This window comes from Oryx dammah, unplaced genomic scaffold, assembly GCF_014754425.2.
Source record: "Oryx dammah isolate SB20612 unplaced genomic scaffold, SCBI_Odam_1.1 HiC_scaffold_29, whole genome shotgun sequence".
In the NCBI taxonomy this organism is placed as follows: Eukaryota; Metazoa; Chordata; class Mammalia; order Artiodactyla; family Bovidae; genus Oryx; species Oryx dammah.
Window position 1 is genome coordinate 12,119,578 of NW_024070213.1, and position 285,847 is coordinate 12,405,424.

At 42.1% G+C, this 285,847-nt stretch overlaps 3 protein-coding genes, 1 long non-coding RNA gene and 1 other non-coding gene across 33 annotated transcripts in view; 3 read left to right on the forward strand and 2 right to left on the reverse strand.

The window, feature by feature from the left end:
• Positions 1–44,866, reverse strand: part of ERC1 (ELKS/RAB6-interacting/CAST family member 1) — a 273,734-nt gene extending 228,868 nt beyond the window's left edge. For 3 of the 4 annotated variants that reach the window (XR_005719752.1, XR_005719751.1, XM_040233666.1), the window contains exons 1-2: positions 44,764–44,866; positions 21,363–22,186 (exon numbers count right to left, since the gene is read on the reverse strand). Coding sequence is in view for 1 of the 4 variants with exons in the window: in XM_040233666.1 (XP_040089600.1) it covers positions 21,363–22,031 (669 nt within the window). In the remaining 3 variants the exon portion in view is untranslated. The remainder of the gene's footprint in view (positions 1–21,362; positions 22,187–44,763) is intronic. The other variant, XR_005719753.1, reaches the window with a different exon arrangement.
• A 91-nt stretch (positions 44,867–44,957) lies between these two features.
• LOC120857847 lies at positions 44,958–45,927 on the forward strand. The gene is made up of 2 exons (XR_005719754.1): positions 44,958–45,184; positions 45,699–45,927. It is a non-coding gene; the product is annotated as an uncharacterized LOC120857847 (long non-coding RNA).
• A 47,687-nt stretch (positions 45,928–93,614) lies between these two features.
• RAD52 (RAD52 homolog, DNA repair protein) lies at positions 93,615–115,932 on the forward strand. 2 transcript variants are annotated; one of them, XM_040233695.1, is made up of 12 exons: positions 93,628–93,790; positions 105,139–105,236; positions 106,204–106,305; positions 106,405–106,498; positions 106,618–106,685; positions 108,768–108,886; positions 109,555–109,630; positions 113,091–113,287; positions 113,432–113,577; positions 114,324–114,413; positions 114,745–114,960; positions 115,393–115,932. In XM_040233695.1, exons 2-12 carry the CDS (start codon positions 105,156–105,158, stop codon positions 115,452–115,454), a joined length of 1,251 nt encoding a protein of 416 aa, XP_040089629.1. In that variant the 5' UTR covers positions 93,628–93,790; positions 105,139–105,155; the 3' UTR covers positions 115,455–115,932. The 2 variants fall into 2 exon arrangements, with proteins under 2 accessions (XP_040089630.1, XP_040089629.1); XM_040233696.1 differs by lacking the exon at positions 105,139–105,236 and having other exon boundaries at positions 93,615–93,790; positions 115,393–115,896.
• Positions 115,933–116,497: 565 nt separating this feature from the next.
• WNK1 (WNK lysine deficient protein kinase 1) lies at positions 116,498–243,283 on the reverse strand. Of its 25 annotated transcripts, XM_040233667.1 has the most exons (32): positions 242,378–243,142; positions 190,375–190,547; positions 182,759–182,979; positions 180,697–180,854; positions 162,218–162,306; positions 160,203–160,422; positions 158,542–158,875; positions 157,589–157,776; positions 149,628–149,711; positions 143,211–143,360; positions 141,584–142,042; positions 140,558–140,836; positions 140,364–140,417; positions 139,789–139,886; positions 139,535–139,697; positions 138,902–139,018; positions 138,427–138,600; positions 138,139–138,196; positions 137,875–137,997; positions 135,986–137,388; positions 134,807–134,890; positions 133,223–133,306; positions 132,541–132,601; positions 130,127–130,209; positions 128,263–128,912; positions 127,048–127,247; positions 125,503–125,697; positions 124,581–124,652; positions 122,070–122,111; positions 120,586–120,612; positions 119,585–119,772; positions 116,570–119,162 (listed from the first exon to the last, which is right to left on the reverse strand). In XM_040233667.1, the coding sequence occupies exons 1-32, from the start codon at positions 243,140–243,142 to the stop codon at positions 118,845–118,847; spliced, it is 7,314 nt and encodes a 2,437-aa protein (XP_040089601.1). In that variant the 3' UTR covers positions 116,570–118,844. The 25 variants fall into 25 exon arrangements, with proteins under 25 accessions (XP_040089623.1, XP_040089601.1, XP_040089606.1 ...); XM_040233672.1 differs by lacking the exon at positions 140,364–140,417 and having other exon boundaries at positions 124,560–124,652; positions 143,211–143,357; XM_040233670.1 differs by lacking the exon at positions 140,364–140,417 and having other exon boundaries at positions 124,560–124,652; positions 137,875–137,994.
• Positions 243,284–278,141: 34,858 nt separating this feature from the next.
• Positions 278,142–278,248, forward strand: LOC120859010. The gene has a single exon (XR_005720025.1). It is a non-coding gene; the product is annotated as a U6 spliceosomal RNA (small nuclear RNA).
• Positions 278,249–285,847: the final 7,599 nt, after the last annotated feature.

Genomic DNA, 285,847 nt, shown 5'->3' on the forward strand with positions numbered 1-285,847 from the left:
AGGGAAGTCGCTCAGTCGTGTCCGACTCCACGGACTGCAGCCCACCAGGCTCCTCCGCCCATGGGATTTTCCAGGCAAGAGTACTGGAGTGGGGGGCCATTGCCTTCTCTGGACAATGACTCTACACTGCCTCAAAAAAGCTGACCATAGTGTACGTATATACCATTTGTATTCCCTAATATATTATGAATAGTTTTCCATTCCAATAACAGTTTTAAATCCTGAAATTGTGAACATACACTACATATTTTGACATGCTAATTTTTTAAACTCTTCAGTTCAGTTGCTCAGTCGTGTCTGACTCTTTGCGACCCCGTGAATCGCAGCACGCCAGGCCTCCCTGTCCATCACAAACTCCCGGAGTTCACTCAGACTCACGTCCATCGAGTCCGTGATGCCATCCAGCCGTCTCATCCTCGGTCATCCCCTTCTCCTCCTGCCCCCAATCCCTCCCAGCATCAGAGTCTTTTCCAATCAGTCAACTCTTTGCATGAGGTGGCCAAAGTACTGGAGTTTCAGCTTTAGCATCAGTCCTTCCAAAGAAATCCCAGGGCTGATCTCCTTTAGAATGGACTGGTTGGATCTCCTTGCAGTCCAAGGGACTCTCAAGGGTCTTCTCCAACACCACAGTTCAAAAGCATCAATTCTTCGGCGCTCAGCTTTCTTCACAGTTGTATATAGATAATAATTTTAAGAAACCTTTGACATTAAATAATACTCATCCTTATGAATAATTCTTAAAAATAGTCTAGACCAAAATACACTAGAATTCTGGACCCTCCAAAACATCATCTTTATGAAACCCCAGAGCACATCTATTTTATAACATGCTTTTAAAAGTCCTCAAATGCTGTCACTGTTTCTCCTTCTCCTCCCTCCTCTTTCTTAAGAAAACTCTCAAAGCATGAGCCTACACTGGGCATTCATGGTAGGCACTCAATAAACACTTACTGATGGACTGGCTGGACAATGCTATGCTGGACAGAGAACACGGAGAAACAAAGGCCATCTTGTGAGAGTGGAGGCAGCTGGACCTCCTTTCTCTCATCAGGAAACCACATGGACACCCATGGACAAAAGAGTCCAACCCAGCTAACGCACAATGACACACCATGAAAAAACCGCTAACACTGCCCCTCACTTTGAGTAAATGCTGAACTTTGACCACACAATCTAAGGTCAGTAAATACTCAAACAGGCAAGGTACAGAGTAGAAGAATTTTTTTTCAAAAGTGGGTGGTGGAGGTAGGGTGGAGTGGTGGTGTGAGGTGAGAGTCCTAGTCACACACAAATGATGGGCAAAGGCTTGCATATGCAGTCCTCGCCAATCCAGGCACTCCATGATGTCTGTCACACCGCAGGGCGTGGCGGGGTCCTGGAGAACCACAGGGCCTGGAAGCAGCCCCCTGCAACGAGGGAAGGCAAGTTCCTGATAGTTCAAAGTCTGGCTAATCCTCTGGAACTGAGAAGTAGCACAGTTCAAACTCTGAATACGGAATTTTTATAGCATGTAACATTTAAATAATTTTCTCTCTGTGAATTTTTAGATCCTATCCATGAACACAGAGAATTCTCTTTTTAAGAAAAATAACTTTTCTCCTGAATGTAGAAAGAAGGCCAGGGCACTAGAGAAAACACAGCAAATTGCTGGAAACACAATGAGAGCAAATACTGACTAGAAAGGCAGGGTAGCTTAAAGACCACACTCATTTGCAAGGGGAAAAAAAAAGCGGTTTCTAGAGAGAAAAGACCAATCCCCCAGACTATGTAATAAGTGGAGCAAACACCTCTGTAACTTGCAAGGACTCTCTTTTTGTCTCTACCTACGAATACTCAGAATGGGAGCTGCAAATACGAGCTTGCCTCCTTGTTAAAGGAAAATATAAAGGGTTATTTTCCTAAGGTCTACTCTATGAAGGAAGATACAGACTTTCAGCAAGAGGGAACAAATATTCTAAGAAGAAGAACAAACACAAAGAGTGTGGAAAGTAGAAAGAAACAAGCGTGTTCACAGGATAATTACAGGAAATATGTGATATTCAGAAAGAATCAACAGAAAAGTGGGTGGATGGGAAGGAAGAAGAGGAACTGAAGCTATTACAAAGTTTTTCCTCAAGGTAGTAATCCCATATTTTCCAAAGCCACATGCAAATCCTCACTTCAAAGAATGGTGAGGAAAACTGGTAGAACCTAGCAAGTTCAGGGAATCCTGTTACTAGCTCCAAGATGAAAAAAAGAAAACAGACACACACACAGAGGTGGTCAATAATGCTTCTTCGGATCAAGAAGAACAGCATTATTTCAATCTAGCATAACTAACTTGGCTGGGAAGGTCTCTACCAAAATGAGCCATCTATTTAAAGCAGGACAAAAAAAGGTAGGTTAGACTAACCAAAACCATTCTAATTATTCCAGAATCAAGTTGACAGCACTGATTATGAATTCAGAGATTTTTTTCCTCTTGTTTTTTTTCCCCTTATTTGGCACAGAAGGCCAGTTATATTTAAGGAAGAACAAATAGTTTCAGAACTGAACAAATGGTACATCCCAGAACCCAGGGTTCCGGGTTCCTATGTTTTCACAACTGTCACATTTTTATACCACCATACATAGCAGGTTACTCTTTCTGCTCCCGGGTTTCTAGGCATACAAATAAATTTGGCTTATTCATTCTGTGAACCATTCAAATAAACAAATTATGTAAGTGTAAAATAGGATAAAATGATTGCAGATGACAATTTCACTTTTAAATATATAATACTTTTTCATGTTTTTCTCAGATTGAGCATAATAATTACGATTGCACTTTTCCCGTCCTTATCTCACTCTGTTGCCTACAAGACCGATCGAACAAATTAACAGAGCACAGTTACCTCTTCCTGATTATGAGAGTTTAACCTAAGGAACACTAACCTCAAGCCTAGGGAACCTGCCATAGTTAACTCCTTGGAAAAGTTGTGAAATAAGGTGAAATTGTGAAATAAACTAGAAAAGTGTGAAATAAGATACAGCAGCCTATTAAGAACCAAAAAGAGAATGCTAATTCATAAGGAATATATCGCCACACACCACTGCTGCTGCTGCTGCTAGGTCACTTCAGTCGTGTCCGACTGTGCGACCCCATAGACGGCAGCCCACCCGGCTCCCCCGTCCCTGGGATTCTCCAGGCAAGAACACTGGAGTGGGTTGCCATTTCCTTCTCCACACACCATTAACATCTGCTAATTCTAGATAATGTATACATGGGTTTGTGCCGGTTTTTTTATTTTTCAAGTTTTCTGGACACACACAGAGAAAACAAACATTAAGTTTAATGTTCTCAGTTTCCGGCTCAGTTGACTAGTTCACAGTTTCTTCAAGTGTGACGCCTGGTCCAGCACCGTCTGCTCCAGGTTCATTCAATCAGAAACCCAGAGGGTAGGGCCCAGCAATTTGTGTTTTAAAAACCTCTCACCCAGTCAATGCTAAAGGAAATCAACCCTGAATATTAATTGGAAGGACTGATGCTGAAGCTGAAGCTCCAATCCTTTGGCCACCTGATAAGAAGTGCCAAATCACTGGAAAAGACCCTGATGCTGGGAAAGACTGAAGGTGGGAGGAGAGAGGGGCAACAGAGGATGAGATGGTTGGATGGCACCACTGACTCAAAAGACAAGAGTTTGAGCAAACTCTGGGAGATGGTGAAGGACAGGGAAGCCTGGAGTGCTGCAGTCCATGGGGTCACAGAGAGTCGGACACAACTTAGCAATTGAACAACTGTGTAGTTCTGATGCACACTTAAGTCTGAGCACCATCTGATTAGATAAAACATCTTAACATTCACCGAGAACAGAGAACAAGGGAAGCAGGCTGGGACAGAGGATATATTGAGGATAAATACAGATAAATACTGTGTGCCTTACCAACTTACCTTCTTTCCCTCCTTCCTGCCACACCCCCAGGTGGCCAGCGTCTTCCTTCTAACTCTACCAGACAAATTTATTTAGGGCTCATAAATTTATGCTTAAGCCTATTTACATTCTACTTCTGTTTTAATCTCTAAATTCTCAGCACAAAATCTATATTACAATGACCTAGGAGAGTGTTTCAAAGATACTGATGCCCACTGCTTATACCACATGAGGACAAGCGAAGAGAGTCCTTGCCAGAACCGACCCTGCCATGCAGCATCCTGACCTCCAACTTTCAACCTCCAGAACTGTGAAAAGTAGAGTGTCTGCTGTTTATTTAAAAAACAAACAACAAAGCTGATGCCCAGGTCCTAGCCCATGCCAATTAAGTCAGATCTTCTGGGGCTGGGACCTGGCCAAAAGTATTTAAAAGCTCCCCAGGCAATTCTAGTGTACAGTCAGCAGAAAAACCACTCAGTCTAAATAAACGTTTTTTTGTCTCTATTTGATGTATTTCCAAATATGATGAGGAAAGTACTTGTATCAGAATCACCAGGGGCACATTTCTCAAAGTAATAGTTAAGATGGTCTTCAACGATATATACGTTTGGCTTTTTTTTTTTTAACAAATAGCTATGCATTTACTTTTATAGGGTTTGGGTTTTTTTTTTTTTTTTTTGCAAGTGATATGATTTCCACATATAGCAGTGAGAATTTCATTTTAAAATAAGATTCCACTTTATAAAGTGTGCCAACTTAAAAAAAAAAAAAACTAAAAGAATAACACAAGGGATAGGGCAAACATGGTGAAGATGTTAAGGAAACAAAAAAAAAGTTTATTAACCTTAACCAAGGTGCTTGTTAAAGATGGATTCCTAAGTCATACCCCAGCAGTCCTCCTAACCAGAAACTTGGGACTTTGGTCCAAAATTTACATTTTTATCAAGTGCTCCCCGGTGATCCTTATTCACTAAAGCTTAGCAATGCTCTAGTAAGAGGTATTTGAGCCTTGTGTCACCAGGCAGAAAACAACTTCGGATGTAAAAAGGGCCCTCTCACTCCATTCATTTCACTACCACCCCTTCCTGGTCTCAGAAGGGTGAGCCCCAGATACACCTGCTGGGTGAGGAAGAAGCAGTGTCTACTTGAAGACCCATCCTGACTTCCCACTTCATCCCTTTATCACGAAGCCTCACAGAAGCCAGAGCTCATTCTAACTTTGCTCTCTTCTTTTCACCCCCTCATCCTCCTTAACAACAGCCCTATGCATTGAGCAGCTCCACTCCAATCAGACCTCTTGTCTCCTCCTGCTCACCCACATCTCCCAGCTACCCTGTGAAGCTAATGCTTTTAAAATGTCGAAAAATACTAACATCATCTGATCACCCCCAGGTTATATCTGTGTCTCAAATTCCAGTGATAAACAGTCTCTATCCATTCAAACTGAAATTGTTTTTGACTGTCTGTGTACTGCAGCTTGGTAACAAGTTCCCCCACTAGACAGAGGACAGAGGTTTCAGATCACCCACCAGCTCTTATCCATTAGAAGTAGCCAGTGGTTCTAGCCTTGGCAGCACATTAGAACTACCTGGGGAGCTCCCTACATGGAGGCCCCAGCCCCAATTAAACCAGAATCTCCAGAGATGAGGGTGAGACCAGGCATCTCTTCCCCCGCCCCCTACTTAAAGTTTCTCAGGTGATGCAGACATGCAGCCAAGGTTGAGAGTCACTGAGCTCGGTTCATCTAGCAAGATTAGAAGACAGACTTAGAGGCTGCCCATGGCGGGGGCAACAGTTTCGACATTACTGCATGAGGTTCTTTGTTGCTTAGCCACCCAGTTTGTGTCTGAATCTCTGCGACTCCATGGACTGTAGCCCGCCAGGCTCCTCTGTCCATGGGATTTCCCAGGAAAGAATACTGGAGTGGGTTGCCACTTCCTCCTCCAGGAGATCTTCCTGACCCAGGGACTGATTCTGAGTCTCCTACGTTGCAGGTGGATCCTTTACCACTGAGCCACCAGGGAGACCCACAAGGAGATTCACTCAGCCAAATACGGGAGACTGACAGAACAGGGACTTCTGAGGACAAGAATTCCAAATTCCAACACTACTGAGGGTAATATGCACAAATCTGTTTTACATTTATCTAACCTTCTTTTGGTCAGGAAGGCCCTCCATTGTTTACTCTGACCTGGCAGGTGTTTTTCTAGAGTCAAACACCAAACCTCCAAATACAAACAGAATTTTTACAGAATTAAACTAGCTCAGATTTAGGCTTAGAATTCTCTCCAGTGCCTAAGACAATTTCATTCACACCCACCAATGGACAATAGAGACTGAGCAGGAAGGTTAAAACAACCAGACAAGACTGTCCACATGGACCACAAAGTGTATTTAAATAGAAGTTCAAAGTTCAATACTATACTCACAAACAATTTCCACTGTTTTTGGAGTCTCTGTGATACAAATCCATTTCATGTTTGTACTCCTTATACTCAGTAAAACTAGATCTAGTCATTCAATATCCTGGACAAACAGACTGCAATCTCATATAATCATATAAATCTTTTGAGTATGTGAAATTTAGATTTTAAAATCTGTTTTGTAATAAATTGGCCACAAAAAAATATTTACTATACAACATCAAGTGAAAAGCATATTCTTAAAAAAAAAGTAATAAAACTCATTTTACTCTTGGTAGGACAAAGAAATGATGTTTAATTTTAGGAAGCGACAATGCTTCTAATAAATGAACACTTGGCAACGAGAGTCACAGTTGAATCTACTTCCTGCCATAAATGCCAACAGCAAGTACATCCAATCTCAAGTTCCTCTGAAACCAAGGAGTGGGCAGGAAAAAAAATCACAGCCAACATGGGGAACACATGGCATTCATTCTTTGAAAAAAAAGTCAGCAGTGGATTACAACCAGGAGGGGAAGCCATCTGTCACAAGAAAAAGAGGCGGTGGCAGCTCTCAAGGACTCAAACATGCCAGCTCAACCTAGGCAGGGTTGGGGTTTAGATTCTAATTCCAGCTAACGCATGTAATAAGCAATAGTTTTCAAAATGATTAGGGTCAAATTATGGATGGAATAATAAGGGCTTCCCCTCTTGGCTCAGTGGGTAAAGAATCCACCTGCAATGCAGGAGACCCGGTTTGATTCCTGGGTTGGGAAGATCTGCTGGAGAAGGGATAGGCTACCCATTCCTGTATTTTGGGGCTTTCCTGGTGGCTCAGCCGGAAACAATCTGCCTGCAATGCGGGAGACCTGGGTTCTATCCCTGGGTTGGGAAGATCCCCTGGAGAAGGGAAAGGCTACCTCTCAAGTATTCTGGCCTGGAGAATGTCATGGACTGTATAGTCCCTGTGGTTGCAAACAGTCAGAAACGACTGAGAAAGAAAGAAAGACTGAGCGACTTTCACTTTCACTTCATGTATGGAATGGCTAAAGAGGAAGAAAACCCACCAACACTGGAACTCTTGCCTTGCTATGAGGAAGAGCAACAACACAGTAGAGAGAAACCACCCACACCCAAACATCAGAACAGTCAGCACTTGAACAAATTCAATGTCCCCCAGTATAAAAGTGACTGGCAGTTTTATCTGCATTATAGTTCTAGCCAATAAACATTGGCCTAAAATGAAAAAAGAAAGCAACTTTCCAAATATGAGAGTAAAAGTCAACCCCAAGTCAAAGATCAGCCTTCACGACTGCCCCACCCACCACCTAACCCCCTCCAAAGACCCCAGTCACACCCCAAGCCCTGCAGAGCACCAGGATCCCTACTTGGGGACACCAGCTATAAAAAGGTGTATCACTGGGCAATTTAAAAGATTTGAAAAAATGACCTTATTGAAGCGTCAGGCCCACCTTCTTTATGGACTGAAAGCCCACTAAAATTGACCTCGGACACAGGAGGTCTAGGCTGCAGGAGATCACAACACTTGAGTGTTCAGTTCAGTTGCTCAGTCATGTCTGGCTCTTTGCGACCCCATGAATTGCAGCACGCCAGGCCTCCCTGTCCATCACCAACTCCCAGAGTTCACTCAAACTCATGTGCATCGAGTCAGTGATGCCACCCAGCCATCTCATCCTCTGTCGTCCCCTTCTCCTCCTGCCCCCAATCCCTCCCAGCATCAGAGTCTTTTCCAATGAGTCAACTCTTCGCATGAGGTGGCCAAAGTATTGCAGTTTCAGCTTCACCATTAGTCCCTCCAATGAACACCCAGGACTGATCTCCTTTAGGATGGACTGGTTGGGCCTCCTTGCAGTCCCAGGGACTCTGAAGAGTCTTCTCCAACACCACATTTCAAAAGCATCAATTCTTCGGCGCTCAGCTTTCTTCACAGTCCAACTCTCACATCCATACATGACCAATGGAGAAACCACAGCCTCGACTAGACGGGCCTTTGTTGGCAAAGTAATGTCTGCTTTTGAATATGCTATCTAGGTTGGTCATGACTTTCCTTCCAAGGAGTGTCTTTTAATTTCATGTCTGCAATCACCATCTGCAGTGATTTTGGAGCCCCCAAAAATAAAGTCTGACACTGTTTCCACTGTTTCCTCATCTATTTCCCATGAAGTCATGGGACCAGATGCCATACCAGACCACCTGACCTGCCTTTTGAGAAATCTGTATGCAGGTCAGGAAGCAACAGTTAGAACTGGACATGGAACAACAGACTGGTTCCAAATAGGAAAAGGAGTACATCAAGGCTGTATATTGTCACCCTGCTTATTTAACTTATATAAAGAGTACATCATGAGAAACACTGGCCTGGAGTAAGCACAAGCTGGAATCAAGATTGCTGGGAGAAATATCAATAACCTCAGATATGCAGATGACACCACCCATATGGCAGAAAGTTAAGAGGAACAAAAAGCCTCTTGATGAAAGTGAAAGGAGTGAAAAAGTTGGCTTATAGCTCAACATTCGGAAAACACTGAGTGTTAGTTACCATCATTTTAAACATTTCGAAATACAGGTGATGTTTAACTTAAGTGTAGCCACTGCTGCTGCTGCTAAGTCGCTTCAGTCGTGTCCAACTCTGTGCAACCCCAGAGACGGCAGCCCACCAGGCTCCCCTGTCCCTGGGATTCTCCAGGCAAGAACACGGGAGTGGGTTGCCATTTCCTTCTCCAATGCGTGAAAGTGAAGTCGCTCAGTCGTGTCCGACTCCTAGCGACCCCATGGACTGCAGCCCACCAGGCTCCTCCATCCATGGGATTTTCCAGGCAAGAGTACTGGAATGGGGTGCTCTTCTCTGAGTACCCTTCTCCGAGTGTGGCCACTAGATCTCTGTTTACTTAAAGAATCTGCCTGCAACGCAGGAGACACAGGAGACTCAGGTTCAATCCGTGGATCAGGAAGATCCCCTGGAGGAGGAAATGGCAACCTACTCCAATATTCTTGCTTGGAGAATCCCATGGACAGAGGAGCCTGGCGGGCTCCACAGGGTCATAGAAGAGTCAGACACGACCAAGCTTGATGAACGATAGAATGTATAAAAGCTGCTTTTGAATATAATACAGTTATTTGTGAAGTTACAACTGGTCACACTAATTTCAGTCTAGTCCCTTACTTGTTAATATTCCTTTCCTCATTCAAGTGGCTTTTCAAAATTCACTTCCTCCCTTCAGAGCCTTCTTCCCTAAAAGGAAAACAGTGATTTCCTCTAGAATAGATTCACCTAAATATCCACCTGCTGGTAACTCAATTTTTTTTTCCAGACTTTGGCTTACAAAGCCATATTTATTCTATTTTTAAAAAGCTATTACACAACTAAGAGTTCTCATATCACAACTAAGGTCCAGGGCAGCCAAATAAATAAAATAATTCAAAAATACCACTACAGTTTTTAATTAAAATATATCTGCATATGTCAACAAAAGTTTATCTTTTAATATAATAAATGGCTTGGGAGGTTTCCCTTGTGGCTCCGCTGGTAAAGAATCCACATGCGATGTGGGAGACCTGGGTTCGATCCCTGGACTGGGAAGATCCCCTGAAGAAGGGAAAGGCTATCCACTCCAGTACTCTGGCCTGGAGAATTCTATGGACTGTATAGTCCATGGGGTCGCAAAGAGTTGGACATGACTGAGCAACTTTCACTGGGAGGTATCAGTTCAGTTCAGTTGCTCAGTCATGTCCGACTCTTTGAGACCCCATGAATCGCAGCACGCCAGGCCTCCCTGTCCATCACCAACTCCCAGAGTTCACTCAGACTCACGTCCATCAAGTCCGTGATGCCACCCAGCCATCTCTTCCTTTGTCGTCCCCTTCTCCTGCTCCCAATCCCTCCCAGCATCAGAGTCTTTTCCAATGAGTCAACTCTTCGTATGAGGTGGCCAGAGTACTGGAGTTTCAGCTTCAGCATCAGTCCTTCCAAAGAAATCCCAGGGTTGATCTCCTTCAGAATGGACTGGTTGGATCTCCTTGCAGTCCAAGGGACTCTCAAGAGCCTTCTCCAACACCACAGTTCAAAAGCATCAATTCTTCGGCGCTCAGCCTTCTTCACAGTCCAACTCTCACATCCATACATGGCCACAGGAAAAACCATAGCCTTGACTAGACGGACCTTAGTCGGCAAAGTAATGTCTCTGCTTTTGAATATGCTATCTAGGTTGGTTATTTATGGTTACTTTTCTTCCAAGGAATAAGCATCTTTTAATTTCATGGGTGCAGTCACCACCTGCAGTGATTTTGGAGCCCAAAAAAATAAAGTCTGACATTGTTATACCTTCTCTCAGAAACAAAATAATAAATATTTATGACAGTGAAGAACACAGTTACTCTCCAAGTTAATAGTTATTCTAATTATACCAAAAATTAGACAATATGGTCCTGAAATGACCTTCACTTGCTCAAAAGTTCAGTAAGTAGGATGTCAATTAAGTAGACCATTTCAATCAACAAACCTCTGGGAAAAATCTACTGAGTCAAACCAAAAAGTTCATGAATAATGAAGCCATCACTGTTGACTTCATTCTGCTCCTCACTGATAATGTTGGATCAGCTACAGCACAAGGTTACTTCCCTCTGTTGCTGAAAGAATTAAAGTAAATGTGAAGCATGCGTGCAGTGTTATGAAGTGCCATTTGTTTCTTTTTCGTGACCACCGAGTTTAGCAGGAAGGAGCATAGACGTGGAGCACACGGGGACTTGAATCCTGCCTTTGACACTCTATGGCTGTGTGACCTTGGGCAAGTTCTGTGTTCCCTCTAAGCCTCAGTTTCCACATCAGTAAAATAAAGATAACAGGACCAGGGACTTCTCTGGTAGTCCAGTGGCTAAGACTCCGAGCTCCCAGTGCAGGGTGCTGGGGTTCAACCTCTGGTCAGGCGCGGCAACTAAGAACCGGCACAGACAGACAGACAGATAACAGTAACTACCTCCAAAAGATTGTTACGACGATAACGCAGGCAGAGCACATAAACAGGGCCTGCTTCTTAGCAAACACCACACAACTATTACTACTTTGAGTGGCAGTGGCTGCGAGTTATCACTACTTATCCTGCTATGTAGACCAGATGTTGGCAAACGTTCCCTGTGCGTGGCGAGATGAAATACCTCAGGTTTACCGGAGCACATGGGCTCTGTTTAAGACTACTCAACTACACCAGGAAAGGAGCGGTAGACAACAGGCAAATAATAAGCACGGCTGTGCGCCAATCAATCTTGTTTATGAACACTGAGATTTAGATTTCATGTAATTTTTCACATTCATAAAACATCACTCTACTTTTGATTTTTTTTTTCAATCACTTAAAAATGTAAAAACCATTCTTGGCTTGCAGGGGATGTAAGAATCCTGTGGGCAGGATTTGGCCCACAGGCTGTGACACAAAACTCCTAATGTAAATCAGTGCATTTTAAATGCACATCAATGACCAGGTTTCCACCAATCCTTAATAAAGTCATCACGGTAAACTTAAAAGCTGTACTTTCCTGGGGAGGACTGTCCTCTACTCTGTGCTGATGCAATTTCAACTCCTTTGGTGTCACAGTGTTTTTCATCTTATAAAACAATGCTAAGAGTGTGGGGCCATTCAAGTTTAACTGTCTTTATTTGACAATCCCATGCCAAGTCTGCCCCCCCGCTTTTTTGCAGGGAGGGTAGCTGTTGTTCATTTCTTATTTTACTGGTGTGTGAGACCCAAGTCTAGGAACTGTTAACCTAAAGCTTTCTGCCTAGTTGAAACAAGAGTACGGATCAGTATCACCGGCACCTGCTGATATGTAAGCTAATCAAGTCAATCTTCAGCATCTGCTAAGCTGGCCACCTGTGTCTCTCTCCTCGGTCCCTTCTCTTAACTTAATGTTAACTCCTTCCCAGAAGCCTTCAGATCATCTGCTAACATCCATTCTTGTATTTCCTCCTCCAACTAAAACAGACAGGAATTTTAATGTAGTTTTTCACATTTAATGGGCTTCCCTGGTAGGCTCAAACAGAAAAGAGTCTGCCTGCAGTGTGGGAGACCCAGATTCGATCCCTTGGTCAGGAAAATCCCCTGGAGTAGGAAATGGCAACTCACTCCAGTATCCTTGCCTGGAGAATTCTAGGGACAGAGGGGCCTGGTGGGCTACAGTCTACGCAGTCTCAAAGAGTCGGATATGACAAAGCAACTAACACTTTCACTTTCACACTTAATAAATGACGGCACACGTTATTTTTTCAATAAATATTTTAAATGAGTATTTGCATTTCACTCAGCTGTTCTTAGCTGAAAATGCCACCATGGCATTCTACTGGGCTTTGTAACCAGAGAGATGAAGCTGTGTCACTTCCCAGATGTGAGATGTGAAGAGTACTCTCCTGATTTTTAGTTTCCTCACCTATCAGTGAGGACAGTATCACTTCCCTACAGGAGGGCTGTTAGAATTAGAAATAACATACAAAAGAAGCTAGTATGGTCTTTGTACATGCTCTGTTTGTTTAGTTGCTAAGTCATCTCCAGCTCTTTTGCCGAGCCGTGAACTATACAGCCCGCCAGGCTCCTCTGTCCACGGGATCTCCCTGGCAACAATAGCGGAGTGGGTTGCCATTTCCTCCTCCAGAGGATCTTTCCATCCCAGGGACTGAACCCTCATCTCCTGCATTGGGAAGCGGATTCTTTACAGCTGAGCCACGAGGGAAGCCCAAATGCTCCATGAAAGCAGTTATTATTAACATGTTCACCAGGTTTCTAGAAGTACTCAGAGACGTGTTTGACAGCAGTGTCACTGTAAGGCTTCGCTTTCCTGACAGAACTACTACACTACTTTTAAAGGTACAACAGACGACACACAGAAACCAAAGAGAACATCAGACACAAGGTGACATTTTTTATGTCAGTGAAGTAACAACAGAGATAATGTAAGCAAAGAGCACTTTTTTGCGACATAGTTATATAAAAATTTCAGCTGGAGAAAACTGCGACAGCACAGAAATAGTTTTAAATAAACACGATGAGTAAATGTAAACATTCTATGTGGCCCATTCTCAAGAATTCTCCATCGTTTCGTAAAGGTTAAGTCTTCTTCATACAAAGGCACATAGTTTAAATTATTTACAGAGGGTTTTAGGTCCAACTAACCAGCCAGAAACTCCTTACCACAGAGAGAAAATAGAGTGGTAAAAAAAATTATTTCCAGCAATTACATTCCTTTTGGGAAAGCACTCTATAATTCACGGATGAGTCACTGCAGAAATAAAAATCTTAAATAATGGATAAGACTGTAACTGAAAATCCTGAGAGCTAATTACCCTATTCAGCGTTCCTGGTAACTCCTTCAGGAATATTAAGGTTATACTGGTAGTGATTAGTTATCCAAAGGAGACTTCTTATCTATTGTGACCCACTTTCTAGCAACACTGTTCAGGTCCCAGGCTACTGCCTCCCTTTTTGCAGCAGACTGTAAGATACATGCCATATTTCAAAAAATGTTCTACAGTAGTCTCTGAAGTTAAGAAATATTTGACTTGATTCTAAGTAACATTTATTGCTCTGTATACCTATTACGGGGTTTCCCAGGTGGCTCAGTGGTAAAGAATCTGCCTGCCAAGGAAGAGATGCGGGTTTGACCCCTGGGTTGGGAAGATCCCCTGGAGGAGGAAATGGCAACTCACTCCAGTTATCTTACCTGGAGAATCCCATAGACAGAGGAGCCTGGCAGGCTACAGTCCATGGGATCACAGAGTCAGACACAACTTAGCAAGTCAACAACAAATACCTACTGTGCCATTTAGCCTTATCCATGATTTTATACAGAGTATCTCCTTTAATCTCATTTTATTATCACAACAATCATAAAAGCATTTTCTCCCTATGACAACTCATTAAACTCCATGAAAGCTCTTTGCACTTTATATGCAAGCACTGGTTTCAAGCTGCCTACCTTGAAAAGGAGATCGATTGTCAAGCACTTCTCATTCCCAGAAAAGCCTAACTCAGTTATGTGAGTCAATCTCGAACTAGGGCATTAAAATCAAAATGAAGAGAATCTTCAAGAGAATTCCATTAGGAAAATTGGTCAAAACAAGTCAGATAACTGTACAAGAAAGAAAGAATCCCTAGAGACCACCTTGTCCAACCCTCCGGGGATTACAGATGAGAAAACAGGCCCCCCCAAATTACACAATGTACCCACGGTCGCACAGCTAGTTTACTGACTGGCAGAGCCAGGACAGAAATGAGAAGGCAGAAGTCTCCTTTTCTAGAACAGGTGTCCTATCCACTATACCAGTGAGTCTCAAGCTCATCAGACCCAATGCCACCCATCCCCCTTCTTCTAGCAAACATTTTGTAATGTGTCCTTTATTATCTCAAAGTAAAATTCATAGATAATAAGCCTACTCTCACAGGCAATCCAAAAAATTAATATAATGCTCTGTGAAAGAGAAAAGAAAAGTTTTATAAGAAACAAACGTACGTTAACAGGTGAAACGCTGAGACATGGCCACACCAAAAGACAAGGGCACATATACAGAGAGACTGTCTGGTGGACATCCTGGTCAACAGTGCAATGCTGAAGTCATTTTCTAAAATGATAAAAATTCTATGTCAAGTTCCAAACAAAACAAAGTACAGTAAAAATATATTTTTTTAAATTAACAGCAAACATCACATTTACTGTACAAGAAAAAAAAAAAGTACTATCTGCCATCAACTTACACAGTAGTTCCAATGCTGGAAAGTTCAGTGTATACTGAAGTTATTCCAAAAATGCTAATGCATTTACGCACACTTATGTAGTTAGAAATGGGTTCAGGTCATTAAAAACAGATTTCTCACCTACACACATTTCTGGGTGAGATGTTTGAAAACCACCTGGAACGAGGGAGGATTTTTCAGAGCAGGACTGCCCTAGGCATCGCAGGGTACCTAGCAATCCTGGGCCCTCTCTACCCTAAATCTAAAAACTCCTTCTGCCTCGAAACCATGCTGGCAGCCAGTGTGCCCGTGACTTTCGAACAACTGAGAACCAACGTGCTACTCTTGAAAACAAGCACCTATCACCAAAAACGCCCAAAGAAATTCAGGAATTCATCCGATACAACTTGACTATCTTCTGCCTGCCTCATTTCTTGAAAATGCTCTGTACCATGGGCAGCATGTTTTCACAGAAAAGTAAGAAATACACTTTATGAAATTACAAGACAGGAAAGATTAGAGCTTGTTAAAGTATGCTCTGTCCTAGGAGTTTGGCACCTATTCTAAGCTCCTGTGCCCATGATGAGCCGTGTGGCAAGAATACATTACTAATTACTCAGATTATCAAATCTACAAAAGAGAATCGGAACTGGGAACATTTTCTGAACATGTTCTTCTACTTTCTCAGTAGATTTTAAATCTTACACCAGTTTTCACATAGCTCCCAAAGAACGCTGTCCTTTGAAATAGAGTGACTACTACAGGATATTGATAATGTAAACAGTGCAACTGTGTAATTAAAAATTTTAAATACTATGCTTAAACAAAGATTTATCTGTGAACAGCTAATCAAAGCAATTTTGGTTTCATTTTATTACCACTATCTCAGATCAACAACAGGAATGATACTGGTGTACAGACAATAACACATATATAAATAACTGTCGAAAACTCTTTGCCTCAAACAGAGCAACTACAACGTACCATAATTGATATTTTTTAACAATGAGTATACCTAACTTACAGACACATATCTCTTCCTGGATTTTATAAAATATGGAAGAACTCAACATAAATAACGAAGAACCTTAACCTGAAAAACTGTTTCCTTCAGTTATGCTTTCAAGATGCTATGAAACAAAAGTTAAGTTCTTGATCACAAAACTTTACAGCATGGAGGAAAACTTAAGAGGTTAACCTTATGCGAAGTGTGTGTGATAAACTGGTGGGCAACAACCTCTTGTCGTATCTTATGCTGGCAGTATCAGAAAATAAAAGTATGTATTTTCTCTTTTTTACCATTCAGAGAATTTAGAAACCAAGTCAAGATGAAACATACAAAACAACAGGTCTACAGATACACCATGGAACTTCAGCAGAGAAAGTACATATCCTGGGCTCTGTACTCAACAGCAGTTCCTCATCTTAAGCTTAATGGGTATGCCTCAAATACAAAGTACGTTAACAAAAAGTTACACAACTGTCTCCATGAGAATGGCTTCATATGCATTGCCTGGCAATATTCTTAGCCTTTAAACTTGAGCTCTGTCTCTTCCGGAATTTTACAATGCCTTCTAATAGTTAAGCAATAGGAATATAGATTCCCACTGTCAAGGAATTCTTGATGATCTGCTCTCTTTTTCTGAGCAACAAATTATAACGTGCAAGCACCACTCACAAGACCGTTTTTAAAGTATGCAGTGATTCTTAAAGACGTTAAGTCCTTCTTTATTTAGGGTTATGGATATTAAAAAGCTCCCACTGAGTGAACAAATTTAAAAATCACAGTTTCAATCAAAAGTCATCACCACTGTTGTTGTTCGGTTGCTAAGTTGTGTCTGACTTTGTGACTCCGTGGACTGAACGCGGCACGTCAGGTTTCCCTGTCCCCTTCACCATCTCCTGGAGCTTGCTCAAACTCATATCCACTGAGTCAGTGATGCCACCCAACCATCTCATCCTCTGTTGCCTCCATCTCCTCTTGCCCTCAATCTTTCCCAGCATCAGGGTTTTTTCCAAGGAGTTGGCTCGTTGCATTAAGTGGCCAAAGGATTGGAGCTTCAGCATCAGTTCTTTCAATGAATGTTCAGGGTTGATTTCCTTTAGGATTGACTGGTTTGATCTCCTGGCAGTCCAAGGGACTCTCAAAAGAGTCCTCTCTTGCCTCATCATCTATATTCAAAGATTTCTTTGAAAACATCTCATGGATGTGCACCTTCTTCTCCAGTCCTATAACCCAAATAGTTCTGCCGCAAACTCACTTGGTCTCCCTTCCTGCATGCCTGCCTGCCTGCAGCCCTCTCTGCTGATCAGCAATAAATAATTTTTTGGTTATGTTCTAGGGCAACTTTCCTCCCTCTCTCCCTAGGGCAACTTTCCTCAAATTCTTCTCTAAATAAGTCATATTAAGAAAGAAGTTATACACTTTTAAAGGATCAATTAAATTTTACCTCAATAAAGTTGTCACAAAGGGAGAGAGGGAGGGAGCGATGGAGGGAGCAGCAACAGAGGAGGGCAGGAGGAGGGGGGCTCTCTGTCTCACTCCCGGTGAAGTCTCTGCAGTCATCCTGCGGAGCTCAAAGACCCAGGGCACCCACACCACTGTCAGCAGCAATCTGGCCTCCCAGGAACCAGGTCCAGTGGTGGTCAAGCACCGTTCTGTGAAGCTGACTCGTCCATCAGATGGATACAGCTCTGTGAGAAAATACATTCCTCCATGCAGCCAGAACCTAAAACCTTCATATTTGCACTCATTTTTCCAGTACTGGCCTTCCAAAAAAAATTTCCCAAAAAAAAAGAAAGAGTGGGGAAAAAAACTTCCTTCCTCACAGCTGCCTGTTGAAAACACAGAGCATAAATAAAATGTCACAAGTCTCTTATTTAGAGTCCCCCAACCCACTCACTTGTTAGAAAGCAGGGTCTCTGGGCCCCTCCAAGACTCTTACAGAGCACCCGTGACATGATATCAAAGGAAAATGGAACTATGACCTCCCTTGATCAACAGCAGTGTAACTAAAACAACTCGGTGCACCAAGTGCATTTTCTGGTTTCTTTGGCACAAAAGAATAATAAACGGGTTTCCCAACTCATATTGAAGCTGCCACCTGCAAAGACTGTGTAAATAAGCAGACACATAAAACCAATTCCATCACTGAGACCACATCCCACATGGCACTACACTGTGAACTGTAAGGGAGAAGGGAAAAGAGAGACTGCAGTCCTCCAGCAAATTCTACTTCCTCACAGATAAGCCTTATCGGGCACTTGTACATACCTTTTTTTTTTTTTTAATTAGATTCACTGGATCGTTTTTCATAACACTCCACTACATCCCAGGTAAGCAAATTTACCAGCTCTACAAGAAACCAATTTGCCATCTTATTCATGTACCTCTGCACAAGACAAAGTCCAGTGGACGGGTAGCTTCTATTTCTATAAGCTGGACAAATTCTGCTTCTCAAAAGGATTGTTAATTTCCCAAAAGGAGCACATCTATCTTACATTTAATTTTCTCAGGGCATCTCACACAGTGCCTCTAATACATCTCATTTCTGCAACACCAGAAAAGATCAAATCTATCTGAAAAAACAGACTGTAATACAGATTTATCCACAGTACTCTGAAAAATCATTCATAATTCATCTCTATGTTACAACGGGATGAGCAGAAAGAAAAGTTAAACAAACAGTCCAAGACAGAGATCCCATATTTTCAAATCAGACTTTAAATGATAGGGAAACAATTAGCAACCTTATGGAAATACTGATTTAAATTCAAATAATGGCTTTTCCCATGTGACAAATCAAGGCAGAACCTAAAATTACTAAAATGCTAATAGTCACCAGGGTCCAAAGAGTGAGAACAAATGACAAAGCAAAGATTTACAGATAGTAAGTCTCTCTTGCTGTCTACACAAATAAAATCAAACTCCAAAAGCAAAAAAAAAAAAAAACACAGAAAAAAACAAACTCACCTGCTACACTGTAATTTTTAAAAAATTACTCTGATCACACAAAATGCCAATGAAAGTGATTTAAAACAATTATTTTGAAAACAAGCTTCCAATTCAACTCAACATGTAGGAATATTACAAGAAGGCATTATAAGCAAAAAAGGAGTATAACAATATCTTATTAGATACTGATTAGAACAAAATTAAAAAATATAAATCATCCAAAGCCTTAGTTTTGTAGTTCAACCAAGCTCACAGCTGGATTTTTATTTTATTCTCCATCAAATAAATACACCAAAACCCTTCCTCACTCCCAATTTAAGAAAAAGAAAAGACCTTTCCTGTGAAAACATATATTGTTCCATTTCTCCAACCACCAGTACTTGACAGTTGAGTAACAAGAGTATGAAACATAAAAACAACTGGATATTCATTTTTGAAACAATCTTCTAAAAGGACTTCATAATAATGAACTGTACACATCAGGCTATTTTTTTCATTTGACAGGATTCTAGACCAAGATCTCCGTGGTTCAATCAGATCAAACATCGAGAATGTATCTAAATCCCCAATCTCAAACTGAAATGGGGAAATTTGTTTAATTACTGTAAATCCTATTAAACCAATCTTCTTTGTAAAGTGGGAATCTCCAGCCTCTGAGGGCTGCAGAGGGTGTGATGAATGCAGAGTTTAATTAGGGCCCAGACTGGCTCACTGTAATCTATTCATTAGCATTCTCAATTCTCTATATCTCACTGCTGTGTTTCACTTTACTTTAAAATTGCACCCTTCGTTTTTTGGAGCAAAGTTATACAATTTTAGGATTGTGTGGTAATTACAGTGGGTGCAGGAAGACTCTGTTCCTGCCAACACGGGTGTTTAATTAGGGCAAGGGGCGGAATCCAGATAAGGCAGTGTTCACCCTCCTTCAGCGCATATGGTATTTTTGGCACCAGAGCCCTGTGGACTGGTTCACGTCCACTGGACTCAAGTGCCAAGTTCCCACCATAGTCATTTCGAAAGATTCGAATATTTTGCCTTTGAATGTAGCTTGATAATTAGAAAGGTTACTGTCATTTGCTTTTTATCCACACAGCTTTTAAATACAGGCATAATTAGCTGCCTGAATTATGTGAAAATAAAGAAGTAAGCCGATAATTTTTTTCCTTGTAAATATGGACTTTTTCAGGTTGGTTGATGATAAAAACCATCTTGGTGATGGGCATATTTTCAGCACCAACAGAAAGGTATATTGATGGCTAATTAACTCAAGGATAAATTCAAGAACATCAATTTAATATTCAACTTCTACCAAAGTCTAATTTATATCTCATACATCAATCATACCAAGCTGCCTTTCTTCCACCTAAAATCCTCAAATTTGACCAATTAAAGAATTTTTCTTTAAAAAAGACTCAGTAGTTAAACTTTCTTATAAATGTCAACAGAAAGAACTGCTACTCCTTGTTGGTACTTAACAAATATTTACATCATCAACTTTTTAAATTAATTTCCGTCCTCCGGTACTGTCAACACAGATTTGCCTTGTGGTGGTTTTATTGACTTTTTGTGGCTCAGCTGGTAAAGAATCCACCTGCAATGTGGGAGACCTGGGTTGGAAAGATCCCCTGGAGAAGAACACAGCTATTCTGGCCTGGAGAATTCCAAGGACTATATAGTCCATGGGGTCACAGTCGGACACACTGAGCGACTTTCACTTAAAAAAAAAAAGAAATTTTGCTATGATAAATCTTAGCCTTTCCTGGTAGCTCAACTGGTAAAAGAATCCACCTGCAATGCAGGAGACCCCAGTTTGATTCTTGGGTCAGGATATCCCCTGCAGAAGGGATAGGCTACCCACTCCAGTATTCTTGGGCTACCCTGGTGGCTCAGACGGTAAAGAATCCACCTGCCATATGGAGACCTGGGTTTGATCCCTGGGTAGGGAAGATACCCTGGAAGAGGGCATGGCAACCCACTCCAGTATTCTGGCCTAGAGAAGCTCCATGCACAGAGGAGCCTGGCAGACTCAGGGGGTCACAAAGAGTCAGACACGACTGAGTGATAAGCACGCACACACATGGTAAGTGTTACAGCATGTGGCAAAAGTACATTCTCACAAGAACAGAAAAGAGAAAACATGTGCTGAAAGGAAAGACAGGAAGAGAAAGAGAAGCAAAATGGGAAAGAACGATGAGCAAGCAGACACGGTGACCAGAAAAAATTAAGGCACAGAACCAGACTGGAAAAGGCCAAGAAATGGGGGCGCAAAATATAGTACTAAGAAAAACAGGGAAAATGGAAAAAAACGAACCCAGAAGAGAAAAATCGTCTCATCTGCATTAACTCTGATTCATTTAGACCAGAACACACGTGAACTAACCTGGTTCTCCTCCTGCACTACTCTGTACTGCTCCTTCCAGACGGTGATTTTGGAAGCTTCATCCTTCCTCAGGGCTCGCTCCTTCTTCAGCTCCGGGCTCCAGAAGGTCTTGATGCTGTTCATCGAGGAACTTAACTTGCTCTCCTTGACCTCCACGTCCTTCCGTAAGAGGTCGTTTTCCCTCAGCACCTCCTTGAGCTGCGTCTGCAGATCCATGATGGTGTTATCTCTGGCCTGACGGAGGGAGTGAGGAACGGTGGAGGCCATGCTCACCGGAGGCAGGTGGTGCTCCCCAAACGCTATGGTGTCGCTGGCGACCCCGCTGCTCGCTATGTTGGGGCTACTGCCCATAGCAGTCATCCGCACGCCGTAAGGCAGACGGCCGCTGGATCGGCCGAGGGTCATGGTGCTCTTGGGTGTCTCTGAACCCACGTTCTCATGGTCACTTAGGTACATGGGGCCGGAAGTGGCATAGGCAGCATTGAGGGACTGGATGTTCTCCATGGAGAGGGTCTTCCCACCACCACCTCCAACGCTGCTTCCAGAACTCCCTCCGGTGCTGTTGGTTCGCCGATGACCCAGGCGAGGGGAACGTGGAAGTCGAGGGGACCGCCCCGGGCTCTGGGCGCTCGGTTCCACCTTCCCCACTGAGCGGGCACTTCCATACATGGCTGCAAGATGGGTTCAGGAGCCGGGAAAGGTAGCAGCAGAAAGCAAAACACGGAACTCTGGGAGGCTGTGCTATGGCTCTAAGTCGGCTTAAGGCTCATCAGAAGTATCAGGCCCTCGCTGTCCATCCCAGAAGAAACAGCTCATGCCATTATCTGTAATGGAAAGTACTGCACGTTAGCTCTTGCAGGAGGAAACATCGCCCCTCGCACTGGCCCTACTTGAGGATTTCCCCTTTCATCATCTGCTGACTGGTACATTTGTTCACAGCACAACTTACTTCTCAGTAAGCATCATTCCTAAAACATCCAACATGTCTCAGAATGGAACAATGAAACCACACCAAGCAAATGGAAAAAAGAAATAAGGGGCATAAAGACGGGCAAGAAGAAGATAAAACTCAATGTTTCAACATCTCATTTTCTAACTGGAAAATCCAAGGTCATCAACTGACAAAGACAGGACTCAACAAACTACTTACGCACAGATCAATATATAAATATGGACACTTTACAGTCCATTAGCAATAAAAGTTAGAAAATACAATTTTTCAATTCCATTCACAATAGCAGCAAAACTATAATAATGCTCTGACATAAATCTAACAAAAATGTGCAGGAAAAACTCTAAAACTTTCCTGAACAAAAGGAAAGTTATCCATGTTCACAGATGAGAAGACAAACACTGTTGAGGTGTCATTTCTTCTCCAGCTCCTCCACGTGTCAATGAAAATCCCTACAAGACTCCTCAAATAACCTGACAAACTAATTCTATAATTCAAATGGGAGAATAAGGCACAACAACCACCAAAATAATCTGAAACAGAAAAACAAAGGAAGATGTCCCCTAAATAGCAAGATATTGATACACTATAGGTCCATGATCCTTTATTTACAATGCAACAATTTTTTAAACTCTGAAAATAAGTCTTTTCCCCTCTTTAACTCATTTAGCAGAAATATCTGGCACGATCTTATATGAGGTCACTTATCACTGATAAGTACCTCACCTAAAATTATTCATACACTTCACTGAGAAAACGACATGCATGATTACAGGACACTGCGTAACGCCCACTGGACATTGTGGAGAAAAAACCTGGACTCCAAAACCACATCTGAACCCTGGGAGTTCTCATAAGGACTCAAAGCCTTTTAAAGCTATAGTGATTAAAACTGTACAGAACTGGCCCAAGAATAGAATCTAAATTATACATGAGAGTATAGCACATGCTAAAAGTAACATTTCAAAACAGTAAGGAAAGGATAAATCATTCAATAAATGGAGTTTGAACAACTGGCGCCTGAGAAAAAAATAAGTTACATCTTTACTTCACATAGTACAGAGAAATAAATTCTATGTACATTAAATATATAAAATTTTAAACTATTAAAAGTACTAGAAGAAAACTTATTGTGTAAGAAAACTTACACAAGGAATATCCCTGTGAATTTGAGTAAAGGTAGGGCTTCTTAATTTAAAAACAAAAGGCAAAATTACATAAAGAAAAACAACTAATACACTCAATTATGTCAAAATGACAAAGTATACCAAAAATGAAAAGAAAACCCAAACACTTAGTGAAAAAATATCTAACATGTGTATAAAGATTTGTATACAAAATATATAAAGAATTCCTACATGTGAAATGCCAAATCTGAACATCAGTGGTTAGAAGCAAGGGGAAATTCTGAGGTTGGGGGAAATGTCTGTGGAGGCTCTTAGCTTCACTTATAAAGCTTTATCCCCACAATGCACAAATACTTGAATTTTTTAACAGGAAAATTGTTCATATTCTAAAGTATAGTAACTAAGACAAAATTTAAACACACATAGCATAGCCATTTATTGTACACTTCACTCAAACATAAAACAATACAGATCTAAACTAGATCTCCATAATTTCCTAATAGCATTCTACCAAAGAACTGGCTTAAGTCAAGTAACAGACTTCAACATATTAAATAATATTCTAATAAGCAACTGAAAATACAATCCAAGTAAATCACATGGTCAAAAATAAGATTTTAAAGTATCTATATAGTCCAGCCAAACTCAAACGAGTTAAAGAGCTTCAGAAATGCGAATATACTGGCAATCCCATCTCCACTTTGGTGATCCAATAAAGACAGCCCTGAGGTAACAATAAGCAGGACAGGAAACACACAGTCTTGTCTCAGAAATAGCAACAGGACACCAAGTTCAGACACTGCAATACTCTGCTAGTAACGTTAGGAAATTCCTTCCCAGGAGGAACCTAGCTCAGGAAGCAAAAGTCTGGACTGTAGCGTAGGTGACAAGCAGTAATCGACATACTACTGCTCAAGTGAATTCATCTTCAAGATCAAAGAGGTTTGCAAAGTTTTTTCTATTTAAAGTAATCTGAATATTGCTTAAAACAAGAGAGCTACTCATTACCCAAAGCCCCTTAAATGATAACAAAAGCTAGTGAATGTTTGCCATATGTCAGGCACTGTGCTAAGAATTTTATAAGATTTAATTTAATATTTATAAGGCCCCTTGCTGTTGTTGATTAGTCACTGAGTCGTGTCTGACTCTTTGCGTCCCCATGGACTGCAGCATGCCAGGCTCCTTTGTCCACGGGATTTCCCAGGCAAGAATACTGGAGTGGGTTGCCATTTCCTTCTCCAGATCTTCCCGACACAGGGACTGAACCCACGTCTCCTGCATTTGCAGGTGCATTCTTTATCACTGAGCCACCGGGGAAGCCTCCTATGACACAGGGGCTACCATTATCTCCATTTTACAGGTGAAGAAAGTGAGGCCTATGGGTGTTGAGTGACTCATCTAAAGTTACACAGCTTTTAAGAGGTAGGGCCAAGATCTGAATTTCAGGCATCTAATTCTAGAGCTCTGGGTGCTCCCAACTATTACACTGTGCTTATCTGCCGTCATCTGCTCATCTCAACTGTCCAGTTTCAAGGCAGTGTGTCCTGCTAATCTAGGACTCTAAACCTAAACTTTAAGGCATACCTTAGGTATTCTAGGGTGTAATGCTTAAATAATCATATTTATCCCTCTATTAAGGAGAAAGTCGTCTTTAAAAGATGCTGGGAGAGGAACAGAATCAGGAAAACTAACAAAGAGCAGTAATTCAGTCTCAGGAATCGTGCCACCAGAACTTTGAAGTTGTCACGCTCAAAAAAAAAAAAAAAAAAAAAAATCCCAGCTGTGCTTTGGTGCAAAACCCTATTGTCCTGTAGTTGAGTAACTAAATCACACTAAAGAGGCTGAGATCCAGGAGCACAAATCCACGTCGAGTGTTCAACGTGAGCAGGCGCACTCCAGAGTTTCAAGCCACTTTCAGACCCAAAACGGCATTTGCACGTGGAGTCTTTGTTAACTATTAGAATTGTATTCATTTCTAGTAACACCACAAAAGAAGAAAACCCACTAGCTCTGTCTAAAGGCCTCATCCTGGCTTTCTAATATGAGCTTCAGGGAAGACAGTGTTTAAAAAATTCAAATTTCTTTTAAAAATATGCCAGATCCACAACCACAAGATAATAATCCTTGTACTTTATAACAAACAGCTGACACACACATAAAAAAAAAATGTGACCAAGAAAAAAAAATTAAGCCATATGATCCCATTTATATAAAATTCCAGAAGGAATCTATTAGGACAGAAAGCGAATCAGTATGTGCCTGGGGCTGGGGGTTGAGCGATGGATTATGAAGACAGATCAGGGATCATGGAGGGATAGAGGAAATTTCCGTGGTGACAAAATGTTCACTATCTTGACTGGGGTGAGGCTTCCAGGGGTACACAGGTCAAAATTCAAACTGCACATTTTAAATATGCTCAGGGTGTTGCACATAAATTATACCACAAAAGCTTGAAAAAAATACTTTCACGTTCCAAACTCCCCTGCCCTGAATTAATCCAAAGAAACACCTTCTCTGATTACCTACCTGGCTTCCTGACTGCTGCTGGGAAAACAACAACAACAACAACAACACAAGTGCAGCTGTTCAGTTTGAGCCCATGATAAACTGGCCCCAGAGTTCTCCGAGCCCCTTAGCTTGCTTCCTATCCAGTATTTTGTTAGCTCCCCATCCTGTATCTGCTGTGGTTACTTCGTACCTCTTCACTCTACTCATCAGACAGCACACACGAGGCTCCTGGGTCAGAAACGAAGAATTTTGCTACTCACAGCACAGTCAGCACTATGAGCATCTTACCCACCCACTGGAAGTCCCACAAGGTGGCACCGTGGGGCCCGGGCAGACACGACACATGCAGCAGGTCCACAGAGGAACACGGAGTTCAGGGAGCCCGCCACCTGACAGTAAGCAAGCCTGATCTCTCCCCGCAGGAGGCACTGCCTCACCCCTCAAGGTGGCTTTCTGCAAACACGATGCTGAGACATGCTTTTTCTGGATCCAGTAAGTTTTCAGATAACTTTTTATATAGGAGATAACACAGTATTGTTTCCTGAAACTTCTGTTTCATGTGTGCGCATGCACACACTGGATCACAATGTAAAGTTCTTGTGAACCACTGCCAGAGTGCTCCTCTAACAATGGCCCAGATGAAGAGCATCCAGGACCTTGCACTCAGGGCGTGCAGGAAAGAAGAGACACATGGGGGACACACCCTCCTGACAAGTACCCTATGGTATTTTAAGGTGCCCGCCTAAATCATCTGCTACTCCTTCCTTCAAGAGGGGAGGCAAAACTCCTCTGTGTGCCACCAGTCTTAAAGGATTTGCTTCTGACAATGTATCACTTCCAAAATGCACTCATAAAAGACACAGAGGCTTCTGTCTTGGTCACTCTCTTGGATCTCTGGCTCTGGGGGGAGTGAGCCACCATGCTGTAAGGGTATTCCAGTTACCCTACAGAGAGCACCAACAGCCATGTGAGCAGGCCTGGAAAGGGACCCTCCAACTCCAGTCAAGCCTTCAGACGACTGCAACCTCACGAAACACCCTAAGCCAGATCCACCCAGCTGTGCGCCTCATAAAAACATCATTTAGTTGCTAAGTTGTGGCCTACTCTTTTGTGACCCTATGGGTCGTAGCCACCAGGCTCCTCTGTCCATAGGATTTCCCAGGAAAAATACTGGAGTGGGGTGCCATTTCCTTCTCCAAAAACTGTGAGATGACGTGTTTCTTCTCTTAATCCAGTTAAGTTTTTAGACAACTTTTTATGTAAGAGATAACTAACACAGACAGTATTGTTTCCTGAAACTTGTTTGGGGTGTGTGTGAACACACATGTGCACACTGGATCACAATTTAAAGTGCTTGTTGTACACCACTGCCAGAATGGTCCTCTAACACAATGATTTCCCAAGTGAGTCAGACTCCCTGCTCCCCTCAAGCCCACAAGGTGACACAGGGGGGCCTAAACAGGAGATGCGTACTATTTTCATGCCACATTACTTGCTTTTTCATTGTGCATTCTCACAAAGGTATAGTAGTGTTTTCCAGAGGCTACATGATGGCTAATGGAATGTGTAGTCCTATGTTTTTAAATTTTCTCAGTTTTACTGTCTAATATGGTAAACAGTAATGGATACAGCCCACATAAAAAAAGCTATTTAGAGTCTGCATAATTTATAAGAGTGCAAACAGATGCTGGAACAAAAAAAAACAACTAGGAACCACTGCTCTAAAATTTAAATATGACATAATCACACACACCTACATACTTCCTGTGATGACATCCCAAAATAAGAATCTAAACTCCTTGGCACCGCAGACAAAACATTTCAGGATCTGGGCCCTGCCTGCCTCTCTTAAGATGGGTCACTTCTTAACCACTCACCGTTACCGTGTGACAACCATTCTCAAATACCTGCGATTTCCTGAAATACCATCCTCTCTTTTGTTTCCATGAGCTGGTTCTTCCCCATCAACTACCTTCTTACAACTCATTCTTCCAAACTAAGCTTAATAATCACAATCCTATACAAACCCTTAAACCCCTGTTTAATTTAGGTGCCCCTCTTAAAGTACCAAAGGTTTTTAAAATAATACATTTACTATGTTTTTTTTTTTTATTTTTTTTTTTTTATTTACTATGTTTTAGTTAATTAACTACTTTCCTTATAGGCAAAGGAGTGTCTTATCTCCAAAACCCACTGCCGTGCCTAAAACAAGTAAGCAAAAGTGTCTGCTAACTCCACAGGTTAACCTAAATTCTAGTAAAATTCATTAACATGGTTCTTATACATTCAAGAGGTAGTGGTAATCTTGAAATGAGTTTATGCAAACGGCAAGTAAAAGCAATTAAGACAACTGTAAAGAAAACTTATCATTTCCTTCATATTAACAAATTTCATTTTTAATTTTAACCAAATTCCATAAACTGACAACCTTCTCTATGTGCACTGTGATGTATTTTTGTCCTCTCATATTATGCCCTGAAAATCACAAACATCAAGCTCTGAAAGAATGAACTGAATTTTTAAAACAATGAAGTCACTTTTTATTTATTTATTTGGGGGCTATGCTGGGTCTTCGTATCTTATGAGATCTCTCAATCAAGCAAACGGCAACTAAAGCTTAAATCAGAATAAAAAATGTGGTATCCTGCTTCTGTAATTATAAAACTTTTACAAATTTTATTGCTTTTAACAATTCATTTCTATTCTAAAAACCCTTCTACACATGGGGGGCAGGATTTGAGTTTTTCTCCCTTAGCTCTTTCGTACAGTTCCTTCTAAAAAACATCCATCTTAACTGCTAAGAAGAAAAGTGCTTTTTCTCTCCCTTAACCAGAATATATAGATGGCCATAAAGAAGCAGTGATAGTGAGAATAATCCACTCTGATACCCCAAAAGGATTAAGGGGAATAAATGCTGCTGAGACAAAGCAAAACATGGAAGGTAGAAGAGGCCGATTCTCTGTCATCTAAGGTTTTTCTTAACACTTTAAATCCTATTTCTCATAGTCACTACTATATTTCTGTGAGTTCTTAAAACAGCAGCAACAAAACGGAGTTCAGACGTGGCTACTACTATATATTCATACCATGAAGCTTGTCATCTAGGTCAGGAAAACCATAAAGAGAAGAATACTGGAAAATTTCAGGATCGCTGCTCCCTACAAGAAAAGCATTGGTTCAAAAATCTATATACATGCTGAGAAAGAACACCCAACCCCCAAGCCCAGCTTCAGCCCACATACAAATACATACCCACTGAGAATCCTGGAGTCCAACCAGGGGCCTAAGAGTAAAACACACACACGACGGTTGTGTGCTAGCCTTCCATGCTCACTCTTCCTGCAAACAGTGCGGGCATCACAGCCGCCCTCACCCTCTCCTTGCAGATTAAAGGATGGTAACAGAGCTCCACATTCTGAGTCCCCAGAGGAGCACCAAGTACTCATAAATCAAAGGAGGGCAGAAAACCCTCTAACACAACACAGTAACCTACTTCCAGTTAATGACAGCTGGAGAGGCTGACACACATGTGCTAGCAGGCATTTATAAGGGGAACTAGAAAACACCCGGCCGTTGGCTAAAGCTTTACGTATGGAATCTGACCGACATCTCAAAATTACTAGTCCAGCCTGCTGTGATGAGTTACACTATTACTAAGTAGCATCAACTATCAGAAAATGAGTAGAGTATTTTAAAAGGCTGTATTTCAACATTTTTTAAAATGATGTATAGTTGATTAACAGTATTGTTAGTTTCACATGTACAGCACAGTGATTCAGTTACACACACACACACACACACACACTGTTTTTCAGATTCTTTTCCCTTCCAGGTTATTACAAAATATTGAGTTCCTGGGCTATACAGTTGGTCCTTGTTGATTATCTCTTTTATATATAGTAGTGTGTATGTTAATCCCAAACTAATTTATTCCTCCTCCACAACTTTTAAGATTCTGTTCATTTTGTTCAAGGGTTAAAAATGTCACTAGGGACAAGAAATGTGCTGCTATATTAAGCCCTCTATTAAAAGACTAACAATAGGCCAAAGTTTTAAAATCCAATTCAAGTACAATTTGGTGGAATCTATTGAATTTTAAATGTGCATACTCTCTGACCTAGAAGTCTTGCTTTTAAAGTTATTCTCTGCAAAACATATTTCACAAGTTTAAGGATATAAGTGCAATGATGTTCAATTACTGTATTATTTTGTACCAGCAAAAAGAGAGAACTTAAATTTCCACCACCAGGAGACTAGTTAGATAAATTATCCTATCGCCACACTATAAAATACTGCTGTTGGGAAAAAAAAATATATATATATATATATATAATATATAAGTAAATCTCTATATTTGACAATTTCTATAAAGACATCTATGATGTACTGTGAAGTGGGGGGGAGGGAGCATGTTACAGAAGAATTGTACAATACGATCCCAACAGCAGACAAAAGGAGACATGTATGTTCGCACATACACAGCAATGATTTGGATGGCAAGGAGCTATTTCTCAAAGGTCAAATAGAGCCACTCTTTCCCTGTACACATGCCTCTTTTTCTTTTTCAATTGTTTTAACAGAGAGCATGTATTACTTTTACTCACAGTCTCACCACAACTAAGGGCTTCAATAAGGCCCTCAATCATTCAACACTATAATATGGTAATTAATGGGCTGGGCCCTAAGCTGACAAGGTCTCTGTGATGAGTAAGAGGTTAAAGACAGCCCCACAAGTTAAAGAAGCACAGATGTCTCAGCTTCCACCCCCGGCATGGGGCCTAACAGTTCTGCTAACACCAGACATCAGGCTGTATGATCTTGATCTGATCCTCCTGGAGACCAAAAATTACAGATCTGCGAGGCTGGGGCATGCTGCGATGACACGCCGACAGGAAGACAGGACCTTTGCTAACAGCGCCATCACCACACCCGTCACAGGTGTCACTTCGCTCTTTTTTATGGAACGGTGAGAAGGTTGAGTGACTCAGTTACGATCAACTTAATGGTAGCTTTTAAAAATTCTTATCAATCAGTTAAGCTAATTGTAATGTCTATCAAAGCTCTCACCATGACAAGTATCTTATCAAGCAGATACTTGGAGTAAACACAATGTTATTAATCATGGTTGTTCTCTACTTAAGTGAGCGACCTGAGCTACTCACTTAGTTCAAAAGAGCCAAATTCTAGGTTGTGTAGCCTTCCCCAGTGACTCCAGTCCTCAATGCTGTTTGATAACTACAAATCCTAAAATAGTTACCTTCCATTTCCGTTCAACAAATGCTACCAGACCGATCACACTGAACAAGCATACTGGAGAGACACACATGTTCACGACCATGCCTCTCAATTCCGAAAACCATCAAGTTCCGTAAATAATTTCATGACAAAAATCATACCTGAACTGATATCAAAATACTACTGTGTTTGATGAAGGAACTGGAGGGTGCCCCCAGACCTTGCTTGGAAAGTTAGATAATACATAGTAGACGAAGCCGATCACCTTTCTGAAACCTAAGAAATTCTGAATTCTGGCCCAAAAGGTCTTGGATATAGACCTGTGTTATGGGATAACGTTAAACAGTCACATCCTTGTTGGTAAAAACACATTTATAGCCAGGGAGAACTAAGCACAAAGTTTTTAACTATATAATTATATATTAAACTAGGTGGTGAGCACACAGGTATTTATTAGACAACTCAATTTTTTTTGCATGTCTGAAAAGAAACATTTCATAAATTTAAAAGTTTAGGTGAAAAACTGTAAGAACCCAATGTTTTATTTTCTTCTTTAAAATAATAAAAAGTATTTGTATTCTAAGTGTTTGCTTTCATCCTCAAAAAAATAAGAGCATTTGGGAAGCAGTAAGTTTGAAAATGGTTAACCGTCTTAAAAACATTCATCTTTTGATCCAGTAATTTCAAAACCAGGAAACCCTATCTACTTAAATGATCCAAAATGTAGAAAAAACCACTACATTATGATATACCAGCTTTATTAGTACTTGTTCAATTGGGAAATGTTTAAGTGAAATCTTTATGATTACATTCCATCTACAAAACACATTCATAATCAATGTCTGATATGAAAAATGTTTATATTACAGTAAATGAAAGTGGACCTACATTTTCACATATACTCTCCATTTTGCAAATACAGTTTATCCATGAACTCAACAGGTTTGAACCTCATACGTCAAATTATACGTGGATGTTTTTTCCAACAGTAAATCCTACAGTATTACACAATACACAGGTGGCTGAATCTGTGGACTCAGAGCAACCTCTGTTACAGAGGACCAGCTCTAAGTTATACACAGATTTTCGACTGTAGGGAGGGTCAGATCCCCTCATATCCACCCCTGTTGGTTCAAGGGTCAACTGTATACAGATAAGCTCATCACAAAGAATGGGAGGACATCTGTTAGCTTTCTTCCTAACAGTTGTCAAATTTTTCCAAATGGGCATATAGGGCTTTTTTAAAAGGAAAAAATGTTCAAAATATTTAAACAGAAACAAAAGGGAAAGGCCACTGTCATTTAGGGTGAGCATTTCTTCCTTTGGGACCTGGGCTCAAAAACCCATCCCGTACAGCACTTCCAGCTGCCACCACAAAATGCGGTTGGCATGTATCAGCAAACCTATCTGCTGGTCCGAAATGCATCATTAAAATTTTTCATTATTTACAACACAGACACAAGATGCCTAACATCAGATGTAAGGGAATACACAGCACATGATATGAAAAAGACAGCTAGATTGTCCAGCACACACTAGGTCTGCAGCACACAGGGGTATTGTAAAAATGTTTGTCATTTTATCCAACACACTTGAGAAGCAGTGCAGTGCCAGATATAATGGGCAAGCTGGGAGCTGAGAGACAGACCTGGAGAAATAATCTGCAGAGCCACTAAAAAAAATCACTGTTCCTTCCTATTTGACCTAGTAGAGTCCATTTTTCTCCTCTTGGTTACCATGCTTCTCTGAATACCATGAATTACATGGGGATTTTTTCATCATAATTTTTTACATGTTTATACCCAAATGTTGAATTAAAGACTCTATAGATTTAGCCCAGAATACAATGAAATCATAATTTTTAAAATATCCAAAGAGATTCAAGCAGAATACAGTGGCTCCTGGAATACCTAAGAAAAAGAATGAGACCATGATTCATTTCAAAGTTCCAGAATTAAAATAGATTTTCTATTACAAACTCTACTTAGGTGAAACTTTACAAAAGAAATATCATGTTATATCGCACATTAGGGAAAAAAAAAAACCTTTCACAGCATCATACAAAGCGTTTAACATAGAGTGTAGACCATAATAAGCATTCAACCATGTGAATAATATTTCCTTTAGTTTAAGATATACTTTTCTTCACAATTTAAAGCTTCAGAAATTGGGATTCAGCTCATAACAATGTGCATAATTAAAATACATTGTTTTCCCTAAAAAAAGGATAAAGTTTCAAACTGATAAAGAATAAAGTATTAAACAGAGCAGCCTAACGGGCTACAGTCCATGGGGGTCGCAGAGTCAGACACGACTGAGCACATGGTCACACTCCACAAGAAACGTCGACTAAGAAGTGAGGAGACGCAGCACTATACATGGTTAACACCTGCCATGAAGACTCCCTTAACACTCCCAGGAAACCTTGTAGGCAGAGACTGTATCATCCCATTTCTAGACGAGGACTAAGGCTCAGAAAAGCTTAGTGAGTTGCCCAAGATGACACACCAGACTCAACCACTGCAATATGCTGCACACTCATCGACTGCCTAACTCTCACACACAGACTCACAGATTTTTTTTTTTTTTAAGGGAGCACCACTGGACTGGAAGAAACACAAGCTGGAATCAAGATTGCCGGGAGAAATATCAATAACCTCAGATATGCAGATGACACCACCCTTATGGCAGAAAGGGAAGAGGAACTAAAAAGCCTCTTGATGAAAGTGAAAGAGGAGAGAGAAAAGGTTGGCTTAAAGCTCAACATTCAGAAAATGAAGATCATGGCATCTGGTCCCATCACTTCATGGCAAATAGATGGGGAAACAGTGGAAACAGTGTCAGACTTTATTTTGGGGGGCTCCAAAATCACTGCAGATGTGACTGCAGCCATGAAATTAAAAGACGCTTACTCACTGGAAGAAAAGCTATGACAAACCTAGACAGCATATTCAAAAGCAGAGACATTACTTTGCCAACTAAGGTCCGTCTAGTCAAGGCTATGGTTTTTCCTGTGGTCACGTATGGATGTGAGAGTTGGACTGTGAAGAAGGCTGAGCGCCGAAGAATTGATGCTTTTGAACTGTGGTGTTGGAGAAGACTCTTGAGAGTCCCTTGGACTGCAAGGAGATCCAACCAGTCCAATCTGAAGGAGATCAGCCCTGGGATTTCTTTGGAAGGACTGATGCTAAAGCTGAAACTCCAGTACTTTGGCCACCTTATGCAAAGAGTTGACTCATTGGAAAAGACTCTGATGCTGGGAGGGATTGGGGGCAGGAGGAGAAGGGGACGACAGAGGATGAGATGGCTGGATGGCATCACGGACTCAATGGACGTGAGTCTGAGTGAACTCCGGGAGATGGTGATGGACAGGGAGGCCTGGCGTGCTGCGATTCATGGGGTCGCAAAAAGTCAGACACGACTGAGTGACTGAACTGAACTGAACCAAGAACTAGGGCTTCCCTGGCAGCTCAGATGGTAAAGAGTCTGCCTGCAACGCAGGAGCCCTGGGTTCGATCCCTGGGTCGGGAAGATCCCCTAGAGAAGGAAATGGCAACCCACTCTAGGATTCTTACCTGCAAAATCCCATGGATGGAGAAGCCTGGCAGGCTACAGTCCATGCAGTTGCAGAGTTGGACACGTCTGAGCAACTAACACAGAGAACTTAATATTGGTTTGTCCAGAATCAAGCTTGTTTTTTTCATTTCCACATTCCTCACAGTCCCTACCATCCACCTGTCTGCCCCTGCACCTCTCTTCTGAGCTACAGACCTGAATTTCCAACTGTCAAGTGAATGCCACTGGTTGTTCCAGAGTTGCACTGTCCAATATAGCGGCCACTAGCCACTCATGGCTGTTTACTTGAAAAGAGCTAGTGAGACTGAGGAACTGCACTGTTATTTCATTGTTAATTAAAAGTTAAATTTAAAAAGCTGATAATTACTGGAAAACTTTTAAGCATGTTTGGAATGAGCTGGGCATGTGAATCTACTTTTCCAACTGTAGATGTTATGAACTTTAAGTAAGTACAGATCAAGTATTTCTGATAAATCACAGCATCTGAATTAATTTATGCTGTAAAAGTATGCAATTGATTTTAAATACTCAGTATGAAGAAATAATGTGATGTTGCCCATTTTAAATGTGACATGTTTCATATTTCAACATGTTGAAAATGGCATTTTGGATGTACTAGGTTAAATAAAATACATTATAAGATTATGAACTCTAACCATTATTTTTTAACTCTGTAATGTGACTACTCAAATTTTAATCACATAAGTGGCTCACACAATAGTCTACTGGTCAGCAGTCTTCCCAGAGGTTCCTGCTGCGCCACTGCAGTCGTCAACCGCCCACCGAATGGCATCACCATCCCTCTGGCTCAGCGCTGTCCAACAGTACCTTATCTGATCATGAAAGTGTTGTGTATCTGGCAATGACTGGATGGTGGTGGTGGTGGTAATTGTGTCTGACTCACAGAATCCCTTAGGTTACTCTGGAGCCAGAGCTCTTCGGAGACTGGAGAACACCACCTATTATTTTGACTTTCCTCTGGGGGAAGAGCTAGTTGCTAACAAAAATTGCCGACCAGAATTATGCAGCAGACCTTTCTGTGACAAGGAGAATATTCTCTATCTGTACTGTCTGATACAGATATCATGACTCCCGTTTAGCTACTGGCCACATGAGATATAGCTAGTGTGACTGAAGAACTAAACTTCAAATCTTAATTCTTTTAAATCAGTTTAAATGTAAATACCCATATATACTGACTACTGTGTTAAGACAGCACTGCTGCTAACCTATCTGCTCCATCCAAAAGTCTGGGCGTCACCTGTTTCCTCCCTCCCCACCAACTGCCCTTTCTCCCACAAAAGTACATGTACGTACACGTACATACACACACACTCAGCTGGTCCTGTGTTCTTTAAAGCTTTCAATTCCAGATGCTTCTCTATCCTCACTGTCACTACTTTCTGTTTCAGACTTTAACAAGATTAAGGCCCAGCCCCTCTTAATCGGCCTCTTCACTTAGCTTCCTCCCACCCACTCTTTGTAAAATGTAAATAAAGTTTGTTATTTCCTTTATTCAAAAGTCCCCAAAGTCCTGCCATTGCCCCAAGGTCAAACTCTAGACTAACATGACTGACAAAGCCCATCGTAGATGTGACTCACTTGGCTGAACAGCGGAAAACACCACAACTATACTCCAATGTTTAAAAAAAAATAGATAACAACAACAACAAAAAAAAGACTATCCTTTCCTCCACCGAATTACCCGCCCATCTTTGGTGAAAATTAATTAACTACAAATAGGTGTCTATACTTGGACTCTCTACTCATTTCCACTGATGCCTACATCTGTCCCTATGTTGATACCATTCCTGATCACTGACCATGATAGTCACTGACAATGACTGTCAAGACATGCTTGGGAAAAAACAAGGTGGGAACACTTTAACAGGCATGAAGACTTACTATAAAACTACAGTAACCAAGTCTGGCACTGGACCAAGACAGAGAAACGAGAGGAACGGAACAGAGCCTCGAATTATTACAATGCAGTTGAAAAAGGAAGGAACTGTCAATAGATGATGCTGAGAATATCAGGAACCATATTGGAAAAACAAAATAAACCTTGAAGCATATGCAAAAATCAAAGGTATAACACTTCCAAGACAATAACAAAAGAGTAACTTCAGGACCATGCGGTAGGGAAAGATTTCTTACACAGGAAAAGCACTAACCAGGAGTTTCCCTGGCGGTCCAGTGGTTAAGACTTTGCTTCCAGTGCAGAGGGTGCAGGTTCAATCTCTGGTTGGGGAGCTACGATCCCACATGCCTTGTGGCCAGAAAACCAAAACATAAAATAGAAATGACATTGTAACAAATTCAATAAAGAATTTAAAAATGATCCACATCAAAAAAGAATTTTTTTTTTTTTTAAAAAAAAGCACTAACCACATAAACACTAACTGGATTACACTAAAATTAAGAATCTTGTTCCTCAAAAGACACTGTTAGGGGCTTCCCTGGCAATCCAGTAGAGGCTTCCCTGGTAGCTCAGACAGTAAACAATCTGCCTGCAATGCAGGAGATGTTGGTTTGATCCCCAGGTCAGGAATATCCCCTGGAGGAGGGCATGGCAACCCACTCCAGTATTCTTGCCTGGAGAATTCCATGGAACGGAGGAGCCTGACGGGCTACAATCCACGTGGTCGTGAAGATTCAGACACGACTGAGTGACTAACACTTACTTACACTTACTGGCGGTCCAGTGGTTAAGAATCCACCTTCTGATGCAGGGGATGTGGGTTCAATCCCTGGTTGGGGAACTAAGATCCCACATGCCACAAGGTAACTAACACTACACATATTTCTGGTAGTGTCATTTAACAAATGAAGGAATCCCAGAGAAGAGCAGGAATCACACATGTTTAGTTTTGGATCTGCTGAGTATAAGGGCCATTCGAGTGGAAACACTGGACAACAGCAGCTCTTTGACACAAGAGAGAGGTAAAGCTGAAGAGAGCAACGAATACTCAGCACAGCGATGAGAAACGAATAGGTGATGAGATCACCCAGAGAAATTCATTTAATGACTGTGAGAAAAGGTTCAACAAAGATGACTGGACAGAGAGCCCAGAGAACCAGAAAGGAAAACAGAAGTGTGATCTAAAGACCCTGAGAAAAGTGAGCGTTCTACCAGAGAACGACTACACAGAAGAAGACTACACAGAAGTCGACTGTGTCAAAGACGGATGTAGTAGGTAATCCTGAAAATGGCTCTGAATGACATCTACCTTTGTTTCTTGCTATTGTGTAATGGTTGCTTGCCTGTGCTGGACCTAGGACTCCCTTCCAGTGAACAGGATACTGAAGAAGTGATACAATGTCACTTCCCAGGTTAGGTTACAAAAAGAAGGACTAGTACCTCCCTCTTCCTCCACAGACCCCTCAATCAAGGAGAGACTGGTACCATGTTGCTAGAGTGACATTACACAGAGACTCCATCAAACAGCCAGCAAGGACCTCAGGCCAGCCAACAGTGACGCAACTGAGGTGGAAGCAGACCCTCCCCCAAGTGGAGCGCTGAGATAACCAGTCCTAGTCAACATCTGATTGCAGCCTCCTGAGTGACCCTGAATCAGACACACGAAACCCAGATGCCTGACCCAAAGAAAGTATGAAACAGCAAACGTTTGTTGTTTTAAGTTAAGTTTGGGCGTAATTTATTGCATACCAAAGGACTGTTAACATGGCTGCTAAGAGATTAAATAAATGGATAGGAAAACAGCCAGGGCATTTAAAGAAAGACATTGGTAATCCAAGCAACACAGTTTCAGTGAAACTGTGGAGACAGAAGCCAGACAGAAATAGAGAAGAAAAACTGCAGGTGAAGAAATGGAAACATAAAGCAAATGCAGACAACTCTCTCAACAAAGTCTGGCTGTAAAGTAAAGAGCAAAAGTCAGCTTAAAGCAAGAGACAGAGAAAGTATGAGCTGAAGAGTCTGTTAAGATGAGAGAGGCTTCTTTTAAAGTTTACGTGATGATTGAAAAAAAAAAAAAAAAGAAGCCACTCGGGTGGGGAAATATACTCGCAAGGAACTTCAGTCTATTACCAAAGAACTTTAAAGTTGCTCAGTACCTCTGCCTTCACGGAGAACTGGCTCTTCCAGGATGCTCTTCCCACGCAGTCCCCTCAAGTGGAGGCTGTGAAGACGCTCACATGCCATGCCCGCTACTGGGAAACGAGGCTGGTACCCTCTTTTCTCCCACGACCACCTCCAGACCACTATTTCTGAACCCTCGTATAAAAATCCTGTGAGTGTGACGTCCATGCTACTCAGCAACACAGTCTCTTCCACCCCCGCCTCTTCACCAGCAGCGAGTGATGACCTGGACATGCTCCACGCTCAGTGAGGGCAGGCGGGCCACTGGTTCTCATGGGCACTACCTCCTGTGCCACTGCTCCTGGGTCATTCCAACGCTACACACACGGATGAGGTGTCCATCTAACACCAGCTCCCCTAATCCATTATCTTCAGTGAGCAACTCTCTATTCTCTGGGGAGGGCCATTTGTGACCAGTTGTGACTTCACTTAATTGTACCATTATCCATTCAGTCATCAAATATTTAGTAAGCATCTATTATTTGCTCAGAAGAGAACATGTGACAGATAGTCCCTATTCCCATGAAATCTACAACATAATTTTTCATATTTCCCACAAAGACAACACGAAAAGATCTAGCTGAAATCTAGACACGTTACAACTACTACATTTCCTTCATCTGTCTAGGAGCCATGTCAATTCTAGGGAACTACAACGTTATTTTCTGATGTGACCTAGTAAACCCATGCTGTAATCCACCCCCTGGTGAGGCTTCTAAAACTACTTTTTAACTTTTAAAAATTATCGGCTCTATAATACTGCCACAATTCAATACGAGAGTCCGCAGCCTTTAAGTGTATATCTGAGTTGACCAGTATAGTGGCCAATAGTCACAGTAGCTATTTAAATTAATTGCAATATAATTAACAATACAGCCTGTCAGTCACACTAGCCACACTTCAAGTGTTCAAAAGGCCCATGAGGGGACTTTCCTGGTGGTTCGGTGGTTAAGACTTCGCCCTCCAATACAGAGGATACAGGTTCTATTCCTGTTGGGGAAACTAAGATCCCAGGTGCCTCAGGGCCAAAAAACCAAAACATAAAAAACAGAAGCAACGTTGTAACAAATTCAATGAAGACTTTAAAAATGGTCCACATCAAATAATCTTTAAAAAAGAAAGGCACGGTGTGACTAGTGGCTACTGTATTTGATGGTGAATCAGGGAACATTCCTATTATCACACAAAGTTCCGCTGAACAGTGCTGGACTCAAGTTTTGGGTAGTCACTTCCTTCTTCCCAGAAGAAAAAAAAAAAATTAAATGACAGGTCATTTTCCAGTCTCCCGAGCACTCTTTGAGGCTCCAGAATATCATAACGAATTCCATTTTTCAGGATCATTGTCACAATATCAAAACCACCACCCCAATGTCATGATCAGGGCAGCTGGATTGAGAGTACTCACTATATTCCACGCTTTATGAGCACTATCTCATTTATTCTTCACAATAATCACATCGGATAGGACTCCTATGCTCATCCTACAGATAGAAGATTAACTGAGTTTTAGACAATAAAGTAACTCACCCAAAGTTCTATAGCTAAGAAGTGACAGCAATCCACAGTTTTTAAGCAAATTAATACTGTAATTATTTTGCTTTTTTAAGACAGCACACCTTTTCACAGAAAGGAGAAGTGACACCCACACCACTCAACATTCCAGCCAGGTCAAACCATCTTCATATCACTCACCTGCCTTATCGCATTCTTGCCTTTGGGTCCTGCACACGTGGTTTCCTCATCGTGCATCCTTTTCATCTAGCCAAATCGTGCTTGTCCTTAAGAGATCTCATCTTAGATCTTCCTACAGTCCTATTAGGGATCCATCCTATAAGCTGATGTACAACCCTGTCTGCCATCTACCCAAACACTTAACATAGCAGACCACAAGAGCCTGTTAACTTGTCCTCTTTTCCCAACTACAACGGAACTCCTTGCTGAGGTTCCATCCCTGTTCAGGGAACCAGATCCCATCTGCCACAACTAAAAGACTCACAACCAAGTAAACAGTAAAAAATTGCTTTTAAAAAAGAGAATATTAACAGTAAACACTAAATGGCTTCACTGCCATTTAACTGGAAATAAAGTAATTCACAAACATTTTTCCCACGTACTGTGCAAAACAATACTTAAAAACCAAATGTCAGGGAATGACCGCTGATGGGTTTGGGACTTCTTTTGGAGAGGATGAAAATGTTCTAAAACTGATCGTGGTGATGAATGTACCCCCCCCCCAAAAAAACTTAAACTGTACACTTTAATGGGTGAATTGTATGGTATGTGGATTATCCCTCAATAAAGCCATTATTAAAAAAAAAAAAAAGTCTGTGGGTAGTTAAGACTGCAATTATAAAAACAAATATTAAGTCTGTGAAAAAAATATCTAGAGAATAAAATACTTGTTATTTTTATGCAATTTTAAAATAGTTTAATGCCATACTAATGCACAAAATTTCACTGGTTAGGAAAAACAAGAAACTGAAAACAGTGTCTGCCTTCAGTAACAACTGAATGGAGAAGAGACTTATTTTTTTCCCTGTGTATTTTTATAACTTCTGATTTGATACATGTGTTTAAAAAAATAAGTGTATAAATGATCAATAACAATAACGTCATACCTCTCCTCGAAGTGAAGGTTGCTCAGTCGTGTCCGACTCTCTGTGACCCCATGAACTATACAGTCCATGAAACTCTCCAGGCCAGAATACTGGAGTGGGTAGCCTTGCCCTTCTCCAGGGGATCTTCCCAACCCAGGGATAGAACTCAGGTCTCCCACATTGCAGGCAGGTTCTTTACCAGCTGAGCCACAAGGGAAGCCCTCGCCTTAGTACAAGTATAAACTCCCAGGCTGCATATTTTGTTCTGAAAAGAATAAAGTATGAAATATATATTTTTAAAATATATATATATGATTTTATTTTAAATATAAAACATATTTATATATGATTTACCACATATAAATCATAAAACGATATATAATTTAAATATATAGATTTATACATTTATTTATTTTAAATCAATCCAAGGAAGTAAAAAACTGATTCTTCCATTTGCCTCCATCTCACACTAAAAAGCATTTAGTCATCTCTCTGATATTAGACATCAGGCAGAATTCTTTCCTGCCCAACAGTCTGACACATCTTTAAACAATGACATAGTTGATCATTCCCTCCTCCTTGAAAACTTCCTTTCCTTCATTTCCAGTACATCACACTCTCCTGGTTTTCCTTCTACCTCAATGGCCTCTTATTAATCTCCTTTGCTGAGTTCCTCTTCATTTCCCCAGAAGGTATCCAGAAGGTAAGTTCTATGAAGGTGAGAATGTTAGTCAGTGTTGTTCACTACTATATTCTCAATGGCTAAAAAATGTACCCAGACCATACTCAAAAAATAACTGTTGAATGAATAAATGAATGAGCCAGCACCCCAAAGGCTCACATTTTGAAAAAGCAAGTCATAGAAATAAACTGTATTACACATAACCTTTACGCTTAATTTACTTTATTACATTTTATGTCTGAAACTCCATAATCAATACACTGTTTGTTATTTGATTAGCCAAAATACTTCACTCCCTCATCTTTCTCCATCAACATTTTTGTCATAGTATGTGCAAAACACATTTAATAGTTCTTATACTGTCTCTAAAAGCATAAATGTAGCATAGAAAAAGAACAGTTGTTGCTTTAAGAATCTTCACTTTTCGTTTCAGTATTAAAGTTGACCTAATAGACTGACATATTTATCTGACCTTAGTAATTTAAAAAAAGGGCGGGGGAATACCCCAGTAGACTCAACAAAGATATCACGGTAATGACTAGTAAATGACACTTCTTAAAAATAAAACATACCGGTTTTCTCAGGCATAAGAAATCCTAAAGAGAAATAGATCACCCTATACTTTTCCCAAATTATATGACTGCATTGCAATAAGGAGAACCACATCCCACTGTCAGCCATGGAAATATCATTTTAGCAAAATACACAGTTTCACCTGGTATCTCAGTTCACATCTGTCCTCATATATACTCAATTAAGTCAAAGTATAATATGAAAGCCAAAACCAGATATGTGAATTTTAATCTTTCCAAGTGACTAATCCAGTATCAAAACCATTATTATATCAACTTACAGTCTGACTTGTCTGAATAGTTAATTAAATCTTTTGTTTATAACTACAAATTGGACCACACCTATTTTCACTTAATAGCTATTATATCATCTGTTTCCTATAAGTTTCTTCAAGCAGAAGTATTTGCTGGAGGATAATAGTCTGCTCATTAAGTAGACATGTTAAAAAAGGCAACCACTGACACTCACCCTGTATATTTCTCTCTTGGGTTACAGGAAAGCACTTCTCTGGCTATGTTCCCAAATAAATTGAATAAGCCTTGGGAAAGTCACTGCTTAAATTCCATTTCATGACTGTTTCTCTTCCTCCATAAATGAATTATTGAGAGTCATGCCTACTTCCATCTATTACATAATACATGTCCATCTCAGGGCCTGTTTTCCGAGCAAGAAATAGCTTAAATGATATTAACTGACAGGTAAGGCCAGGGAGTTCTGTAATCTGATGGGGAGCAGGAATCCAGAAAAGGAGATTTTGATTTAATGTGCTAAGTTGTGAAACACTCCTGTGAAGAACCTTTACTCTTAGAACATCTCCCTATGCAGTTACAGACACATGCTCCCAAAAACATTTCAAGAGCACCTGACTTTAAGAATGTTTCTCTAAAATGTAGGGACCTACCAAAAAATTATATTCCACTTTAAGTGTCTTAATAAAGACATGCAACTGAGAAACTTCAGAAATCTCCAATAATTATCAAACACAAAACAGCTAACTGTCAAGATCTATTAAAAACTGAGTTGCAAAAGACAGTCATGCTTTAAAACATTTAAGTATGTTTCATTTAATTAGAGCCAATAGGAATGTGCAAATTGTTCATTTCATCCATCCAAAGCAGTCAACCACAACCACCTGCAACTACTCCTCAGAAACGTGACTTCCAAAGGAACCACCTGATCCTCGGGCCTTCTCTTAAGGGGCCAGGATAAAACTTGAAGATGAGGTATACAGATCGTATAGGCACCAAAATAAATAAATAAAAGACTGGAAGATAACGCCTTTTAGAAATTAAGTGTAAGGGGACCTATTACCTAATGTTGCTGCCAGAATGAAGTTGTCTAACCCAAGATCTCGGCTCCCCTTCAAGGGTGTAAAACTCCAAACCCGTCCACGCTCCACAATTTCCCCACCCTGAGCCAAAAGCTGAGGGAGTCGCTTCCCTCCTCGACCCCCACCCCGCCAAAAGGGGGGAAAAAAAAAAAAACAAGCCCTAAGTAGAAACGTGAGACCTAGTGCAATAGCTTCTCCAACTGCCTCAAAGGCAACATCCACAGCTCATCTCCTTTCTGGAAGCCAACCCTCCATCTCCCATCTTACTACTTCACAGGAGAGTCCAGAATCCTTGTCTCTTTCAACGCTGCATATCGGTACCCAAACCCCAGACCGACCCGACCGCACCCCAGCCTCCCGGGGCTCCCCGAGGCGTGCACGTCCCCACCTCGCCCGCAACATCACGCCTCTGAAGCCGGCCTCCCGCAGCCCCCACTGGTCCCCGCCGTCGCCGCCCCCCAAGCCGCTCCAGGGACACCCGCCGGTGGGCTGGGTGGGGCCGCCCTCCCGGACGTCCCATCCCCCCGGCAGGGCGCGGAGGGGGAGGGGTCCCCGCGCCTCACCTACGGCTCCGCCCTCCCCGGGGGCGCGCTGCCCGGACCCAGCCAGGGCCGTGGGGAGGAGCGGGAGCAGGAGAGCCGAGGGCCCTGGCGCCAGCGACAGGCGGGAAGCTCCAGGCGCCGCCCGATCCCGAGCTGCCGCCACCGCGGCCGTCTCACCCTCCTCTGGGCTGCCGATGCCGCTGCCAGCCCGGGCGCCGCCGCCGCCACTACCGCCGCCGCCACAGCTCGGCCCGGGCGCCCGACGTCACCGCGCCCCGCCCCCTGCGCGAGTCCTCAGCCCCGCCCCGGGCCGACGTCAGCGCGAGCCCCGCCCCTGCCCGGCCGCGCCCGCTCGCCGTCCCGCAGCCTCCTGGGAGGGCGACTCGGCCGCGCGCGGACCTCGGGCGGCCTTCCAAGGGGCCGGTGGGCTGGGGGATGGCGGGCGCGGGTGCACACGCGCACACACTCCCCGCGCGGCGCGCTCGGCGTCTGTCTCCTTCCGCTTGCCGTAGGAGGCGGTGCGGCGCTGACAGTGGGCAACCACTACCGCCTCGGTGGACTGGTGCCGCGCCGCCGGTGCCCAGGTCTCCGGAGGCAGGTGAGTTTCCCGCCCCGAGGCCCTCGGACTACCCGCACCGCCCGGAGACCCCGCCGGCGGCCTGTCCGCGGTTCACCTCGGCGGCCTCCCCTGTCCTCGCGGGTGGCAGGCGGCCCCGCGTCGGGCGCCCCAGTTTGTGGTGCCGAAGCGCTGGCAGGTTTCCTAGTCTGAGGCGCGCACCGTTACTGTGAGGCTGTAGGTAAGCTGTCGCGGCCCGAAGAGTGATGATGTGGGTTGTTTGCAGCCCCTGCCAGCGAGTGTTTTATCAGTAAACACCCTGAGAGCAATTGAGTCACAGCAGCGTGAGTTCCCTCGTGGTCCCACCGCCACCTTCGCGCCCCTCCTCAGGGTCCTCGCTCGTCACCGCGTCCCCCTCCGCCCAGCGTCGCCGCCCTCGGGTTCCCCCGGTCTCGGTCCTGCTACACCGTCGCCCCCTTCTGTACGATCAGGACTGCTGCCAGGGGACGGCGCGGTCCTGCCGAACGAAGCGTCCTAGAGTATTTGATTTTCTCAGACTCTTCACTCAGGAAAAGCTTACCCTCTGTGGCTCATGGTCCTCCTCACCTGACTGCCGATCCGCTCGTCCTGTAAGCTCCCCAGCGATGTGAGGAGGTAGAAGGAAAGCAAAGTGGACTTCGTGCTGTCTACCTGGTTTCCCCTCGCCCATCCTCTACTTGTGTGACCTTGGGAAGATCCCAGTACTTCTGGGTTCTGCTTTTCTTAACTGTAAAGTGGGGTGTGGACGAGATGTCTCAGGTTTATCGTCAAACCCTGAAATGTGTGGGTTTGAAGAGTGGAAGATGCCAAGTTAAGCATTGTTCTGCCTACACAGGAATACTGTCCACATCACAGGCTTAGAAAATTTTTTGGTTTCTCTTTTTTGTCATTCCACTGTTCTTGTTTCTTATTCCCTACACTGCCCTACATATGTTTTTTTTTTTCTTTAATCTACTTTTTTTTTGTTTGTTTGTTTTGGCCAACTCACACAGCATTCGGAATCTTAGTTCCCTGACCAAGGATGGAACCCATTCCCCCTGCACTGGAAACATGGAGTCTTAACCACCGGACCACCAGGAAAGTCCCAGGGTTTTTTTGTTGTTTTTTTTTAATTAAAGCTGGCTGAGTACATTCTTTAATTGCCTCCTCTTCCTAAAACCCTGTTAAAATGCTCATAAAGAAATGAAAAGTGATACAAACCAGTACAGAACAGAAAATGGGAAGGGAGCCACCAAATTGTTGTTGTTGTTGTTAATTTTACACCAAGAAAGTGAGTGTGGTCTGATTAAACAAAATGGAAGAAACCATAGTTTGGAATAGGTGTAGGGAATGAGTACTGCAGTTGAGGAAGGAGGCCTAGCAGCCAGAAGTGATTTAAAGAAACTGAAATTTGGAGTCATCAGCACAACAGGCCAAGAGTGAGAAGCAGGGATGAAAACAAGGAAGCTAAATAAAGGTTTCTATGTAGAACAGCAGTACCCAGCCCTCCCCACCCCATACCTCAGATACAATAGCTAGGCATTTATCCCAGGCTAAAAGTCAAGTTCTTATAATCTCTGGGGAGCATTTAATGACTAAGAGTAAAGCATTCTTTATTCTGGCACAATAGCCAGCTTCCTACCCACTCACCCTAGAGTGAAGTTGGCAAGACCCTCCCAAGTTATAAAGATTCGTCATCAGCGTCCAACTATTTCATTTTAGATATGAACAAATAACCAAGGGCTGTTAGGTATTTAAGGGAAGTCTCCAACTTGGGGCTGACAGAGGAGAAAATATGACCATAGAGGAAAAAGACACTTCAGAGAACTTAAAAAAATATAGTATGCTCCCAACTTATTAGAGCTATGAAACAAGGATAATATACTCATATAAGTTAACACTCCAGGAACAAAAAGTAAATCTTAAATTAGAAATAAGAAATTGCCAAAATTGTAAATTCAAAGTTATGACCAACCTAGATAGCATATTCAAAAGCAGAGACATTATGCCAACTAAGGTCCATCTAGTCAAGGCTATGGTTTTTCCTGTGGTCACGTATGGATGTGAGAATTGGACTGTGAAGAAGGCTGAGCGCCGAAGAATTGATGCTTTTGAACTGTGGTGTTGGAGAAGACCCTTGAGAGTCCCTTGGACTGCAAGGAGATCCAACCAGTCCAATCTGAAGGAGATCAGCCCTGGGATTTCTTTGGAAGGAATGATGCTAAAGCTGAAACTCCAGTCCTTTGGCCACCTCATGCAAAGAGTTGACTCATTGGAAAAGACTGTGATGCTGGGAGGGATTGGGGGCAGGAGGAGAAGGGGACGACAGAGGATGAGATGGCTGGATGGCATCACTGACTCGATGGACATGAGTTTGAGTGAACTCCGGGAGTTGGTGATGGACAGGGAGGCCTGGCGTGCTGCGATTCATGGGGTCGCAAAGAGTCAGACACGACTGAGCGACTGAACTGAACTGAAAGTCCATGAAGTTTTAAGGAAAATAGAAATATGCAAAGAGATGGAAATTGCAAGAGAAAATATAAGAAAAAGTCAATCCAACAGGACTAATATTATAAGAGAAAGAGAAAACAGTAAATAAAAGATGGAAAATTATCCCAGAAATAATGGAAGAAACTTTCCCAGAGCTAAAAACTGTCCACTGGTGGAGAGCAAAAACAGAAAACAACCTTGTGAAATGTTAAAACGCTGAAGATACAAATAGGTCCTGAATTTCCCAGGAAAAAAGTGACCCATAAAAGAGACTGTGATTAGAATTCTTACCAGCAATAGTAGATATGAGAAGATAACAAAGACCTTCAAGTTTCTGAGGGAAATATTTCTTGAGCTTGAAATTCTAGGAATTTTTTTTAAAAAACAACAACAGCTATTCCTAGCTGAACTATCATTAAAAGATCAGAATGAGAACATTTTCAGTTATGCAGAGATTGAAAACATCAAGCACCCACATAGGCTTTTTTTCAAAGTTACTTAACCATGAGGTAGAAATGAGATATCTGACACTACTGACCAGGAATCAGTGGATCTAATTCAGAAGTAAAGGGATGTCCCAAGAGCTAGGCTAGGGCTTCCCTGGTGGTCCAGTGGTTGAGAATCTGCCTTCCAACACAGGGGACATGAGTTTGATATCTAGTCAGGAGAACTATGATCCAGCAAGCCACAGGGCAGCTGAGCCCTTGTGCCATAACTACTGAGCCTGTGCCTTCTAGAGCTGGTGCTCTGCAACAAGGGAAGCCCCCTTGTGCTCCAATGAAGACTCAGCACAGCCAAAAATTAATAAATAGCTAGGCTAGATTGGGATGGAAGGATAGGCATTCTGGGAGAGAAATCTGAAAAATAATTGAACTGTAATTACTCGATAGAAAGCTTAGTGCTGGTGTCTAATCTTGCTGTAATTAAAGCATAGTTTATAAATTATACTGATGTTGACAATGTAAAGGTAAAAATATGACTGGCAGTTGAAGATGTGAAACATAGAGAGGAAAGGTAGAGGTAAAGCACTCCAGAAATGATGTCTGTAGTTGGCAGAATCAGAAACAGTTGCTAAAATGTACTGTAACAAGTAGGAAAAGTCGCCAGTGGAGGAGCGAGGAGTTATTAGGCTTATTGAGAGGATGGGAAGACACAAAGTGTAGGGTTTATAATTAAGCTAAATTGTGATCAAGAAATAGAAGACTTAATATTGTTACAATAAGCAATACTCCTTTATTTGCTCTACAGAGTCTATGCAATCCTATCAAAAATTCCAATTGCCTTTTCCCCCCCAGAAATTGACAAGCAGATCCTAAAATTCACATGGCAGTGCAAGGGACTCAGAATAGCCAAAAGAATCATGAAGAAAAAAGTTGAAACATTCATTCTTCCTGATTTCAAAGCTGACTACAGAGCTATAATAATCAAGGTAATATGTAGTACTGGAATAATAATAGAAGTATATATTGTGGAAAAGAATTGAGAGTTCAAAAATAACCCACACGTTTGTGGGCATTTGATTCACTGGGGAACTAATAGTCTTCTCAACAAAGTGTGCTGGGACAATTGTATAACCACATGCAAAAAAAATGAAATCGGACCTCTACCTCACATATACAAAAACATTCACAATGGATCACAGCCCTAAATATAAATGCTGAAACTACAGTAATTTTAGATAAAAGCAGGTGTAAATCTTGACGACCTTGGATTAGGTAATAGTTTCTTAGCTATGAAACTAAAACTGTGACAAAATTTTTAAACTGGATTCCATCAAAATGGAATATACAAAACTTTTGTATGTTCAGCTTTAAAAAGGAAGGGTATTCTGACACATGCTACAATGTGGTGAACTTTGGAGACATTATGCCAAATGAAATAACCCAATCACAAAAGGACTGTACATGGTACAGTTTGACTTATCTGAGGTATCGGGAATAGTAAAAGTCACAGAGACAGAAAGCATCAGTGGTTGCCATAGATTGGGGAAAGGCAGATGGCCATTTGCAAACCAGCCAAACCTGCCAATGTCTTGATCTTGGATATCCAGCCTCCAGAAATGTGTAAAGTACATTACTGTTATTTAAGCTGCCCAGTCTGTGATGTTACGTGAGCCGTACCAGGCTAATAACATATTTTGGTACTGATAAGTGGGGTGCCACTGTAACAAATACCTTAAAAATGTGGAAGGGGCTTTGCTAGTGGGTAATGAATAGAGGCTTCCCAGGTGGCACTAGTGATAACCCTCCTGCCATCACAGGAGACTCAGAAGACTCAGGCTTGATCCCTGGGTAGGAAAGATCCCCTGGAGGAGGCCATGGCAACCCACTCCGGTATTCTTGCCTTGAGAATCCCAAAGAGTTGGACATGACTGAAGCAACTTAGCACAACACAGCACACAGTGAGTAGAAGCCGAAAGGTTTTTGAGGTGCGTTTTGGGAAAAGCCTAGATTACCTTGAAGAGACACTCTTGGTAGAATTAATGCAAGTTAAAAGGTGACTGTGATGAGATCTCAGGAATGAGGAGCGTGCTATTGGAAACCGGAGGAAAGGTGACCCTATTTATAAAGTGGCAGAGAAAGTCAAACTGTTTCCTAGTGTTCTGTGGAAGGTAGAAATTAAAAGTAATAAACTTTGATATTTAGCTGCAGAGATTTCTGAGCAGTGTTTGTGGTGCAGCCAAATTTCTTCTTACTCCTTAGAGTATACAGGAGGTGAGAGAGAAAGGAGTTGTTAAGCAAAAATGAACCAGAAGTTGAAGATTTGGAAAATTCTTAGCTTAGCTGCAATATAGTAACTTGCAAGAAAAATGTATTGGTGATCATTTTGTAATATGTTTAAATGTCAAATCACTATGTTGTACACCGGAAACTAACATGATAATGTACATCAACTATACTTCAGTTTTAAAAAAAGAAATACACATTTGGTCATTCAGACAACTAAAATATACCTCTCATATATATTTGGTCTTTATCCAAGGTTCTTGACACAGCTCCCAAAACCCTTGGAATTTCCTGAGGAACAAGAGCAACAGGAACTTCTGTTGTAGTGTTCAGTCCTTGTTCCTCAGTTCCTGAAATCACTTTCAGAGCCATAAAGGTGAAATAGGTATCCTGTTATTTAAGTGTTTATGTTAATGAGGTGACTTTTGGAAAGCCCTAAGGATGGAGGTCGTTAGCAAAGGACTCAACCAGGGAATACAGGGTTGGAACTTCAGCCCCACCCCCTTACCTCCATGGAGGGGAGAGAAACTAGAGGCTGAATCAGTTGCCAATGACCAATGATTTGATCAATCATATCTAAGTAATGAAGCCTCCACAACACTCCACAAGGACAGGGTTCAGAGAGCTGCCTGTTGGTGACTTCCTGGAGAAATGGGAGAGTGGCAAGCAGGAGGGGGCTTGTTATCTCTGCGCCGTCTCCCCATGCCTTGCCCTGTGCGTCTCTTCCATCTGGCTGTTCTTTTTATAATAAATCAGTCATCCAGTGTGTAAAAATTTTTCTCTGAGTTCTGTGAGCCACTCTGGCAAATTAATCAAACCCAAGAAGGCAGTTGTGAGAATCTCTGATTAATAACCCAGTCAGTCAGAAGTACAGGTCACAGCCTGAACTTGCAGTTAGCATCCTGAGTTGGGAGAGATTGTTGGAACCGGTAGTTTGTGGCCAGTGGGTCAGAAGCACAGGTAACAACCTGGCTTGCACCTGGCATCCTGAGATGGGGGTGAGGGGTGTACAGCAGTCTGTGAGCTGCACAGCCTGATGCTGTCTCTGTGTAGATAATGTCAAAATTGAGTCGAGGTGTAGGACACCCAGCTGGTACCCAGAGACTTGCTCCTTGTTGGTGTGGAGAACCACCCGACTCCTCACATGTAGGAATTACATGCACAACCCATTTACTATCCATATTACACAAAAAGAAGATGTCCTGGGAAACATGTCAAGGGTGTAGCTAGACAAACGTTTGATAAAGAGATCATGGGTCCAATTCATGGATTTCATCAGTCATCTCATAAGTAGCCAGGAATAGAACTAAGATTATACCGGCAGAAACACTGCCAATTTGGACTAAGGGCATAGAGACAAGAAAATGGAGGAATGCTGTCAGACTTCTGAGATTCTTAGGATAGGACACTAGAGCTATCTGGCTGCCAGTTACATTACCCATCAAGAAAATGGAAAAATGACAACAAACGGGATTCAGAGATCAGCACAGCTGCTACTTCAGCCACCAGCCCACAGAATACAAGTCTAGGGGGCAAGGCTGTCTCCTTGGTTTCAGTGGAGCCTGCTACCAACCAATGCCTCAGGAATAAACCTGCTGCCCAGGGCTGAGGGGGTGGAGTCACCACTCAGGACCAAAAGGATAAGGTTGCCACCCCAGTGGGCCCAGAGGGCAGAGCATTGAGCCCAAAGAGTTCTTCTTGAGCCTTAAAAAAAGGCTCAGTTCAAGGCATGCTTTGGACCCATTCCCTTTTCTGATTTCTCTCTTTTAGAATGGAATATCTCTGTATGCCTGTCTCAGCATTGTATTCTGGAAGCACATAACTTGTATCACAGGCTCACAGCTAGGGAGGAATTTTGTCTTAGAATGAATCATATCTCAAGTCTCAACCATACCCAAGGATCAGATGAGACTTTGTGCTTAGAGTCGATGCTGGAATGGGTTAAGACTTGGGATTGGGGTGAATGTGTTTTACATGTGAAAAGGGCAAGAATTTGGGGTATCCAGAGGACAGAGTGTTTTAGACTGAACTGTATTCTCCCAAAATTTATGTGTGGAAGCCCTAACCCACATGTGTCTGTATTTGGCGACAGGGTTGTTAAAGAGCCAACTGAGGTTAAATGAGGTCATATGCAGTCTATGGTATTTTGTTATGTCAGCCCTAGTGGACTGATTCAGACAGCACCAGGAAAAAAACAGACAACTCACAGAGTGAGAAAAAAATTTTGCAAACCATATACCTAATATTTTATCTAGAACATTTAAATAATTCTTAAAACTCAACAATAAAAATACAACTCATTAAAAATAGGTACAGGATTTGAGTAGATATTTCTCTAAAGAAGTTGTATAAATAGCCAATAAGTATGTATGAAAATGCTGAACATCGTCAGTTATTAGGGAAATGCAGTGGAATCCACTTCCCACCCATTAGGATGGCCATAATCAAAAAGGTGTGTAACTGTCAGTGAGAAATCAGAACCGTTATAGACACCTGGTGGAAATATAAAATGGTACAGTCACTTTGTGCAACAATCTCACCCTTACCTTCTAGGGACTTCCCAGACAGTCCAGTGGTTAAGACTGCCCTTCTACTGCAGGGAGCATGGGTTTGATCCCTGCTCCAGGAACTAAGATCTCACATGCCACATGGTGTGGCAAAAAAAACAAAAAACAGCAATTCTACACCTAGCTGTATATGTAAGAGAATTTAAAATATCCACACAAAATCACAATAATTTGTATATGAATTCACAATCACTGAGCAGTGGAAACTAAATCATGAATAAATTACCAAAAACCATAATTTTTAATTTCTGGCCTGCAAGAAAGTAAAGGAATTGTTCTCAAAGACTCAGTAGCTTATAAGAAAGCAAATATTTATTTCTAACAGCTGGAGTTTGACAGCCGGAGGAGGGGCAGTCAGCTGCTGTGCTGAATCAGATTCACCTGTCACCTGCGTTTTGTTTTTCTCATGATGAAAAACAAGCGCACAGGAGGTAAGCTGAGGAAATTCATTGCAGCCTCTGCTCAGGTATGTCATATGTCATTAACCAAAGTAAGTCACACAGCAAGGTCCAACATAATGGTGTGGGAAAGTACATGCCTTTCCCCTTAAGAAAACTTCCTAAAAAATTGTGCACACCACTTGTTTATATCCCATGGTATGGTAAGAGCTTAGCTCACGGTCATTCCTTGCTGAAGGGCTAGTTGGGAAATACAGATTTTATTGTGGATGGGCATGCATCCAGTTAAAATTAAGAAGTTATATTACTGAAATAATACAGAGACTACTCTCTAACAACAATAATATAGATTGAGAGACAACTATCAATCTGCCAGAAATTTCTAAAACAATTGTTTAGTTGCTCACTCATGTCCAACTCTTTGTGACCTCATGGACTATAGTTCACCAGGCTCTTCATGGGATTTTCCCAGCAAGAATACTGGAGTGGGTTGCCATTTCTTTCTCCAGGGGATCTTCCTGCCCCAGGGATCAAACCCATGTTTCCTGCACTGGCAGGCAGATTCTTTACCAAAGAGCCACAAGGAACGCCTCTAAAACAATGATATTTTAAAATTTTAAATAGACATTAGATGCATCTGAAGAACAAAATGAGGTAGAAGATGCAGTGGAAGAATTAAACTGCCTAATTAAACTGCTTAATAAACTCTCAAACTGCTTGGAATGCAGCACAGAGAGACAGGGAGATGAAAATATGATGAGTTTAAAGACGTGGTAGAAAAGGCAGTCTCCTACTTTAAGAGTACTTTAAGGAGATTATAATGGAAGGAGGTGACTGTTCATATAATGGGTGAGGACTTTCCAAACTAATAAGCAAAATAAATCTACAGATCAGGAGTTGCTAAGAACAGAATCAGTCAAAAGAAATGCAGCCTAGATACAATGGAGTGGAACTGAGAACCTAAAGAACAACACGTCTTAAATTCACTTGTGTTGGTTTCCCAGGACTACTGGAACAGAATGCCACAGCTGAGTGGCTTAACATCATAGGAGTTTAGAGTCACAGTTCCAGAGGCTCAGTTCAGTTCAGTTCAGTTCCTCACTCATGTCCAACTCTTTGTGGCCCCATTGACTGCAGTACTCCAGGCTTCCTGTCCATCACCAACTCCAGGAGCTTGCTCAAACTCCTATCCATCGAATCGGTGACGCCACCCAACCATCTCATCCTCTGTCATACCCTTCTCCTTCCTCCAGTCTTTCCCAGCATCAGGGTCTTTTCCAATGAGTCAGTTCTTCACTTCAGGTGGCCAGAGTATTGGATCTTCAATATAGTCCTTCCAATGAACACCCAGGACTGATCTCCTTTAGGATGGACTGGTTGGATCTCCTTGCACTCCAAGGGACTCTCAAGTCTTCTCCAACACCACGGTTCAAAAGCATCAATTCTTTGGCGCTCAGCTTTCTTTATGGTCCAACTCTCACATCCATACATGACTGCTGGAAAAACCACAGCTTTGACTTTTCAGACCTTTGTTGGTAAAATAATGTCTCTGCTTTTTAATATGCTATCTAGGTTTGTCATACTTTTCTTCCAAGGAGCAAGCATCTTTTAATTTCATGGCTGCAGTCACCATCTGCAGTGATTTTGGAGCCCAGGAAAATAAAGTCTGACACTGTTTCCATTTTTTACCCATCTGTTTGCCATGAAGTGATGGAATTGGATGCCATCATCTTTGTTTTTTGAATGTTGAATTTTAAGCCAGCTTTTTCACTCTCCTTTTTAATGTTCATCAAGACACTCTTTAGTTCTTCACTTTCTGCCATAAGGGTGCTGTCATCTGCATATCTGAGGTTATTGTTATTTCTCCTGGCAATCTTGATTCCAGCTTGTGCTTTATCCAGCCCACCATTTCACATGATGTACTCTGCATAGAAGTTAAAAAAGCAGAGTGACAGTATACAGCCTTGACGAATTCCTTTCCCAATTTGGAACCAATCCATTCTTCCATGTCCAGTTCTAACTGTTGGTTCTTGACCTGCATACAGGTATTTTAGGAGTCAGGTGAGGTACTCTGGTATTCCCATCTCTATCAGAATTTTCCACAGTTTGTTGTGATCCACACAGTAGAAGGCTTTAGCATAGTCAGTGAAGCAGATGTTTTTCTGGAATTTTCTTGCTTTTTCTATGGTCCAGCAGATGTTGGCAATTTGATCTCTGGTTCCTCTGCCTTAGAGGCGTGCGGTCTAAAATCAAGGTGACAGCAGGGCCTTGTTCCTTCTAAACAGGAGAGGGCATCCTTTCTGCCCCTCCCTTGTTTCTGGTAATCTGCCGGCAGTCCTTGGCATTCCATGGCTTGCATCTGCGGCACTGCACTGTCTGCCTTCCATCTGTGTATCTGTCTTTTTTCCTCTGCTGATAAGGAACTCAGTTATATTGGATTAAGGGCCCACCCTCCTCCAGTACAACCTTCAGCTCAGTTCAGTTCAGTTCAGTCCCTCAGTTGTGTCCGACTCTTTGCGACCCCATGAATTGCAGCACGCCAGGCCTCCCTGTCCATCACCAATTCCCGGAGTTCACTCAGACTCACGTTCATCGAGTCAGTGATGCCATCCAGCCATCTCATCCTCTGTCGTCCCCTTCTCCTCCTGACCCCAAACCCTCCAGCATCAGAGTCTTTTCCAATGAGTCAACTCTTCGCATGAGGTGGCCAAAGTATTGGAGTTTCAGCTTTAGCATCATTCCTTCCAAAGAAATCCCAGGGCTGATCTCCTTCAGATTGGACTGGTTGGATCTCCTTGCAGTCCAAGGGACTCTCAAGAGTCTTCTCCAACACCACAGTTCAAGAGCATCAATTCTTCAGCACTCAGCCTTCTTCACAGTCCAACTCTCACATCCATACATGACCACTGGAAAAACCATAGCCTTGACTAGACGGACCTTAGTCAGCAAAGTAATGTCTCTGCTTTTGAATATGCTATCTAGGTTGGTCATAACTTTTCTTCCAAGGAGTAAGCGTCTTTTAATTTCATGGCTGCAGTCACCATCTGCTGTAATTTTGGAGCCCAAAAAAATAAATTCTGACACTGTTTCCACTGTTTCCCCATCTATTTCCCATGAAGTGATGGGACCAGATGCCATGATCTTTGTTTTCTGAATGTTGAGCTTTAAGCCAACTTTTTCACTCTCCTCTTTCACTTTCATCAAGAGGTTTTTTAGTTCCTCTTCACTTTCTGCCATAAGAGTGGTGTCATCTGCATATCTGAGGTTATTGATATTTCTCCCACAAATCTTGATTCCAGCTTGTGTTTCTTCCAGTCCAGCGTTTCTCATGATGTACTCTGCATATAAGTTAAATAAGCAGAGTGACAATATACAGCCTTGACGTACTCCTTTTCCTATTTGTAACCAGTCTGTTGTTCCATGTCCAGTTCTAACTGTTGCTTCCTGACCTGCATATAGATTTCTCAAGAGGCAGGTCAGGTGGTCTGGTATTCCCATCTCTCTCAGAATTTTCTACAGTTTCTTGTGATCCACACAGTCAAAGGCTTTGGCATAGTCAATAAAGCAGAAATAGATGTTTTTCTGGAACTCTCTTGCTTTTTTGATGATCCAGCGGATGTTGGCGATTTGATCTCTGGTTCCTCTGCCTTTTCTAAAACCAGCTTGAACATCTGGAAGTTCACGGTTCACGTATTGCTGAAGCCTGGCTTGGAGAATTTTGAGCATTACTTTACTAGCATGTGAGATGAGTGCAACTGTGCGGTAGTTTGAGCATTCTTTGGCATTGCCTTTCTTTGGGATTGGTATGAAAACGGACCTTTTCCAGTCCTGTGGCCACTGCTGAGTTTTCCAAATTTGCTGGCATATTGAGTGCAGCACTTTCACAGCATCAGAACCTTACCTTAATTAATTGTGTCCAAATAAGGTCCCATTCTTAAACACTGGAGGTTAGGACTTTAACCTGTCTTGTTGAGGAATACAGTTCAACCTATAACAGGAGATCAAATAAAAGATCAACTCACTTACAAAGGAATAGTAATTAGACTGATGGCAGACTTCTGAACACACGAGAGGAACCAGAAGATAGTAGAATAATGCCTCCAAGTGCTGACAGGAAATAAACTGTCGTCAGAATTGGGTCTCCAGTAACACTACTGCACAAGATCAAGGACAGAATAATGACAGTTTCAAATAAACAAAAGCACATGGTTTATTACCAACTAGGACAGAATAATGACAGTTTCAAATAAAAGCACGTGGTTTATTACCAACTAATCTTCATTAAAGGAAAATTTAAATGATACTTCAGAGAAAAATAATCCTAGAAAAGGGTTTGAAAGACAGCAAGATGATGATCAGAAAAATCCGTGAACATGTATGCATCTAACCAGACACTATTTGTCTGTAACTTCCCAAAACTGACTGAGGAAGTAGTAGAAGTCTGAATGTCCCTTTAGAAAAGAGGTTTGGTTGGTAGTAAATCAGTCAAAAATCTTCCACTTAAAAAAATGTCCCGAATGGTTTACAGATCTGTTTCTTGGAAATATTCAAGGAAAAGTTCATTGTAAACTTATTCCAAGTCTTCTAGAAAATTTACACCCCCCCCCCAAAAAAATAGAGTGAGAGAAAACTCTCCACTCCAACTCATTTAGTGAAGTTATCAAATATTGATACAAAAGCCAGACAGGGATAGTATAAGAACATTAAATTACAAAGCAATCATACGAAGAAAGGTGCAAAGATGTTAGTAGCAAGCTGATAAAATGTATTTAAAAAATAGTATAACTAAGTTGATTTTACCCAAGTGTACAAACGTTGAATTAATATTAGAAAATCAATGCAATTTACCATAATATATTGAAGAAATATCAATAGATGCAGAAGAAATATTTTTATGACAAAACTTAGCAAAATGATTATGAAGGAAAGCTATAATAAAAAGCTACAAATGTGTATAGCAAACTATGTTTTTTGATGGAAAAACACAAAATCATCTCTTTAAATTTAGGGATAAAACAAAGCCACTGTTGACACTTCTATCAGTGTTCTATCCTCATCCTGACTAGCATACTAACACAGGAAAGGAAATTTATAAGGATAGCAAAGGAAGAGATGTAACTATTATTATTCACAGATGATATGATTGTCATCTTAGGGTTTTCCGCATTAAAAAATTGACAGACTAGGAACTTCCCTGTCAGTCCAGTGATTAAGACTTCATGCTTGCACTACAGGTTCAATCCCTGGTTGGGGATCTAAGATTGCATACACTGTGTGCTATGGCCGAAAAACACACAAAATTGACAGACTGAAATCAGACTTACTAAAGTAAATTAGTACTGTATCTAGATAAAAGGAATATACAGAATCAAGCATATTCTACACCCTAATTAGAAAATCTAGTTTTAAAAAATGATGACCTGAGAAAAATAACATATGCATGACCCATAAACATATTACTGCAGATGGTGACTGCAGCCATGAGATTAAAAGACACTTTCTCCTTGGAGGAAAAGCTGTGACAAACCTAGGCAATACATTAAAAAGCAGAAATAGCACTTTGTCAACAAAGGTCCATATAGTCAAAGCTATGGTTTTTCCAGTAGTCATGTGTCAATGTGAGAAATGGACCATTAAGAAGTCTCAGTGATGAAAAATTGATGCTTTCAAACTGGCATTGGAGAAGACTCTTGAGAATCCGTTGGACAGGAGGAGGATCAAACCAGCCAATCCTAAAGGAAATCAACTCTTAATATTCATTGGAAAGACTGATGCTGAAGCTGAAGCTCCAGTACTTTGGCCACCTGATTCATTGGGTCTATTCATTGGGAAAAAAAAACCCTGATACTGGGAAAGATTGAGGGCGGGAGGAGAATGGGACAACAGAGGACGAGATGTTTGGATGGCATCACCAACACAATGGACATGAGTTTGAGCCAATTCTGGGAGTTAGTGAAGGACAGGGAAGCCTGGCATGCTGCAGTCCATGGGATTGCAAAAAGTAGGACATGACTGAGAACTGAACAACACAAAGATGTGACAAGCTGCAACTTATGATAAAAGAAATGTAAATTAGAAGCACAGTGAAGTATCTCTCATTAATAGATTGGGAAAAATTCAAAAGCTTGACAACACTCTGGTTGTGGCAGTGAGGAAAAAAAAGAGACCCTCATACACAGCTGGTAAGGATATAGAATGGTGCAGCCCCTCAAAGGGGTTGTTAAGAATTATCAAACAAAACTACTTGTGTGTACCTTTTAACTCAGCTATCCATTTTCTAGGGATTTACGCTGAATAGGCACCTCCACAGACATTACACAACATACACATAAGGTTACCCACTCAGGCTTTATTTGTAGTAGTAAAACATTGGAAACAGTATAAACTATGATAAATATATACAATAAAGAAATGCAAATATAACCTATAATGGAAAAGGATCTGGAAAAATATACATACACGTGTATAAATATATTATTAACTTTTACTGTATATCAAACATTGTAAATCAACTGTACTTCAATTTATAAAAATACAAGGGTAAAAACAAATGAGAGATTTCTGTAGACTGATAAAAAGAGTGCTGTATAGGATACATTGTTAAGTGCAAAAGAGCATATAGTATGTTATCTTTTGTGTAAAAAAAAAAAAAAGGAAGTGTTTGCTTATTTTCCTGAAAAGAAACACAGGAGGGATAAACCATATATTAATTGTAAGTTATTTAGTATGATAAACCGTATATAAATCATCTCCTGTATAAGCCTGCTAGGGCTGCCATAACATACCACAGCCTGAGTGGCTTAAACAACAGAAACTTTCTCAAAGTTCTGAGGTTGGAAGCCCAGGACAAAAGGTGCCAGAAAAATTTGGTTTCTGGTCAGGCGTCCTTTCCTGGCTTGCAAAATGGCCTCCTTGCTGTGTCCTCACTTGGCCCTTTCCCCGTGCAAGTGCACAAGGAGGGAGAGAGTGAGTGTCTCTTTTCTTAAGGACACCAGTCTTCTCTGATCACAGACTCACCCATATGATCTCATTTAACCTTAGTTTCCTCTGTAAAAGCCCAGTTTCCAAATATAGTCATATTAGGGATTCCTGCTTCACCATACACATTTTGGTGGTGGTTTAGTCGCTAAGTTGTGTCAGACTCTTCCCGTGGACAGTAGCCTGCCAGGTTCCTCTGTCCGTGGGATTCTCTAGGCAAGAATACTGGAGTGGGTTGCCATTTCCTTCTCCAGGGGATCTTCCCCACCCAGGGATTGAATCTGGGTCTCCTGCATTGCAGGCAGATTCTTTACCAACTGAGCTATGAGGGAAGCCCAACTCATTTTGGAAGCCCAATACACATTTTGGAGGAACACAAATCCATAAGTTATCTCTGGGATTTGAGTGGAATGGATGGATATAGTAATGAAATTTCTGGGAGCATATCATTATTTATAAAGTTTTACATTTTTAGTCACATAAATGGTTTACATATTTTAAATATGAGTTCAAAAACAATGAAGCAAATGATCCTAATTTTATCAAATTTATATGTAACCACATTGACAAAAGTTTCATTGAGGTCACTTTTGAACATTGTGTTCTTATATACACCCTGATAGATAGTCTAACAGCTACAAAGAAATTTTGAAAGTTACTTCAGTTTGTTATTGGTAGCATCAGTGGAATAGCAGTTCTGGAACTAGTTTATCTTTTGTAGAACAGAGACTATACTGATGTCATTATGTGAGGTAGGAAGTTCACCTGTGGAATGGGGGAAGGAGGAGGAACCCTGCAGTGGGATTGGGATTGAAGGTGTCCATGTGAACTGATCTTCCCCCAGACCTGTCAGCTCAAAGGGTGTGCAAGCAAAGAAGTTCCAGTTGCTGGGACAACACAGCAAGAGCCAGGTGATACCTGCACACACTGTGGGACGGGTTACAAGAGAGGAAGCCCAAGTTAGGGAGCTCCAGGTTTTTATAACAGGCTGCATGCAGACCTGCCTGAATTTTGCCTTATGCCTTATAGATATTACCTTATTGTACTGGATAATAATAATCTTGTTCTGGTGGGATACATTACCTCTAGCCTCCAAGGCTACTCACTGTCAACTTTAAAAATAAGATAGATCATTATGTCACCAGCAAAATGAGTTTATTTGGGAATAGCTAGAGGAGTTGCATGGAGAAGGCAATGGCACCCCACTCCAGTACTCTTGCCTGGAAAATCCCATGGACAGAGGAGCCTGGTAGGCTGCAGTCCATGGGGTCGCAAAGAGTCGGACACAACTGAACGACTTCACTTTCACTTTTCACTTTCATGCATTGGAGAAGGAAATGGCAACCCACTCCAGTGTTCTTGCCTGGAAAATCGCAGGGATGGTGGAGCCTGGTGGGCTGCTGTTTGTGGGGTCGCACAGAGTCGGACACTACTGAAGTGACTTAGAAGCAGCAGTAGCAGCAGAGGAGTTGCAATTCAGGAATGCAAGCTCTGGCAGACCATGGGCATCAGAAAACAAAGGAGGGGAACCTGCTTTTATAGAGAAATTGGGGCTTAGGAGGGGCTGTTTAAATGAAAGTTCACTGGAGGAAAGCAAGAGTTCAGGGTGGCGCTAATTCTTCATTGACTGAGCTGCAGAGCTTTCCATTGGATGGGCTTGCTGGGTGAGAAGAAAATTTTCTTTCCTCCTAGGCTGTAGAGGGACCTTCTTGCTGGAGATGCAAATAGGTCTGTCCTATTTGGGGTACTTGACAAGGAGTGTTAGGGCATGAGAGTTCCCTCTAAAGAACTTCCTGACTTTAATTGTAGTTGAGGTTTCCTATGTTAATTTTCACATAGTTATTCAAATACTTTGAAAAGATAATTCAAAACAAAAGGACAGTTTGTGGCTCTCCGCTCACAAGTCATGAACAAACATGAAATCATAGAGAACTATCTCCCAGTAGCCAGTTTGTGGGTCATTCTACAAAGCAACCGGTTGTAGTTCATTAAAAATATTGATGTCTGGACTTCTCTGGTGGTCCAGTGGATAAGAATCCACCTGCCAAAGCCGGAGACACGGGTTCAATCCCTGGTCTGGGAAGATCCCACGTGCTGCAGAGCAACTACGGCCATGCGCCACAACCAGAGAAAGCCCACACAGCAACAAAGACCCACTGCAGTCAATAATAAAGAAATAAAAGCATTTTAAAATATTAATGTCCAAGCAAACCTTGTTAGTGTCCTGCCCACATTCCCTCAACGTTCTACCTCAGTGTGCTGTCCTGGTGTCTCTCTTCCAGATTTTGCATTTCTTTGCCTGAGTGTTTTTTGCCTGAGCTTCTGCCTAAGGCTGGTGGGGAGTCAGCTCCTTTAGGAGCAGCTTGTGACCAATGACTGATGAAAGTTAAAACACAGATTACCCCAGGTCCCTTGCCTTCTGTGTCGGTGACTCTGAGGCACAGGTTGTAACTAACTCCCTGAGTTCCCCAACAGTAGAAAGCAGCTTCCTTCCATCATAACTGGCTTGATGACACACCCTATTGTTTGGTCTCTTTCCCTGTCTCGCTTCCCTGTGACATTACTGGTGTTTTTGAGTTTACCTCTCAAATAAGCTACTTCCAGTTGAATCCTTGTCTCAGGTCCATTCTGGTAGAACTCAAAATAAGACATGTCCCTGTGGAAATGTCAAACATGCAGTCAGATATGAATCTGGAATTCAGAGGAGAGATTCACACAATTTGTGGGTCGTTAGCAGAAAGATGGTATTTGTTCCAGTTATCTGTTGCAGCAAGAGAGATTACCCTAAAATTTCGTGGCTGAAAACAGCCACTTTTTTTTTGTAACTCACAATTTTGTGGATCAGAAATTCAAGCCTGTCAGCCAGGCAATTCTTCTGTTCCACATGACGTCACCTGAGGTTAGTCATTCCATGGTATTCAGCTGCCTCTGCAGGTAAAACTGTGAGCAGAGATAGGAAATCAAAGGTGTGAACGGGGATGAAGTCCAGGCTCTGAAAACTTCCAATAATAAGAGGCCAGCGAGCTGAGGAAGAGCCAGCAGCAGAGAGTGGGCACTGCCTGCATTGTATGCTGCTGATAAATCAACACACATTAAAAACTGATATTGTGAACATCTGTTGGGACCCAGAGATATTGAATAATGTCCTCCAAACTGAGAAGGAACTTTGAGACCAAAACACAAAGGAGGCAGCCCCATAAAGTGCAGTCGGGAAGTTTATGTTGGCAACTTACAGGCATGGTCCTGTGGACCAGCATCCAGGGGCATTCACAGTTTCAGTCTATGTCACCAGAAGGAGTACCAGGGACTGGAAGGGGCCAGGCTAAAAATAGAACCTGCTACCAAGTGGGAAGCACGTCCACAGTGATGGGAACCCAGGGTTTTTCTTCCCCCAGGGGTATCTCGTGATCATTAACCACCTGCATCAGGACAAGGCATTCTTCCAGGTTCCATATCAGATAGAAGGCAAGGGTAAATGTTGATAGGAAACTTAGAGGACTCGGATGCATTCCTGTGAGTGAACTGCAGCTCAGTCACGTGGAACGGGGGGTGGGGGTAGGACTGGGGGCCCAAGATGGGGCTGACAAAATGGAGTCAGTATGGTCCAGCCACATGATATCACATGGACCATGGCAAGAGCAGGTATTCAGGTGAGTCACTCGAAAGTTTGATTAATTGTTTCAAGGGAGAATGGGATGGGTGGAAATAAAATTGTGAGTATTAGCGGTTCTTCAGAGAATTTCTGTTATAAACAGGAATGGGGAGATGGGAGGTCAGCATTGTGTTCCCACATCCCTTTCTCCTCTTCCAAGATTCCTCCTGACGTCATCCACTTCTGCACCTCTGGTTTGGGACTTGTACATGGAGGCGTACTGGCTGGTATGATAGCTTGGGATCCCCCTTTATTACCCCTTTATTATTTGCATAATGAGAAGATAACTAAACTTTAGTCATAAGTATCTCCTATAGCACTTTTTAACTCCCAAAGTTGCAGGGAGGAGGAGTATGAGTATGGTTTTTTTACATCATTATTTCACCATGCACAGTATTACCTAACTTTACTCATTATATTTGAAGTTTTTATACTTGATAAATGTCCGTATTTATGTGTAGGTGATTAAGGATTTTCCATAGTGAGGTTTATAGTTACAGTTTTATGTCAGATTAAGCAGGCATGAATAGTAGAAGGCATTAATAGCAGATGCAACACTGGTGCAACACAGTTCAGTTCAGTTCAGACACTCAGTTCTGTCCAACTCTTTGCAACCCCACGGACTGTAGTACACCAGGCCTCCCTGTCCATCAGCAACTCCCGGAGCCTGCTCAAACTCATGTCCATCAAGTCAGTGATGCCATCCAACCATCTCATCCTCTTTCGTCCCCTTCTCCTGTCTTCAATCTTTCCCAGCATCAGGGGCTTTTCCAGTGAGTTAGTTCTTCTCATCAGGTGGCCAAAGTATTAGAGCTTCATCTTCAGCATCAACTCCTTCCAATTAATATTCAGGACTGATTTCCTTTAGGATTGACTGGTTGGATCTCCTTGCAGTCCAAAAGTATTCTCGAATGCCACAGTTCAAAAGCATCAATTCTTTGGCGGTCAACTTTCTTAATGGTCCAACTCTCACATCCATACACGACTATTGGAAAAACCATAGCTTTGACTAGACAGCCCTTTATCAGCAAAGTAATGTCTCTGCTTTTTTAATATGCTGTCTAGATTTGTCATAGCTTTTCTTCCAAGGAGCAAGCATCTTTTAATTTCATGGCTGCAGTCACAATCTGCAGTGACTTTGGAGCCCAAGAAAATAAAGTCTGTCACTGTTTCCATTGTTTACCCATCTATTTGTCATGAAGTGACCAGATGCCATTATCTTAGTTATTTGAATGTTGAGTTTTAAGCTAGCTTTATCACTCTCCTCTTTCACCTTTATCAAGAGACTCTTTAGTTCCTCTTCACTTTCTACCATAAGTGTGGTGTCATCTGCATATCTGAGGTTATTGATATTTCTCCCAGCAATTGATTCCAGCTTGTGCTTCACCCAGTCCAGGATTTTGCATGACATACTCTGCATAGAAGTTAAATAAGCAGGGTGACAATATACAGCTTTTATGTACTCCTTTCCCAATTTGGAACCAGTCCATTGTTCCATGTCCAGTTCTAACTGTTGCTTCTTAACCTACATACAGGTTTCTCAGGAGGCAGGTAAGGTGGTCTGACATTCCCATCTCTGTCAGAATTTTCCAGTTTGTTGTGATCCACACAAAGGCTTTAGCTTAGTCAATGAAGCAGAAGTAGATGTTTTTCTGGAATTCTCTTGTTTTATCTGTGATCCAACAGATGTTGGCGATTTGATCTCTGTGGTTTGTCTGTGTTTTCTAAATCCAGCTTGAACATCTGGAAGTTCTCAGTTCACATTCTATTGAACCCAGCTTGGAGAATTTTGAGCATTACTTTGCTAGTGTGTAAGATGAGTGCTGGGGTCCATATTGTGTCTTAATCTATCCTTCCCCAGTTTCCTTATCAAAACTGGAGACAATAATAGTAAAGGTGTTATAAAAATTAGATAGGAAAAGATCAATGCATGTAAAGTGCTCAGACTAGTGCATGTGACTCTCTGTGACTCTATGGACTAGTAAACTCTTCCTAACTACATAATGGGCTTCCCTGGTGGCTTAGAGGGTAAAGCATCTGCTTGCAATGCAGGAGACCTGGGTTCGATCCCTGGGTTGGGAAGATCCCCTGGAGAAGGAAATGGCACCCCACTCCAGTACTCTTGCCTGGAAAATCCCATGGATGGAGGAGCCTGGTAGGCTACAGTCCATGGGGTCACAAAGAGTCGGACACAACTGAGTGACGACACCACCTTATCAAGTACATAGTGGAGCTTCCCGGGTGGTGCTCAGGGTAAAGAATCCTCCTGCCAATGCCGGAGATGAGGCTTCAATCCCTGGGTCAGGAAGATCCTCTGGAGAAGGACATGGCAACCCACTGCAGTATTCTTTCTGGGGAAATCCCACAGACAAAGGAGCCTAGTGGGCTACAGTACATGGGGCTGCAAAGAGTCAGACACAACTGAGCAACTGAGCACACACATACACAAGTATATAGTAAGTCCTTGATGAAGTTAGCAAGTGTGTTATTACTGAGCAGTGAATCACTTGTCAGTAGGAGAAGACACGACTTACAGTGGCTTAAATAAGAAGAGATTGTTCTGATGACCCAGCAGGCACCCTGGAGCTAGGTGGTTCTAAAACCAGCTGACCTCTACAATGCCAGGGCTTTGCCCCACGTCAGTTCCCTTAAACTTTCCCTTGTGACTACACTCCCACCAGTCACCGCAGTCTCAAACAAAGGCATTCAAAGACAGAAAGGAGGAGGCAAGGAAACAACTTCTGCCCCAGTGCCTTTCTCTTACTAGGGAGGAAACCACCTCTCAGTGAGTTGCATTGTGTTTTTCAAGATTGCCTTAGATTGAGAAAGCCCTCTGACTAAGAAATGGAAGTGCTGGCTGTTGATGGTCCTAAGTGCACTGATAGGGTCCATGCAAGGGGCAAGATGCACGAGGCACCCACTTGCCGCTGAAAGGGCATCTGACGTTGGGCGTGTACACACTGGAATACTGCTCAGCCACAAACAGAGAAATGATGCCGTTTGCAGCAACATGGATAGACCTAGAGATTATCATACTACATGAAATAAATCAAGACAAAGACAAACACCATGTGATATAACTCACATGTGAAATCTACACTATAACAGAAATGAACGTATCTTCGAAACAGAAACAGTCTCACAGACAGAGAACAGACCTGTGGTTTCCAAACGGGAAAGGGAGTGGGAAAGGATAAATTAAGAGCTTCAGATGAGCAATACACACTGCTATATATAAAACAGATAAACGACAAGGTCCAACTGTATAGTGCAGAGAACTATATTCAGTATCCTATAATGAACTATAATGTGGAAACATGTTTTAAATAAAGGGCATCTGAAATCTTACAGATTGAAGAACAAACTTCTAATTTCTACCACCAGATCCGCTCTTCCCCATCTCAATAGCTGGCACTCCATCCTTCCAGTTACTCAGACCAAATGCTGGAGTCCTCCTTAACTCCTCTCTTACACATCACATTCAACTAGTTAATTAATGCTGTCAGATCTGCCTTCAGATTCTATCCAGTCGCTCCCATCATTACCTGTCATTACCGTGCTGGCCCAACACACCATCATTCCTCACCTCCATTATTTTAGTCCTTTTCTGACCGCTCTCTGCTTTCTCCCTATCCCCATTATCCTTTTAAAAGCTAGATCATAATTATGTCATCTTCTGGTTCAAAACTCTCCAATCTCACTCAAAGTAAAACCTGGTTTCTTCTCATGACCTACAATTCCTCTAAGAGAGTCAGTCCTCCTGACTCTGACCTCACCTGCTCCTCACCTTTTAGCTCATTCTGCCCAGCTGCACTGACTTCCTTGCTATTCTTCAGTCTTGCTGAGCATTGTCCCACCTCAAGACCTGCTCCTCCCAACAAGCACACAAAGCTTGACCCTTTACCCCGCTTCCTTCAGGCCCCCTTGTCTCCACTATTGCCACCTTCCCTGACCTTCTCCTGTCTCCCTGCCTCCCCACTGTTTTATTTTTCTCCATCTGACTTGCTATGTATGTGTGTTTATATACAAGGACTTACTGTGCTTCCTCGGAGAAGGCAGTAGCAACCCACTCCAGTACTCTTGCCTGGAAAATCCCATGGGCAGAGGAGCCTGGTAGGCTGCAGTCCATGGGGTCACTAAGAGTCAGACATGACTGAGCGACTTCACTCTCACTTTTCACTTTCATGCATTGAAGAAGGAAATGGCAACCCACTCCAGTGTTCTTGCCTGGAGAATCCCAGGGACGGGGGAGCCTGGTGGGTTGCTGTCTATGGGGTCACACAGAGTCGGACACCGTTGAAGTGACTTAGCAGCAGCAGCAGCAGTGTGCTTCCTTACTTTTTTCCTATCTCTCCCACAGAACTGTAAGTTCTGTGAGGGAAGGAACTTTCTTTTATTACCTATTTTAACCCTAGTGCTTGAAACCTGGTAGGCAGTTGGGGGAAAAAAATGCTAAATGAATAAGCAAATAATGCTGAGCATTTGGGTTATTTAAGCTTTGTACAAAGGTTTATGCATATTCTTTCCGTATTTTATGGTTGATACCTTTTGTGAATAATTCTCAAAATGAGAAAGTAAAGACATTTTTTGGCTTCTAGTAAAAGTTATCAAACTGCTTTTCAAAATATTTAAGCCCCTTAAGTAGAAGATGGGGGCTTCCCAGGTGTTGCAGTGGTAAATAACCCGCCTGTCAATGCAAGAGATATGGATTCGATCCCTGGGTCAGGGAGATCCCCTGGATTAGGAAATGGCAACGCACTCCAGTATTCTTGCCTGGGAAATTCCATGGACAGAGGAGCCTGGCGGGCTGCAGTCCATGGAATCACAGAGTTGGACTCGACTGAGCCCAAGCAGAAGGAACCAGTTATGTGATGCCCCTGCTAGACATTCTTGGTTGAAACTTTTCCATGTGTTTTGTAGGAAAGACTAGCAAAATTGATTATTTTTCCATATTTATCTGTAACCATCAACAGGGCTGTTGTTTTTTCCCTTCAGTTTTATTGAGATGTAGTTGACATACAGCACTATGTACGTTCAGCCTAATGATTTGACTTACATACATCATGAAATGATGATCACAGTAAGTCTAGTGAACACCCATCACCATAAGCAGATACAAAAATTAAAGACAAAATTGTTTGCTTTTGATGAGAGCATCAATAAGCAAGTAAGTAAGTAAGTAAAGTCACTCAGTCGTGTCCAACTCTTTGTGACCCCGTGGACTGCAGCCCACCAGGCTCCTCAGTCCATGGGATTCTCCAGGCAAGAATACTGGAGTGGGTTGCCATTTCCTTCTCCAGGGGATCTTCCCAACCCAGGGATCGAACCCGGGTCTCCCGCATTGGAGGTAGACGCTTTAACCTCTGAGCCACCAGGGAGAGCATCAATAGTATATTTAAATGAATTTATATAATATTACTTTAAAAAATTAAAATCTCACCCACAGGCTTTCTCATATTCATTCACCTTTTTGGTTCTGATCTATCCTTGTTGTTGTTCAGTTGCTCAGTCATGTCCAACTCTTTGCGACCCCATGGGCTGCAGCACGCCAGGTTTCCCTGTCCTTCACCATCTCCCGGAGCTTGCTCAGACTCATGTCCATTGAGTCAGTGGTGCCATCCAACCATCTCGTCCTCTGTTGCCCCTCTCCTCCTATCCTTAGTGATTTTAATTAAAGGTCAACTCATCAACCTACTTTAAACACTCCTTCCTGTTTTCCTGCACTAAGGGTCATATTGGCCTCACAAGTTCTGGATTCTAAGTCCTGTTTATTAGCATTTATCTTACTTACAGAATTCTCACACTGGAGGGAAAGGCAGTTTTTTCTGCCTCCATGATTCTGCCCTTTTAAAAAATACCAGGCCCCCTCCCCACAATATTTTCTTTATCATGTTAATATGAACATATGTATAGCTTATATATAATCTCTTGAGTATAGTTTATACACTGTATTTTTTCTGTTTTTGGCTGTGCTGGGTCTTTAGCTGTGGCATGTAAACTCTTAGTTGCTGCACATGGGATCTAGTTCCCTGACCAGGGATGGAACCCAGGGATCCTGCATTGGGAGCGTGAAGTCTTATCCACTGGACCACCACGGAAGTCCCACAGCCCTGGGTTTCTTGGCCACACCGTGAGAAAAATGTATGAATACATATTGGTCTCTGTCCCTGCCTCCTTGCATCTTGTTCAGTGGTAAAAGTGTCAGAGCATCTTTTGTTCTATTTGATCTTTGACCTTGGTTCCTGACACAGATTTAGGAATCCCTTGGCATTTCTTGTGTGATGGGAGTGTCTTTTGTTCTAGTGAGCTGATTGTGGTGGGCTTCTCAGTAACTTCAGGATGGGGGCGACGGCGGTGCTGGGCACCAGAAAGACCAAACCCTGGTTAGAAGTTCACGCCTCACCCCCTCTGAGAAGGGGAGAGGGGCAGAGGACAGAGCTAATGATTGATCATGCCTCTATGATGAAGCCTCCACAAAAACCCCAAAACTGGGGTGTAGAGAGCTTCTGGTTGGTGAACACGTCCACATATTGGGAGGGAGGCATGCCCCAACTCCTCAGGGACAGAGGCTCTCATGCTTGGGGCCCTCCCAAATCTGGGCCCTGTGTATCTTCTTATCCGGCTGTTCATCTGTGTCCTTTGTTACAAAATACACGGGTAAACGCAGGTAACTGTCTCCTTGCATTCTGTGACCCATTCTAGCAAATAATCAAGGAGGTGGGCAATAGGAACCTCTGGTTTTTAGCCAACTCAGACAGCTTTTGTGGGTAACCTGGGGACCTATTATTTGCGAATGACATTTGAAGTGAGGGGCAGTCTTGTGGGACTGAACCCTTAACCCATAGAGTCTACCTAACTCCAGTTAGTGTCAGGATTGAATGGGACTGTAGTGTCACCTGGCGGTGTAGAGAACTGCATAGTCTGTGGGAAACCCGCACACTTGATGCTGGAAGAGTGAGTGTGTCAGTATTATGAGAGTAAAGGAGAAATACGCAGGAGAAGGGTAGGTTATCCCATGTACCTTCTCACTCATTTCATCTTCTTGTTTGCAAAGCCACTTTTTCAGAGATGCCTTCCCCGCATCATCCCTCGATCTAAACAGCACCACCGTTCCCATTACTCTGGCTTCTTCCTCAGTCTTGCTCATGGCACCTCCTTCTACCAGCCAGACTTTATAACTGTGTGCTTGCTCATCTTTTCTCTGCCTTCTAGGATGCAAGTTCCAGGGGAGCCCAGACTTTGTTCTTTGCTCCATCCTCAGCTCCTGGATTAGTGCCTCACACATAGGAATGGTTTAATAAATATTTATTTGATGAAAGATGAATAAATGAATGAATAATAAGTACTACCCATTTACTATACTGTGGGAGCCCTTGACTGGTAAAATATTTGGAAGTGACATGTTACACAGCACTCTACACAAAACAGAAGAAACCCACACATCTCATGTCTGTGTGCATGCTGTCACTTCAGTCATGTCTGACTCTGTGAGACTATGGACTGTAGTCCTCCAGGCTCCTCTATCTGTGGGATTCTTCAGGCAAGAATACTCGAATGGGTTGCCATGCCCTCCTTCAGGGGATCTTCCTGATCCAGAGACTGAACCTGAGTCTCCTGTGTCTCCTGCTCTAGCAGGCAGGTTCTTTACCACTGTGCCACCTGGGAAGCCCCACACATCTCACATGGAAGCTTAAGACCATTTAAACTACATAAATGAGCACTTTTCTTTTAAAACCTTTTTCTTCTATGGACAGCAAAGGAAACCATCAAGAAAATGAAAAGACAACCTGTGGAATGGGAGAAAGTATTGTAAGTGATGCAACTGACAAGGGGTTAATATCCAAAATATGCAAAGAGTTCATGTAATTCAACATCAAAAAACAAATGAGCCAATCAAAAATAGGCAGAAGACCTAAACAGACACTTTTCCAAAGAAGACATACAGGTGGCTAACAGGCGCACGAAAGGGTACTCATCATTGCTCATTATTAGAGAAATGCCAACTCAAAATCCACAGTGAGGACAAAATGACCGTCTCAAAAAGTAACGCTGGAGAGGGTGTGGAGGAAAGGTGTTGGTGGGAGTGTAAATTGGCGCAGCCAGTATGAAGAACAGGATGGAGGTTCCTTATAAAACTAAACACAGAGCTACCATATGATCCAGCAGTCCCACTCCTGGGGATATCTGGAAAAAATGCAAACTCTACTTCAAGAAGATACATTCACCACATTCATGGCAGCACTGTTTACAGTAGCCAAGAAACGAGATCAGCCGGAGTGTCCATCAACAGATAAATGGATAAAGAAGATGAAGTATATATATATGTACACAATTGAATATTACTCTGCCATAAAATGGAGAAGGCAGTGGCACCCCACTCCAGCACTCTTGCCTGGAAAATCCCATGGACGGAGGAGCCTGGTGGGCTGCAGTCCATGGGGTCGCACAGAGTCGGACACGACTGAGCGACTTCACTTTCACTTCACTTTCATGCATTGAAGAAGGAAATGGCAACCCACTCTGGTGTTCTTGCCTGGAGAATCCCAGGGACGGGGGAGCCTGGTGGGCTGCCGTCTATGGGGTTGCACAGAGTCAGACACAACTGAAGTGGCTTAGCTGCCATAAAAAGAATGAAATAATGCCATTTGCAGCAATGCAGATAGACCTCAAGAATATTATGCTTTGTGAGATAAATCAGAAAGACAAGTACTGTATGAAGGAGATCAACCCTGGGATTTCTTTGGAAGGAATGATGCTAAAGCTGAAACTCCAGTACTTTGGCCACCTCATGTGAAGAGTTGACTCATTGGAAAAGACTTTGATGCTGGGAGGGATTGGGGGCAGGAGAAGAAGGGGACGACAGAGGATGAGATGGCTGGATGGCATCACTGACTCGATGGACACGAGTCTGAGTGAACTCCGGGAGTTGGTGATGGACAGGGAGGCCTGGCGTGCTGCGATTCATGGGGTCGCAAAGAGTCGGACACGACTGAGCGACTGAACTGAACTGAACTTACTTATATGTGGAATCCAAAAAGTAATACCAGTTAATGTATATGCAAAAAAACAGACTCACAGATGCAGAAAACAAGCTAGTGGTTACCAGAGGTGGGTGGGAGGAAGAGACAAATTAGGAGTATGGGATTAGTGATACAAACTACCACACATAAAATAGATAAGCAACAAAAAATTTATAGTACCAGGAATTATTTGTCTTGCTTCCCTGGTGGCTCAATGGTAAAGAATCTCCATGCCAAGCAGGAGTTTGATCCATGGATCAGGAAGATCCTCTAGAATAGGAAATGGCACCCCACTCTGGTATTCTTGCTTTGGAAATCCCATGGAGAGAGGAGCCTGGCATCCATGGAGGAGTTACATCCATGAGGTCACAGAGAGTCAGATACAACTTAGCAACTAAACAACAACCGAGAAAGGTATAATGGAATACAATCTGCAAAAAAAAAAAGGCAAATCATGCTGTACACCTGAACCTAATCCAGCATTGTAAATCAGTTATACTTCAGTGAAAATTAAAGTTGTTCGGTTTTTGTTCCAGTCTCTCATCCATGCTCCTTACATCTAGTCTGGCTTCTGACAGCTCTTCCCTCTTCCCTCAGCTTCCAGGTGGCCACCTCCTCTCTATGTCGTCACGTGGTCTCTGTGCTCCTGTATCCCACCTCTATTTCCTCCTCTTACAAGGACACCAGACAGATTGAATCAAGACCCACCCTAAGAGGGCCTCATTGTGCCCTCTTAGCGCATTAGGCAGCACGTCAGTCTCATAATCTGAAGGTCCTGAGTTCGTGCCTCAGAGAGGGCAGGTCATACCTTTGGACTTCCCCTGGTGGCTCAGACGGTAAAGCGTCTGCCTACAATGCGGAAACCCAGGTTCAGTTCCTGGGTTGGGAGGATCCCCTGGAGAAAGAAATGGCAACCCATTCCAGTACTCTTGCCTGAAAAATCCCATGGACGGAGGATCCTGGTAGGCTACAGTCCATGGGGTCGCAAAGAGTCGGACAGGACTGAGCAACTTCACTTTCAACTTTCACCTCTTTACAGGCCTCATCTCTAGTTACAGTCACAATCTGAGGTACTGGGGCACAGGCATCAATGTGAATTTTGCCACAACACAAATCAGTTCACAAGTAGCTTCCAGGCTTCCCTTCTTACCTCCCTGGCCATTCTCTTTGAGCTTTCTTTGTTCCTTCTCTTTTGTCTTGCCTCTAATGTTGCAGTGCGCAGGACTCAGTCTTTGGGGTCCCTTCTCCGTGTTATCTACACTTTATTCTTACGTTATCTCATCTACTCCCATTGCTCTAAATGTTATTGTGCTGGCCAGAATGCTCGTTTCCCTTTATCTGTAAGATGGCTCTAGTAGCCCTTAGGTGTCTCTAACTTGATTTAAAACAATTTTGTTAGATTGTATTGTGACGGCTATCAGATCAGCATGCATTTTTTTAAAAAAAATCAAAATGGACAAATCTTTGTGTAGCTATTTTAATATTGAAAATGGAAGAGAAAAAGCAACATTTTTGACATATTATGCTTTATTGTTTCAAGAAAGGCAAAAACACAATTGAAATGCAAAAAAAGATTTGTGTAATGTTTAAAGATTGAACCTGTCAAACCTGATTTGTGAAGTTTCATGCTTGAGCTTTCTCACCGGATGGTGCTCCATGGTGAGATAGACCAGCTGAAGTTTATAATGTCAAACTGAAAAACTACTTGAGAAAGTCAACGTTATATCACGCAGGAGATAGCTGACATACTCTAAATATCCAAATCAAGCACTGAAAATCATTTGCACCAGCTTGGTTATGTTCATCATTTTCATGTTTGGGTTCAACGTAAGTTAAGTGAGAAAAATCTTTTTGACTGTAATTCCACATATGATTCTCTACTTAAACTAATGAAAATGTTTCATTTTAAAAACAAATTTTGATGAACAATGAAAAGTGGATACTGTGCAGTAATGTGGAATGGAGGAGATCATAAGGCAAGCGAAATGAACCACCAGCAACCACATCAAGGGCTAGTCTTCATCTTAAAAAAGTGATGTTGCATATATGGTGGGATCGGAAGGGAGTCCTTTGTTATGAGCTCCTTCTGGAAAACCAAACTCTTAATTCCAACAAGTACGGCTCCCTGTTAGACCAACTGAAAGCAGCGCTTGATGAAAAGCATGAAGAATTAGTCAACAGAAAACTCATAGTCTTCCATCAGGATAAGGCAAGGCTGCATATTTCTTTGATGACCAGGCAAAACTATTACAGCTCGGCTAGGAAGTTCTGACTGATCCACCGTTTTCACCAGACATTGCACCCTTGGATTTCCATTTGCTCTTGTCTTTACAAAATTCTTTTAATGGAAAAGAATTCAATCCCCTGAAAGACTGTAAAAGTCACCTGTAACAATTCTTTGCTCAAAAAGATAAAAAGTTTTGGGAAGATGGAATTATGAAGTTGCCTGAAAAATGGCAGAAAGTAGTGGAACAAAATGGTGAATATGTTGTTAAATAAAGTTCTTGGTGAGAGTGAAAATGTGTTTTTTTAACCTAAAAACTGAAAGAACTTTTTGGCCAGCCCGAAGCCTGCATACCAGTGACACCTGTGTGTACATTTCTAGCTCTGACCTCTGCCCTGACTTCTACTCGGATGCTCTCTAGCCTTGCCAGTTACCTCACCTCTCTGAAATGCACTCTTCTTAACTATGAATAGCAGTAACAGTGCTTAGTTCTTAGAGTATTTTGAAAATTTAGCACAACAATGCATATTAAACACAGCATACTGTTAACAATTACGTCAGCTTTATTTTATGTGTTTGGAATTTCTCCGTGAAGGTGTTAAACCATATGCCTAAATGCTGCTTTCTCCAGTGAATAGAGTGGCAGTGCCTTGGTAAGCAGTGGAGCTGCCTTCATACAATAGACAAGGACAGGAAATGAAAGAACTCCCTATCCCCGGGGATCATGGCCGCATTCAGAAGGGCAGAATGTTATTGCTGGATTGGGCACCTGGCTGAGTCACACACACTAATACAGTGATGCTCGAGAAAGCCGCCTCCCAGCCTCCAGCAGCCAGACTCCACCCGGTCACTGAAGCACTGCCCTCTCCATTTCATGTAAAACAGAAGGAACTGTGAGTCACCTTGTCAGCTCCACACCACCCAGATGCTTCCAGCTGCAGCCTGCATTAAATGTAAAGTCCATAATAGGCCAGCCACCGGCCAACCACGTCGTGTCCTGACCCCAGTCTGCTATGGCAGATGTTACCAAAAAAAAAAAAAAAATTCAAGAGGTGGAACACTTCCCAGCTAATGTTATGAGACAAACTTTAACCTGATGTCAAAACTAGACAAATAGAAGAAAACTTTGGACCAGTACTACAGAGGTCTTTAGAAAATTGTAGCAAAACAAGTCTAGCAAAATAAAAACCTTTATGACCAAGTGAGTTTTTTCCCCAGGGATGCAAAATTGATATAACATTGGATTAGAATAGGACAGAAAACCCAGAAAGAAACCCACAAACCTGTGGTCAGTCAGTCTGTGACAAAAGGAGGCAAGACAAGACTGTCTTTCCACAACTGTGGAAAGTCTCTTCAACAAATGGTGCTGGGAAAACTGGACAGCTACAAGTGAAAAAATGAAATTAGATGATTCTTTAACACCATACACAAAAGTAAGCTCAAAATGGTTTAAACGCCTAAAGGTGGACCTGGACACTGTGAAACACCCAGAGGAAAACATAGGCAGATCACTCTTTGACATGAATTGCAGCAATATCTTTTTCAGTCCATCTCCCAGAATAATGGAAATAAAAACAAAAACAAATGGGATGTACTTGAACTCAAAAGCTTTTGCACAGCAAAGGAAAGAATCAGTTCAGTCACTCAGTCATCTCTGACTCTTTGTGACCCTATGGACTGCAGCACACCAGACTTCCCTGTCCATCACCAACTCCTGGGGCCTACTCAAACTCATGTCCATCGCGTTGGTGATGCCATCCAACCATCTCATCCTCTGTTGTCCCCTTTCTCCTGCCTTCAATCTTTTTGAGCATCAGGGTCTTTTCAAATGAATCGGTTCTTCACATCAGGTGGCCAAAGTACTGGAACTTCAGCTTCGGCGTCAGTCCTTCCGAATGAATATTCAGGACTGACTTCCTTCAAGATGGACTGGTTGGATCTCCTTGCAGTCCAAGGGACTCTCAAGAGTCTTCTCCAACACCACAGTTCAAAAGCATCAATTCTTCAGCGCTCGGCTTTCTGTAATAGTCCGACTGTTAGTCCAACTCTCACATCCATACATGACTACTAGAAAGACCATAGCTTTGACTAGATGGACCTTTGTTGGTAAAGTAATGTCTCTGCTTTTTAATATGCTGTCTAGGTTAGTCATAGCTTTTCTTCCAAGCATCTTTTAATTTCATGGCTGCAATCACCATCTGCAGTGATTTGGGAGCCTCCCAAAATAAAGTCTGTCACTGTTTCCATTGTTTCCCCATCTTTTTGCCATGAAGTGATGGGACCAGATGCCATGATCTTTGTTTTCTGAATGTTGAGTTTTAAGCCAACTTTTCCACTCTCCTCTTTCACTTTCATCAAGAGACTCTTTAGTTCTTCTTCACTTTCTGCCGTAAGGGTGGTGTCATCTGCATATCTGAGGTTATTGATATTTCTCCTGGCAATCTTGATTCCAACTTGTGCTTCATCCAGCCTGGCATTTCACATGATGTACTCTGCATGTAAGTTAAATAAGCAGGGTGACAATATGCAGCCTGATGTACTCCTTTCCCAATTTGGAACCAGTCTGTTGTTCCATGTCCAGTTCTAACTGTTGCTTCTTGACCTGCATACAGATTTCTCAGGAGGCAGGTCAGGTGGTCCAGTATTCCATCTCTTTGAGAATTTTCCACAGTTTGTTGTGATCCACACAGTCAAAGGCTTTGGCATAGTCAATAAAGTAGAAGTAGGTGTTTTTCTGGGACTCTCTTGCTTTTTCGATGATCCAGCGGATGTTAGCAATTTGATCTCTGGTTCCTCTGCCTTTTCTAAATCCAGCTTGCCCATCTGGAAGTTCACGGTCCACGTACTGTTGAAGCCTGGCTTGGAGATTTTTGAACATTACTTTGCTAGCGTGTGAGATGGGTGCAATTTTGCGGTAGTGTGAACATTCTTTGGGATTGGAATGAAAACTGACCTTTTCCAGTCCTGTGGCCATTGCTGAGTTTTCCAGATTTGCTGGCATATTGAGTGCAGCACTTTCTCAGCATCATCTTTTAGGATTTGAAATAGCTCAACTGGAATTCCATCACCTCCACTAGCTTTGTTCCTGGTGATGCTTCCTAAGGCCCACTTGACTTTGCATTCCAGGATGTCTAGCCCTAGGTGAGTGATCACACCATCATGGTTATCTGGGTCATGAAGATCTTTCTTGTATAGTACTAATGTATATTCTTGCCACCTCTTCTTAATATTTTCTGCTTCTGTTAGGTCCATACCATTTCTGTCCTTTATTGTGCTCATTTTTGCATGAAATGTTCCCTTGGTATCTCTAATTTTCTTGAAGAGATCTCTAGTCTTTCTCACTCTATTGTTTTCCTTTGTTTCTTTGCATTGATCACTGAGGAATGCTTTCTTATCTCTCCTCGCTATTCTTTGGAACTCTTCATTCAAATGGGTATATCTTTCCTTTTCTCCTTTGCCTTTGGCTTCTCTTCTTTTCTCAGATATTTGTAAGGCCTCCTCAGTCAACCATTTTGCCTTTTTACATTTCTTTTTCTTGGGGATGGTCTTGATCACTGCCTCCTGTACAATGTCACAAACCTCCATCCATAGTTCTTCAGGCACTCTATCAGATCTAATCCCTTGCATCTATTTGTCACTTCCACTGTATAATCATAAGGGATTTTATTTAGGTCATACCAGAATGGTCTAGTGGTTTTCCCCACTTTCTTCAACTTAAATCTGAATTTGGCAATAGGGACCTCATGATCTGAGCCACAGTCAGCTCCCAGTCTTGTTTTTGTTGACTGTATAGAGCTTCTCCATCTTTGGCTGCAAAGAATATAATCAATCTGATTTTAGTATTGACCATCTGGTGATGCTGCAAAGAGCAATATTGCATAGGAACCTGGAATGTTAGGTCCATGAATCAAGGCAAATTGGAAGCAGTCAAACAGGAGACGGCAAGAGTGACCATCAACACTTTAGGAATCAGTAAACTAAAATGGACTGGAATGGGTGAATTTAACTCAGATGACCATTATAGCTACTACTGTTGCCAAGAATCCCTTACAAGAAATGGAGTAGCCATCATAGTCAACAGAAGAGTCCAAAATGCAGTACTTGGATACAGTCTCAAAAATGACAGAATGATCTCTGTTCGTTTCCAAGGCAAACCATTCAGTATCACAGTAATTCAAGTCTATGCCCTGAACAGTAATGCTGAAGAAGCTGAAATTGAACGGTTCTATGAAGAACTACAAGACCTTCTAGAAATAACATCCAAAAAAGATGTTCTCTTCATTATAGGGGACTAGAATGCAAAATTAGGAAGTTAAGAGCTACCTGGAGTAACAGGCAAATTTGGCCTTGAAGTACAAAATGAATCAGGTCAAAGGCTAACAGAGTTTGTGAAGAGAACACACTGGTCATAGCAAACACCCTCTTCCAACAAAGGAAAGAATAAACAAAATGAAAAGACAACCCACATTCAGCAGAAAATACTTGCAAATGCTATGACCAACAAGGATGTCTCCAAAATTTACAAACAGTTCATGAGGCTTAATATCATCAAAACAAACAACCTAATTAAAAATGGCCAGAAAATCTAAATAGGTATTTCTCCAAAGAAGACATACAGATGGTCAAGAGGCACATGAAAAGATGTTCAGCATCTCTAGTTATTAGAGAATTGCAAATCAAAACTACAGTGAGGTATCACCTCACACCAGTCAAAATGTCCATCATCAAGAAATCCATAAACAATAGGGATGGTCCAGTGGCTAAAACCCAGAGCTCCCAGTGTAGGGCATCTGGGTTGAATCCCTGGTCAGGTAACTAGATCCCACATGCCACAAAGAAGGTCCGAGATTATGAGAGCTTCTACTAAGACCCAGTGCAGCCAAATAAATAGTTTTTAAAAAAAAGAAATTCATAAAAAATAAATCCTGGAGAAGAGAGCAGGGAACTCTCCTATACTATTGGTGGGAATGTAAAATGGTACAGCCACTGTGGAGAACAGTGTGGAACTGTTCTCCTTAAAAAACTAAAAATAGAACTACCATATGACCCTGCAACCCTACTCTTGGACATAAATCCAGAGAAAAATGGTTCAAAAGGATACATGCACCCCAGTGTTCATCAGCACTGTTTACAATAGCCAAGACATGGAAGCAACCTAAAGTCCATCTTAAGAAAATGATATTGTATATAATATGGTTGGATTGGACAGAGGAGTGGGTAAAGATGTGGTGCATATATACAATGGATTATTACTCAGGTATTAGAAAGAACAAAGTAATGCCATTTGCAGCAACACGGGTGGATCTAGAGATTGTCATACTGAGTGAAGTAAGACAGAGAAAGAGATATATTGTATGATATCCATTACATGTGGAATCTAAAAAGAAATAATACAAATGAACTTATTTACAAAACAGAAACAGACTCACAGAGAACAAACTTAGTTTCCGGCAAGAAGGATGGGAGAAAGGATAGTTATGGAGTTTGGGATCAACTTGTACACACTGCTATATTTAAATTGGATAAACAACAAGAACCTACTGTAGAGCACAGGGAACTCAGGTCAATGCTGTTGGCAGCCTAGATGGGAGGGGGGTCTGGGGGAGAATCAGTTCAGTTCAGTCGTGTCCAACTCTTTGTAACCCCATGGACTGCAGCATGCCAGGCCTCCTTGTCCATCACCAACTCCCGGAGTTTACTCAAACGCATGTCCATTGGGTCAGTGATGCCATTCAACCATCTCATCCTCTGTCCTCCCCTTCTCCTTGCACCTTCAATCTTTCCCAGCATCAGGGTCTTTTCAAATGAGTCAGTTCTTCACATCAGGTGGCCAAAGTATTGGAGTTTCAGCTTCAGCATCAGTCCTTCCAATGAATATTCAGGACTGATTTCCTTTAGGATGGACTGGTTGGATCTTGCAGTCCAAAGGACTCTCAAGAGTCTTCTCCAACATCACAGTTCAAATGCATCAATTCTTTGGCACTCAGCTTTCTTTATAGTCCAACTCTCACATCCATACATGACCACTGGAAAAACCATAGCTTTGACTAGACGGACCTTTGTTAGTAAAGTAATGTCTCTGCTTTTTAATATGCTGTCTAGGTTGGACATTGCTTTTCTTCCAAGCGTCTTTTAATTTCATGGCTGCAGTCACCATCTGCAGTGATTTGGGAGCCCCCCAAAATAAAGTCTGTCACTGTTTCCATTGTTTCCCCATCTATTTGCCATGAAGTGATGGGACCAGATGCCATGATCTTCGTTTTCTGAATGTTGAGTTTTAAGCCATCTTTTTCACTCTCCTCTTTCACTTTCATCAAGAGACTCTTTAGTTCTTCTTCACTTTCTGCCATAAGGGTGGTGTCATCTGCATATCTGAGGTTATTGATATTTCTCCCAGTAATCTTGATTCCAGCTTGTGCTTCATGCAGCCCAGCATTTCTCATGATGTACTCTGCATGGTGGAGAGTTCTGACAAAATGTGGTCCACTGGAGAAGGGAATGGCGAGCCAGTTCAGTATTCTTGCCTTGAGAACCCAATGCGGGAGAATGGATACATGTATATTTATGTCTGAGTCCCTTTGATGTTCACCTGAAACTTTCTCAACATTGTTGATCGACTATGCCACAATATAGAATTTAAAATTTTTTTAAAAACACACACCAAAAATAAAAGTACTTTGTTGTTAAAAAATGCTAATAACCATCATCTGAGCCTTCAGCAGATTGTAAACTTTTTGCTGGTGGAATGTGTTGCCTCTATGTCGGTGGCTACTAACTGATTAAGATAGTGGTTGCTGAAGGCTGGGTGGCTGTGGCAAGTTCTTAAAATAAGACAAAAGTGATGTCTGCCACATTGATTGACTCTTCCATCAATTTCTATGTACCAGCAATGCTGTTGGTTTGCATTTTACCTACAGTAAGATTTCTTTCAAAATTGGAGCCAGTTCCTTCAAATCCTGCTGCTGCTTTGTCAACCAAGTTTATGTAATTTTCTAAATCCTTTGTTATCGTTTCAACAAACTTCACAGCCTCTTTACCAGGAGTAGATTCCATCTCAGTAAATTACTGTTTTTGTTCATCCACAAGAACCAACTCCTCATTCCTTAAAGTTTAATTGTGAGACTGCGACAATTCAGTCCTATCTTCAGGTTCCACTTCTAATTCTGGTTCTCCTGCTATTGCCACCAGGTCTGCAGTGACTTCCTCCGCTAGTCTTGAACCCCTCAAAGTCATCCATGAGGGCTGGAATCAGCTCTTCCAAATTCTTGTTCATGTTGATATTTTGACCTTTTCCCATGAATCACAAATGTTCTTGATGGCATCTAGAATGGTGAACCCTCTCCAGAAGGTTTTCAGTTTATTTTGCCCACATCCATCAGAGGAATAACTATTGGGTCTTAGCCACCAGCTGGTCCATGCTCCCAAGATGGGGGGCCTGGGGTTCAATCCCTGGTCGGGGAACTAGATCCCACATGCCACAACAGAGATCAAAGATCCTGAGTACCGCAACTGAGACCTATACAGCCAAATAAATAAATAAATTTTTAAAATAAGAATCACTGTCTATGGCAGCTATAGCTTTACAAAATACATTTCTTAAATAATAAGACTTGAAAGTTTAAATTACCCCTTGACCCATGGGCTGCAGAATGGATGTGGTACCAGCAGGCATGTAAACACCATTAATCTCATTGCCCATCTTCCATCAGAGCTCTTGGGTGACCAGGTACATTGTCAATGAGCAGTAATATTTTAAAAGGAATCTTTTTCTCATTTCCTGAGTAAACAGTGGATTAAAATATTCAATAAACCATATTGTCAAAAGATGTGCTGGTTGCTTTTATCCGGACCCCTCAGACTTTCTCCATATCAACAATAAGGTGGTTTTACTTTCTTATCATTCTTGTGTTCACTGGAGTAGCACTTTTAATTTCCTTCAAGAACTTTCCCTTTGCACTCAAAACCTGGCTATCTCTTTGGTGGAAGAAGTCTAGCTTTTCTATCTCGGCTTTCAACATGCCTTCCTCACTAAGCTTAGTTCATTTCTAGCTTTTGATTTAAAAAAGAGTGTGACTCTTCCTCTCACTTGAACAGTTAGAGGCCATTATAGGGTTCTTAATTGTGTCTCAGGGGATCCCTAGGGAGGCTCAGGGAGAGGGAGTGAGATGTGGAAGGGTGGGTCAGTGGAGCAGTTGGAACACGTTTAACGTTTATGCGTTCAGTCTTACACAGGTGCAGTCCATGCTGTCCCGAAACAACTACAACAGTAACACCACAGACCCCTGCTCACAGATCACCGTCACAGATACACTGACAGTGAACATTTTTGAAGTATTGTGAGAGTTACCAAAGTGACACAGAGACACAAAATGTAACAGCAAATGCTGTTGGACAAATAGTATTAATAGACTTGCTCAATGCAAGGTTGCCACAGTTCTTCAATTTATAAAAACAAAACTGCACTATCTGCAAACTGCAGATAAGTGAAGAGCAATAAAACGAGTAGTTCCCTGCACAGTATTTTGTACCTACTAAGTGAGCAATAAATATTTGCTGAATGAATGCAGTACAATCGGCTCACTTTTTATTTGGGAAAATGAAACCACTATCGTGTGAAAGAGACATTCAGCTTGTTCTGTGTGGTCCCAAAGGACGGATCAGGAAGTGCAGAACTCTGATAGAGAAGCTCTGTTTTCCAGTTCCAGTTGCCCAAGGATAGATTTACTGACCTGTGAAGTGAGGTCTCCACCAGCAGAAATGGGGAGATCACTGAAGATGCAGAGAGTTGAATGTTTCTCAGCTCTGAGGCTGGACCACCCCAGTTCAAAGTCTGGCTAAGCCACTTACTATATGGGAGGTTTTGGGGCAAATCACTAAATCTGGCTGTGCCAGTCTGTGTCTACAAAGTGGAAATGCTTTCTTTGATGCTAAGATGCAGTTATTTCAACATTTCTAAATCAGGATGCTTATCACAGTCATTGTCAGCCAGATGGCAGCGGTGGCCTAGTTGTCTGCCCATTTTGGGCATACTTGGAATGAGCTGTGTGCAGTTGTAGGACTCCATGTGTACTGAGCTTGACTGTCTTTTTAAAAATGTCTTTGAAAAGACTGTGGCATAGATCAGTATTGAAAATTAACATTTTTTGTGTATGCAGAAAGATAAGGGAACAGCAGTGGGGTGTAAATTTCAGATTAGTGAATGCTGTTTACTGTTGATTAGATTGTTTCTTTTCTTCAGGGTTAATAACCTTATGATGAGTCTTGAACTCGACAGCATCTGAGATTCAGTGAATGTGGCATCTCACTAGTTACCTCGTGAGGTTATTATAAAGGTTGTAAATTTGTGAGGATTAGCACCTATCTGTAAATGGCCTAGAACGGGGCCTGGTGCAAAGTCAGCACCATGAAAGTACTGTTGTTGTTTTATTTTTAAATACTTAGTCATCATTGATTTCAACAGTTGCTGCCTCTCGTCTAGCTTCTGAGGGTGTGCCATAAGCATTTAGGTCATGGAGATTGTGAAAGGACAGTCAGGGTTTCTCTAAAATAGTCTCAGAAATTCAGAGTTGATGCCACTGAAGTTGAGGAAAGCCTCTGACAATACAGGAAGTTCTTATAGGACCAGACATTTTAAACTCAACAAGACTGATTGAAAAAGAAGACTCTGGAAATAAAAAATCGAGATTGGGGCTTCCCCAGTGGCTCAGTGGTTAAGAATCCACCTGCCAATGCTGGGGGACACAGGTTCCATCCCTGATCTGGGAAGATCCCACATGCTGCTGAGCAACTAAGCCTGAACACCATAACTGCTGAAGCTCATGTGCCCTAGAGCCCATGCTCCACAACAAGAGATGCCACCGCAACAAGAAGCCCGGGCAGCACAACTAGAGAGTGGCCCCTACTCTATAACTAGAGAAAGCCCGGGCGCAGCAACAAAGACCAGCACAACCAAAAATAAATTTTAAAAATCAGGGTTATGGCAGCACCGGCCTTCTCTCTCTCATTCTCAGCAGCGTGTGTGCTGACCCACGTTTCCCTCCACCACGTCACAGCCTGGCAAGGATTCCACCATTCCGAAGATTTGCCACTTATAAAAGACTCAATTTCCCTCTGAACACCGACTGACCCTGCAGCCACAGGAGAAAGCCAGTGCTTCTCCACACTTCCTTGCCTGCCCCTGCCTCAGACCCAGCAAAGCTACCTGTTCCCAGCAAGTAGCTTAGTTGGGAAAAGATGTTTTGCATTGAAACGGTGGTTCTGATACCAGCCGGCTCCATCTCAGAACACCTGTTTGGGTGTGAAATGATAATTATTGAAAGAACACAATATGGAGATTTCCCCTTGACAGCTGCTCTTGTGTTCTCAAAGCCTCTTACTTCCTTGTTAAGAAATAGGCAGTAGAATGCCTAGGAAACCAGGGCTTATTATGTGTACCGCCTGGGCTGAGACTCACACCTGTATATTGTATCTTCTAGTGTGTCAGCCTCTGCTGTGCAGCACACAGCAGTTAGCCAGTCATTGGTTAAAATGTCCCTTGTCTTATTCCAAGCACTAAGTTCACTTCTGCCAGAGCTTCATGAGGGTCAAGCAATGGGGGAAGGCTCCAGGGTTTGGGGAAGGAGTCGAGGGTCTCGGGAGACCTGCCAGCTCTCTCACCCCAGCATACCAATGGAGTAAAGACATGAAGGACCAGCAAGCTCTGAAAGTATTTTAGATTGCTACCCACCCTCCTCCAGCTCCCTCCTCTCTAGCTCGAAAAGTGTGAAGATTCCATCATTTGCACCAGATTGACAACCCAAGTAAGGAAAATCAGTTTTCATTATGGCTGGTTTAAATGTGTGCTTGCAGGCAGGTTCACAAAAACCATCAGCAGTACTGGGAAGCAGAGAATTTGCACAACTTGCCAGAGTATGCTCCAAGCTGATAGAATAATCCTCTTGTTTTGAGGTATGATTCGACATGGACTGTCTCTACCATGAAGAATCGGGCTCAGGATAAAGTGTAATTATAAAATCCTGGAGCATCTTAGAAGGAAGTTGCTCGGTAAACATCAGGTGCTTTAATAGTGCTGACTCAGTCATTGTGAGAAGACTTGCAGAAGCGTCAGGCTCCAGGTGTGGAGGTGACACTGAAAGCGTGAATGCCTCCACTGCCATAAAACTATATTTTTTATTATTATAAAAATACCCACTTATTATGGGAGGATACAAAAAATGTGTAAATTTAAAGAAAAATAATGTCACCTATATAGTCCCATGAAATTAAAAGACGCTTGCTCCTTGGAAGAAAAGCTATAACCAACCTAGACAGCATATTAAAAGCAGAGACATTACCAACAAAGGTATGTCTAGTCAAAGCTGTGGTTTTTCCAGTAGTCATGTATGGATGTGAGTTGGACCATAAAGAAAACCAAGTGCCAAAGAATTGATGCTTTTGAATTATGATGTTGGAGAAGACTCTTGAGAGTCCCTTGGACTGCAAGGAGATCAAACCAGTCCGTCCTAAAGGAAATCAGTCCTGAATATTCATTGGAAGGACTGATGTTGAAGGTGAAACTCCAATACTTTGGCCACCTGATGTGAAGAACCGACTCATTGGAAAAGACCCCGATGCTGGGAAAGATTGAGGGCAGGAGGAGAAGGGGACGACAGAGGATGAGATGGTTGCATGGCATCACCGACTCGAAGGATATGAGTTTAGGCGAGCTCCGCGAGTTGGTGATGGACAGGGAGGCCTGGCGTGCTGCAGTCCATGGGGTCACAAAGAGTAGGACATGACTGAGTGAACTGAACTGAACTGATATAGTCCCATCCCCCAGAAAAGTTTGATGTTTCCTTCTCATCTTAAAAAGATAAGTAATACATAATACATATAATACAAAACTCGAATCATATTGTATTTACAATATTTTTTGAAATAGTTTCAAACAACACAAAGTTGCAAAAATAAAACAGCACAAGGAATACCTGTGTACCCTCACCTCATCTGCATTATCTGTGTTCTCTCCAGCTAGCCTTCCATCATCTATTCATCTATCTGTAATTAAAGGATGGGTTTCCTCTATCAAGGCTCTCTTACCCCTCAACACTTCAGTGTGTATTTCCTAAGGAAAAGGATTTTTCTCCTTTAACATGACCACAGTTGTCAGCCTAACAGATTCATAAGCTTATGCTGATTTAAGAATTTAATCTATCATCCATATCCCAATGTAATCAATTAAGTGAAAAATGTTCCTTATGGCAGTTTTCCCTCCAGCACAGGACCCAGTCACGGGGCAGGCACTGCATTTCACTGTCAGACCTCTTTAGCCTTCCTGATCCTGGGGCATTTTTATGTTGTCGTTAGTCCCTCAGTCCTGTCCGACTCTGCGACCCTGTGGACCGTAGCCCGTCAGGCTCCTCCGTCCATGGGATTTCCCAGGCAGGAATACTGGAGTGGGTTGCCATTTCCTCCTCCAGAGGATCTTCCCAATCCGGGGATCGAACCTGCATCTCCTGCATCGGCAGGAGGATTCTTTCCTGCTGTGCCAGCAGGAAAGCCAGGAGATTTACATATTTATCTTTTCTGACCCTGACGTTTGAAGAAAGCAGCGTCTCCACCCCGCCCCCTAACACCCAGCTTTCCCCCTGTAACTGAATGTTCCTTCTTCTGCATTTGTCCCGGCTTTCTTTGTGGTCTGACTGAGGCTAGCATTCTCCACTGGATGCCGAGTAGGTGAGGCTGTGTCCTCCTTGGGGTGTCACACCCGGAGACAGTGCCCTGATCTCCTCACTGATGACGCTAATCTGATCACCTAGTCAGGGCCTGTGTTTGCCCAGTTTCTCCACTGTGCCATTACTGTTTGTTTGTTTTTGCTTGTTTTCCAGTCCTCCTTTGCAGTTTATGTCTGTGGGGAGACAGTTTAGGATCATGCAAATACTCTGCTCCTCCTCAAAATCTCCCCTGAGATTTAGCACCCACTGATGGTGCTTGCCTGCTTCAACCTTGGCCACGACAGCCGCCATACCCACTCTAGTGCCGCCTCAACATTTGCCAGTTGGCCCTTATCACTCTGTTTTTTTTAATTGGTAAGGACTCATTAATTCTTCTCAGTACAATTTCTCACACATCCAAAACAGTCAGATAATCTCTCAGCACCACTTCCCCCTGTGGACCCTTCACCTGGAGCTCTTCCCCTCTTCTCCACTTCAGACCCGTGGTCTGCTGGCTGCCGCAAAGCTGCCTCCCTGAGATTCTCACTTCTTACCATCTAAGGAAGTTCATGCCTCTTTTTTTTTTTTCCTGTGTTGGATCATGTTTCCTGAAACCTGCACCTTCCTCTTTCGTAGTTTCTTTCTATGTTTTGAAGAGAAGACATTCTTCTCTAAACTTCTGAGAAAAGGCAGGCAACTTTTTTTTTTTTCTTTTGGAGCATATGTGTGTCTAAAAATGTCTTTGCTTTTTCTCTCTTTATTGATAATTTGGGTATTGAATTCTGGGCTTGAAGTCATTTTTGCCAAGACTCCTGAGGACATTGCTTCAGTGTCTTTTAGCTTCTACTATTTGCTGCACAAATACTATTTGAAGCCCAAAGCCAGTCTGATTCCTGATTCTTTTGATGTAACCCGAGACTTTGTATATCAAGTTTTTGGCTTTCATTCTGCATATTTTCATTTAAGATTCTTGTTTCCTCTACCTCTTATGATCTAAAATTTCTCAGTGTAGCTCCTTGTTAATTCATCCCACTGAACTCTGGGGTGGGAACTTTCAGTTTGAAGACCTATGTCTTTCAGGTCGTAAGAAGTTTTTTGTTTTCTTTGTTCATTTCTTCCAGGTGTTTTCTTACTCTCTTTCTGAAACACATATTCAGATGTTGGACTTCCTTGATTAATGCTTTAATTTTCATATTGTTTCTCTTTTATTATCCATCTCAACCAACTTTCTGGGAGTTGTTTTTTTTTAACTTTATCTTCCAAACTTACTAGTGACATTTTTATGTTGGGTGTTACATTTTTAAGTTTCTAAATGCCTTCTTTATCTAATATATTTTTTATTTTCTTTATTTAGAGCATACTGTCTTGTGAACAGAATACATTTATCTTCTTATCCTATAATGTTATTTTTGTTTTTTTTTTTAATATTTTTGTTTTCCTTCTCTCTTGTTCTTTTTTCATTTAATAGCTTTTATCTCAAAGATATTCCTTGTGATCCTCTACTGTCTTCATAGTTAAGAACAAGGTATTAAATCAGCTCATATGGAAGCTCTCTGATTTGCCTCACTGTAAGCAAGCTTTTTAAAAAACATTTTAATTCAAAAATTTGAAACTGCAATAAGATACACATAATATTTACCATCATAATATTTTCAAATGTACATCTCAGAAGTGTTAAGGACACTCATATGGTTGTACAGTCAAACTCCAGCTCTTCTCCTCTTGCAAAATTGAAATTCAGGATTCATTTAACAGCAACTGTCCATCTCCCCCTCCCTCCAGACCCTGGCAACCACTCTTCCACTTTGTCTTTATGAATCTGACTACTTCCGGTCCTATAAGTGCAATCGTACTGTGTCTCTCTCTTTTGATGGGCTTCGTAATGATCTCAAGGTTCATCCACATTGTCCAACGTGTCAGAATTTACTTCCTTTTTAAGGCTGTGAAACAGAGTCCATTGTGTATACACATCACATTTTGTCTCTCCATCATCTGTCAATGACAAGACACTGGGGCTGCTTCCGTCTTTTGACTGCTGTGAATAATGCTGCTGTGGACATGGATGTGCAAATACCTCTTGAAGACTCCGCTTTCGGTTCTTCTAGGTATATAACTAGAAGTGGAATTGTCAAGTCATATAGTAATTCTGTATAACTTTCGGAAGGCCTACCACTGTATTTGCACCATTTTATATTCCTATCAGTAGTGCACAGTATTCCAGTCCTTGTCAACATTTGGTGTTTTTTTTTTTTTTTTTTACGTAGTAGCCATCCTAATGAGTGTGGGCAAGCAGTTATGTGTGTATAGTTTTAGGCCCTGCTTTTTCCACAGAAAATGATCTTGAACTTTTTTTCCCATGTCAATAGGTATTTTTTAAAACCTGATTTTTAATGGCTGTCCTAACAGATTTCATGTTAACATTTTGTGTCCAGCAATTTTTCAGGTATAAATAATGTTATATAAAATATTCTTATAAAGAAATCTTTGTGTACATCCCTGATATTTTCTTTAGTGGCTAATGTCCTAGAGGCTGAATTCCTAGATAAGAGGGTATGTTTTTGATATGTATTGCAAGATTGCTTTTCTGAAAACCTGCATCAGTTTATATTCTTACTAGCAGTATGAAAGTATCATCTGTACTGCATATTATCAGACAAAATTATTTCAATGTATGATCATAAATACAAGGTCAGAAAAACTATATATATCAATAGATAACAGTGGTCAACTCTGAGAATAGTTCTGGTTTTTCATACAAGTGGTTATGTAAAATGCTAGATGAGTTTTTATCTTTTGTGTTTTTCAGTAAGAGTGTATTAAAGTAAATTTATATAAAACATTTTAATTTCCTAATTTAAAAAAGAAATGGTTGAAATTATATACTTATTTCAATATGTATGCTTTTTGGTTTTATTAAACATTTTTTCCTATTTATTATCTTTCTCCTTTTGTGAAATAGCCACTCAACTTCATCTGTCTAATTTCTTGAGTTGTTAGTACTTTTTATATATGAATACACTTCATCATACATGTCAATAATATTTCCTCCTTTTTCTTGTTTATTCTTCAGAAGCTAAAGTTAAATATGAACATGAAGTTGCTCAGTCATGTCCAACTCGTTGCGACCCCCATGGACTGTAGCCTACCAGGCTCCTCTGTCCATGGGATTTTCCAGGCAATAGTACTGGAGTGGATTGCCATTTCCTTCTCCAGGGGATCTTCCCAACCCAGGGATCAAACCCAGGTCTCCCACATCATAGACAGATACTTTACCGTCTGAGCCATCAGGGAAGTCCAAAAAGTTAAATAGGTAGCTACATTTATTCATCTTTTACTTTATGATTAATTTATCAGCTTTTACAGTTAGAAAGCTTTTCTTCATTCTGAGGTCAGATATTAATCTGCCTATTTTTTGTTTTATTGTTGTTGTTATTGTATGTGTTTTGTGTTATTGAGGTCGTGTCCAGCTCTTTGTGACTCCATGGACTGCAGCATGCCAGGCTCCCCTGTCCTTCCTATCTCCTGGAGTTTATTCAGACTTATGTCTATTGAGTCAGTGATGCTATCTAACCATCTCATCTTCTGCCCTCTCCTTCTCTTTTTGCCTTCAACCTTTCCCAGCATCAGGGTTTTTTCCAATTTGTAGACTCTTCACCACATCAGGTGGCCAAAGTATTGGAGCTTCAGCATCAGTCCTTCCAGTAAATATTCAGGACTGATTTCCTTTAGGATTGACTGGATTGATCTCCTTTCAGTCTAAGGGACTCTCAAGAGAGTCTTCTCCAACACCACAGTTTGAAAGCATTAATTCCAGAAAAGATCCCAGAATCAGGATCTTTTCTAAAGGGTCAGTTCTTCACATCAGGTGGCCAAAGTATTGGAGCTTCAGCTTCAGCATCATTCCTTCCAAAGAGTATTCAGGACTGATTTCCTTTAGGATAGACTGGTTTGATCTCCTTGCTGTCCAAGGGACTCTCAAGAGTCTTCTCCAACACCACAGTTCAAAAGCATCAATTCTTCGGCGCTCAGCCTTCTTTATGGTTCAACTCTCACATCCATACATGACTACTGGAAAAACCATAGCTTTGACTAGATGGACCTTTGTCTGCAAAGTAATGTCTCTGCTTTTTAATATGCTGTCAAGGTTGGTCGTAGCTTCCAAGGAGCAAGCGTCTTTAATTGCATGCATGCAGTCACCATCTGCAGTGACTTTTGGAGCCCAAGAAAATAAAATCTGTTTCCATTGTTTGCCCATCTATTTGCCATGAAGTGATGGGATGGGATGCCATTATCTTCATTTTCTGGATGTTGAGTTTTAAGCCAGCTTTTTCACTCTCCTCTTTCACGTCACGAAGAGGCCCTTCAGCTCCTCTTTGCTTTCTGCCATAAGGAAGGAAGAAGTGAAGTCGCTCAGTCGTGTCTGACTCTTTGTGACCCCATGGATAGCAGCCTACGAGGCTTCTCCGTCCATGGGATTTTCCAGGCACGAGTACTGGAGTGGGTTGCCATTTCCTTCTCCAGAGGATCTTCCCGACTCAGGGATCGAACCCAGGTCTCTGCATTGTAGGCAGACGCTTTTACCGTCTGAGCCATCAAGGAAGTCATTCTGCCATAAGGATGATGTCACCTGCATATCTGAGGTTGTTGATGTTTCTCCGGGAAGTCGTTTTTTTTTTTTCCTCTCCGGGAAATCTTGATTCCAGCTTGTGATTCATCCAGCCTGGCGTTTCACATGATGTACTCTGCATATAAGTTAAATAAGCAGGGTGATAGTATACAGCCTTGAAATACTCCTTTCCCAATTTGATGGAGAAGGAAACGGCAACCCACTCCAGTATTCATGCCTGGAAAATCCCATGGACCGAGGAGCCTGGTAGGCTACAATGCATGGGGTCGCAAAGAGTCGGACACGACTGAGCGACTTCTGTGTGTGTGTGTGTTTTCCCAATTTGAAACCAGTCCATTGGCCTGGGGACCCAGCGGCAGGGGGCGTGTTTCGGAGGGTCAGTCCCCCTGCAGTCCCTGCCGGGCTCTGACGACCACAGCAGCCTGGATGCACCGGGGGCGCCAAGCAACCGCGCAGTCCTTGCTGGGCTTGGGGCGCAGAGGGCGGTGCCGCGAGCTCGCAGGGCGCCAGGGGGCAGCAGAGGATACGGCGGCGCAGGGCATGCGGGAGCCGAGCGGCCGGCACGGAGGTCCGGGTCGCACTGCCACCTTGCTTGTCGGCTCTCAACAGATGGCTCTGCTCCCATCTGCTGACTTGACTTGCGGCTCCTCTTCCTATGCCCCACAGTGGTCCGGCGCGAGTTCAGCTGGACCTACTCCATTCCCACAGTCCTCTGCTCAGCCATCCTAAGCAGGATCGGGTTCGGGCCGCCCCGCCTCGGGGCGTTGTCGCCCAGACCTTCTCCCCATGGTCCTCTGCGTGCCCTTCAGGCCTCCTCCTCCGTTGCGGTGTCTCCGAAACCTTCTTCCCAGAGTCCTCTGCGCGGCCGTTCAAGCGCCCTTCTGCGTGTTGCAGCCGCCCCCGCTGTGGCTGTTTCTGCCCAGGATCCTCTGCGCGGCAGTGCCTATCGCCTTTCGGCGCGTTCAGGCCCCCTCCGCCCGCGTGGTCTCGCCTTGACTTCCTCAGGGTCCTCTGCGGATCGTGCCTCGTGCCCTTCCGTACGGTCAGACCGCCTCCGCTCGTGTGGTCTCGCCCGGACCTTCTTCCCAGAGTCCTCTGCGCTGCCGTGCTAGTGCCCTTCCGCACGTTCAGGCCCCCTCCGTCCGCGCGGTCTCGCCCAGACCTTCTTCCTAGGGTTTTCCAGGCGGCCGTGCCCCTGCGAGTTTCTGCGCGTTCAGTCTGGACAGAGCCCTGTCCGCTCTGCGCGGCTGAGGCGCGTAAGTGGAGTTGCCGCCGGGTGGGAGCTCGCCTCGCGGGTCCCGGATTAGCGGTCCCGCGCCCAGCGGTGTGTGATAGGGCGCCGGGCCGGGCGAGCGGGTGGGCGGCCAGGGCCGGGGCCGCGGGGTCAGTGATGCCCGGGGCGGGGACCGAGGGCGGATCCTCCGACGGGCCCCAGGCGGCGGCGGCTGCGGCCCGGAAGGCGTTGGCGTTTCGGCGTAGTTTGACAGGTCAGCGCGTAGTCAGCCCTTGTGGCGCTTTCAAACGACCGAGCCAGAATCCAAACACGGTGGAATCCCTCGGTCTGAAGAGACCCGCTGCGTGCCTTCGGCGCGTTCGCCGGGCCGGGCCGCAGTCGCCGCTGGTGCGGAGCGTGTGGGTCGCTCAGAGCCCCGCCAGCTCGTTGGCGGACGCGGCTCACCTGGTCCGGCCCGGGTCGGCGCTCCTCGGTCCTCGGCCGCTGGGCGGCGTTTCGTCGATGGGGAACCTTGCTTTCTTTCTCCGTTAACTGATGGGCGTTTGGGCTTTTGCGCTTTCTGGTCTCCGAGCCCATTTAAGGTCTGTTCCTGCCGGGGACTCACAGAGGCACAAACTTCTGAAATCTAAATTCTCCCCCATCCTGAAGCTCCGGGCCCGGGTCAGGCGTTTCGGCGGCCTCGGGTCTGGTTGTTTCGGGAAGGTTTGCACAGTTTTCTGTTCTCAGTACGGCACTCCTGGATCTTTGGCGGTCACGGGCAGAGCAGCCTTCGTGTGCGGGGCTCGCTGGAGACGCCGCCAGGCCGGCCGTCCAGTGATGGGCAGCGGGTGGGCTGGACACGAGCGGACGGATGATGTAGCAGAGCCGGGGGACGGGGGAGCTCATCTCCGAGCAGACCTAGCGCGTCTTCGGTGTTTTGTGTTCACGGACCGGTCCCCGAACAGAACCAGTACTCAGGGCGCCTGGCCGGTGTGCTGGGTGACCCTCGCGCTGTCCCTGCCGAAGTCCGGCAGGCCTCACCTCTGCCTGCCTGTTTGAGACTGTACACCAGTGGCCTCTTTGCCCTTCAGTGCCAGTTTAAGCTTTTTATTCGTGATTCCACTGTTTCTTTAGCACATTAAAAAAAATGATTGAAAGATTCTTGAATTCTGTAATTCTTTACAATTTTCTAGTTTCGCTCATAAGAGATCGTGCGCATAAGGTTGTGTAACAACCCTCGTTTTCCCACTGCCCCTGCCTTGCCCCTTCCTCCTTCCCTCCCCCACTCGTGCCACCACTGAGCTCACTAGTGAGTCTGCTTCCCTTTTGTTGACTAGTTTGTTGTGTTGTTTCAGTTCCACCTGTGAGTGACATCACACGGTGTTGATCGTTCTCTCTCTGACTTACGTAGTATAACGCCCTTCCAAGTCCATCCCTGTCTAGAAGGTCCTCCAAACTTGTGATGCAGAAAGGCAGGCGTCTTTCTGATGAGCTTTGTTCAGGTGTGAGTTAGGTGCTGTCCCCTGTGAGTTCAGTGTTAAGGAATCAGCACTGTGTCTTACTTACATAGGGTGCCTTTAATTGAAACATGCAGAGCAAGCCTTTGTACTGACTGGTTGATGGAAATGAAGCAACTGGAGGCTCGCACTGGCAGGGACCTAGCCGTGTTTCTGCAGGAGCAGTGGCTGGGTCTTGGGTCAGTCCGTGGTCAGAGTACCTGTAGAACAGATCCTCGCCAACAGTGAGAGTGGACTCTGTGACCAATTTAATTACTCAGAAGCTTTGTGGGGATATTCATTCCATTTCTGTGACTTTTATCCACGCATGGTATTCATTTTTAATAAAGCCCTGGCAGTTTTGAAGTGGAGAAGAGCTAAAATAAAGCTACCATTTTCGTTATTCTACAAGTTGGGTAGGGACTATGCTAAGTCCTACAAATCCAGTCAGTAGTTAGTATACTGCCCCTGTGTTCTCAGCAGTAGAATGGATTATAGTGTTGTCTGGGCTGTGTGTTCAGTCGTGTCTGACTCTGTGGCCCGCCAGGCCTTCTGTCCATGGGATTCTCCAGGCAAGGATACTGGAGTGGGGTGCTATTTCCTCCTCCAGGGGATCTTGCTGACCCAGGGATGGAACCCATGTGTCTTGCGTCTCCTGCATTGGCAGGCCAGTTTTTATCGCTGAGCTACCTGGGAAACCTGTGTGCTGTGATGTCTGTCTAAATGCTGTGGGAATTTAAGATTAATTCTGTTTAGAGTGTAGTGAGGTGTGTCAGGTTTCAAGGAAGAGAGGACATTTTGCTATCTTTTTTCTTCTTACTTAAATAATGCTTTTTCTATTCTTGCTAAATTTAAGAAAAGTTTTACAAGCGAGCAGCATGGACATAACTGAAAATAAAAAATTTTGATATCTAGTCTTGCTGGTCTTTATCCTCATAGTCAGCACTTCACTGATCACTGAGCGTGGTCTGCTCTGCCTCAGTGACGCACGTAGAGAGTCCATCGTGCCTGTCATCTGTGGCTATCACTTCGGTCGAGCCTCTGTCCTTTCCTCTGCTGACTGTTGTAATGTAGACTCCAACTGTGCTCTCCTGCAGTTATTCACTGATGACAAGGACCATTTCCGGGCGAAAATATCGTATAATTCTCAACTTAGAATTTCCACTGCTCCCCTATGTTTACAAACTAAAGTTTTAAGCTTTGAAAGGTGGCTCATTCATGATAACACTACCGGAAGGGTGTGTGTGATGAGAGGTCCATCTGCTCACCACTCAAAAGCCAATAGACAGGCCAGGTTGCTGGAAAGGAAAGTTTGCTTTGATTCAGATGCCAGCAACTGAGGGGGAGTGTGGTGGATATCTGTCCAAAGACTGACTCTGCACCCCCTCCCCCCTCAAGCAAGGGATGAGAGCTTTTATAGCTAGGGCTAGAGGGGGTGTGGTGCGGGCTACATGCAGAAACAGCACAGTCATCTTAGTCATCTTCAAATTGGTCATCACTGGTGTTCCTAGCATCATCTTGGTTGTTTTAGGCACAATTAATCCAGTTCTGGGGTGCACTTGTTCCCACTTCTTTGCAGTTAGTTCTCAGAATTGTGGCAGCTTAAGTCCTGGGTTCAGGCTGGCCATCAAGTAGTTAACTGCTCCACTTGGTGTTTTAGTAGCTGTAAGACAGCTCATAGGATATGGTTCTAAGCATTATCTATAGTCCTCGAGAAAGAACTAAAGGTCCTTGACTACGCTTCATGACTACATTATTATTTAGTCTCCTTCAGCTGTTTTCCTTTGTTTCTACATTTTTCACTTTTCTGATTAAACTTATTCTTTGAAATTTTCCACAGACAAAAAGCAAGCAGAGGACATGCTAAGTCACTTCAGTCGTGTCCGACTCTGTGTGACCCCATGGACTGCAGCCACCCAGGTTCCTCCGTCCATGGGATTTTCCAGGCAAGAGTACTGGAGTGGGTTGCCATTGGCTCTCCTGTAACCGAGTCATGATGCCCACCCGTTCTCCCTCCCGCGCCGGGTGGTGCCGCCTCCTTCTGGGCTTGGGCAGGAGCTGGCACGCCAGGAGGCGGGATGCAGGTTGAGGGAGCTCACTGATTTAAGACAACGGAGGCTGCCTAAGCTCCCCCGTTCTCCCTGCTCTCAGTCTCATTGGCCCGCTGCTCCGTGTTCTCCTCTTCTTCCATCAACCAGATCTCTTTGTTGATGGCGTCCAGCTGCTCTTGCAGCATCACAATCAGAGTCTTGGCATCGCCCTGCCCGCGGGCGACAGCTGATTGGCCGAGCTGAAGAGGGTGACCCTGTCGCCCTCTCCGTCAGACACGCCCTCATCACTCTCGACCGCTTGGGCCACGTTGGCCAGCGCGCTGGCTTGCTGCGCACGCTCCCAGTCCTGCTCCTTCAGGGTCTGCACCCTGGTGGTGTTTCTTTCTGCCTTCAGCATTGATATTTCTTCTTCTCTTCTACGAAGTTGCTCCCTACATATTCGTAGTTCTTGTGAAGGACTTGGAAACTCCTCAGGCCACTCTCCTTCCAGGACTTGGGTGGGGGCCAATCCCCCCCTGCCCTTTAAGCATTAAACTTAAAGCCAGCAGTCCTACACATCATGAGTAGTTAAACCCTGTGACAACATTCAGTTCAGTCACTCAGTCGTGTCCGACTCTTTGTGACCCCATGGACTGCAGCACGCCAGGCTTTCCTGTCCATTACCAACTCCCAGAGTTTACTCAAACTCATATCCATTGAGTCTGTGATGCCATCCAACCATCTCATCCTCTGTCATCCCCCTTCTCCTCCTGCCTTCAGTCTTGCCCAGCATCAAGGTCTTTTCAAATGGTTCAGTTCTTTGCATCAGGTGGACAAAGTATTGGAGTTTCAGCTTCAGCATCAATCCTTCCAGTGAATATTCAGGATTGATTTCCTTTAGGATGGACTGGTTGGATCTCCTTGCAGTCCAGGGTACTCTCAAGAGTCTTCTCCAACACCACAGCTCAAAAGCATCAATTCTTCGGTGCTCAGCTTTCTTTATAGTCCATCTCTCACATCCATACGTGACCACTGGAAAAACCATACCTTTGACTAGACGGACCTTTGTTGGCAAAGTAATGTCTCTCCTTTTTAATAAGCTGTCTAGGTTGGTTGTAACTTTTCTTCCAAGGAGCAAGCATCTTTTAATTTCATGGCTGCAGTCACATCTGCAGGGATTTTGTGACAACATTACTAGACAGTTTTTCCATCCTGAACCTTAGTGTCAAAAGTGTCATTAGAAACAAAGCAATTACTTTCTATTGAGTGTCTGTTACCAAAATCAGATCAATATTCCAGGAGAACTTTGCTTTTTTAACAGAGAGGAAGAAAAGGAAAGTTAGTTTTTTATCAGTTTACTGTTAATAGCAAAATTTATATACCTAATTAAATTTAGTCTAATCTTAATCTTACAACATAAATTTTCTTCAAAAAAATTTTTAATAAACCTTTTATCATTTTTTGGATTTGAATACATTAGTCCTGTATTTTCCCCATCCAGAAACAGCTGTAGGACAAAATTATTACCATCATTTTTTTCAATAAAAATATTTTTATTTTTGTTTACCTTTTTTTGCCAGCAACATGTTGTCTTACTTGTTTTTACATACCAAAATGCTTTCCTTATTATTTTTACGCATCACAGTTTTTAACACTTGAAACCATAACAAAACCAAGAAACAGGTAATTGAAATGTTATACCAGCATTTTCTGATTGGCAAACTTAAGAACATACTCCATAACCTCAAAAAACATACACTTTTAATAGCATAATTTTTTTAATAGTACATCTATGTTTAATAAACCCAAACATCTTTAGTTTTCCTCTTGGTTTTATAAGAAGACAAAAGTAGGTAAATTTAGATTTGTTTGATCTGTAAGCACTTATATTTTTTTAAGCCAATTAAGTAGAGCTTCTTTACAAGTTAACCTCAGCAATATCATCCAAAGACAAAAACACATACTGAGACATGCAAACATCCAAACAGAGATCTCGTTGTCTCATCTTTTTACATTTCATGAATTAGGCATTGCGATTAATCTTACCAGTTTATGGATAACAGAATAGCCAAATTTACATAACTCAATTTTAAAAGGATTTTTTCCTTTTTTTTTTTTTTTCCTTAGCTTGAAGTTTCACAATTAATCCAAGGCTGGAGTTCCAAGCAATATGGACTATGTTTGTATTTCAGGGACATGATAAGTGTTAACCTGAAATTTGCCCCAAGCTTATTTTTGTTTCCTCAGGGTCTGAAAAAAGCATTTTATCAAGCTAGCTTTTCCTAACTGTATATGTAAAGAGAACTGGCTTTTTTTGAATTTTAAGAGTTCCATTTTAACCTGTCTTCTCTGGAGTCTAAAGAATACTTTTGCCATACATGATCCACTCCCCCAAAAAAATCATCTTTCTTTAGTCATAATTTTTCCAGGTAAAATTTTTCTTAATGAATTGAACCTGAATTTCCATTTTACATAAGGCAACAAGAATACCAGTCACACAGATGGAATACACACTCACACACCAATTGACAGATCTGTCGTAAACCTTCTTCGAGGGTGACCGGTATGGAGTCACAAACAAACACTTCCCCAGAACAAACGGTCCTCATAGTTGGACATCAGAACCAGTTGTCAAGAACACCCACATAGCACTGTGTGTGTGAGTCGCTCAGTCGTGTCCAACTCTGCAACCCCATGAACTGTAGTCCACCAGACTCCTCTGTCCATGAGATTCTCCAGGCAAGAAATACTGGGGTGGGTTGCAGTTTTCTTCTCCAGAGGATCTTCCCGACCCAGGGATCAAACCCGGGTCTCCTGCATTGCAGGCAGATGCTTTTCCGTCTGAGTTACTAGCACTCACAAATGGGAAGGTTGCCCATGTGCACACCGGTGGTCTTCCCTCGTCTTAGAGCTCATCAGCTTGTCACAAATGTTAAGTTTTATTCCACCAAGGAAAAGTGTACATTGGCAGCCAGTGCTGAGCAGAGGGAGGATCCTCAGAGCAAAAGGTTTTGGCAGCTGCTGAACATCCCCCAAATGCCCTACTCGGGCTCGCTCGCCACAAGCAGGTGGATACACTGTTAGGGCCACAGCTCTCCTCTGGAAGACCCAGGAGAGCCTGGTGCCATGAAAGCACAGCAGCCAGCCGGAGCCAGCCCCAAGTTGTGTGCCAAAATCTGTTACTGAAAGGACGTGGAAGGTGGAGTTTGGCTGCTCACCGCTGAAAAGGTCAATAAACAGGCCAGGTTTGGTGGAAAGCTTGCTTTATTTCAGATGCCCGCAACTGTGGCGGGCAGTGGAGGACATCTGTCTGAAGGCCATCCCCCCTGCCCTCTGGGGTGCTTGGCTTCATGTTCAAGCCATTCTTTTTCCGTGAAGAGTACCCTATGTTTACAGGCATCAGCGGCACATGAGCATTCTGGCTGCTTCACATCCTTGCCAACTTTTGGTGGTGTCAGCCTTTATTTTTAGCCATTCTGGTGGGTGAAAAGTGGTGTGTCATGGTTGGTTTTAATTTTAGTCCTTGATTACTAACAAGGCTGAGCACTTTCTTCTGTGTTTATTGACATTTTATATCTTTCTTTGAGAAGTGCCTGCGCAAATCTTTTGCCCATTTAAAATTGGGTTAATTGTCTTTTTACTTTTGAGTTGTAGGAGTTCTTTATGTGTCCTTTTTATATCCTGGATATCAGTCTTTGCGGTTGCCCATTCATTTTTTTAGAGTTTTACATTTTGATGTAGTCATATTTGTCTCTTTTTTTTTTTCCCTCTAATAATTATTGGTTTCTAGGTCATAAGTAAGAAATCTTAGCTACCTCCAGGTTGTGAAGATATACTTCTGTATTTTCTTGTAGAAGTTTTAGTTTTAGCTTTTATGTCTAGGCTAAAATCCATCTCCAGTTTTTGTGAATGGTGTAAGAATTATTTTGTGAAAAATATTAAGTGTTCTTCCTATACAGATCTCCAGTTGTTCCAGCATCGCTTGTTGAAAATGCCATTGGACTGCACTGGCGCCTTGGTTGGAGTTCAGATGGCGGTTGCCTTCTGGACCCTCCTCTGCTCCAGTGTGTCCGTCCCCACCACTGGTTTGTGGTGTTCTTTACATTGCTGGCTGGTTTTGGCTGTGCTGGTCCTCGCTGCTGCCGAGCCTTTGTCCAGCTGTGAGCGGGCGCTCTGTTTCAGTGCACAGGCTGCTCACCGTCGGGGAGCACAGGCCTCGCGCCTGTGAGCTTCGGCAGCTGCGGCTCCCGGGCTCTGCAGCACAGGCTCGATAGCTGTGGGCCACAGGCTTAGTCACTCCATGGCATGTGGGGTCTTCCCAGATCAGGGGTCGAACCCGTATCTCCTGTACTGGCAGGCAGATTCTTTACCACTGAGCTAATAGGGAAGCTCCCCACCACCCTCACAGTGTTTTAATTATAGTAAGTCTTGAAGTCATGCAGTGTGGGTCAGCAACTTCTTTGGTTTTCAGATTGGTGTTAGGTAAAAGACGACCAGGTACACCAAAAAATCTCTGACAGGCTTTAATGGCAAAGCGCTCCCGGGCGGGGTTCCTGGACCCGAACGGGGCAGGTTGAGGAAATCCGCGCGCCCGGACCGCGTTGGAAATTTGTTTATATATGCACGTTGCCAGGGACGGCTGGGCTAGCGATGGGGGTTTGGATAGGCTGCTGGTTCGCGGCGTAGCGAGCTGATAGGTTTCTTTATGCGGCTGGGGCAGGGCGGCTTATGCAGCTGGGGCGGGGCAGCTTTAGCTGGCAGAGTGTGCTGTCATTGGTCCCCGGGATCCGGGAGGCTCCCCCGTTAGGGACTTCCTCGCCTTTGGGAGGGAGAGGAGGGGCGGCCCATCATGGCCCCCAGGGTCCGACCTTACAATTGGATTTCGTTAGTTTAGATCCTTTGCATTTTGTTTGAACCGTCATCCTAGCAGTTTCCGCAAAAAAGTCTGGTAGGATTATGATTATGCTGTTATTGTCACATCATTTAATAGGGTACATTTTTGAGGGTGGTCTTATTAATATTCCCTTTTGCAGATGAGAAAATTGGGGCCCAGAGAGGTTAAGGAAGTGTCCTGTTCAAGTCCTTGGAGCTCAGTCCTGGACCACATTGGCCTGTGGCCCTCATAGCTTGCTTTGCCACTGGGGATGCCACACTGACCTGCAGGCCACAGCTGCCACCTCTTTTGTGGTTAAGTTTTTATTTCTTTCTTTTTGGTTTTCATTGTTTTTAAAAATTTTTATTTTATATTGGATCATAGTTGATTTACAATATTGTGTTTTAGGTGGACAGCAAAGAGATTCAGTTATACATATACATGTATTTGTTCTTTTTCAAATTCTTTTACCATTTAGGTTATTACAGAATATTGAGCAACATTCCCTGTGCTGTACAGTAACTGGTCCTTGTTGGTTTTCTTGGATTACTGTGAGGTTGAGTCATTTTGCCTTGGAAACAAACCAAAATCATTCTGTTGTTTTTGAGATTGCACCCAAGTACTGCATTTCGGACTTTGGTTGACATTGAGGGCTACTCCATTTCTTCTAAGGGATTCTTGCCAATAGTCATCTGAATTAAATTCTCCCATTCTCGTCCATTTTAGTTCACTAATTCCTAAAATGTCGATGTTCACTCTTGCCACCTCATTTGACCACGTCCAGTTTACCTTGATTTAAGGACCTAACATTCCAGGTTCCCATGCAATCTTGTTCTTTACAGCATCAGACTTTACTTTCATCACCAGACACATCCACAATTGGGTGTCCTTTCCATTTTGGCTCAACGTCTTCATTCTTTCTGGAGCTTTGTCTTCGCTCTTCCCCAGGAGCATATTGGACACTACTGACTTGGGAACCTCATCTTTCAGTTCCATATCTTTTTTCCATTTCGTAGCATTCATGGGGTTCTCCAGGCAAGAATACTGGAGTGGGTTGCCATTCCCTTCTCCTGCGGACCATGTTTTGTCAGAACTCTCCACCGTGACCCGACGAGGGCTACTCTGATGCGACAGTGTCCAAATGAAGTAGTGACAGACTGTGTAACCTGTCGAACCTAACCCATTTGCTCCGACCCATTATGCAAGAAGTTTGCTGACCCCTGCTTTTTAAATTTTTAAGTAACACATGTATGTATTTGAAAAGGAAACAGCACTAAAATTTTCATCTTTAAAAAGACGAGCCTTGCTGCACTGTTGCTAACACGGGCACCATTCCTCAGGGGTGTTTCATCGTTTCAGCTGTCTTCTCTGGCATTTACAGTCATGTTCTAATAATATTCTCACTGCACTCTTTTTTGATTTAACAATTTTAGACACTAATTATTGACTAGGCCACTCTTTTTAGTACAAGATTATAGATAAATGTATCATTTTTTAGCTGAAAGGTAACATTTTATGATCATTTAAACAGTTTTCTGCATTTTCATAATGTACAGAAAGAAATTAACAAGCACTCAGCAATAGTGAACGTTTATTTAATACCTCATATGTGCCAGGCACTCTTCTAAGGCAGGTTTTAAAAACTGAAGTGCAGTGGATTTAGTGTTGTGTCAATTACTGCTATACAGCAAAGTGATTCACTGATACATATATATACATTTTTAAAATATTATTTTCCGTTATGGTTTATCATAGAATACTGAACATAGTTTTCTGGGCTGTACAGTAGGACCTTGTTGTTATCCAGTCTGTGTGGAAAAGTCTTACATCTGCTAACCCCAGCCTCCCACTCTCCACCCCCCCCCCCACCTTGGCAACTACCTGTCAGTTCTCTCTGTTCCTGATTCTGTTACATAGATAGGGTCATTTGTGTCTTACTTTAAGTTCCACATATGAGTGATATCATATGGTGTTTATCTTGCTCTTTCTGACTTCAGTTAAGTGTGATCATCTCTAGTTGCATTGCTGCAGTTTTATGCAGTTTCACACTTAATCTTTACAGAATGCCTAGGAAGTGTAGGTACTATTGTCTCCATCTTCCAGATGATGAAATGTCATTGGAGAGCTTATGTGATACTTCTCTTGGTCAAGACCTCATGGGTGATGGAGCCAGAAGTCAGCATTAGGAATGTGAGCTCTTAAACACTGTGGTGTGATGCCATGTGTGGAATCATATACTGGTTGGCGGTCACAGATTTGTGGCTCTATAGTAATCCGAGGATTTATGTGCAGGTCCGCTGAGGCCCCACTTGGAATCTGCTGGGTGTGTGGCAGGGGCGGGGCCTCCCGAGGTAAGGCTGTGCACTGCCAGCCTGCACATAGCGTGGGCTCAGTCTGACACATTGGCCTTCAGCCTGGAGCTGTCAGAATCGCTGGGTGGGCTGATTTCTGAGTCAGTCGGCCTGGGGTGGGGCCTGAACAAGGTCCCAGGAGGTAACGGAGCCGCGGGGACCATGGGTGGCTCAGTGCTGTGTCCTCTCTGGCCACGGGGTCTTCCGTGCCACGCGACTCTTCCACGGCGTCATGGTCCGTGACAGTTCAGCTGCTGCGGCTTATGTTTCCTCTTTGACCCTACAGAGGTCAAGGTCACGATGCTCATATAGTTGGTGATCGTAAGCTGGTTATTGGCTTTTTCCTAGCATGCTTTTGTAGTTTTGACTTTTTCTATTGCAAGCATTGTAATTATAACACATTCTTACTGCAAAAATCACCTTTAGTAGCAGCGCCATGCTGGCAGAACTCGGCAGAAAGGTAGAAGCAGGCCCTGAGGGGTTCAGAGGCCTATTCAGCGACAGCCAGGCATTGAGAAACTGTGCCCCTGGCCTGTGTTTAAGGTGCGTGGAGAAAGTGACTTCATCTGATTGTAGCAGAGACTTGCTTTTCACCATTAGCGTTTTTTTCAGATCTCTGTTTTGCTCTCCTGTTTATGTAGAGTCGGCCTGAACCAGCATGTCCGGGACTGAGGAAGCAGTCCTTGGAGGCCGTGGCAGCCAGCCTGCTGGGGGCAGCCCTGTGCTATGCTTTGGTCAGGTGAGTGCGTCCTCCTCCCTGGAAGGGATGAGGTTAAGTGAAAACCAAGACGGTCTGGGGAAGCAGTGTGTGCGGCGCCATCAGATACATGGAAGCTGTTATTTTCATCTAGAGACGTTATTTGGGCATCTCTGTTGAGCTCTGAGGGTGTACTGGAGCTTCAGCAGTGCTGGGGGCTACATTTAGATGTAAATTGGTTTTGCTGTAACATTCCAAGTGGAGCCGACTCTGTAAAAAGTCCCAGTGTTTTCTATCACTCCTGTCCCCATGACACTTGGATCTCTCTTTGCGGAGGCATCCAAAGTTTCTGGGGTTTATGGAGATACTCTGTGCATATAACGGAGATTCTTGCTATGTCCACCCACATTCTATCTGTCTTACCAGAGATCTGTGTGTATCGTTCCACTTTAATGGGGCCAGGGGAAAACTACTAAGGCGTCAAAAATCTAATCAAAGAATGGTGCAGTTCTCCATGTGCAGGATGGGAAATGGTTGAATTGGAGGACACATGGAAGCAAGGCTTCCTATCCTGTTTTTTCCTCTTTCACATCTACATAAACGTCATGAGAGGTTCTGAGACAGGAAGTCTTAGTTCCCTAGTTTTGGCTGGAGAGAGGTGTGGTAACATGGTAGTCGCATCGAAGGCAGTGGTTCTCAGTGTGGTCCAGTGACGCCTGGGGTCCACAGGACCTTCCAGAGCCCGTGAAATCAAAGTTATCTTCAGAGCGCTACTAAAGCACTCTGCCTTCTTCACTCTCGTTCTCGCGTGAGGGAGGCTGGAGTTTCCAGAGGCCGCGTAGCGTGTGCCGGTGTCGCTGCTCCGGGGGCCACTGGAGTGCGCGCCTGTGGAGTCTTAGTTCCTTGTATTGATAGGCAGCCCACACGAACAACAGCTCGTAGGACCCTCAGTATATCTGAGTGCAGGGATGGCAGAAAGGTCGGTTCAGTTTCCCCTTTCTGGTTCCAGTACCAGTACACAGTGGAAGAACACCAGGCCATCCAGAACGCCCTGAGGCAGAGGCTGGGCCCAGAGTACATCAGTAGCCGCATGGCTGGAGGAGGCCAGAAGGTAGGCGAGTTCACTACCTGAAAAGTGGGGGCCTGTGATGCTGACTGTTGGACGGTGAGGAATTTTAACGAGGTGTTTTTTCGTCTTTATTTTTTCCAGGTGTGTTACATCGAGGGTCACAGGGTCGTTAATCTGGCCAATGAGATGTTTGGCTACAATGGCTGGGCGCACTCCATCACTCAGCAGAATGTGGGTGAGTGCCGCCCTCCTGGCATTGCCGGCTGCCGCCGGACACGCCGCGGCTGAGGGCCGGGTGGGTGTGTCCCGTCCCTGGCAGGAGGAGCCCTCACCTGGCTGTCTTTCCCACCCTAGATTTTGTTGACCTTAACAATGGCAAGTTCTACGTGGGCGTCTGTGCGTTTGTGCGAGTCCAGCTGAAGGTGAGGGTGATGGGGGAGACGTGCGGCGGGAGAGAGAGCGGGTGCGGAGGCTCTGGGCCAGAGTGGGCTGTGCGTTCACTCGGCCTTACTCAGGCGCCGGAGAGAATTTTGAGGAGCTTGTTCTCCTGCACATTTTTAAGTGACTAAGAATTTTCACCATATACAAACAGTTGCAAGGGTGCATTTTTTGGCATATTGTAAAATTCTATGTCCTAAAATAACTCTGCTACATCTTTTTAAAATGTACCAATGGATTCTAAATATTAATACCATAGAAGATGACATGCTGTCATCTATTTTTTTAAATGTGTATACAAGCTACTTTTTTTTGAGCAAGTTCCTCTTTAGTCATCAGAAATTTTACATTGTCTCCTCTTAAATACGTATTTCCATCCCATTTCTCCACCGGCTTTTTTTTTTAAATAATGCAAAGTGATGCTTTGTTTATTTTTGGCTGCATTGGGTCTTCATTGCTTTGCAAGGGCTTTTCTCTGGTTGCGGGGAGCAGGGGCTACTCTCGGTTAGAGGGCTTGGGCTCCTCACTGCAGCGGCTTCACTCGTTGTGGAGCGCAGGCTCAGCAGTAGGGGCTGTGGGCTCTGGGGCTCGGGCTCGGGCGAGCGGGTTAGTTGCTCCATGGCACATGGGATCTTCCTGGACCAGGGATCAAACCCGTGTCCCCTGCATTGGCAGGCAGATTCTTATCCACCACACCACCAGGGAAGTCCCCTACTGGCTTATATGATATGATTGAAAATCTTTTATTAATAACTATTATACTTCTCTGCCTGTGTATGTTTGTGTATGTGTAAAAATTTGTAGGGGGGAGTAAATTTCCAGTGATCTTAAGGCTCTCTATTAAAACATTTCTTCTGGATTGAGTTACTGTTAATATTATAGGTGTTATTAACACACAATAGAGTCATCTGTGTTCATTATGAAGAGACAGCAAAACTACATCAAAATATAAAATTTTATGGAAAACGCATTTCTTGATAAAGATGGATGAAGCGTTTTTTCTATTGTTAATATATCTATAGTTAATATTACGTATTCCTAAACATCTAGCATTAATTCTGTTCTGACTTATTTTTGTAAATAGTACTGGAAACCTTGGGCTTCCTGGGTGGCGCAGTGGTAAAGAAACCCGCCCGCCAATGCAGGAGACGCAAGAGACACAGGTTCGATCCCTGGGTCGGGAGGATCCCGTGGAGAAGGAAATGGCAACCCACTCCAGTATCCCTGCCTGGGAAGTCCCACGGACAGAGGAGCCTGGTGGGCTGTGGTCTGTGGGGTCGCAAAGAGTTGCATGACTGAGTGCACAAACAGAGATTGAAATCCTTATTCACATACACAGGACTGGAAAGAGCTTCATTATAGTGTTATTCATTTCTTTGACTGCTTCTGAGTTATATTTCAGAATCATAGTGTTATCATCCGAAGTTATATTCAGCTGTCAGCTGACAGCTTGATCAGGCCTACCTTTGCTTTTGGTGGAAGCTGAGAAGCATATTCCACCTGACTTGTGAGAGGATTTGCTGTCCAGTCATTAGAATCAGTTAAATATAATATTTCAAATTTTCCCTTTTCTAGGTATCCCAAAGGTTTTTTCTTTTTTTTAACTTTTTCATATTGAAGTGTAGCTGACCAGTAATGTCAATTTCAGGTGTACAGCAGAGGGGATGCCGTTATACACAGACACCCGCTCTTTTTCCAGCAGTCTCCCACTTAGGTTATCACGGAAGGTTGCGCTGAGTTCCCTGTGCTGCACAGTGTGGCCTTGCTGGTTATTTTAAATACAGCAGTGTGTACATGTCCATCCCAAACTCTGTCTGTCCCCCACAAGGCTTTTCTACTGTGCGGTAGACTTGGGCTGGGTTAGACATGTGCCTTTTTATGTAAAGAGGGAGAGAGAGAACTGTCTCGACACTGAGCCCCGGCACATGTGGGCACAGATCCAGTCCAGGAGGCGGCCTGGTAGGACTGACGCCCAGTCTGAGCAAGGCTGCTTGATGACGAAGAGAGTGGTGAGGGATGGGCTCTAACCCCTCACGGTGGGGCCTGAATGCCTTTTCTGCCCCCAGGATGGCTCATATCATGAAGACGTGGGCTACGGTGTCAGCGAGGGCCTCAAGTCAAAAGCCTTGTCCTTGGAAAAGGCCAGGAAGGAGGCAGTAACAGATGGGCTGAAGCGGGCGCTGAGGTAGGTGGGCACCAAGGTGGGTGGGCACCAAGGTGGGCGGGCACCAAGGTGGGCCGGCGCCGCTGGTTTCAGGGCTGCTTCCAGAGCTGTCCCCGGACCCCCCACCCTCAGCCCCAGGCGGCTGTCTCCTGCTGCCTTTCCCCGCTTCTCTTTACTCCAAGGCCCTCTTGGGGAACACGAGGTAGGATCCTGTTCTGTGCTGGACTTGGCCTTCCCCACTCCTGCCCTCCACACGAGCCCACGGGTTGCTTCCTCATTGGATGTAACGCACCTGCACTGTTCTTTGTTATGTGCATGTAACGTAATTAACTTAGTTACACAGAGCAGGATTTTGATCTTGTTGGGGCTTCAAAATGCCTTTGAGAATTGAATTACCAGAAAAAAATACAGGTAAAACTTGCTTTAAAAATTTGCCTGTAGGGGATCTGAGCTTCTCGGTACAGAAGTCTAGTCGTGAAGGTTGTGCCCCTGAGTGCATGTGCTCACGCACTGGGGGTCGCAGCAGTCGCTGGGAAGGGAACTTAGCCCTGGAGCTTGTGTTCCGCAGCAGGAAGGGCCAGCGGGCTTTGTGAAAGACTGACTCACGCCCTGTGCTCTGGGGCAGGGACGTCCGACTCTCCTGCTCACTGCTGTGTTCTCAACCGGCTTCCACTCTGTTTTACCCTTAGAAGTTTTGGGAACGCACTCGGAAACTGTATTCTGGACAAAGACTATCTGAGGTCACTGAACAAGCTTCCACACCAGGTATGTTGTAAGTGGGGATGGTGACTGATCCCCTTGTATCTGAGTATGTGGTGATGGAAAGGGACGTGAAGACTTGGCTGGCTCTGTAGAGGGTCGGGAACGTGCACTTCCGCCGTCTTTGAACATAAGAGCTAGCAGGGGCCAGTGGGCTCACTTACCACCGAGGATGATGAAGCAGAGAGTCCACGGTGGAGAGGATGTGCTCGGCAGAGGTCTGAGAGATGGGAGCACAGGGCCCTCTCAGCCCGCTGCCATTTCTCACAGACACTCAGAGCCTCACCGGCCCAGACTTCCGCTCTTCTGCAGCTCTGCGTCTGGAAGGGCTGGATTCCCGTTTGTGTGGGTGCGTGTCATGTGACCTGCACACCTGCCTTTGGAGAGTGGGGTTTGGAGTCCAACGTGACCTGGACTGGTCGGGCACGGGAATGCCCGTTGCCTGCTGAGTGTGGCTGTGGTTCTTCAGGCCCCTGAAGAGCCGCCACCCGCCTGGCCACCTCCCTCTGCTGTACTTCAGGGGTCTTTTTCTGGTGCTGCCCCTCATAGAGGTGTGTGTCAATTGGCAGAACTTCGTTTCTTTCTTTCCTTTTTTAAAATCTTTTTAATCTATTATTGGACTCAGTTTGCTATTAATATTGTTTAGGATTTCTGTGTCTGTATTCATGAGGGATATTGTAGTTTTGTTTTGTAGTCGTAATGAGAAATAAATAAGAGCTCCCCCGGTGGTGCGGTGGTAAAGAATCTGCCTGCCAGTGCAGGAGGGCAGGAAGGGCCCTGGAGAAGCAAGCGGCAGCCCCCTCCACTGCTGCCCTGTGCCAGGCCGCTGCCCCGTGCCAGGCCGCTGCCCCGTGCCAGGCCACGAGCAGCCCACCTCCTCTGCTGTGACTTTGTTCCAGCGTCACGGCGGCCTGGTGCTGGCTCCTCTTGGCTGGTCCCTGGAGCTCTTACAGGGGTATCCGTCTGTTTACTGTTACCTTGGTGTTGGTGTGAGGGAGGGCCTGGAGCTCCCTAGTCAGCCATTTTGTTGACATGACTGTATTTTTTCACTTTTTTTAAAATGAAGTACACGGGCTTCCCTGGTGGCTCAGAGGTTAAAGCGTCTGCCTCCAACGCAGGAGACCTGGGTCTGATCCCTGGGTTGGGAAGATCCCCTGGAGAAGGAAATGGCAACCCACTCCAGTGTTCTTGGCTGGAGAATCCCAGGGATGGGGGAGCCTGGTGGGCTGCCGTCTCTGGGGTCGCACAGAGTCGGACACGACTTAGCAGTATACATACATGCTTCCTTGGTGGCTCATAGAGGTTAGAGTGTCCGCCTGCAATGTGGGAGACCTGGGTTTGATCCCTGGGTTGGAAAGATCCCCGGAGAAGGAAATGGCAACCCACTCCAGTATTCTTGCCTGGAGAATCCCATGGACAGAGGAGCCTCGTAGGCTACAGTCCATGGGGTCACAAAGAGTCGGACACGACTTTACTTAAAACATATACACAGAAAGCTGCGAAAGTAATACTGGCACAGCCTGGTGAATTTTTGGAAGTGAACACAGCTGTCTACACCTCAGATTAGGGAAACAGGACATAACCAGCTCTCTAGAACTTTTCTGCTCCCCCCACTCCATTCACTGTTTGTTTGTTGTTTTTTAAACTTTCGGCCGTGCTGTAGCTTCATTGCTGTGCTCAGTATTTCTCTGGTTGCGGTGAACGGGAGACCCGTGCTTTTTTTGCACAGGCTTCTCACTGCGGTAGCTTCTCTTGTGGGGCACAGGCTCAGCAAGTGGGGTCTTCCCGGACCAGGGATTGAACCCGGGTCCCCTGCATTGCAAGAGTTGATAGTTTAACTGCTGAACCACCAGGGAAGGCTGACTTTTTCTTTTTAAAGTAACTTTTTTTAGTCTTTTAGTCAGGTTTATTCCTGCTTTTAAACTTTATATAAATGGAATTGTATGGTTTGTGCTTTATAAAAAGTGTTGTGTTAAAAAGTACAACATAGCTATGTAGACAGTGGACACATGATAAATGCTCAGCTGGATGAATTTTAAGGCAGACACACCCACGTAGGCAGCACCTGAGTCAGGTCGAGCATCACCGCTCCCGGAGTCTCCGGGTGTGCCACCCCGCCCCGTCACTGCTGAGGAAAGTTCTGATTGTTCTTTGCTTTTGGGACTGACATTATGAACTGTTCTTTGTTGGGCTTTCCTTCCACGCGTGTGATTCATTTCTGCTGAGTGTAGTGGCATCTTCTGTGACACGAGTCTAGTCGGTTTTCCCATTCTACTTAATAGACGCTGGAGATTTTCATACCTTTTGGTTGAATAGGGCTGCTGTTAGCGTTCTTGAGCATGCCTCGGTGCACACACATGCATTTACTGTGGAAATTATTAGTGAAGCTCAGAGGGTTGGGCGTATGCTTGGTTTTAGTAGGTTCTGTTACAGTTGTCCAGTATGGCACGTAGCAGTATGTGAGCTCCAATTAGCATTTAGCTTTGTCTTAAAATTTTTTTCAGTGTTCATTTTCAATTTTTTTTGTGGTGGTAAAATATACATAAAATTTACCTTCTCAGACATTTCAAGGGTGCAGTTCAGTTGTACAAAATACATTGCTACCATGGGGCGCTCGCCACTACCATCTATGTCTGGAGCTCTTTGCAAAGCAGATCCTACCCACTGCACAGTGAGCCCTACCCACTGCACAGTGAGCCTGCTTCGTCTCCATGCAGCCCCAGCACCGCCATCTGCCTTGTCTCTGCTTCTCGCTACCCTCGGTGCCTCTTGTCAGTGGAGTCATCTCTTTGTTCCTGGCCTGTTTCACTGAGCATACCATCCTCAAGTTTCCTAGCATAAGCTCATTTCCCCTAAAGTTTCTTTTTTTTTGCCAGCAGCGTGTGGGGACTCAGTTCCCTGACCAGGGATTGAACCTGGGCCTTTGGCGTGAAAGCCTGGAACCAGGAAACTCCCTGCAGAAGCTCACTTCTTTTTGACTGACTTACTTCCCAATGTAGATAAGAAATTTCACAGTGTAATTTTCATTTTCAGGTTATCTTTACCCAAATGTAGTCGTCTCAACCTGATCCTCCGTTATTCTGTGAGCCTCACATTACTGAGTGAGGCTTTGCCTGTGGAGCACAGGCTCTGGGTTTCTGTAGTGTGACTGATGATATATGATCATTTCCGTAGTAAAGTGTGTCAGGCCCAGTAGCCAAGGAAATACTGAAGTTAGATTTTACAAAGCTTTTTGCCCTAAATGAAAACTGAATTGTGATTCCTTTGTATGAAAACTGTATTAACACAGAATGGCCCAGGAGGAAAATGGAGCTGTTTTACTCCACGTAGAGTTGAAGTTACTTGCACTTGTGGATCCTTTGTCTCAGCTTCTCAGGACCTCGAAGGAATGAGGGCAGAGAATTGTGGAATGCGTTCAAGGAAGGGGCAAGAGCAACTGAAGGAAATTATTCTCTCTCCTCATTAGCCGCCTCTTGAAGTGGATTTAACTAATGCAAAGAGACAAGATTTTGAACCATCTGTTGAACAAGCCAGATACAGCAGCTGCCAGCAGAATGTGACCCTGGAGCCCCCTAAAGCCCGGGAGGCGACCTCTCCATGCAGATGGAGCCACTTGGCTGGACCCCACGCCGTGACGCAGGGGGCCACGGAGAGCAGCTCCCGGTACGGCCGCCTGCCCCCTCCGCTCCTCCCTCCACTTGCACCTTCTCAGCAGCACACGGGGCCGTGAGCCCCCTTGGCAACTGTGTGCTGCTGACCAGGTAACTCGGAAACCCCCCCCAATGCCTCACTGGTCTCCTGCTGCAGGAGCCTGGCCCCCGGCACCGCGGAGAGCGAAGCCACATTCCAGCGGAAGCTCCGGCAGCAGCAGCTGCAGCAGCAGTTCCGGAAACAGATGGAGAGACAGCAGCAGGCCGCCACCTCTGCTCTGTCCACTGGAAGAAAGGACCAGGGTAAGAGGCTGGGGGCACCTCTGCCTGGAGCGGCAGGTTCGGTCCAGACCAGGGCTCAGCACGCACGGGCCCAGGGCTTCCGAGCGCCGGGTCCTGCCCCGCATTTCCCCTTGGGTGAAGAACAGACAGCCCCTGACGTCACCAGAGCTGGACTTCCCCGGTGCCAGAGCTTCCTCAGGCCTCAGTTACCCTGGCCACACGGACATGAGCTCTTTGTAAGGCAGAAAGCTGGGTGTGCAGGTGAAGGGGCTTCTGGCAGTTCTTTCTCCATGAACTCGCGTTTTTTTCAGAGTTCAGATTCACTGGGAGTAGTAGAGACAGATTGTTTTGAAGTCTTCCAGAGACTAGAAACAAAGACAAAACGGATTTTTCCCAGCTTCTCCTTAAAAATTACTAAGATTCTGAGGACTTGGTTCCTGTTTAGTTCTTTAAAACTCCCCTCAGCACTGGCCAGCTGAGATTAATGAAAGGAAGAGCCCACAGTGGATTGTGCTGGGGCTGTTCTTAGTAAGAATTATTATTCTGGGTCTTTAGCTTCCAGCCTAGACTTTTCAGTTTTTTCTGTAGTTTGATAAGAATATGGTGTTTTCAGCCCTAGTTTATATAGGGGAGTAGGTGGGACTGGGACGCAGGGCCCTGAGCTTGGTGCTGGGTCTGCAAGGTGTAACCGGGCAGCTCTACACGCACCCGAGGCTGCCCAGCCCCCCAGTGACGACGGGAGCTCAGGCTGCCCCCTCTCTCTGCAGCGCAGCCGCCACCGGTGCCTCCTGCCAAGCCCAGCCTCCCCAGCACCCGCTCACCTTCAGAGCCACTCACCCAGAGAGACCTGCTCCCAGGTAAGCGGAGCAAGAGGCGTGACCTCAGGCCCAGTCAGTAAACACGCCAGGTACCTGTGAGTCACTGGTCGCCACACACTCACCTCAGGAGGCACAGGGATCTTCACTCCTGTCAGTTCTGCACCAGGGGGATGCGGGTGGCCCGACGCTGCGTTGACTGCTCGCGCATGTTCAGCTCCTGTGTTGCACCTTGGAGAGGCCTGGTGTCCTTCCACAGGACCGGGGGAGAGAAACTCAAGATGCCGTCACGGGGCCCTCACCATACAGAACCTTCTCGTGACCTGCTCTTTTCTCTTGTGTTAACGTTTTCCCGTGACTGCTGTCCTTGCAGACAGTCTTGAAATGTGGGACATGGCTATGGATGCAGAGAACAGCGTGCTCAAGCCCTTTTCGAAACCAGAACCACCGGAGACCCCTGCCATCTCGGTCCTGAAGAACCACATGGAGACCCAGAACAGGATCCCACCAAGCCTTTGCCACCAGAATCCACAGGCACAATCTGGACCCTGGCACCTCCAAACTTCCAGCCTTAACCAAGACGCCACAGGTAGCCGAGTGTTCTAGGAGCAAACACGAAAGGGAACCTGGGTGTGTGTGATTCACTGAGTCTTAAAAGCAGAATGACATTCCATTTTAAGAAGTCTGGTGGACTCCTGTCAGAGGGGCAGCAGTGTAAGAACATGGAGGACAACTAGTTTAAAAGCCAGAGGTTCCCTTGGGGTCCTGACCTGAGGGCTAACTCTTCAGCTAAATTTAACAGCTGCGGTTAAACGCAGACCCATCAGGATTTCTCCTGCAGCTTGCTCTCATGTTAATGGAGGATCTGTCCTCATGTAATAGTTTTCATTCTTGGGCTTTTGTAGTTTAAAGTAGGTCGAGCAGGACTGTTAGCTGATGGCTTCTGGATTGTATCAGTTGTTAGTTTACTCCTGATTTTAAAGTCACCACAGCCACATCTGAACAGTTTCCTCCTCCACAGGGAACTGTGACTCCTCTAGGAAGAATCAGGACATGAAGAAAAGGAAACTGGACCCACCTTAACCACAGCTCAGGGCACTTCCTGAACTCTGTCCTGATGGGACTTCATTTTGGTCATGAAATGACTGGTCCTGCCTGAGGGGTGCGCTCTGCCTCAGGGCTCTACCTGCTTCATCCTGAACTCTGCTGGAGGACTCAGCACCTGCTCACATCAAGTTGGGCATTTGGGAAGCTCTGTAGAGACTCGGTGCCTTTTCTTGGGCTCCTCAGTCTTTATTCCTAAGCTATTGTGTTAATGAAGACAGAAATCACCTCGGCCTGTGGTGCATCCCTGAGTGACCGCTGACCTCTTGCTGTGGGGCCCCCTGTTTTCTAACGCTGCCACGCAAGACTGCAGTCTTCATCACTATTGTTCATCGGCTCATGAAACTACTTCCCGTTTCTCCTAAGACCAAAGAAAACGCATTTTTAAGAAAGCAAAATTAAATCCTACCCTGTAACAATATAACAGGCATGCCTCTTCTTATTGCACTTCACTTTTTTTAAAAAAAACAAACGGCAGGGTTTTGGCCACCCCGTGTCGAGCATTTTAAAGATTTATTTTTTAAGATACAATGCTAGTGCACACTTCAACTAGTGTCCTGTGGACAGTGTTCATATGTATCCGAAAACCAACAATCTGATGTAAGCAGCCGTTTACAGTTACAGTCCAGAGGCAGCTGGAGCCCAGGCCTGTCTGTGATGTGGTGCCCGGGACAAGGAGCCCCATGGCAGGAGGCCTTGGCCACCCCAGCACCCCTGACCCCTCACCTGAGCTGCAGAAATTTTTTTTCTGGTTTTGGTTATTGTTACCACTATCTTCCTTGTCTGCAGCATCTTAGTTAAGGTCAGAATCACTGAAAAAGTTTCTGGAGATAGGAACCCAGTTATACATTGCACACAGGTCATATCAGAGCTAATGCGATCACGAAAAGACACCTGCTGGAAATGAATCCCCACAGCTCAACAAAACCAAGTTTGGTTTATCTGAGTGGCTTCATCACATGTCCACAAGCAGGAAGTGCAACCCACAGTGCCAAACATAGGAGTGACGGCTGCCAAGAATCCCCAAGGTTTGAATTCAGTTTATTTTTTTTTTAAACAGTGTACATTGTTAAATAATGTAAGGAAAACATTTATAATTCAGAAAGATTTTTTTTAATGTGGAAAAAGATACTCAAAGTGTACTATTAACACGAAAATAATTTAAACAGTTCAGTAGCACTGGTTCATTCCTCTAGGCTTCAGTTATTTCATCCACAGGAGGGGAAAAAAATCAACAGTAAATAAAACCAGTTCTTACTTCCATGTGAGTGAAGAGACCTCAAAGTCATTAAACCAAAGTGACAAGACGGTCGTGCCGCACTTGGCTCCCTCCTTTGGTGCAAAGTCCTGTCTCCTCTGTCCACGTGTCCGTTCCCATTTCCTCGGCACGACTTGTTCTGTCCTTACTCTTACCATTTCTCGAGGATTACAGGCAGAGAAGAAGTAAAGTTTCAAAGCAAAGCTTGGAGCACCTGCCCTTCTCATCTCTTATCTTCCTAAAAAACTCAGCTTTTATTTGCATCTTTGGGGCCTTGGCTAACTTAATAAAGAAAACGGCCAATGAAGGACAGGAGAGCCAAGCCCTTCCCGTCGTGGGAGATTCCTGGGATGAGCCACTGACGTGGCTGAGTCAAGAGAAGCAGCACCCCAAGATTAAGAGTCCTAGCTTGCCCCATCTTCTAGGAGAACAGAGATCCCCAAAATAGGCAATGGGAGAGTGAAGTTTCTGAAAATAAGAGAACTGCCCATCACAACTAGGCGTAGCACTAAATAATACTGGCTGGTTGCAGTTATTACTTGAGGGGAGTCTCTCTTTATATGAGAATATCCATTGTCATTCTAGAAACAAGGGTAGCCAGGGGATTACGACCCTGCAACCCTCTGGACATTATATAGAAGTGAGGAGGGACAAGCAGCCGTTCCTACAGTGCTTATTTCAGATGTGGGGCCACTTGCCACAAACTGCAGGACCCCACGTTGAGAAATACACGGTACATTTGCACCAAGAGGAAAGCAAGGCAAACAGTTTTTCTTAGAGCAACTTTCTCCATCTGAGACATTTCACTATCACATTTCCCAACTTAAAAACTAGCCCCCACCCCCTTCCTTTCTCTTCAGCCATTTCTTCTCAATCTTCTGTGTTCAAGCCCAGCGCAGGTAAGTAAGGCTTAGGGCAGCCGCTGGCCAAGCACCGCGTCTTCACGCACGTCTGTTCTGCAGCCTCTCGTCTCAGCACCGGTCGCGCGCCACGCTCAGTCTGGCAACTGCCCGATCTGGAGACAGCCTCCCTCCTCACTTGTCCTGAAACAGTTTTCTGCTTTAACCACTGATGTCAACTTAACATCTCACCCTGCTCATCTTACAAAACTGTTAAATGACTTGAAAAAAATACCCTTCCAGTTTCCTTACAACATAGTCCACTGCTGGGTCACACGGACCCACGCTCTCCTTCCACACACCCTCGCTGACCAGGGTCTGACGAGAAGTTGATGCAACGGCAGAAGCGATAGAAGTCCAAGGCACTAAGCATCCAGCAAGCGGTACTGGGAGGACGGAAGTATTCAAGTAGAGTGATTTATACAATTTTACATTCACATTTATTTGTCTAATACAATGGAAATACAAAGGAGAAAAGTGAAATCTCAGTAAGTAAAGGACAGAGCTAGCCTTTTAAGCCTTTCATATTTTACTCTTAAACTACTGTTGTCCAACAACATTTATACATCACAGTGTTTCCACATCAAAACTGATGGCAAAGTTACATGTCCGCAGGGAACTTAATTTTTTTCCTAATTGCTAATGCTGCAGTCAAAGCTGCGAGTATCATTTGCTTAAAGCACTAATGACCTATTGTAAGAAAGGGCTGGCTGAAACCTCCATCCCTCCCCTGGTGTCTTCACTGGGTTCTAAAGATTGCTTGGATAGGGGTCGGGGGTAGGGGTCGACAGGGTAGGAGAGAGCCCAATAGTTTAAATTTTTTGTCTTGTGGTTTACATTGAGGGAGTAAGTAAGGGGTTGGGGCGGCTACCAAAATGAAGAGCCTCACCACCTGAAAATACAGACGGCTCTGCTTTTCCAGAGCTCTCTAGGAGCCTTTTGACCAACCCGACTTCCCAAGAGCTCACTGCTGGGTCTGGGCGACGACAAAGCACACACAAGACAGCGGCCCTCTCTCTTCCTCCCACTCCAGGCGACGGTGAGGGCAGGGGAGAGGACCCACTCCAAGGGCTCTAAGTGGGATTAAAACATTCCTTTCTGGCAAGAAATGACCAGTTAAATGCAGCACTAGTAGTTGGCATACAGGCTACGCCCCCCGACCCCCCACATTCCATCTCCTGCCCCCAAACCTGCCCCAGGATCGCCTCGGGTCTACGTGGTCCGCAGGTTGGAACCTGGGGGGTTGCTGATGGATTTCTGCAAGTTGCTGATGTTGAAATTCTGTAAGGAGGCTGTTCCCACAGACTGGAACTGGCTAAGTGGCTGGGGTGCCGGGCCACCCGTCCCGCTCCACTGCGTGCCAAACGGGGGGGCAGGGAAACCGTACTGCTGAGGGGGGCACATGGCCTTGGGGAAGTGCCCTAGAGAGGTAGCTGACACTGCAGAGCCAGGGGCAGAGCCGCCCAGGTTTGAGGTCATGGAGACGCAGAGCTGACCGGGCGCGGAGAACTTCCTTGCCATGCCAGGGCCCTGGGGAGAGAACAGGCGGTGAAGCCGTGCAGGTGGGATGGGCACAGGGTGGGGCAGAGTTCTAGGACTGGGCTGCTCTGACCTTACAGGGTCGGGGGAACAACTCCCAGACAGCCTTTGTCACCATCACTGGCTCCTGACACTCACCACATACCTGTTCTGACTGGAAGGGGGTGCCATTGCATGCCTTGTGTGAGTGGCTCGAACACACGCCATTCAGAGTGTTAAGGAAAAGGGGAGGAAAAACTGGGCTGACTTAGTTCAGAGCAAGGAATCCAGGGAAAGAAACTAAGAAGGGACCTGGCTGACTTCTTTTTTCCCGGAAGTGCTAGAACTCAGGAGCCCCTGGAGGCGGTCACGGCAGGGTCCCCATGCCCAGCAACACTCGGACAGGCAGGAGAAAACACGAGGGTTGCGCTGACCTCATAGCTCACGTGTCCTTTGCTTCCCCGTCTGCCTGAGAAACTCATGGCGTCTCGGGCCCAGTTGTCCACCAGCTTGTGCAGGTCATCTGTGAATGTGCCCTTCCTGCTGGACGTCACGGCAGGAGGCGGAGCTGGGGCGGCCTGGCTGCTCACAGCTCCCCCGACGGCGTTGGTGCTGCTGGTCCCTGAGGTCAGAAGAAGCAACAAGGCACGCCCGTTAGAAGGGACTTGGGTGGTGACTTCAGGGAGAGGAGAGACCTCCCACGATGATCAACCGCAAGCCCAGGATGGGGGGATGAGCCAGGGAGCCATGCAGAAGGGAGGTTTCAGGGTCTCAGGAGCCAAACGTGGCGCGTAGCAGGGCCGGGGAGGGATGAGGGCCTGGGCCTCGCTTCACCCGTCCCCACGGTGTCGGGAGCGTGGACACTTGCTGCTGGGCCTCTGTCCAGCGCCCGCTGAGGGGAGCTGTGTGCTGAAGCCACCAAGCCTGGCTGCTCTGAACGCTGCAAGACAGGGCAAGAGATGAGGGCCCCCCAAGCACGGGCAGGGTCCAAAGCAGTGCGAGCACAGGCCTGAAGAGAGCTGGGCTCCCAAGCCGCGGGGGGACAGGGTCTGGGACGTGCTCAGCCGCTCTTCCAGAGGGAGACGAGAGAACGCGTGCTCTGTTCAGAAAGCTGCTTCACCTGGGCCCACAAACATGAACACAAACATCAACTTGGGAGAGTGAAGGCTCAACCTCTCCCAACTCCCTGTAAGGGAAGCACGAGGACGCGAAGGTTCTCTGTGCTGCGCCCGAGCCTCTCGGCTCCAGGAAGACGCGGCTTCCCCGAGGGGTCACCCCGGCTGCACTGCGCTGGCTTCTCCCCGCCCTGCCCCTCCCCGAAGAGCAGGCACTCTCTGTGCACCCATGGAGGTAGGGGTGCGGGGGAGCAGAGGCTCTGGGGCTGTGATGTGGGGTCTCTATGGTTTGATGAGGAAGAAAGGAGTCTGTGTCCTGCCTGATTTCGGCTCTGCTGGAGGGCACACTGGCGATTATTCGAGAGGCAGGTTTGAGGGAAGAGGGAAAGAAGAGTCAGGGTCTTGTGTATTCCCCACACCCCCATTTTCTTACCAGATCTCACATGTGCTGCAGAATAACTGTAAGCGGCCATTGTAAGGCATGAGCCAAGAGGACTTCAGACCCCCAGTCAAGGCCAGGGCTGAATGTCTAAACGCGGACACTGCCCGCTGTCACGGTCCAGCAGTGCCAGAAGCGACTCGCCTCCCACCCCCCAGGCCCCACGACGGGGGTGGCTCACCCGCCTGGGCTGGGCACCCAAGCCCGAGTGCGTGAGGTAAGGCTGCCCAGCGCAGAGGTCCCGTGCTTCTCAGCACCCAGGCAACACGGGGGCGGGGGCCGAGTTCCCTACAGAGCAGAACCCAGGAGGAAAAGTGGGACGCACAGGACACAGGCTTCCAGGACGGCAGCAGGGAGTCAGCGCAGGCGGGGCCGGGGTGCGGCTGGTGTCGCAGCGCATGCACGAGGACCATCTCGCCCCCCTCGCCCCCGCCCCCTGCGTGCGTGACCATGGCGGAGTGAGCTTGGTGGCGAGCGAGACGATGAGGACGACACAAAGGGTCACAAGTGAGCAGAGCTGTCAGCAGCCCACAGAGGGGAGCGCTGCTGCCACAGGCCGGGCTCAGCTGGGTGCGGAGGCCCCATGACACAGCGCGGGGTGGATACTGGGGGGGCACTAGCCACACAGGCGACCTTCTCATCCTGGCTGCTGAAAACCGCCTTCCCACAGGAGGATGACACACACACACCCCCCCAACCCCGCCCTTTGCAAGCAGAAACTAACTCTAGGAAAGGCTGGCTTGGCTACTAAACCCAGGAGAATGGGGGTGCACGTGGTCCGTGGCAGCAGGAAAGCAGTGACGAAACTGGCAGAGCAGGCGTTTCTGAGACACGGCCAGCCTTCAGAGGACACTCACTGTCCTTTAAACCCTTCTCAATTCTGCTCAAAAATGCTAAAAGCAGTGCATGCTTTCCCACCAAAAATGTTCTCCTGCCCTAGTCTGCCCCCTACCCCCTGCCCCCTTCCAGTAACAAGAGCCCACAATGAGCCATGCTTACTGCCCGCCTCCCAAGCACTGTTTTCTGGAAGAGCCCCTTGGCGGTGGCTGCTATCGTCTGCACTGTCTACACAGCTGGCTGACTCCTCGGGGCGCGAGGCAGCCCAACTCGCCCTACACACAGCCGCGGGCGCCCCCGGCCCACAGCGGCCACAGAGCCAGGTGCGGGCTGTCACCGAGAGCATGGACTGAGGGGACTTGGAATCTGGAAGGAGAGCCAGTGGCAACCACTGAGTGTGTTGAAGACGACACCAGAAAAGGGTGCAGGGCTGGGGTCCGGGAGTCGAGAGGCTGCGGGGCGCAAAGAGCTCAGGGCGACAGGCTTCACAGTCAGGGACCAGAAGTAACAGAAAGAAAGGATAATTACTACAGAGCTGGTTGCAAGGGCAGACTTTTTTCACCATCTTCCCTGAAGCACAAAGAGAGAGCAGTGTGTTAAAGATAAAGAAACAGAAGTATAAAATAATTAGACTCCCCAAACAGCACACCAGGGCCCAGCAGGAGAGAGGGAGGGGAGGGGACAGGGCCTGGGCTGTGCGGGGCCCCCTCCCGGCCCACGGCCCCACCCCACGCTGTCTGGAGGAGTGAGCCCCGCACCAGGCTTCTGGGGCTCTGGCCTCGCTGCTGGAACCTTGAGTACCCAGGCAGTCTTTCCACGCCCTGGCCCCTTCCTGCTTCTCCTGCTGGGCTGTTAAGACGCACTGCATTAAATGCATTCGCAATTCTACCACAGGAGGCTGACATGGTACCACTGTTACAGTTCTCATTTAAACTGGCTAACACACTGTTTCCAAACCCTAGACATACATACTAACCCCATGCCCCCTAGAAAAATCTTTTAAAAGTATGTGGAAAACGAGCAACTTTTGAACAAAAATAAAGCATGAAGCCAAGCCGTGCTTCCAAACCATTATCTATTTTGAGCACAGAGTGAAGCACCCCAAACTAGTTAAGGCCCCAACACCCAAGAGCCCGATATCTCTGTCCATATTTGCTCTTTCCCTTTTTTCTTTTTGGCCACACCACACTGCTTGTGGGCCTTTAGTTCCCTGACACAGACTGAACCAGGGCTCGGCAGTCCTAAACCACTGGGTTTATTTGCTTTAAATCTGCATCTTGAGGTCTGCTCACAAAAGCTTCCATAATGGACACTCACGTGCCTTCAACGGAGGCAGGGCCTCTCATTCATCTGAACAACACTGTAACATCACCTACCTTTCAGAGTGCGATGGGAATGTTCTGAGCTAACAGAAGAGGTGCCTGTCACATGGTACCTCCCTCACAAAAATGCCCTGGTCTTCCTCCTTCCCTCTGAGACACTACAGGCCACGTAACACGGACTGACACCTCCCAACACTTGTCCCCTGCTGTTACTGTCTCCTCAGTCATCTAACTGGACACAGGACTTACAGTGCTGACTTAAGTGCCGAGGAGCTAACACTGTTGGTCCAGCCTAGCCTTGCCAGGCCCTGCCAGCTCAGTTGGTAAAGAATCTGCCTGCAATGCAGGAGACCCCAGTTTGATTCCTGGGTCCAGAAGATCCCCTGGAGAAGGGATAGGCTACCCATTCCAAGATTCTTGGGCTTCCCTTGTGGCTCAGCTGGTAAAGAATCCGTCTGCAATGCTGGAGACTTGGGTTCCATCCCTGGGTTGGGAAGATCCCCTGGAGAAGGGAAAAGCTACCCACTCCAGTATTCTGGCTGGAGAATTCCATGGGCTGTGTATAGTCCATGGGGTCACAAACAGTCAGACACGACTGAGTGACTTTCCCTCACCCACTCAGCCTTGCCAGGAAAGCCATTGCCCTACCAAACAGGGCAGGCCTTCCACCTCCCTCTGGGCTACACAGCCCTGGACTAGTGCTGCATGAGGCCCAAGGACCTCTGAACCACACTCGAGAGACAACAACAGTCTGAGCACATGCACTTAAAAAGTATGTCAACAGCCACATCAGAAGTTTGAGGCCTTAACAGAGAAGATCTTTTAAGCTCTAACAAAGGTTTTCTACTTAAACCTCAGTTTTGTTTTTAAAATTCTCATTTCAACATACATTTATCAACTACTGGAACGTGCCAGGCTAATCAGACAGGAATGATGTGTGCCTCCCTGGGCTCCTGTCTTGCGCCCGGATCTCACCGGGTCTGTGCAGGACCACCCACACTCCACACGCAGGGAGGTGGGCTGGAGAGGCAGCTGCCTTGTTTTGAGGAAGAAAGCTGAGAAGTCCCAGCGATTTTGTTAAAAAGCCCATCTTGGCCTGCAGGTGCTGGCCCTTGGTCTTAATAAGCACAATAAGACGAACTACACTGAAACCCTCTTTGAAATCAGAGGGCAGTGGTGGTGAAAACATCCAGTGAAGAGATTCTACCATCTTTACAACTGACAGATGGTTACACTTAACTGAGGTTACAAAAAAAAAAAAAAAAACACCTTTCAATTCAATTTGCTCTGAAAAATAATACAAAAACAGGGTTTCCATTTTCCCTGCACCGGTGGTCAGGAAGCTTGCTGTGACTCCTGATGCCAGAGCAAGGGGGAGCACTATGCGTGGCTGGGCATGCGGACATCACTATGCTGAGTGACCCAGCAGGCCCTCGCCCTGGACACCATGCTGCCCTCTGGCACAGGCTGAGGAGGAGGCAGTTCTACTAGAAAACTCATTTTGAAGTTTACAGAAACCTATCATCAGATCTCCATCTTTTATCGTAATTAACAGAGGCCCAAACTTCTGAGGGCGATACTAGTTCAGCCAAGCCACTGCGGAGATGAGGCACAGACACAAATGAAGATGGACTGCGTGAAACAACAGATCCAGCGGCAGACACAAGGACAAGGAAGGAGTAAAGGTGTTACACACAAAGAGCCAAGCAGGGCGTACTCAGAAATCGCGTCCTCCTGCCGCCAGCTTTGAACGTCACCTGCTCGGACGCACAGTTAAACTTGGCACAGCCTGTGAGAGGGGAAGAATGGGGAGAACAGGGAGAGAAGAGACAGAACACGGCTACGAGACGTTAGAACCCGAGCTGAGAGCCGGATGTGCTAGGACGGCACACAGAGGGACGAGCTCACAGGACAGGCCTGCACGCCAGAGGCGGGGTCAGGTCTGTCCTCCACCAGCCCAGACTGCGCCACCCACCAGCATGCTCAGAGACAGGCTGATCTCTAACCTTCGCAAAGCTGGGCAAAGGCGCCTCCGTTTGCCGTCTAGATCCCCTTCATTCTTTTCCACCCAGATGCCCAACAGCTTTTAAGTTTTGTCTAATGTTACTAAAAGGTCTTTCCTCTACAGGAATGTTCTGAGTGATCATTTTATTAAAACTCTGTTTATTAAACAACCTATACTTGGGAAGTAGATTAAAGGTAGCAACTTGAATTTTAGGGCTATTCACTTTAGTATGTCTCTTTCACACTTAGAAATTATTAAAGTCTACACTGGCTGAACAAATGCATTAACTTTCAGAAAGGGCTAAAACACCTAAGAATCTGGTTTCAGGAAACCCCAGTCCAGTATTAAATCATAAGTTCCAAATCCGAAAGGAGTCCTGCACTGCACTGAGGCGTCACAGGGCCACTTTCTGCTGTAATCCCTTGAAGAAAACCTACTTCCACCAGAACGGAGCAGTGATCCCACCCAAGCAAGTTGCCACCCATCCCCTTGACAGCCCAAAGAACCGTGTGGGCAGCAGGTTCCAGGTCAGCTGCTCCCCCAAGCCACCTGCCTGCCCCAGGCTTCTGTCCTGCCTGTGGCTGTGTCTCCATTTCAAGGCTCTCAGAGGATGGTGGCTGCTCGTGGCTCTCACCTTGACCTGGAGCAGAAAGGCTTGGTACTGAGATGGCACCATCACTGGTAAAGGCCGAGTATACGTTGTCACTGGAAGGAGATGGTTTCACGGGCTGTAACAGCTGGTTGGGCCCTGTATCCGGGACGCTGCCAGGAGCAGGGAGGGTCTGCTGAGGGTGCAAGACTGAAGCTGCACTCTGACCAGACAGGGTACCTGTTAGAAGATACACTGGGCTTAGGGAGGTACACAGCTTTCCCCCTGCATTGGATAAGTACTGTCTACTTATCACTCCCACTGAGGGAGTGATAATGAGTCAAAAGCTACAGACCAAAGGGCAAAGGCCTCTGGAAGGGATGGGGAGTAAGAGATGAAGGAGAGGCAACAGGGCTGCAGGGCCCCATCCCTGAAGCTGCTGAGCTGCAGATAACCTGGGGGACTCAGGAGTCCCAGCTGGGTAAGATGACAGTGCGTGCAGGAGACGCAGGAACTCCACTGTGCAACTTCAGCCCTGCCTCTTACCCTCTTAAGCGGAGACTGGTCCAGAGACAGTCTCTCCTTAGTCCTTCTGGTACATGTGTCAAATAAAGTACAAAGAGGTGTCAAAAAATGATACAGGGATTATACAGTAATGCATATTTAGAGTTATTTTTGATAGATGGTTTTCACTCATTAGCCAGGTGTCCTGAAGTAGACACCTGGCTATTCCTTAGTATAACTAATGGAACAGAAGTGCACTCCAAAAGAAGGCTGAAATTGGGATCAGAATCTACATTAGCTGCTGTGACTTATGATCTCACATCTCATAATGAATTGGCTCTAACATCCCAGAGAAAAGATGTGGGCCCCTGAAAACTTGCAGAGAATGGGAAGCTGTTAAGCCTGCAAGTGCTGTCCGATACAGTTAACATGAGAACTGAGAAGCAAGTGCCAAGTGTACTGGAGTGTAAGTATGTAAGTGTGTTCCAGCTGCTTTTACTTACAACTAGTTACCTAACACTACCATAACTTCACCAAAGGGTAAAAACTACATAATAAAGAAAAAATAGGCAAACCACAAAAATAAAGAGATTATGATTTAACTATTTTTTGACTATAAATACTAGCACGTTCTTTATTCCCACACAGCTAAATAAAACTTTAATCAAGGACATTATCACGTGACATACCCAAACACCTATATGGAATTTACATACATGCCAATTGTGATTATGACCACTCCACTCATTAAAGAGAGAGAACTGACCTGGGCTTTACTAAACAGAGAACAGTGTGTTTTCTTCCAGCTGCCTAGGAGTTTGGTGACATGAGTTCCATGAGTCAAGAACAACTACACATGAAAGAAACCACCAGACAGCAATATGGGCAACACAGGAAAAGGGCACAGTGCCACCCTGTCTTCCAGGCTCAGAAAGAGGCTCCATAAACATGGAGAGTAGAAGGAAGGAAGTGAGACTGTGGGAAAGTCAAACTCCTTCGCAATTAATTCAACGGAAGTAGCCAGTGTTCAACAGATTCTAGACACAGACGGAGACAGAAACACAAGGCAGGATGGCCACGGCTGACCTGGTCCAGGGCTTTTATTCCCCAAAGAGCTGCTGCGACTGGACTTGCTCCCTTTGCTTTTGGTGGGTCGCCTCCTTCTCCCCGCAAGGGGGGCTGCTGGGGGAATGATGACAGCAGGAGGAACCTTGCCCAGTTTGGTGTATAAAGACTCAATTTCGTGCTTCTGGCGACTCTGCAGGTCCTGAATCTCTTTAAGATGTCTACAAAAGATAACCAAACAGTTAAAAAATATAATAACTACCTCTGTTCCAACCAAAATTAACATGATATCACCTTCACGCACAGGTTTACCTGCTAATGACTCTGTCCAACAAATGCACTTAATCTAGTTTCTACTAGCTTGAGAATCTAGTTTGTCAGCTCTTCTTGCTGGCCTCTACACCCAAGCCAATTCCAAAAAGCTCCTAAGTGAAGTGAAGTCGCTCAGTTGTGTCCGACTCTTTGTGACCCCATGGACTGTAGCCCACCAGGCTCCTCCATCCATGGAATTTTCTAGGCAGGAATACTGAAGTGGGTTGCCATTTTCTTCTCCAGAAAAAGCTCCTCCTGCTGCTGCTAAGTTGCTTCAGTCGTGTCCGACTCTGTGCAACCCCATAGACGGAAGCCCACCAGATTCCCCCATCCCTGGGATTCTGCAGGCAAGAACAGCGGAGTGGGTTGCCATTTCCTTCTACAATGCATGAAAGTGAAAAGTGAAAGTGAAGTTGCTCAGTCATGTCCGACTCTTCGAGACCCCCATGGACTGCAGCCTACCAGGCTCCTCTGTCCATGGAATTTTCCAGGCAAGAGTACTGGAGTGGGGTGCCATTGCCTTCTCCAGAAAAAGCTCCTAGCCAACCACAAATGACTGATGATTTTCCAGAAGGATTTCCTGACTTTGAGGCTCTATACAGGATACTGAACTGGCAACTCAAATCCAGTTTGTCAACTGTGACCAAGAAAACCTGCTGAAGTATTCTATACCCCAGTGCCATCAGCAGATTCATTCAGTAGGCTAAGAAATGGTTAAGATTAGGTTAATAACGCTCAAGTGCTAGGGTTAAAAACCACATGTAGCAGCTATGCACAGGTGCTGAGGCAGTTCTGTAACTAGGGATGCCCTGAGTCCTTCCGAGAACTACATCCAGAGGCCCCGCTCCTGCATCACCTCTCCAGCACCGGGAACGGGGTCCTCACACAGCTCTGCCGCCACCCTCATGGGAGAAACACACTCACTTTTCCCGTAGTCGGCGAAGCTCTAACTTTAAGTCCTCATCTTCAATGTCTGACTCATTGTCGCTGCTCATGTAGGAGGAGTTGAAGGAATTGCTGAGGCTCTGACTGAGGCTCTGGGCAGGAAGGCTCTTGGAGCTCAGCTGCGGAGGGGAGTGTGGACTCCCTGAGCCAGCATCCGCGTCCCGGCTGAGGAAGGCAGCCTCCAGGTCGGAAGACGGCCCGTTCAGATGCGAAGGCTCAGACAGTTCGGGTTTCTCTTTCTTTGGCGTCACGGTGGGAGGAACGTCGTGTTCTGAGTCCATGAAAGGAGGAGAGACCACTGGCTCCTCTCCCTTCACCTCAGCCATCTTGTCTTCGGTTCTGGACACAGAGAAGCGACCCACTCTGCTCGCTGTGGTGGTCACCTGAAAACGGCCGACCTTGCTAGGCTGCCCAGCTTCTGAGGCAGACGGCTGGCGGGCGCTGTCCGGCATATCTGCAGAGGTGCCCCGGACGGCCAGCCCGTTGGGCTCTGCCTTCACCACAGTGCTCTCGGGGCTACTGCTTGACAGCACTGAGGACTCTGACGTGCTGGATTCAAAGTGGACAGACTTGGCATCCTCCGATTTACTTTTACCCTCCTTCTGGGGATCATCCATTGCAACTGAAACCTGACATAAACAGACCAAAGTGAGACTAAAAAACTCCTGAACACTCCATTTTCACAATGGATGATAAAAAAAAGTGAATCACTTTATGTCCCAGTCTGAGTAGGCTGATTATTTGTTTATACAGGCCCTCTACCTTGGACCGTGAAAACAGAAGGAACCGTACCGCAGAGCATGACATGTCTGCACTGAGATATGCAATCAGATGAGATTCTGAGCGGCTGGCTAAGCCAAGCAAATTCGCTACTTCCATTATCTCCTGTTGGGCACAGGACTCAGATCACATCTTGTTAAAATATAAATAACAACAGGTCACAGAATATTGACGATTGCTTGTAAACAAGAGAAACTACAAAGATTAAATCCAATAAATGTTAAATGACAGCTAAGCTTCAAGAAATAGGACAACCAGCTAGTGCTAAAGGAAGGATCCAGACTTCTGTGCTAGTTCAACAATGTATTAGAAATAAAGTCAGGGAAGCCACAAACCCGGAGAACTTTACAAATGAGAAGAACATGACCCAATACCCCCCAGCTTCAAGTGCTATCCTGAGAATAATTAGAAAGTAGCTGAGAAAACAGAAAAAGATTTTTAAAGCCTGCACTATTCCCTATCACTAACCCAGAAAATATTCACTTGTTTCCCAACTGGGAAAATATAATTACATGGTGTCATTTGATGCTGACTCAGTATTTTCACTATGGAAATCAAACTTAAGAAAGTTATCCTAAACATGAAAACTGTTTTTATACAAAGATGTTTACTGTTACTTATTAAACAATTAGAAACTGCCTAATGACTGACAATAGGAGAATGGCTAGACAACCCCACCCCTGGATGGGAAAAGCTGCAGCGGGCCATCAGGAAAGCAGCAGGTCAGCACCAGGCCCACACACGCACAGGCCAAGGGGAAGAGGAGGGTGGGCAGGCAGTGCCACCGCCTACCATTCCTCTACCACTCTGAGCACTCTTCATTTTCCTTAACGAGCATGTATTATTTTAAGAGAAGAAAATGATAAACAGCTCTAAAGTGCTCCTAAAAAAGACATATCATTGATGGCAATTAGGTCCCCAAAGACAGATGTAAGTTTCTTATATACACACTCCCACTCCGGAATCAGAAATCCCTTTTTTATCATACATACACCACCACTGCCCGTATTGGGGATCCTTTCTTCGTCACACACACCCTACCCCTTAAAAGTGAGAGTCTTACCTGAAATCGCCCCATCTTCAGAACACCAGCTGTGGAAGTGGGTGCAAGGACAGGAGCTTCTGTGACTTGAGAGACTGAAACAGCTACACAGAGGAGGAAGAGAAGGAATGTCAGCATCTTTTTAGCAGCTTCCTTTCCCTGGCCAGAAGCAAAGTAAACAGAAACTGCGCCCTCCAAGAAGAAACTCCTTAGAGGAGAGGAACACTTCCTTATGTCTGTCTCCCCTCGATGCGCCCAACAAGGGGAAACGGTTACTGCTCGCCTTCCTCCCGGACACCTTCTGTGTAAAGACTACATTGCTGTGAAATCCTCTGATCCTCTGTCTCCCCTGAACACCAGACACAGGACAGCACACCACGTGGAGGAATAAAAGCCGGGAGTAGCTACGCGGCTTCCCGGCTCAGCTCACACGGGAAGAGATACTGAGGCTGATGGGCAGGGACACTATAGCTCTGTCCTATAACTCAAAGATGTAAATAAATGAAGCAAACCATGAGATTCTGCTGAGGACACTAAAGACCCATTTTAAATGGGAACTAGCTATAGCAGACTTTTATAGCAGCAACCGCTCTAATATGTATATTCTTATATTAAAAATCTGTGCAGTACATTAAGAATGGGAGTACTGAGTCACTGCCATTTAAAACTCTGACAGACATAAACTGATCTCCAAAAGGCTATACATATACACCAAGTCACCAGTGAATTTACCAAGGAGAGGGGAAAAATATGATGACTTGTAGTTTTATTCTACTGTTCTGTTTCATGAAGGAAGTTAAATATTTTCACGTCTATGTTTGTTTTTTTCCTCCTGTTATCTTTTTTTAAATTTTGGTCTATGCCAAATTTGCAGAAATTCTTTATACTGGCAAAACAAAGTCCTTTTTGTGACAGGCATATACAACACACACATTTCCCAGGTTTTCATTTATCTTTATCTTTGGACGTAACAGTACTTTTCCCCCATGCAGAAACTGAAAATCTATTAATGCTTCTGGGTTGGGTATTAAACGTAATAATAACATCTTTCTCTGTATCAGGGAGTAACAAACTATGATCTGTGAACCAAATCTAGACCACAGATTGTTTTTATAAATAAATTTTATTGGAACATAGCTCATTCATTTTATTATCTATTACTTCTTTGGAGCTACAATAGGTTAGATATTTGAGTAGTTGTGACAGACTGTATGGCCAGCAACACCTGAAGTATCTCCTCTCTGGCCTCTTACAGAACAAGTTTGTCAACTCTGCTCTAAATAGTTGGGGAAAAAAAAAAAAAAAAGATCCCTTTTGTTTTCTTACAGTCCTGCTTTATGGCAGCATTTTCCATCTCTGTTCCACTTTGAATTTATTTTGGCCTAGACTAGTGATACATCTTTACTTTTTTCCAGATGGCTGTCTAGTTGTCCAAACCACTTACTGAACTACCCCATCTATTTCATTGATTTGAAAGGCCACCTTTTTCATATTCTACATTCTATTTTAGTTTGTCCATTTCTAGACTTTCTAATCTATTCCACTGATTTTCAAGTCACTTCTTTTAAAATAAGAGTCAATTCATAGTGTGACTGTCTTGCAAATAATTTAATTTAGAAAGGTTTTAAGTGCAACTTAGCACTTTTAAGGAAGACAGGAAGTAGTAAGAGCATTCAGGCAATCTTACTAATAGTTATACAGGGAATTACACTTATGGCAGGTGATGTTGAGGAGGATGCTTATCTGGGAAAAGGCAACAACAAAAAAAGTGTTAAATTTCCCATGTTTGGTGGGACTGATGGTGAAGAGAGATTTACAACAAAACTTTACAACAACAATAGCTGATATGAACTTTCAACTAACATCATGATAAAAGTTCTAATAAAACATTTAAGCTGTTGGTATGGATAATTTTTACAGAATTAAATTTTTTTGGAAATATTCCTTTTAAAAACAGATTATTTTATGGACATGCCAATTCTAAACAATTCAGAAATAGACAAAAATAATGTTTAAAACTGAGAATCTGAACTCTTACATGTGCATTTTCACCATCCATGCTGTTCAAGCTTCTATATTTCTATACATCTCAAAAGCCAAGAGGCTGTGAATAAATCAACTTTTATAAATATGCTTGCATTTCCTTGTTATGTTTTAGCAAGGATCTGGCCTAGCTAAAAAGAAAGAAAGAGTCTTATGCTAAGAAACTATCATTATCCCCTAGGAAGCCACCACTCAAAAAGAAGTAAAAACCTCACAACCCTCCTGACACTACTGCTCTAGATATTAGTATCAGTTCTTGCCAAGCAAGAAATACATAAGAATGCCCTCTGACAGTCTCAAGTACACCTGCAAATTCTCAAGAACGTGTACCTCCCACCATCAATTACAGGAAGACCGGGCGCGGGAACAGAGAGGAAGAAGGGTGCCCTCACCGTCCTTCGGAAGTTGGGCTCCTGTCTCCACAGCCGCTGTTGGAGCCACCACAGACACGGGCTGCAAGACACACACAGACACCACCATGGCTTTAGCGTCAGAGGCTCAGTAAGAGGGTCTTTTCCCTGCTACCTTTCCACTGGCCAGAAAGACAGGATGTGTGAAGAAACGCTTTTGTCTAAGGCAATTTTTCTTTAATAACCTAAAAACTAGTCTGATATAAAGAAAGACGGATGTTTTAGAGATTTTTAAAAGAAATTTTGAGTCTTAACCTTTCCAAATCGCTTTCTTAATTTTTCTCATGGAATGCTTAACCGTGGATATTCACAGAAAGGTAATCTAAATTAGAACATTATTTTGTCACAAGCCTAAAAGACTTAAGGCTTCAAACTTAAAAGTGTGGCCTCCTCCCAGGCATAAACACAGAATCCACAGGGCTGGTCTGTGGGAGAGCTCTAACTATAGGGAAGATAAGAAAATCAAAACCAATGTCTTGCTTGGTTACACTGCTAGGTCAGTGTTACTCCTTCATTAACCATCTCATTTCTGTTGACTGAAACTAAAGCAAAGACTCTGCTTCAGTGCTAAAGGTATTCAAAGTGGTCAAGGTCATAGCTTACATCCCAGGAACATAACACATGAGGGTTATGGGAAGATTTTATCAAGGTCGTCAGAACTCACACCAACGGCAGACGTCAGCACACCAGTCTCAGGACTGAGGGTTCTTCTCAGCTGAGCGTCCAGGTCTCCCAGGGGCTGCGGGGGCTGAAGGACACAGCATGGTGAGCACAGCCTCAGGCATGGCCAGAGCCAACGCACACGGGACACACTGCTTCCTGCTCAGACCACATGGCATGACCTTCTCTGCTCACTCAGTACTAAACCCAATAATCTACACTCACCTTAGCTTTCCTGCTTGAATGACTCACCAAGCTCTCAAAATAGTATCATCAAGTTCTTAAGCCAAACAAAAACCCAGTTACATTTATGTTTTTACAGTTTTGAGGTCTTCTCTCTTATATCTGTCCTCTCCAAAAAAATATACTCTAAAACATGTACAAGGCTGACTGGCAGATTAGCCGTATCGTTCCCTATTTTCTCTTTCAGTTTGGTGCATCTTCCTGAGGACCTGTGCTTTGAGTAACAGCAGGTATTAGCACGCTGTCACTGCCTTGGCTTCTATCAACCGTGCGCCTCTCTATTCTTCATCCGCTTAGCCTCACTCCCATAGGTCTAATTTGAAGTTTCTCATTTCACATTTTGGGCCTTTGAGGAATTGGAATACATGTTTTTAATGAGAAAATAGGTTCAAGACTTTCACAATCTTTTTCAAAGTTTAGCAGCTGATGGAGTGAGTTCTCTATTGGAGTTATTACTTTATTTAGCAAGTTGCTTAAATTATGTTTTACTGTGTATCTGGGATTAAAGAAGTAAGGATAAACTCAGACTTCAAGTTAGCAATTTCCCATATTTTTTTCTTACATCTTATTCTAAAGTAAGTCCCTAATTTAGTTTCACTGTTTACTTGCTTGTCCCATGTCACAAGCTCTTACATAGTTACAATGGGATCATGCCAAGTACTTTACAGGAATTTGACTCTTGTATGGGGTTGAGGGTAGACTGGGAAAGGCCATATTAATTCACAGACTGCAGGCGATTCTGACCCCAAGTGAGCAGAACGGGTGTGAGATGGGATCTCATTGTTATGTCACTGGTCTCATTTGTCTCTGAGCAATCTCATGTTAGCTGAGCTCTGTTGGGTTTTGGATTTTAAGATTAATATCTGTTTTTCATAACCATGACCCTCTCATACCCAATTACTTCATTAGGAGGTCACTGAGAGAAATGTCAAACATTCAAGAAAAAACAGGCCATTATCAGTTATCAGGGTGGCATCCTTTTCTTAGGAACTTTCACCATTAATTTTGATTACATTAAAAATTTTCCACTTGCACAATGGTGTCATCTTCAGTATTCTACAAAAGTATGAATGACAAAGCCATTATATCTTTTTGGGCAAAATGTCATATTTGCTATTTTTTTCCCATTAAGATATGAAAAAATATTAACAGCAAATGATTTCTAGATGATTTGCTTCTGACTTTAAGTAGGGCCTATATCATCAGCTACGGGGTTTTAAAAGCAAGTTGTTACTAAGTCAAAACCAAACAGGAGCCAGAGGCAAGATCACGCAGTGGAGAACTGCAATAAGCTTTGAGAAAGAAAGGAAAGGCACAAACAGAAATTTGCCAAGTTGCAGGGCACCTGAGTTAGTGAAGGTCCCGGAAAAGGTGGCAGCTGCTCGCTGGGCGGAGTACCAGCTGGAAGTTCAGTGCCCACGGGCAGCACCTACAGACAATGAAGGGAAATTCAAGTCCGTGAGACAGCTGAGCAGAGACAGCATACAGAGAGCAAACCGACTAATTCAAATGCAGAAGCGTAGGAACAGGATGCATCTGGTTAAGGGAACTTTGTTGCCTGGGTTACACTCTGGTATCTACCGTAAATAAAGGACATTATAACCGTGGCGCTCTTAGAGGGGTTACCATGATATACCAATACTATGAACCAAACTTAGTAAAAGGCTGTTCCCAAGAGAAAGCAGAGCAAATGAAGGCTGTTGGACACGAGGCACAGGCCAGGCCCTCGCAAGCCTGTCCGGCACAGTGTCATCAGGCCGTCTGAGGGCACAGCACAGTTCAGAAATAACCATGGGGCAGGTCTGATAGCAAAAGGCATCAGAAATCTAATGCTATCACGGTATCTGTATGCTGTCTGAGTGAAGCCGCTGTACTACCCCATTGTACAAAGGATCTCACGCAGAAGGCCAGGCAGAAAGAGGGGGAAGCACACAACAGGAGAGACACAGCCCTGCTATCTGGAGAAGAGCAGAGACTGAAGCAGAATGAGAGGAAGGCACCACAGGAGAACCAGCAGGCACATCCTAGTAATCGTATCCTTAACATTGGATTCACCTCTCCTTCCGTCAAACTTACCACCCACTTCCAACTTTTTATAAAAACTCCAAATTGTGTGCCTATGGAACCTAAGCAAAGCAGAAAGCCTCCCGCATTCTCACGGAAACAAAGACTGGACTGCTGTCCCCAGGCACAGCGCCAGCAGGAGCACCCCACACCCTGTGGGATGGGGGTTTCTTCAGCCTCAGTCTGCACCAATTCAGAAACTACGCCCGCATTTTACCTACTATCATTCTTAGAATATCTTACAGTTAACCCCAAATCCTGCCACATTTAAGAAGAGAAAAATCTCAGGTTCAATGAACGTATATTCTAAAATCATCTTCAACTAATTTAATAATATCTACTATAAGGAAGCCAAGCATCACTATAACTATACTGCAAGGCTGAACTGAAAAAGTTTACTTCGGGGTGGGGGGTAGGGAAGAACAATATTTTCCCAACAATTTCAAAATAAGAATCTTACTGGAGGCTTAGTTAAAGGTGGCTTTGCTGGAGCAGTTTCAAGTTTCACTCCTGGCGCAGAGCTGACTGGGGTGGAAACTTGCCCAGGAGTGACCGTTGGTATAACTGACAAGCCAGCTGCTCCTAAGGGCAGACTGGTTGGTGGCAAGCAAGTACTGGCAGTGGAAGTCAGAGGCTTGCTTGGTGCAACAGCAGTGGTTGGGAGGCCTGCTGTGACAGCTGTCTCCACAGTGAGCGAGCTCTCCAGCGAGATGGGGGCATGTTGGGCTCCAGAAGAGCTGTGCTCACTGAAGAGAGATCGCAGCTTTTCCTCCAAAGTCTTGATGTCATCAATCCCAGGAGCTTTGGGTTGAGTGTCAGCATCTATCTCGGGACAGTGAGTGTGGGGCTGGTTGGGGAGCAGAGCGGGCTGAGGCTGACTATGAACCAGGGTCTGTTGCACAGCAGGCACGCTGACAACAGGCTGTACCAGGGGTGGAATACCGGGTACCTGGGGCAGTAGAGGTGTTGACATGGGTCCTGCCTGGGAGAGTACGGGAGTAGAGGTTACAACTGATGGGAGAACCAAAGGGTGAGCCGCAGCAGCAGGCTGAGAAACAGCACTGGACACTCCTGTTCCAGGGGCGGGAGAGGACAAGGTGGCAGGAAGGGACAGAGCCAGGCCAGTAGTGCTGCTATGGGCCGTCTTATCCAGTGCGTGGGCACTGACCAGCACTGTCTCCGCCAGAGCCGGGACAGAGGTACTGCTGCTGAGAGTGAGGGACGGCGGTGCCGTGAGGCTGGGGCCCAGAGCAGCAGCGGGCACAGCTGTCAGCGTGGCCACCCCGGTCGAGCTGCCTACTGTGGGCTGAGACGGCACAGGCGGAAGCTGAGCAGCAGAGGCAACAGTGCTGCCCACAGCAGAGGCTGGTGTCAGGGATGCGGGTGCAGAGGGGAAAGTGCCTGCACTGGAGGCCCCGCTGCCGGGGGTGGGAGCCTGCGCCGCCTGGGGCGCTGGTAGTGCCGAGAGAACTGCAGGGATGGTGACGCTGGGGGCCACGCTGGAAGGTGCCGGGGACTCAGACACAGGGGGTACAGGGAGACCACTGGGAGGTATGACACCTGTTCCAGGGGCCACTGTCACCTCAGTCTGAATGACCGATGTGGCCACGTCACTAAGAGGGTGGCTTGGGGCAGGGGCTGACACTGAGGCTGCGGCTGCTGCAGCCGGGGCTCCAGGGGCGCTGCTCAGGGTGGGAGGCACTGCTGGAAACACGGGGCCTGTGTGACCAAAGTGGGGAGGGGCCGTACTCGGCCCTTCTGCCATCCGAGCGTGTCTAAGCTCAGAAAAGGCCTGCTGCAGACTAAGGGATGAGGCAGAGTGAGACAAGTTCATTCCAGGCCCAGCAGATGTGGAAGCAGCAACTGCAAAGGAAAAGGAAAACTCAGACTCAGTCCGTTGTAAAAAGCTGGTTCAGAAGGGTGCCCTCACCTATTCTTGGGATTCTTAACGGTGCCACACACCCACGAGGTACACGAGCTCTCCTGAGCAGGTGTCAGCACGTGACAGGGGCGCTCAAGCAAAGTAGGCCATCTTGTATGAATATGTACTTCTGAAAGGGCATGGAGGGACCGCAAGCCATCCATGGTAGTGCTAAGTGGAGACACGCATGGTGCTGAACCCACGCAGCTTCGGTCATACAGGCTATGTCTAGTGTGGCCATCCTTCTGTGCCCATTTGCTTAAATCCACTCTATTCATCATCTATTTCCCTTCTCCATATGTTTATCTGTTGGTTAGTCTCAATTTTCTACTCTTCTCTACTGTCTATGTCATCATTTGACCAAGCTTCCAATCTAGGAGGGAGAGACATGGGATTTATACATGTATGTGGGAGAAACAATTTCTTACCCGTATCTGAAATTTCAGTGAAAAGTTTTGATTCTCGTAATCGACTTTCTGGCACAGGACTTACTATAAACCGTCTTCCAGCAGAATGAACAACTTGAGTTAAAGAACTGGCAGGAACGCCTGCTTAAAAAGAAACAAACCACTTAACTGTGCTATTATTACATACACACACAGTCACCAACACAAAGCTTCAAAATTTCATCATTAGCACACAACTTCTTAGGTAAAAGGTAAGAACAAACAATAAAAAGAAAAGAAATTCACCTATCTGTTGTGGCATGGAAGATGCAGGAATTGGTTGTTTGAACTCTCCTTCCAATTTCTACGACAAACAAAAGGGATTAAATGTGTTCTCTAACTCAATCTTAATAATCAAGCAAATCAAATGGCCACATGCAAAGAGAATATAAATGCTGATCATCTCAGTTACAGGTGTGATGTAGTATCACTGGACACTTGCAAAGTGTCAGACTAGACAGCTCAGACTCCGCAAGGCAAATACAGCATACTTTTACCGTAAACAGAGTTTCACCATGGGAATGATGAACCTACTTGGGCGCCTGAGAAGCCGTAGTCATCCTTGCCATGGAGACTCTCCAAGCTCTGGTCACCCTCTGGCTCCACACTGACATCCTCACTGAGCATCTCGTCAGCTTTCTCAATGATCTCCCGCACTTGCTCCACAAACGCATCTCTCTCCAGTGCCAGAATAAAGTCATTGTTCACCTGTAAGAGGAATGCGACGTCCACCTTTCATACAGTGCTGGAGCTTTAGTCATCCCAGCACCACTTCTGCCCATCTGTTTAACACCCATACTGGATCTGATTACCACATAAGTTGGTTCTTCAATACCTAGTTACACATGACCTAGAAAAAAACACCTGTAAATCACAGATTTGGTATGCTAGTTAAATTCACACTGAAATAAATGTTACTGTCAAAATAGTTCACAGAATACTGCACATGCGCCTACAGCAGTAAGATCAAGGACACAGGAAAAGTCTGGAACTCCAGACAGAGACGTACCATAATTGTGGCTATCTCCTCAGGGTTGTCACCATCTAAATCAAATTTGAATGTAACCATCTTCCGATTGTGAGTCTCTAACTGACATTCTACCACCCGATCTCCCTTATTTGAAACCTGAAAAGAAAAAAGAAAGGTACTTCGTATCTCAGAACACCACACTCAGCTCTGGGACTGAATGTGACAGGTAACACAGGCCAAGGACTGCCTCTTATACTACTAGCAAGGAATCCTGAAGAAAATATCAGCCTTTCAGCTACTTACGTACTTATGGATAAGTAAATGGCACCCCACTCCAGTATTCTTGCCTGGAGAATCCCATGGACAGAGGAGCCTACTGGGCCATATAGGGACGCAAAGAGTCGGATACAACTGTAGCAACTTAGCATGCACTTGTATACATCCTTCACTAAAGCGTCTGGAAGAAATGTAAGGTCTTTGTGCTATAAATAAAACCCTATTTTTTTTCCTAAAAGGTAAGATAGTGCCTTCTCATAGAAATATCGAATGTAACAATATCATCTGGGTGATTAAAAAAAAAAAGATCCTAAACTTTCATCAATATTCCCAAGCTTTATAAATATTTAAATGTTATTAATCAACTACATGAAGCCAGAAGTCAGTAACACTTACATTGAGAATTCTCAGTTTTGGGCGGGAAGGCTTCTCATGACGAGAGCGGCTCCTTATAGACTTTCGATGCAGCCGCTTCGTCGTCCTGCCCTCGTGCCTCCCGCTGGATGAGGGGACGTTCTCGTTGCCATCACTCATGCCTGAAGCCACATCTGAATGTGCACTGCAAAAACAATGCGCAGTTGTCGGTGAGATTTCAACCTTCCTTCTATTCCATCCTCCCATCAAGAACGGAGAACTGCCCTGTCACATACCTGTCTATAGAAGAGACCGCCATGGCTGGCTGGGCAGGCTGTGGCTGAGCCCCGGGAGCTGGCTCTGGAGGAGCCACCTGAGAGACGACCTGAGTGCTCTGTGAACAGAAAGGGAAATTCACACCTCGGCCATAAAGCAGTTTATTACTGACCATCCCCAACTAACTAGTCTTTTTTTTCCTTACCCCTCCCCTAAATCCTAAAAGCACTATAACTCTCAATTTCAGCATCTACAGACAGTCGTCTTAAAATTGCAAAGGAAATTTCTAAAGCTAGTCTCTGGTACAGACTGCATGGTGTGTCATCAGCCAGAGGAGCGGCTAGGTAGTGAGAAACTACAACCTGCCATGCAGCCAGCATCTCACCACAATGTGCAACAGGGCAGGCAGAGCAAAGTGCAGATGGCTCAGAGCTCTCTCGGAGTGGGGCAGAAACAATCACTGGGAGCATAGCGGGGGAAGCTATTCTGGTGACTGCTCATGGCAGGAACTTGTGAAAGAAAGGGTTAAGAACGCTAGAGGGCCAGCTAGAGAAGTGAAGTGCTAACGAGGTTATTCTTCTCAAGGTACACTCACTTCCCAACAGAACAGCCAGTGGCAACAAGGGCCCCACACTGGCATTTCATTCTGCTGTAAGAAAAAGTCATTCACAAGTTAGTTTGAAATAGTTTCCAAATGAATCCTAAGCCAGGGAACCTATGTTTCTCCTTTGTCATTTCTATCCCATTGTGTGTATGCTTCAGATATAAACATGCAGGAACTCCATTTACCTCCAGAACTGCTTGCTGGGAGGATGTGGTGGGGGCTTGTGCTAAGCTCACTGCCGGCTGGGACACCTGGACCTGTCCTCCTACACTGCCCACAGGAACCAAGAGACTGGATTCCACATAGGGCTGCACCATTGCAGGAAAGTAACCCGGGGCAGCCAGCGCCTCTGTCGGCATGGGAGGGGACAGGACTGCAGAAGGCAGGCACACAGAAGCTGCGCTGGAGGAGGGAGCAATGTTTGAGTCTCCTGGGTACTGTGATGGCAGTCGAGGTGGGAAGCCCTGTGACAGAAACGAGGAAGGGAAATTAGTGCAGGTTGGGTCATCAAATGAGCAAAACAGCAAGACATGCAAGGGAAAAAGAAAAAGAAAGGAAAGCACACAGCAAAGAAAAGTAGCCCAATCTCTAATAATTTAAAGAAGATTTTCAAATGAAATGATTGATTTTGATTTAGAGGACAGGACAGTACATAACTGAACTTTTAAACTGCGACTTAAAAAAAATAATAAACTGCTACTTTTTTCCCCTTCTGGAGATCATTTTAAATGGGAAGAATAAATATAATTCCTCCAAAAAAAAACACCTACTTTCCAGGCAGTCCAACATGAAAATGCAAAAACTCTTGAAGGTATCAGTCATGGCAGTCACATAACGACTTGCTAGTGTTCTAAATCTAAACCCTGAAGGTTTCCATTGACACCATGTTGGCTACCCACCATTACTCCTCCCATAAAAAAACGCAGCCTGATACAATCTACTGTTGAGTCATACCGAGCTCTCAGCTCACAGTGAATGTGGAGAGAGCCATTTTTCTCTCAAGGAGGGGTCTTGGAAAAGATGCAAATGAGTCAGACATCTCTACTGGGTCCTTGCTTAGATGTGGACTATTTTGGCATGTCTGGTTGAGAACAGCAACCTGTGTTATTGCTGGTTATTATGATATTCAGTTACTCGGTTTTTAAGTTCCCGATGTTCTGTCATTATGACCAAACCCTCTGGGGCCCTTCATCTACCAGCCAGCACAATACCTGGTAGAGAATATCTCCAGGGGGAAGTGGCACCTCGGCAGTCTGTCCAAGGCTGGCGGGGATCCCCATGGACTGAACTGCTGGCTGCAGGAGCTGTGGGTGAGCCTGACTCGGCAGCTGGGTCACAGGCTGCAGGAGGGCAGGAAGCTGACTAGGGACCACAGCAGGTGCCCCTGGGACAGCCGCTGCCGCAGCAGATGAAGCCAAGGTGAGCAGAGGCTGACTAACACCAGCTGCCATCGTGACGGGCAGGGGTGGGAAGCCTGGCTGAGCCACAGACACGTGAGGAGGAGCAGAGGGGAGCTGAGAGACGGGGTACGGGGGCAGTAAAGAGGGCGGGAGTGGCTGTCCCACAGGAAGGAAGTGAGCACCAGCATGGACGGGAACGACTGAGGGCTGTGTTGCAACTGGGATCTGAGGTTCGCCTTGGAGAGTTGGTACTGGCTGGGAAACTGGAAGCTGGGAAAGTAAAGAAAAACAAAACAGACAGACTTAAAAAAAAAAAAAAAAAGGCAAGGCTGCCAAAAGCAAGACTTGTTTATTAGCCAAAAAGAAAGAAAATTAAAACAAATACCAATCCCTGCATATATTAGTGTAAGTTAACGTGCCAACAGGATCAGGGAGAGGCAGCTGCAGATGGACGGCTGATGGAGTGCTGTGCTGCTGTTCTAAATCTGTGCTAGAAAATCCCACTCACACTTCACCATCAACAACAGAGAGCTCTTGCATAGGAAATATCTTCATATCCTGACTGAGGCATGTTTCTCAAGCCATAATCCACTGGCACGTTTGCTGTCACTAATCTTACAACTGCTATTATAGTAATGGCTGAAATTCAAAGGGCTTTCTCCCCAGGGAACTTATAGCTCATCCATGTTGCTTCCACAGTTCTCATGTCCCAGCCAGGCCTGTAAGAGGTCTATGACCATATTCCACTAATTGCAGGATGTAATCATGCCTTTCCACATGGTCATTTTAACATTTATGAAATTAAGATATACCTTACAATTAATGGTGCGTCAGTTTTCAGTGTTACCTAAAATAATGGTGCATTTTACAACTGACAGTCTCAGATGTGACAAAATATGACAGAAACAATACACTGTATCAAAATACAAGCACAAGCCCCAACCTTTAAGTTGAAAAAATGTCATTCAGAAAGGTGTATCCTCAACAAGGCTACTTTTCAAGTGACTAGAAGGATTATTTAGGGGGAAAAAAAAAAAACACTCCATGTAAGGTTTTTTTATGACTGTCAGAAGACAATGAGGGCAGGGAACAACACATAAGTCTACGTGAAAACACGGCATAATTGCAAACCTAGAACAGATACAACTGACAATTCTAGAAAATGTCATCACTGCAGCACCTTTATCAGTTCTACAACTTCTATTAGGCTGATAAACCTAAAAATTGAACACTTTTGGATTACCACTGCTTTATAAACCCATTTATATTAATCAATTCGTATGTACAAAAGACACACCATGGACAGAGGAGCTGGCGGGCTGCAGTCTGAGCGACTGAATGGGAACAATGCACGGAAGTCATGTTCATTCCATTTAGCAGTTTTACCACCAGGGAAGCAGGAGTCACGCGGTGCTCCTTCCAGAAGCATGGCACTCACCTGTTTTCCCGCGGACACGTGTGGCAAGGCCTGCGGAGGTGGAGGCTGACTCACGGGCTGTGCAATCGCGGCCTCGCCGGGGGCCGATGTCGGAGGGAGCGGATACTGCGCCACCTGCTGAGAGGGGGCTGTTGGCTGCACTCCTTGCTGCTGAGAAGAAAACCATCACTCAGTTTTGTTTCAAGTGGTTAACAGCATGTTTCTAAGGCAGGACATCTGCTTATCAGTGTCTGTAAGAGATGGCAATTTTAGTAATCAAGACATGCACTAAGTCAAACTCACCAATTCCCCTTTACACATCTTCATTTTTCCTCTGCTGCTCTGTGTGATGGGTCAACCAAGAACTAACCCATGTTTCCGAGTCTGAGTCACCACTGGTTCTTCACCTGACATGCTCCTTGCCCCAGGAGCAGCTCAGATATTTACAGACACCTTCAGATCCAGGTTCAAACAGATGTTCTCGCCTCCAAATGCCCTCCCCTCTTTGCTCCCATTCTTGACAGCAGCTCTCAATGTGGTTCATATTATCTCTTAGTCTAGTTTCTCAACTGTATAATTAATTTGCTTAAAGAACAGCTCTGACAATAGCTACAAAATAGAAGAAAAGCACTAAATTTTGAACTCTACCACAGACTAGCTCTGATACCTTTGTGATTGCTCATTTTACTGCTAAAATGAGGTTTCTTTGTTTGAAAACAAGGGCACAATCACTCAATTCGAAGTGCAGCAAAGTGAACAACATCTACATCTACACTCAATGCTGACATGTAACTGTACCCAAATATTAAATTTTGCAGTAAAATTAATGGTCCCCTCTAGCTGAAACTCTGAACTTCACAGCTGACTTTCAAGATTCTCTAATACCTATCAGTAATTTAAAAATTCATTTTAAAATACAAAACAAACACCTGTTTGTAATAAAAATTTTAACCATTATATTACATTAATAGAGTTAAATGAAAACACCCAACCCATTTCTCCACAGATATAACCACAATTAGTGGTCCAGTGCACTTGCCTTATGGATTTTCTGCTATGCATAAGTGGTCACTTACATACACTGATTAAAAAAAAAAAAAAGCCCATTTTTATAAATACTATTCTCTGACCTACCATTTTCATTTATCTATGGTACCAATATCTAAATGATGAACGTTTGCTTGACTCAATACTTTGTTACTTAAAATAATGCTACAAACAATAACAGATGTCCTGGTCCATACAACTAACTGGTTATTGCTGGTATAAAGATAAGCTATCTGTGTGTATGTGTTTGTATATATGCACCTAATTGAGATACAACTAACAGTAACAAAGATTTGATAAATGTACATACTGCACAATACTCACCACAGTAAGTCTAGTTAACATTCATCACCACATATAATTCATATTTTCTTGTGATGAGAAGTTTTACAATCTTCTCTTAGTGGCCTTCAAACATGTAATACAGTATTATCAATTTTAGTCATGATACTATACACTGCATTCCCAAGATTTTTGTTTTTATATTTATTATGCATCTGGACACCTCAATAAGCATCCTAGATTTTGTTAGGTAATATTTGTAAATAATATTTCTGTTCTCCATGATATTTCTTATTTCTTACTACACCAATTAAAACCTTCAGAAGAATTCTGAAATGTAATAGTGACAGTAATCATGTTTTATTATTTAATTATTTCTGATAATGTATCCCTATTAACTTAAAAAAAACTAGGAACTAATGGCTGTTGAATTATAAAAAATTTATTTTCAACAACTAAGATATATCATAAATACCCAACTATAAGGCAACTCTGAATATAAGACAATTATGCCCATTTTCCCACTAAAAATTAAAAAAGTAGAAAATGCTTTTGGTTAACTTGAATATATTGAAACTTAAAGGAATTCACATGGAAATATCTAAGTTACCTAAGCCATTAATTTACACAGCTAAGTAAGACTGTGCATTATATAAAGAGACTAATTCAGAAACACTGCTTCCCTTGCCTCTTGCCAGTTCTTCACATGCGATACATCAGCATCTTTATCTTCAGGAGATCTGCACTAGGAATGGTCTCACTTTTCTGGCACACAACACAGTACCTTTCCTTTAAGCTGTATCTTGAGGTGAAATTTGCAGTGACAGCAGATTTGTCTGACATCTGTTTGGTTAATATTAGGATAGCTGTAGTGTTCTGCAATTGCTTCACCGGAGTATATTCATGTAACCTTTAAGTGATCTTTAAGTTATTTACAGTGAACCTGGAATAGTGAGGTTGTTCCCCTAAGGATAAGATGTATGATGTCTCGGCTTATATAAAACCAACTCTGTTAGACATTGCCTACAAACATTCCCAACCATACACATACCATTTAAGGTCCTTACAGGCACATCTGTTCTCAACAGTTTTACTTTAGTCCATTCCTATTTTTTATGTTATTGTTCAAAACAAAGAGCAATGAGAGCCCTCTGATATGAACACTGGATCAAGGTCTGATTATCTGGTGGTCCCCTTTGTTACAAGGGGTAAATCTGAGGAAAACCTCCACCTTATAGTTGTACATATGATTTACCTCTCCCCTGACTTCCATCAGTGTGAAACCTTGCTTATATCAAGGTTTGGACTTAACTAGCTCTTTTCAAAACTTTTACCTGCTATGTTTTAGGCCATATGTGGGATCTTAGTTCCCTGACCAGGGATTGAACCCCTGTCCTGGTCTGCGTTGGGAGTGCTGAATCCTCATCACTGGACTGCCAGGGAAGTCCCAACTTATCTGTATTCTGGTTACACTGAAGCCAAGGTTTATTTGTCTCACAGCTGTCTACCTTTCTGTCTTCTACCTTACTTATACTGCCCCCTAGCCCGCTCTTTTCTTTGGGCCTAGACTCCTTATCCTTCATCTGAAATCTAACTCATAATCACAGTCCAGTTCAAAGGCTTTCATAAACCTACTGATATCCCCCCTCTCTGCTCAGAAGAGATATAATTTCCTCCTTTCATGGAATCAGACTGCTTGGGTTTAAATATCCTGAGAAGCTGTGTACATCTGGGTAAAGCACTCAGCCTCTCCAGCTCTCATCTCAGCTTTCCCATCTGTACAATGGAAATGATGGTACTTGGAGGGTTCATATAAGGACCAAATAAAAACCCAGGTAGAGTGATCTGCACATTGTATATAATGTTACTATTATCCTCACTCCTTTTGTAGCAGCTGACATACATGTTTACCAGATGACTCAGGCTCCCTGAAACTAGCCTTCCACAGGCCATCTTGCTGTCCATCACTGCCCACTCAGCACATGGTTCTTCAGAGCATGAACTCAGTTTGGGGAAAAACTATTTAATTAGTTGCTGTGTGTGTGTGGACTGTCAAAAATAAGCAGTTTTATAGACATACTCTCACTCCTTGCTTAAAGTAATAGAGAGGCATGTATGCCACTTAGCCCTTAAAGCATTTACAGAAAATTGGCACCTCTGAATAAGCCAGGAGTATATGGTGTGGTTTTTTTGCACAATCACCCTGGCTAATAATCAACACTTTAGCCAAACAAATATTGTTTTAGCATAACAAGCTTGATATCATGCTTTGCATAAAACTGCCTCATAAAACCAGTTCACATAACCTATACAGACTGTGTACTATCTGTCGGACAAGGGTGATTGAAAAAAAAAAAAATACTCCTAAGCCTGAGTTGAACAGAAAGTAAGAAATACCTAAGACTCTACATGTGTTCTGCTGGATGAAATTATTAAGTCAGTAGGGGAGCTCATGACCTTTCTTGGCAGTAAAATACTGTTTTCCAGGAGAAAGCTATTTTTGGTACCACATCAGGACACAACATACCATTAGAAGAGATTCCTGAGGAAAACCTGAAAAGAAGCAATGCCTTATTCATTTTATTTCAGAAACACAGAAATAAAGAAAATTTCAGCTAAAGTTCATCTCTCTCCTTACACTAATAAAATTAGAGATACGCTTTCCTAAGGAGGCAGTGGGCCCTGACAGTATGTAAAACATAAATCACATCTAAAAAGAGATTCTAATTGAATAGTACAGAAGATTTACCATCTTTCTTTTCTATATATGGAATCCCAGAAGATAAAACTAACTAAATGCAACTTCTTGGCACTTCTGCATAATCCTGAGTCCCTGTAGAACTTTATTTAGGGAGGGAAAAAACTACTGGAAGAAATCTTAGGTTCTGGTTTGTAACATTTCATTCTCTCTACCTATTGGCTCTGCAACCCTGGAAGAAAGTTAGTCCATACTGCACACATTCATGCAGACTGTGATTCTACTTAATTCATCCTATATTTAAAATAAAAGTGTCTAAAGAAAGGATCACTGAAACAGGCACTTTCGTCTGTACTGCAGAGATAGCTATTTAGTCACACCTTTTCCCAGAGTCAACCACCTAATTCCTTTCAACTGACAGGGTTTGCAGAACTGCCCGCCTGACTGTGCACAGTCTTATCACTGCTACACTCAAGGGCTTCCTGCACTATCTGCTTCATTACATGCCTGAATATAAGACATCTAACAAATTCCTTTGAAAAGGAAAAAGAGCATACACTGAAACCTGTACATTTTACTGGTATTGGTTGGAACTTGGTACCAATGGCAGTGTCCGTTCTCACCCAGCTTTATGGAACTTTAAATCTGTGTTCTTATCAGAGGTTGTTAATATAATTAAACCTGTTAAGGGTGGCAAAAATGTGACTACTTGAATTTAACTAAAATTACATACAGATTAAGATACTTGTCTGGAAGAAAGGGCAGGAGCAAGACAAAACAAGTTATTTCCAGCCCTTCCATTCTATAGGACAGAGATGTTGGTCACAGAGAAAATGGATTATGTAGGTACCTCAGAGATAATACAGATCACTGGTTCCAGATCACTGCAATATAATGAATATTACAATCAAGTGAGTCACATGAATTCTTTGGACTGAATTCCCCATGCACATGTAAGTTATGCTTATACCTTATTGTAGTCTATTAAGTGTGAAATAGCAGTATGGCTAAAAAGACAATGTACGTACCTTAACTTAAAAATACTTTATTCCTAACAGATGATCACCATCATCTGAGCCTTCAGAAAGTCATAATCTTTTTGCAATAGTAACAAAGATCACTGATCACAGATCACCATAATAGAGTAATAATGAAAAAGCTTGGAATACTGTGGGCATTACCAAAATGTGACAGAGACACAAAGTGAGCAAATGCTGTTGTAAAAGTGGTGCCGACAGACTTGCCTGAAGCAGGGTTAACACAAACCTTCCATTTTTTGTTTAAAAAAAAAAAGTGGTACCTATGAAGCACAATAAAACAAGGTTTGGCTATATAGCCAAGTTACTCTTGTACAAAGAACACCTCATCTTAAGCCAGCATCACGACTATATGATCCCATGCTGGATGATAAGCAGCCATTTGTAATGAGAATTAAAAACTTAAGCTTCAAAAATTAAGAAAAACAAGCCAATTTAGAATTTGGTGGTTTGAAAACACACTTTGTAGGGAACTATCAATATAATTCATCGGGAAGTTTTTATGACACACGTAGTGACTATAAATTTTATTTGTAATGGATAATAAATATTCAGTTGTGCCCCTAAAAGCATTATTTCCTTATAAATAACTACTGTTAACTAATAGCAATGATGATCTACAGATTCTTAATTTTAGAATCAGCAGTTTTGCTGTTGAATACTTCAGCACTGTACCAATCTCTTGAGCTCTCTGAACCTTTGGGAACAAACTCCCCCAATCAGAAGTTTAGAACATGTTATAGTTTCTGAAAATGGTTCCTAGGCTTTCATTTGCTTTAGCGTAAAATCTGATACCCCATCCCACAGATTAGAAATAATTAAAAAGGTGTGTAGAATCATTAGAGTCAAGCACAAGGAAAGCAATGGTAAAATGCTCATAAAAGGACAAATCATGAAATATACAGAAATAAAATTGATATTCTTTATAGAGTTGATCCTTGAATAACATGGATTAGAATGGCACGGATTCACTTACAGGTGAATTTCTTTCAGTACTATACAATTCAAGATATGAATCCATGGATATGTAACCATGAATAGGGAAGACCTACTATCAAGTTACACACAGAGTTTCAGCTGAACAGAAGGCCTGTGCCCCTAACCCCCCGTGTTGCTCAAGGGTCAACCACATTGTTAAAACAGCATAGAATCAATCATCTGTTTAAGAAGGCACATAAATCACTTCAGGAAAAATTCTTTTGAATTTCAATATATGTCTAATCTAATAGACTGTTCAAAAATACATTAAACGAAAGATTCTTTAAAATGTTGATTTTCCTTTCAAAAACTTAGCAAGCCACTTACATCAGGAACCCAATTCATGAAAGATGTAAACAGGGTTCTGGATAAAGCGCAGCAATGAGTTGCTCTCACCTGCTGAGAATGCTGCATGGGTTGGGAGGATGGAACCCCTGTTAAACTACTTGAAGATGGCTGACCCTGGCTCTGCCCCTGTGCCTGAAGGAAAGAAGTGAATACAAAAAATTAGAGCAGCCCAAAGGTACCCGTACACAGAGGTCAGGGTTCTGCAATAAACATATGAGTTCCTGCCTGAGCAAAATGAAACATTAGCTTGGTCAAGTATGGTGGGAGAGGTGGCTGGGGCAGGTTTTTAAAGAGAAGGGTAGAGAAGGATCATATTATAGAACATACCATGCAAAAACCACTGATGGTTAAAACCTGACCTATCCCACTGCTCAGGCTGTAATTTTTACCAAAATAGTAAGATTCATAATAAAATTGTTACTGAAAATCAGGAAAAAAGTAACCAGACTATCAATGTGAAAAACCTATCTGAACAAAGAAAAGAGGGTATTTAAATAGATAATGTAACTTTGGTTCCTTTTGCTATTTCTTATAGTGATATAGTGACTTTTGTCAAAAAATGTAAAAAACAAAAACCTGTTACTATTAACTGCCAAGTACCTAGAGCAATGGTTCTCAACCAGGGCCACCTTGGGTGCCCCACACCCTTCCCAGGGACATTCGGCAATATCTGGACGTGTTTTTGGTTGGCACAGCTGGGAGACGTAGCTGCTCCTGGTATTTAGTGAGTAGAGGCCACAGATGCTGCTAACATCCAACAAATACACAGAATAGCCCCCACAACTAAGAGTCACTTAATCTAAAATGTCAATAAGGGTGAATCTGAGAAACTCTCACCTAGAAGAGATCTTAAGTTAAACAAGAAGGTGAGAGTGAAAGAAGAACTTGACAGAGGTGAGTCATGAAGATGAGAAGCCCCACCTCTGCTGTCTCATCTCAGTTCAGAGGCACTTCTTTGAAGCCTACTTGGATAGGACAGCCAATCCAACTGCATCTTAACCACCTGAGCATATATTCGTGCTGCCACCTTTCCTGTAGAGTACTTGATGTTTAAAATTTCATTTTGGAAGTTCACAGAGTGAAAGTGGCAGTGCACACATTTAGAGTAGAGCTGACAACCAGTGTGTTAACGTGAGCTTATCACACTGCATGTGCACGCAGTACAAATTTTCAAGCTCTGGATCTTTCTGCTTCTTAGTACTGCTCTAGGTAACTAGTATTTGATGTATATTTTGGGGGATACTTTTGCCTCAGATGAGGGAAGAACGTAGGAAGAAAGTATGAAGAACATATAGTAATTTATGTAAGAGTGAGATCATTTAAAACATCCAAATAACATCCTGAATACATGACTGCAAAGTTTCCTAATTAACTGCATAGTCTCCTACACAGATTTTATAAGACTTATACATTTGACAAAATGTATCAAGGGAATATATAAAACAGTCAATACTGATTCCACTTCTTGAATCCTATTATGTCCATCATTTTGTCTTTAGTTGCAAGAGGCTGCATACGTTCACATACATAAACAGCATTTAATCTGTTGAGGAAAAATCTAAGAACTGAGATATCTCATGTTCCTTACCTTGCAACATATATCACAAATTCTTAAGACAAAAGAAGCCCCATCACCCATACTACATTCTAATTTAGTTACTAAAAATTAGAATTAGTCAATTTTATGGATTAACATTTTATTTGAACATGTAATACATGGTGACTTGTTGGATGCCATTTTTAAAAGGCATCTTCATTTGTTAAGATAAACTCCTAAGGTGTTTCCTGTCTTTTAAGATCCTTTCATACTAGTGGAAACTCTATATATTCCTAATACTACTTAAAAAAAAAATTCCCTATTATCCATTCTTTTCATTTTAGGGGGAAAAAAAATTACCTCCTCCAAGTTTTAAAAACTAGCCATGTTTGTTTCTAGGGAGAAAGAAACATTTTACAGTACTGTTTGTAAATAATCAATGCTCTGTCAACTTTACAGACACTAACATGTTCACAACTAATTGAAAACTCCATCCATTCTATTGAGCTGACCAAAAAGTTTGTTCGGGTTTTCACATACCATCATACAGGAAAACTCAAATGAACTTTCTGGCCAACCCAATACGTATGGACAGAAATAACTGATTTTGACAAGTAATTAAAATTCTAAGTTTTTGTGTTCTTTTCTCCAAGGGTTTGTACACATTATAGGTCAATCAAGCAGCTTCAGTCTCCTATTTTGGTCTTAAATACAAGTAGTTTAAAATTACCCTCCCCGCTCAATGGAGAAACTCCACAATAAATTAAACAATATCCCTGATGAATGGAAAAGAGGGACAGAAAACTTAAATGTAACTGTCACAGCAGGGTAGTGTAAAAGAACCGTGAAGTTTTCCTATAACCTGTGGATGGAGTGCAGATCCTCCTGAAGAAAATGAGGCGGATAAAACCTGCGGAGAGGTGGCTCCTTGGGGGAAACAGAAGAAGAGTGGGGATTCTTGTAACACTGTCTGAGGCAGGCGGATAAAGGGTAATGAGACGTCAGAGCCAAAAGGAGCAGCTGCTCCCCCTGTAGGGGGAGGTGACTGAAATTCACTGGGGTCTGAAGAAGTGACCTGGGAGGAATCACTGGAGTACTCTGGGCTTCCTATGGGCCAGGTCTGTCCGGTGGGCTCCACCACAGAGATGGTCAACTCTGGGGCCTGGGGCGTCTGCTGTTCTTCAGTCACAGGCTGCAAGCGGCTGTGTAATCCTGCAGGTTGAGGAGGTGGTTCTTCCTGGTTCAAGTCCACGGCAACCTGCCGATTTCGGTAAATGCGGTGAGGTAAAACTCCCCCTCCTTCTCCTGAAGAGGAGCTTGGAGTATGAACGTGAAACTCAAACACACAACTGCTTCTGCTCTCGTTGTTATGAGTTAACACAGCAGGTGCAGAATGAGGAACAAAGACAGGGTGAAACTTCAAGCATGTGGCATCTGTACTGACAGGTGCAGAAATGCTAGACTGGGGAGAGCCTGGGCTCAGTCCCGAATCTAATCTTACATTCTGGAGGTGTCCTACCAGGAAAGCCTGTCCCGATGGAAATTCAAAGACAGAACTGGAGGTGGGGCCCCCGTGCACTGGCTTCTGCTCAGGTGTCTGCTTCATAGGACTTGACAGGACTGGTGAGCTGTATGGAAAACCCTCAAACTGTTCTGCCACCTGGGCCTGGTAATGTACCCCGGCTAGATACACTGCTTCCGGAGGGAGGAAGTAGTGAGCTTCTTCTGGAAGCACCAGTCCAGCTCTGTAGTCACTGTAATCTGGAGCTGGCTCGAACACAGGATGAGCCTGCACCTCACACAGCTCCCCAGCTCTACTGGCTGCAGTGCCCCACATGACTACAGTCTCTGGAGTCCAGTTAGGTGGGCTGCCACCAGGTGGAAGAAGACTCTGGCCGACAGTCCTCAGCAGGGGTTGGAACTGGTGAGTTTGGGCTTCCAAGAAGGAGGTGCTCTTACGCCGCTGGGCAATGGCCACCTTCGGTGGACAGGTGGGAGGTGGTGAAAAAGAAACTGGACGTTCATGAATAGTTGGGAAAAATATCTGTGATTCTGGGTATGTTGGGGTCCCCCCACGCGGATGCGCCATGGACTGAGGCTGTATCAACATGAATAAGACAAGTAATTCATACATTCATATGTGAAATTACATCAGACATGCACAACTGGGCAGCTCTGTGTAACCCTACAAAATGGTTACACCAAACTTATAATTAATAAAGAAATACAATGCTTTTGGAAATTATGTGCATAGTAAAAACCCATTAAATACATCCAGGGTCAATAAAACTATTCTGTGGGGATCTTTGCATCAGTAAGAGCTGCTTTTCCACAAAGCTCCCCTCCTCAAAGGAAATGAAGAATTTAACCTTCCGAGTGACTATTCTGCTTTTACCCACAAGTAACATGCTCACCTATGACTGTACCAAATCTTCCTACCCTGAAGCCTTATTGTCTTCTGCTATGTTAAGAGGCTCCAAGGTTCATTTCTGATTAAATAATGTCATGTCTTCTAACTAGAAATCAGAAGAGATTTCTGGTGGGTAGTAAAAGATACACAGCTTGCTAGTGACCATCATGTCTTTCCCTGTCTGCCCCAAACCATATGCAGTGAGTTTTACTACATGAAACATGTTACAGATGCCAAACCACTGAATGCCCACTTTTCTGATACCAGTTTAAGGGTCAACTAATTTGCTGTTCAAATCAGGTGAAAAGGGTAATGTAAATAGCCAACTTGATTTGACAGCATTTTTTGGTCATAGAAGCAGTTCTAGGTTAACACTCTAAAAATGAGAATTCTACCTTGTCAAATGCAAATGGTACACACTGTAATAATTCACTTTCACAGGCCCCTTTTTTAAACGGTAGATCAGTTTCACTCTTTGAATAGGAAAGGTCCTATCAAAATCGCAAAACGGCTCCATTATTACTTCTTCACAACAGTTAAAAGGAGGTTTCTATTTTGAATCAGAATGCTCTGGTTTACTGTTGTTTATTCAAGAGTATTCCGAGGCCACAAAGACACTATACAGTTAATCACTCTCCTAGGTACAAATCTGAAGGTTTTGGGATTCCTAGATCAGAATGCTAACCAAATCCTCTATCTGGAAAAGCAGCAGCAAAGTCCCACACATCTACAGACATTAATGGGGCCAAAGCAAACTGCATATATTTTATGTGTATCTAACGTACTGCATCAGAGTCAAGGTCCATTATTCAATCTAAAAAAAACAAAAAAACTTGCCAAGAGGCAACATTATGTGGCCTTTTAGTTTGTTGATCCCTCATTTTAAATAGGTAACAAATTAAAAGCAACTTTCTCTCTTCAATTATTCCTCACTGACTATGGGAAAAAATGGACTCAAGCAGCATTATCAGTATCTCTCTGGAACAAAGTGAAAACATATTTCAGTAATTTTTGATAAAGAGAAAGTTTGCTTTCGAAAAAGCCAATGAGTTTGAAATTAAATAATACACATACTCTGGTAAAATATGAAAATGCAAGGAGTTGAATACACTGGTGGGGGACAGGAGATTATGCTGCTCCCAGACTGCTATGTGCCCAGGGTGTCATAAGCATTCTCTCTGATCACCTCCTTGCTTTTCTCCCCATTACAGCCTTATAACAAATTACAGGAAAAACCTATTTCCTAAAAGCGTACTATATTACTAAGTTCAGTCCTGTTTTTTAATCGTTATTACAACTCCTGATGCCTGGATGTATTCATTGGTGATAAATGTTCATCTGTCAGGAAGTTGATGTTACATACAGCACTGACAAAGAGGGAAGGCAGGCTGGAGCGTCGGCACTCGCGCTGAGAGGCAGAGTACATAGGCAGGACCCTCTCCAATGCTTTAGAAAGCTTTTCGGCAAAAGTCTCCTCGGGGGCAGTCCGGAGGAGGAAAGGAGAAAGAGGTGTGGACAGCACTGGTGGTGGGGTGGAAGGAGCACCGGGAGAGATGCGGGGCAGAGAGGGGGCAGCAGCAAGATGGGGGACACAAACCGACATGCTACGGCCACGACGAGGCTAAACAGAAAACAAACACACGTGAAAAACACAGCACTCTGAAAACAAAACAACAAAATGTACGATGGTCACAGGGCACAGCTGACATAAACGTTCCATCCTCCCCCCATTCCACGAAGTCATTTTCTGAGGAGACAGAATTCCACAAAGCACATTTGGCAGACCATACTGTTCTCTCTACACTGTTGGTCAAGTACAGGTTTTTTAAAATTAACCACCAAAATAATGATCAAGTACCTTCCTAAACATTCTGAAATAACATTAATTGTTATGAGTGTATGAATAAGAATGACCGACTGAGGCAGCAGAACAGACTGGGAAAACGATGAGTAACGGCTTGTAGTCTCTGCAAAGTTGTTAATAAATTCTGTCAGTTTAATGCACATTATAAGATGCAGAAGATCTTAAGACTGGATTGCTCTGCTGGAGCTCTGGGAACCTCAGACATACAAGATTTCTAAGCCCTATTTTAGAAGGCAGTAGACAAAAAGTTGCTGGCTGATAGAATAGTTTATCACATTTGCCTGTCTATAAAGCTAAAAGTCATACTCTAGGAAAAGCATTAGCTTTCTAGACATAATTCATAATAGGTACAGGAAATAGTCTGTATTTTTACTAAAGTAGTCAATGGAAAAATATCTAAACTGTGAATCTCTAAAGAATAATGTTAAAATTTTTTTCAGCCACATCAGAGGTTCAATTTTGGTTTAAAAGTTTAAAGCACCTTAATATAAAGGTTTCAACTTGGCTACAAAGCAGCAAATCTAAAGCTCTAAGGCTGTCCTGAGCATGTCTGTTATTTCCTTTTAGAAACTGAACTGTTTAATTATATTTTCCCCCACTCTTGCTTCTCTTGTATTTTTAAATTTTACTTGTAATTGATATGCTATTGCAAGCCATGGTAAATACTTTCTGGAATTAGGACTGATTATAAAAGCTTTGAAAAAGCCTCAATATTTAGTAATTCTTCATGATACTTTCATGGAATATTATCATTAAAAGGCAGGGAGTTTGCCTTTTTTCATTTCATTAATGGTATGCTTTTAGAACATTAATAAATATAGCTATATTTGTGGCTAAATATTTAGCATCTTCATAAACGGTCAGTCCTTTTCCATTTCTAAAATAGAGACCCAAAGTTCATATCCTGTGATGCAGGAAGCCAAGAGATTAAAAAGTTTTTTAAAAATCTATAGTTACGATGATCCAGAAGAAATCAACAAGAGTAGAAACTGATATGAAATGCTGACAAATAATATTCGTTACACCACAGAAATACACTTGTACAGTCTGTATAAAGCTCTTCTACCCTACCTACTTATTTTAAAGGTCAGAGAAGTAGATTGCTATTACAACTGGAAGTTTTCTTTCTGTAACTGTGGCCATTCATCTTAAGATGTAGCCAATGCAGAACTAACTAATGGACTCTAAAACAAGCAAACATCTTTTATTCCAGCTGTAGGGTAAGAGACCAGAATAAGCAGAAGTATTTTCTTACCAGAGAAAGAGTTTCATTCAATGAAGAACAAGACTTTCACAAATACAGATTAAAAGTTCCTGAGACAGAGGGACAATCTATCTGCCTAAAGATCTCACTAAACAAGAGCACTGTAGTGACCAGTTATTCTCAATTCCATCCTGAGGCAGAAGATGCATCTTGTTTACTTCTGAAGACTTCATGGAAGGTTAACCAAAGAAATGGGGTATTATCTACTGGTCTATCTGAACATTCTCTGTATGAGAAGCAAGAGTGGCTAACATAAAACATGGGTAATAATGTGTGTGTGTATGTATATATATGCATAGGTACAAATGTACAATATATACATCAGGATATAATTGCTACAAATTGAATCTGAAAATAAATCAGTCATAAAACAGATACCAAAATAAAGGGAAGAAGCAAATGAACATATACTGGGGAAAGAACTTGTGTCCAACACAGACTTTAAGGCAAGAACACGCATAGCAACTGATGATTAAACACAAGCGCTAAATTAAATGGTCATTCCTTTTCTCTGGTGTACTCACATGCAGCAGTCTATAATGGTTTGAAGGTCTTACCTGTGTTTTACACAAGACATCTTACAGAAAATACTTAGTAATTCTTTCAAGTAACTTTTGAAAAACTCCCCTTGTCCCCCACCCACATTTGTATATCTAACTTACATTGCTTTGAACAGTTTCAACTTTAAAGTGCTAGAGAGCATTATCTTTAATCAAATGCTGATTAGTTTAAATCTTGTTAACAGTGTCTTCACAGAGTAATGCATGTATCCCACCCTGCCTGCACCACTCTGATGGCACTTTAATAAATAACCTGCCTCCTCTGGAAAGGCACCACTTGTACTTTTCACTTTGGACTCGTGCTGTCACTCATTCAGTGGCAGAGTGTGCCCTGAGCATGTTACAGGCATGCGCGCTCTTGCGCAGTTACTCACCAAACTTGAGGGTGGATATACCGCATGGGGCTGAGCCTGTGCTTGGACAACAGACGCTGTGTGCCCTGGGAGGGCGCCAGTGGAAGGTGCCTGCTCATGCTGGGACCCGTACGAAACTGTCTGTTGGCTGCTAACTCGAGATTCCGTGAAGACAGAGGACCCCTGACCACTGTCAACTGTCCCGTCAGCTGAAGGAGAAGTTGCCAAAATACAAGACAGAGAGACAAATCATGAAAAGGAGATTCACGTTTTCCCATCACAAACCCCTGATTTTAGAGTTAATTGGTCTTATCTTTGCACAGACCTGAACTAAATAAAGAATGACTAGTTTCACTAAGTAGATTTCTATGTTTAACAGAGGAATCCATATAGAAAAGTTTCATCTTGAAAAAAAAAAAAATCCCCTGGCCATCACAGAATTTACCACCCGATGAACAAGGGGGAATAAAACAGAATGTTGTTAATAGGCCTGACATTTTTGACACAGCTTCCAAAGTCTTAACCATGGAAACCAGCGGGCTCTAAGTATTAACATGGCTCAATTAGTAACTAGTGGCCTCATTAATTTCTAGTTTATACGTTATTCAGCTTTGCTAAAAGAGCTGAATCAGATTAACAGGTTCAATATTAAGTAGCTAAGATAAATTTGTTACATTTCACTATTAATTTAAGAAATTGTAAAAGGTAGGAATCTACAAATAGAACATCCAAGATACTGGAACCTGCAGAATTTCTCACATCCTAATCCTATCTCCTCACTGTCCCATTCTTCTATGCTATTAGCTGTGAACATAAGAACCAAAAGGAAAAGGAGATAGCAACCATTTCAAACCTCTTGTTGATATGTTAGATTCACAATTCAAAACCAAGAGGCCAGTGCAAAACGATGACCAGGAAGACAGAGCGTTAGCTAAGAGCGTGCCTAGCAACCTCACTGGGCTCCTGATACTCACATATCACAGACACACCAGGCTGTTGGTACTGCAGCTGCTGGTGCTGGTCGGCCTCAGGCTCTTCTGGCTCTACCTGCGTGGAGACGGATGCAGACGCAGCAGAGGCAGCGGGTCCACCAGTGCTGGTGGCAGGGGGCTGCTGGACTCCAGCCTGGGCAGTGCTGGGCTGCTGCTCCACCTGCTGCTTGAGGCTGCTCTCTTCCTGCTTTCTTTTTTCTTGCTCCTCCCGCACTAATTGACGCTGTTCTCGTTTTCTCTTAATTAACGACACTCTATCTTTGATGGCTTTCGCCATGGTCTTGTGATCACCTTCACAGACATACCCAGAATCTACCTATAGGATGAAAGGGTACATCAGGAAGCAGCAGGATAGCAAAAGAAAACAAACCAAGCACAAACAACAGTCTTTCAGGAAAGGAAAACAGAGAAGGTGAGGGAGAAAGAACTGTCCGAGGACTGACCTTAACCAAACAGTGAAACTACTGGTCTGCACTATGCACCTGCCCACCATTTTTGCAGATACTCATGGAGTGGATGCATATTATCTTTATACAAACTCATGAAGTACATATACCTTCACTAACTATAACAAATCAACAGGGAACCTAAGCATCCAAGTGGTAAAACCAAAAGGCTCATTTTATCATACTCAATTTCCCACTCACATGTAACCATCAATATGAACCTGTGTTGCTTTTACTTCTTTTCACTAGAAAGAAAGAAAAGAAAAGAAAGTGAAGTCGCCCAGTCGTGTCTGACTCTTTGCGACCCCACGGACTGTAGTCCACCAGGCTTCTCCATCCATGGAATTTTCTAGGCAAGAGTACTGGAGTGGGTTGCCATTTCCTTCTCCAGGAGATCTTCCTGACACAGGGATCGAACCCGGGTCTCTCGCACTGTGGGCAGACGCTTTACCATCTTTTCACTAGACAACCACTTAACCAAACAAAACAACTGTGGTAAATATATGAAGGTTAAAAATAAAAACTCAAATAATATAAAAACCTGACAGTTAAAAATAAGTACCTCTCTCATGCTGACCCCTTCTCAGATGTAAGTACTGAATGGCTCTGACACATTCAGGCAGAGACCATTTATATCTCTGCACAGTAAATGGCTATTAAGGCACCATTGAAAGCCTAAGCTTGGCAAAGCATGTCCTTGAAAATGACTGGCCAAAAGCTGCCTACTAACAATCAATCATGAAAATTTCCTTTGAAGTAAAAACAATGTGTGATCTGCTTATTGGGTTTATTACCCAGATGACTGACCAAAGGCTAATGTATCAGTATGCAGAAACAATTTTTTATTCTAACTAAATAGGTTACACTAATTAGAAGTCAGTCAACCTTACAGACTTTGAAAATGACTTCAAAATGTCCTCCAATTCATTCCCTCTCTGTATATCTGCCTGCCTGCCTGTCTGTCCATCCATCTATCTACTATACATATCTATGCATATACATGTCTTCTAAAATAAGAATAAATCTTGGGACCATTAACGTAATTTTATATCAATAGGATATGTCATACACACTGCTTCATAAACTGCTTTTCTGCTCAATAGTATCAATGTATATCAATAGTATCAATGTATATCAATAGTATCAATGTATATAAATCAACATAAAATTTAAATGGCTTGATCAGTGTTAATTTACCATTTCTTGAGCAACGTCTTCTGGCACATCTTTCTCCAAGTCAAAGGAAAACTCGATAGCTTCATTGTCTTTGTATTTCCCCTTTAGTTTCTTAATATCTTCAATACGTAGCCATAATTTAATGGCTATCTTTTCTCCATCATCTTCTTCTGCTAATTCTACCCGTACCCCTGTTTCCTCTTGGAAGAAGGCATGGTTCAAAAGGTCTTTGATAGAGTATCTTCAAAAGAGAAGGGAAAGAAACAAAAAACAAAATGCCATTAGATTTAAAAGATACTTCTCAAATATGTTATGTTTAGAATAATGAAAAAGGACTGCAAAAAGAACAGGAATTTTCTAATTCATTTCTACACTGCTTCATTTAAGCAGTGATTATAGTTTTATTCAAGTTATGGAACATCAAAGCAATCTCATTTATGAATAAGGGCTGAAAGTGATACTTATTACTGGAGTATAATTGCCTTAAAACGTTGTTAGTTTCTGCTGTACAACAAAGTGAATCAGCTATGTGTACACATACAGCCCCTTCCCTCTTGCGCCTCCTACTCTTCTAGGTCATCACAGAGAACCCAGCTGGATTCCCTGTGCCATACACTAGCTTCCTAGTAGGTACCTATTTCACACACGGCAGCGTATATATGTCAGTGCTACTCTCCCTGGAAGTGATACTTTTAAATGTGTTATATACTGCTTATATTAACAGTTAACCAAATTCTTGTATGTATGATCTCATCTGATTTCTGGTATCCAATGAGATACCATTTCCTGATCAGCAGGAAATGGATGGATTCTGAGACAGACTGACCATCTTGCTCAGTTATAAAAGTCATAAATCATAGAATCAAAACTCAAAGACCTTTTTATTTCTATAGTACATTACCTTCTAATATAGCAATTTTCCTTTACACAATAAATCCTCTCAATTCTTGGTTCAGCACCTAGTGTACTAGGCAAGCAGAAGTCTGATCATGGAACAGTTTCTCTAGATAAATGGTCTCAAAATACCAGTAATCTAGTAAACTGTTCCATCCAGACAAGAAACAAGAGTACCATGACTGGAGACAAATATTCATTTATAGTTTTTAAAAAAAATGTTCTTAAAGAGATTAAGGCGTCTCCTTTTCAATCAGTGTATATAAAAACAGAAACCCAAACTAAATTTCTACTAAAAAGCCTTAAAGATCAAGATCTTAAGCTCTTCCAAATAACAAAGTTATGAAAAGAATATGAGACTGGAGAAGGGAAGATATGGAATTCTTTAATTTGGGTGAAATACCTGATCACTCACGTTCTTCAAGAGGCAGATTATGTTCAATTCACACTTTGTACTAGTGGGTCTACTTTTTCTTCTGTGGAGGGTGACGGGGGATGGTGAAGGTAGATTATTTTTCAAAAACAGACACTGGACCTTTGCCATGCCTAACGGGTGATGAATCAGCTATATGGCACATCAGATACTTGCCACTCCTCTGAGAAAAGCCCTCTGTTAGCATAATGACTAAGCTAGATCTCCTCCCAAGCTCTGGGTGAAGTTGTCTCTTCTTACTCAAAGGAATTTTGACATTTTGCTCTTTTTCAACTCTGGCATAGCAACAGTAAATCAAGACCAGCATAGCTGAGTTGATTTTAAAGAGCCAAAATTTTACTTCATCTTCAGAATTCAACTGGTAAACAGCTAAGGAAGAGATCTGCTGTATCAGGATAGAACCTAGGGAGTTTTATAAATCATGTCGATGCTATAAGTAAGTAGCTCTTATTGAACGTAGCAGCTACATTTAAGGTGGTTTTGGTTTATTTGGTTAACCAAACCACATTTTTACGATATTTCAGTATACTAAATCTGAATACTAGCTCCAGTGGATAGAACTTTACTTTCCAAGATATTACAAGACATAAACAGAGAAACTAAGCACAAGTAAAGTATTACATACACCTTAGGTTGAGGGTTCTATTCAGAGCATATTATACTTGAAGTTTCTGTTTAAGCAATATCCAGATCAAAAGAGGCAACTTACCTTTCATCTTTGTTTTGCCGTATGCATCCTTCAATAATTTCCTTCACTTCAGGAATTGCTACTTTGTCAAAACTGGCTGGCTTCACCCCCTGAAAATCATAAAAATAGCAACAGGAATACATCAAGGAAGGCAGGGACTTTGAACTTGAATTTCAACTTGCCTCCTAAGGTTCTACTAGACTGCCTTCTCACCATCCTGGCTTTTTCCTGGTTTGCCTGCAGGATCTAGTTCATGCAGGGTCAGAGCTGGGTAGTAGCAATTTAGCCCCTACAAGGTAACAATAGGGAACAGTTAAGACAGCAGAGTCACTTACTTCCATGGCCACGACACTGCTAGTGACAAAAGCAGGCTATCGTTAGCATCTTTTGCTGTGTTTCAGATAATGGAACTTTTGGCTAAAACAAAGCCCAAATGTTCTAATTGGTTAGAAGATCTTCTGTTCAACCTTGTTCCCTAACACATTAATCAACATAACATGCAATTCTTGAACAGAGAACCCATGTGTGGGCATGAATTCACACGCTTAGTCTGGCAGGTATTCTATCATTATAGTACTCCTTAACAAACTCAGTAAGAAGTGAAGAATTTAGACTGGCTTGGTATGGTAGCTGAAGAGCAAACTGTCTTGTACATATGACAACACATCAGATGCATCTGAAAGACAAACTTTCTAATTAATTTCAGAAAAAAATTTAACATCACTATTAAATAGCACCATTGTAATATTGTAGAATTTTCACAAAAGGTAAAGTTTTGCAAACAAAAATTTCAGCGGTGTGTGGAAAATGTATATAAGATAGAAGAACAACAACCTACTCCTGTCTGAGAGGTGGTGTGGAGAAGAACATCTCATTATCTATTCCTGCCTATTCTAAGTCACACAGATTGAGCTGAAGTAGCAACACAATCTACTTTCCAAGAGGCACAGTAAGTCTATGACCACCTAACACACAGCGAGGAGAAGACAGGGGACAGGGACTAGAAGTAATCACCTAATGTCTCAGTGACAATACATATTATTTGAATTTTTCCTCAATCTTATTTTTCAAGTCTAGCTAAGTCTTCCCAACCAGTCCTTGTCTTCACATAATCATTCTAATAAAAACAGAAAACAATGTCATTGAAGGAAAAGCCTGCTTTAATTGAGCAAGCTGGCATGGTATGGCGTGGTATTTTAAATTAAAACTAAAGAAAACAGGAACTTTTTTTTTTTTTTTTTAAAGGATGATGCTCACTAAAAGTTCTCTGGTAGCAGAAACACTGGAGATTTTTATATTTGCTTCTAATTTTTACAATAAACATGTTCAAGTATAAAAGCAAACTTTTAAGATGCCATTTATAAATATAATGGGAAGAACAGTCTAAAATACTTTTAAAAAACAAGATACTGTATATTATAAGTTCCTAGAACACTCACTATTGGCAAAAAACTATCTGAAAGATTGTTCTTTGGTAAAATCAGACACTAATACACAGCTGGCCTTTCATGTAAGGACACTTCAAATATTATAGAAAAGAAGTTAAAGAGGATATAGAACAGGATTAGAAAACATGTTCCCACTTCCATAAATGCACGCATTTTAGAGGAATGAGTCTGACCTGGCAACTCTACATATTGAGGTATTAAATCACACATATACTGACTGTTTTAAGATTCCTCCCTTTCAATTTAGCACAGGCATACTGGGAAGACAAAAGGAGGGAGCATAAGACTTGAGTTAGGTGTGAGCTGGACAAGAAGAGGCAGCTCTGAGCTTCACTTCCCTGTCTAGCAAAGAGGGATGACACCTGTTTAACTATATTCATGGGAACTAGAATCATATGTGACTATCCAAGTTGAAAGCTCTGAATTATTAAGTTTGCTGACCTAAGGCATCGTTGACTTCAAAAGTAATCACCAAAGGTAATAAGGCTTAGAGTTAAAAAGAAAGCATACAATTCTCTTTGAAAAATAATCACCAAGATCCACAGTGAACATGCTTTCAGCTTTGGTTATCCTTAAAAATAATCCTCTTGTTAACCCTACCTATGCAGACACATTCACAACAGGAATTTCTATTTACAGGTAGAAAAGCGAGTTGAACAGCCGAGATACCAGATCACAGTTGCAAAACCAGCAACTATGCATCATATAACACACTGACTACTAGGGTAAGCTGCTTTCTCAACGTATAGCCGAGATTCAGGTACAGCAGATTCTGCACCACTGCTGCACAACTGCCACCGCCACTGCCATATTCAGCTGCTGCTGCTGCCTTAAAGAACACTGCAGGCACTGAGACGGCCAATACAAGAGACAGTCCAGCAGCTTGTATTCAGACATCACCCAATGAAAAAGACAAGAAGAAATTTCACCAAGCACCAAGAAGTCAGGATTATCCAAATATCTATCAAAATATCTAACAAAGGTATTCTGAATCATGTGGAAAGAAGCAAGGAGATATAGGAATTGTATATTGAAAGTGACCAAAAAAAAAGTAAAAATAAGCATAAAATGTCAATGACCTTGAATGTGACCCACTGAAGACATCCGGGGCATCTGATGCAAAGCCACTTAAAATCAACAAGCACATGTTTCAATACACAAGAAGCATCATACTCAGAAGCTTCTTGTTCTATCTAAGAGAACTGTTTTTTAAATAATTGATAATTTTTTAAATTAAAACATTGATTTAAGATTATTCTAAAACATGATTTAGGCACCAGACGGAACAATGATAAGAAAATGTTTTCATGATAATATTTCATCTTTTTTCCTTGAATTTGTTTACTTCAAAAAAGATGATTAACTTAATCTAAAAATCCTTCAAACGACACCTCTTTTCTATACTCTCTGATTTAGCCCCACACAGTCTTATTTCAGTCCTGTTCTGACCAGCAGAAGCAAAGTTTTGCTCATCTATTCTGAATGAGGTTCAAGAACACAAAACAATAAAGAGTACTAAGGAATAAACTGAGCTAATGTTTTACACATAAGAAAACCTAAGTTGAAGACTGGCGCCCTTTCCCTTCACCCTTTCAGAGCTAGCAACCTGCCAACTCCAGAAAACACTCTTCCTCACTGCTGTGATTCACAAGACCTCTCTTCAGGCAGAAGTGCCGTAAAATGTTTCTTTGACATGAAACAGTGGCTTGTTATTCTGCATTACACACAAGTACTTCTTCAACAACTAATGTATATCCATTTAAGACACCTTTGGAATTAAAATTATATATTCTCATAAACGAAACAAAAAGGTGACTTTTATGCAATTTTAAATGGAGAACAAAAAGAAAAAAAACAACAATTGTGATTCTCCAAGGGTACATCAGAATTGATATTAAAAAAAAAAACTTGACATGAATCTTTATAAAATATGTTGCTTTATTTAAACTAAGAAAAACTCCAAACATATATGTATCTCACAGACTGAGTTTTTCTGTCAATTCTATATACTTATGCAGCTAATCTGATGGAAAAATAAAGTGAGTCATAATAAAAATTAAAGTGAGTCACAATATAGTATTCTCCGGTTCAATCTTCTAGCTCTTAAAAACTGTCAGCACTTGCTTCTTAAAAACTTAAGCTGCAGTCTGTGTCAGGGTAACATTTTTCTCTTCCTAAGGGTAAAAATTTTCCTAACCACTCAGAATTGAGCAAGTCTCCTTCCTCCTCATAGAAAATGCTGTGTAAATTAAGTAAACTGCAGAACTAATCTATTTTGAAAAGCATTCTGAACTAACAATCCCAATACTTTAACTGAAACCTTCCATACATAAATATCACAACACACCTTTGGTATATATATAGGAAATTCTTACCCACCTCATTTATACAATCCTTTTGAGAGCAGCAGCAGCAATGAGAATTTACGAAGACAAACACTGAGCAAAAATCTCTCTTTGTGAAATCCATCAGAAAAGGCAAAACAGACTTGTTAGAGGAAAATGTGGGGAGGGGATTGTATAGGATGTAAGTTCACAGGATAACTTAGCCCACAGCATAAGCAAGGCAGACATTAAAATCAGGCTGAAGTTGAATTTCCTGTTTAACACTAGCCATGCTTCTGTGACCCTCAAACATGGGTTTGCTCTGCTCAGCCAACAATCTCCTTATTACTTAGTGATCAGCCCTTTAAACACAACTACATGCTGAAGAGCAGGCAATCTATTCTACTCCTCCTCCTCCTGCCTCTCCCCCAACAGCAGCAGGTCCCTAGACAAACAAGATTCTTCACTTGCTCAAAGCTCCACCCCTGCCATGTCCACAGGTTCTGCCTCCTGGACACCAGAAATCTGTTTATCTAAACACCCTCTTCCCCCTGCTCCTGTTGAAACTAAGCTTCAGAAGAAAATGGGGAATGAAAATGTAAACTCAGAATATACAGCCTAAAGAACATTGGACAAGAAAACCCCAGTACTGAGGTTCAGCTCCCAGTATATAGAGTTCAGCCTATAGATACCAAGTCTGTGTGACCGGGGCCATATTCTTTAAACTCACTTGAAAAGTGAGCGTAACAGTTCCTATTTACCTAATTTAGAAAGTGGTGACATTAAGGTAAACTGTCTTACCACGGTCTCGTGGTACATTAAAAAAAAAGTTAAACAGCTGCAAATTAGTACACAGAAGTGGTAAGAATTTACTCTTCTTTTCCTTCCCTAAAAGGCTTAATATATAGGACTTCCCTGGTGGCTCAGACAGTAAAGCGTCTGTCTACAATGCAGGAGACCCAGGTTCGATCCCTGGGTCAGGAAGATTCCCCTGGGGAAGGAAATGGCAATCCACTCCAGTACTATTGCCTGGAAAATCCCATGGACAGAGAAGCCTGGTAGGCTACAGTCCATGGGGTCATAGAGAGTCAGACACAACTGACCTAAAGTCATCTCCATTTGCCAGGAAGAACTCATGGACCCAAATGACTACTGCTTTGACCCTGGTGATTAAGGAAAGGTTTTTCCTCATGGCATTTAACAAAGATGACAGAAAAAGCACTGCTCCTGGCAGTGTTACGATGGGTAACATAAGAAAGCACTGTCCCGTGTAATGTGGTAAGCCTGAATCCCCATTAAGACAGTGGATACTAAGGCTTCAATCACTCAGCAACAGTAGCATAATGGCTTAGAAGTTATTTGATAGGAATATCTCTACTCTAAAGGCTAGCAATGACTTAATTCTAACAATTTTCCTGCTCAACATAATTCAACACTACCAAGCACACTAAGTAGGTAGTGCAGAAGGCCGATACTGGCCCTAACTATAGCATGCAGTCCACCATTACCTTTAACCTCGGTGTTTGAGCAAACCTGCTCAAGACTGTGATTAGATAATGAAAACGAAACAGAGGAAAACAGGGATCATGTTCTCTGCTTCATAGGTTTATCAGATATAAGTATGTGAGAATGTTTTTAAACTTTACCGTGCAACAAACAAAACCAAAACTGAGGCAGCTTTTTTTGGACAAAGGTAAAATATAGGCACAAATCTCTTAACTCTGTGAAGACCAGCATTTTTAACATACCAAAATTAAGAATTTTCACTTTGTACAATAAAATACCATTCACATATGTATAACAGTTTATAGGTCTAAATCGTCCTTCTCTTCAACTCTGCTTTTCTCTGGACCTCACCAATTTCTTTTAAAGGCATCATTATTTCCATGATCCAGAATAGAAACCTTACTCATTCTCAGATGCTTCTTCACAACATTTAAGTACTATTATTCTCTGGGAGCTCCTTAAGCAAAGAGGAACATTTAAAACAGCAGGTAACAGCAAGCTGCTAGTACCCCTACTTCCCTCCAATGGCTAAAGGTCTCTGGCTGGACAAAAGGGAGATTTTTACTGGCTTCTTTGTTAATTCTCAACATCATTGCTTTTTCTGCATAACAACTGTGACCACCAATCCAGACTGACAACATCAGTTCAGTTCAGTTGCTCAGTCATGTCTGACTCTTTGCAACCCCATGGACTGCAGCACACCAGGCTTCCTTGTCCATCACCAACTCCCAGAGCTTGCTCAAACACATGTTCATAGAGTTGGTGATGCCATCCAAACATCCCATCCTCTGTCACCCCTTCTCCTCCTGCCTTCAATCTTTCCTAGCATCAGGGTCTTTTCCAGAGAGTCAGTTGTCAGTTCTTGACATCAAGTGGCCAAAGTATTAGAGTTTCAGTCCTTCCAATGAATATTCAGGACTGATTTCCTTCAGGATTGACTGGTTTGATCTTGCAGCCCAATGGACTCTCAAGAGTCTTCTCAAACATCACAGTTCAGAAGCATCAATTCTTCAGCGCTCAGCTTTCTTTATGGTCCAACTCTTATATCCTTCCATGTCTACTGGAAAAACCATAGCTTTGACTAGACAGACCTTAGTCAGCAAAGCAATGTCTCTGCTTTTTATTACACTGTCTAGGTGTGGCATAGCTTTTCTTCCAAGGAGCAAACGTGTTTTAATTTCATGGCTGCAGTCACCATCTGCAGTGATTTTGGAGCCCAAGAAAATAAAGTCTATCACTGTTTCCATTGTTTCCCCATTTATTTGCCATGAAGTGATGGGACCGGATGCCACGATCTTCGTTTTTTGAATGTTGACTTTTAAGCCAACTTTTTCACTCTCCTCTTTCACTTTCATCAAGAGGCTCTTTAATTCTTCTTCGCTTTCTGCCATAAGGGTAGTGTCATCTGCATATCTGAGGTTATTGATATTTCTCCTGGCAACCTTGATTCTAGCTTGTGCTTCATCCAGCCCAGCATTTCGCATGATGTACTCTGCATATAAGTTAAACAGGCACATTTACAGTATACAGCCTTGAAGTACTTCTTTCCCAATTTTGAACCAGTCCACTGTTCCACATCCAGTTCTAACTGTTGCTTCCTGACCTGCATACAGGTTTCTCAGGAAGCAGGTCAGGTGGTCTGGTATTCCCATCTCTTGAAGGATTTTCCACAGTTTGTGGTGATATACACAGTAAAGGCTTTAGCATAGTCAATGAAGCAGTAGTAGATGTTTTTCTAGAATTCCTTTGCTTTTTCTATGATCCACCGGATGTTGGCAATTTGATCTCTGGTTCTTCTGCATTTTCTAAATCCAGCTTGAACACCAGGAAGTTTTCAGTTTACATGCTGTTGAAGCCTAGCTTGGAGAATTTTGAGCATTACTTTGCTAGCATGTGAGAATGAGTACAGTTGTGTGGTAGTCTGAACATTCTTTGGGATTGCCTTCCTTCAGTATTGGAATGAAAACTGACCTTTTCCAGTCCTCTGGCCACTGCTGAGTTTTCTCAGATTTCTCAAATTTGCTGGCATATTGAGTGCAGCATTTTCACAGCAGCATCTTTTAGGATCTGAAATAGCTCAGCTGGAATTCCATCACCTCCACTAGCTTTGTTCACAGTGATGCATCCTAAGGCCCACTTGACTTCACACTCTAGGATTTCTGGCTCCAGATGAGTGATCACACCACCGTGGTTATCTGGGTCATTAAGATCTTTCTTGTATAGCTCTCTGTGTCTTGCCACCTCTTCTTAATATCTTCTGCTTCTATTGGTATTCCATCTCATTTCTGTCCTTTATTGAGCCCATCTTTGCATGAAATGTTCCCTTGGTATCTCTAATTTTCTTGAAGAGATCTTTGGTCTTTCCCACTCTATTGTTTTCCTCTATTTCTTTGCATTGATCACTTAGGAAAGTCTTTCTTGTCTCTCCTTGCTATTCTTTGGAACTCTTCATTCAGATGGATATATCTTTTCTTTTCTCTTTTGCCTTTAGCTTCTCTTCTTTTCTCAGCTATTTGTAAGGCCTCCTCAGACAACCATTTTCCCTTTTTGCATTTCTTTTTCTTGGGGATGGTTTTGATCACTGCCTTCTGTACAATGTTACGAACCTCCATAGTTCTTCAGGCACTCTGTCTATCAGATCTAATCCCTTGAATCTATTTGTCACTTTCACTGTATAATCCTAAGGGATTTGATTTAGGTCATACATGAATAGTCTAGTAGTTTTCCCTATTTTCTTCAATTTAAGTCTGGTTTTTGCAATAAGGAGTTTGTAATGTGAGCCTCTGTCAGCTCTCAGTCTTGTTTTTGCTGACTGTATAGAGCTTCTCCATCTTCGGCTGCAAAGAATATAATCAATGTGATTTCACTATTGACTCTCCAGTGATATCCATGTGTAGTCATCTCTTGTGTTGTTAGAAGAGGGTGTCTGCTATAACCAGTGCTTTCTCTTGGAAAAACTGTTAGCCTTTGCCCTGCTTCATTTTGTACTCCAAGGCAAAAACTTGCCTGTTAGAGGTGTCTCTTGACTTTCTACTTTTGCTTTCCAGTCCCCTAGGATGAAAGGGACATCTTTTTTGGTGTTGGTTCTAGAAGGTCTTGTAGATCTTCATCTATATCTGTCAACATCTCACCTCCTTAAACTAAGACCAAGTTAAAAGATGGGCCTCACTGCTGCTTTTCTCTCCAGTATTTAGTTTACACTATGGCCTGTTCAATCACCTAGCTTCATCCAATCATCTGACACTTAACCATTTCCAATTGTCTGATATCATTTAATTCACATCACATGACTCAAATATGGTTAATAATTCCCCACACTTACAAGATGGCCATAGGATCAGAGATCTAGAAAGAATCTGAGCTAGAGACCCTACCTGCTCACACAAGACAACTGTACACCAGAGATTAATGCCATGTCAAGGTCAGAATTCAATACCTCTTGGAACCTATGAGGAGTCATGTCCAGTCCAGTCTGGTATGTATCAGACACCTACTAGATACACTGCATCAGCAGCAGCACCTAGAATACAACAGAATATATTCTAGGGAGTAAGAGCCTAGTCAATGGTAAAGTAAAAACGATACTCCAGATTCAATAATGTCTAGTTCAATGTTTCATTCCATTTAACGTACTTTTAGGTAACTTAATCTGGGGCAGAAAGCCCTGACAAGCCAACTTCTACCTATTCCTATCTCAAGTAAGTCTAGTGAAACTGGTTACTTTTCCACTGAATACTGAACATTTTCACAAGCCTATTCTTTCTACTGCCCCCTTTTTTAGTCAACTGAGTCCTACCTCAGTATCAAGGTACACCTCAAACCACGCAGAGACAAGGAACAACTACAGTGTATCTGTATCAACCTTCTGGCACATAGATTATCTACAAGATCCCAGGAAGCTCAACACTGTATACTGCACTTAAAACACAGCAGCAACCATCTTTCTACATCCTATCAGTTTTTACTTGTAGTCTAATGCTGTGAGAATTCCAGATCAACATTTAGTTGGGATAAGTAAAATTAGTTTTTCTGAGAAATTCTCTAACAAGGATTTCAGGGCTGTTGTTTAGCATCTAAAATGTTGGGAATGATTTCCAACTCTGTGGTTTAAGAGTAATGGTCTGATGTATTATGTCTGAATATTAACACCCTTTAATATTAATCAAATCACAGGAGAGTATTAGAATGACTTTGAAAATCATGCAAAATGTTCCCAGGATACACTAGATGATACACAAAGTTTTTGCTTATGTGTGCAATCTAAATTTACTGGATGGAAATAGGAATAAAATTTATAAAGCAACCATTTCAGCTAATTCCAAGTGGATTTAGATCTCCGGGATATCACCAAAAAAATTCCAACTGCTAAAGAAAAAAATACAAAGTCTTTCTCAACTTTTCAATCCCTATCTAATCAGGAATCAGCTTCACGTGTTTCTGTAAAAAAAAAGTAGGCTGAAATGCAATCTGTTATATAAAGACCAAAAGGAATTTCACTCCAACTGCTTTAATTCTGTTTTTCCCAGACAGAATGTTCAAACCTTGCAATCCAAAGGCTAATGGAATCAGTGACAAAGTCAAATTACACAAACAAAGTAATTAAAAATCCCCATTATTTCTACCTTGGTTGTCAGAAGGCTGGATTCAGCCAGATTCTTACTGGTATGAACCATTAGTTTACAGGAATTTGAACAAACCTTATGATCCCACTGGAAAACAAGCCTTTTCAAACTCCCTACCAAATCTGACTGGCTCTATCCAAGGCAATTAGCTGACCTCCTGATTCCCTGAGGCTGATTACTCTCTGGATCCATGGGAGCCTGTGCACTGCTCCAAACACACATACACTATCCTCCACATCAAAAACTGATGCCACTGCGACTCCTTTACTTGCAGACAACAACTGTGCTAAGTACATCAGCACTCTTATTTGGATCTTTTCACTGCCAGTGGTGGGAAATTTCAAGACAACTTGAAGTTTTTCTCTTTCGAACAGGGGCTCAAACCTATGACACCAACATTAGAATTACCAATCTTAGACTCAAGGCTGTATATTGTCACCCTGCTTATTTAATGTCTATGCAGAGTACATCATGCAAAATGCTGGGCTGGATGAAGCACAAACTGGAATCAAGATTGCCAGGAGAAATACCAATGACCTCAGATATGCAGATGACACTACCCTTATGGCAGAAAGCAAAGAATTAAAGAGCCTCTTGATGAAAGTGAAAGAGGAGAGTGAAAAAGTTGGCTTAAAAGTCAACATTCAAAAAACGAAGATCGTGGCATCCGGTCCCATCACTTCATGGCAAATAAATGAGGAAACAATGGAAACAGTGATAGACTTTATTTTCTTGGGCTCCAAAATCACTGCAGATGGTGACTGCAGCCATGAAATTAAAACACGTTTGCTCCTTGGAAGAAAAGCTATGCCACACCTAGACAGTGTAATAAAAAGCAGAGACATTGCTTTGCTGACTAAGGTCTGTCTAGTCAAAGCTATGGTTTTTCCAGTAGACATGGAAGGATATAAGAGTTGGACCATAAAGAAAGCTGAGCGCTGAAGAATTGATGCTTCTGAACTGTGATGTTCGAGAAGACTCTTGAGAGTCCATTGGGCTGCAAGATCAAACCAGTCAATCCTGAAGGAAATCAGTCCTGAATATTCATTGGAAGGACTGATGTTGAAGCTGAAATTCCAATACTCTGGCTACCTGATGCAAAGAACTGACTCATTGGAAAAGACCTGATGCTGGGAAAGAATAAAGGTGGGAAAAGAAGGGCACGACAGAGGATGGGATGTTTGGATGGCATCACCAACTCAATGGACATGAGTTTGATTGAGCAAGCTCTGGGAGCTGGTGATGGACGAGGAAGCCTGGCGTGCTACACTCCATGGCGTCACAGAGAGTCGGACACATCTAAGCGACTGAACTGAGCCGAATCCATGTACTCTCATGTTTTCTCCCTTGAAATCTGGGGGGGAAAAGTTTAAAAACAAAGGCAAGCAAATGAATAAATCCTAAGGTTTGTATTAGTTAAGAGATGCTTAAAATAGATTTTAAGATTAAATCTTAAATGGATTAAATTCCATTTAACATGGATTTTATGCATGCATTTAACACGCATAATATTAAGGATTTCTGATCCTACAGTTAGTATTTCTCCTTCGTGTCCTTGGGCAAAATGCTTAACCCCTGAATCTATTTTCTTACCTGTGAAATGAAAGTATTATCTACTTATCAGAATACAAAAGATAATAAATGCTAGCTCATTTGCACTCATTTAAAACTTGGTGTTAAGTTCATTAAACACATTTTAAACAATGCTGTTTGTTGAATGTCACTAGATAAAAGAACTGAACAAGAGACAGCTTATTTTACTACCTGCCATAATGATGCTAATAATAATGGTAATACTTAGTTCAGTTAAGTTCACTCACTCATTCGTGTCCAACTCTTTGCAATCCCATGGACTGCAGCACACCAGGCCTCCCTGTCCATCACCAACTCCTGGAATTTACCCAAACTCATGTCCCTTGAGTCGGTGATGCCATCCAATCATCTCATCCTCTGTCGTCCCCTTCTCCTCCTGCCTTCAATCTTTCCCAGCATCAGGGTCTTTTGAAATGAGTCAGCTCTTCGCATCAGGTGGCCAAAGTACTGGAGCCTGAGCTTCAGCATCAGTCCTTCCAATGAATATTCAGGACTGATTTCCTTTAGGATGGACTGGTTGGATCTCCTTGCAGTTCAAGGGACTCTCAAGAGTCTTCTCGATCACCACAGTTCAAAACCATCAATTCTTTGGCGCTCGGCTTTCTTCACAGTCCAACTCTCACATCTATACATGACGACTGGAAAAACCACAGCCTTGACTAGACGGACCTTTGTTGGCAAAGTAATGTCTCTGCTTTTTAATATGCTGTCTAGGGTGGTCATAGCTTTCCTTCCAAGGAGTAAGCGTCTTTTAATTTCATGGCTGCAGTCACCATCTGCAGTGATTTTGGAGCCCAAGAAAATAAAGTCTGACACTGTTTCCACTGTTTCTCCATCTATTTCCCATGAAGTGATGGGACCAGATGCCATGATCTTCGTTTTCTGAATGTTGACTTTTAAGCCAACTTTTTCACTCTCCTCTTTCACTTTCATCAAGAGGCTTTTTAGTTCCTCTTCACTTTCTGCCTTAAGGGTGGTATTATCTGAATATCTGAGGTTATTGATATTTCTCCCGGCAATCTTGATTCCAGCTTGTGCTTCTTGCAGCCCAGCGTTTCTCATGATGTACTCTGCACAGAAGTTAAACAAGCAGGAAGACAATATACAGTTTTGACATACTCCTTTTCCTATTCAGAACCAGTCTGTTGTTCCATGTCCAGTTCGAACTGTTGCTTCCTGACCTGCGCACAGATTTCTCAAGAGGCAGGTCAGGTGGTCTGGTATTCCCATCTTTTTAAGAATTTTCCACAGTTTGTGGTGATCCACATAGTCAAAGGCTTTGGTATAGTCAATAAAGCAGAAGAAGATGTTTTTCTGGAATTTCCTTGCTTCTATGATGATCAACAGATGTTGGCAATTTGATCTCTGATTCCTCTACCTTTTCTAAATCCAGCTTGAATATCTGGAAGTTCATGATTCACATACTGTTAAAGCCTGACTTAGAAAATTTTGAGCATTACTTTACTAGCGTGTGAGTTAGGTACTGACTGCTAACTGTATTTAGGCACTTTTCCCATTTATCCTCACTACTAGTTTAGGCTCAGAGAAGTTAATTAACTTGCCCCAGGTATCACAGCCAGGAAATGACAGTGGTGGGATCTGAACACAAGTAGACCCACCTCCAGAGCCCACTTCCTCCATGGCAACACTGTGTTTCACTCCCTATAGTTCTGTATTTATGCATTCACCTCACAAATATTGAGTGCCTTGTATCCACTGGCTCTAAACACTAGGAATATAGCCAAGAATAAGCCAAATAACACCACCAGCCCAAGAATGTGTTCTAATTGGGGCTTTAGGTAAACATGGTAAGGTAGTGACAAAAGTCACGAAAAAAAAAAAGAAAATCATAAGGAGACAGAAGTAAAGTGTGTGCACTTGTAAGGTCATTTTAGATGGATGGACAGGGAAGGCCTCTCTGAGCAAGCACAGAGAGTAGAACCTGAATGCAATGCATGTGTACAACAATGACACACAGCAGTTTATCATCAGTGCACCACAGAATTTAATTATTCAACTGGTAAATTACACATCTCCACCCTTCACATTGGCAGTTACACACAGGTTTAAAGGCCCTCAGGTCACAAACTGACACTGCACTAGACATTTATGGATTCAGTACAGAATTCTGATATGAGCAGGGGACATGGAATAACAGAATAACAAATAACCCTGTTATATTTTAGATATGTAATCATAGGCTATCCATTCTGAGCTTCAGACTACTTATTTACAAAATGTAGATAATAACACTAGTAAATCGCTCCTGGCCAAGGATGTTGGAAGAATTAAATTACATAATATATGCAAAGTGCTTAATGCAATGTCTGAGACTAGCATGTACATGTGTTAATATTTACACTGCTAACATCTGCTATTTACATGGCAGCTGTACCACTGCAAGGTCAGACATGTAGTATACTATTTCAAGGTGTATTTCAGTAGAGTCATCACTATTGCTTATATAATCATATAAATCACTGTATAACCTAGGTACTTAAAACTCCCCATACATTTATCTCAGCACCCAAAACATGAAAAAAAAAAAAAAAAGGCTAGAAAAATGTAAAAGGACTAATAAAAACTGCCCCTTTTATTTCTTCAATGGAAGTCAGAAGATGGGAATGGAGGTTGGTAAAGCCAAGACAGCACTTCCCAGATAAGAAATATAATTGACAGTACAGAATAATGAACTGTAGATAATATGGAACTCAATTTTCACAGCTAAGAGGAAAAATAAAGAACAAGTAAACGCTTTCTGTATCCTCAGAAATTAAGGATTCCACAGTTCAACTGACTTAATACCTCAACTTTTCTGCAGCTTGACTTATTTACTATTTTGCGTTTTTAAAAAGCAACTCCTGAATAAGACAGAAAAAAATGCAATTAAATAGGGTTAGATTTCGAAGTCAATTGTTTACTTATAATGTTAGTAAAAATGTTCCATGAACAACAGAACAAAAATTTATTCAAATAACATTTGCTATTATAATAGTCTTTTTTTTTTTTTAATTTAACCAAAAATAAGGTATACAGACCTGGAAGGGACCTGTGGTGATCACTGTTTCAGCTCACACTTCTCAAACTTTAACATACACACAAAATATCTTTGGATCTTGTGAAAGGCTGGTTTTGACCCAATCCGTCTGGAATAGGGCCAAAACTTTACATTTTGGGGGACTGCACGTTGCAGAGCAAATATCTAAATAGTGATGTGAGAACTGATGGCAGAACACATGAATAGATGACTTTATCAAATGCCTTTCTAATCCTGGAATTCTGACTCTATCCAAGTTACTGTTTTCTGCTTGATTTATACCAAGTAGTTTTCCCCATTTTACAGAATATATTGTGTATGTACATATATAAAGTGTATCAGTAGGATAAAGTTAATATTTCTAAGGTGACCTTATTTTCAGGGTAAATTCAACTCCTCAAAACTTACTAGTGTCTGACTTGACTATTATCTGGGATTCCTTTAACTGAATCATTTATTCTTCAAAATATCACTGAGTACTTACAACACGCTGAATGCTATGCTACAAACACAACACTGTAAGCAAAGATTTAATAAATCAGGCTCTAGGACAGTACCTTTAAAAACACTGTACATTTCATCCCTTCTGTTCCCAGCTCCTCTTCAGGTGAGGGTGGCTATAGGTTCAAACAGTTTAAACAAGGAGAAAAGAAGGAAGAAACTACAGAAATATAAAGGACATTCATACAATGCAATATTATTCAGCCATAAAAAGGACTGAAGAACCAATTCATGCTAAAACATGGATAAACCCTGAAAACACTATGCTGCATCAGTGCATAACACAAAAACAAAGTGTAACACAAAAGGTCATATATCTAATGATTCTATTTGTATGAAATGTGCATAACAGGTAAGTCAAATCCACAGAGACGGAAAGCACATTAGTGGTTGTCAGAGGAACAACTGCTAACAGGTATCGGGCTTCTTTCTTGAGGCGACAGGAAGGTTCTAGCATTACTGGTGATGCCTGCAGAACACTGAAAACACTAAAACCCACTGAATTTTACACCTTAAAATGATCTAAAGGTTAATTTTATGGTATGTAAATTTTTATCTTAAAAAAAAAAAACCCCACACAATCCATTGAGAGACTGAGAGAAGGTTAAATATCATACTAAGACTACGGAAACTCTGATGTTGGTCTTCCTAGGGTCTATTAAGCTAACACCAGACTTTTTCATTTGAGAAGGGGATTCTCCTCTCAACTGAGCTAGAGCTGGCATTTGCAAATAAAGATTCATCTGTTAACTGATTACAGTCTTTCATATGCATTATCTTAAAATCAAACTAATTTGTTTTCTTTACTTTTACCAAATAACTGCTTATATAAACTTTTACCTAATTTTATAGCAGTGCTGTCTGTGCCTGACAGTCTGAAGTCAAAGAACTCAAACCACTGGTTTTAGCCCTGAGCCTCTGGTGAATAGGTTTTTACCCAATAGGGTTGACTCCATCCTTCACGTACTCATCTTACGCAGTCATTATTTTAACTAGGTAAGCATATTTGGTGGGTAAGTATGAAACAGAATTTAAAACAGGTCACCCTTTCATTCTGCATTTAAAAAAAATTGGTACTACCATGTAATAACAATTTCTTTACATAGCAGAGTTATTTTTTGGACTTCATTTAACAAAAAGAAACTAAAATTCCATGATCCCTTGAGATATTTTAAGTACCAACCTTTATTTGTTTAGAGAAATAATCAGGAGTTGAATTCACAAGATTAATCAGAGACACCTACCCCTAGACCACCAGTAATGCCTGGGCAGTCTCTCTGACAACAAAGCACTATCTGATAATTCTTAACAAAATCTACCAAGTTTCAAGTTAGAAATACTGCAAGATCCACAAAGAAGGGCAGTAGCTGAAAGAGACAGTAGAGAATGTTTAACTATATGGCTAGCTTATGTGTACTTCACTCTTCTGGTCTGTTCACTATCAAAACATTCAGCATTACTGGAAGGTAAACAAAGGATTTCTGTGAATAGGTCTTTGTGTTTAAAATCTAGAATTATCACCTCAAGAAGTAATACTAGGTCTAAGATGCTATTTATTCTTTGGCAGTAGAAAGAATAAATATGGCCAGTGAAAAATGGTTATCACATTAAAATCTCTTATGTTCTCACCACAGAAGTGATAATTCTACTCTTAAAAGAGAGAAAAGACTGCTTAAAATTATCAGAGCTGATTACTGAAGTTAACTACTTGTGCACATTGAGATTCTCCTGTCTACTCCAAGTATAGAGGCTAATGGCATTCTAATAGAACATCACCACTACTTCGACACGTTGGTAATTATTTACAGAACTCTGCAGAGAACTTTTTAAGTTTTGGTGGGATATGTTTAGGAGTTGGCAACTTTCTGTTAAGAGCCAAACAGTACATAATTTAGGCTTTTGGAACTAAACAGTCTGTTGCAATTACTCAACTTTACTATTATAATATGTGAAAACAGACATAGAAAATACAGAAACAAATGAGTGGCTGTCTTTACTTTCTCCATGGATCCTGACATTTGAATTTCATATAATTTTCACATGCCATCACATACTATTCTTCTTTTGATTCCCCCCTCAACCATTTAGGAATGCAAAAAGCATTCTTTGCTCTTAGGCTGTACAAAAACGGGTAGCAAGATGGATTTGGCCCATGAACCTGGTTTAGAGTATAATGGAATGAAGAAAAGTTACAGATGGTTTAAGTGAGTAAATAAACTTCACTAACCATTTTACATACAAACTGTAGATTTTACAGTCCTAAAATTAAGGTATTTAACCCTATAATCAAGTTCAATACTCAGTTTGATCTCCATTCAAAGGATATGTATTTACAAAGGGTATTTTCACATTATTATTTGTTTTCATAAAGATTAAGTGGAAAAGAACACCTTAGCTTAACTGAATTCTAATCTATAAAGAAAACTGATCTCTCATCCATCTGCTGTGGCTACCTCTAATCCTTTATTTCAGTCTATTAGTTATTCCTTCAGATTACTGCAATACCTCTTAACTGGGTTTTCAGCTTTTATTAGTTTCCTCATATATCCATCCTCTGTCCTGCAGTCAAAATAATCTTTAAAAAATTTAGGTCTGATATTACAACACCTACCAAGTGTGGGGTTTTCTTTTTTTGGCTGTAGCGAGTGGCTTGTGGAATCTTAGTATCCAGTCCAGGGATCAACCTAGGCTCTCAGCAGTGAAGATGCAGCGTCCTAAGCACTGGACCGCCAGGAAGTCCCATGACACCTACCACATCTTACAGTGGCTGCAACGGCTCCCCCAGCGCTCAGGCACAGTCTCAACTTTCCTTCCCTCCCTTATCCCTTGTCTCTTCTTTTTCCTATTTCCAAACTGCAGACACACAAATTATAGATGTTTTTCACATGCAGTATTATTTTAGTCACTCTCTGTTTCACATATTTTTCCACACCTGTTCAAACTCAATCAGGCACAACCACTACATGCTTTGTTACATACTGACCCTAGGAAAACTGTTTTTATACCCTATGGTAACTGGTTTATTTGTTTGTTCTCCTTCACTGAGTAGTGAGCTCTTGATAAACAGGTTTGTCTTTTACTTAGCACTAATATTCAATACCTAGGATCTAGAAAGAAGTCTGGAACATAACAGAGACTTAAATATTTGTTGGATGAACCCATGAGCTATTATGGTGAACAGTGTCACCCCTACAAAAAGATATGTTAAAATTCTAACCCTCAGTATCTCAGAATGTGATCTTATTTGCAAAGAGGATCACCACAGATGCCATGAGTTAGAAGAGCCCAATCTGGAGTGGGCTGGCCACAACGCAGTCTGACCAGTGATCTTATGAAAAGAGGAGACACAGAGAGATGAGGGGTGAACACCATGTGATGCTTTCTACTATTGTTCCCTTCTGCATGGTTTGATGTTACCCAGCTTCTTAGATACGGCCTAAGATCACCAGTCAGTTCTGACAGGACTTACGCTGGTCACTCGACGGTAGATCTGTGCAGCATTCTGGCACTCTGAGTATGGGTATTCAGACGTGGCCATCTCGAGCATGCACATCCCAAAAGCATAAACATCAACGGATTCATCGTACTTCTCTTCATACATCTCAGGGGCCATGAACTCTGGGGTACCTTAAATTAAAAGAATGATTCAGACTCAATGTGAGGAGAAACTGTAGACGTACTCATGGGGAGGGGGGGCAGCAGAGGGGCTCACCTGTGAGAGAGAAGAAAGTGGAAGGGGTAAAGATAAAAGAAAGACAGGTAGGAAGTGGGGGGAGAGGAGAGAAATCACCTTAGTCTGCTCCATCAAATCTGTCACAGACCTCTCACAGCAATTCCTTTATAAAAAGAAAAGGACCATGCATCTGTTTATTTACTGTTTCAAGTGGATTACTGTTATACAATGTCAAAATAGAGCCTCACATAAAAGATAAACTGATATAACTCATATGAAAACAAATAGAAGAAAAACGTAAGAGAACAGCAAAGAGTAAAGCAGAGAAAATGGCATCTATCTGTAAGACAGGATGATAGGTTAAAAAGATAAAAATACTTGTCTGCCCCCTACTGTATGAGAGCTGTCAAGTTAACATCTAGAGCTAGTCTCTTGCCAATAACAGTCCATTGATCAATTTCACTTTTAAGGCAGCTCTGCAGTAAAAAAAAAAAAAAAAAAACACAACCTGACATTCAGTGCATTTTAAAAATAATATACTGTAAACATCTGTGAGGCCACTCACCCTCCCCAGAGTTTGTAAATCTACTGCAGGGGTAAGAAATGTAGTGAGGGACACCCTATAGACACACACACCATTCAGTCTGCATTTGTGTTCTCATAGTGAATTAAAAGTGCGGAGTGTGTGATTCCACACACCAAGTTTCCAATGTTTCCAAAGAAATTAAGCCCAGATACCTCAAATTACAGAACATTTCTAAGAACAGGCTTGCACAATACAACCTAAACAACAAAGAAGAAAAAACTATTGAGCCAGAGATTAACATACCAAAGACAATCAAAGAACTGTTTCTTTATAGGCAACAGGGAAGGCAGAAAGGAAATTCAGCTTTAAATAACTCCCCAGAACACTTATTTTTTTTTATCAGGATGTGCAGATTACTGGTATTCTGTGTTCTTCCTTACTAAAACATAGGATTCTAGCCCACTTAAAAATGAGTAGTTTTCTTGCTGTTGTCATCATCACCTTTTGAGAGAATAGAGTTCATGAAGGTTTCAAGCTTTCTAACTGTCGCACCCTCTTCAGAAGGGAAAGCTTATAAAACAATAGGCATTAAACTGTATTTCCAGCTGCAGTGTCCTGACACACAGCGTTGTCCTGTAAATCAGTGATTGTCGAGGAGGGCAACTGGCCCCACAGGGGACATATTTGGCTGTCACGACTGGAGGGAGGTGGACAAATGGGCATGCTACCAGCATCCAGAGAGCAGAGACCAGGGATGCTGTTAAGTCATCTTACAACACACCAGACAGTCTTCATAACAAAGAACCATCCAAACCAAAGTGTAAATAGTACTGAGACAGAAAACTGTTTTAAGCAGATCTTTTGAAGAGCAGAAGAAAAAGTTGATAATGAACCATTATATTTTTACATTTTAAAATAGTTTTAATAGGCAGATTTTTTTGAATACAAATATATACAACAGACCTTTTCAGAAACTAAATTATATATAAATTCAATTTCTTTCATGGGGAAAGTTAACACAGTTTATCTATTATATAAGTGTATGATACTAAGCATCAACAAAATGACCCAGGAAGGTGATAGTTCTATTACATAAGGTTTTGTCAACAAAGTTCACCTTACTTCTCTTCATATAACTTCACAAAACAACAACTGTCTTCAGGATGCTTCTAGAGGCATAAATACAGAGAACTCCATATCACTTCCTGGGTTCAAGCTATGAATTTCTGAAGGTTTATTTCACATTATAAAAGCTCTGACAGAGTCAGGTTTCTAAATAAAGTGAATGTCAGAAATCCAGTTAGACTTTCACAAGGTACCTGTGAAACATACCTATCACACTCTTGGCAAAAGAAGCCCGCTTCAGGGTGGCCAGACCTAGGTCTCCAATCTTGACTGAGCCTGTGGGGCCAGTGATAAAGATGTTGTCACACTTAAGATCCCGGTGAATAATAGGTGGAGTTCGAGTATGAAGAAACTGAAGTCCTTTAAGAATCTGACGGCACCAGCTTCTCAAAACTTTGATCTTCATCACCTTAAACCTTTTCAGGTACCTAAAGAAGGCAAGGTACACCAAACGTTATCGATGATATGCGTTTACTGCTTTGAAGAGTTCCATTAAATTCTAGCATATCTGAGATAGGAATATCAAATTTAGAATATTAAGATTCAGTAACCTAAGGTTAGTACTACTTTTAGCAAGGTTAAAGGGGATAGGATAACAAGTAGTTGGCAAGCAAATTCTGATAATAAAGCACAAAAAACAAATTCCTTAAAATTAGATCACTGCCAAGATGATTGACAAGAGGTAGAGTTTGACTTCTGGTAAATGGTGGAGCAACCCTTACTGGAGGCAGATATAAACTCCAGTGAATATACGTGCGTGAGCAAACACACACACACACCTGAAGATTCTATAGACCAATCAGAATCAGGCACAAACTGGAAGGGAGGACACATGAGAAACAAGGGTAAGCACTAGTCTGTGCAGGTTGCTCAAACCTGGACACAACCCTGTAGCTTTATTGGCTGAGAAATAAATACAAGGACAGAGTTCAAGATGACCGTAGCATCTAAAACAGTGTTCAATACAACTTTCTACAATAAAAGTCCGTCCAATACAATATCCACTAGACAAATGAGAATATTTATATTTAAATAAATTAGATACATTAAACTTAAAAAGGTCATCTCCCAGCTGCACCAGTCACATTTCAAGTGCTCAACAACTGCACATGGCAAGTGGCCACCATTTTGGACGGTGCAGATTATAGAGCATTTCCATCACCACGGAAAGTTCTGTTTGACAGCAGAAATCCTGAAAGGTGGCAGGGGTGGGGGAATCCAGAAAGGAGGTACAGAAGGGGCACTCCAAGTTCTGCATATTCACTCTGCCCAAATCTCTGGCTAACCTCTCAAATATGTGTGTATGCAGCAGATTACAAGCAACCCAGCTAACGCTAAAAGAATCGAGTTTTCTGACGAACTGAGGTCAGATGCTATTTCATCTGGAAATACTCAGGGAAAAAAATGAAGCACACAAATGGTAAATATAAAAGAATACACTTTCCTAGCACTATCTTTATGTTACATGTGACTACCTAAAGGAAAATTTATAACACTGTGTTACAGGATCTATACAAGAGCCATACATAACATAAAGCTTATGGCATAAATTATAAGTACTAGAGATAAATGGGCCTATATTTGTGCAAGTTTTCTTTATTTTACATGAAATTGTACAGTATCACCCATAAGCATGCTGTGAAAAGTTAAAGATTTAAATTTAAATAAAGATTTAAACATTTAAACTGAGAAAAAAATACCTAAAATGTAGATACACAAGGAAGATTAACTAAAAAGCTAATATAGAATCTAATATGAAATTTTAAAAACAAATTTAAAAATGAAATTCTGCTTCACTTGGGGGGGATAAGAGATAATTAAAGAAAACTTTTAAGATGAAAGTTGGTTTTATGGTTTAAAAACTTATAAAGAATTAATCCTGGAGGATGAGGAAAAGGTTGTCAATGAAGAGTAAGGCATTTACTGAAATGAAGGAAATGTTCTGTATGTTAAATGTTCTGTTTTTTTAAAAACAGTTTTGATCAAAACTCATCAAATGACAGAACTATGATTAATATTTTCACTGCTTATAAATTTCATTATAAGGAAAAATCAAGCATACAAACATTAGAACTTTGATGAAATGTGTTATGTACTTAAGTGTTTACTGATGTCTGCAACTTAATCTGGAATGAAAAAAGAGGGGGATGACTAGATGAACATATTTGGTAAAGCAGACATAACAGAGGTTAACTAAATTAAAGAATCCAGGGAGAGACTATGTATGTGTTCACTATATAATTCTTTCAACTTTTATGTATAATTGGAAGATTTTAGAATAAAATGTTGGGAAATGTCAATTATCTCTCATTACAACTGGAAGAAAAAGAATACACACATATATAAATATATACATTTAAGCTTATATATGCATGAAGAAACAATGAAAAATAAGAATTAAAATTATGACTTTTTAAGAGAAAAAATATTGGGAAGAAGATGAGGCTAGCTTGTATCTCTTTCACATCTACAAAATGATAAAATATAATAGACTGTCCATTAATCTTGTATCTTATAACCTTATTAAATCTGTTTAGAATCACTGGAATTTTCTATGTAAATAATTACATAATCTGCAAACAGGAGCAGTTTTATTTCTTCCTTTCCCATCTTTTTGCTTTTTCCTGGTTTTCCCATTCTTATTCTGGGCAGGCCCTCTAGAACAATAACGGAATATAAGCAGTGAAAAGCCATCTGTGCTTTGTTCCTCACCTCCTGGGAAGCAGTGATGTATAAAGCTTTTCCACGGATGCTCTTAGCAGTCTGAGGAAGTTTCCTACCACCCCTAGTCTGCTAAGAGTTTTTAGTAAGGAACAGATGCTGATTTGTCAAATACTTTTTCCACATATACTGAAATGATCATACAGTTTTTATTCTGTTAATGTGTTGAAAAACATTAATTCGTTCTATGTTAAACCAACTTGGCGATCCTGGGATAAACCCTATTTGTCACTGACATACTGAAAGTCCCACGGATAGCAAGGAGATCAAACCAGTCAATCCTAAAGGAAATCAATCCTGAATATTCACTGGAAGGACTGATGCTGAAGCTGAAGCTCCAATACTTGGGCCATCTGATTCGAAGAGACGACTCACTGGAGAAGACCCTGATGCTGGGAAAGATTAAGGGCAAGAGGAGAAGGCGGCGACAGAGGATGAGATGTTGGATGGCATCACTGACTCAAAGGACATGAGTTTGAGCAAACTCTGGAAAATAGTGAAGGACAGGGAAGCCTGGCGTGCTGCAGTCAGTCCATGGGGCTGCAGAGTCTACTATGACTGAACGACTAAACAACAACAGTGTGATGGCTAGAATCCAATTTGCTATTATTTTGTAAAGGAATTTGGTACCTATATTCACGGACACTGCTCTATAAAGTTCTTTTGCTATATCTTAAGATTTTGGTATTGGGGTTATGCTGGCTTCAAAAAAGGAACTGGACACTATTCTTCCACACTGTTATTTGAGAAAAGTCAACACACTTGGTCCCCCTCCACTAAAATAAAGTATGATAAATACGTAGAACATAAAATGTACCCCCTGAAGTGTTGAAGTGTTAGTCACTCAGTTGTGTCCAACCCTGTGACCCCATGGACTGTAGCCCACCAGGCTCCTCTGTCCATGGGATTGTCCAGGGAAGAATACTGGAGTGGGCTGCCGTGCCCTTCTCCAGGGGATCTTCTCAACCCAGTGATTGAACCCGGGTCTCCCACCTTTAACTGTCAGAGCCATGCTCATATTATCATGCACAATCATCACCACCATCCATCTCCAGAACTCATCTTGTGACACTGAAACGCTATATACCCTTTAAACAATGACACTCCACTTCCCCTCCCCCTGAGGCCATGCAACTATCACCCAACTTTCTGTCTCTATGAATTAGCCTACTCTAAGTATCTCATGTAAATAGAATCATACAGTATTTGTCTTTCTGTGACTGGCTTATATCAGGTAGCACAATGCCCTTAAAGTTCATTCCTGTTGTAGCATATACCATAAATTTCCTTCTCTTTTAAAAAGGCTGAAAAATATTCCATTGTACATATACACCACACTTTGCTTATCCATTCTTCCACTGATGAACACGTGGGTTGCTTCGACTTTGGGTCCATTGTGAATACTGCTGCTATGAACACGGGTGTACAAGTATGTCTTTAAGACCCGGCTTTTAATTCTTCTGGGTATATACCAAGAAGTGCAATTGTTGAACCATATGCTAATTCTATTTTTTTATTTTATTGACGTATAGTTGACAACATGCTTTAATTTTTGCTACACAGCAAAGTGACTCAGTTATACATATATATAATCCTTTTCATATTCTTTTCCATTTTTATTTTTTTATTGAGATGTAATTAACATATATTGGTTTAAGGTATACAACATGATGATTCAAATATGTATATATTGTGAAACAATCACCACAGTAGGTCTAGTTAAAATCCATTACAAAACTCCAACTTTATTTTTTTACTGTGATGAAAACTTTTAAGATGTACTCTCTTAGCAACTTTCAAATATACAGTACAGTATTATTAACTATAGTCACCATGCTGTACATTACATTCTTAAGACTTTTATTTATTTACAACTAGAAGTTCGAACCTTTTGTCCACCCACCCATTTCATACTCCCATGCCCTTGCCCCTGCCTCAGGCAATCACCAATCTGTTCTCTGTCATCTGTGAGTTTGGCTTTTTGGTGTTGTTCATATGGTATTTGTCTTTCTCATTTCACTTAGCACAACCCCCTCAAGAGTCTATCGATGATTTTGGCAAGGCTTTCTCCTTCATGGCTGAATAGTATTTCATTGTAGATATACATACCATATTTTCTTTATCTGTTTATCCATCAATAGACATGTAGGTTGCTTCCATGACTTAGCTAGTGTAAATAATGCTGCAATGAACATGTGGGTGCATATTATCTTTTTAAGTCGGTGTTTCAGTTTCTTTGGATAAATACTCAGAAACTGAATTGTGGAGTCATACAGTAGTCCTATTTTTAATTTTTTGAGGAGCCTCTGTGCTGTTTTCCATAGTGGTTACACCGATTTAATCCCACCAACAATGCACAACAGTTTTTTTCTTTTCTCCATAGCACTTGTTATCTTTTTGATAACAGCCATTCGTTTTTTTAAAAAAGAAATAATTTATTCATTTTTGGTTGCTGGGTCTTTGTTACTGTACGTGGGCTTTCTCTAGCTATGGCGAGCAGGGGTTACTCTAGTTGCAGTGTACAGGCTTCTCATTGCTGTAGCTTCTCTCGTTGCAAAGCACAGGCATGCTGGCTTTACTAACTGCAGCTCATGGGCTCAGCAGTTGCAGCCCATGGGCTCCAGAGTACTGGCTCATTAGTTATGGCACACACGGTCAGTCACCAACGGCAGGTGGGATTTTCCTGAACCAGCCACTGAACCAGTCTTCCTAGCATTGCAAGGGAGATTCTCAACCACTGGATCCTCAGGGAAGCCCTGATAATAGCCATCCTAACAGGTTATCTCATTGTGGTTTTCATTTGTGTTTCCTTAATGACAGGATATTGAGCATCTTTTCATGTGTGTATTGGCTATTTCTGTATCTTCTTTGGAGAAATATCTATTGAAATTACTTGCCCGTTTTTGAATTGAGTGTCAGCAGGAACGTAAAATGAGTCAGCCATTGTGGAAAACAGTTTGGTGGTTCCTCAGAAAGGTAAAGAATTACCATATGTCTCAGCAATTCTACTCACAGAAACATAAATCTAAAAGAAATAACACCAGGTACTCAAACACTTGTACACAAATGTTCAGAGCAGCATTATTCCCGACAGCCAAAAGGTACAAACAGCCCAAATATCTATCAGCAAGTGAATGGATAAACAGATTGTGGTTTATCCACAAAACATTTAGTCATAAAAAGGAATAAAGCACAGATATATGCCACAACATGAACCTTGAAAAGATGGTAAGTGAAAGTAGCCAAAACAGACACATATGTTATATTCCATTTATATGAAATATCTTGATCAGATAAACCCTTAGAGACAAAATAGTTGGTAAGGAGAATGGAGAGTTGTTTGATGGGTTTTAGTTTTGGAAGACAAAGAATTCGAGATTTGTTTACATAGCAACATGAATGTATCTTACAGTACTAAACTATATATACTTAAAAATGATGAAGACAGTAAACGTTATATGATTTTACCACAGTAAAAAAAAAAAAATTCCCATCCATAAATCCTAGAGATCATCTAGTCCAACCACGCATTTTACACATGGAGAACTGAGGCCCAGAAAAGGGGCCCTCATTGCCCTAAATCATAGCTGGCCGAAGTCAGAGCAGGGAGCAGACACCAACTATGGTCCAGAACTCTTTCTACTTTACCTCTTGCTGCCTTTGCTATGAGTCTCAGAAACTGAAACAGATGATGATGGGAAAAGAGAACGTTAAACTTAAAAGAAAAATGCCTAAAAACTTAATTGTGTGAAATTAAAGAGAATACTGAGTGTGATGGGGGGTGGGGTGTTCTTTTAAGGAGCCAAAAATGTTCAGGAACTTGACAGATGTGGTTATACAACATTGTAAATGTAATAAATACCAATGAATTGAACACCTTAAACAGGATAATTTTATGTTGTATGAATTTTATCAAAATTTAAAAAACTACTGTGTACTGACAGAATGACAACCCACTAAGTATTCAAACCAGAAAAAGAATCTCAAGATGAAGATATACAGAACTATTACCATACAATTTTCCTTAATTTCACAAATTTCCTTAATTCATTCAAATATTTATCAAGTCTCAAGTATAGCACCAGGGAGCACAGTCTAGGAAAAGAAACAGACATGTGAATAAGAAGAATCCTGGACAACTTAGAATAAAGATGTTGCCATAAATATTAGAAAAGTTGGAAGGGAAATTAGAATTTGCAGGGGGAGATAATCTTTTGGCTTTTCACATGTCACTTTTATGCATCCACGAGCACAGGCACAGGGGTACATCCAGGAGATACAGGACTATCCACACTTGACCTATCCATCTTCCTGGAAGAGGTAATTGATCTAGCTGTTTTGGCTTCAATTTCTGATGCTCCTATGGGAAACTGAATTATCTGTATAAATGTCACAATACAATTGGCATTCAATACAAATTTGCAAGGACATAGCAAAAACTGGCCAACATGAAGTGATAAATCGGTAAAACTTGTCAATAAGCTTCAGCTTCATTTCAACCACTAGAGGGCTACCTTGTCACTTGATTTCTGATCTCTCAGCCACTCAACTTTAGAAACGCCATTCACCATGACTTAAAAGTAACTAGGCTTACTCTGCGACTCCATCTCAGTTAATACTTCAGTTCAGTTGCTCAGTCGTGTCTGACTCTTTGCGACCCCATGAATCGCAGCACGCCAAGCCTCCCTGTCCATCACCAATTCCCAGAGTTCACTCAGACTCACATCCATCGAGTCGGTGATGCCATCCAGCCATCTCATCCTGGGTCGTCCCCTTCTCCTCCTGCCCCCAATCCCTCCAAGCATCAGAGTCTTTTCCAATGAGTCAACTCTTCGCATGAGGTGGCCAAAGTACTGGAGTTTCAGCTTTAGCCTCATTCCTTCCAAAGAAATCCCAGGGCTGATCTCCTTCAGAATGGACTGGTTGGATCTCCTCCCAGACCACTTTATACACCAGAGAACCTTGTGAGCAGGGAATGTGCTCCCATACTAACATTTCCTCCTTAGGATGCTGGGCAACAACAAGAACTGATAGGGCCTGAAATAAGAGATTCAAGTTCTCTTCTATTTCCTGGTCAGCTTTTCTAACAGGGATAAACTTACGTTTTAAGAGTTCCAGATGTCATCAGTTCAGTCACCAATACTATGCACTTCTTGCCCTTTACTGTGGATTCCCAGGAATCATAGAATCGAACAATATTGGGATGCTGAAGACCCTTTAACATTTCAGCCTCTTCTTTAAATCGCTGCCTCTCAGACTTTGTTAACTTTCGATCCTATAATCAAAAAGCAAAAGAGAATATGGTTTAAGATTAGGAGTTTAGGACTAATAGGTATACACTACCATATTTAAAACAGATAACCAACAGACCTACTGTATAACACAGGGAACTCTGCTCAATATTCTGTAATAAACCAAAAGGGAAAAGAACTTGAAAATGGATACATGTATATATATAACTGAATCACTTTGCTGTATATCTGAAACTTAAAAAAAAAAAAAAAAGACACAGAATATGGTTTAAAATAAAAAAAACACACCAAGCCACATAGTCACACTTAGATGCTAAACATGGACTATACTATAATGACCAACAATGTTAAAATAAAACATCCTAACACTGAAGTTACTAATAATAATTTTATCAGCCTGTTACGGGGAGTATGAGAACAGGCTAAAGTGTGTTTAAGAAAACTCTCGATTATAAGGTCATGAATGAGATTATTTTACTATCCTCACGGTTAATGTGTGCTTCAGATACACAGTGTTTAGGTACAGTTAATTTACCAATTCCAATGTAAGTCACTTATTGACAGAGACATGCAATTTAATAATGAAACAAGATTGCATTCTGGAAGTAGTGAGATCTAAATTTCTCCCCTCTCCTCCGCAAGGAAATTGAGGGATGACTGTGTATGCCTTCACCTCATAGGACTGTTGTAAAAAGTAATCTACTAGGCATGTTTCTATCACATATTTAAAGTGCCTGGCACTTTACGGGTTAATTCACTTATCTGAGGTAAATGGAGAAAAGCACTTAATCTGATGTTCTTCCTTTGACAAAGCACCATACACACAAACTCTGCATTGCCCTTTAAATTAAAGTTGAAACTGTCAACTACCAAAGCACGTAATACATATTTTAACAAATTATTCCAGGCATACAATAACATAATGTGTCTAACACTAAAGACGTAATGTAAACTCTCCTGTGTAACTAGATAGGCTTTCCCATTGCTGCCCTTAAATAATTCTTGGTAAAGAATCCGCCTGCAATGTAGGAGATCCCAGTTTGATTCGTGGGTTGGGAAGATCCGTTGGAAAAGGAATAGGCTACCCAGTCCAGTATTCTTGGAGTGGCTCCAGTGGCTCAGCTGGTAAAGAATCTGACTGCAATGGAGGAGACCTGGGTTCAATCCGCCAGTGCTAGGATCGACTTCCACTACTACTACCACCACCACCACCCTGATTAGATATACCATCCCTATCTTAAAATACCGCACTAGGCATTCTGTGAAATTATGCTAGTCATTAGATCTTCTAGGAGAGCTTATAAATATATACATTAATAATGCATACTATAACACAAATTTAAAAGGTTTAATAACTATTTTAATACAATTTGTTTTCAATATACTATGTATTTTATTATATGAACCTAAAACATTATTCTAGCTTTCATTATTTAGCCTTCTGGGGCATAAAAAACCCAGTAAGTACATCTGTTAGGCTAAGCTAGCAGTAGAATTGCTGGCTCACAGGGAACAGGTATTAACAAACTGCTTTTCAAAGGGGCCATGCCTGGCACTGCAGTGCTATCACTAGTCTTGGCCATGACTCCATGTAAAAGTGAAAAGTGACACTATTAATCATTTGGTCTTGCTGGACTCTTTGTGACTTCCAAGTAATCCAAGTTCAAATCCTTATCTCATACTTGCATGAACACAGCTCCCAGACCATGAATTCTCAGGGTAAACTTTTTTCACGTGACTTGGGAAAAACTGTTGTTTCCCTGACTCAGAAACTGAAATTTTCTCTAGTCTGTCTGTATACTAAAGGTGTTGCTCCTCTTTAGGGCTTCCCAGGGGGCGCCAGCAGTAAAGAACCCATCTGTCAATGCAGGAGATGAAAGAGACGTGGCTATGATCCCTGGGTCAGGAAGATCCCCTGGAGGAGGGCATGGCAACCCACTCCAGTATTCATGCCTGGAGAATCCAAAGGACAGAAGAGCCTGGTGGGCTACAGTCCATGGGGTCACAAAGTCAGACATGACTGAAGCGACTCAGCATACACATTCCTCTTTAAGGAACAAGTTTATTGGCTCTCAATTCCAATACCTGCTTGGGCTTGAGATTTCATCTATTCTTGGGGAGATGATAAAACCATAAGTTTAGTTCAGTCGTTCAGTCATGTCTGACTCTTTGCAATCCATGGACTGCAGCATGGCAGTAATCCCTGTCCATCACCAACTCCCGGAGTTTACTCAAACTCATGTCCATTGAGTTGGTGATGCCATCTACCACCTCATTATCGTTCCCTTCTCCTCCTGCCTTCAATCTTTCTGAGCATCAGGGTCTTTTCAAGTAAGTCAGTTCTTCACATCAGGCCACCAAAATATTGGAGTTTCAGCTTAACCATCAGTCCTTCCAATGAATATTCAGGACTAATTTCCTTCAGGATTGACTGGCTAGATCTCCTTGCAGTCCAAGGGACTCTCAGGAGTCTTCTCCAACACCACAGTTCCAAAGCATCAATTCTTCAGCGCTCAGCTTTCTTTATAGTCCAACTCTCACATCCATACATGACCACTGGAAAAACCATACCTTTGACTAGACGAACCTTTGTTGGCAAAGTAATGTCTCTGCTTTTCAATATGCTGTCTAGGGTGGTCATAGCTTTTCTTCCAAGGGAGTTAGTGAAAATTTCATGGCTGCAATCACCATCTGCAGTGATTTTGGAGCCCAAAAAAATAACGTCTGCCACTGTTTCCCCATCTATTTGCCATGAAGTGATGGGACCAGATGCCATGACCTTAGTTTTCTGAATGTTGAGCTTTAAGCCAACTTTTTCACTCTCCTCTTTCACTTTCATCAAGAGGCTAAAAAAGCTCTTCTTTGCTTTCTGCCATAAGAGTGGTGTCATCTGCATATCTGAGGTTATTGATATTTCTCCCAGCAGTCTTGACTCCAGCTTGTGCTTCATCCAGCCCGGCGTTTCTCATAATATACTAGCATATAAGTTAAATAAGCAGGGTGACATACTTGACGTACTCCTTTTCCTATTTGGAACCAGCCTGTTGTTCCATGTCCAGTTCTAACTATTGCTTCCTGACCTGCACACAGATTTCTCAAGAGGCAGGTTTAGGTGGTCTGGTACTCCCATCTCTTTCATAATTTTCCACAGTTTGTTGTGATCCACACAGTCAAAGGCCTTGGCATAGTCAATAAAGCAGAAACAGGTGTTTTTCTGGAACTCTGTTGCTTTTTGATGATCCAGCGGATGTTGGCAATTTGATCTCTGGTTCCTCTGCCTTTTCTAAAACCAGCTTGAACATCTGGAAGTTCATGGTTCACGTACTGTTGGAGCCTGGCTTGGAGAATCTTGAGCATTATTTTGCTAGTGTGTGAGATGAGTGCCATTGTGTGGTAATTTAAGCATTCTTTGGCATTACTTTTCTTTGGGATTGGAATGAAAACTGACCTTTTCCAGTCCTGTGGCCACTGCTGAGTTTTCCAAATTTGCTGGCAAATTGACTGCAGCACTTTCACAGCATCATCTTTTGGGATTTGAAATAACTCAACTGGAATTCCATCACCTCCACTAGCTTTGTTTGTAGTGATGCTTCCTAAGGCCCACTTGCCTTCACATTCCAGGATGTCTGGCTCTAGGTGAGTGATCACACCATCATGATTACCTGGGTCATGAAGATCTTTTTTGTATAGTTCTTCTGTGTATTCTTGCCACCTCTTCTTAATATCTTCTGCTCCTGTTAGTTCCATCCCATTTCTGTCCTTTATCAAGCCCATCTCTGCATGAAATGTTCCCTTGGTATTTCTAATTTTCTTGAAGAGATCTCTAGTCTTTCCCATTCTACTGTTTTCTTCTATTTCTTTGCACTGATCACTGAGGAAGGCTTTCTCATCTCTCCTTGCTATTCTTTGGAACTCTGCATTCAAATGGGGATATCTTTCCTTTTAAACCATGCCTCTTAGTCAACAAGACTGGCAACTGTCCCAGAAAACCCCAGTGTCAATTCACTTTTCCTACTCTGGTTTCTAGTTTCTTCTTAGTTTTTAAACCTTGGAAATCGTCCTGACATCCCCACAAGCTCAACTATGCATTTCAAAGGATAGGATTTTGTAGTTCTTCTCATTAAAATTTTCAAAGTATCTGGTATTATACAATGGGGAAGAATTTTCAGCTTGTTTCATTTTCCATTTACTGACAATAGGGCTTATTAATGTACATTTTATTAAAAAATATTGTTTACCATATATTCTTACACGTCATTTCAGAAAACTATTCAAAAAAGAAAACCTAGATCACCTGTTGACTCTCATACATTACTGCTGAATTATGAAAACTTAAAGAAACTGTAACGTTAATCTACTCTCAGAACAATCAGAAGACTAATCACACATGAGCCAAATGAATTATAATATTCTACCTACCATTAATATTTAATTTTTCTATTTCCATATATAGTCTACTACTTGTCTTGATAAGTACTCTTATTTTCTGAGACATGCAACATTCATTTCAGTTTTAGCGATTATTATATCTCTTCATAAATCATTAATTAAATTTTAAATACTTGAGTACCCCATGTCAGGCAACAGAATATGACAAACCTAAGAGACAAGTTTCCTGCTAGTCTAGACCTTCCAATGTAAGAGGCAGAGGCATTAACTTTATTAGATATTAAAAAGAGAAAATATTTTTATTTGTATTTATGAAAAGAGTACTTCGAGAGCAAGTACTCGCTATAAGACCCAATTCTGTGTGCACAAGCTAGTGTTGTCCCCCACCGTAGCAGGCTACCCTAAGCACCGAGATCATGGGCATGGAGCTCTAGTGTTAGAATACTTGAAATGCTTAAGACCGCAAGAGTCTGCAGAAAGTACTAAAGGCAAACCTGGAAATGCAGGATATAGACTGGAGGCAAGGAGGCTCAGAACTTTAATAACGGTGAGCTACGAGATTTAAACTTACTTACTTAAATGTGTTTCTTCAACCAGAGTTTAGAGCCTCTGGAAAATGTATCCCTTACAGTAGACCACTGCAGCTGAAACTTGGAATTTACATTGTACAGGATAAGGTAGTTTACAGTACTTAGTAGTAAACAAAATGTTTTCTCTCAACTGGTATAGCCAGAAACTGTCACTAGAGGTTAACCAAGACTGTAGCATAATCACTCTACATTGTTACTTAAATTTTAATTTAAAATCTACATAAAGATTGTTTTTATGATATCCGCAAGTGTTTTAACGTATACAAGACTTGTAAACCTTTTCTCCAGAAAACTCAAACCAAAGTAATTTATTCATGTCTTTCTCTACTGCCACCATCCTATCATTCAAGCTGTCACGATCTCCCTCTGGATTTCTGCAGTAAACCTACTAGCTGTTTCCACACATCTAATCTTATTACCCCTGTACAATGTGTATTCCACTCTGTCCAAATACAGTCAGAATATTTTAACATCAATTTAATCAATTCTACAGTATGCCCACTTCATTGATTCTTAGAAATGTCATTTCCCACATTTTTAACATCTCTGAAATTAGAGCACATCATACAATTGGAATCTTAGACTCAGTGAAGTACTGTATGTCATAATCCTGTTTAAAACTCTCTAATAGCTTTCTGCAGCCTTTAGGATAAAGGTGGAAAACGCCTACGACCTACGATGCCCTACACGATACAATCCTTGCCCACTCTTAGAGCCTTTTTCTTGTCACTCTCATGTTTCCCTTCTCAAGCATGGCATGCTTCTTCCCATTCAGGTCCCTCACACATGCTTCCTTCTATACAGGATGCCCTTCCATGGAGCTTTTATGCCTGGTTAAAGTCCAGTCATTCACACAGGGATAGGACTGCCCCCTACTCTAGGTTAAATCATCCCCTCCCGCCTATCTGTACAGTGACATGAACCATCTAGATGCCTCTTTCAGAGCTCTTAGTCACAAGTAATATTACAGTGAGGCTTATTCTAAAAGCAGTGACAAAATGTCTTTTCAGTGTTCTATCTTTAGCATCTGACAACCTAGCATTGTTCCACTGCCATGTGTTAAATAAATTCATGAATGTGCTTTCCAAAAAATAAAGTGTGTGTACATTCTTCACAAGCAGTTAGCATTTCCTCAGGAATAAAAAAAATTCTTACGACTTAGAAAAGTAAGGATTAAATTTGGGCCTCTGAGACTCAGTAACTTAATACAACTCAAACACTACGACCAATCTGCAAAGGTCAAGGCTGTCACCATTTTGATTTTTTAAAGAATTTGTTAAAAGCTATTTAAAAAGTCTGCCAACTACTCATTTATAGGAAAATATAAAGGGGGGAGGGGCACGTTAGTAACAAAACAGGGACTTCTTACTTGACAAAAATCTACAACCAATTTTCTTCTACAGAATAAATACACTGAATGCAACTTTTATCTAATTTTGCCTCAAAGTCATCTATACTGTAAATGGAGACTATTTTATGTGTCTATTATAGATTTTTATACTCCCTGAAAGCTACTGATGACTTATTTTAAGGGAACCTTGCTTTAAGTCTTTAACATTAGAAATATGAGTACAGGACTTCCCTGGTGGTCTAGAGGTTAACTTGGAATGCAGGGGACATTGGTTTTGATTCCTGGTTCAGGAAGATTTCTACATCCCGAGGAGCAACTAAGCCCGTAAGCCACAATTACTGAGAGCACCTGCAGCAACTACTGAGCCAGCACCTAATAACTACTAAAGCCCTCAGGCCCTAGAGCCTGTGCTCTGCAGCAAGAGAAGCCACCACAATGAAAAGCCCACACACCATAAAGTAGCCCCCACTTGCTGCAACTAGAGAAAAGCTCATGTGCAGCAATGTAACACTCACCATACCCAAATATTAATATAGAATTAAAAAAACTATGAATATAGATTACCAACTAAGTAGAGAAAAAGTCCAACCAAGTAATTTGGTGTTTCTTTCAATAATCTGTTAACTTGCTCTAGGACTTCTTAATCTAGGACAATTTCATATCTCAGAGAACTATACTATTTTAGCACCCACAAGAATTTGTAAAACAATGTAAAAGAGAGCAAAACTAACATAAGCACACAGACCATAAGAACACCTGGGGCTTTTTAATTAATATTTGTCAAGTGTTTGCTATTTGCACTAACTGGTTGTTGTACTTCTGTTCCCATTCTCAGAAAACCCATGAGATACAGAAATTTAGTCTTCCTCAAATTCACAGAAGCACAAATTAAATGAAGATTTGATTCATAGCTCATGTTCCATTCACTAAACTAGACAAACATATCTTAATTTTTATATAGCTCCTAGAACATTTTTCTTCTCAGAAGAGCCATGTTGATATTTGTTATTAACTAGGGATCACTGAAAAGAACTAGGCACTTTACTAAATTATAAATTATAGCTGAAGGTAAAATAAAAGGAGTATATATTGTTTAAATACTATCATTCGTCAAATATAACAAAAAAGAAGTAAACTCACAAATACAGAGAACACACTTGTGGTTACCAGCGGGGGAGGGGGCCAGTATGGCGTGGGGGATGGGAAGTACAAACTACTGCATATATGACAGGCTATATAGATGTGTTGTACAACACAGGAAATACAACCAATATTTTTTAATAACTGTAAATGGACTGTAACCTTTAAAAGTTGTATTAAAATAAAAAGACTTGGACACTTAAAAAAAACACTGCTAACTGACAATCAAATTATCATGAAGTCAATGGTAAAATTTATTTATTTTATTTTTTGGCCACATCACGCAGCATGTGAGATCTTAGTTCCCTGACCAGGGATTGAACTCAAGGTCCCTGCATTAGGAGCAGAGTCTTAACCACTAGGGAAGTCCCTATTTCTAACTGTAAGTATCAAAGAAAATTTTGAGCAGATTACCACAGCTGTTGCTTTTTGGCAGCTTTTTCTCCAACATTATCAAACTGGGTATTTCTGGGGGCTTGATACACTATCCCTACTGTAACACTCATTACCTTCGGTGTAAATGAGAGCTGATGCAGCTAACCCACTCTATTCATTTCATTCATTTCTTTCCACCTACATAAAATTGTTTTGACAGGCTAAATGAACAAAACCAAGGATCACTGTCACATGGCCTCCCATAACATGCACAGTTCCAGGCAGCTAGTGGTGGAGGTGGGGAGCTTAACAACAAGTGAAATAACCATTCATCTCAGTGCCGTCCAAATAACAGTGCTCAGGAGATTATCTGCTGATGCAATTTCTTCTTGGGTGAGAAATGCAATGTACAATGACCTTCAGCAATTTGACAACTCCAGTTCCTTGCTCTGTATATTTTAAACATCCTCTGGAGGCATTTCTCATCCCTAAATTTCAGTATTCTCTAAAACAGCAATCCTATGCCTTCCTATTGATTATTTTATCAGCCCCAGAAACAAACCTTCCAAACAAATTGATTAACTGAAACAGGGAGCTTGATTTTCATAAAATCAAGTCAGAAATATTTCCTTTATTAGTAAATTAACATCTGTATCCCCAGAAAATTTGACACTTGAGACTTATTAACATTTAAACTTCTATGCATTTTATTTTTAGCAATATTCAAAATTTTACTACTAAAATAACACATATGATAAGTCTACACATCAAAATATGGGTGGAGAGCAGTGTCTGGAGCTCCTTGATTAGAGTATGTGAGGTCAATGCTGGAGTCCTCCCTGTTTATCGCTGTGTGCACCACACTGACTTCGCACAGCCCTGAGCACCTACTCCATCTTTTACAGTGATACGAATTGTTGGGCGTTGGAATATGGAAATAAAAACTTGTCTTCAGGCATAGAGAACAGCAGTTTGAACGACTGGGCCCATGCAGCATGGGTTCCAGTAAATATTTACCAAAAATTTAAAGAATTATTCTGTATTTTGAAAGAAAGTTATCACATAAAGTTATCATGTACATGACTAAGTCCAGATTCCTCTCTCTCACAGGCCTTCATGGTCTAAAGTAACAATTCAAAAATAGTATTTGAATTTAAATACTTTACGAAGAAAAGTATTTTGTACTCTTAAAGACTTCTATCTACTGAATACTTTGCTTTTAACTACAGGTAACATATTCTCCTTCTTGAAAATCCCCAAATAATCAGACTTGAGGCTTGAAGGCTTGAGCAAAGGTGGGGAAAACAACTAATAGAAGCAAAATAATGATGCTCATACAAAACTCCTGTTAACAGCAACAACAAAGATTAATAGGGCTTTTAAGGTGTTGTGAAATACCATGTGAAAATTAAACCTGAGTTTTACATGGCCAAATCTACAGAGTAAAGCCATGGTGGCTCAGCGGTAAAGAACCTACCTGCAATGCAGGAGACACAGGTTTGATCCCTGGGTCAGGAAGATCCCCTGGAGGAGGAAATGACAACCTACTCCGGTATTCTTGTCTACGAAATCTCATGGCCAGAGGAGCCTGGCCGACTACAGTCCATGGAGTCGCAAGAGTCGGACACGGCTGAGCGACTGAACAAACTCCTATAAATTTCATTATGACCTTCCAACGTGATATCCTTAGGAACAGGGTCTATCCGGTAGAGAAGAGAGTCTATTTGAATTTTCCTCCATAGGTCAACGTATAGATTAAAAAAAAAAAAAAAAAGTCATCAAAAGAAGAGCAAAAGAGAACCTAGCTGTTTTAACTCCTCCTCCACTGCTCCCTTCTCCCTCTGGCTCATCTTTATTCGCATTTTATTTTCTTACAAAATGTTCTCTGTTTCAAAGCAGGAAGAAAAAATAATCTACTTACACAAGAAAGTCTAGAGTGCTCTCTCAAACCAGACTTGTGCTAATTTATTTAGTAGTTCTACCACTAAGCATCCTCCACGTCACCCCAAATCTGGGCCACAAATAAGTAAACGTGGGGCTTGAGAGGCACAAAACCAAAAGGAAATAAAAAATATCTGAAGCCTGGGACATATAGAAAGACTAAAAAATGTAGCAGATACTTGTAATAGCTGAACCACAAAAGAGTAAACATATTTAGTCCTATCAGAAAATAGCTATTTTCACTAAATGACTTACAATATCTATTGTTTATAATACAGTAAAATTCAGAACACTACCTAGTCTCATAAATAGGCTTCATTGAGATAAATTAGATTTTATCTGAATGTGAATGCAGTTAACTGAGAGGGCTAAATTCCAATGGTTGTAGGGCAGGAACTTAGAAAAACTTCCTAAGGAAAGAAAAGAAGAAGGCCAAGGGGGGACAAGGAGAGTTGAAGCTGGATGCAAAGATCAAAAAACTCTTGATTATTTACAGGAAGAAAATTTTACACTTCAGAGACAAAAGTTACTCTGCAATGGATACCAAAAACAAAGTCCAAATGAAATGGGGTTGATGAATGGTCACCAAGGGAGAGACCAAGGAAACAAAACTTAGTGGGTCATCCTGGTAAGAACTGGCCAGCACGGGAACTTAAATGCGGTGGGTACACACCACAAAACAGCAGGTGTCTCATCACAGAATTCAGAGTCTGATATCCGGACTGTTTTGTTTTGTTCAGGAAAGAAGTCAATAAAATAAAGTCCAGGATATAAGAACATGGGCTTCCCTGATGGCTCAGTGATAAAGGATCCACCTGCCAATGCAGGAAACTCAGGTTCCATCCCTGGGTTGGGAAGATCCCCTGAAGAAGGAAACGGCAACCCCCTCCAGTCTTATTGCCTGGTAGATCCCATGGACAGAGGAGCCTGGTACAGTCCATGGGGTCACAAAGAGCCAGACACAACCCAGCATGTAAGAATACAATGCATGAGCTTTTCTGTGTGCCTGACAAGATATTAGTCCAAGAAAATTAGAACAAAGCAAAAAAACTTTAATTAAAAAAAAGGAGAGAAGACTCTTTAACATAGCCATTCATATGAACTTTAAATACTTATATACCCTCTTTTCTTCTAAAATCCTCTCATTAGCTCAGCCTTAACCTCTCTCTTTACCATACCCACTTCAGGGGCAGTGAATAAATACTTCAACTTTACAAGTAAACTCAAAAGTACAGACAGCAGTAAGATTTGAAGAGTAAGGAATGAAAAAACCAGAAAGCCTGATCTGCCCAAGTACATCCATTTTTAGAGTTTTACATTGAGAATGAATACTTGATATCCTCATGCTTATCAAGGTCAGACTATTTTAATGTACTGTTTTGCCAATTCTGGAGTACAAATTATCACTTACAAATGTCTACTGGACATTTTACGGTGAAAAACTCAAATGTATCTCCTAGTTTACAAAGTTTCTTCCAAAAATCAGCTTATCCACTTCAATTTCCTTGTTTCTCTTTGCCATTCCAAGTAGTAAAGGTGGAATCTCCTTTAATCTCTGAAATTTCATCATTTTCTACATTTCATTTACATGACTACAACCCAGTAGAAGATACAACTACGTCCTATCAAAAAATCTATCGCCTAATTATGCTTCTTTCCACCTCATTCTATCCTTCAGATTCATATGTTCTCCAAAATACTTTTTAATCACACCAAGTCCCCTGCTCTGAAATAGTGAGTGTAAAATTAGCCAGTCAATTTTGCCCCATTACAAGAATCTTCTGGGGTATTTGTAGCCAAGGATTCTCAGGCACCACCCTCACCCTAGTGAATCAATCAACAGGGAAAAGAATTTCTTATGACCACTAAGTTTGGGAAACCCTCAGGTATATCAAATCCATATTCCAAAGCCACTCAGATCCAACTTTTCTTTCACACTTTCCAAAACAACCCATACAGGTAGGAACGAATCCTGTAATCCACACAGCATACTCATCTCTTCTGCACTCTTGTAACTAAAGAAACTGCCATGAGTTTCCTTGCTGTAAAATGCAAACATCATCCTTTTCTTGACTAAGTTATTCTGAGGAATCAACATACTGCCTGCACACTTTTAAAACTGTGAAAATCATTACACAAAAGAACAGAATTTTTATGTCAAGATACTCCATTCATAGGGATTTATTCCTTGATATATATTTGTGAATATAATTCACATTTGGCCAATTTTACACTGCAGTGGAATAGACTACTGAAGAAGTCATCTGGAGAAGTTAGTATTTTCTTAATTTGGGACTGCAACACATATCAGGCATGGGTAAAATAATTCTGGAATCTGAAGTCAAGTGGACCTTAAGAAGCATCACTACAAACAAAGCTAGTGGAGGTGATGGAATTGAATTCCAGTTGAGCTATTTCAAAGCCTAAAAGATGATGCTGTGAACGTGCTGCACTCAATATGCCAGCAAATTTGGAAAACTCAGCAGTGGCCACAAGACTGGAAAGGTCAGTTTCCATTCCAATCCCAAAGAAAGGCAATGCCAAAGAATGTTCCAACTACCACACAATTGCACTCATCTCACACACTAGCCAAGTAATGCTCAAAATTCTCCAAGCCAGGCTGTGAACTTCCAGAGGTTCAAGCTGGTTTTAGAAAAGGCAGAGGAACCAGAGATCAAATTGCCAACATCTGTTGGATCATCAAAAAAGCAAGAGAGTTCCAGAAAAATATCTACTTCTGCTTTATTGACTACCCAAAAGCCTTTGACTGTGTGGATCACAACAAACTGTGAATTATTCTTCAAGAGATGCAAATACCAGACCACCTGACCTGCCTCCTGAGAAATCTGTATGCAGGTCAAGAAGCAACAGTGAGAACCAGACATGGAACAACAGACTAGTTCAAAATTGGGAAAGGAGTATGTCAAAGCTGTATATTGTCACCATGCTTATTTAACTTACATGCACAGTACGTCATGTGAAATGCCCAAGCTGGAATCAAGATTGCAAGAAGAAATATCAATAACCTCACACACACAGATGACACCACCTTTATGACAGAAAGTAAAGAAGAACTAAAGAGCCTCTTGATGAAAGTAAAAGAGGAGAGTGGAAAAAGTTGGCTTAAAAGTCAACATTCAGAAAACTAAGATCACGGCATCTGGTCCCATCACTTCATAGCAAATAGATGGGGAAACAATGGAAACAGTGACAGATTTTATATTTTTTGGCTCCAAAATCACTGCAGATGGTGACTGTAGCCATGAAATTAAAAGATGCTTGCTCCTTGGAAGAAAAGCTATGACCAACCTAGACAGCATATTAAAAGGTCTGTCTAGTCAAAGCTATGGTTTTTCCAGTAGTCATGTATGATGTGAGGGTTGGACTATACAGAAAGCTGAGCATTGGAGAATCGATGCTTTTGAACTGGAGTGTTGGAGGACTGCAAGGAGATCAAACCAGTCCATCCTAAAGGAAATCAGTCCTGAATATTCACTAGAAGGACTGATGCTGAAGCTGAAACTCCATCCAATACTTTGGCTACCTGATGTGAAGAACTGCCTCATCTGAAAAGACTCTGATCCTGGGAAAGACTGAAGGCAGGAGAAGGAGATGACAGAAGATGAGATGGTTGGATGGAATCATTGACTCGATGGACATGAGTTTGAACAAGCTCCAGGAGTTGGTGAAGGACAAGGAAACCTGGCATACTGCAGTCATGGGGTCACGAAGAGTCGGACACAACTGAGCGACTGAAGTGAACTGAAAAGAATTCTGTGCTCCGACTTAGAGAATGAATTACAAATTTATATACATATGAAAGTGTTAGTCATTCAGTTGTGTTAGACTCTTGGTGACCCCATGAACTGTAGCCCACCAGACTCCTCTATCCATGGAATTCTCCAGACAAAAATACTGGAATGGGTTGCCATTTCCTTCTCCAGGGGATCTTCCTGATTTAAGGATCAAACCCAGGTCTCCTGCATTGCAGGCAGATTCTTCACTGTCTGAGCCATGGGTTTCCCAAGTTATATATGTATATTCTGGCTCAACTAGTTGAACAAAAAATTTAAGGCAGTTTGCTTTTTTAACTGCATTAGCAACCAGATGATAACCTAAGTGGCAATTTATATATTCAAGTCATTGTTAATTTTGTTCATAAATTAAGTTTGGCTGTAAGCAGGTTGGAATGCCCTAAAATGTCAGCAAATTTCCCAATTAGTTACTCTGAATTCCTTTAGCAGTTAAAGGGAGTATTTCTGCAGTTATCATTAAAAAGACATTCTCATAGGAATAAAGTATTTATAAAGGAAGACTGAAACAATAAACATTAATTTGATTTCACTTTAATTTGCAAAACTGAAAGTATATTTTGATTTTATAGTTGTATAAGATCTATAAAACACAAGGAATATATATTGTTTTCTACTTACACAAATAATATGTTAACAATTTAAGTCAACTTCAAACCCATTAGGAGGCTACCATAAAAACAAAAACAACTTGGAAATTTAAGTGTTAGCAAAAATATAGAAAAACTGAAACCTGTGGGCATTACTGATAGAAATATAAAATGGTACAGCCACTGTGGAAAAGTCTGGCAAATTTACTCAAAAATCTAAACAGAATTACCATATAATCCAGCAATTCAACCTCTAGGTTTATACCCAAAGAAACTGAAGCTGAGACTCACACAGATAACAACTTTTATACCACTGTTCACGGCAACAGTATTCACAGTAGACAAAGTGTGGAAACAACCCAACTATCCAACAGATTAATGGAAAACAAAACCTGGTAAATATATAAAATGGAATACTACTGAACCAAATAAAACTGTCATATTTGTCAGTCATAATGACTGAATACAGTAGTATGAGTCAATCTAACGTATGACTGAATTATTTTCCTTTTCATGTCTTCTCCCAGCAGTCTGGAAGTTACCTTATTTCAGTCTATCAGAGTTTCCTTTTACTTGTCCAACAACATTCTTTGCCTTACATCTAGAGTCAGGCTCTCTGGCCTTACAACAGTTTAAACCATGTTTACCACCTTCCTTACCTCTTCTTGCTACAGTTATCTGGAGATTGATTTTTGCTTCTTTTTTGATTCCATAGACTATTCATCACAAATTCCCTTTACAGCCATGCTTACATTTTTAACAACTTCATTTATATTGTCAGTCATCATAAAATGGCTTCAATTCTTGATGCCTTAAGTCCTGTTTCAATACTCTAGCTCCTTTAAATAGTACACGCCATGGTCTTCTGGGAGTCTGACTTTGGATCTTTAGTATTAGTAACTGTATTTCTCCACATGGACATTTATAAGCTGCCCTTCTTCCCAATCTTTAAAGTTCAATTATTTTGCTAGATTCTTTGTCTAAGATGTGTATTTGTTGGGTTTTGATGAGAATGAAGTAATGAGTTCTTTCTGCCTATATGCAAAGAACTTTTTTAACTCAGAAAAATCATCTCCTAGGCTATCAATTATTGGTCCCTTTAGAAACTCAACTATCCATAAATTGTTTCTCTCTTCTTTGAATTCACTTCTCATTATTATTGACTTTCTGTGGCATCAGCTTTTTTTTTTTAATGATATTCAATGTAGATGTAAATTCTGCTATTGTTGTCTTGAATTGTCTTCTCAAGCCCTCCTTAAAGTAGTCTGATCTTCTTTCTCTCATGCCAGAAATCCAAGTCTCCATGCATCTTACTGAATACGTCAGCATTTTAATTTATACTTTTGGATCCTGCGTGATTTTTCCAAATTCTCTTCTTATACCCATGCTTTTTTCTTTTGGCTCTTTCTTGAATGAGATCTTCCAAACTTGTGTTTGTAGCCCCACTGTGAGCCACACATATGGAAGGCAGGTGATTGGGTGGGGAAAAAAAAAATTGACAGCCATGCAGCAGGAACCTGAATGCTAGAGAAAAGCTCAATGATCTTATTTTTTCTCTTTAAAATATTAAAAACTCATTGCCAAATTACAAGGTGATCAGAAAAGATGAAGCCAAAAACGTGCAGCGGGAGGGGAGAGGCGGGAGAGAGAAAAAGATTTAGAACTGTCAGTTCAGTTCAGTTCAGTCACTCAGTCGTCGTGTCTGACCCCACAGACTGCAGCACGCCAGGCCTCCCTGTCCAGCACCAACACCCAGAGTTTATTCAAACTCATGTCCATTGAGTCGGTGATGGCATCCAACTATTTCATCCTCTGTTGTCCCCTTCTCCTCCCGCCTTCAATCTTTCCCAGCATCAGGGTTACTTTTCAAATGAGTCAGTTCTTCGCATCAGGTAGCCAAAGTACTGGAGTTTCAGCTTCAGCATCAGTCCTTCCACCATACAAATAAATATGCCCCAGAAAAAAAGAGAGAGAGAGAGAGAATAGGAAAAAAAACAGGAGTGAAAATCAGAACATTCCCCAAAGCAGGAAAACATTTACAAGGGTCCATTAACAAACAGCCCAACAGAACGGATGGCAGAGAAAAGGTAAAAACAAAAAGGATGCTCTTGAGAACCAATTATTCCAAGTTAATAGAGGCTGATAACAAATTTTTAAAGGATTTACATGAATAATATTATGGTTTTAGGATTCTTTCCATAATCTTTTCTAAAGGAAATCAACCATTTTTTCTTAGTATATTTTATGACAGTAACCTTATTTTTATCCTAAATTTACTACTTAGGTCTCTTGTACATGTCTCATTTTAACAGACAACAGGGAGACCAATATAACAACACATTCTCCCTCATAATTTTATAGATTTTTCAGGTCATCCAACTTTGCTAAGCTCTGCCTTAAATAGTTCTTTCATAGACAGCTGACAATCTGGTAACTCAATGATTCTAAAAACCACAAAGAAAAGGTCTGATTTGTTCTTCATGACACATCCCTTTAATCACTTGGCAACCGCCATCATTGCTAGACCCCAGACATTTTATTCTTTAGATGGAGAGGGCTGGCTGTGCTCCACTGCTTCAAGTTTATTCCTTAGCTATAGGAGGATGACACCAAAGTGTCCTGGCCTTATTTCTTAATTACAATGTATCACTCACCAAGAACTAGTTACCATGCTAAACAGTCCATATGTAGCCCCATTTAATCTGCGTATCAACCCTAAAAGGCAGATTCTATCATTATCTTCATCTTACAAATGAAGAAAATGGAGGCTTTTAATGACCTAGCTGGAATCTGAATCCAAATCATGTCTCTCTTCCTCAGACTTCCGTAAAAACTCCACAAGGACAGAAAAGTCACAGAAAAATGGTTACAATTTTTAAAAAAATGAATATATATTTGTACAAAGGGGTAGAGAACTGGAAGCACATGAAAATGTACAAAATACACGGTTGCCTCTGGGAAAAGCAGTGAAAGCAGGATGGCACAGACAAGGAGAAACTTTCAGGTTCTGTTGTAAACATCTGCGTACAGCTTTATTATTAAACAATTCAAATTTATTCCTATTTGTATGGTTTTCTCCTGCAAGAGTCACAGAATACAAAAATAATAAGAAAAAAAAGTCTTATTAACCAGAAGTAAAATTACTATGGTTCTGTGCCAAGCTCTTTCACTTTTATATCTTTGCTCTTCCTCAGCCTGTACACACATGTATTTCCCTCCCCGCCTTCACGTGGCTAATTTCTTCCACCAGAAAACATCCTTGACAAACTCTTGCACTTTGAGGGGGAGGTAGGAAGTAGCAGTGTTTTGGATTTACCCAGATGGTTAAGAAAGTTCCTGTCCTTAGGAAGACAGACAGTTCAGTATAATGGGAAATCCCACAGTTATTCTCTTTCATTGTGGGCACTCTGGCTACAAGTCTGAGTAAAATCAAACTGCTATTCCCAACTAAAGCCCAGAAGTGGAATATTATGACACGTATTTAAACCTGGACCAACAAATGATTCCTGTATCACCACATGTATTTACAAAGACTAAAAACAGCCAACACTCTTGCAATTTAAGATTAGAAATGGAGAGAAAATTATCAGGAAAGGACACATTAGTCATTTTAATGTGTGTTAGTTGCTCAGTTGTATACAACTCTTTCTTTGCAACGCCAAAGACTGTAGCCTGCCAGACTCCTCTGTCCCTGGGATTTCCCTAGCAAGAATACTGGAGTGGATTCCCATTTCCTTCTCCAGGGGATCTTCCCAACCCAGGGATCAAACCCAGGTCTCCTGCACTGCAGGCAGATTCTTTATCATCTGAGCCATCAGGGAAGCCCAATCATATTAATAGTTAATGTTATATACTTTAGTACAATGTTCTATACTAAATAAGCTATAGAACAGACAAGTTTATCTGCCCCACTCAATATTTTTCACAAATAATAAATACCTGAAAACTAAAATGGCTCACCATTTTATGACAAGTTATGATGACAGAATGATCAAGAAATGCAGGAAGACAAAGTGGTTGTCTGAGGAGGTCTTAAAATAGCTAAGAAGAGAAGCAAAAGGCAAAGGAAAAAGGGAAAGATATACTCAACTGAAGGCAAAGTTTCAGTGAATAGCAAGGAGAGATAAGAAAGCCTTCTCAAGTGACCAACACAAAGAAAGAAAACAATGGAATGAGAAAGACTAGAGATCTCTTTAAGAAAATCGGAGATACCAAGGGAACAAACATTTCATACAAAGACAGGTGCAACAAAGGACAAAAACAGAAGGATCTAACAGAAGCAGAAGAGATTTTAAAAAGATGGCAAGAACACACAAAAGAACTATACAAAAAAGCTCTTAATGATCCAGTTAACCACAATGGTGTGATCACTCACCTAGAGCAAGACATCCTTGACTGTGAAGTCACATGGGCTTTAGGAAGCATCACTATGAACAAAACTAGTGGAGGTGGTGGAATTCCAGCTGAGCTATTTCAAATCTTAAAAGATGATGCTGTTCAAGTGCTGCACTCAATATGCCAGCAAATTTGGAAAACTCAGCAGTGGCCACAGGACTGGAAAAGATCAGTTTTCATTCCAATCCCAAAGAAAGGCAATGCCAAAGAATGTACAATTGCACTCATTTCACATGTCAGCAAGATTATGCTCAAAATCCTTCAAGCCAGGCTTCAACAGTATATGAACCAAGAACTTGCAGATGTACCAGTTGGTTTTAGAAAAGGCAGAGGAATCAGAGATGAAATTGCCAACATATGCTGCATCACAGAAAAAGCAAGGGAATTCTGAAAAAATATCTGCTTCATTGACTATGCTAAAAGCCTTTGAGTGTGTGGATCACAACAAACTGTGGAATATTCTTCAAGAGATGAGAATACCAGACCACATTACTTTCCTCCTGAAAAACCTGTATGCAGGACAAAAAACAACAGTTAAAACTGGACATGGAACAACAGAGTAGTTCCAAACTGGAAAAGAATATGTCAAGGCTGTATACTGTCATCCTGCTTATTTAACTTCTATGCAGAGTACATCATGTGAAATGCCAGGCTGGATGAATCACAAGCTGGAATCAAGACTGCTGGGAGAAATATCAATAATCCCAGATATGCAGATGACACCACCCGTATGGCAGAAAGTGAAGAAGAACTAAAGAGCCTCTTGATAAAAGTGAAAGAGGAGAGTGAAAAAGTTGGCTTAAAACTCAACATTCAAAAAACTAAGATCATAGTATCCAGTCCTATCACTTCATGGCAAACAGATGGGGAAAATGTGGAAACTGTCAGATTTCATTTTCTTGGGCTCCAAAATCAATACGGAGGGTGACTGCAATCATGAAATTAAAAGATGCTTGCTCCTTGGAAGAATGAAGTTAAGTGAAGTCGCTCAGTCGTGTCCGACTCTTTGCAACCCCATGGACTGTAGCCTACCAGGCTCCTCTGTCCATGGGATTTTCCAGGCAAGAATACTAGAGTGGGTTACCATTTCCTTCTCCAGGGGAATCTTCCTGACCCAGGGATCGAACCCAGGTCTCCTGCATTGCAGGCAGACGCTTTAACCTCTGAGCCACCAGGGAACCCCTTGGAAGAACAGCTATGACAAACCTAGATAGTGTATTAAAATGCAGAGATATTACTTTACCAACAAAAGTCTCTATAGTCAAAGCTATGGTTTTTCCAGTAGTCATGTATTGATGTGACAGTTGGATCATAAAGACGACTGAGTGCCAAAGAACTGACGCTTTCGAACTGTGGTGTTGGAGAAGACTCTTGAGAGTCCCTTGGACAACAAGATCAAACCAGTCAATCCTAAAGGAAATCAACACTGAATATTCATTGAAAGGACTGATGCTGAAGCTCCAATACTTTGACCACCTGATGCACAAGAGGTGACTCCTTAGAAAAGACCCTGATGCTGGCAAAGACTGAAGGCAGGAGGAGCAGGGGGTGACAGAGGATGAGATGGCTGGATGGCCTCATGACATGAGTGTGAGCAAATCTAGGGAAATAGTGAAGAACAGAAAAGCCTGGCATGCTATAGTTCACAGGGAGGCAAAAAGTCGGACATGACTTAGTGACTGAACACCACCACCACAACGGCTCAGACAATGAAGAATCAGCCTGCAGTGCAGGAGACTCAGAGTTAATCCCTGGGCTGGAGGAATCCTGGGAGAAGGGAATGGCTACCCACTCCAGGATTCTTGCCTGGGAAATTGCATGGACAGAGGAACCTGGCAGGCTACTGTCCACGGGGTTGCAAAGAGTCTGACACGATTCAGCGACTAACACTGCACGCATGAAATATACTCCCCCTTCTCCTTTTGCTTTTTTCTTTAAAAAAAAAAAAAAACCAACCTCTTTCAAACAAAGTACCTCTTGGCCAAATATAAACTTGAATCAGAATTACAGAAAAGCACAGATCTAGATTTTGGGTAAATTAAGGACTGTGTTGTACAAGAAGTTCTTATCACATAAGTTTTACAAACAACGAACATTTATAACAGCATTCTGATATGGCTAAATTTTTGAGCATACACATGAAAATTTCCATTTAAGCCTATTTGTGTAGTAATTGCCTCTTTTTCTTAGTTACAAGAAAGACATTTTTTAATATGTTTTATAATTAAAAACAATAAAATTCTATTACGGACATTCCTAGATTTCTTTTCCAAGTTTGCAACTTCATTAACCATACACTATGGTATTATGCCATCCACAAAATTTATAATACCCCACCAACCCTAACAGAAACAATTTTATGTCCCTTTTTAAAATATTAGCTCTCTATAATTTAAAAAGATCGAAAGACAATCATCTTTCGAAAGACAATCATCTTTCGCATCTTAACAGCGCAGTTTCCTTAGTTTTCCACTGCAGCTGCAATTCATCTCCCTAAACACCACAGCTTCTAAACTTAGCTCTACTGCTGCTGCTGCTGCTAAGTCGCATCAGTCACGGCCAACTCTTTGCGACCCCATGGACTGTAGAAACCTAGCTCTACTCGCCAAATAATATCAAGCAAATCATTTAATCTTTTGGGATTTCTACATCTTCACCTCTAAAATTAGAAGGACAAGATCACGCAGTGCCAGAGATGTACTTAAGTTCCATTCCAAAAAAAGAGAAAGAAAGGAAGAAAATGAAGAGACGGGAAGACAGAGGGAAGGAAGGGAGTGAGGGAGGGAAGGAAGAAAGAAACAGACAAAGTAACATTTAGGCCATTAACTGGAATTTCCCAAAGTTAAAAGAAACAGTTAATACTAAGGTATGGGACATGGAAAGATTTTTGTCACTTTAAAACAGTGATTAGCAGCTTCCTATAAAGCCTCTATCTCACAGAAAACATGTCATTCAACTAATTGCTACATGTTCCTTTTAAAGCCCACCACACAGCTTTTAGACAAACATAGGGAGTGAAGACAGATTCACAGGGAAATATATTAAACATGTTTACTATTCTTAACAAAAGAAAAGACAAACAGCAAAGAGGATGGCTTAGAAGGCTAAGGGAAAGTCTCCCTACCAACCTTCCCTGTTCACGAAACTTCAGTTTAGAAACCACCTTATCCATAAGCGTTCTGTCTCCTCCTACTGGAAGTTCCTTCCCATCCCTCAAGACTAAGTAGCAGGCACTGTCCACTGCCTACTCGCCATTCCCAAACTCCTTCTCCTTGCTAACAGTGGTCACTTACTTGGCTCAAGCATCCACCTTGTGACAGAAGAGAAGCAGGTCCTACCTCCAGTCCAAGGAAAAGAATCACGACTGGCCTAACCCAGTCACAGAGTCCCATCCCCGAGACTTGAATTAGGCATGGGCACATGACCACAACTCTGGCCAGTGAGACAGGAGACAATCTGAAAGAAACAGCTTCTGCTGCTGCTGAGCACCGTCCAGGACCCGTGTGACACCTGAGACGGCGCTGTCAGGGGCACTGATCCAAGAACAGCAAAGATGCTGCTGAGACAATGACTGCACGGACCTACCTGGAAATGCCCTATCTTTTATGAAAGATTATAAATCTTTATTCACTAAAGCTGGCCTTGTGGCTACTTGCTGCCAGAAACATCCTGAAAACTCTCAGCATTTTCAGAAGACACTTTTATCGAAGTAGATGTATCTAAAAACACTAACACAGGACTTATCACAGACTATTTGCGACTTAGAATGCCTTCTTGATTTTCTCAGTGTCTGAGCTGAGAATATAACCTCAATACATGTTCCGTGAATAACTGCACTGGTGTACATGTATAAGGTGTACGTCTGACATATTACAAAACATACCAAGAAAGAGGACCAAATACATTTGGGAAATTTTGGTAAAAACTAAGTTAAACTTAAACAGGCTTCTTTAATGCAGGACTTATGAATCTACAATATACAATATCCACTCAACTCCCAAATATTAGGAAAAAAGAATTTCAGGCAATGGAAAGTAACATGAACATCAAGTTGTTTCATAAAAACAACTCATGGCAGCACAGAAACAGAAGATTTTTATGTATGATTGGGTGGGGAAATATGGTGGATATATGCAAGGGTTAATGCAGCCAAATGCAGGAGTCAGTCAGATTATCCAATATCAGGATGAGATGGCGGCCCACATGAAGGCAATGGGCTGATACATGATCCTCAAACATTACCTAAGCAAGTAATCTAACAAGGCAAGACTATATGGATTTAAGCAACATGATGAACAAATACAGAATATTTTCCTCTAATAAATAATAGAGCACATGATCATAGAACTTCAACTTCCTTTAAAGGAGAGATGACAGAAACCAACCATAAGTTATTCTCTGGCCATATGCAATAAACCTAGGATTCTGACTTGCCTAAATGAAAACATCTAAATACCAACATCTGAGTTCCAAAAGATTCCCCAACAGCCCAGTCAGATCACAGTGAGGCCCAGAGTAAATAAGCCCCTGCCATTAAACTGCTTATCCGTTTCTCAATGCCTAATTCCAATGCCAGCAAGCACCTTAAGGCTCATCAACTTGAAGAAAACATTTAAAATTAAGGACCAACTAAACTCAATAAAAAAAATAACTGGGAAAAAGTAGAAGCTAGGAAAAGAGTTGAAAACTTCAAGGAAAAAGGAGAGTTCTCAAATGAGAAAAGCTTGTATACACGATACAAGATGACTTTTTTTTTTTTTAATAAAACCCCTTGGAAGTTAAAAAATATGACAGCAAAAATGAAATGCAATAGCATGGTCAAGCCAAGATTTTCTAAGATGCAAACTAGAGAACAAACGACATTAAAATACAAGAGAAAAAAAGACAAGGAAATTATCAGACCATTGTTTTAGAAGAACCAACATACATATGTAATAACAGGAGTTCAGAAGGAGCAACAGGGAAAATCAGTTCAGTTCAGCTGCTCAGTCATGGCTGACTTTGCAACCCCATGAACTGCGGCATGCCAGGCTTCCCTGTCCTTTACCAACTTCATGGAAAATAAAGGGTAAAAAATAAAGCAACAAAGTGAAAATTATCTGCTGATGACCAAGGAATTTTCAGACACAAAGAGCCACATGGAAAAATTAGGCCCACACCAAGAAATGGCAACCCACTCCAGTGTTCTTGCCTGGGGAATCCCAGGGATGGGGGAGCCTGGTGGGCTGCCGTCTATGGGGTCACACAGAGTCAGACACGACTGAAGTGACTTAGCAGCAGCAGCAAAGCACATCACTGAGGACAAGCAGAGAAACCTAAAACCTTTGCTAGAGAAAAAGTATGTTACAAGGGACAGAGAATCCTACCAGCAGCAGACTTCACAGTAACACTGAAGTTAAAACAAATTAGAGATTCTTTAGGAAAACTATTTCCAATCTAGAATTTGGTATCTAAATTGCCAATTAAAGAAGGGAGGAAAAGAAAAGTGAAGATACTCTCAGAAATGCAAGGTTTCAAAAATATATGTATCTCCCAAATACCCTTTCTCAGACAAATATTAACGTACACTTCAAAAATGAGGGAAGAGACCAAAAGAAAGAAATAGAATTCTGGAAACAGGACCCACCATTAGCTAGAGATAAAAGAACTGAGCGAATGAGCAAAAGGAGACCCCTAACCAGGGCATCAACCTGGAAAGCAAGGAATATGGATTGGTGAACGCTGTTAAGTCTCTAAAAGAGGAATCTCCCAAATGGAAGAATATCTAGAAGATTCAACACACTGACAGAAGATTTAAATAACCAAGAGAAGAACTTTAGGGGGAAAAATGTAATACACAGAAACTAAACAAAAACTCAGACTTTTAACTCCAGAGAAAGCAAAAGGTTGAACAATAAGTGAAAACTAATCATATATTACTAGGCTCAACTTTGCAGAGCATTTACATAGTCATAAGGATGTAAACAAAGAGTCAGACACAACTGGGCAACTGAACAAGGATGGAAACACTAAATATTTCAACTTCTTTGCAGGAGATGACAGAAAAGGATACATGACAGATGTGGGAGTAACCCATGGTGAGAATAAAAAAGACCGTATCAAAACCTGAAAAAAAGCCCCAACAACTGCAGTATGTTAAGCAGATATATGGAGATATACAAAGCTAAAGAAATAACTATTTAAAAAAAAAAAAAAAAGAACCCTGCAAGTAGATATCTCTGAGGACTAGGAAATAGGAAGAGGAAGGTGGAAAGAACAGTGGCTGCTTTTTCGGCAATAAGCCTCACAACTATTTATCTCTACCAATTATGTAAGCAAGCAACCTATCATAAAATTAAATGTGCGTCCCCAGTTATATATGTTTGCCACGGTATAATCTGAATACACAGACTAAATGTTCCCTCAAAATAATTAATTTATGATATGGTTATACTATTTTACTATGAAAGCTGCAAAACTGTCAGCATGATACAGAAAATTATCAAGTTTTAAATTTAAGCAGGAAGGGGTACGGGTGGTAACAGTATTTCAACTTTTGCAAAAAGTTGTTAACTTCTAGAAAAATTCATTGGTGACTGCTATAAGGTGTACAGGGTTTCTTTCTGGAGTGATAAAAATGTTGTAAAATTGCTTGTGGTGTAAGCTGCATGACTCTGTGAATACACTGAAAGCAAAGTTGTACACTGTGGATGGGTGAATTTATGGTATTGAGTATCTCAGAATTTATGGTATTGAGCTTTATCTCAGTAAAGCTACCAAAAAAATGAATGAGGAACACAAGTACAAAAACAATTGAGCGAAGGACAGTCTTTTCACCAAATGGTGCCATCACAATTAGATAGCGACATGCAAAATAATGAACTTCAATCTATACCTCTTACCATATACAAATAGACCTAAATGCAAAACCTAAAATTACAAAATCTCTGTAATTTGGGGTTAGGTGAAGCTTTCTTAGATATGACACCAAAAGGATAATCTAAAAAAAACAAAACTGAGAAGACTTCACCAAAATTAATAACTATTGATTCTTTAAAGACGTATTAAGAAAATGAAAAAAGCCACAGACTATAAGAAAACACTTATAAATTCTTACATCTGTTAAAAGACTTGCATTTAGAATAAAGAACTCAAAAAACAAACCAATTTTTTAAAAGGTGGGCAAAATATTTTAACAGACATGTCACCAAAGATACACACAAGGCAAAGTAGCACAAGAAAAAGATGCTTAACTACATTAGTCATTCAGTTCAGTTCAGTTGAGTCACTCAGTCGTGTCCGACTTTTTGCGACCCCATGAATCACAGCACGCCAGGCCTCCCTGTCCATCACCATCTCCCGGAGTTCACTCAGACTCACGTCCATCAAGTCCGTGATGCCATCCAGCCATCTCATCCTCTGTCGTCCCCTTCTCCTCCTGCCTTGAATCTTTCCCAGCATCAGGGTCTTTTCCAATGAGTCAGTTTTTGCATCAGGTGGCTAAAGTATTGGAGATTCAGCTTCAGCTTCAGTCCTTTCAAAGAATATTTAGGACTGATTTCTTTTAGGATAGACTGGTTGAATCTCCTTGCAGTCCAAGGGACTCTCAAGAGTCTTCTCCAAACAGTGTGGAGATTCCTTAAAAGACTGGAAATAGAACTGCCATACAACCCAGCAATCCCACTGCTGGGCATACACACCAAGGAAACCAGAACTGAAAAAGACACGTGTACCCCAATGTTCACTGCAGCACTGTTTACAAGAGCCAGGACATGGAAGCAACCTAGATGTCCAACAGCAGACAAGTGGATAAGAAAGCTGTGGTACATATACACAATGGAATATTACTCAGGTATTAAAAAGAATGCATTTGAATCAGTTCTAATGAGGTGGATGAAACTGGAGCCTATTATACAAAGCAAAGTAAGTCAAAAAGAAAAACACCAATACAGTATATTAATGCATATATATGGAATTTAGAAAGATGGTAACAATGACCCTATATGCAAGACAGCAAAAGAGACACAGATGTAAAGAACAGACTTCTGGACCCTGTGGGAGAAGGCGAGGATGGGATGATTTGAGAAAGTAACACTGAAACATGTATATTATCATATGTGAAACAGACAGCCAGTCCAGGTTTGATGCATGAGACAGGGTGCTCAGGGCTGGTGCACTGGGATGACCTTGAAGGATGGGATGGGGAGGGAGGTGAGAGGGAAGGTCAGGATAGGAAACACATGTATACCCATGGCTGATTCATGTGAATGTATGGCAAAAACCACCACAATATTGCAAAGTAATTAGCCTCCAACTAAAACAAAAAATAAAATAAAAATAAATAGGATTATTCCATTTCTTAAAAAAAAAAAAAAGAGCCTTCTCCAACACCTCAGTTCAAAAGCATCAATTCTTCGGCACTCAGCTTTCTTTATAGTCCAACTCTCACATCCATATATGACTACTGGAAAAACCTTAGCTTTGACTAGATGGACCTTTGTCAGCAAAGTCATGTCTCTGCTTTTTAATATGCTGTCTAGATTGGTCATAACTTCTCTTCCAAGGAGTAAGCGTTATCTTAATTTCATGGCTGCAATCACCATCTGCAGTGATTTTGGGAGCCCAGAAAAATAAAGTCAGCCACTGTTTCCACTGTTTCCCCATCTATTTGCCATGAAGTGATGGGACCAGATGCCATGATCTTAGTTTCCTCAATGTTGAGCTTTAAGCCAACCTCTTCACTGTCCTCTTTCACTTTCATCAAGAGGCTTTTTAGCTCCACTTCACTTTCTGCCATAAGGGCAGTATCATCTGTTTATCTGAGGTTATTGATATTTCTCCCAGCAATCTTGATTCCAGCTTCTGCTTCTTCCAGCCCAGCGTTTCTCATGATATAGTCTGCATATAAGTTAAATAAGCAGAAAGACAATATACAGCCTTGACGTACTCCTTTTCCTATTTGGAACCAGTCTGTTGTTCCATGTCCAGTTCTAACTGTTGCTTCCTCACCTGCATATAGATTTCTCATGAGGCAGGTCAGGTGGTCTGGTATTCCCATCTCTTTCAGAATTTTCCATAGTTTGTTGTGATCCACACAGTCAAAGGCTTTGGCATAGTCAATAAAGCAGAAAAAGATGTTTTTCTGGAACTCTACTGCTTTTTTGATGATCCAATGGATGTTGGCAATTTGATCTCTGGTTCCTCTGCCTTTTCTAAAACGAGCTTGAACATCTGGAAGTTCATGATTCACATACTACTGAAGCCTGGCTTGGAGAATTTTGAGCATTACTTAACTAGCGTGTGAGATGAGTGCAATTTATCATACATAAATATAATTAAGATGAAGTCTCTCACTACAATTTTACTTCCATCTTGTTTTCCTTAAATTTCATGTCCAGGACGTTTTCCTTCAGTTTTACTTCTACATCTAAATTCTAATCAATTTCACTGACTTAGGAACCCCACAGTGATATACTCAATGACATACACCAAAGCCCCGTAGGAGGATCCTCAATTTTAGAAACATTATTCCACCAAATATTTTCCTTGGTTTTCTCATCTATAAAATAGAAATGACAAGATATTACATACAGGGTTACTTAGAGAACTGAATGAAATGATGTTCTACAGAACATGTAAAGTGGTACTGTTACAGAGCCACTAGATTAAATAGTTAGCTACGTTAACTGCTACAATTTTCTCTCAGGATTCAAATCCAAGACTCAGTCAAATGAAAATTAGGTCATGAACTTTCAGGGTCACTTCCAGTCAAAAACCTCAGAAGTTAATTTCCAAAGTCTAACCTCAGAAGTCAATTTCCATATTGTGTGTGTGTTAGTCTCTCAGTTGTGTCCAACTCTTTGTGACCCCACGGACTGTACTTGCCAGGCTCCTCTGTCCATGGAATTCTCCAGGCAAGAATACTGGAGTGGGTTGCCATTCCTTTCTCCAGGGGATCTTCCCACCCGGGGGCTCCCACATTGCAGGCAGATTCTTTACTGTCTGAGCCAACAGAGAAGCATATGATAATGACTTTTAATTACATAAAATATCACACTGTACTATGAGTATACTGCCATTATTTCTTTGATATTTAAAATAACCCAGTCCAAAAAAAAAAAACCAACCCAGTCAAGTATACAAATTATCATTTTGAGATGAGGAAAAAGACTTAGAACTTAAGGAAATGAGAGGTCCAGAGTCACCAATATTAAGCATATTCCGAGAGAACTTCATTTTAATCCTTACATTAAAAAAGTAAGCCACAAATTCCATAAAAACTCAAACCTGGGAGCAGAAGGATGGGGAGAGAAGGAATCTGATAGGACTAAAAGATGGGCAAGTTTGAGTTAAATCTCTCTCTCTACCTCTCTTGAGGGTTAGAACCCAAAAGGAAAGAATTTATTTAAAATAGCAGCACATGTATGCATTAAAATTATATATGTGTCTTCTACAAAATACCTTTAAAAACTCAAACGCAAAAAGGTGCTTAAGGGTTTTCATGCCACCGGTTTGTGTCATAGCTAATGCCAATCTATTAATAAGGGACTAAAGAAAAAGCCGAAAAACAACTAACAGATCATTAAATTATCTGCACTGAAGACTAAGCAAGTATAGATTTTATATATGCCTAACTTCAACTGTTATGAAAAATCATTATCTGTTCCTCCCTAAGAATGAACAGTATATTCAGAGCTTGTGTTACCGGCAGGAGCTGAAATTCATACAGCCACTATATTTTTCATTTTGCGGAAAATATTTATCAACAACTTACTGCTTGATTTAACTAATTCAGTTTATTAAGAAAAAAAAAAGAACCCAGTTTCAAGTTTATACTTTAAATAAAGTGTTTTCAAAGAGTACACTGTAAATCACACACACACATACACACAGATGAAACTGAAGAGATACATAACTCTTCACTGGTAAGGTAATTTGTCAAACTTCTGTCATTTAAAATGTGTACGCGCCTGGTCTAAATATAAAATTTATTTCTTAGACTAGAGCTCAGTTAAAAAGGTTTAAAATCATTAAAAATTAAAAAGGAATCTTCCCTGGTAGCTCAGACGGTAAAGAGTCTGTCTCCAATGAGGGAGAGCAGGGTTCAATCCCTGGGTTGGGAAGATCCTCTGGAGAAGGAAATGGCAACCCAATCCTGTATTCTTGTCTGGAAAATCTCATGGACAGAGGAGCCTGGAGGGCTATAGTCCATGAGGGTCACAGAGTAAGACACGACTGAGCGACTAACACACAAAAAGGTTTGAAAGCACTGCAATGCAGTCTGTGTATAGCAAATCTACTAGGCATTCATTAAGTGACTAGCGGAGTTGTCGGGGAAATCAGGCTCTATCAAAGTAAAATTCTTCCTTCTTGATTGTTCATGCAGAAATGAAGCATATTTAAGGCAACAAGTGAAAGCTGAAAGGACCCTTAAACAATTTCACCACTCATTTTATCAGTAAGACAACATACTCACCCAAGGTCATTCTTCTATGGTTTGCATTAGAACCAAGTTTCCCATTTTAATTCTCTTTGCACTGTATTAGGCAGCAGAAAAAATGTTATCAGTATGTAAGTGCTAATTCTGAATTTCCTATTTTGGTTTCTAATAACCAAAAGAAACTGCAGTTTAACACATGCAGCCATTTCCTCAAGCACTCTTCTAGTGGATTAATGACCACACCAGCTCTCCCATTAAGAGTTTTTCCCAGCTAGTTACCTGGTACTTAGCTTTTTATGGCACTTTCCTTTTCCCATTATGCTCAGCAGTGCATGCAACACACTAAGGTTAGGAATGCAGCTCACTGCTTTGGAAAATGCACGGCCAGGGCCACAATACAAATGAAGTTTTCCTGAACTTCTACATTCTGTCCCAATTTTAGAAGCAAAGTACTACAAAATTCAAATGGGGGTTTTTGGTAATCTGTGTATCTCACTCAGTATGAAACATTATAAATATTTTAAGTGGTCTCATTCAGAACAATAAACCTGGATGTAAATACAAAAGACTTCCCATCTACTAACAAATCTTCATCAACTGAGTCAGTAAGAAAAGACTGCAGTCTAAACAAGGACGATCTCTCCACAAAGAATAAGAAAACACTAAACCCTGTCCGCGGTGGGCAGATCATCACCGCTCCATACAGGAGTGGTCATACAAGCAATGACTCACCTCCACATCCTTCCTCCTAACAGCCATAGAGTCATAATATCATCTGCAAGGAATCCCAAAAAAAGATACCTCAACATTATTTCTATAAAGAATATTAACTGCTCACCCTTAAACAATTCTATTAATGATTAACATCAAAATTCCAGATTTAAAAAACTGCTCAACACTGGGAATGGTTGAGATTGGAAGTTATTTCTTCTGATTTCTGAGCTTTACTCTGAGTAGTCAAATTAGTGTCGTACATAGAATATTTCAAACAAATGCAGGGAAGAGGAAATGGGAGTTGACTGAAGTAGTGTCCTTCACACTCAAACAAAAGGAGATGTCTTAGTTATTCTTTACTTCTCAAACTTCCAGGGCAATGGTAGAGATATTTTTTAAAACAGTATTTTTATTCCAGTCCATTCAATTCACAAGACTGTAAATGGATTTTTCTCTTATAATATCAAGTGAAAGAGAATTTATAAATATATGTATGTGTATATTTAAAATTATATTCACAGCAACATATCTTATTTTCCCAGCAGAGAATTCCTCATATGCAAATAAAAGAGTTGCTAAAGTTCACATACTAATTTTTCTAAAATATAACAAAAATAAATATAGTGTTCAACTCTTTTGAGAGAGTTGACAATATGATCATCACTGTGAGGAGAAATATATAATCAGTGGCAGTTTTAACAGAAAAGAATGCTATCCTCCTGAATGTATGGGTGGGCCAGGAGGAGGAATCAATCCATTTTCCATTTTATAGTAGTAAAATCAGCAGAACTGCCAATTTCCAGTCCTCCAGCAGTATTCCCCACTGTTTATTCCTCCCTCAGTTCCAAGATTTTCCTAAATTTTAATTTCCTGGCAATATGTGACTTTGATAGTAATATTTTTTGAACCCCACTCTGGCCCTGTGGTGGGGTTCACCAAGTTACTGCTGCTGCTGCTAAGTCACTTCAGTTGTGTCCGACTCTGTGCAACCCCATAGACGACAGCCCACCAGGCTCCCCCGTCCCTGGGATTCTCCAGGCAAGAACACTGGAGTGGGTTGCCATTTCCTTCTCCAATACATGAAAGTTAAAAGGGAAAGTGAAGCCGCTCAGTCGTGTCCCACTCTTCGAGACCCTAGGGACTGCAGCCCACCAGGCTCCTCCGTCCACGGGATTTTCAGGCAAGAGTACTGGAGTGGGGTGCCATTGCCTTCTCCTATTACTAGACTACTACCAGTATTACTAAGAATTTAAAATTTTTGTTCTGCAGTTAAGAATATATATTCCTAGTGTTTTTTTTTTAAATCTTTTATTTTTCCATAGTTTGGTTATGTTAATCTCTTTACAAAGTGGGTATGCCCTGTCCTACATTATTAAATCATTCATAATCCTAAACCTTAATCACATAGAGTGGTTCCTTCCAATTTCAACAAACCACTTTTTAACAAATTACTCACCTGGTATGAGAGTCACAATATGTCAACTTGTCTAGGTTTATGTTATATTTGTGCGCATGCATGCTCAGTTGTTCAGCCACATCTGATTCTTGAGACCCTATGTAGCCCGTCAGGTTCCTCTGTACATGGGATTTCCCAGGCAAAGATACTGAAGTGGGTTGCCGCTTTCTCCTCCATGGGATCTTCCTGACCCAGGGATCAAACCCTTGTGTCCTACACTGGCAAGCCAATTCTTTACTGCTGAGCCATCTGTGGTCATGAAATCCAATCCTTTACCTTCTACATTTCTTCTGAATGAGCACCTACTTTGTATGACTAGGTCTTTGCATTCTAGTCAACAATTACGACTCTCAAATACAGGATTACCAATTAATTTTCTATAGTCCATATTCTTTTCTAAATCCCATTTTCTTTTACTGCCTTTTGGAAGTCCTTGGAAAATAAGTAATTTCTCTCCCAAAGCGCCTGCCCTGTTACAAATTCCATACAAAGCAAGAACAATACATTGAGATTCAACTTTGACCTCATGTACTTAAGACACAACATCAAATGCCAGGTTAAAAACTGAAAAATTACCAATTTGGCTTTTGGGTCACACATAGACAACCTACAGTATCCATTTTAATGTGCACTACTAGGTAATTATAATGTTTGAAGAGAAACATACTGGCTTTTAAAACAAGAACAAAAAGAAAAAAACAGAAACAAGAATGACTTGAACTCAACTCCCACTTCCATCACTTGCTAGTTGTGATCTGGGCCAATTATTTAATTCCCAGTCTCTTCACCTGCAAATGGTGATTGATCTCTATGTGTCACAAGAACTAAATGAGAGTGTATATAAAACATAGTGCCTGGTCAATAAAAAGTAGACCCTAGAAGGAACTGCTAATGAAAACACAACTCTGTCATAAAAACACAGAAATCTAAAGCAAACTGAATTAAAAATCACTGTCACAAAAGTATTACCTGATGTGCCATTTAACTCATCACATTAAGTAATGCCTTAATTTACTCTCTAAATACTATATGAAAGAAAATAGAAATGAAATAACCACTAATGTGATTGCAAAAGTAAAATTTTAAACACTGATGAGAAGCTATACATTTGTCAAAAATCTGTATAAAATTTGAATCTTAATACTATAGTATAAATATGTCCACAACAACACAACAAATTTTAATACTAAGAAAAGAAAAATAGAAATTAGAAATAGTTATCTAACTTCGAAGGGAAGACCTGCTACAATTAAAAAGTAATGAAGAAAACAGAATAAAGTCAAGTTCTGAAGACATAAAATATAAAGCAATGACAGTTTCATGATAATAAGGGCAGTGATGTATCATTGAGGTCACCAAATCTCTTTTGGAAAATAATCTCGCCATGTGTAGAAAGTACATAAATGTTCATACTCTCAGAACCAGTAATTCCATTTCTGAATTTAATACCAAGAAAATAGTTCTGAACAGTGAAATCTGAGGTGTTAATTCATGTTTTGTTTACAAAGCAATAGGTAAATTCTTTGCCTCAATTCCCAGCCTTTGAAGTCCCTAGCCTCCAGGTCTTTTGTGATATTTTAGAACCAGCAATTAGAAGACAATCCCTTCAACTGGGTTCTGTTTGAGAAAGCACACCCCAAAGAGAGACACCAGAAGCAAGGGTGGTGAAAGCACTGAGAAGGAGTTTGAGGAGGTAGAGATTGGAGGGGAAGAAGGGGATAGGGAGGATTCACCAGACCATTATCAGTACCCTTATACTGACTGGGGTTTCCCTGGTGGCTCAGAGGTTAAAGCGTCTGCCTCTAATGCGGGAGACCTGGGTTCGATCCCTGGGTTGGGAAGATCCCCTGGAGAAGGAAATGGCAACCCACTCTAGTACTCTTGCCTAGGGAATCCCATGGACAGAGGAGCCTGGTAGGCTACAGTCCATGGGGTCACAAAGAGTCGTATGACTGAGCGACTTCACTTTCACTATACTGACTGGGAGGTGAGCTGGTAAGAAGAGACAAAATGATGGTAACTTTGCCTCAGAAAATTCTAGAGAAGATCCTATTACCCAACAGTCCCTGTAACTTGGCCTTCAAAAGAACCTTCCAGGCTTAATATAAAGGAGCATGTCATTCAAGTGTTGTACTAACTTAGGATCCAAATGTCAGTTCTGAAACTGACATCACAAAAGCATATGCAGCAGTACTAAGAAGCAAAAGCAATTATACCAGTGAACAGGATGGTCACACACACACACCTATGACCCCAGCAGAAGATAAGTTCCATGAGGGCAGGATTTTTCCTCTATTTGCCAACTAAGTACCTGGCACATAAGAATTTATCAGTAGATATTTGTTGAATAAATATAAAACCCACCTTGGGCAGGGAGAAACAAAAGGAAAGTATTCCAAAATGATACATCAGCATTACTTTTTTAGTGATGGAATTTCAGTAGGGTTATTTTAGTTTCAATTTTTCCCTATCCTCTAAGATGTCTTTGAGCATACACAACTTGTATAATGGAAAAAACAATTAGGAAGCAGTGCACTTTAAATGCATTAAGAATTTCCTGTACTTTAAAAACTTCTCTGTAGAGCTCTACAGTAGCTTGGGAGTAGACTTTGCTAAAACTTTAAATAAAGGAAGCAGATTTATCTGAAGAAGGTAGGAATTTAAAAAAAAAGCACACTAAGGCTTTTTCCCCTGTAATTTAGTCAATGTACAAAACTAAACTTCCTCAAAGAACTTTCAATGTACTGTTATTAAAGCCCCTAATACTCAACTTTTACAAACTTCTCAACCATAGTAACTGTTATAGAAGCAAATGCCTCATTTAAAATAATACTCTGACCATGCCCAAAATCATAAGAGGCTGTGAATGAACTCTCTGCTAATCTCTTGACAAAGGCTGAAGGTGAAAAACTAATCAGCTTTGCAATGTATCAACCGTGACTTTTAAACTTCTGTTCAGAGTGATCAAATCCATCAATGATCAGTTTCCGAGATTTAGCTGTCACTAAATGTAGGTATTTGTGAGCCAAACATCCTAACTGATTTTCTCTTATTGAGAATTAAGAAAAATTAATACATACTCAAGTAGAATTCAAGTGTTTTACATGCTAACTAACGATTAAAATATGAGTTCCAAAACTGATGTCATTACTGTAGGTACAGTGGTTAAAAAGTATCAAAAACAATTCTAACAGTGCACAAATATTTTTATCTAAATATTTAGTAGTTTTTAATCTAAAATTTCAAATTTTTTACATAAAAAATGCTCTTTTCTATATAAATCAAGAAAATTATGTGACCTTTACAGTATATTAACAGCGACATTAACACACACACCAATTATGACTATGAACAGAATTTGCTGGTTGATCTAAAAACCTCAAATGTTTAAGGAAGACGTTTCTGATATGCAATGAAACTAGCAAAGTGTAGGACCATACCATATGATCACCACTATGAAAACAAAAAACATACACACAGAAATTAGACTGTTAGAAACCCTAACAATGCTTATCTGTAGATGAAGTGACACATTCCAGGTAATTTATATTCCCTCTTTGCTCTCTAATTTACTGACTTTTATGAGAATGTATTACTTTTATAAAACTTTCTTATAAGCCGATTTTTGTCTGTGACTTAAGGAAGGTTGTAAAATCTATGGTGGAAATAAATGAAGCTTATAATTCAGATAACTGAGTCAAAATCAAATTAACAGGTAGCTCTAAAAAGTGACTACCAAAACGTCCTTATACAAAAAGGAAAACTGGTTTCCATGGTCATTAAACTACCATACAGAGTTTGAAAAGCTTTGTCTTGCTATCTCAAATATTTTACAACTTTATTAAAGCAGGTAGCTACATCTTCACTAATCTTTTCAACCTTCTTTACTGTATGGGAACAGTTAGTCAAAACATTAAGTATCTTGGAGAAACTTAATGCAAATAAGTTGTTGAACCATAAATAATGTCTCTTTTTATAAGATACCAATAAATCAATGCAACCTATTTATCAATATCATTAAACTAGGAATATGGACACTAAATTAGCCAACAACTTTAAGAAACCACAGTGGCTATTAATGATCAAAGAATATAAATAAAGCAGCAAGTTTACACATTCAATATACATCCAAACACGCATTTTATTTGAAATAAAATATTTACAGAAAATATTTCAAGGTATTTGCTGAAAAACTGACTTCTAACATTTTCCTTGCAACAACTAAATAAAGTACTCAGAGAGTAAGATCACAAGAAATATTTCTGATATAGACATGTTGGTAAATAACAAAAGACAAGATAAAATTTTAATGAACTAGATGCCAATTTTCATAATAATCAGATATTAAAAGCACCACAAGCCAAAAAGAAAAGACATTAAAAATCCAAATTTCTGTGTTCAGCAAGAGCAAAAGAATTATGCTTTGCAAAGGGTGCTAATGAAAGAAACCACAAAAAGGAAGGTGCTAAGATATTTTTTTAAAAAGGAAGCAGTGAACTTAATTTACTGCAGCATCAGCTCTCTTACAACATTTTAACAGAACAGTCTAGGTCAGTGGTAGCCAAGAGAAATATAACGTGAACTATGCTGCAATTTTTCAATTTTAAATTTTCATGTAGCCATATTTTAAAAAGAAAAAAGTAATATTTATTTCCTCAGTATACCCAAACATTATCATTTTAATATGTAATCACTTTTAAAAATTGGAATATTTTAACTTTTAAAAAAATATAAAGTCTTCAAAATCCAATGAGTCTTTTTTTATATACAGCCACCAGGGAAGCTCTTTTTTATACTCAGAATATATTAATTTGGATGCTAAATTTTTATCAGAAAAAGACTGAAAAAAACACTAAATATTAAGTTGGTGCAAACGTAATCACCATTTTTTGCATTGCTGAAATTTGCCACTTGATATTGGAATACATTCTTAAATAAATGTGGCTACACTGGGCTTCCCTGGTGGCTTAGAGGTTAAAGCATCTGCCTCTAACGCGGGAGACCCAGGTTCGATCCCTGGGTCGGGAAGATCCCCTGGAGAAGGAAATGGCAACCCACTCCAGTATTCTTGCCTGGAGTCCCATGGACTGAGGAGCCTGGTGGGCTGCAGTCCACGGGGTCACAAAGAGTCGGACACGACTGAGTGACTTTACTTACTTATGTTTTATACATTATTTTAATGCACATTTCTCTCTCTCTTTTTTTTGCTACAGACTTTTAACTTGCCGTTTATTTTAGACTATGGAAATGATCTTAAACAAAAAGCGATTTCGAGCAATTTTCTTACTCAAGTTCAAAACAGGTCATAAAGCAGCAGAGACAACTCACATCAAGAACACATGTGGCCTAGGAACTGCTAACAAAGGTGCAGTACAGTGGTGGTTCAAGAAGTTTTGCAAGGGATACTAGAGTCTTAAAGATGAGAAGCACAGTGGCTGGCCATGGGAAGTTGACAACAACCAATTAAGAGCTGTCATTGAAGCTGATCCTCTTACAAGAGAAGTTGCCTAAGAACTCAACCCATTCTATGGTCATTCGGCATTTGAAGCAAATTGGAAAGATGAAAAAGCTTGATAAGTGGGTGCCTCCTGAGCTGACCAGAAAATGAAGTCAGCATTCTGAAGTGTCATCCTCTCTTATTCTACACAACAATGAACCATTTCTCGATTGGATTGTGAACACGCGACAAAAAGTGGATTGTATACGACAATCGATGATGACCAGCTCAGTTGCTGGACGAAGAAGCTCCAAAGCACTTCCCAAAGCCAAATGTGCACCAAAAAAAAAGGTCGTGGTCACTGTTTGGTGGTCTGCTGCCCAAATGATCCACTACAGCTTTCTGATTCCTGGTGAAACCACAACATCTGAGACATATGCTCAGGAAATTAATGAGACTCACCAAAAACTGCAACACCTACAGCCAACACTGGTCAACAGAAAAGGCCCAATTCTTCTCCACACCACCACCAACTGCACATGGCACGACCAACACTTCAAAAGCTGAATCACCTGGGCTACCATCCACCATATTCACCTGACCTCTTGTTAACCAACTACCACTTCTTCAAGCATCTCAACAACTTTCTTCAGGGAAAACGCTTCCACAACCAGCAGGAGGCAAAAAATGCTTTCCAAGAATTAGCTGAATCCTGAAGCATGGATTTTTACACTACAGTTCAGTTCAGTTTAGTCACTCAGTCGTGTCTGACTCTTTGTGACCCCATGAACCACAGCACCCCAGGCCTCCCTGTCCATCACCAACTCCTGGAGTTTACCCAAACTCATGTTCATTGAGTCGGTGATGCCATCCAACCATCTCATCCTCTGTCATCCCCTTCTCCTCCTGCCCTCAATCTTTCCCAGCATCAGGTCTTTTCAAATGAGTCAGCTCTTCGCATCAGGTGGCCAAAGTATTGGAGTTTCAGCTTCAACATCAGTCCTCCCAATGATCTCCTTGCAGACCAAGGGACTCTCAAGAGTCTTCTCCAACACCACAGTTCAAAAGCATCCATTCTTCAGCACTCAGCTTTCTTTATAGTCCAACTCTCGCATCCATACATGACTACTGGAAAAACCATAGCCTTGGCTAGGCGGACCTTTGTTGGCAAAGTAATGTCTCTGCTTTTGAATATGCTGTCTAGGTTGGTCATAACTTTCCTCCCAAGGAGTAAGCATCTTTTAATTTCATGGTTGCAGTTACCATCTGCAGTGATTTTGGAGCCCCAAAAAATAAAGTCTGACACTGTTTCCCCATCTATTTGCCATGAAGTGATGGGACCAGATGCCATGATCTTAGTTATCTATATGTTGAGCTTTAAGCCAACTTTTTCACTCTCCTCTTTCACTTTCATCAAAAGGCTCTTTAGTTCTTCGCTTTCTGCCATAAGGGTGGTGTCATCTGCATATCTGAGGTTATTGATATTTTTCCCAGCAATCTTGAGTCCAGCCTGTGCTTCTTCCAGCCCAGCGTTTCTCACGATGTACGCTGCATAGAAGTTAAATAAGCAGGGTGACAATATACAACCTTGACATACTCCTTTTCCTATTTAGAACCAGTCTGTTGTTCCATATCCAGTTCTAACTGTTGCTTCCTGACCTGCATACAGGTTTCTCAAGAGGCAGGTCAGTTGGTCTGGTGTTCCCATCTCTTTCAGAATTTTCCACAGTTTCTTGTGATCCACACAGTCAAAGGCTTTGGCATAGTCAATAAAGCAGAAATAGGTGTTTTTCTGGAACTCTCTTGCTTTTTCGATGATCCATTGAATGTTGGCAATTTGATCTCTGGTTCCTCTGCCTTTTCTAAAACCAGCTTGAACATCTGGAAGTTCACAGTTCATGTATTGCTGACGCCTGGCTTGGAGCATTACTTTATTAGAGTGTGAGATGAGTGCAACTGTGCACTAGTTTGAGCACTCTTTGGCATTGCCTTTCTTTGGGATTGGAATGAAAACTGACCTTTTCCAGTCCTGTGGCCACTGCTGAGTTTTCCAAATTTGCTGGCATATTGACTGCAGCACTTTCACAGCATCATCTTTTAGGCTTTGAAATAGCTCAACTGGAATTCCATCACCTCCACTAGCTTTGTAGTGATGCTTCCTAAGGCCCACTTGACTTCACATTCCAGGATATCTGGCTCTAGGTGAGTGATCACACCATCGTGATTATCTGGGTCATGAAGATCTTTTTTGTATAGTTCTTCTGTGTATTCTTGCCACCTCTTCTTACTATCTTCTACTTCTGTTAGGTCCATACCATTTCTGTCCTTTATTGAGCCCATCTTTGCATGAAATGTTTCCTTGGTATCTCTGATTTTCTCGAAGAGATCTCTAGTCTTTCCTATTGTATTATTTTCCTCTGTTTCTTTGCACTGATCACTGAGGAAGGCTTTCTTATCTCTCCTTGCTATTCTCTGGAACTCTGCATTCAAATGGGTATCTTTCCTTTTCTCCTTGGCTTTTCACTTCTTTTCACAGCTATTTGTAAGGCCCCCTCAGACAGCCATTTCGTTTTTTTGCATTTCTTTTTCCTGGGGATGGTCTTGATCCCTGTCTCCTGTACGTCATGAACCTCTGTCCATAGTTCATCAGGCACTCTATCAGATCTAGTCCCTTAGATCTATTTCTCACTTCCATTGTATAACCATAAGGGATTTGATTTAGGTCATACCTCAATGGTCTAGTGGTTTTCCCCACTTTCTTCAATTTAAGTCTGAATTTGGCAATAAGGAGTTCATGATCTGAGCCACAGTCAGCTCCTGGTCTTGTTTTGTTTTTACGCTACAGGAATAAACTTCTCACTAGCAAAAACGTGCCAATTGTAATGGTTCCTATTTAGATTAATAAAGATGTGTTTGCGCCCAGTTATAATGATTTAAAATTCATGTCTGAAACTGCAATGACTTTTGCACCAACCTAATAGGAATTAATGTAATTAATTCCTAGTAGAAATTAAATACAGACATTATCTGTATTTATAGGAAATGATTATGAATGTGGGTGAAGGAAAAATTCTCCTGGATTACTGCAATATTGTTCTACAATTAGAAAGCAAATTCATACCAATTTATGTCACCTGTTTTACTGTAGGCTTTAAAAAACAAAAAAAGCAGTACCATATCCCCAAAAGCAGCAGCAGAGAGAATATAGAAGGACAGAAAGTGAATTAATTTTCAAATAGCCTTGCTAGAGTGAGAAGGGTGCCTAAGGGACCTCAACCCAGAGGAGCTGAGAGACTGGCTATCTTGAACTCTTTTATTCTCAACTCTCTGACACCAACTGTACAGTGTTTTTCACACCACCACCAAATGTTTCAGCTCTTTGGTCACCAGCTGGGTGTCCTACTGATTCAATTCATTTCTGACACTAACCACCTGGAGTCAGCAGAGACCCCCGCAGATGCTAAGTCGCACAACACTGCCTTCACTTCAGACACTAGCTGCAAGTCCCAGGTTGCCACCTACACTTCTGACCAACCAATAAATCCAGGGTTTCCATGACCCCTTTCTCAGGTTTGAGAACTTGCCAGAGTGGCTCAGAGAACTCAGGAACCACCAAACAGAAGAGATACACAGGGCAAGGTATAGCCTCTGAGGAGGGTCACACAGCTTCCATGCCCTCGCTCTACATTGTACCACCCTCCTGGCACCTGGAAGTGGTTGTGAACCCAGAAGCTCTCTAAACTCTGTTAATCAGGGGGTTTTGTGGGGGTTTTACTACTTAGGCATGGTTGAGTAAATCACTGGCCATTGATGAGTAGCTCAATCTCCAGCTCCTCTCTTCCTCCACTCCCAGAAGTTGGGGGTGGGAGAAGGGCTGAAAGCTCCAACCCTCTAATCATGGCATGGTCTTCCTGGTGACCAGCACCTACCCTGAAGCTATTTCTGAGCCAGTCAGTCAAGAGTCACCTCATTAGAACAAAAGATACTCCCATCCTTCTGGAACTTTCAAGGCTTTTAGGAGCTCCATTAGCAATCAGGAACAAAGACCACACGTTAGGAATCAGGAACAAAGACCACATGTGTATTTCTAGATTATGCCAATTCATACATACATTTAGGATAAGAAGAGGCAAGTCTGTCACTCTCAGAAGTAGGGTATGTATATAAATGGAAAAGGGGAAAGCTAGAAAGAACTCTAGAACTGGAGGTATGAAAGTGAACTCATGGCTTTCAACAGACAGAAAGATCTTACCAACACTACAGGGGTTTCCCAGATGGCTCAGTGGTAAAGAACCCACCTACCAAGCAAGAGATTTGGGTTCAATCCCTGGGTCAAGAAGATCCCCTAGAGAAGGAAATGGCAATCTACTCCAGTATTCTTGACTACGAGTTGGACATGACTGCACGGCTAAGGACACACCAGCACTATAACCATCAATCTGTCTCTATTAGGTGGAAATGTGATACACAGTGGCCACTAAAAATAATATCCCTTCTCAAAGATTTAAGTCTAAAACAGACGTTCAAGGGACTTCTTTAGTGATACAGTGCTTAAGACTCCACACTTCCACTGTAAAGGCTGTGGGTTTGATACAAGGTTAGAAAACTAGAATCCAGCATATCGCAGGGAGCCACCAAAAAATTAAAAATAAACAAAAGTAATAAAAAATAAACAGATGCTCTATATCATAACAATGTAAGTAATATCTAAAAAACTTAGGATACACCAAGAAGTTAATAAACACACCATCTCCCTCCTTATAGCATCTACAAACGTAAACTGGTTAAAAGGCTACTGAAATGGAGATTTACTTCATGAACTGAAAGTATAAAAGGTGTAAGTTGCTCAATAACAAATTGTAATTGCTAAACAGAACAAAAAAATTCAATTCCACTATAACTCAAACTTCTTCCTAGTTTAAATGAAATATTTTGCAGTGGAAAAAAACAAGGACTCAGATGCCATGATATCTTAAACATGTTACTAAACCTGCGTTTGTTTCCTCAAATATAAAATATTTAAAAATCTGCCTTGTACTGTTCCTCTGAGAATTACAAATAATATGCTATGGGCAAAAGACTATGCTTGTCACCAAAAAAATCCTAAGTATTAGTAATTATTAGTACTTTGCCAGATTAATTTAATTAGCAAAGAACACTCTTCAAAAAGACAAGGGCTTAAAGAAGTTATTTAGGCTTTTTGTTGTAGATATGTCCGTTTCAACCACATTCTAGAAATAGTGTAATAATTAAAAATCCTTCTTGTAATAGTTTCATGTGAAATCTGCTTCCTCAAGTGACACACAGACAGTCATTTCAGAGATGCCCCATAATAAAGTCTGTATCACCAGATTAACACGCAAATGCAGCATTAATGCCAGAGACTAACTATGGAGAGAAACAAGCTGTTTTAAGAATCAGTACATCACATCCAACAATTGAGTATTATAGAAACTAGTTGACAAACAGCATATGAAGTATGAAAAACTATTTTGGATTGACTTAACTATCCATGAAGAATAACCAAAACAGTAACTGGCTTAGAACAGACTCTTATCTGAGGCAGAGAAAGCAGACAAATTATTATATTTCAATGTTTTAACTTTTAAAGACCTTTCCCTCATCTATCCATGTTCTCCAAGATCACGCCTTCTACTTACCCAATCTTTCTTGCCCCATATTTGTTCAAACTTGTCTAAAGAAACGGCCTACTCTTATCATCTCTACTTCTTAACCTCCCTTGTGCATGCGTGCTCAGTCACTTCATTCATGCCCAATTCTTTGCAACCCCATGGACCATGCCCCACCAGGTTCCTCTGTTCATGGGATTTTCCCAGGCAAGAATACTGGAGTGGGTTGCCATGCCCTTCTTCCTCAGCCACTCTTTAAACTCACTGCAAATCTTCCACTCTTCTGAAACTGTAAGATCACCAAATATCTAGAGCAAATGTGATATAACATTAGTTATTGTTAATTCTGCATGAGGATGTGAATTTGTGGTAATATCCTTTGTATATCTTTTCCAAAAAAGGAAATACTATTTTATTATTAATAGAATACAGCTTTTTAAATGTATAACTTCAATTATAAAAGCATCACACTGTATATTCTTTGTGCTGTGAATTGTATCTCAATAAAACTATTTTGCTTTTTAAAGCACAACTTAACCCACAATTTTTTTCTGCCATGATAGAAATGTTCTACATGTGCCATCCAATATGGTAGCCACACATGGCTTTGATCACTTGAAATATGGCCAGTAAAACTGAAGAATTAAGTTTAAAGCTTTTGTTTCATTTTAATTAGTTTAAATTTACTGTTGAAGCTGAAACTCCAATGCTTTGGCAACCTGATGCGAAGAGCTGACTCACTGGAAAAGACCTGATGCTGGGAAAGATTGAGGGCAGGAGGAGAAGGGGACAACAGAGGATGAGATGGTTGGATGGCATCACCGACTCAGTGGACATGAGTTTGGGTAAACCCTGGGAGTTGGTGATGGACAGGGAGGCCTGGGGTGCTGCGGTTCATAGGGTCACAAAGAGTCGGACACAACTGAGTGACTGAACTGAAATTTAAATAGCCACATAAGTCTTTATGGATAAAGAACTTTATTGGACATTATCGGAGACTTAAGAGATACTTATGTGCGCCCCTCCCCACCCTTATGCTACCTCCCCTCTCATTTAGGTACCATCCAGAATATTGTGAATGACTTAATAGCCAAAATCAGTAAACAATTTCAACAGCCTATACTTATCTCCACACTTTTTTTCCTACATTTCCTAACATCTACTCTCCACAACTGCTACTATACTAATTGGACTTCTCTGCTATATTCCTTCCTGGAAATTTTCTTCTTTCTGTTCTGTTCTCCTGCTGTTTTATTTAGTCTCCCTGGGCTCCTTTTTCCTTTGCCCACCCTTTAATTATTGCTACTCTGCCCTAGGCCCATTATTCTTCCCTGTCTTTTCCTCTGTTTCTCTTCATATATATCCTTTCCTTAGATAACTGCATTTACTTCCATTATTTCAGCTATGACTAATACAGACAGCCTCTATTTCTACCTCAGACCCATTTTTTTCAGCTTCAGGAATGTATCCAGTGGCATGGTTGAACTTCCTCCTGGAGGTATCACAAGCACCTCACAGTCATCAGGTAACTGAATGCATCTCCACAGCCCTTCCCCTCAAAGGCCAACCTTCCATTCTTTCCTATTCCCTCCCTCAGTTGACAGTACCATTTTCTATTCCCATCCTCTCGCCTGTGCTTCATTTTTCTTCCAAATTCCACTTCATCAATAAACCCTGCTCAAAATATTTAAAAATTCCACTCCTCTATTGTCTTAGTTCCGGCCCTAGAAATCTCACACTCAAACATAAAACTAAACTCTACATATTCGTACTCCTTAAATAATTCTCCACAATTAATTTTATGCAAATCTACTTCTCTGCTTCAAATTCTCTCCACTGCCTACAGCTGAGTATTTGTGTGGGAAGGGTGTGTGGACAGTTCAAAGAGCATGTAAATACGATAATGTCTACGAACTCTTTAGCATGTTAAAGAGATGTTATGTTGCATTTCCCAAGTCTACCATAACCCAGGATGAGTGACCAGTCCAAGCAGAGAGAAAATCCACAGAGATGAATACAGTCACCCCTCAAGGTCCTCAGGAGGCTGGTTCCAGGGACGCTCCCCAGCCTCCACCCATGGATAACAAAATCCACGGATGCACAAGTCCCATCTATAAAATGGTGCATTACTTGCATTTAATCTATACATATATTCCGTATACTTTAAATCATCTCAGAGCACTTATAATACCTAACACAATGTAAACGCTATATAAATAGTTGTAAACACGATGTAATACACACTGTTGCTACAAGTACAGAAAACTCAACTTTTGCTTTTTGGAGCTTTCTGGTATTTCTCTCTTCCAGTATATTTTCCATCTACAATTAGCTGAATCTGTGAATGCAGAAGCTGCAGATATGGAGGGTGACTGCACATCATGGTGTCTGGCTCAAAACCATTAGCCATGAAGAGAATCCTATCATTACCTCAAACAACATGTTTACTTCTATCAACTAATGGAGACAATGTGCACAACAGTAATGCTGTGCTTCACTACTTCATTTTACTTCTCACTGTTTGGTTTATATATTAGTGCTTGATTAACTCAACACCATTCACCAGGTACACAATGACCAAAAACACAGATCATCTGGGTCTGAGAAACTGCAACCTAGCAGCTCAAAAGGCAAAAACAGCGGATTTTCTTAACTAACCTGAATATGATTATACCAAGCAGATTTCCAAACATTTTCTTATATTATTCTTAAAATCTTAATTTCTTAATATTTCTTAAATTTCAGGGAAAACTATATTTGCTTGTGATGACAAAGCTTATCTGACGATTCTTTTCTAAAAATCATTAAGCACATTAACTTAGCACAGCACGTTTAATATGTCAATCTTACAATGCCAAGACTCAAGTCAGAACATCAAAAACTAAATTCTTTACGAAAGCCCACTCGAAAAGCTAAATTAATACAAATTAAGGTAGAGATAGTCTACAATGAAGTCAACTACAAAACCAAGCAAATACTAAAGTTTCTTCTCTCCTGAAGAACCTATCAATAACCAATCTTTTTAGAGCCACACACAAAATTAAGCCTGCCAGTTGTCAAAGGCATAATCCTCTTCCAAACAAAAACACTTTAAGAAAAGCTTCTGGCAATTTCTTTTCAGGCCAAAAGCGGCTCTTCAGTCCAAAAGCTGTCTTAAGATTTAATAAAACTCTTAAACTCAAGATTTAATAAAACCCTTAAACTGAACAAAATGCTCCTAAACCCAACTAACTAGGAAGTTTAAAATAATTAATCTGTAACAAGTGATAATTAATAGCCTTCAAAATGGATTTTTCTTTGAAGTATCATACTTTACATTTTCCAAAGTACCTTCACATAGTGTTTCAGTTGCTCCTCAGCAATTCTGTGAAGTCAGTAAGACATGTTACTAATAAATCAGTTTTACAGAGCTACATTCCTTACTCAGATAATTGGGTAACACAGAATCCAAGTTATCTGCCTCAGAGCTGGTTTCTGCTATATGTGTTGTATTATACCAGAGTGATATCTCAAAATACAAGATGAGAGAATCTACTGTGGACCAATGAAAGGCCAGGAATATGGATTAAAAAAACCTGATATCTACAACTATTTCTAACTTAGTAACAGAAAAAAATTTAATACTTACCAAAGTAGATGGAGCATCTACTTATGTCTTCAAAGAGCTCAAAGACTAATGGAATAGACAAAGAATGTAAATGATTTTTAATCAATGTGAAGAAAGAATGATCCCAAGAGCAAAGATCTCAGCAAATTCTGGAAACTAGTCATTCAGAAAGACTGCCATTTGGGAACAACAAATTACGAAATTAACAAGAGGAAGTTAGGCAGAGGACAGGTAAAGCTAAAGGATGTGAAAACACTGATGACGCCATGTTCAATTCCAACACTTCTCCTGTAAGAATGGTAGCAACAGTATGGAGTTTTGCTATACTTTTCAAGTATAAATGTAAACAAATCAAAATTTTCATCAGTACCCTCAAAAAGGCAGCCTAAAAAAAAGATGCTGCATCCTCACAGTTAATATATATGTGCCACGCTCGGTCCTAAAAGTTTTTTATATATACTAATTCATTTAATCATCACAACAACTCTGTAAAATAGGCACTCATTACATTTCACTTTACAGGTAAGGAACTAACACAGTTTACCCAAGGTTACACAATCATCAGCTGAGCCAGAATTTGAATGGAAAGTCAGGCATTTTAGTTCTTAATCACTGTGCTATACTGCAGAAAAAAAGTGCCTTTTCCAAATCCAAGTGCAGGTCATGCTAAGTCTCACCTAATCCTGCACACTTGATTTTTAATACAGGACCAAACAAAGTACAAAATGAGAATAATAAGTTAATATAAAGAACTGGCATAGCAAAACCTAGTAACCAATTATTGTGAATTTTTCACAGTATATGAACATTTTCAGAAATTACAATTTGAACATAACCATTCTTGCCGCTTTTACAGCTTTATCTAAAATAGTAACTTATCAGGAAACACAAATAACACACTTGATTTCTGAAATCAAGCTGATTTCTGAAAACGAGAGTCCAGTTTTAGTTGAATGTTTCCACAGGAATTAACCAAGATGACTTTAAATGACCAGGATCTTGCACTACAATCTGAATGTCAAGAAATGAACTCAGTCACCAGGCAACAATAGATTCCCAGTTTGTTTTACACAAACAATCTCTCTTTGCAAGTTCTTACACTACAAACAATTGTGATACTAAAGGTCTGAAAAAAGTTAAGAAAAATGGAAACCATTTAAGCCCCTAAGACAAAGAACTATAGTAAAAGCAAAAAAAAAAAAAATCAACCTAAATATAATTCTTTCTCCTGTACAAAGGTTACTTCTTAAAACAATAAATCCACATATATTTTAAATTAACTCTTACCCAGCCAAAATTATCCTGTCTTTAATTATTATTCTGTCCTGTTGAGAAGGGACAAAGATTACTTCAAACAAGTCACCAAACATTCTTTAATTTGCACAGCAGCTACCCTTGAGCTACCTGAATTTTGCCCATACTCCCAACAAATCAGTGGCTCTGAGAATTTAAAAGCAAAAAGACTCAGAAGACTATTCTCTGAAATTTAGTTTCTGAGACTAAAAGTTAGCAGTACAGATTCCTAAAAACCAACGAATGTGGCACAAATTTAAAAAGTTAAGGTAAGAAAAATCCTCACTATTCAAACGGGAATAACAGTTCAATGAGTTAAGAACAAAGAATAAGTTATGGTTTCTTAATCACAGAACCACAACAAACTTCTACACCATCAAAAAACTTTTCATAAAACATTGATAGCATATGCTCATGATGAGACCTGAGCCTTAACTTGCTAAAAGCCAGGAAAAAAAGTACATACTAAGTATTTTGGAGTTTAATCAAAATTTATGATTTGACTTCTCCTTTCAGGCAGATCTGGAAACAATCTTATCAATATATTGAGTGAACTCTGTATTTAGAAGCAGTATGGGCAGAAAAGTGCTTAAAGTAAATGAATCATTCTTGAATCGCAGTGTATAATTACGTTTTATTAAAGCAACTAAGCTATGTTTCTTTAAAACAAAAACAAACTCTCCCTAAAAAAAGCAATGTAAATTCTGTACAGTCCAGCAGTAACAACATTTTCTGATCAAGTCAAAAGAGAAGTAGAATTAAGGTACATCACCTGCCTAGTAAAACCAGGTAAGGAAATATGCATCTTAATAGATCTCAGTTATCACTTAAGATCCTGTAGTAGCAAAGTGAAGTGAAGTGAACTCACTCAGTCGTGTCTGACTCTTTGTCACCCCATGGACTGTAGCCTACCAGGCTCCTCTGTCCATGGGATTTTCCAGGCAATAGTACTGGAGTGGATTGCCATTTCCTTCTCCAGGAGATCTTCCTGACCCAGGGATCGAACCTGGGTCTCCTGCATTGTAGACAGACGCTTTACCGCCTGAGCCACCAGGGAAGTACTACCCACATATTAAGAGTCAGTATTTGCTTTAATCAATAACTATGCATATTGTGACTCTAAAAATAGGCTTGATGGAAACAAATTTGACTTGCATACCACACCACCCATCCTTCATCCCACAAAGCCTATTTATTTCTCCATTTGAAGTGATAAAATCACTACCAATATCCTAAGTCTGGAATCTGCCAGGGTTACAGGATCAGATTTCTCCAAAAATCTGACAGTAACTTCCACATCAAAAACAGAACTGCTTCATTTGAGATCAACTAATTAACCATCTACTAGACTACAAATGCTTTAACATTTCTCAAATTATTAGATCCTAATCAGTTAATTGTATTCCTTATCAACCCAAGCAAGTCATTCACAAGTAAGTTATTCTGTAACTTCAGGTTCTTCATTTATCAAATAAGAAGCTGGGCAGAATAGCCTAAGATTTCTTCCGGTTTTAATACATGACATTTTTAACTCAGCAACTTAACACAATATTTCTCCAGTCTTCCTAAAGAGAAATTTGTAGTAAGTATACATTTAGTGAAAAAAGTTTATTTTTTCTCCAATGACTTAGTAATCCTTTGGCTTGTCCTTTAACTTAGATCCAAAGACAATAACTCAAACACTGAGTAGGTTGTTAGGCAAGTGTTTTGGCCAAAACATCATAAATACTGTCCAACTACTGCTATAAAGGATCTTGGGACTAAGATAATCACATTTTTTTAAAAAAATGGAAAACTGTATAAGTAGGATCATATAAGGAAGGTTCCAAAGCAGGGTACCATTCAATGCATTTTCATTTGGTTCTCCAGCCAAATTCCAAACTAGCATAAAAATAATATGGCAATGTTATATACATAGAAGATATTCTTTTGTTTAACCATGACCATGCCTAGAGAACAAAAATCAAAAATTCATGAGTTCTAGAAAAAAAATGAGAAGCTTAGACAAAATTATTGTGACATTAGACAAATTGAGGTTTTTTTCCCCACACTGTATCATTAGTTTCAAGATAATGATCTAAAGATTCCAGGTGACAAAAAAAACATACATTCTGAGAAGTCTTAAAAGTTAAAAATTGAAACTAACAAAATTAATCCATAAAGTGCTCAACACTTATTTTGGTTTAGTCTTGAGAGTAAGGTAACAAATTGAGGGGAAAAAAATTATTTAAAAGCACCTATTCAAATATGAAACTATGAAAGAACACAATCCAGGGTCAGTAGCAATAAGCACCTTAGTTAGGTATTAAAAAAGTAACAGGTGTTTGTTTGCTTGTAATACTCTGCCTGTAAACCAAAACAAATCAGACCTAAGTTTCTGAGTAAGAATGACCAAGGAATAAAGTTATAATTTGACAATTTAAAAAAAAAAAAGGCCCACCACCTTCCCAACTCTAAAATTGAGTAGTTTTTATTTCACAATGCCTTTAGAAGTTCTGTATCACTAACTATAAAATTTAAGAAATTATATTCCTAAAAAACTTGTCAGTTTTTTAAGTTTACTTCCTTCCACATGTTAATTTTCCTTCACACTTGATACGACCTTGGTCATTTGGAAGATGACATTCAAAAGGTTAAATGTTAACGTATTGGTTCAAGGATAATAGATAAATTCCTAGATCACTCAGGTACTTTCATATCCTATTTCAGCTTGGTTCATTTCCTTTGCCAGAAGAATATGGATACTGGCATTTTTCACGTATAATGTCAGTGGTTTTTTTCATTCAGTTCAACTCTGCTTCTTCCAATAACTGATGTGAACACACATAGGTGAGGACAACTTCAGTCAAGCTGCTACAGATCAAGCAACAAGTAGCTCAAATCCCGTTATATCCTTGTCAACCAGGATGACACACCATTATTTACACCATGATAAATCTCCTAGAAGTTAAAAATGAAGCCTTTGTCACTCATTTGTACCCTTGAGAAAGTTTAGCTTAAAAATCTTTTACAAGATTAAAACAGTGATAATGACATTACAACTCTCAAAGCACACATACATAAGCTCCTGTATTACCCACAGAACAGCGAGTGGGCTAAAGACACTAGTTTTAGTAACAACGTCTGCTCACGGTTATCAAAAACTTGCTTAAACATCACTAGGTGGAACGATATCAAATATCCAACTGTAACTTTCTAGTCTCAAACTATTCATTGAAGGAAACCTTTTTTAGTTTACTAGATGCCGGTACGACCACCAACTAAGATACGTCAAAAAGAAGGTCATTCGTGAACAAGGTCGTTCTTAATTTAAAAAGACAGCCTGTTCTCAGGAATGGAAACACGCATCTAACACACCAGCACCTCATCACTGCAGAGCTCTGATGAACACAAGGCAAGAGGACTGTACTTTCCGAACTCAAAAACTTCCCCGCTCATTTCGTTTCCTGCCAGACACTAAAACAATGACGAGGAGGCAATGCGCTGGTATCCGGATGACTTTCACCACTCCTTCCTTAGGAGCGAATCTCTGGCTACAAATACTAACGCCTCACCTGTGCCAACACCCCAAATCCTGGTGACTCTTTCGAAAGTTGGCCTCCCCCCATTCGCAGCGAACAGTTAAGAGGAAGACACGTAAAGGGAAAATTCGGCCAAGTGGCCGAGCCAAATGTGGGACCCACAGCACTGTAAGAGAAAGAAGGTGGGGTATACCTGCAACTCACACCAGGCGACCTCCACGGTGGTCTCGGTGTCCAGGCCCTTATAGACCGTCTTAAAGGAGCCCCTGCCGATCTCGATGTCAAACTTGAGAAAGCGGCCGTCATTAGACATGCCCACGGCCTTGGTCTCCAGCTCCTCGATGTCATCCTGCTGCTGGCTCCGTTCCTCCTGGGGCTCCTTGGCGCTGCCGCCGCCGCTGCCACTTCTCGAGGACGGAGGCTCCTCTCGGCTCCCCGCGGGGCCGGGCTGGACAGCCTGGCGGTCTCTGCCCGCGCTGCCCGGGGCCGAAGAGGTGGCCGGGCCCGCAGCGACCGGCTCCTCAGGGGCGGCGGCGGCGGCGGCGGCGGGCGGCTGCTGGGCCACCTGGGCGGCAGCGGCGGGGGTCAGGGTCTCCTCGCGCGGGGGTTCCGGGGGGCTTCGCTGCGGGACCACGGCAGCCGCGCCGGGCTGAGGCAGCGGCAGAGGGAGGCCGGGCAGCTCCAGCGCCGTAGCGTTGGAGTCGCAGATGACGCTGCGGCGGAAGAAGCGGTGCTCCGTGGTGGTGGTCGCGGCCGCCCCCCGGCTGTCCTTGTCCATGGTATGGCGGCGACGCCGGTACTCCTCCGTCCGGCCGGCTGCGGCATCGGCCGCTGCGGCGCCCAGTTTCTCCCCCACCGAGGAGTCCGAGCTGGAGCCATTCTTGGGGGCAGGCGCCGGCGGCGAGAGGAACAGCGAGCCCGGCGCGCTGCTCTGCTGGTCGGCGGCGCCGCCAGACATTGTGGGAGCGGGAGCGAGAGCGAGGCGGGCGGCTCGAGTTCACGGAAGAAGGGGGCCGGCCCGGGGCGGCGGGACGACGGCCCCTCACTCGGCACTGACTCGGCGGCCCGAGCGGGAGGCGGGCCCGCGGGCCCGGCTGCGGCGGCCGCTGCGGCTCTCGAGGCACGCTTGTCGGGGGCGGCGGCGGGGCGGAGGCACGGGGGCTGGCGCCTCACGGCCCGCACCCATCGTGCGGCGAGCGGCGGACGGGCAGGCTGGAGCGCCGGGGGCGCGCGGTCATGGGGGCGGCGCGGCGGCCCGCACCGAGTCAAGGAGGCGGCGGCCGGCTCTCCACCGCTGCGGCCCGGGGCTGGCTGGACCCCCGAGCGGCTGCCGCTCGGCGCGGAGGCGGACGAGGCCGCGCTGGGGCTGGCGGCCAGGCGGGCGGCCGCTGCTCCTTCCGCCCTGCTGGACGGCCTCAGAGGCCGCCCATTGCCCGACGCGAGGAGCCGGAGCGCGACACGGAGGAGCGGCCCCCGGCCCCGGGCCTCACCGCCCGCCCCGGGCCGGGCGGACCCTTTCCTCTCCGGGCCGGGGCCGGGGGCTGACGGAGGGAAAGCCGGTGGGGGAGGGCCCGAGCCCGGTGCTCCTCCGGGCCGAGGAGGGCCGGGAGAAGTAAGGGCAGTCACCCGGTCGGGCGCCTTCTGTCACGGAGATGAGTGCAGAGAGGCCGCGGAAGAAGAGCCGCGTCCGCCGGCGAAACTCCGCGCTAAATGGCGCCGGGAATCTGAAGCCTCCACACAGCCCGCTCGGGCCCCGCCCCCCGCCGCCCGGGGCGCCCCACCCCCACTCCGCTCGCGGGGCTCTCGCGCAGGCTGTCTCGCCCCGAGACCCTCTGGGACTTGTAGTTGACACCGTGAGGAATGAACGGGACAGAGCAGGAAGACGCCTACGACTCCCGTGATGCCCTGCGGTGGCTTAGCCTGAGGCCCCACGGGAGCTGTAGTTCCCTTTGAAACCGCCTCTTCTGGAAGGCGGATGGGAGCGTCACCGCGGGTCGCTAAGCCTCATCCTTTAGTGGGCGCTAGCTAGGAAAAGCATGACTTAGGCATTAATTGTGTAAGAAGGGAAGAGAAAAACAGAAGGACTCAGGAAGAGGGGAGAGGCTCCCACCATGCTGTGCTGAGGCGAGAGCGAGCTCTTGGGATTGCCATGGATGGAAAACGAGCTGCTGTTCCTATTTAAATACTGTGTCGCGACCGGAGCGTGGGCGGAGAGCCGGGAGGAGCCGGACCCCTCTGCTCGGGCCACAGACTTTGTGCATAACACTGATTGGCTGGGGGAGGGGGGAAGCTCCCTTCCATGGCACTTAAGGCCGCATCCTGGGCTCCAAGCCCAGGACAGATCCTCTGACTCGCAGAGACGGGCCGCCCCACTGCAGTCAAGGGTCACAGCGAACTCCGCCCGCCCGGAAAAAGCGCACAGCGCGCGGGAGGGGGTGGGTTCGAGAAGAAACAAGGTCTACGTATCTTTGCGGCTTTTACCACAAACTTGAAGGAGCTGAGTTGACTTGGATGAAACTTAATGTGCTCCTGTCTCTCTTGGTGCTTAGTGAAAACAGCCTCCCTCTTCCTTTAGAGGTGCCTGAATGTGCCGGTGTGATCGACACCCCGGCTTTGGACGTGAGGCTTTCTCGAAAGCATCCTCGGGCTCCCTGGACCCCTAGCTCCGCGCAGCCGCTACTCAAGATGGTGCAGGTGATGAGCACCAGGGGGCACCCAGCGGAGCAGGAAGCCGGACCCAGACGGCGGTTGAAAGTCAAGCCCAACGGTAGGAGCGGGAAGCGCTGAAACGTGAGCAACGGCTCCGAGCGCGCGTGCGCTCCGCCCGGGCTCCAGCTCCTGCTCCGGCCCCGCGCCCGCGGCGGACCGGCTCCGGAGCGCACGGGCCGTGCGACCGCACTTGAAGAGCAGCGGTTGGAAGCAGCCGGACGGAAGATTCGTTAGCGCTTCGTTTCCTAGCAAATGCCCAAAGCTAGCTGCATGAGCTCCACTTTAGAGAGAGAGAAGTCTGGCTCTCCAATCCAGAGCGATTTATCTGATACATAAAAGTTACACTATTTTAATGTTTTTCATCAGAAGCTACCCTTTAGGTATACAAAAAAGTTTGTTTTAAAGCCAGCGGTTGTTAGGTTTCATTAAGGTAGCAGATTATGAACATTTTAAAACAGTTCAGTAGGGGCCACTGAAGTCTTAGTGTTCGCATTCCGTTGTTTTAGAGACTATCCCCTCATTTGCTTTGGTGATGGTAAATATCATTACAGTGTATTAAGTGGTTTGTCTTCATTTGTAAACTTGGTGCAAAGGGGAGAAATGCCTCTTACATGGGACTTCTTGAGGCAGCTCCTTAGAACTTGACGCAATTGTTGCTTTTTACTAGGGAAAATAGCCTACTTTAAAACATGAGACAATTGATTATAAATTGGTGAGTTAAAAGGAGGTCAGTAACTCACAATGTTCGTGTTTTGGCAACATAAAAAATGAGGATGTTTCTTTGTGAACGGCCATTGAAAGCCTTTGTTACTACCTGGTCTTACTTACTGGACCATGAAGCTCTGGCCACACTGCATTGAACACAAGCCCCATGGAAACCACCAGGCCCTATCGACAGTCAGGAACAGCTAAATTCATTGTAAATAATTTAATTGTTAACTCAAAACCCATGTGACGGCTTTTCCCACTTGTGTAATGGTAGCTTCACCGGGAAAACAGGTACAGTGTTAGATTTGAAGATTAAACTGTTTATGTGAATATTTTATTACCACACTTTGTTGGGCTCCCTTTTTAACACCTACCCTTTCAGTGGTATTTGCTATGAATCATTACTATTATATCCCAAATCATTCTTTTCCTTTCTCTGTAAAGTCAGGTGTCCAGTAAAGAACCGACCTCTCTGTAATCCATATATAAAAAGCATCAAGAGGTACCAGAAAGAACCCAGTGGATGCTCTAAGCAGAGACTGGACTGCCTGGCAGGTGGGTCCATAAGAATACAAGTTTATATTTTCTCTCACCATGTTCTTTACTCATTTAGTCCCTGTTTATTTTCTCACCCTGATTCATGTTTCTTTCTAGCTCCCATCCATTCCCATTTGATGTTTACGTGGTCCCTGCCATTGGTAACTAGACAGCAATGAAAGCCACCTATGATTCAGACAGTGGCTGAACACACAAACTTATTTCATGTTTATTTGGCGTATTCATAGGGTAGCATCTTGAAGTGTAGAGGGGAAAAAAAAAAAAAACATCTTAAGAGAATTGCTCTTTTTTTCCTCTCTCTTTCTCCATTCTTCATGCTCCCTTGTCTTGCCTATGGTAACTCTTATTTCACCTCTTTGTCACTTGCAACCCAAGGAAGGAGAGAATCAGGCAGTTAAACAATGAAGAACAGATTTTGAAACCATTTTTTATTATAAAGGAAATAAAGGGGGGTGGGACTTGCCCCATATCCAAGCATATTGGAAAACCATAAGATTAAATCTGCTTATTGTGATAAGCACAGATAATGGAGAGAATACAGAAATGTGTGCATGGGAGGTCCATAAATGAGGAAGATGGCAATCTTCTTCAGGTCAGTGTGAAAAGGTTAATAAACAGTGCTTGAACAATTAGTTATTCCTTTGAAAAAGAAATTAGATGTCTACCTCACACCATTTATAAATTGATATCCACACAGTTTAAGGAGCTAATTTCTTTTAAAGAACTCTAAGAATTTTTGAAACATAGGGAAACATGGGATAGGAAAGGACTTCAAAGAACAAGCCAAGTGCCATAAAGAAAAACATTTAAGTATGTTAGAATTGACAATGCTGATCAATAAAGCACAAGGATGAGCTGGCAGAAAAACTTGGAACCTGTATACCAGAAGCCTAATAGCCAAAATACATAAATAACACCTTAAATATAAAGAAAAAGATAGTTGTATAGAAAAGGGGGAGAAATTAGGAAAAGAAAACTGAGGCAGGAAGAAATGCATATGGGGAAAAAAAAAAAAAAAACCACGAATCCAGTAACTAGGGAACTGCAAGTTAAGATATGTATTTTTCCCTCAAAAAAATGGCAAAATTTTTATGGATTTATAATATCAAGGGTTGACAGAGGTGTGGAGAAACTCATGCGCTGCTAATGATAACATAAATTAGTACAACTCTTTTTGAGGGCCATTTGTGAGTACTTATTAAAATGAGCAGTATGCATAGCCATTGACCCAGTAGTCTCCCTTCTTGGTTACCCACCTTAGAGAAATGCTTGCACATATGCACTAAAAATAACTCTAAGAAGGTCCACTAGAGCTTTGTCTATAACCAAGAAATGAAACAACCTGCATGTATGTTGACAAGAAAATAAAGCAGAGTATAAATTTTGATACCATACAGCCATAGAAGAGCACAAAGTAAACAGATACGTAGTCACATAACAATAGTAAATAAAAAACTCAAGTTGCAGAATAATAGGTATTAGATCATATATTATATTTTAAAATTATGTTTCTGTATGTATTAATATTAAAGTCTGGGCAGTACCCAAATAGAAAAGATTCAGCTGACTAATATCAGGACAAGAGAGGCCATCATATTAAATCCTACAGAAATTAAAAGGATAATTGGAGAACATGCTGAACTACTTTATGTCGATATATTGACAAATAAGATGAACAAGTATGTTGAAGCACAAACTATCAAAGTTCACTTAGGAAAAAAGAAAACTTGGTGGCCCTATATCAAACTGAATTTATAGTTGATCTTCTCACAAAGAAAACTCCAGATCTGATGACTTAATTGGTGACTTATACCAAGCACATAAGGAAATATAGCCATATAATACAAATTCTACACAAACTTTTCCAAAAGCAATACCCAACTCATACTATAAGGCTAGCATTACCTAGTTAGCAAAACCAGACAAAGATATACACACAAAGAAAACTACAGTTCAATACCTACCATGAACATGATGCAAAAATCCTAAACAAAATTTTAGTAAATAAAATCGAGATTTTTTTTTTTAAAAAGGGTAATACATCCTGTCCAAGTTGGGTTTATCTGAAGATTTAATAGTAAACATAAAAGTAATCAGTGTGATTTGCCATTTTTTTTGTGTGGTTGATTTATTTAACAGCATAATGTCCTCAAGTTTCACCCATCTTGTAGCATGTAACAGGATCTCCTTCTTTAAGGATAAAAATACTTAATTTTTTTGTTTAGTCACTAAGTCATGTCCGACTCATTGGCGACCCCATGGATTGTAGCCTGCCAGGCTCCTCTGTTCATGGGATTCTCCAGGCAAGAATACTGGAATGGACTGCCATTTCCTTCAGGGGATCTTCCCAACCCAGGAGTCAAACCGGTGTCTCCTGCATTGTGAGCGTATTCTGTATCACTGAGCCACCAGGGAAGCCCTATCAACAAAAAAGAGAAAAATCATACGATCACTTCAAGAGATGCATAAAAATCACTTGACAAAACTCAACTACTAGGAGTTCCTGGTGGTGCAGTGCTTAGGACTCAGGTTTTCACTGCCATGGCTTGAGGGTTTAAACCCTAATTGGGGAACTAAGAGCCCTGCAAGCCACGTGGCATAGCTAAAACAAAACAAAGAAACAAAAAACTCAACGACTGTTCATTATATGTGTGTGTATGTGTGTGTGGGGCTGACTATAAATAAAAGGGAACTTTTTCAATATGATACAGTACATCTACAAAAAAATAGAGCTAACATCATGCTTAATGGTAGAAGAACAAATGCTTTCTAGGATGGCAAATAAGGTAAGAATATTCATTCCCACCACTTGATAGAACATGGTACTAGCAGTCCTAACCAATGCGCTAAGAGAGGGAAAAAGATGAGACACATGCAGGCTGTAAAGAAACAACCCAAGGAATGCAAAAAAAAAAAAAAAAAAAAGCCCTACTAGAGCTAAGGGACTTAACATGGATAGTGGATATAAGGTCAATATACAGAAACCAACTCCATTTCTACAGACAAGCAATGGACAATTGAGAATTAAAAAGTTTAAAACATATTGTTTGGCTTTCAGACTTCAGCAAGTTTCCAATGACTGCTCCCTCACAGAAATATCAATTGGAAGGAATATCCACATGCCAAAATACCTTCACAAGAGCTAAGGATTTTAAGTGGCAATTAGAGCACCCAGGTAAAGCAAAGTAAGATGCATTGAAGAGGGAAGGAAAGACAGTTTTACCTCATCCCCGGCACCCCTTCCCCAATCCCAGGCAGCCCAATGGGAAGAGAGATGCCCTCCCCATTGGAGAAAGAGAATGAAATGAACACTTGACTTTACTGAAGTCCCAGGACCAGGCCTACCCCAATGCCAGAGAATGAGCCTTAATCCTTTCCTCATACAATATTGAAAATTAACTCGAGATGGATCATACACTTAAATATAAGTTAAAACTATAAAACTTCCAAAAGAAAACATAGAAAATCAATGTGACCTTGGGTTAGGCAAAGAATTAAGACACAAAATGCACATAAAGGAAAAATTGTTAAACTGGACTTTATAAAAATTTAAACAACTTGTCATTTAAAAGAAGTGTTACCAAAATGAATAGGTCACAGACTTAAATACTGCAAAACAAATATCAGGAAAAATATTTGTAAACAGAATATGTAGGGAACTCTTACAACTCAACATTAAGATAAACAGTGAGTACAATAAAAGTGTGCAAAAGATTTGAGCAGATACTTTACCAAAAAAAGATAAATGGATGATAGATAAGCACATTAAAAGATGTATAGCATCATCGTCACTGATGAAGTGAAAATTAAAATCACACTGTAATATCATCATATACTTTCTAGAATGGCGAAAATTTAAAAGAGAATACCAAGTGGTGGCGAGAATGCAAAGTTATCTGTTTCTATCACATATACAGCCAGTATGGAAAATAGTGTGACTTTGTAATCAAGTTGAACATACACTTAACCATATAATCCAACAAATCCACTGCTAGGTGCCCACCCAAGAGAAATGGAAATACGTGTCTACATAAAGACATTTCAGAGCAATTTTATTCATGATAGCCCAAAACTGGAAATACAACAAATATCCATTGACAGGTAATTGAATGGATAAGTAAATTGGTATTTCCATGTACTGGAATGCTATACAGACAAACTACTGATGTGTACGGTAATCTGGATGAATCTCAAGAGCATGATGCTAGCTGAAAGAAGTCAGATGGGAAAGGTGACTGATTTCACTTACATGTCAATCTAGAAAAGGTAAAATTATAGAAACTGATCTATTCTTGGGTCAGGGGTAGGAAGGGCCAAAGGGGACTGACTGCAAAGGAACATGGAACTTTTAAAGTAAAGGAAATATTTTCTGTCTTGATTTTGGTGGTAGGTATGGGCTGTATTCATTCAAAACTCATTAACAGTACACTTTATAAATAGGTGAATTTTAACTGTACATAAATTATACCTCAAAAAGCAGAAAATAAATAACAAAGTGGAAAATTCTTAAAGAGATAGGAATACCCGACCACCTTACTTGTCTCCTAAGAAACCTGTATGCAGGTCAAGAAGCAACAGTGAGAACTGGAGAAACCTGTATGCAGGTCAAGAAGCAACAGTGAGAACTGGACGTGGAATAACTTATGGGTTCAAATTTGAGAAAAGAGTTCGTCAGGGCTGTATACTGATACCCTGCTTATTTAACTTATATGCAGAGTGCATCGTGCGAAATGCCAGCCTGGATGAACGAATCACAAGCTGGAATCAAGACTGCTGGGAGAAATATCAACCTCAGATATGCAGATGATACCACTCTAATGGCAGAAAGTAAAGAGGAACTAAGAGTGAAAGTGAAGTCGCTCAGTCGTGTCCCACCCTTTGCGACCCCATGGACTGTAGCCCACCAGGCTCCTCTGTCCACGGGATTCTCCAGGCAAGAATACTGGAGTGGGTTGCCATTTCCTTCTCCAGAGGATCTTCCCAACCCAGGGATCGAACCCAGGTCTCCTGCATTGCAGGCAGACACTTTAACCTCTGAGCCACCAGGGAAGCCCTAAAGAGGAACTAAAGTGCCTCTTAATAAAGGTGAAAGAGAGTAAAAAACCTGGCTTAAAACTCAACATTCAAAACACGAAGATCATGGCATCTGGTCCCATAACTTCATGGCAAAAAGATGGAAGCAGTGACAGATTTTGTTTTACTGGGCTCCAAAATCACTTCGGATGGCGACTGTAGCCATGAAATTAAAAGACACTTGCTCTTTGGAAGGAAAGTTATGACAAAACTAGAAAGCATATTAAAAAGCAGAGACACCATTTTGCCACCAAAGGTGTGCATAGTCAAAGCTATGGTTTTTCTTGTAGTCACGTACAGATGTAAGAGTTGAACCATAAAGAAAGCTGAGCACCAAAGAATTGATGCCTTAGAATCAAGAATTGTGGTGCTGGAGAAGACTCTTAAGTGTTCCTTGGACTGCAAAGAGACCAAACCAGTCAATCCTAAAGGAAATCAATGCTGAATATTCATTGGAAGGACTGAAGCTGAAGCTCCAATCCTTTGGCCACCTGATGCAAAGAGCTGACTCATGGAAAAGACCCTGATGCTTGGAAAGACTGAAGGCAGGAGGAGAAAGGGACAACAGAGGATGAGATGGTTAGATAGCATCACCAACTCAATGGACATGAACGTGAATAAACTCTGGGAGACAGTGAAGGACAGGAAAGCCTAGAGTGTTGCAGTCCATGGGGTCACAAAGAATGAGACATGACTTAGTGACTGAACAACAACAAAAACTATGCAAAGATTTTTTCAGTGGCATATAATTCTGCCAAACCAGTCATTAATGATCAAGGAGAAGTATATGTGCTACTTTAACATTCATAATTTAATAACATTTCTCTTAAGATGATGATTTCACTGAACATAATTTGCTTATTAATCTCCACAGATTAACTCTGTAACTAGAAAGAATATTTAGCAAGTTCAGTAACAATAGCAATTAATATTTCATCTTCCAAATGTCTGGATGCGTTTTGACCAATTGAAGACATTGTAAATTTGCTCTCTTAGGATGGCTGAGAATTAGGAAAAGAGCTCCAAGTTCTACACTGAGTAATGATCTACAGTAGACAAAAGTATACATTATTTTAAGACAATACTGCTGCTGCTGCTGCTAAGTTGCTTCAGGCGTGTCCAACTCTGTGCCACCCCACAGACAGCAGCCCACCAGGCTCCCCCCATCCCTGGGATTTTCTAGGCAAGAGCACTGGAGTGGGTTGCCATTTCCTTCTCCAGTGCATGAAAGCGAAAAGTCAAAGTGAAGTCGCTCAGTCGTGTCCGACTCTTCGCGACCCCATGGACTGTAGCCCACCAGGCTCCTCCATCCATGGGATTTTCCAGGCAAGAGTACTGGAGTGGGGTGCCATTGCCTTCTCCAAAGACAATACTAGTAGTCTCATCTTTCTCCAGTTTAATCACAAAGCTCCTAAAATTATACACAGTACAAGGATCCCCAGGTGGTGCTAGTGGTAGAGAGCATACCTGCCAAAGCAAGAGATGCAGGTTCAATCCCTCCGTCAGGAAGATCCCCTGGAGGAGAGCATGGCAATCCATTCCACTATTATTGCATAGGGAATTCCATGGACAGAAAAGCCTGGCGGGCTATATAGTCCATAGGGTAGCACAGAATTAGACACAACTGAAGCAACTTAGCACACACGCAGAAAAGCCTGGCGGGCTATATGTCCATAGGGTAGCACAGAATTAGACACAACTGAAGCAACTTAGCACACACGCACGCACAGGCAACAATAGCGAAAGATGAAGGAAAAGGAACCTGGACCACCTAGGGCTATAGTGGATGAGACTCTAGCAGAGCTGGACTCTTCATCAAACTGAATTCATAACAAGTTGGTTTTCCTTTGTCAGAGTGGCAAGTTACTTCAGCCTGTTCCCTTTGGGACTTCCAGTTTCTTTATGATTTCTCTGAGAAAATCCTAAAATGATTATTTCTTTCTCTCTCCAAGACTCCCCCTCCATCACACTCCCCTAAAGCACTTGTCAGTTTCTTTTATGTGCATCTCCTGATTAGGTTCCCACTGGAGAGAGAGTATATCTGATTTCATACTTCATATGCAATATGATTTTAATTTTTGAATAAGGGTGCTAAATAGTAACAAAAGTCATGATTCTACTAAGGGCTGGGTTAGGGATGTGCATGTGGTTATCTAAATTTAGATGTAGGGGTTTCTTAGAAAAAGACAAGACAGTATTGCTATTGCTTCATAGCTTAGCACATGTTGGGAGCAGCTTGTCAAAGCAGACCTTTTCAACTGCTAGGCTTATTTTAGCTGTCTATCTGAGCATCTTTGCAGCCCTGATCACCAAGCTTCAACAGAGGTATTAAGTTATGACACAACAGGATTGGGCAGTCTTGTCACTGAAGTGTTGGATTAGCTACCCAAGAATCAGGACATGAGTGCTAGGCCCTGGTTAAAAAAAAATTGTCACAGGTAGTAATTAGAAGGAGGCCCAAAGGCTGAACCTGGCCTGAAGTGAAATTTAAAACCCTTGTAAAGACTTAGCCCCTATCTTATTGCCAAATCAATTTTATTTCAACTTTTTATAAATGGGGGAAAATGCCTTAACTCAGCAGATTCCTGTGACACATGGTTATTACCTAAAGACAGATAACATCCCAAAAAACACTGACTAAGATGTTTTCAAGTAGACAGGTCCTCTCAAGAAGCATCTTCTAAAAAAAAAAAAAGCATCTTCTGATCATCAAATTACATGAACAGAACATCATGTAACAACTGGCAGAAAAACCCATCAGCTTGTTATAGGGATTGTTACTGACTTTTCCACATATTTAAGTCTTTTTTCCACATCAGATGTAGGCCTTCTGTAAACAAGGTGTTTGCTTCATAACAACTGTATCCTGTACAATACCTGGGACGGGGCCCTGGTCATAGCAGATGTCAACCATGTGATTAATTTGAAAGGTTAAATTTAACTCTGTGTATCCAAGACCTCCCCCACAACACACACATATTTATACACACTCACTTACATTTATACACACTCACACACAACAAACCAGGTTTATAATAAATTCTATTCATCGGAACAACAAAGGACATATTTTTAAAATTACATTATTTTATCTCTTTAAAGAATGGAAAACCATTTACTTTATATGTTAACACTCTTTAAAAACCAACCTTCACTGTTTTATTATTCCAGAAGTATACATGTTATTTTAGAAAATCTACAAAATAGATATAAGGGGGAAAAGCAAAAACCACTCATAATTCTACCATAGAGAAATAACCACATTAATATTTTGGTATATTCCCTTCCAATATTTTATCTGTGCTTTTATTTGTGGGTATATTTCTTACTTTCTTTCTTTTTTTTAAATGTATGTGTTGTTTTATTTTTAACCTAACACTAATCATATTTCCATCAAAATTATCACTAATTTTTAAATATGCAATATTATTTTAAGTGTCAGAATAACCTTTCATCACATGGTTGAACTTCAGTTTTGGACTTTGAAGTTGTTACCAACATTTCACCCCCATATACAAGCATATAACAAGATGCCTTTGGAGGGTCTGTCACTATCCCCAGGCCCATAGGGGAAGCTACCTGTGGTGGGGAGTAGAAAGAGGGTAAAATGTGAGCTGACCCCACTGTGACAGAGACCTCTTCCTCTCTTCCAGGACTAGCACATCAACAGACTTCCCTTAAGACAGCTTTTAAAATTATTATCATTTAAGTACTACCTATAGGACATAAAGCTTCAATTTATTTACCTCTCTAACCTCACTTGTCCACTTTGCCCTACATCTTTATATTCAGTCCTCCTTCCCCAAAACTGGTTTCTCTCTCCACTAATACTAATGCCAATTTCCTTCAAGAAAAGAATGCTTCAAACTTAATGCAATCTGATAGCATTGTAATTACACATAGAAAATACATAATATTTTCACTGGATATTATCACTAGCACATTCTCTTGAGGAGTTGGGGAGAGAACCAAAGTGAACTTCTTCCTGAGATTGTGTTTGTCAGGACAAGCTTGTGTCAGAGCCTTTGATTCTTACGGTTAGAAGCTCTGTAATGAGTCTGATTAGAAATAGCTCTCTTAAAAGATGTTAGCTAGACTTACTGCTCTGATCATTTCAAAATATATACAGATACCAAATCATTATCTTGACACCTGAAGCTGATATAATGTTGTATGTCAATTGTATCTTAAAACAAAGAAAGAAAATAGTTAAGTAAAGGAAGAGAAAGAACCTGCCAGCCTGTGTTGTTTTCATCACTCAAACTAATATATTTCTTTTTCCATGACCACTGAGAATAACAAGAGTTGACAATGGGGAAAAAGTGGGGAAGGAAATAAGTAGGAAATTGTGACAAACAGACATGTGGGCCAAGCTCCATTTAAAGGTCAGTAAATTCATTTAGATATTATGATATCTTGTCAGCTTCTAACACACTGTAATCTTTCAGTATTTATTTAGTATTAACTGGAGTTGTTTTGTTTTTTTTTTTAAAGACCTTTATTTTTTTCAGGTAAAAATACAGGCACCAGGAACAGTCAATGCTGTGTCCAGTAAGTCTGACCTGCCTAATCCTGACAAGAGTCCACTGCACAGTTAAAATTGACAGTAGTCGCCGAACTTGCAGGGGCAATCCAAGTGACTCAACCTGAATACAGTACTAATCCTCACATTTAATTTAGGATGAGATGGTTTCCCAGCTGGGCTTGCATGTCTGTGTGTTTGAAAAGTGATGCAATGACATACAGTTATTTTACTGTAGTTTTAATTCTTTAAGTGTGTTCACTGGCCTTTAGTTGTTATTTTTCAGGACAGATCCACTCTAATAGCATCCTGTATTTCCCTAGAATCTTTCAAACTCAAAGCTTTTCACATAGTCATACTATTATTTTCATTTTCCTGAACTCCCTCTGAGGAGGGGTGAGGGGTGCAGATAAAACAGGTGAGAAAATGAATACACAGAAAGGGAAGTGTGATGCCCTGGTCACCCAGCCAGTGACCAGTGGATTCTCTTAGTCCAAATTATAACATCTAGCTAGACCAAGGCATTGGATCTTAGTGTATCTTAGGGATATTTTTTTCCCCTTGTATTTGCTAGTGAGAAAGATACTCACCTATCTGAAAACAAACTTTTCTGGGCAAATAGCAAGTGCCAAGTTTGCTCTTTCATTCTCTTTGACTGATATGCAATCTGAAACCAGAGCTGAAATCCTGAGAGAGGAAACTACTTCTGCAGATGATCCAAGACTTCCTTAACACTGAATTTGGGATTTTTAAGACACAAGGCTGGGGGACTTCCCCAGCCATCCAGTGGTTGAGACTCTGCTTCCACTGCAGGGGGCATGGGTTCGATCCCTAGTCAGGGACAGATCTCCTGCATGCCACATGGTGCAGCCAGATACATAAACAACAACAACAACAACAACAACAAAAGCCCCACAAGGTTGTTTAAGCACATGGGTTCTCCAGGCAAACGAACTGGGTGTATCCAGAGGCCAGACTGGTAGGCGTTACAAGGAGACATATTGCAGCTTAACGTAAGCAAGAATTTGCTAATAATTACAACTGCCCTAAATTGGGATCAACTGTCCTGTGAGCCAGTGAAGTCCCTACTATAGGAAACTTTCAGGCAGAAGCTAGATGATTGATCTGTACATAATATTGAAGGGAATTCCCACAATGGATGGTAGCTTGATTTGGATGATCATTAAGGACTCTCAACTCTTAATATTTTTTTCATTCCCTGATCCTTGTCAATGTTAGGCAGATTTCCTTAGCACCCCTTTCCACCACCCCCAAATAAGAATGAGAAGTGTTTTTATCTACCTGGTGTTTTTTTGGTTACAATTAATGGAGCATATAAAGTAGTAGCTTCCAAGAAAGAAAGATGACTTAAATAGAATCATAAAATAGGGTCTTAGAAGAAAATTGAAAAACCCTTAGAGATAATCTGGTCCTATTCTCCATCCTGTATGTGTGTGGTAAAGTCACTTCAGTTCTGTTTGACACTTTGTGACCCTATGGACTGTAGCCCACCAGTCTCCTCTGTCCGTGGGATTCTCCAGGCAAGAATATTGGAGTGGGTTGCCATGCCCTCCTTCAACGGATCTTCCTCACCCAGGAATCGAACCCACATCTCTTGTGGCTCCCACATTGGCAGGCGGGTTCTTTACCACTAATGCCACTTGGGAAGCCCATCCCCCACCACACCACACCCTACCCTACCCCACCCCACTTTAAAAAATGGATTTAGAAACTATGGCCTAAAGAAACTATCATCCCAAGAATCTTACATTTGTCTACTAGCCAGCTGTGTTAAATGTAGACTATTACTTTTTAAACTGCCAAATGTTTGTTGAGTGCCCAATAGGGAATTAATTTTCCTGATAAGGATTTGTTTTAAGATCACAAAATTGTGTACAAACCCCATTGCATAACTCAGATTCGAATTGGAGTGTCTGTGGATTAATCAGAAATTTCTCCTCTCTTCTCAGAGTGTCTATCGTCTAGGCTACTTATACATTCGATAAAGGGCACAAAAGGATATAGAAGCTTAGAGAGGAAATTGGAGAGTGATGTTGGGATAAAAATTAGTGGCTAAAATTTGAATATTGGATTATCTTTGGGTTTTATTTTTCCATGTTATCCCTTCTCCTATGATCAATTAACTCCCAACAATATTTATTGAGAACCTATTGTGCACAGAGCATTGTGATCATCCACAGAGCCATTAAAGGGATTATAAAAATTAACTATTAACTCCATCAAATTAGCATCAGGCTTAAGACAGCCTTGAGGAATGTTAATATAAGGTCAAATATCTTTTTTCTTTGGTTACTGCCAGCACCAAATAGAAACAAATTTGCAGCAGGGCTCATGTGTTTGTAAGTCACATTCAGAAGATAAAACTAGCTCTGTTCAGTCTCAATAGGTAATTGAGAGATTAGTAAATTTCAAAACTATGTGTAAAATATTGGATGAATTTACAAAAATGCTTAATACTTAAAAGTAAATTTACAAAAATACTTAAAAGTAAACATAATTCGAATCCACAGCGAACACTGTACTCAATGGTGAGAGACAATGCTTTCCTCTAAGGTCTGGAACAAGACAAAAATGTCTGCTCTTGTCACTTCTGTTCAACATTGTACTAAAAGATTCAAGCCAGGGCAATTAAATAAGAACAGATTAGAAAAGAAGTAAAACTATGCTTATTTGCAAGTGACATGACATAGATAATCCTAAGGAATTACTAAAAAATAAGAACTAATACTGAATTCAGCAAGTTTACATGATACACAAACAACATTCAAAAATCAATTGTATTTCTATATACTAGCAATGAACAAACCAAATTCAGAAAACAACTCCATTTACAATAGCATCAAAAAGAATAAAATAATTAGAATTTAGCAAAGGAAGTGTAAAATTTGTACTCATATTGCAAAAAGAAATTAAGACCTCAATAAACAGAAAGATGTCCCATGTTCATTGATTGGAAGAATTAATATTGTTAAGCTGGCAATACTCTCTAATTAAGCTACAGATTATCACAGTCCTTATTAAATCCCAGCTTGCTTCTTTGCAAACACTGACAAGCTGATCCTAAAATCATAGAATTTCAAGGGAATAGCAAACACTATCTTGAAAAACAAGAGTAAAATTAAAACACATTTTCTGATTTCAAAAACATACTACAAAACTACAGTAATCAAGGTAGGGTGGAACCGACATACAGATAAACACACAGCTCAATGGAATTGAGAGACTAGAAATAATCCTTCCCATTTGTGATCAGTTTATTTTCAACAAGAATGCCAAGACCACTCAATGGGGAAGAATGGTTTTTCAACAAATGGTGCTGGGACAACAAAGTAGTCACAGGCAAACAGACAAACAAAAAAGAAAGTGAATACCCACTTCATACCACACACAAAGATTAACTCTGAATGGATCATAGATCCAAATGCAAAAGAAAACAGAAAACCTAGGAGTGAATCTTTCTGAGCTATAGGCACTGGTTTCTTAGATATGACACCAAAAGCACAAGCAGCAACAGCAAAAAATAGATTCACTGGACTTCACCTCTGTTAGGAATGTAAAGTGGTGCAGCTGTTCCCTCAAAAGGTTAAACACAGGGGTACCGTGTAATTCCAGCAATTCCAGCTGGAATTGGACTATTTGTGTACTTGATAAATGGGGATAAGAGGATAAAGCAGCTTAGGAAAATTCCACTCCCAGGTATATCCCCAAGAGAAATAAAACATGCCTACACAAAACCTTGTACATGAGTTTTCATAGCAGTATTGTTATGAACAACAGCTAAGAGGTAGAAACAGGTGTCCATCAACTAATGAATCGATAAGTAAATTGTGGTATATCCATACAATGGAATATTATTTGGGCATAAAAATGAAGGAAGTACTAATACATGCTACAACACGGACGAACTTTGAAAACATTATGAATAATCTGCCATTAATCCCACCCAGTATACCCATTATCTCAGACACTATTGTTTGTACTTCTGTAAGTTGAATTTGGGTCTTTTAAAAATATCATCCATGTTTCTACTTAACATATTCAACCTTTTCTCTAGCCTTTTGAACCTATGAAACAGAGTTATAATAACTATTTTAATATCCTTGCCTGCTAATTCTAACACCTGCATTAGTTCTGGGTCAGTTTGATTATTTATTTTTCTCATTATGGGTCATATTCCCCACTTATCTGTGTGTATGCCCAATAGTTTTTCATTAATGCCATTTATCATGAACTTACCGTGTTGAGTGCTGGATATTTTTGCAGTTTCAATTTTTGAGTACGTTCTGGAGCACAGTTCAATTCAGTCGCTCAGTCATGTCCGACTCTGCGACCCCATGAATTGCAGCACACCAGGCCTCCCTGTCCATCACCAACTCCCAGAGTTTACCCAAACTCATGTCCATCGAGTCGGTGATGCCATCCAGCCATCTCATCCCTCTATCATCCCCTTCTCCTCCTGCCCCCAATCCCTCCCAGCATCAGGGTCTTTTCCAATGAGTCAACTGTTTGCACGAGGTGGCCAAAGTATTGGAGTTTCAGCTTCAGCATCAGTCCATCCAATGAACACCCAGGACTGATCTCCTTTAGGATGGACTGGTTGGATCTCCTTGCAGTCCAAGGGACTCTCAATGTGTCTTCTCCAACACCACAGTTCAAAAGCATCAATTCTTTGATGCTCAGCTTTCTTCACAGTCCAACTCTCACATCCATACATGACTACTGGAACAACCATAGCCGTGACTAGACGGACCTTTGTTGGCAAAGTAAAGTCTCTGCTTTTCAATATGCTATCTAGGTTGGTCATAACTTTCCTTCCAAGGAGTAAGCGTCTTTTAATTTCATGGGTGCAATCACCATCTGCAGTGATTTTGGAGCACAGTTACTTGGAAACAATTTGATACTTTCATTTTATTTTTAAAAATCTGTTAAGCAGGACCAGACCTGCATTTAATTGAGAGCCAACTTTGCCCCTACAACTGAGGCAAAATCCTTCTGAGTACTTTGCTTAATAATCTGTGAGTTATAAGATTTCCAGTCTGGCTGGCAGGAACAGGCACTCTGCAGGCCCTGGATGAGTTCTTGTTCCTGCAACACCTTCAGGTGGTTCTTTCCCTAGTCTTGAACAGTTCCCTCGCTTTCATGTGCTGGTGACAATTTTGCTGAACAGCTGAGGGGGACCCTCTGCAGATCTCTAGACTTTGGTTGTTGTTGTCATTTTTCTGTGTGTGTGTGTGTAGTGCTTTCCTCTCTGATATTCTGCCCTGCGAACTGGCTGTCTTCGTCTCCCTGGACTCTAGCTCAACTTCTCAACTCAGGGAATCTGCCAAGCTCTACCCAGATTCCACCTTTCCATGTCACCATCTGGAAAATCTCTCAAGGCAGTAGGCTGGGCGTGCATAGGGCTTACCTCATTTTTTTCCTGCTTCATCAGGTCTGATGTCCAATATCTTTTTTTCCAAACTTTAAACTTTCTATTTCATATTGGGGTATAGCCGATTAACAATGTTGTGGTAGTTTCAGGTGAACAGTGAAGGGACTCAGCCATACATATACATGTATTCATTCTCCCTTAAACCTGCCTCCCATCCAGTCTGCCACATAACATTGAGCAGAGCTACATGTGTTAAACAATAGGTCCTTGTTGGTTTTCCATTTTGAATAGAGCAGTGTTTTGATATCCAATATCTTGAAAATGGCTACTTAAAAAAAATACTTTCTCTAGATTTTTTTGTTGCTTCTGGTGGGAGGGTAATTTTGGTCCCTTTGACCGCCATCTTGACAGGAAGTGGAAGTCCAAGCTCATGCTAAATTTAGCAAAAAAAAAAAAAAAAAAAAAAGTAGAATTAACTGGTTCACAAAACCACAGAAAGGAAGAAAGTACACTAGCCTTAAAGCTGACTGGATATATCGACTCAAGTTTCACCAGAGCACTTTCTCTTTCTCCCTCCCTCCATCTTTCCGTCTCATTTCTACTTCTGTATTTTGGCCACATTCAAGTGGGAGTTACAGCCACTGTTGGCTCTAGAGCCCACCCCGACAGCCAGCATGCCAAAGACAAAGACAGACCTCCTTTTCCTTCTCCAGCTAGGACAATTCGATGTGAGAAAGGGCTTGATGTGGATGCATCCCATGTCTGTGTACGGCTTCCCAGGGAGTGCTAGTGGTAAAGAACCCACTCACCAAGGCAGGAGACAGAGGAGATGTGGGTTGGATCCCTGGGTCGGGAAGATCCCCTAGAGGAGGAAATGGCAACCCACTCCAGTATTTCTTGCCTGGAGAATCCCATGGACAGAGGAGCCTGGCGGACTACAGTCTACAGTGTCACAGAGTCGGACATAACTGTGTGACTGAGCATGCACGCACATGTCTAGGTACCAACCACTAAGTCCTGGAGGGTACATTAAAAGGCTGACCCAACAAGCAACAACCAGTGATATTTCACTGTTATTTTAATTTGCAGTGTTTTATTTTTCCTGAAATCAAGTGTTTTTCATAGACATTCATTCATCCAGTGGGTATTTACTGAGTGTCCATTGTGTGACAGTCACTATCCTAGACACTAAAGGTTTATTAGACTTTTGTATTTATTTTGTGACTTTCCAATCATTTGGTCATTTTTCTACTGAGGTATTTGCCTTCTGCTTACTGATCTATGAGAATTTCTCATATATAGATGGCATCAACTCTGTCACACACGTAGCAATATTTTGAAACTTAAGTCATTTGTCTTTTTGTTTTTTATAATATTTTGGTGTACAACTGTTGACTATGTAAAATCCTTTAGATTCCTGACCTTTATTTTGATATAGTCTTCTCACTTTTAAATTGGTCACATTTGGCATGTTAGCCAGTTTCTACTTGAGATCCACTGAGTTGTATGTAAAAAATCAACTTTTGGCAAGTGTCTCTTCTGAAGTTTAATTGACTCCTGCTCTTTGTAAGACTCCCAGCACTGCAGGCGGCAATGCAAAACAGGTTTTCTCCCAAAAGACTAATTAAGGGAGGGAAGACTTCTGCTATGTTTTCCAAGCTCATCTCAGACTTGGGTTATAAACAGATAATCTAGGTGATGATGTCATCTGATTATCAATTTAAGAAAAATCTGTGAGTGAGGAGACTGATAAGTCAAATAACAACACATTCATTTTTCATTTAGGACATTTTAAATTTTGATCTGCTCTGATCTGAGAGCTGACTTAGTTCCTGGTAGCCCCAGGAGAAAAGCAGGATGCCTGCCTCCACAAAAGTCAGTGTGTAGCAACTGCTTCTGTCATAGAGACCCACTTGTTGGGAATAAATAAATACCCTGCATGTTCAGTAAAAGTAACAAATGGATACTGAGGAGTCTTGGCTATGTTACAAGGGGTCTTCTAAGCTCCAAATACAACTTTTTTTTAAGTGTGTAAAAAGAAACCTTTCCTGTGATCTTTTGCTTGGCAGATTAGGGTCCAATAAACCCTTCTGCAATGACAGAAATGTCTTATATCTGTGCTATTCAAGATGGCTATTGAACTCTTGAAATATAGTGAGCAAGCTGAGAAAATAAATTTTAAAATGTTTATGCACTTCAATTAATTTAAGTTTAGCTAGCCATGTGTGTAGGGTTACCAGACTTCAGTTCAGTTGCTCAGTCGTGTCCGACTTTGTGACCCCATGGACTGCAGCATGCCAGGCCTCCCTGTCCATCACCATCTCCCGGAGTTTACTCAAACTCATGTCCATTGAGTTGGTGATGCCATCCAACCATCTTGTCCTCTGCATCCCCTTCTCCTCCTGCCTTCAATCTTTCCCATCACCAGGGTCTTTTCCAGTGAGTCAGTTCTTCACATGAGGTGGCCAAATTATTGGAGATTCAGCTTCAGCATTGGTCCTTCCAATAAATATTCAGGACTGATTTCCTTTAGGATGGACTGGTTGGATCTCCTTGCTCTCCAAGGCACTTTCAAGAGTCTTCTCCAACACCACAGTTCAACACCAAAGCATCAATTCTTCGGCACTCAGCTTTCTTTACAGTCCAATTCTCACATCCATACATGACTACTAAAAAAACCATAGCTTTGACTAGATGGACCTTTGTCGCCAAAGTAATGTCTCTGCTTTTTAATATGCTGTCTAGGTTGGTTATAACTTTTCTTCCAAGGAGCAAGCATGTATTAATTTCATGGCTGCAGTCAACATCTGCAGTGATTTTGGAGCCCAAAAAAATAAAGTCTCTCACTGTTTCCATTGTTACTTATCTATTTGGCATGAAGTGATGGGACCAGATGCCATGATCTTAGTTTTCTGAATGTTGAGTTTTAAGCCAACATTTTCCACTCTCCTCTTTCATCAAAAGGCTCTTTAGTTCTTCGCTTTCCGCCATAAAGGTGGTGTTATCCACATATCTGAGGTTATTGATATTTCTCCCAGCAATCTTGATTCCAGCTTGTGCTTCATCCAGTCCAGCATTTCTCATGACGTATTCTGCGTATAAGTTAAATAAGCAGGGTGGACAATATACAGCCTTGATGTACTCCTTTCCCAATTTGGAACCAGTCTGTTGTTCATATCCAGTTCTCACTGTTGTTTCCTGACCTGCATAAAGATTTCTCAGGAGGCAGGTCAGGTGGTCTGCTATTCCCATCTCTTTCAGAATTTTCCACAGTTTCTTGTGATCCACACAGTCAAAGGCTTTGGCATAGTCAATAAAGCAGAGTAGATGTTTTTCTGGAACTCTCTCGCTTTTTTCAAAGATCCAGTGGATGTTGGCAATGATCTCTGGTTCCTCTGCCTTTTCTAAAACCAGCTTGAACATCTGGAAGTTCATGGTCCACATACTATTGAAGCCTGGCTTGGAGAATTTTGAGCATTCCTTTGCTAGCATGTGAGATGAGTGCAATTGTGCAGTAGTTTGAGCATTCTTTGGCATTGCCTTTCTTTGGGATTGGAATGAAAAAGCTAATAAAAATATAGGATGCAGAGTTAGTTATTAATTTCAAGTAGGCAACCAATAATTTTGTAGTGTAAGGATAACCCAAATATTGCATGGGGCACAATTACACTACAAATTTAGTCTTTAATTATCAGAAATTCAAATGTAACTGGTGTCCTGTTTTTTATCTAGCAACCTTAAATGTGTGGCTAGTGACATTGGACAATGCAGGTAAGAATGGACTGCGCTGAATGTCTTCAAAATTACTCGATGACTCCCATTGGATTATTTTGAGGAGGAAAAATGGTCATGGTCATATTTTGGCAAGAAAAAGTAACCTGACTTTTGAAAGAAAGATCATCAGATGCCAAGGCCAGGACTACCAAAGCAATGAAATTCAATCCAACAATCATTTACCGGAAGCCTTCTGTGTGCAGAAGAGATACTCAGCCACATGCACCAGTATAGCTGTACAGTTGCTGAGACGCGTGTCCATTGGATTTGGTTGGTGCCTGTTTTGGGGAATGTAAAGGGTCAGCCTCAGAGGGAGCCATTGGATGGATAAGGTTGGTTGTTCAGTTGTGGGTTTTTTGTTTTCCTTTGTCAAGATCTAACAAATTCTCATCTTCTTACGTTTTCTTCCTAAGGCTTGACATATGTTACGAATAGGACTTTTAGACCCCTACACAGTTAAATCAAGGTGGGCATACTGGTGCATGTACACTCTGGGAAAAAAACCCACACTTTTCACAAAGAGCACCAATGGATCCCTCAGACAGAAACTCCAAACCAGTGAAACACTATTTAATTCAAAAAGACATCTGTTGAGTGACTACTCTGATTCTGGGCTATGGGGTAAGTTCCCAGGTGTAGCAGGCCATTGATTCTACTTCCTTAATTGACAAGGAACATGCAGATTTCCCCATCACACCCCAGACCTCGCTGGCCTGTACTCAGGCCACCTGGGCCAGGCTCTAGCCCATCAGCACTCTGGAAAGCTGCCAATTACACAATAGCCCTTCCCAAATCTCCACTCCTAAGTGGGCTTCTCTTCATTTTTCCTTCATGACTACTCTCTAAAATCATGACAGTCTGACATTTTCCCTAGATTTTGAACTTTGAACGTGGCTCACCACCTCATGGTGGGTTAGAGAAGGTTCCAGCCGCTGAGGTGTTAGCAGCTGGTGGTTCACCTCCGAAGGGTCAGGGAGGGTGAGAGGGCTGCCTTGCACAAGATTCTGCCCCTCTCTGGGGCGGCCAGCATGCAGTGGCTGGTCACTGGGGATGCAAGGCCACACCATGTTTTACTGGAGACAACTCTGCACTGTTGTCCAGCCACCGGGGGCTCAGCAGAGGCCCTGGGGCTGTAGCATGCAAACTCACCTCCTCCCTCTGCCCAAACCTGCTTCCCTTACCACCGTTCACATGTCGTTCCTGAGAGGACACTCCACCTCCCAAACAACAACAAGAACGACAAAAATAACTTGGACTTCCCCAGTGGTCCAGTGGCTGGGACTTCCCCTTCCAACGCAGGGTGTACAGGTTCAATCCCTGGTTGGGGAACTAAGATCCCACATGTCTCATGGCCAAAAATAAATAAAACAGAAGCAATATTGTAAGATATTCAATGAAGATTTTTAAAATAGTCCACATAAAAATAAAACTTCAAAAATAAAGATAACCCCAACACCCTGCATGCGTGTCTCCTCCTAGGAGTATGTTTCAGGGTAGACTTACCAAAGACATAGGTTGTTGAAATATCTCTTAAGTAAACTTCCAGTTTCTTAGGACAAACTTCTTGCTTTGTTCAGCCTGGCTTTTTCTACTGCTTGGGGAAAACATGGCCTGGACTGCCTTCTTCCAGGCAGATGGGCACACTTCACAGAGGCTGGAGACCAAGCAGTTTCTGGAATGAGAGCAACCATCCAGGGTTGGTTGGTTGATGTGGGATGAGCAGACTGGCAGGTGCCTGCAATTAACCTTCCTGTTATTCCTCACTAAGGTGCCGAGGACCCAGTGAGAGGTGTAGATGGCTAAATACCCCTGACCTAATCCAGTCCTGGCTAACAAACCAGTCACTTGTTACAAGGAAGACATCCCAGGAACTGATTTCACCCTCTGCTGGGAGAAAACTGCCTCCACTTCCCTCCAGCAGATCTCTCCTTCACCCCTCTCCTGACAGACCTTTCTCATAAGAATAAAAGCTGCTCTCTGGGGTCTTGGCAGTGGACCTCACCACCTCTGATTCACATCCACTGAGTCCTGTGGAGCTGGGCCAGCATCTCTCTTATCATCAGCTGTCCTCATCTGTTTTATCACTGGCACTCATCTCTCCCCTGGCTGTGTGCCTTCCTGCGGCTTAGCTGGGAAATGAGGGTGGAGCGGAGGGCAGGGCTCACAGGCGTGCAGTTCCTCTGGGTACCACACTCTGTGCCGGGCCCTTCACATGCTCTCATTCAACCTCACTATATATGTGTGTGTGTGTGTGTGCGTGCGTGCGTGCGTGTGTGTGTATAGTGTGTGCTCAGCCACGTCTGACTCTTTGCAACCCTTTCCAGGCTCCTTTGTCCATGGGACTCTCCAGGCAAGACTATTTTCTACTCCAGTATGTGTGTATAACATGTACAATATATATGCCCTTCCCCCACCCCCAACACACAGTCAACACCAAGGCTCAAAGAGTGACATAATTTTGTTCTCTGAGATGTGTAACCTCTCCTCTTTAGGAAGTTGCTGGCTTAGCTAGGTTTCCGTATGATTGTGAAGCAGTGTCCTAGGTTAGTACAACTCATGTCTGCACTGGTCAGACTTGGTCTGATGGTGGTCTGGAGGCAGATCTAGCTCTTTAGTATCCCCTGACTTTACTCTGAAATCCTTTACTATCTAAACTGGCCTAATGCTGGCCATCAGAGGAGGCGTGGGAAATTGGAAGGGTCTCCCACCAGCTGCCCAGCCTTCTTGTGGTATCATGGATTAATAAATTTATTTGATGAGTATCTACAGCATTGTTGCTGCCTGTGGTGTGCAGGGAGCATGGCTGGGGGATGCTGAGGCCCAGGAAGGAAGGGCGCAGACTTGGGTCAGACAACCTGAATGTGAATCCAGCCTCCATCACTCAGCAGCGTGACCTACTGAAGATCTACTGTGTGTGTGCTGTGCGTGCTCAGCCCAACTCTTGTGACCCCATGGACCGTAGCCCACCAGGCTCCTCTGCCATGGGATTCTCCAGGCAAGAATGTTGGAGTGGGTTGCCATGCCCTTCTCCTGGGGCTCTTCCTGACCCAGGGATCAAACTCGTATCTCTTGTATTTCCTGCATCAGCTTTTGGATTCTTTACCACTGTGCCACCTGGGAAGCCCAAAGATCTACTATACTAGATACTAGATACTAATCTACGTACTAGATGTTGTTAACCTTCTGGGTCTTCATGTTTCTCACTTGTAAAAAGTGGAGATAACACACCTACCTCATAGGATGGTGTCCTTGTAAAGAGAAGGATGGATCCTGATTCAGAAAACACATCATTTGGGAGAGGAGATAAGATGTGTGTGTACTTGACGCAAGTTTAGAAGGTGATGGATGCTAAGGTGGTAGGAATCACATGTGATGAAACTTAAGAGGAAGGAATGATTACTTCTCGGTGAGGAAATCAGAGGGGACACCTTGCATAAAATAACATTCAAGTTGATGGATGATATTCACACCAACCAATTTTAAACCTGTGAGTGGCAACCTTTTAATGGACCAGGAAGTACCACTCAAAGTTTAAAACAGCACCAGACTTGCCTCGTGGCTCAGTGGTAACGAATCCACCTGTCAATGCAGGGGACACAGGTTTGATCCTTGGTCCAGGAAGATTCCATGTACTGCAGGGAAACTGAACCTGTACCCCACAACTGCTGAACCCACATGCTGCTACTAAGCCCATGCTCTAACACCCTCCAGCCACAACTACTGAGCCCACAGTGGGGCAACTACTGAAGCCCACACTCAACAACAAGAAGCCACTGCAATGAGAAGCCCGTGCATCCCAACAAAGAGTAGCCCCCACTCCCACTTGTCACAACTAGAGAAAGCCTGCACATAGCAATGAAGACCCAGCACAGACAAAAATAAATAAAATAAAACAAAAAACACCACCAAGTAATGGAGCCATGGAACACTGCACCGTGAGGCCAGGTGCACACTGGGGGTGATGGCATGCCTCTGAGATCAGACGCAGGTAACACACATCCAGTCCCCTGATCCTGCTGCCCAGATGGCTCCATGGGTCATTCTAACCCCGGGCAAAGCATCTTCTGCCCAGGTGACTTCAGTCTGGGAAACATTCAAGACTTTATGGAGTTTGTATGGTCTAGTTAGGAAGGTAAGATTCACATACAAAATTATTTTTATAACATTTATTGCTTTCTCGTGTTTAGAAAAGCAATCCAATTTTACCCTAGAAAGTACAGAAAATTAAAAAGAAAATCAAAATCATTCCAAGTCTCCCTGCCCGAGATTAACCACAGTTAACCGTGTGAAGTGTGCATTTTTACCCACTCATCCTCCCTATCCCCCACAGACAGCACACTGCCCCTCCGCTCACCTCATGTTTGCTCAGGGGAGGGGGTTCCTGGGGATCACAAATTCTCCTGTCTCCTTTCTCCCTTCTGGAAACTTCTGCCTGGGAGTGTGATTTGGCCTAAAGCACAGAGAAGGGGTTTTTTTAGAGCCTCTTCTGGCTCTCTCTGCAGCCAACCATCAACCACAGCTCCATGAAGGCTGCTTCCCAGGCAGGTGGGCCTCTCATAGGTGAGAGCAAAGTAAGTGGCTGACTTGGCTCTGCTCCGCGACTCGAGGGCTGCTCCCACCCAGGTCAGTAAGCATCACAGTGCTTATAAGGAAATAGTTTCTTCAGTATAAGGCTGCTCCAAAGAGCACTGTATTGGAGAGTTAATATTCATGGTGTGTGTGTGTGTGTGCAAGTGTGTATGTATGATTCTGGCTGTCTAGGAAGAAACTCCAATTTGCATGAGAACTTAAAAGGATATAGGTCCACGGATCTGCTGAAGGTCCACCACCCTGTGGTGGGTGTCTAGACTACAGGTTCTAAACTGGGAGCCCCACACAGTGTCAGGTTGTACAGGGTGCTTACAACTGAAATTAGGATTCAACAGGAAACCATCAGGAAGGAAGGAAAGAAGGAAGAAAACGAATGAAAGGAAGGAAGAGCTGGCAATCAAGGGCTCTTTTTTTAATAAAAGAATTTAGCCCTTGGGGTGTCATATATTTTTTCTGGTGTGTTGTCTTTTTAATTTGGGGAGGCTTTTCACTGTTGTCATAGGTTTCATTGTTGTCATTGGTTTTTTATTTCTGTGTGCAGAAATTTTAAATTGTTAAGTAGTCAAATTTATCAAGCATTTCTTCTACAGCTTCTGAATGTCATACGCTGCTTAGAATATCTTAGTCACCTGTATGAGCTTGCAAGGCTGCCGTAACAAAGTACCGTGGACAAAGTGGCTTAAACAACAGAAATTTATATCCTCGCAGTTCTGGAGGCTGGATGTCCAAGAACAAGGTATTATCAGGGTTGGTTTCTTCTAAGGCCTCTCTCCTTGGCTGTACACAGCTAGCTGCCTTCTTCCCGTGTCTTGTCTCTATGAGTGTCTATGTCCTAATCTCTTCTTATATGGATACCAGTTCCCTGGTGGCTCAGTGGTAAAGAGTCTACCTGCAATGCAGGGGACCAGGGTTCAGTCCCTGGGATGGGAAGATCCCCTGGAGGAGGGAATGGCAACCTACTGCAGTACTCTTGCCTGGAGACTCCCCATGGACAGAGGAGCCTGGTGGGCTATAGTCCACAGGGTCCCACAGAGTCGGACACGACTGAGCGACTGAGCGGGAGCAGCAGCAACGTACTGGATTAGAGCCCACTGCCTCGACCTGATTTTAAATTTAATTACCTTCCCTATCTCCCCAAACAGTCACATTCTGAGATCCTGGGGGTTAGGACTTCAAAATATGAATACTGAGGAAATACAGTTCAGCCCATGATATCACCCAAGATTATTTTCTTAAATTCTCCCAATGTTTTACTTTTATGGTTTTATTTTTAACATCTAAGTATTTGATACTTTAGCATCTAAGTATTTGAAGGAGGAAATGGCAGCCCACTCCAGTAGTCTTGCCTGGAGAATCCCATGGACAGAGGACCCTGGCAAGCTATAGTCCATAGGGTTGCAAAGAGTCAGACGCGACTGAAGCAATTTAACACTAACACATTTGACACATCTGGAATTTGTTTTGGAATATGAGGAATGAGGTAGGGATCCAGTTTTGTTTTGTTTTTCTAGGGGTTCCCTGGTGGCTCAGAGGTTAAAGTGTCTGCCTGCAATGTGGGAGGCATTGTTTTTCTAGATAGTATGTTAAATGTTTCAGTTCCATTTATTAGTAATCTCCCCATCCCCCAATCCTGAAATTGTATCTTTAGATATAAATATCTACCTTTATCTTAAACACATACAGCCCATGTGTATGTTTGGACCTATTTATGAATAGCTAGTTTATACCACTAATCTGTCTATATCTGTGTCACTGGCAAACTTTTAATAATGGTAATTTTATAATATATTTCAATCTTCTAGGGCTAATTTTACCCTATTTTTCTTTTTCAGAATTTTATCACAATTTTTGCACCTTTACCTTTCAGCATTTACTTTGGCATCACCTTGTCTAGCTGTAAAAACGTTCTGAAGGCATTTTCATTGGAATAGCGTTCAGTGGCTCAACAGTAAAGAATCCACCTACAACACAGGAGACATGGGTTTGATCCCTGGGTTGGGAAGATCCCCGGGAGAAGGAAATGGCAACCCACTCCAGTATTCTTGCCTGAGAGATCCCATGGACAGAGGAGCCTGGTGGGCTATTAAACTAAATAGCCAGACATGACTTAGCTATTAAACTAAACACCAAATATATAGATGAATGAGCAAGACTGTACATGTTTGTATAATGGAGACTCTCCATGTCCATATCATTGCTTAGCATTGCTTACCCTTCTGTACTGCTTGAATTTTAAACCTGTACATCTTATTTTTTAATGACCAGGAAAATGTGTATTTCCACTCATAAAAAACTCTGATGCTGGGAGGGATTGGGGGCAGAAGGAGAAGGGGATGACCGAGGATGAGATGGCTGGACGGCATCACGGACTCAATAGATGTGAGTCTGAGTGAACTCTGGGAGATGGTGATGAACAGGGAGACCTGGCGTGCTGCGATTATGGGGTCGCAAAGAGTTGGACACGACTGAGCAACTGAACTGAACTGAACTGAACTGAAAAAAAGTGAAAAACGCAGTGGAGTAAACAATGACTAGCAAAAATAAATTTATCTGGAGGAGCCATTCTGGAACTCCTTCTCAACCCCAAAATTACGTCTTCTGTTCATGGCCGAGCCGAGCCTTGCTTTCTCAAGGTTGGTGCAACATAGATGCAGCAACACGTTTTGACACAGTCTGCACATTGCAACCACGAGAAATGTTGGTTCTCCCCTCTGCTGCAGCTCATTTCTGCAAATTCAAGAGAGACACGCCTCTCTCAAAGGTTGTCCAGGCTGAGGGAGGCCGACTGTGAACTTGGCCAGTTTCTGCGCATCCCCAGCCAAAGCCATCCTCGTGTGACTGCTCCCAAGAGGCTTGGGTTCCCAGTGACAAAAGAGTTGCTCCAGGCCTTCCTCCAGCCTCACCAGCAACCAGCTGTCCTTCTCCCTCGAGCTCCAGTGTCTTTCCCGCCCCTGCCAAAGCCCAGCATGGGCCTGGCACACGGACCCTCCTGTCTCTAATGCAGTGAGAAGGTCAACAAGGAGCCACGTTTCTCTTGAGAGGGTGGTGTCCAAGATGGTGGCTTGGTTGCCAAGTAAAGGCCTGCTGGTTCTCCTCGTTTCTTTCCTGCCCCCTCCTTCTTTCATTCATTTGCTCCCGTTCCCCTCTCGGGTGGGTGGTGGGACGAGGAGGGCGAGTTCCATGGGCTCCTCTGACCAGCTGAGCTCCTGGTCGCTGCCTTGCTTCCCAGGATTTATGTCAAAGAGACAGTGAGCAGCAGAGGGAGTTTCCAGGGGACGACGTGCTGCCAGGGAAAGAATCTTTCCGAGAACAAAGTCAAGACAGAAGAAAACAGACCCCACAGACTCAGGGGGACAGTGGACATGAGCAATCCGTCTGACAATGGTGGACCCAGCTTCGCTGAAGATGATAACTCTGAGACCTACAGCCAAGAAACTGCTCCTCTGCTTTTGTCTTTTCTCCCGAGGAAGGTGAAGTTGGTTTTTTTGTCACCTGCCAATGAAAGAGTCCTGCCTGATTAACGCCTGGGGTGAGGCTCTGAGATGTGCATGAATGGAGAGCTGAGATGAGCTGATGGTACAGGGAAGATACTGCCAGACAAGAGTACAGTAGAAACTGGACACATCACTTTGGTTTTTGTTGTTTGCTTTGTTGTTGGGTTTTTGTTTTTGTTTTTACTGTTCCATGTCCTTTTATTACAATCCTGTCCTTGTGTTTCAAAATGAAGGGCTATTTAACACACAACCCGAAGCACTCCTAGAATGGATCTGACCTTCCCATTTCTTTCTCAATATATTGAATCAAAAGGAAAAAAAAAAATCAGGTTTGGTACATCCCAGAAAAAGCACCTTTACGAAACAACAGGAAACAAAAATGTGCCAGGAATCTGACCAAACAGACAAAGCAGTAGGTGAGATTCCTGACAGGAAAGGATGACTCCCGGTAGAACATAAATAGATCCCCTCAAAGTACACGTATTTCACGTGAGTGGACACATCGCTTTGAGTGAGAACTGATCAACATTCTCCGGGGTCTGAACAAGCACGTGAACTGAAGAAGCCACTCCTTCTAATCCCACTCCCTCTTAAGCAAGTAAGTGTTAGTCACTCAGTCGTACCCAACTGTTTGCGACCCCACGGACTGCAGCCTACCAGGCTTCTCTGTCCATGGGATTTTCCAGGCAAGGATACTGGATTGGGCTGCCGTTTACTTCTCCAGGGGATCTTCCCAACCCAGGGATCAAACCCAGGTCTCCTGCACTGCAGGCAGATTCTTTACCGACTGAGCTACAAGGGAAGCCCGCTCCCTCTTAGCCACCACCCAAATACCATCACCACACTCTGACCGTTTCTACAACAGATACACACCAACCGTTGCCTGCATTCCTCCAGTAAGGAGAGCACGGAAGAAAAGAAAGCCATGTATATGTCCACCAACCCACTGATAGTAAGACTGGTGTTGCTCCTGAATCTGAGCAAGCTCCGAGAGATAGTGAAGGACAGGCGAGCCTGGCGTGCTGCAGTCCAGGGGGTCGCAGAGAGTCAGACACAACTGAGCGAGTGCACAACAGCAGCAACCAAGGTAAAGGGCACACTGTCCTATTAAATGATCACACACAAATACTGAGGTGTAAGGCATTAGGAGAAAACCTGTGGTGGTGTCAGGAGAGTGGAAAACACTGATCCTTCTTTCAAAGAGTTTATAAGGTTCACAGGGAGATAAAGCCTGGTGTGTGCTCAGTCGCTTCAGACTGTTTTGTGGCCCATAGCCCGCTGGCTCCTCTGTCCATGGGGTTTCCCAGGAAAGAATGGGATTGTTGCAGCAGGTTGTTACTTCCTTCTCCAGAAGATCTTCGCGATTGGGAATCGAACCCGCATCTCCTTCATTTCCTGCATTGCAGACAGATTCTTTACTGCTAAGCTACTGGGAAAGCCCAAAATAATGTATATAGAGAGTTATTATTTTTTAAAAAAATACAAGGGTCTGGGAAACCGCTTGGCAGTTCCTGAAAAAGTTAAACATGGGAGTTACCATTCTATTCCTAGGTATTTGCCCAAGAGAAAAGAAAACATAAAACTTATATATAAATGTTCTGTTCTGCTGCTGCTAAGTTGCTTCACTCATGTCCGACTCTGTGCGACCCCACAGACAGCAGCTCACCAGGCTCTACCATCCCTATTTGCGATAACCAAAAGGTAGAAACAAACCAAATGCCCCTCAGCTGAGGAAAGGATAAACAAATGGAATACTATTCAGCCATAACAAGGACTAAAGTATTATGGAACAATAGTAAATATATGTCTGGTCCCTGTCCCTGTCCTGGCATGGAGCTCCTAAAGTCCTTGGGGTTTCCTAAGTGATAGGAGAGTCTTCTGTTATTGATAACCATCCCCTTTCAATCACATCTGAGTCTATGCTAAAGAGCTGACTCTTGGTGGCTCTTAGGTGGCTTCAGGATGGGAGCTGGCAGCAGGAAAGACCAACCTATGGTGAGAGGGTTGGAGCTTTCAGGTCCATGCCCAACATCAGGCAGGGAAGAAGGGCAGGAGATTGAGTTCAATGACCAATGGCTAATGATTGAATCAATTGCATCATCAATTCCCCCAAACCTCCTAAATAACAGGATTCAGAGAGCCTCTGGGTTGATGGACACATCAAAGTGCTGGCAGGGGGTGTGCCCTGAGAGGCCTCACCATACTTCACCGCCTGCACCTCTTCCATGTCTGTGCCGAGCTGTGGTCTCTACAGCAAACTAGTAAGTCAAGCGCTCTCCCGACTTGTGAGCTGGAGTCATCCCAGTGAGGTATCAAACTTAAGTGAGGGAGGGGATCATAGGAACCTCTGAATTTGTAGCTGCCTGGGCAGCAATGTGGGTAGCCTGGGCACCCCATATGCAGCTGGTTTCTCATGTGGGGGCAGTCTTGTGGGACTGAGTACTTCATCTGTGCTAACTTCTGAGCTAACTCCAGGAGTTAGTACAATAACTGAATAAAATTGTTGGCCAACCAGCTGGTGGCAAAGAATTGGCTGGTGTCAGGAAGCAGGAACTCAGAAGTACTGACCCAGGCTATGACATAGATGAACCCTGAAACCATTAGGCTAAGTGAAAGAATCCAGACACAAAAGGTCACGTATGACTCCATTAATATTAGGCGTCCAGAATGGGCCAATTTATGAGACAGAGAGTGGACTAGTGGTTGGTGGGGATCTGAGAGTGATGGGTTATGGACACCGGTTTCTGTTTGGAGAGTTGAGAAGATTTGGGAGTTAGATGGTGGAGACGATTGTACAACTTTGTGAATATACTGAAAAACCACTAAATTGTACATTTTAAAAACAAATAAGGAATGGGACTGCCCTGGCAGTCCAGTGGTTAGGACTCCAAACTTCCACTGCAGGGGCATGGGTTCAATCCTTGGTCAGGGAACTAAGATCCTGCATGCCACATGGCGCAGCCACCAAGTAAGAAATAAATAAGGAAATAAACCTTTGATTAGAAAACCAAAAGGCTGGCATGTAACCCATTTACACAGGAGGATTTATCACACCGGCGGCCTCTGCACAGAACGATGCCCTGGACGGGGACGCTGTAAGGACAGACCAGGGAAATTACAGCTTCCGGTCAACTGACAGTGACTTCAGAACAGCTGATTCCATAAAAGCGGCTATTTTCAGGCTATTGCCTTTGCTGAGCCTGACACAGAAGCCAAGTATTTCTGTCTTGATCACAGAGCCATACCCTTCCTTGCTAACTCTTAACATTGACTTTCCTTTTGTCTTGTATCACTGCTTACAAGAAATCATTTGTTTCTGACTGAAAAAAAAAAAAAAGAAGAGCTATCAGAAGACTAGGGCTACTGTGTTAGCCTGTGTTCTTCCTGGAAAGCAAAGATTGAGACCAAAGTTTGAGTAGAAGCGTTGGCGGTAGGGAGTGGGGGTAGGTGGGCAGGAATTGGGGAGGGTGAGACAGGAAAGGAGGAAAACCAGTACAAAAGTGTGTTTTGGGGAAGACTGTTGTAGGAAACTGAGGCTGTGTGTCCTTAGCACTTTCCAAGGAGCGGTGCTGAAGGGCCTCAGAATCATCCACCCACTTCGCTCAGGAAGGACTGGTTCCTGATCCCACCGGTCAAGGTTCACCCCACAGAGCACCGACTCACCTGCACTCCCAGGCAATGTGTGCCTGAGTGCCGAGGGGATTCTGTGGGTATCCCCCATCTCAGTCCCCAAGAACTGTGCCCAAGAAGAGCCAGTGGCTTCTCCACAGGACTCACACCATTGGCCCCTCTGGTTCTTGGGACTTCAGATTTGGATGGAGCTGTTGCACCAGCTCTCCAGGGCCTCCATCTTGCAGACGTCAGATGGTGAGACTTCTCAGCCTGACCTTGCATTAGAGGACATTGGATGCATGTATGGAGAAGGCAATGGCACCCCACTCCAGTAATCTTGCCTGGAAAATCCCATGGATGCAAGAGCCTGGTAGGCTGCAGTGTTAAAGTCATGCCTAACGTGGATCCTTAGCCTGACATTCAGTGAGTCATAATGAGCTGTCCAAGAGATCATGGGAGCCTCTTCCTTGGTCTCCTAGATCACTCCTCTGGGGACACCTGGGTACCACATCCTGGGGACACTTGAGAACCCTTACAGAGAAAACCGACGAGGAGCTAAGCTTTCCTGCCAGTATCAGTCTGCCAGCTACAGAGAAGGTGCAGTCTAGGAAGTGAGTCCTCATCAAACACTGTGAAAAATAAACTTCTGTAGTATGTGAGAAAAATAATTGGGGCCCTGGAGTAAAAAGTGTCAATTGATAATTTTTTAAAAATTAAAACACCTTAACTTTACACAATGCTAATGTCAAATACATTTCAATTTAAAAATCCACACAAGGGACTTCCCCAGGGGTCCAGCGGCTAGGACTCCACACTCTCAATGCAGGGGGCCCAGGTTCAACCCCTGGTCGGGGAACTAGACCCACATGCTGCAACTAAAAAAAGATCTCACAAACTGCAGCAAGGACCTGGTGCAGCCAAATAAGTAAGTAACTAGATAAAACATTAAAATAATAATAATAATGATTACTTTTTTAAAGATAAAAATTCATGCAAAAAAATATAGGCCATGAAAGCTAAGAGTCTGATACAGGACGGAATTGTTTCAGGCTGAAGAAGTAAGGCATCATGGAAGAGGTGAGACTTAGATCTGTAATATTAACACAGATCCACAGAAGAGTTATCTGGTTTCAATATTGTATTTACCTAAATGTAATATGTTTTGCTCATCGACTGCTTACCGTTTAAGTAATCAAGGTTTCTTACCTTGGCAGGGAACTTAAACATGTGTAGACATAAAAGAAAATAAGAAATGGGAAGGATAGTCTTTTCAACAAATGGTGCTGGGAAGTCTGGATAGTCACAGGCCTGAAATCGGCTCCTTTCCTTACTCCATACACAAAAACTAACTCAAAATAGAGAAAGACCTAAACATAAGTGCTGAAACTGTAAACCTCTTAGAAGAAAACATAGGGGAAGTTCTCGTGACATTGGATCTGACAGTGACTTGGCACCTGGCAACAAAAGCACAAGCAACAGAAGAAGTTAATAAATTGCACTTGATCAACATGAAGAACACGTGTGTGTGCTCGCTTCGGCAGCACATATACTAAAATTAGAACGACACAGAGAAGATTAGCATGGCCCCTGTGCAAGGATGACAGGCAAATTTGTGAAGCGTTCCGTATTTTTTGTAGAAAAAATGGTTCAGTGTTTCAAAGGACAGATGTCAATATAACTGTGACTTGAAATAGTGGCAGATGAATATGTAGCTTATCACTGATTCAGAATAAAAGTTATTTTTCAGAAACAAACAAACAAAAGAACAAACATTTGTGCATCCAAGAATACTATCAAGAGAATGAAAAGACAGACTACAGAATGGGGGAAAGGACTTCCTTGGGGGTCCAGTAGCTAAGACTCTGAGCTCCCAGTGCAGGAGCCCCGGCTTTGAACCCTGGTCAGGGAACTATATTCCACATGCTGTGACTAGGAGTCTCATGCCCCTACTAAAGATTTCACTTACCACAACTAAGACCCAGTACAGCCAAACAAATAAACATTAAAAAAAAAAAAAAAAAGAATGGGGGGAGATATTTTCACATCATATATCAGATAAGGAATCAGTATCCAGAAGATATAAAGAATGCCTACAATTCAATAACAACAACAACAAAATACCACTCAATATAAAAATGGGCAGAAGGCTTGAATAGATATTTCTTCAAAGTATATACTCAGATGACTAGTAAGCATATAAAAAGATGATCAGATCACCAGTCATTAGGGAAAAACAAATCAAGACCATGATCAGATATCACTTCACAGCCACTGGAATGGTTATTATACATAACGTATTCTTTTAAAAAATGAAAGTAACAAATGTTGGTAAGGACGTGGAGAAATTTAAACACTTGCGTATTGCTGATGGGAATGTAAAATAGTGCAGCCATCATGGAAAACAGTTTGATAGTTCCTCAAAAGCTAAACATAGTACGACCATATGATCCAGTAATTCCACTTCTGGGTATACACCCAAAGGAATTGAAAGCAGGAACTCAGATATTTTGCACCCATGTTCATGGCAGCATCACTCACCATGGTCAAAAGGAGCTCCACAGACAGATGGATAAACAAAATGTGGTCCATCCATACACAGGAATATTGCTGCTGCTGCTAAGTCACTTCAGTCGTGTCCAGCTCTGTGTGACCCCAGAGACGGCAGCCCACCAGGCTCCCCTGTCCCTGGGATTCTCCAGGCAAGAACACTGGAGTGGGTTGCCATTTCCTTCTCCAATGCATGAAAGTGAAAAGTGAAACTGAAGTTGTTCAGTCGTGTCCGACTCTTCGTGACCCCATGGACTGCAGCCTACCAGGTTCCTCCATCCATGGGATTTTCCAGGCAAGAGTACTGGAGTGGGGTGCCATCGCCTTCTCCAACACAGGAATATTATTCAGTCCTAAATAGGAAAGATATCCTGGTGCTAGCAACAACAGGGATGAACCTTGAAGAAGTTGACTATGTAAACTAAGCCAGAAGCAAAAGAACGAATGTGCTTATATGAGTTACCTGAAGTAGACACGTTCCTAGAGACGGAAAGTAGACCAGAGGTTACACCAAGGTCTGGGGAGGGAGGGAGGTGATTACTGCTTAGTAGGTACAGAGTGTCCATGCTGGGTCACAAAAAGTTTTGGAAACAGATATTGGTGATAGTTGTAGAACATGCTGAAGGTAATTAATGTCACTGAATTACGTACTTAAAAATGGTTAAAACAGGGACTTCCCTGGTGGTCCAATGGCTAAGACTCTATGCTTCCAATGCAGGGTTCTCAGGTTGAATTCCTGGTCTGGGAATTAGATTCTACATGCCGCAGGTAAGATTCTGCATGCTTCAATTAAGACAAAGGGCAGCCAAATAAATAAATTTTTTTTTAAATGACTAAAATGGCAAATTTCATGTTTTATGTATTTTGTCACAATTTAAAAAAATGAAAACAGTGCCAAAAGAAAGGATGGAAGGAAGGAAGAGAATAATGTTAAAAGCCCTTCAAAGGAACCCCTTCAGTAACATCCAGGGCACCCAGATAACATCTTTAATAAAGCAATTTTTTACGGGCCTCTGGAATACGTGATAAGGCAAAATGATGAGCAGGACAGGTGTGCGATGAGCAGGACAGGTGTGCGATGAGCACACACCCGTGTGTCAAGTGGGGGCATCTGCAGCTGCCGTCCGTGCCTGGTGGTGGCGATGCTTTGAAAAAAGCAGCTTCAGGCTGGGCTCCAGTTACTCTGAAATCCAACTCCTTCAAGGTTGAGCTCCCCTCTTGACCTCCTTGTTTGGCTGCTCTTTCTTTGTAATGAGCCAAGGCCAAGGCCAGCTCACCACCTGATTCAGGAGACACTCAGATGTACCATCCAGGTGTCGCTTCAGCTTCTACCGCAGGGGGCTAGAATCCTCAATCTGATACTTGACTACCCATCCTGCTCTGTCATCTCTGCTTTTATTTGTATATTTTTGTATTATTTTATTTGTATCATTTTGTTTGCTTTTACTAATTTTATTGGCATATGTTTGCTTTACAATGTTCTTGTTTTCTGCTGTGCAGCAAAGTGAATCAGCTATATGTATACATATTTCCCTTCTTTTTTGGATTTTCGTCCCATTTAGGTCAGGCTTACCTGGCTCAGATGTTAAAGAATTTGCCTGCAATGAAGGAGCCACAGGAGACCTGGTTCAATCCCTGGGTTGGGGAGATCCCTTGGAGAAGGAACTGGCAACCCACTCCAGTATTCTTGCCTGGAGAACTCCATGGACAGAGGAGCCTGGCGGGCTATGGTCCATGGAGTTGCAAAGAGTTAGACACGACTGAGCAAATAACACCAAGTCCATTGAGGTCACCACAGAGCACTGAGTAGAGCTCCCTGTGCTGTACAGCAGGTTCTCATTTGTTCAGTTCAGTTGCTCAGTTTAATTCAGTTCAGTCGCTCAGTCGTGTCTCTTTGCAACCCCATGAACTGCAGCACACCAGGCCTCCATGACCTTTAACAACTCCCGGAGCCTACCCAAACTCATGTCCATTGAGTCAGTGATGCCATCAAGCCATCTCATCCTCTGTTGTCCCCTTCTCCTCCTGCCCTCAATTTTCCCCAACATCAGGGTCTTTTCAAATGAATCAGCTCTTTGCATCAGGTGGCCAAAGTATTGGAGTTTCAGCTTCAACATCAGTCCTTCCAATGAACACTCAGGACTGATCTCCTTTAGGATGGACTGGTTGGATCTCCTTGCAGTACAAGGGACTCTCAATGTGTCTTCTCCAACACCACAGTTCAAAAGCATCAATTCTTTAGCACTTAGCTTTCTTTATAGTCCAACTCTCACATCCATACATGACTACTGGAAAAACCATAGCCTTGACTAGATGGACCTTTGTTGGCAAAGTAATGTCTCTGCTTTTAAATATGCAGAGACATTGGTCATAACTTTCCTTCCAAGGAGTAAGCATCTTTTAATTTCATGGTTGCAGTCACCATCTGCAGTGATTTTGGAGCCCCCCCCCCAAATAAAGTCAGCCACTGTGTCCACTGTTTCCCCATCTATTTCCCATGAAGTGATGGGACCAGATGCCATGATCTTAGTTTTCTATATATTAAGCTTTAAGCCAACTTTTTCACTCTCCTCTTTCACTTTCATCAAAAGGCTCTTTAGTTCTTCTTTGCTTTCTGCCTTAAGGGTGGTGTCATCTGCATATCTGAGGTTATTGACATTTCTCCCGACAATCTTGAGTCCAGCCTGTGCTTCTTCCAGCCCAGCGTTTCTCATGATGTACTCTGCATAGAAGTTAAATAAGCAGGGTGACAATATACAGCCTTGATGTACTCCTTTCCTGATTTAGAACCAGTCTGTTGTTCCATGTCCAGTTCTAACTGTTGCTTCCTGACCTGCATACAGGTTTCTCAAGAGGCAGATCAGGTGGTCGGTCTGGTATTGTCATCTCTTTCAGAATTTTCCACAGTTTCTTGTGATCCACACAGTCAAAGGCTTTGGCATAGTCAATAAAGCAGAAATAGATGTCTTTCTGGAACTCTCTTGCTTTTTCGATGATCCATTGAATGTTGGCAATTTGATCTCTGGTTCCTCTGCCTTTTCTAAAACCAACCTGAACATCTGGAAGTTCACGGTTCACATATTGCTGAAGCCTGGCTTGGAGAATTTTGAGTCACCAGGTCCAACTCTGCGATCCCATGGACTGCAGCATGCCAGGCTTCCCTGTCCATCACCAACTCCTGTTAACTAATAAGGTTCTCGTTAGTTATCTATTTTACACATAGTATCTATGTCAATCTCAACCTCTCCATTCATCCCACCTCCACCCTCCTGTCATCTCTGCCTTTAAAACCTCAGTCTTTGAGCCCTTCTAGGTGCTGAATGGACTTCAAAACCATTGCTTTGCTTCTTCCTGTTTAGCACCTGCTGTTGTGACTGCCCTCCTCCAAGAAGCACAGAAAATGACTCTTCCTGGCCATTTCCTTTGACCATGGTGCATCCCCTGCTCCAGTAAGAGTGCAGCCAGGAACCCAGGTGCTCTCTCCACTCTGTTCCTGCCTTCAGATCGTCTTCGCTGGACACAAGAAGCGCCTGTCCCTGCAGCCACGGCACGGCCAACTCTGTGGCAGGCCCTCCTGCACTTGCCACTGTTTCCCCTGAGAACTTCCTGCTTGTTCTTTTCCATGATTCTTCGGGGCTTTGTCTTTCTCTGGCCGTATCCTGTGGGGGGATTCACCTCTCTCCTTCAAAGGCTTACGCCAGGCAGGATCTCAGATTGTGACCATTTTCAGAGAACTATGTACACAGGAAAAAGCCTGAGATATGCTCTCTAAAATGCTCCCTTGCTGAAATTTAGTTTTGACATCTTGCCACATGAAAGTTTTTTTTTTTTTGAATTGCGGTAAAATAAACCAAACGTAAAATCTGCCATCTTAAGCATTTTTAAGTGTGCAGTTGGGTAGTATCGAGTATATTCACACTATTGTGCAACCAAACCCCAGAACCCTCTGCGTCTTGTAAAACTGAAGCTCTGCCCCTATTAAACAGCAACTCCCCTCCCCCGACCCAGCCCCTGGCACCACCGTTCTTCTTTCCGTCTCTGTGAATCTGACTGGTCCATACCTCATTTGAGGGCAATCATACAAATGTTGTCTTTCTGTGTCTGGCCTATTTCACTTGACATAATACTTTCACAGTCCATCCAGGTTACAGTGTGTGTCAGAATCTCCTTCCTTTTGAACGCTAAATAATACTCCAGCATGCACATACACCACATTTTGCTTACCTATTCATCTGCTGATGGATCTGGGGTTGCTTCCACCTTTCGGCTACAGTGAATCATGATGCTGTGAACACGGGGGTATTAAATATTTTTCACTTCCTTCGGGTACATACCCAGAAGCAGGATTGCTGGATCATAAGGTAATTCTATTTTTAATTTTTTTGAGGAACTGCCATACTGTTACATAAAAGTTTCAGAGGATAACCAAATCACCCAGAAATGATCAATGGAGGAGACTGGATTAAAGTGATACAAGGTGATAAATCTGGCATCTTTAAAACTCATCATCAATATTTTCTTTGGCCTTGGCTTTTCCTTAGATCTGTCCCTTTCCTTTAATTTAGGCTACAGAGTGAAGATGGTACTCTTCTCCAAGTGCCCGAGGCCCATAGTAACAGTCTCAGTTTATTGGAGAATGCCTTTGGGGTCCAATAGTGGAGGAGGAAGCAGGATTGAGCAGAAGGAGGAGTTGAGCTGCCACGCAGGCATTGATGGCAGTCTCGCCCAGCCCGGCAGGACACTCAGGAACCAAAATGTCTTGTCACATAATTCTGTGGTGGGCCAAAACAGCAGTCTACACACCTTCCTTGGTCTCTGGATGTGGGCTGTCTTGGAAATAACATGACTTTGAGCTTGGGGACCCTCTGCAGCTGAGATGGCTTCTGAAGCCAGCAGCTGGGGCCACATCTCCATCCTTGAAGGGGAGTCTGTGCGGCAGATCACCATATCCACCATAGTAGTTTCTGAGAAAGACTGCTGACCACAAACACCAACGAGAAGGTGGCCAGGCTACCATATGATATCACTTATATGTGGAATCTAAAAGATGACACAAACGAACTTGTCTACAGCACAGACTCACAGACACAGAGTGGGTGTGTGACTGCCAAGCCAGGGGAAAGGACTGATGCTGAAGCTGAAGCTCGAATACTTTGGCCGCCTCATGCAAAGAGCCGACTCATTGGAAAAGACACTGATGCTGAGAAAGATTGAAGGCAAAAGGAGAAGGGGGCAAAAGAGGATGAGATGGTTAGACATCATCCCTGACTCAATGGACATGAGTTTGAGCAAACTCCAGGAGATAGTGGAGGACAGAGGAGCCTGACATGCTGCAGTCCATGGGGGTCACAAAGAGTCAGACGCTACTTAGCAACTGAAAAACAACAATGAAAGAGACACACAGATACAGACAGCAAACTTGTGATTGCCAAGCAGGGGGTTGGGGTAGGGGTTGGGGGAAGGATGGATTTGGAATTTGGGATTACCAGGTGCAAACTGTTACATACAAAATGGAAAAACAACAAGGTCCTACTGTATAGCACAGGGAATCATATTCAACATCTGGTGATAAACCATAATGGGAAAGAATATGAAAGAGAAAGAATATATATGTATAACTGAATCATTTTGCTGTACAGAAAAAAATTGATACATTGTAAGTCAACTATACTTCAGTACAAGAAATTTTTTTTTTTAATGTGGCCATGTTAGTACAAAGCAGGTCATTTGCTGGAAGACGGTCTGTGTGGGTTGGTGAAGAGCACAGAGCAGCTAGGTAGGAACCCTCGGCTTTGTCCTCCTCAGCTGGGTGACCTTGGTGAGGTTACTGACCCCCCTGTGCTCCAGCTTCCTCCTATGACAGGGGTCATGCTAGAATCGGCCTCATATAAGTACCCACCATCGCATCACACCCATAACCAGCTCTGTATGTGTAACTGTCACCACAGATGCTTTGAGTGAAGATGGGGTTCTAGAAGCTGTGGAAGCAGCAGGAAACTAGGAGGGTAAGGATTCAGAGAGTGAGGCTAAAATGAACAATGAAAGATGAGCAAGGCAGCACAGAGGTAAGAAATGAGACACTCGGAGAAAATAACACAAATGGCTGGGAAGAGAGTGTCCGACTGAACTTTAAAATCAAAGGGCAACAGACAAAACAATTTGGAAACATGACCTGGGAGCTGGTTCTCTGAACATTTCTGGGATCTTGTAGCAAAATCGCTTCTTACTCCGGCTCCCTCTCCTCTTTCCAGTGACACCACTACTTTTCTCTTTCTTCCTCCTGGCTTTGCAAGTCCCAACCCCTACAGATCCATAGTGGGGGACCACCTCTGTAGGCACATCTATTACCAGTTGTAGTAGGACTTGGATGATGCCACGCAGCAGGTCAGGGAGAGGTGGGACGAGAAGATCGATGCACAAAAGAAGAGACTAAGACATCATTCCGTCAAGTAGGGGCTCCAGGCAAAACGAACACAGGGGAGTGAAACCCAGGAGCGTGACCTGCAGCCCATTCCGCCCTGGCCATCAGATGCCCCTAATGGTGGAAGTAAGGGAACAGCCAGGAGCGCAGTCAGCCCTGCTGCTGGGATGGATCAGAGACCGACAATGTGTATAAAAGTTACACACCCTTCAAGATAGAACACAAACAAAATAAAAGGAAGAAGTGAGAGCGCTCACATCCAC

Coding starts and splice junctions, on each gene's coding strand:
- RAD52 (XM_040233695.1), top strand. CDS start 105,156: ATGTCCGGGACTGAGGAAGCAGTCCTTGGAGGCCGTGGCAGCCAGCCT. Junction 105,237..106,203: donor CTGTGCTATGCTTTGGTCAG/GTGAGTGCGTCC, acceptor TTCTGGTTCCAG/TACCAGTACACAGTGGAAGA. Junction 106,499..106,617: donor CATCACTCAGCAGAATGTGG/GTGAGTGCCGCC, acceptor TTCCCACCCTAG/ATTTTGTTGACCTTAACAAT.
- WNK1 (XM_040233667.1), bottom strand. CDS start 243,142: ATGTCTGGCGGCGCCGCCGACCAGCAGAGCAGCGCGCCGGGCTCGCTG. Junction 140,837..141,583: donor CTGGAGATATTCTCTACCAG/GTATTGTGCTGG, acceptor TTTCTGTCACAG/GGCTTCCCACCTCGACTGCC. Junction 120,613..122,069: donor CCCTTGCAACCAGCTCTGTA/GTAATTATCCTT, acceptor AATAATCGCCAG/TGTGCCCTCCAGCAGAGCCG.